Genomic DNA, 288,358 nt, shown 5'->3' on the forward strand with positions numbered 1-288,358 from the left:
CCACAATACTATTTAGTATTGCCCATTTGTCTTACCTTTTAATAGGCATCAAGTTTTCACCTATGCCTTATTCGATTTCATGGGGAATTTTATTGATTACAGATTTATAAAGAGGTAAGCTATACCAATTAAAAAGAAACTCCAAGCAATGCTGTTAGAGACTATTTATTTACTCTTGGAAACTGAATTGAAAGTTTTAAAGGAATATTTCGATGATAATTTTAAATGAGGATTTATCCGACCATCCAATTTACCCGCTCAAGCTCCAATTTTTTGTAGGGAAAAAAGCTGGAAGCCTGCGATCCTGTGTGGACTATCGGGCTTTAAATGCCATTACCATCAGAAATCACTATCAATTATCCCTTATTCCAGAGCTTTTAGAGATTATGTTCTGCTAAAAAAAAAATTATGAAGCTAGATGTAAGAGTAGCTTGTAATTTCGTATGCATTAGATCTGGAGAAGGGTGGAAAACTGCTTTTAGGACTCAATACAGCCATTTCAAATATCACGTTATGCCTTTTGGCCTAGCTAATGCACCAGCTAGATTACAGCATTTTAAATCATATTTTTAGAGACATTTTGGACCACTTTGTGATTATATTATCTGGAAGACCTCTTGATTTATTCTAATACATTGTCTTATCACACATTTTACCTAATACATTGTCTTACCACAAACATGTATGAATCAATTTGAGTAGATTAAGAACTCTTGGACTCTATGCCAAGGATGAAAAATGAAGATTTGAACAATAGCACAGAGTTTTTGGGTCACATCATCACTAAAATTGGAATTATAATGGATTCTGTGAAGAACAATGGTGCTACATAATTTCACGAATTAAAGACCTTTTTTTTGCAAATTTGCACTTTAATCCTCACCCATTTCCATTCACCATATCAGAAACTGAAGTAAAATTGGTATAAGAACCGCATATGAAACTTTAACCCAATTGGAAGATCCTGGTCAATATTATTAGCTCAAAAAAAATATAAGAATCAAAACAATAAGTTGCGTAGACTTGCAAAATATATTTGAGTAGATAAACAAGTTTTGCTGGGCGCAAAGAATCTGAATTTAGGACGTCCATCTGCTAAATTGGCAGAGAAAGTTATTGGGCCTTTTACTATACTAGCGAGACCAAACCCATTGGTTACTAAATTACAATTGTCAACTTCCAAGCACAGAATTCACCTGGTGTTCGATATTTCTCAAATGACCCCCATCATTTTTAAATCCTCCTCTTTCTCCCTGTTAAAGTTCAAGGTGATGATGAGTTGATTGTTCAGAAGATTCCTGACTCTTGTATTTCCCAGGGAAAGTGTCAGGCATTGTCCTTGCATCTTCATAGCTGTGCAGGAATATTTACCTGTCTCCATCGGCCGGGGGTTCCTACCCGGCCATCTTTCTGGTACTACTGTGCATGTGGAACAGGCAACTGAATGCAATTCCGAGCCCCAGCAGGCGTCTCTGACATCCCCAAATGACGGAGACAGTAATTAGCCCCTCTATTTAAAGGAGGCTATGGCACCAAAAGGGCGCCAGATAATTAGGTCAAATCCTTCTCCAGCGCTCTTCCCAGTTCCTGTATCCAGCTCCTGTTTTCCTTCTCCCTGTTCCCAGCATCTGACTAGTTCCTTGGCTTCTGACAAGGCTTGGTTTGAACATTCTCTTTGATTGCAATTATGTTCTGCAGCTTCTCTTTGACTTCTGAACTCTGGCTTTCCCTGACCACCTTTTTGATCACGATTCAGTAGTTCGCTCCTGGTTGACTTTGAACTCGGATTATCTGACCATTCTCTGTTCACCCACCTGTTTCACTAGTAACTGACTTGGAGAACTGCGACCTGCACATCCCTAGCAGCTAAGTACAAACCTCCTTGCGGAAGTCCCTGGTAAACACCAGGGGTAAATGTATCAAACTGCGAATTTGCCAGCGTGTTGAAATCGCGTCAAATCGCGGATGTTTTCCCGCGATTTTTTTAAAAAAAAATGGAAATGTATCAAGCTGCGATTTTGACACTCATGTTCAAAATCGCTGGTCATCTCTGGCGATTTTGAGCGATGTAAACACTGACGAGTTTAGCAAACTCTCCTGTGTTTGGCAAACACATCACTGTTACACTGCCCTGGCAGTGTTAAAATGTTAAAGAACAGATAAAAGTTTAAAAAAAAAAAAGCGTGGGGTCCCCCTGCTATTTATGCTTAACCCTAGTGCTGCCTGACTAGTGCTGGTCCCGTGAAAATCGGGGAAAAATTTTGCGTGGGGTTCCCCCGATTTTCACTTTACCAGCACTAGGCACTAGGCATGCGCTACGCTACTTGCGTAAGCTGTATTTACTGTATTACAGCTTACGCAAGTAACGTAGCGCATGCGCAATGCGCTACGTTACTTGCGTACGCGCTAAATACAGTATTATGTGATTTCCCCACTAACGTGGGAAAATACCATAATACAGTAGTTAGCTCTTACGCAAACAGCGTAAGAGCATTGCGAAACGGACCTCCTACTAGGTAGAAGGTGTTTGCAGCGGCTCCTGTTTTTTTTTATTTTTATCTTCAATCAAGCCTAAAGAGTTGGGATGTACAAATATGGGCCCCTTCTGGGCGAAGAGTTCCTGTTGGAAAAGACTCCCTTATGGAGGTATAAATGGCTGGGACTGGGGCAAACCGGCAAGATGGATTTACAAATAATAAGTGACATTGGATCAAGAAAGAAGGCATCATTGGTAAGTATTTGTTTTTTTTTTATTTTTAATAAATACTTGTTGTTTAAAAGAGGGTGGTTAGTGTCTTTATTGTGGGTTTTATTATTTTTAATAAATGTATGTGGTTTATAAGAGGGTGTTGTGGCTTTGTAAACTTTTTTCTTTGTGGAACTACAGGGCCCAGCAAGCCAGGGATGTCAGGGCATGTTGGCACTTGTGGTTCTCCAAGTGCCAACATGCCCTGGCTGCCGTGGGTATGCTAGTGCTTGTAGTTATACAAGCACCAGCATGGCCACACTGTTTTTGGCAACCTGGCTGGCTGGGACTTGTAGTTCCACAAACAAAATTGGTGTCAGTTTGTTTTTTTTACTACTTTACGCCGTATTACCCTACTACCCACAGCCCAGGGGTAGTAGGAAGAGCCCTAGTGCTATCAGCACTGGGCTGGTTCTTTCTAGGGGGGGGCCGCTTGTTTTTTTCAACGGACCCCACTCCCTAGGGAATCCAGCCCAGCGCTGAACAGTCTAGGGTTGGTTAGTCATTATGGCAGGGGGACCCCTGCCGCGCGTCTCCCTGCTATAGTGCCGCCAACCCTGGCTGGTTTGCCTAGTGCTGGTAAAGTGAAAATCGGGGGAACCCCACGCAAATTTTTTTCCCCGATTTTCACGGGACCAGCATTAGTCAGGCAGCACTAGGGATAAGCATAAATAGCAGGGGGACCCTACGCTTTTTTTTTTTTAAAACTTTTATCTGTTCTTTAACATTTCAACACTGCCAGGGCAGTGTAACAGTGATGTGTATGTACAACACGCTGCTATCAAGCAGCGTGTTGTATCTGGCGTGTTTTGAAGCAAACTCTCCTGAGTTTGCTAACTCGCAGCTTCATACATTTGAGAGCTGTATAGCTGCAGTGGCAAACAGTGGTGAGTTTGATCTCTGGCGAGTTTGCAAGTAGCGATTTTGACAGAAGCAGAACTCTGGTGATTTTGTATGAAAACTCAGCTTCATACATCGGCTAGTTTCAACTCTCCTGAGATAATCGCTGGAGTTGCAAACTCGCAGCTTGATACATTTACCCCCAGGAGTGCATTAGACTCGCGCCTCCTAGATCAGTAGTACAAATACTGGCAAGTATTTACAATCTCCTACTTGTTTCCCTTCCAGAAAGTTGCAATATCTTATCGAATGAAAAGGTTACTCACTGGATGAATATTCTTGGGAGTTGATCTCAAACATACATGCCTCAAGATTAATCCAAACTTTTCATAATCAGCACCCTGGGAAGCCTGGTGTGCCTGGAAGTCTCTGTTAAAGGAGGGCATTACTGTTAGGACTTGAACTTATGTTTTCTTTTAAGTGTGGACTTGGTCACTGCACTAGCATTCTCCCACCACAGGGGCCGCTTTATCTGTGTGTCCTGCTATCTCAGCAGTGCATTAATTAAAACACTCTGCTGCAATCCTTAACGATGCATACCTGTTCCTGGGTTTTAAAATCCTAGCAGTGCTGCTATTGCATTGCCAGTTTATTCAAATCACTGACCAGTTACTGGCGTACTGCTTTTTCCTGAATTCCAGACCCTGACCCTGACTCTGACCTTGACCCTGGACCAGACCCTGATTCTGGAACTGTTCTCAAGGATTCCTGCTGTGAATAAGTACTTTGTTTCTAAACCTTTAAGTTACTATTTGTACTTTTGCACACGCACTGTGCATCATTGCTGGACAAAGTAATCCCCTGCACACTGATACTATCTGGTCAGCTGGGAGATCATCCTTCTTTTTAGCTCAGGTATCAATCTCTTTATACACTGTTTATAGAAATGGTAATCCAGATCGAATCACATTGTCTCCAGCCATTGGAATAGTTACATTTTTTAAAATGATTATACAGAAAGCCTATGACAGTGTCCTTTGTAGTGGCCTAAAAGTTTATCTGGCTACCCAGCATATGGGTTTCACTTGATTTTCACAGATGTAAAAATGATTATGTAGGGTTGTGTTTGCTGAAATGTAGCCAAGAGTGTAGCTTTCTGTGCATATCCCAAACAGTTATCCATTCTTCATCCACACATTCATTTATGTTTTTACTCACTTTCTACTAATTATTTGGATATCCCCCTATTTGCCTTGGCAGGAAATACTTCTAAAGCTTGCCAAAAACTAGTTAACACTAATAATTACTTACACTTTGACAGTAGACATTAAGAGCTGGGAAATAAAAACATATTGTATGAACAATTTAGAGGATCATGTAATAAAATCAATTGTTCATTTGATGTGGACATAATAGAACAAGTAAAGAAGTTTTCTGGGAAAGAGGTTATCCAATAAACTTGCTCTTGATGGATTTGCTTGAACCAGAATCAATACCAAGAGGGTATTTTGGAGTATGTGAGCGGTCTCTCTCATTTATATAAAAGTTTAATATAAATTGCATGAATTACAAAATATCATCAAAAAACACCATACGATTCTAAAGCAATAATAAGAGAGATTCTATCAGACTAAATGATTGTATTGTTCAAGAAGGCTGTCAGGATTCCTAGTATGATTACTATGGAGAGTTATGGCAATGAAAACATAATGTCTTTATTGATAACTTGGTTACACAGGGAGCAATAGGTGCAGTCAGTGGTTAATAGCAACTCAGTTCTTAGAGGTGGGAGATTCAAGACAGCAGGAAATAGCAAATATATCATAGATTACATAGCAACCAACAGATGCAATGAATAGTTAATGGCAACTCAGTTCATGAGGGAAGCAGGCAGTGCCGTAACTAGACATTTTGGTGCCCTGGGCGAGACAGGGCACCGGCGCCCCCCATATAAGTGGGAGTGGCATTTGACAAGTGGGTGTGGCCAACCTAATGTGTGGGTGTGGCTAGCACTTTACAGAGAGAGAGAGAGACTATCATTACTGGGCGGCACAGTGGTTAGCATTGCAGAATAACAGCAATTGTACTGTAAATTTGGCCAATGTTTGCTGCTTAAGGGACAAAGTTGTTCAAGATCTGGAATTGTCTCTGTAAATTAGGGATAGTACTTTGTACCTAGGTAAGTTAGTGCAGCAAATTTTAAAGGATAGTCAACTTTTGGGGAAGTCACAACATTCACCTCTCTTTAACTAGTGCTTTTGGCATCAAATCAAATGTTAACTTTAGTTTAGTAAGTTAGACATTCAGGCAGCCTAAAACCTTTCCATGTGGTACTAGCCGAGCAAAGAACTAACATGTACACAATGAGCAGATTGACTTTTATGTGATTATGGGGGAAATCAAGCTCATTTTGGAGTCACACACATGACTATATCAGGGCATATTGCAGTTATTGCTGCTATTTTAACCAACCAACCTAAGCTACGTGACTTGCTCCACAGCAGTTGTGATGTTTTACGGCACACTTCTGCTTATCTGGGCTCTATATATTTTGGTTAAATCAAAAGTGAATCTAGAAACTGAGACCAATTGCCATTTTGTTAAAATTAACTATGCCATCAAAAAGATAGTGAAATAATCCTGAAGGTGTCATATATAACAAAAAGGTAAAGCAATTGCGCTCAATTATCTTGTAGTAAATAAAAATATTGAAGACTTCAAATGGTAATGATGTTGCGATTGTAACATGGATTAAAACAATAACATTTATTAATACATCCAAATAAATAAATAAAAGGAATGGTCATTCAATGTAGTGCAAAAACATAAACATAGCAACCAGTGCTTATATTCCACACAACAAAATCCGGGGGTCCAATTGTATCGGGGCATAAGAGGCTGCTGCAAATAACCTTGTGTAAAGATAGTATGTCCTTTTGGTCCAAACAAGTGGCTATATATTGGAGGAAAAATAGTGTCCAAAAGCAGACTAAAGACCAACCTCAAATAGTCCAGCAGTATGATTGGAGTCCAGCGGTGTCCTTAATCTAATTAATGGTGCAGGGATCCCAGTTCTATTGCACAGCGCTGACCGCGCTCACGAGGTAAATCCTCGGTGTCATATATAAAATTTGCCAAAAGCATACCTGGAATAGCTTGGCGCTTCTGCCCGCAGTGGAACAAGCAGGAAGTTCGGCATTCAAATGCCGGACTTCCTGTCAGTGGAATGCATATGTGTTCCACTGACAGGAAGTCCGGCATTTGAATGCCGAACTTCCTGCTTTCGGTGGAACGCACATGCGTTCCTCTGTGGGCAGAAGCGCCAAGCTATTCCAGGTATTGAGGAATTGATTGTTGCTTGGGTATCGGGCAGCTGCTCCCCTTGGGCTTGCGCCCGGGGCGGTCGCACCGCCGTCGTTACGGCTCTGGAAGCAGGTTCCTAGACACACAGAGGGAGATCTACAGCACAGGGTTGCAGGTTTACCAGGTCAGGCTCTAAGGCTTGAGATGCAGGTGAAGCAAGAGACACTGGATAAACAACAGATAACAGGATTCAAGTTTAGCCGGGAGGCATGAGGCACTTGATGATCCATGGGTGTCCAAAATCCAGGTTTAGCCAGGAGGCACAAGACACTGGATGATCCACAAGTGTCAGGAGCCCTGGTTAGCCATGAGATACGAGGCTCTGGATGATCCAGTGGTGTCAGTAAAATGGAGGGTCAGACAGGGCAAAGGTCAGAATCGGGGAAATCCACAACTCCTGGCAATGAGCAGGAGCAGGGTAAAAACAAAACCCCAGTCTAGGTCACAAGAGAAGGTACAAAACAGAGGGGCTAGCAGGAGTAAATACCAGGAAGCAGATCAGAATTAGGTTACAAGAATGCACAGTAAAACCAACGTGAGCAATGGCAATTGATGAACTGGCTCAGTGTCACGGTCCGGAGACTGGATAGGAGCCCAGTGGCTGGGAGGAAGGCTGGCTAACATGAGGTGAGATGGTAAGAAAAGTCAAACAAGCCGGGTTCAGTACACAGAGAGATGAAGAGGTCCAAAGGTTGAGGCAGAGGCGAAGTGGAGGGCAAGCCGAGGTCGGTACACGAGTAGTAGATGCTGGTAATCAGGAACAGCAGCAGGAGCAGGAGTTAGATCACAGGCACAGAGCACAATAATCAGGCACTGGAGACAGGAACTGGCCATGCTTTTATAGGAAGTCAAGGGGTGGAGCCAAGGCATGCTGTAACATCAGGAGATCACTGGAACTGATCTAGAACACAGAATACAGGCAAGGAACTGTCCAGCAGCCAGAATAGCTCAGTCAGTAGAGCAGCAGTCCACAGAGGCAGAAGCACTGGGTTAAAATCCTGACACTCAGATTGCAGGGAAAGGCATTCTCTTAAAGGCGAGCCACCGGTGATTAGGATCCACATACAGCAATGTTGGAGTTAATCCCTTGTGGGTAGGATCTGCAGAAGGCAAAGCAGCATCTACAGAGAAGATGCTGCAGTGTAGCCGGAGGCATATCATGACAAAGGCTACTCAGGCTAAAAAAATCTACTGGCACTTTGTATTTTGTAAATGAGAACAAGAAAAAGCAGTTTCATTTTGAAATCTCTGTAGTCACTTTTTGGAATATTGTAGTAAATTTTAATATAGTGTTCCCAGACATTTTGATTCCCAACATAATTGTCACGAGATCCTGTTCATAACAGCATCCCAGTTGTTGCCCTGGCAGCCAGGACATAACTTCCATTTCCAGGGCACTTAGCCTATCAGTTGGGGCGTGGCTATTATCTATTTAATTAACTGCCTCCTGAGGTAGGAGGGAAATGTCTGGGCTGCCCCTCCGATTGTTCCTTTTCTGTATTTATGGGAGGGAGATCTTAGCCTCCCTGCCAGTTATAACATTGTGCCTCTGCATTATCTGACCTGCTAGCTAGCTCTGTGGATACTCTGCCTCTGTTGGATCACCCGTTGTAACCTTTGGCTAGTTTCTAGGACTCTGTTTGTACACTGGTTGCCCCTGACCATGTCTTCTGGATTTTCCCTACCTGCTGCCAACCCTGACCTTTTCGCCTGTCTGTGACATTCCTACTCGCTTCTGACACACGACCTCTGGACTGTCTCTGGTTATCCGATTGCTGCTGCTGGTTCCTTGCTTCCAAGCTCTGTGCTAAAAGTTACTTTATATAAGCTTTTACAATGCTTCAGTTTAGTCCATCCCGGTATCTGTGAGTACACCTAACTGTTTGGGAAAGATGGCTGCTATAGGTGAAGGCATCTACCAGCTGTACTAAAATCTTATGTCCATCTCTGGTAAACCTTAACAATAATGGGGAGACTATTAGTCTTAACATTTCTTGGATTCAAACAATAATAGTTACCAACGGAGGTACCAGTAGAGGAGAGATAGAGTAAATGTGTACACATGAGGGAAGCTGGAATTTTCACTTAGGGACTCCTTATGTTGATGGACTCAAAACTATGCTAGATATGGCTAGTCCTGACTGATAGAGGTTTTCACATTTTACTTTTTTATGTTTATTTTACCTAAATTTTATTATACATAGAATTGCCCGGTTGTAGTTTGGGGATTGTGGCAAGAGCAGTGTGACAGGCATCATGAAAGTAAAGATTAAGCACCTCTTACCAATACTGGGCAATTGGGAACTGAAATTACTCATATGATAATATATGCTTCCAGGTTATCACTGTACTGTTCTTAAATGTAGTCAGGTGGGTTCCTTTTGCACAACTAAAAGACCTAATGAGTTATATCCACAAGATCACTCATCCAACTGGAGGCACCCTGAGAAGTTCATCAACTAACTGCTTTGCAGGATTTCCTCTGCTTATAGTCAGTTCATGTTTTGCTGGAAGTGCTGGTTAGTCTAGAGCTGAAAATCACAGAAAAAGATTATATATATGCTCCTTTTGTATGGTAAAGTGGGTGTGCAAAAAATCTGGGGCGTGGAGAAAGTATGGTGCAAGAGGGCAATAGTTTGTGGGGGCAGATTGGAGAAAAAGGAGGGGAACAGATGGGTGTTAGGAACCTCTCCAGCCGGCACAACACAACCCGGAGTCTACTCTGCCAGTTAGGTGTTCACTGGAGCCCCTGATGGTGGGGACAGGCTGGGCTGCAGACTGACAGAGGGTCGTGAAGTGTGTACCGGCTGGGGAGAACCCAGGCAAGCGGAGTGAGGACCAAGCAGAGGTCAAGGGCCGGCAGCAGATAGCAACCTCATTGCCTTAAATACAGACCAGCAGCCAATCAGAGCCTGGCTCTGACAATACACAGCCCCCTGCATAATTGATTGACTAGCTACGAGTTCTGGGCGTGAACAGGGTGGTTCTGGGGTGTGGTGACGTAGTCAATTTCCAATAGGGGCGTTCCCGACTAACTACGTCCAAGTCATACTGGTGCGAACGCAGGCGATCGCGTTTCTTATGGCGTACTCTATGCGCCTGCCAGGGGTCTAGTTTATCTCTCATGTCTGAACCACGAGCACACACAAATTACCCAAAGGAGCGACATGTGATCATGACGCACGCTGACCCTCACTTGCATAATCTTAGCAAATTAACCACTGCTATAAAGCACTGCGTAGATGATGTGCCCTGTTCACTGCTGACTCATTTACTGGTATGTTTGCATGATATATTTTAAGATATTACTATGGTTTCTTTGGTTGATTTGTTTTAACATTTTATTGCTTTATTGTTTTATTTGTCTTGGACTGTTTTGTTATTTTGGGTGTTATACTTTGTTTCAGATAATAGTTACAGATAATAGTTTCCTTGTATTGGGCTGTGTAGTACTTTTTAGATTTTTTTTATCTTTTGTTTACTTTATTTTTTCTTTTTTAGTTTTCCATTGACAATTGTTTGCAAGTGAACAGAATAATCCTGCTCCATTTTGAGGTAAGTAACATGGGTCTAAGTCTGCACCCTGACATAGCATAGAAGCAGATGGAATAATTGTATTTTATTTTATTTTTTAGTTTTCCATTGACAATTGTTTGCAAGTGAACAGGATAATCCTGCTCCATTTTGAGGTAAGTAACATGGGTCTAGGTCTGCACCCTGACATAGCATAGAAGCAGATGGAATAATTGTATTTTATTTTCTTTTTTAGTTTTCCATTGACAATTGTTTGCAAGTGAACAGGATAATCCTGCTCCATTTTGAGGTAAGTAACATGGGTCTAGGTCTGCAACCTGACATAGCATAGAAGCAGATGCCATAACTTCTTATTCACCCTGTGACATTTTTTTTTTGTTTTTTTAGCCACATTATGAGTTTGGCCAACCCACTTGTTGGTGTAAGTATATTGTAAATGTTTCCTGTGCAAGTAGGAGTGACATTTCCAAAAGTATGAGTTAATTTTTTTTTTTTTACATCCTTCTCTTTTAAATATGGCGTTTCTTAGAAATGGCCGAGGCACATGTGGCAGCACAGGAGAGCAACCAGCGTCGCCGCCTCCAAAATCAGCAAGTAGCCCATCGTCGCCGACCCAGGGAGCGTGTGTTCAGGCCACGTGTCAGCCTCTTTGGCATGTCTGATGCTGAGGTGGTGCGTCGTTATTGGCTCCCGCCTCGTGTCATCCTGGACACCCTGCGCATAGTGCAGATTGACCTGAAGCCCAAGCGCAACAGCCCAACAGCAATACCGCCATTGACTAAACTGTTGGTGGTATTGCACTTTTGCGCCACATGGTCATTTCAGACCACTGTGGGAGTCGCTTCAGGGATGTCCCAGAAGTCCTTCAGTCGTGTGCTGAAGGTTGTTCTGGGGGCGTTTGTGTCACGTCTAAGGCAATTCATACATCTGCCACTTGATGAGGAGTCCCTGGTGCCGATAAAACAGCAGTTTTCCAACATAGCCAGTTTCCCGCACGTCATAGGGGCAGTCGATGGGACTCATGTAGCCTTGGTCCCCTCCGGTGGGAATGCTGCTAATTTTTTGAATCGCAAGCATTTCCATTCTATAAATGTCCAAGCTATATGTGACACCTCTCTCCAGATTCGTGACCTGGTAGCTATGTGGCCAGGGAGTACACATGACTCCTTTGCCTTCCGGCAATCAGGGATGTGGTAAAGATTGCAACTGAGGCAAGGTGGTGCAAGGCCGAATGGTGACGCGTGGCTATTAGATATTTTTAGTATTTCACAAACATGTCATGTATGTAGTAGTTTAAAGTGGAAATAGTAATGTCTTATGTTTGATAGCTAAGTAGATATATTACAAAGGCACATTGCAATATCATTCCAAGGTACATTTAATTGTGATGTTTACCTTAAAATCCTACCTGGATAGCTGCCCATATGAAAAGTTTTTCAAAAAATTAAACCTTGGGTCCAAATACATTGAGTATGTTATGTAAGCTTCTCTGAAGTAATATCTGTGTCTAATTGCTTCTTTTGCCATTATTTGTCATCCATGTTGCCTGTCTTGTTGGCATACATATAGTTATTTGTGTCTACAATTATGACACTCGCTCATATTTTTAAACTTTTTCCTTCTTGTCACCCCTTGTAGGAGATAACGCATACCCTTTTCGCCCTTGGCTTCTCACTCCTCTATTAAACCCACGTACGGAGCAGGAGATGGCATACAACTCCGCACATACAGCCACTAGATCGGTTGTGGAGCCGGCATTTGGTCTTTTAAAGGCCAGATTCCGGTGCCTAGATCGGTCTGGTGGTGCTCTAATGTATGCTCCATCCACTGTGTGTGATATCATAGCTCTGTGCGTGGTGTTCCATAACATCGCCATTAGGAGTGGGGTTCCTTGGGTGGAGGAGGCCGAGGTTGCTGGCCAGGAGGTGTTAGATGTTGACCCCAGCCCTCCAGAATCAGTTGATGCTGTGTCTTTCAAGCAATATGTCCTGGACACCTACTTCTCTTGTAAGTGTTTTTGTTTTGTTTTTACCAAATACAACATACATAGCTAATAAGTATATAATTATAGAATTTATTTACACAATAAGAAAAACACATCAAACAAACAATTATTTGTTTTTTCGGGGCCTCTTTGCTGGAATAATGGTTGCATCTGTTCTAGGATGAGTCTGGCTTCTGGTAACCCGTGATATAGAAGGCAACAGTGGGGAGGAAGCAGAGGCCAGTGGAGCAGCAGTGAGTGACTGTGCAGCAGCCGACGATTGTGTGCCACGGGGGGCACGGGTGGCAGAAGGGGCAGAGATGCCAGAAGGGGCAGAGATGGCAGAAGGGGCAGAGATTGCAGAGGGGGCAGAGATGGCAGAAGGGGCAGAGATGGCAGAAGGAGCAGAGATGGCAGAAGGGGCAAAAGGGCCAGGTGGAGGTAAATAATAGTTCTTTTGCGGATTATAATGTGAATATGGGTCATTGTCAACATATGGGTTGCTTTGGAAATGATGGTGATGCATTTGGGGTCTTAGACTAGAACCAATAGAACCTTGAGAGTGCAGTTGTTCAATATGTGAAGACGGGTGCACACGATAAGGCCTACTTGTGGAACGATAATCGGGGGAAATGTAGTATGATTGATACATGGGACTGAGAGATGGAGAGAAAGAAGTAGGAAAAGATCCCTGTGATATGCGTGATTGGGGATTGGTGATATACATTGCAATAAGGTCAGTGAGACGCGTAAGGGTAGTGTTGATAGAGGTAAGGTTTAAGTCCATAGTGTTCTCTATACGGGTGAGGCTACTGTGTAAAGTGTGCTCCATACGGGTGAGGGTTGTGGCAATATCTGTGGTATTGGACTGAATAGTGACATTTGTGTCTCTAATACTGTGATAGCAGGCGTGCAGTGATTCCCGTTCACTGACTTCTGCTTCCTCACTCATCTGATGCTCTTCCACATAACGTGGCTCCTCCACAGCTCATCCTTGGAAATTTCTTCCGCTGTATTGGCCCCTACAAGGAAAAAAAATAAAAAAAATTAATGCCGTCCTTAGGAAATTGTGTGAATTCTTATTGTCCGCATGTTTGTAAAAAATACATTGTCAATACAATAGTTTCTTTACTGTGTGTGGTGGTTAAAATATAACTTCTTTACTTCTCACGATATATAACTGCAAATCTGTTAAAGTATAGGGCAATTATTGGTTAACTGTAATATATATATTTTAGTATACAATTTATATATATTATATGTGTGTATATACCTGTAGTTGTGATAGGCTCGCTGGCGGATGGGCTAAGTCCAGTGTCAATTCGGCCCACACCTTGAACCATCTCCGCATCCAAACAGGCCAATGCCCTGTTCTCCAATGCAGTCAGTTCAAGCGTTGCTGGAGGTCTACCACCTGTCATTTGGGCATGTCTTCGGTGTCTTTTAGGCGGCGTTTAAAGTCTTACCACCTGTGTGCAAAATAGACACATTAGCAGGATAAAATTATCCCCAAACTCTGGACACATTTTAAATAAGAACAAAGAGCTAATTTTTGGACGCTTCAATATTTACCTTTTCTGGACCTCATTAACCTCGCGTCTTATTGGAGCCACGGCATTGACCTCATTTGTTATTTCTTCCCATATTCTGGCTTTGGATGGTGCAGAGAGTGGACGCGGAGTGGAGCCTATCAACAGCCAATTCGACCAAAATGTCTATTTCATTTTTGGTAAAATTGGGCTGCCGGGTTTTTTTCGCAGCAACAGATGATGAGCCGGATGGCTGATTGGAGTCTTGGTCAGACATGTCTACAAATGGAAATAAAATAAGTTTATTCCATCACTAGACCAAAAAGCTGAAGACCTAGGCCCATGTTACTTACCTCAAAATGGAGCAAGCTTATCCCGTTTTCTTGAGAAGAAATGTTACAGCAAGCTAAAAAAGGAAAAAAGAAAGTGCAATTATTCCATTTCCTACATCGCTATGTCAGGTAGCAGACCTAGGCCCATGTTACTTACCTCAATATCCACCAATGCAATACGTTTCCTGCCAGTAAAAACTTGGTCCATGCAGAAATTGTCAGGGCGAACTATCGCATGCAGTATGCGGTTTTATAGTGGTGTGTTGCGTACGCGCCAGAACGCTTGGTCATCCCATCGCCTGAGCAGTGATTGACAGGTCAGTCAGCCATCTTAGTAAAGGTTCCGCAATGGACATGCAGATGCACCGACGTGCACTGAGAACAAATCGGTAAACAGGATATTAAACTGGCCCTTGTGATACAAAATGATGTCTGCAATATTCTCACGTACCGAACTGCGGGTTCTGACAGCAACGATGGACCGTCGCTTTGAGCCCGCAAGGAGGTACGTGGGAAATGAAGAAAAACAGCAGGCATACAGAGCCGTGCGCAGGTGTCTGCGTATGCAGGTTGGCACCCGTCACTTCATCGTGCAATTGCAACGCCGATGGAGTGATCTGCGGAGACGACAGCCCGACCTTCTTGCAGATTTGAGGGCGGAAATTGTTACTAGTAAGTCGCCCTCAAACACTATATAATATGGCAATGTAATATTTTCTGCTCACAGGGAATATGGACAGAAAAGGCCTATTTTCTGACCATTATCATACTAAACATATTATTAATGTTAGTCTTATTTACTATTATACTGATTATTTCCTATTATATATGTGAGGATACCACCCTTAGCTGGGATGGAAGTTACCCTCTGTGGGATTCAACTCACTCGGGTAGACCAGGATATATCCAAAATAAGACTTTATTACGACAGCACAACACCACAAGACGTTCACAAGTTACAGGGTAAATGGTAGCACGTATCCTCCAGCAGCCTCCTGCAGTCAGCACTCCAAAGTCATAATCTCTGTCCCTTTCAGGGTCTTATCCTACCGCAATATTACCACTACCGTTTAGCAAAACAGTTATGGTGTCTCCTAGCCTGGGTTACTAGCTCACACCAACCCTGTCCTGGTAGGGTTCCCTCCAGCGGCACCACAGTGCCTGGCCCAGAGTCCTTTTCACTGATGTCTTCTACACCAGGATCCTCCAAACTAGCATCGCTCCCCTGGCATTCTCCTCCCCTATATTATTTTCTCTGTACCCAGGAAGTAGGGTCAAATGTCTCAAACCTCCCCTTTACAGAAGGGGCCTCCCAGTCAACAATTTAGCTGCTAGACATACTGTCCCTGTTACCTTGATTAGACAATAGAATGGCTTGACTCAATTAGCTGTTTTGGCTGGATACACTACACACGGGGTTACAATAGTACATCAAGGAATGACACTGCACGCTTACATGGAACAATAAGACTTTTGACACATTATATCAGCAGGGTTACACAATATAAGTCTGTGATACCTTTTGATACAATTACATTTATATTGACACATATTGATACATTCTCCCATGCTATTTCAACCAATATATTACTGTGGAGGCACATTGCATATGAGTAGAAGTTCTAACCTCATTACCTCTCAGGTTATCTGTTGACCTAGCTAATTAACATGGGCTGCCAGCTAGTTAACTCAGACATTGTTCTGATTACAAACCTCATCTCAGCTGCACCCCATACAATACACATTTGAGACAAATGGTAATTACATTAGCTAGCACAAGCAAAATGACTGCTGTTGTTCTGATATTTTCACACAGTATGGCAATATTGTTTCTATTTATACTACATACAATATCACAGGTAATAGTATGGGCAAAATGTATCCAATAACATGAAATAATAATACACATAATACACCAATGCTCTGGTGTATATACTTAGACTGGGCCAAGGATTAAAAAGTACAATAAACCGTGAGAAATGGGTGATGATTACATAGCTCTCAGTCCAGTAGCACCCCGTTTCCTCAAATTCCTCCCCTACTTTTTAAACTTGAGCCCCAGTCTCTTCTGCAGACACTACTGCAGGTTTTATGTGGTCTCCCACGAGATGAACCAATTTCCTGCTGGGCTGTGCGCAGACTCCAGCGTTCACTTGCTGCACCTTGTTATATTCTTGTAGCCGCCAGCACCTATCAATTCCCAGAACCTCTGCGGGAAGTCTCGGTCTCCTGCTCCAGTAGCTACTCTGAGCCCTGCTGTCTAAGAGCCTTACTGACTGCCTTTCCCTGGTTGTCTGGGGTCCTGTCTGGCTACGCCTCCCCCTTCCCCAGTTCCCTTTTGCACTGGGATTACTCATTTTCGCAGCCTGCGTCCGCTTATGGACTGGCTTCTTGCAGGAATCCTGCTGCACACTCTCTCCTACAGGGACTACTGAGAGTAACATCACGCAGTCATCAATGTCCTGCTTTCTATGCTGCCTTCTCCCCTCCTGTGTCCGAATGTCACTGTTGCAGCCCTGCCCTAACATATTCTTGCAGTCTGCACAGTTGGCTATGTAGCGGTCTACATCCCTCGCTAAACCTAACCACATGAACTGCTGTCTGAGCCTGGCACGTATTCTCCTTTTTCCTCTGTGATCAGTACCCCCTTCCCCATGGGCCTGAGCTATAAACCTATCCCGAAATTCGGGTGGGACTACCAACCTGTACTTATGATTTGGGCTGGACACCGTATACAGTAACCCATCCAACCAAGCACAATCCTCTACCACCCCAGTCTTATACGACATATCTGCTAGTGCCCGCATCCCTTCTAGATCTGGATCTAGTAGCTATGCTTCTTGCAGTCTAGATTTATCCTCCTCCCCCAGGACTAACTCCCCCTCAGGATGGTCTTGGCTACTCACCCTCAGAGGCCCGGAGATGGTAAAGAGAGGCTGCTGATACCCGTTAGTTACTGGCGTGTAGAAGTGGTTGTTCTTCCTCTGCCTGGGGCTCACCTTTCTATGGGCTTTTCCAACAAAATAATTCCTGAGGTCTTGCCTCAAATCATTGCCCAAAATCACCTCATTGGACATTCCTGCCATAACTCCAACTTCCACCAGGTTGTTACAATGGCCCCAATGCAACTGGACTTGGGCTGTTGGAATCTCTGCCCATCGTCCATCCTCCATCCTAATTTTAAAGTACTTGTTGGGGATAATTCTTCTGGAATCCACCAACTCGGGTCGTACCAGGGTGATGGCTGCCCCATAGTCTCTAAATCCTTGGGTTTTTCTGCCATCCACCCATACAGGTTTCAAGTGCCTGTAAAGGCATCCTCCTGTTGTTTGCCTCATGTCAGCCACAGCATTGCAAGTGGCCTTTACCCCCCTCGCCTCTGGCGCATCAGGGTGGTAGTGTTTGTTTTTCCGGGGGTGGCTCCTGCCAACAACCCCCGTGGGAGGGAATTGGTCTAATTGACCTCCTTTCCTGGGACACTGCTGTTGAAGATGTCCCCAGTATTCACATCGAAGGCACCACTTCCCGACTTGTCCCAAGTGTGGTATTGCTTGTCCTTGGCTGCTGGGTCGCCTTTGGCCTTCACTCTGCCCCTTTTCTGCTTTATCCCAGGACTGTGGGTTACACTTTGCCACCCAATCCTGAAGGCTGGGAAATATCTCAGTCAGCCCTGCTTTTACCAGCTCAAGTCCTTTTCTCCGGATCCACTGACTGAGGACGTGCTGCAGCTCTTGACGAAGCTGACCATAGTCATAGCTTCCACTGTGCACTGCTGACTGGCCTGGGGTGGGGGATGTTTGTATTGTAGCTTCAATCTCCTGAATCCTTACTGGCTGCTCCTGGTCCTCATACAACTCCTTGGCTTTCAGGATTTCTGCAACATAAGTCCCAACTTGGGTGCCTTCCACTGCTGGGACCTCTGCTATTTTCATCCTGCCCGCATTATCGAGTAGGCACAGGTCCCATTTGCATAGTTTTTCCACTAGTTGTGGCCTGAAGTCATCCTGGGTAGTAGCAATTTCCCTTGTCTGGCATAATCCCCGGAGTTCATCCAGTTGTAGGGAGTCATACTTGATCATGTCTCACGTTTCTTGCAACTCCTCTGATAGGCTTCCTTTGGGTGCTGTGTAGCCCGTGCTGTGCTGTACCTACAAGGCCCTTGGACTGCAACCGCTTGCGTCCCTTGCAGCCTTCCCGGTTCTTGCAACACCGGGCCGAGTGATCCCACAGCTGCCACCAAATGTGAGGATACCACCCTTAGCTGGGATGGAAGTTACCCTCTGTGGGATTCAACTCACTCGGGTAGACCAGGATATATCCAAAATAAGACTTTATTACGACCGCACAACACCACAAGACGTTCACAAGTTACAGGGTAAATGGTAGCACGTATCCTCCAGCAGCCTCCTGCAGTCAGCACTCCAAAGTCATAATGTCTGTCCCTTTCAGGGTCTTATCCTCCCGCAATATTACCACTACCGTTTAGCAAAACAGTTATGGTGTCTCCTAGCCTGGGTTACTAGCTCACACCAACCCTGTCCTGGTAGGGTTCCCTCCAGCGGCACCACAGTGCCTGGCCCAAAGTCCTTTTCACTGATGTCTTCTACACCAGGATCCTCCACACTAGCATCGCTCCCCTGGCATTCTCCTCCCCTATCTTATTTTCCGTATCCACAGGAAGTAGGGTCAAATGTCTCAAACCTCCCCTTTCCAGAAGGGGTCTCCCAGTCAACAATTTAGCTGCTAGACATACTGTCCCTGTTACCTTGATTAGACAATAGAATGGCTTGACTCAATTAGCTGTTTTGGCTGGATACACTACACATGGGGTTACAATAGTACATCAAGGAATGACACTCCACGCTTACATGGAACAATAAGACTTTCGACACATTATATCAGCAGGGTTACACAATATAAGTCTGTGATACCTTTTGATACAATTACATTTATATTGACACATATTGATACATTCTCCCATGCTATTTCAACCAATATATTACTGTGGAGGCACATTGCATATGAGTAGAAGTTCTAACCTCATTACCTCTCAGGTTATCTGTTGACCTAGCTAATTAACATGGGCTGCCAGCTAGTTAACTCAGACATTGTTCTGATTACAAACCTCATCTCAGCTGCACCCCATACAATACACATTTGAGACAAATGGTAATTACATTAGCTAGCACAAGCAAAATGACTGCTGTTGTTCTGATATTTTCACACAGTATGGCAATATTGTTTCTATTTATACTACATACAATATCACAGGTAATAGTATGGGCAAAATGTATCCAATAACATGAAATAATAATACACATAATACACCAATGCTCTGGTGTATATACTTAGACTGGGCCAAGGATTAAAAAGTACAATAAACCGTGAGAAACGGGTGATGATTACATAGTTCTCAGTCCAGTAGCACCCCGTTTCCTCACAATATATATGTTATAAATCTTAGTGTCAATTTTTTTAAAAATGTTCATGTTATTGACATGAGTACCATTTTTGCATTCAAAGCTACCATTCGCTGCATGTATGTATTTGCTGTGTATGTTGAATAAATTACAAAAATACACGTAATATAACACATCATGGTCTCCAACAGGACGCCAACGCAGCACCAAAACAATATTATACTATATACTTTGTATTACTTGTGTCTCCCCCTTCCTTTTAGGTTGTAAGCTTTCATGCGCATGGCCCTCTTTTGTTGTGTGCTCCTTCTACAGTTCCTTCACCCTCTTAGCCTTCTTCACTAGCCCTGTTTTCCCTGTTTTCCCAAACTTAAGCCTTCTTCTTGCTGATTTCTACCATCCCTTTTACTATCTGTCAGAGATAATCTGATTTGCTTTACCCTGTCACCTGTGTTTGTATATATTAGTGTATCATGTTGTGCAGGGCCGGACTGGGACTAAAAATCAGCCCTGGCATTTAAAGTACAAAGGCCCACCTCAGTTCCCGCAGGAAAGAAACTGTGTGCCGCCGCACAGCGGCGGCGGCGAGAAGTGCGTGGCCACACTGTGCTGTGGGTGTGGCCAACATGGGGCATTGTTACATATATTATAATAAAACATTACCTTTATCACGTCCTCCCAGTCACATCACACCATGCCCCCAGACACATTATGACACCCCCAGCCCACTATATTTATCTATGCTTCTGGTGCTGTTGACATTCATTAGGGTGAAAACTTCCTGTAGAGTGAGCAGGGAAGCTCCTTGTCTCACGAGAATACCAAATCTTGTGAGACTTAGAGCTCCTCGGCTTGCTCTGCAGGCTGTGTCCTATCCAGGGACTGGGAGCAGCTATCAGCTCCCTCCTGCTCACCAAAGCTGGATTAACGCTCGGAGGGCCCTGGGAATATAAGACAGGGGGCCCCTATTATGTAACATGGTTATCATTTTAGACAAATGTTAAACAAATACAGAGGCAATACTGTGTGCTCTACTGTTAGTTGCACGCAGCTCTGCCTTCACAATCTGTACAGTGTGAAATGGGACATACCTCCCAACTGTCCTTGTAGTCGGACCAAATCTCACTAAACGAGACAGTCACCAAAATTCAGGACAGTTGGCAGACAGTCCTGCTCTCTCCTACCTGTTCTTCTCACTATCACCACCTGTGGTTCCTCGTGTCTTTAGTTGCAGCTTGTCTGGATCATGGAATGCTGGAGGCCCTATTTGGGAAAAAAAATGGGTACATGTAATTTAAAAAACTCCAACCAGCCCTGGGGGTAAATGTATCATAGTCCGTTTTTTTCATCTCGCGCGAGATCGGCGAGTTGACAGCTAAAATTTAAAGTGGCGCTGGCTTGTGAAGGCATACTTGCCATTACAAGCCAGTGCCACATTAAATTTCAGCTGTCAACTCGCCGATCTCGCGCAAGATGAAAAAACCGGACTATGATACATTTACCCCCTGGTGTTTAATCAATACAACCCATGTTTTATAGTTAGGCCTCCCTCCAGCCTCAACATTGAAATACTAGTATTCACATTTAATAAATAAATCTACTTCCCTGCCTCCAAACAACCCCAGCAATAAATTAAATAGCTTTTATGTTTAACAAATATACCTATTTCCCGCAACCATCACTGCCATTAAATAATTCATATTCACATTTAATAAATAGACGTTATTTTTTTCCCAAACAGCCCCACTTTCAATTATTAGTCCCCAAACCACCCCAACATTAAATTAAAGGTCCAATCATCCTTTCTTAAATTGCAAGGCCCCAATATTAAATTAAAGTGACCTACATCACCCCACAAATAAAATATCACCAATTAAATAATTAGCCCCCTCCTAAACTCCACCATTAAATTAATAGCCTACCTCCCACATTATATTAACACTCTCTCCCTTGCCTCATGTCCAAGTACGTGTCCCCAATTGATATTAAGCCAACATAGAGCCTACAAATCATATTATACCACAATACTGCCCCCAGTTGATATTATGCCACAATAGTGTCCCAAAATCATATTATGCCATACAGTGTTCCCCCCAATGATATTATGTCATACAGTAGTGCGCCCAATCATATTATGCCATACAGTAGTGCGCACAATCATATTATGCCATACAGTAGTATCCCAATCATATTATGCCATACAGCAGTGTAGCATCCTTTCACTTCTGCCCCCCCCCCTGTGTGGCATCCTTCCACTTCTGCCCCCCCCCCGTGTGGCATCCTCTCACTTCTGCCCCCCATCCCCCCTGTGTGGCATCCTTTAACTTCTGCCTCCCCCCCTTGTGTGGCCTACTTTCACTTCTGCCCCCCCCCCCTTATGTGGCATCCTTTCACTTCTGCCCCCCCCTTGTGTGGCATCCTGTCACTTCTCCCCCCCCTTGTGTGGCATGCTTTCACTTCTGCTCCCCCCTGTGTGGCATCCTTTCACTTCTGCCCCCCCCCTGTGTGGCATCCTGTCACTTCTCCCCCCCCCTTGTGTGGCATGCTTTCACTTCTGCTCCCCCCTGTGTGGCATCCTTTCACTTCTGCCCAACCCCCCTGTGTGGCATCCTTTCACTTCTGCCCCCCCGTGTGGCATCTTCTCACTTCTGCCCCCCCCCCTGTGTTCCCCCAATGATATTATGCCATACAGTAGTCCCCCAATCATATTATGCCATACAGTAGTGCGCCCAATCATATTATGCCATACAGTAGTATCCCAATCATATTATGCCATACAGCAGTGTAGCATCCTTTCACTTCTGTCCCCCCCCGTGTGGCATCCTTTCACTTCTGCCCCCCCCCCCTGTGTGGCATCCTTTCACTTCTGCCCCCCCCCATGTGGCATCCTCTCACTTCTGCCCCCCCTGTGTGGCATCCTTTCACTTCTCCCCCCCCCTGTGTGGCATCCTTTCACTTCTGCTCTCCCCTGTGTGGCATCCTTTCACTTCTGCCCCCCCACCCCCTGTGTGGCATCCTTTCACTTCTGCCCCCCCCCCGTGTGGCATCCTTTCACTTCTCCCCCCCCCTGTGTGGCATCCTTTCACTTCTGCTCTCCCCTGTGTGGCATCCTTTCACTTCTGCCCCCCCACCCCCTGTGTGGCATCCTTTCACTTCTGCCCCCCCCTTGTGTGGCATCCTGTCACTTCTCCCCCCCCCTTGTGTGGCATGCTTTCACTTCTGCTCCCCCCTGTGTGGCATCCTTTCACTTCTGCCCAACCCCCCTGTGTGGCATCCTTTCACTTCTGCCCCCCCGTGTGGCATCTTCTCACTTCTGCCCCCCCCTGTGTTCCCCCAATGATATTATGCCATACAGTAGTCCCCCAATCATATTATGCCATACAGTAGTGCGCCCAATCATATTATGCCATACAGTAGTATCCCAATCATATTATGCCATACAGCAGTGTAGCATCCTTTCACTTCTGTCCCCCCCCGTGTGGCATCCTTTCACTTCTGGCCCCCCCTGTGTGGCATCCTTTCACTTCTGCCCCCCCCCCATGTGGCATCCTCTCACTTCTGCCCCCCCTGTGTGGCATCCTTTCACTTCTCCCCCCCCCTGTGTGGCATCCTTTCACTTCTGCTCTCCCCTGTGTGGCATCCTTTCACTTCTGCCCCCCCACCCCCTGTGTGGCATCCTTTCACTTCTGCCCCCCCCCCCCTGTGTGGCATCCTTTCACTTCTCCCCCCCCCTGTGTGGCATCCTTTCACTTCTGCTCTCCCCTGTGTGGCATCCTTTCACTTCTGCCCCCCCACCCCCTGTGTGGCATCCTTTCACTTCTGCCCCCCCTTGTGTGGCATCCTGTCACTTCTCCCCCCCTTGTGTGGCATGCTTTCACTTCTGCTCCCCCCTGTGTGGCATCCTTTCACTTCTGCCCCCCCCCCTGTGTGGCATCCTGTCACTTCTCCCCCCCACCTTCTGTAGCATGCTTTCACTTCTGCTCCCCCCTGTGTGGCATCCTTTCACTTCTCCCCCCCCCTGTGTGGCATCCTTTCACTTCTGCTCTCCCCTGTGTGGCATCCTTTCACTTCTGCCCCCCACCCCCTGTGTGGCATCCTTTCACTTCTCCCCCCCCTGTGTGGCATCCTTTCACTTCTGCTCTCCCCTGTGTGGCATCCTTTCACTTCTGCCCCCCCACCCCCTGTGTGGCATCCTTTCACTTCTGCCCCCCCCTTGTGTGGCATCCTGTCACTTCTCCCCCCCCTTGTGTGGCATGCTTTCACCTCTGCTCCCCCCTGTGTGGCATCCTTTCACTTCTGCCCCCCCCTGTGTGGCATCCTGTCACTTCTCCCCCCCACCTTCTGTAGCATGCTTTCACTTCTGCTCCCCCCTGTGTGGCATCCTTTCACTTCTGCCCAACCCCCCTGTGTGGCATCCTTTCACTTCTGCCACCCCCCCGTGTGGCATCCTCTCACTTCTGACCCCCCCCCTGTGTTCCCCCAATGATATTATGCCATACAGTAGTCCCCCAATCATATTATGCCATACAGTAGTGCGCCCAATCATATTATGCCATACAGTAGTATCCCAATCATATTATGCCATACAGCAGTGTAGCATCCTTTCACTTCTGTCCCCCCCCATGTGGCATCCTTTCACTTCTGCCCCCCCCCTGTGTGGCATCCTTTCACTTCTGCCCCCCCCATGTGGCATCCTCTCACTTCTGCCCCCCCTGTGTGGCATCCTTTCACTTCTCCCCCCCCCTGTGTGGCATCCTTTCACTTCTGCTCTCCCCTGTGTAGCATCCTTTCACTTCTGTCCCCCCCCGTGTGGCATCCTTTCACTTCTGCCCCCCCCTGTGTGGCATCCTTTCACTTCTGCCCCCCCCATGTGGCATCCTCTCACTTCTGCCCCCCCTGTGTGGCATCCTTTCACTTCTCCCCCCCTGTGTGGCATCCTTTCACTTCTGCTCTCCCCTGTGTGGCATCCTTTCACTTCTGCCCCCCCACCCCCTGTGTGGCATCCTTTCACTTCTGCCCCCCCCCCTGTGTGGCATCCTTTCACTTCTCCCCCCCCCTGTGTGGCATCCTTTCACTTCTGCTCTCCCCTGTGTGGCATCCTTTCACTTCTGCCCCCCCACCCCCTGTGTGGCATCCTTTCACTTCTGCCCCCCCCCTTGTGTGGCATCCTGTCACTTCTCCCCCCCTTGTGTGGCATGCTTTCACTTCTGCTCCCCCCTGTGTGGCATCCTTTCACTTCTGCCCCCCCCCCCCTGTGTGGCATCCTGTCACTTCTCCCCCCCACCTTCTGTAGCATGCTTTCACTTCTGCTCCCCCCTGTGTGGCATCCTTTCACTTCTCCCCCCCCCCTGTGTGGCATCCTTTCACTTCTGCTCTCCCCTGTGTGGCATCCTTTCACTTCTGCCCCCCACCCCCTGTGTGGCATCCTTTCACTTCTCCCCCCCCTGTGTGGCATCCTTTCACTTCTGCTCTCCCCTGTGTGGCATCCTTTCACTTCTGCCCCCCCACCCCCTGTGTGGCATCCTTTCACTTCTGCCCCCCCCTTGTGTGGCATCCTGTCACTTCTCCCCCCCCTTGTGTGGCATGCTTTCACCTCTGCTCCCCCCTGTGTGGCATCCTTTCACTTCTGCCCCCCCTTGTGTGGCATCCTGTCACTTCTCCCCCCCACCTTCTGTAGCATGCTTTCACTTCTGCTCCCCCCTGTGTGGCATCCTTTCACTTCTGCCCAACCCCCCTGTGTGGCATCCTTTCACTTCTGCCACCCCCCCGTGTGGCATCCTCTCACTTCTGACCCCCCCCTGTGTTCCCCCAATGATATTATGCCATACAGTAGTCCCCCAATCATATTATGCCATACAGTAGTGCGCCCAATCATATTATGCCATACAGTAGTATCCCAATCATATTATGCCATACAGCAGTGTAGCATCCTTTCACTTCTGTCCCCCCCCATGTGGCATCCTTTCACTTCTGCCCCCCCCTGTGTGGCATCCTTTCACTTCTGCCCCCCCCCATGTGGCATCCTCTCACTTCTGCCCCCCCTGTGTGGCATCCTTTCACTTCTCCCCCCCCCTGTGTAGCATCCTTTCACTTCTGCTCTCCCCTGTGTGGCATCCTTTCACTTCTGCCCCCCCCACCCCCTGTGTGGCATCCTTTCGCTTCTGCCTCCCCCCCTTGTGTGGCATCCTTTAACTTCTGCCTCCCCCCCTTGTGTGGCATCCTTTCACTTCTGCCTCCCCCCCTTATGTGACATCCTTTCACTTCTGCCCCCCCCCCGTGTGGCATCCTTTCACTTCCGCCCCCCCCTGTGTGGCATCCTCTCACTTCTGCCCCCTCCTGTGTGGCATCCTTTCACTTCTGCCCCCCCCCTTGTGTGGCATCCTTTCACTTCTGCCTCCCTTCCCCCTTGTGTGGCATCCTTTCACCTCTGCCCCTCCCCCCCTTGTGTGGCATCCTTTCACTTCTGCCTCCCCCCTTGTGTTGTATCCTTCCATTTCTGCCCCCCCCCCTTGTGTGGCATCCTTTAACTTCTGCCTCCCCCCCTTGTGTGGCATCTTTTCACTTCTGCCTCCCCCCCCCTTGTGTGGCATCCTTTCACTTCTGCCCCACCCCCCTGTGTGGCATCCTTTAACTTCTGCCCCACCTGTGTGGCATCTTTTCACTTCTGCCCCCCCCCTTGTATGCCATCCTTTCACTTCTGCCCCCCCTGTGTGGCATCCTTTAACCTCTGCCTCCCCCCTTGTGTGGCATTTTTCCCTTGTGCCCCCCCCCAGTGTGGCATCCTTTCACTTCTGCCCCACCCCCCTGTGTGGCATCCTTTCACTTCTGCCCCCCCTGTGTGGCATCCTTTCACTTCTGCCCCCCCCCCTTGTATGCCATCCTTTCACTTCTGCCCCCCTGTGTGGCATCCTTTAACCTCTGCCTCCCCCCTTGTGTGGCATTTTTCCCTTGTGCCCCCGCCCCCCTGTGTGGCATCCTTTCACTTCCGCCCCCCCCCCCCCCTGTGTGGCATCCTCTCACTTCTGCCTCTCCCCTTGTATGACATCCTTTCACTTCTGCCCCCCCCCCCTGTGTGGCATTCTTTCACTTCTGCCCCCCCCTGTGTGGCATTCGCGCAGGGGACCGGCCCACACAGCCATCGGCCCTTCTGGCAAATGCCAGAAGTGCCAGATGGCCAGTCCGGCCCTGATGTTGTGTCTTGGTTCTGTTTTCAGTATATGTTATGTACGGAACTGCAGACCCTTTCTAGTCATAGATAATATTAAAAATAAAAAATTATTCCTACATTTATCAAAATTTAAGGAATGGGGCCAGTGTTTGGGTAACATTCATCTATGCACTATACCGAGCTTACAAAATGCATAAGTACAAGAACCTAGAGCTAGCATTTCACCACATTAATGTATTAAGAGTGCATTTACTAAATTGTTGTCTTTCGTTTTTTGCAGCTGATGAGGAGTTGATGGGTCCTCCAAGACACAGCCAGAGGCTTCTGAGTGAACTAAAAAAACAAGAAAAAAAATATAAAAAGCATAAAGTAAAAAGCCAAAAAAAGTTAAAAAAAAAATAAAATATCTAAAAAAAAATTTAAATACGTTTCATTGATTGTTTCTTAGTTGACATTTGTTCATAGTTTTAGTTTATAAATTAAAAAAGAAAAACTGGTATGTGTGTGATTTGATTGAACAAATTTACGTATTAGCATTATACACTTAAGTCAAGCTGTTGTTTAAAAGCCAATGGAGAAGAGGCAACCAATAGGGTCACACCTCACATCCGGTATATAATGTGATAAGGCCCCAAAGAAATAGTAGTTATATACGACATAACCTCTTTCAAAACATAAACTGAAAACAGAACCAAGACACAACCTGATACACAGGGAAAACAGGGCTAGCGGCATAACCTCATTGGTGTTATAGGTTAATAAAGTAATAAAAAAATTAATTAATCAAAAGAGACTTAACGAATAAAATTGGATCATTGTTTATTTACAAAATAATAAGCTTCCACTCTTTTTCTATGATGAAAACTCTGATCTTAAACAAACCAGAGATGTACTTTGTGTTTCAACAAAAGAAGGTTGTACTATAATTTACACATATCATATAACAATTAGCTGAGAAAGTATTTAGGCGTATCCTGATCCTTTTGAGTCTCCTGGATGCAATGGACAAGTCGAAGAAGTCTGTGCAAGTCTTTGTTGTAAATCTCTGGATTGGAAACATAGGTTTTTGAATTACTACTTTATTCCTGTTCATATCCTTTTCCTTCCAGCTCACACGAAAGGCTTATAATAATATAATATATATATATATATATATATATATATATATAATATAAATGTCTAGTGGCGTGTGTTAGTCTGTCTGTGTGTGTGTGAAAAAAAAAAAACAAGCTGCAGTGCCACCTGCTGGGCAGAGTTATACACTGACCTATATATTTCTTGAAGGAGAAGTGACAGTTGGGAGTGGTTGGTGGTTGCCGGGGGTGACAGTGGGGAGTTTTTAACACCTTAAGTAGCTTGATTTGACTAGAATGCATGAGTATCATGCCCGGGTTAACTGACCTACTAAATTCTTAGTGTGTGTGGAAACAAAACCTCAAAAAGGGCTGAAATTTGGTATACTGACATTATTGACGAGTTGAGGGGTCAAACTCATTTTCGTGAGGTAATTTTACCTCATGAACACACATGTGTACAGTGGCGGATCCAGGGGGGTGCGATCGGGGCAATCGCCCCCCCCCCCCCCCCCCCCCTAGCAGGGGTTTGCTGCCGACGGCTGCACAGTATGTGCAGGTCCGTTTGGCAGTGACAGTGTGCTGCCCGGCTGCTCTGATTGTGTCACAATCAGAGCAGCCGGGCAGCACACTGTCCCTGTCTGTCACTGCCGAGCGGACCTGCACATACTGTGCAGCCCCCGGCAGCCTCAGAAGTCGTAAAGGGGGCGGGTCCTAAATCGCCCCGCCCTAACATCCCCCCGGGGAACAAACATTTTCTAGATCCACCCCTGCATGTGTAGCGGCGTGTGTTAGTGTGTGTATGTCTGTGGAAAAAACTATTTTCTCAGAAAGGGCTCATCCGAATTACCTGAAATTTGGTATACTGACAGTATTTGACAAAAAAATGCATGAGTATCATGCATGGGTTAACTTGTGTATATATATATATATATATATATATATATATATATATATATATTATAATACATATGACATAATAAAACCACATCAAATATACATGATATACTGATATATGATATACGATAAAACAATGAAAATATTTTCATATTAATAAATTGAAATCATCAAAACTAAAACATCTTGACAGGGTAAACAAAGTAGCATAACAAGCTGAATATATAATTTAATTACAACCAGCACCATGATTCAACAATTGAGAGATACACCAATGATGTTACTATGCACTAAACAGCGTAGCGTTCGCTTCTGCAGGTTCTGCAAGTATGTGCTGGCGTGTACGCCCGTAAACGGGTAGAACAGGAACATTTGCGCCGCAAGTCATGAAGCTGCATATGGGGGAATACGCAGCTTGATGACTTTGGCCGTTCGCACACACCAAGTATGTGCATTAGTGCACGCACGTACGCTGTGCTCATTTTGCGTCCGTTAATGACTCAGACCCTTAATGTTTGGTCCACGTGGACTTGAATCGCCCTGTCGAGAGTAGCAGGTTGGCAGCAAAATCATTAAAACAGTGCATGCAGGTTGCTTGTGTGTCGAGTCCGATGCATGCGTACTTCTTCCGCACTGGTTGTGATGGCACTGCTTGGCTTGTGGCGCTGCTCAGCTTGTGCTTGGTCGTCTGGTCGCGCGCTGAGTGCTAACTGCAGATGGCGACCATTAGTTTCGTTACACAACTCACGTGTGTGGGTGTGTGTTCAGTAATTGACTACGTGATGTGAGTTCCGGCACCTTTTTTCTTACAACAAAAGCACTGCCCAAAACTCTCCGCAAGGTCTATGGCCAATCCACCCCTGGATGAACTGGGGCATTTCTTCTTGTGTGCAGACTAGGTTCACCAATATTTCTAATTATTTACCTACATGCAGGAATGAGAATTCAATTTGAGAGACAGACATATTTAAATGAGATTCAAGGGACCGAGAGGGCACACTATGGCTTGCAATATCACTCTTTATTTGTAAATATTTATCAAGGCTAAGTGCTTGTAATGGTTTGTTGGAAGATGACATGGCCTGGAGAAATGTGAGCATCCACAAACCAGTGGCCCCCTTGAGGAGGGGCCTGAAAGTTCTATCAGCTTTAGGACATTCTGGACATGAGGTACTGACCATAGGGTTGTTCAGGTAAATGGCAGAAGTCCTCAGAAAAGTGCATTGGATGGTCAGGCCAAAAAAGTTCCAAGCTCAGAAGAGAGGCAGAATAGTCAGAAGGCACTTTAGAGATCAGAACTAGAAGCAGACAAACAATCAGGACCAGATACCTAGGTCAGTAAGCAGAGAGAGCAGGGTAGTTAGGTCCAAGTCAGGGTCAACACACAGGAATTAAGAATTTAAGCAGACTGCTGGGAAGTTGGAACATAGAGAGAAAAGTCTATGAACTAGCAAAGCATCACTATCAAGCACAGGTTTATATAGACCAATGAATGCAATGTTTAGTATCATCTGTCTGCAGATAGAAAGGCCTATTAATTTGTCATTATAGTAGGGGGACCCCCTGCCATGTGTCCCCCTGCTACAGTGCCGAAACCTTGGCTGGTTGGCCTAGTGTCAGTTTCTGCGGAATCTGGGGGATTCCATGTCTTTTTCCCCCCAATTTCATGGAAACCAGCACTAGCCTGGCAGCAAACTAGAGTTCATAGCATTAGGGCGAGAGGACCACTGCTGTAATGTCACCGGATCTGCCGGCTCTGCAGGTGCAGACAGGTACATACATATCTGCAGCACCTAAGTACTAAAGCAGCCTTGTTCCTGAATTCAACAGGGCACAAATGTTGAGATATGTGGCTTGATGAATTTGGCTGCACGCAAAGCATAAATAGTTGTATAGAATACGAGTTTGAGCCTTACATTTTACTTGAAGGATTAACACTATTTTACTACCCTTAGTGGAAGAAAGACATAATGAGTTAGAATTCTGCGTTGAGACTCCTAAATTCAAGTTACACTTTGTTAACCAAAATTAACCCTAGTTACCATCTAATCGGCAAGGGCACATATATTAGGGTTAGTTGTGCAGTACTTCTTAGTTTAGAATAATATTCTAATTATTCAAGCCAGTGTGAGGATTATATAGTGTGGCTGGGTTGTGTAATTTGAATAATATTATACTTGTACTTATATTTATATTTTACATTTAATGTATTAACTGTTACATCAAGCATACTTCGGCACATATTATCTATATGCAAATTTATGTAGAGGTAACTGTAATACCGGTTACCCTAGCATTGTTGTTTCCTATTCTTAATTATGTATTTATTGCCAATGATTGGTTGCTCACATCCACTGGTTTAATAAACAGCCAGTATTTATCTTATGTGCAACATAATAAACTAATTTGCACCCTTTGCATTGTAACATGGTTTTGTCCAGGAGGAAACTTTTTACCTTACTTTCCTTAATGATTCAGGGCCATTGTGTCATTGTAGAAGGGACAATTGGGACAGAAAGCCTGGAGGCTGTTATGTGTGTGGAAGGAGTGGTCATAGAGCTCAACAGTGATCCCACTGAAAGTTTAGAAAGAGAGCTACCCTCACCATCAAGAGTTACTGGCAGACGGAAAATGGGAAAGGGAGGTCATCAAACCCTAATCTGGTGCCTCCCAAAAGATAGATGCCTTAGCTGTAGAGAGTTCATGATTCAAGATGTAGAGAGGAATTCCAGGTGGCTTGATGGGACCTGCTCCATATGTGCCTACTTATGTTAATGGAAAGCTCTGCACCATGTTATTAGGTAGTGGGTCCAGGTGTCCATAGTGTTTGAGAAGTGGCAGAGAAGACATGTATCTGAGTTGGAGATTCAACTACTATCTGGAATAGTCCTATAGGGGTTGAGTGACCAAAACTATCCATATCTGGGTATATACCCATCAACTTGTAATTTCCAAAGAGAGTGTCTGGAGTGGAATGACTAGTTGTGACCATGGCTTCAAATTGCCCGGTGTCGAAAGATAAACTTCAGATGTACCTGTAATTACTGGTATCAATGCCAATCTGTTTTGTACTTTAGCTCAATGGTGCCACAACGTAAGGGGAGAGAATTATGCCCAGACACTGACCATCCATTCTGCATGTCTGGCTGCATACTTAAAGGAGGAGAAAAGGCACAGAAAAAAGAAGAAAACATGGATAGCTTTGAGCATTGTTTTATTAGAAGTAATATATTTTCAGGGGAAAGAGATCACATAATCAGAGAAATGATGTGTCAAAAGCTGGGTTGTTATGATGGCCTTACCTGCCAGTATTTGCGCTGCTATGTTGGGAGGCGTGGAGTCTAAACATGCCTCAGGTCTTCAACAGGGATTCCTGCAAAGAGATTTGGGTTTAGCTGCTGAGACGTGCAGGTTGCGGCCCTCCCAGGTAGCTACCAGCGAGGTATGGGTGAACTATCAAAGTCGTGCAATCCAAGGTCAAAACCAAGCAGGCTAGATAAGGTACCAAAGAATAAAGCAAAGGAATCGTCAGGAAGCCAGAGGTCAAACCAGGAAATCAGGATGGGTCCAAGGGAGAATCCAAAAGGGTGGTCAGGCAAAGCTGGGTCAAACCCAAGTAGACTGGAGAGCAAGATATAGCAATACAGGAGCCTAAGAACTAGAAACTAGATACTCTGGCATCCTAGTGGTGCCAGAGTCTGATTTATATACATGCTGCCCCTTACTCATTGGTGGACGTGGGGTCAGCAGTCAGCTGATTTGACCACCAACAGGAAATGCTGCCTGGCATCTCCATTGCCTAGCAATGGAGACGCGATGTTCGGGCGCAAACTTCCTATTAGGACCGGAAATAGCAGGGGCCATGGACAATATACAGCGCTTTGTAAAGTAGATTGTCCATGGCTGCATACTTACATTACCACCTTAACAGCAGCGACGTTATCAAGTCGCACTGGATTCTTCAGTCATCTGGATTGGTTGCAGTCGCTTCCCACAACAGTCGTCATCGATCCTCGTTGGAAAGGAGCCCTTCGGAGTCATCATGTCAGGGTAAGTGTTTTCGTGGTAGTCAGCATAGATATGCTGACTACCACTGTGCAAAAGAGTCAGCAGTTCTCTATGTTAGATATATGTAGCAGATATTATCAAATACCCATGAGCCCTGAAAATGCAAGAAAGATCGTTTTCATCTGTCCGCTAGGGTCCTATCAATTTCAGTGGATGCCACAGGGAATATCCAAAGCTCCAGTCACTTTTCAGAGAAGCATGGATCGAGTTGTGGGCAATATAAATTTTTCAGAGTTATTGATGTATTTGGATGCACATTTAAGGAACAGAATGATAGATTGCTCAAAGTGCTGGACCAAATGTTGCAACATGATCTGAAGCTGTCACCTCTGCCAAACTGCGGTGAAGTATGTGGTTGATACTGTCTGTAGAGGAGGCAAAGCCACTGACCACTCCAAGATAGAAGCAGTCCCAACTTGGCCTAGACAAGGAGATTAGGGTAGCATTCACACAGGACAAAATAAAATAAACAGTAAAATAAAGGTGCAATAACAATATAGGCAATGCACTACAATATAGGCAGAACTGGGATAGTGTTTTGTGCTGCTGCGCAACAGAGGTGCCACCTACGGGGGCATGGTCACTTGGTGTTGGTGGTGTGGCCAACATGGGGTGTGGCTATTCCTCTTTAGACATGACATATGGTGTATTAAAACAATGTTGCTCTCACCTACCTGTTATAGCAGCTTTTGTAACCTGGAACTGGATTCTTGTCTGGATCCTGGAATGTTCCGTTTGGAAAATGTATAGATACATGAAATATGGAAAACCACATGACGCCACCCCCCAGCCACATCATGCCAACCTCAGCCACATCATGCCACCCCCCCAGCGACATAACATTACCCTCAGCCACATCACACCAACCCCCAGCAACATCAAAGTACATCGTGCAACCCCTTCCAGACACATCATGCAACCCCCTCAAGACACATCACACTATTCCCCAGACATATCACACACACCCCCCTCAGACACACTATGTCACCCCTCCCCATAACACAATATGACACCCCCTCCCCAGAAAAATTATGACACCTAATAATTACCTAATCTAACAAGACTTCAAGCCCCTCACCTTAAGATGCAGACTGTCGGACAGTGTGATGTAGCACACTATCCAGTCGTGTGTCCTTACCCCTTAACTCACCCTAGACCCTCCCTGTTCTACACCACCCGCTGGGGGGGGAATGTAATTTTAAGAAAAAATGGAAAAATAAATGTTACCTAACTGCTTCTGTGATACCCTGCTAATGCAGAGCCTCAGACTGTCAGTTCCTTAGTGGAGCTGATGGCGGCCATCTTTACGTAGCCCATATATAGAACTGGTGGCCATTTTGGTTGAGTCTTTATAGTAACAAGATTACCCAGAGTGCACTGAGAATAAAACCAGTTGGAGCTGAGAGAAGAGTGATGGGGATCAGTAGAGATGTGAGGAGACAGTCTAAAAGAGAGCAGTAGGTTGAAAAACAAAGTCACCTTAGTAAAGAGGACTCACTGGTGTCTTACACCCAAAAGTTTCTACAACGCCATTGTGATTGATGATTAAGAGGGGAAGATCTATTGCTCCCAGGAAAGTCTGCAGACCAGCCCCTATTCTACATGGCATAGACAAACCAGTGAACAAGTAAGGACACTGTATATAGTAAGTCCCATGTGTGCAGTATAGGCATCTTTACTCACAGCACTGTAACATCATGGGGTAAATGTATGAACATGCAGGTTCTTCGACACCCGCGTATTCAGCGTGTTCGGCGATTACATTTCAAGCGGCGCTGCATTGTAAAGGGAAGTTTCCTTTACAATGCAGCGCCGCTTGAAATTTAATCGCCGAACACGCTGAACACGCGGGTGTTGAAGAACCCGCATGTTCATACATTTACCCACATATCTGTGTAAAGAAAGTGGAAGAAACTGACAATTCCTATCCTATACTTCCCAGACCCCAACATGCACATTAAACAGTCAAGATAACCTGGGATATATATATATATATATATATATATATATATATATATATATATATATATATATATAGAGAGAGAGAGAGAGAGAGCGAGAGAGAGAGAGAGAGAGAGAGAGAGAGAGAAAGAGAGAGAGATTGGTTTAGATGTATAGATATTTAGCTATAGGTTTGTGTGTAACATTGCAACAGGAATTCTGACTAACCCCCTGTGGGACTCAAAATTGCTGCCTAGGTAATGCATTTCCAACAAGTTACTGGCAAACCAAATTTAAATACTGTGTTCAGAGATGTATCTATAGTGTGCTGCCATATAGATTATTGTTTACATTGTTAGTTATATCTTTATATGTAAGGTAGGCAAAGCATTTTATTTTGAATTTATTCCGTATTGGTATTATTTTGGATAAGACACTGTGAGTATATTAAATGTATATGTTTACATATTAAGGCTGACCGAATTTGACTCTCCTGTTTACGGCTATGGACAGAGTTAATAAAATCAGAAATTATTCAGCCTCTAACCATTGTGTAACTTATCTATTATAATCTCTACCTGGGCGATAGATCCTTGCCTTTCTGCCATAGCATAACTGAAGGAAGGAAGAAAAAAAAGCTGCCAACATCAGGGTTTCTACACAAGGAACCATCTGACCTGTTCTATCCATTATACACTGAACACCTCATCTGCATCAGGGTGCCATACATCCAATGGAGGCCCAGAACCCCCAGGCAGGTCCAGGACCCAATATTTTGTACCTGCCCCCCCCCCTCTCTGTGCCCCTGCCTGTATCCAGCAAGTGGGAACAGCAATAGGATTAGAGTCCCTGAATGAGGATTGGAGGTTAACAGAGTAACGAAAATAGAGAAAGGAAGATACAATTTAAAGAGAGGGGCAGACAAACAAGGGTGAAACAGAGAAGGTTAGACAGGGGGAGTAGGGGTTTCCCAGGAGGCACCAGGAATGGGACAGAGGACAAACTAGAAGACAAGGTGCAGGAGCCGCAATGAATATTGGAGACAGCATCCAGGAGGAGGGAGGATTGGAGCAGCATTCACAAAAAAGTTGGTGGCTGGGTCCAGAATATAAATGATGACCCTGAAAGAAAAAAACACAGATCTGGAGTTGAGGAATCAGGTAAAAGTCACGGAAGACGTTTGAAAGTGCTAGTTAGTAGACCGAAAGTCACGGCCTAGATTAATAGCAGTGGCCGATCAAGGTAACAGAATGGAGCAGGAAGAAAGGTGAGACTTGCCAATAGTAGAGGGCTCAACCAGGTGACAGATGACAGAATAGATCAGCAGAGTGGGTCCTAAGATACGACAGCATAATACAGAGCACAGATTACGTTGAAAGCTCTGCTCCAGCGGACAGCTTGCAGGACACTTCTGCCCTATTCAAAGGTCAGATATTACTACTGAAAGTTCGAACCTCAGAATTCAAAGATCAGCAAATCATTGACCAATATGACAAGAGAATATCCCCCACAAAGGGTCCAACCATCCAAGCTGGTGGACAAAGGACTCTTTTACAATGTCAATGAAGTGTTTGGATATTGTTGGACACCTGCATGTGAATAAGATTTTGAGGGACTAAAGAACAGACTGATACAAGTCCCTGTACTTGCCTATGCTGATTTCTCTAGGTCCTATATTTTTCATGTGGACACCTCTATTGAGGGACTTGGGGAGTACTATATCAAAAGCATTAGAAGAAACTGAGGCAGGTGTCCTTCATTAGCAGAGGACTAACATTCTGTAAGAGAAATTATCCTGTCCATAAGTTGGAGTTCTTGGAGCTGTAGTGGACTGTGTTGGATAAATTTCCCAATTATTTTTACATCGTCAATGCTGAAGTGTACACTGACAATAACTCCCTCACTTATATATATATATATATATATATATATATATATATATATATATATACCACAACCAAGCTGGACACTACAGGACATTGATGGTTGTCTGCTTTAGCAGTGTATGATTTCAGCCTAAAATATCATCACAGAATCAATAATGTGGATTCAAATGCTTTATCCAATTTTACTGGGAGAGCTCATATAGGCGCAGAAGAGGAATGATATATATTGACTTTGTCCCACTGAGCCTGATGAAAGCAATGTGAACAACGTGTTACTGTTGACAAATACACTAGATATGCTCAGTCCTACTCTACCAAAGATCAAAGGGCATCTACTGTGGCCAAGACACTATGAGAGAGATTCTTTGTCCACTATGGGCTTGTATCCATTCTGATCAAGGTAGGAACATTGAGAGACATCACAGAATGTGACATTTGTGGGATCAAGAAATCCAGAAAGATTCCATTCTCTCTCTACTGGAGATTCATAGTCTGAACGCTGTAATTGTACCCTTGTTGACATGTTAGGCACAAACCGAAATCACAGTACAGCATGCACATTAGTCAAATGGACTTTGTCTACAACTGTTAATAGAAATTAGTCTACTAGTTATTGTCCATATGCTCTGATGTTTGAAAGATAGGCTTCTATGTCAGAGGATGTGAGTTGTGGGATCTGAACCGCAACCATACTGCAAATATGGTAAAAAAAGAACCGAGGGGGGCATACAGGATTGCTAAGAACGCTGAGCAGGAGCTCAGGACAAGGCTAAGCAAGATCTGTGGGCTAGAGAACACCCAAGAGTTCTCATTCAACAACCGGGGGCAGTGCCAATTCACCAGGGGAAGAGCTGAAAATGGTAGAAAAGTCAGAGTGAGAAACCACTTTGATTGGATAGTTGTGGCTAGAATCCACGTGAGGTCTATTTGTATTGAACCTCATTGACACAATGTGGTATATTGATACCTTTCATCAATGAGTTTTATCACGGCCTGTGTATGTTTTTTCCCCAGTATTTTGTTTGTCCCTCCACAATTGCTGCAACCTGCCCAGGCAGTGAGCTTGTGCTTGGATCACTTTGGAAGAGAGCAATATTTTTTGATTTAAAACTTTTTTACACTGCTATTGTCCATACTGATAATGATCAATATCAACACAGATCTCGGCACAAGGGGTAGAACACACGCAACAGATATGCCTCCAGGCAGGATTGTCTGCAGCTGTGTCACTTCTAACTATATAGAAATTATTCAAACACATTTTTACTGTAGTCGACCTACTCTTTTACTCCACTTCCACCCTTATTATGCCTCTCAAGTATGAAGGGGGCACAAGTCATTGAAATGCAAAAATCCTAATATGAAAGCAGCTAAATTAATTTTTGGTGCACATGTTGTGATGAAACGAGTTTGATAACACTTTAACCAGCTTGTCCCTCATTTCTCACATACTGTGGATTATAGCAAGTACTTTTTATAGCCCAGCTCAGAGTACAACTGCAGTGTCTAATTACATGTGGATAAAAGGACATTGTAGCTCATTGTAAATATGTATATTGTTTATTGTATATTGTTGATGTGGCAGGGAGGTTGCTATTCATTGTCCTTAAAGTGAAGCCAGGTGGGTTATGGGTAGGGATCAGATTGCAAGATACTGGTGAGGCGGAAGGCTAATTAGTATCCATTGTTCCCACAAGACTAGTCCAGACTTGAAATCTAGCAGGGGAGTTTCTGTGTAAGTACAGCTCATCTCCACTCCCCTCTCCAACCCATAGTCCAGCACTCCATCAATGTTTAATAAGGAGAGGCCCAGGGGTTTGCCCAGGGAAGGGAAAACTATGGAAATTTTACCCTATATATAAGAAGCCACTCCAAGGGGAGAGGTGATAGTCATGCTGTAGATTTGATTCCTGAAAGGTGCAAGGTCTGGTTGTTGAGTTGTAGTTCTCTACCAGAGACTACATATGCAGCTGAGAGAGATCCATGGGCTTTGGATTCTGTAATTCAGGACAGCCAGGTGAATAGGACTCCTTTAGTTAGTGAGGAAAGGGACAGATGATGTGGTGAATCTGCCTGGCATTTATTCACTGTGTGTACATAATTTTCTAGTGTTTTCTTGTTTTTATTACAATAAATGTACTGTTGTACTTTTCTAACTACATTTGCCTGAGTGACTAATAAGAACCTTAGAAGGTACTGGGTAGGCTTCCCTGGCCTAGGAAGGCACCCGTGGATGGCCAGTCACAATGAAGTGGGTAGAATTGGGCCAGAAAACCTGGTATCTTCAAACATGTGCATTATGAAAATTAGTGTTTTATGATACAAAACAGAGCTTGCAACCAACTGTAAATGATCCTCATATAGGTGCACCCAGAGTACATATACGCCCGTTATCATCATCATCTTGATGATGTGTTCTTCCCTGATAAATGAGTAACCAACACCAATGCTCTAGTCTGGACTTGTTACCATTGATCAGGTGGAAAATGAATGTAGTCCCACTGCAAAATGGGTAACCAACACCAGACTTTGTCATGCTGGACTGGTCACACTATGACAGAGAAACTATGACAGATGGCACATGGTCTGTCCCATGTAAGCAATGGTAAAGATATTACTGAAATAACTTGAAAGTAGATTTGATTACCTGATATTATTAGTTCAGATTTAACACTACATTTTCCAGCACCTCTCACATAACCACTACATGTACTCCAACCACTGATGTGCTGACTCTGTCTGATTGTGTTTGCTCTACCAACAACTGCAATGTTTCTCCTGTGACAGGCTCTGTCCAGCGTTGATGTGACTCTGCCTTCCAGTGTTGGATTGGCTTCACCTACCACCAATGTGACTAGTGATAAGTGTGTGCTAACTCTGACTCTGACTATTTCAAGCGGCAATGTCGGTTTAAGTGTTTAAACACTTAACCTGCAGGGTCCTGACATTGCCGCTTTAAATAAAAAGTGATAGAGGTTGCAATGACATGAAAGTCTACTGACGGACACCTGACTAGTCGGAATAATTGCGGTCAGCATCCTGCTGTGATCGGAGATCTACAGCGTTGGTATGGAGGTAAGTCTGCTGATATTTTGTTTTTTCACAGATTCAGATTTTAAGTGGAGGACTCCTTGGTATCGGAATTTTCCGCACCGTTAATGCGTATCCAACCCCCTGCTCAGCCCACAATTTTAATGAATGTCTATTGCTCCTTCCAAGTGCACTTTATACAGGAATGCATATTTCTAGATACAGTTCAACCAATGAAATAAAAACATTCAAACATACAAAAATGAAACATATAATAAAGATGCAAAGAGTCTGGTTCAATAAGGCATGCAAAATGAATGTAAATTGCATTATTTTAAAAAAACACATGTAAATCAGGCAGACGCATGTCCATATTGAGCTAGGAGCAGATCTGAACATACATCTCTTGTTGAATACAAATCTAGATACGCTCTGCTCTAACAGACAATACACTGCAGGATACGTTCAATATATATGTTTAATAAAATAAAATCAAATAAAAGTATTCAATGATCGTCACTTGTTAATAATATTCATTAATGACAAAACCTTTTTTATTAATTGTTTTTCAATGTAAAACATTTATGATGATGTTATTAATGTCTACTGTACTGAAAATGCATTTTTAGAGTTTCTCTTGATTGCAAACACATGTACTAGCATGCATACAGGACAGTCATCACTAGTAATCAGCACCTACACCTGTAGCTGGTGCAAGTGATAAGACAGAAAAACATACCTGTGAGATGCCCAAAGCTTGAATCGGACACTGCTGCACTTACTGTACATTCACTACCTGCATACGCCCAGTCCCTTCCCTGTTCTGCCCAGCTACCATAAGGGTCCTTTGCGCTCGAAGGTTAGCTAGGTATTGCTGCATTCACTGCTGTATAGTTTACTTCTGGGCATGTGTAGAGCAATTTTAAGCAAAATATAGCATGTATCGGCATTTATATTCCTTAATGAATCAGGGACAAGGTCTCTCAACTTTCATGGTAAACACATAAACACATAACTGAAGCTAAACCAAATCGTATGTTAAAATAAAAATTGAAAAGTGGAAATTAATGAGGGCGCTAGTCCTAAAGTGGGAGTAAGTTGGACTTAGATGTGACATTTCTATGCACATTTTCGCAAAGTCATACATAGCTTTTTTACTAGAATGAACAACTGCTGAGGGCATATTCCTTGTTATGTGTGATGCGGATAACTGGGCACATTTATATAGAAGTGATTTAGACACCTGCATATTTTACTGTTTTAAAACTTACCTTTTCTCTATAGTATTTGAAATGCACAAAGAAGAAGGGAAAGAAAGATAAAACCATGTGTAAAGAAAAATTTTACAGGAGGGAAATTGCAAACCTCTGATGGCAGAATCCTCCTTTACTTTAAATGCCGGACAGAGCTTCTAAATCAACCAAACACACTGCATTTCAAAAATGAGCTGCAAACCTCCTTTACTTAAATACCATAGGAAAAGGTGTCATAGACTTTTGTTTGCAATTTTTGCAGAGGAGATTTCTCACAGGTAAACTGCATACAACATTCATGCAACCAAAATGAAATCAACACAATTATAAGTGAGCCCTAAGAAATCTGTTTGTCCCCCAGCTTACACATCCATGTTTCTGTGATTAACGAACAAGTTTCAGCAGCTGAGTAAAGAATTATATTGGTCTAATCTGGTAATGGGGGATATTAAGAGACAGCTAGGAGGAAATTAAGTCCTGTAAACAGGAGTGCTGATCCAGTCAATATTGTAAAATTACTTCAGCAACTGTACGCATTGATGCAGTTAAAATTGTACTGCACTGATTATCATTTATTTATGCATTTTCATTTGTCGCTAGAATATTCTTTTTGTGGCTGTTTATTATTTAAAATTTGTATTTGTACTTTTACAGAGATATGAACAGCTGGAATAAGGTCCAGTAAGTGAATAGACATTCTCCCAGAGCATAATGTAGTGTGATTACCAAAGCAACTTTAGATGACGTATAGGATGGAAATCAATTCAGTGCAAGGCCCATTAGGAGCCTTGCGTGATGACACTCCATGGTGCTGTTCGTGTTGAAATCTCTGCTCATTTTAGCTTGCACCTAATATAATGGGGTCCTGATTCGAAGGGTTTGTTAGATCCAGGGACAGTTAGGAGATATGTCTACCTGGGTCATACCCCTTCAATGCTGTGCATACCAGCCGCAGCAGTATGAGGCATTGAAGGGGTATTATAATGGTAGGGGAAGGCGGCCGATGGCAGTCCATTGCTTCAGATGTGCTGGACACACCCCTGGGGAAATGACATGCCCACTTCTCATGTACCTTGCCCTAATTCCCAGAACCTGATAGTTGGGAGGTATCATCTGTGATTGTTGGCAAACTAACCCATAGGAAACAGCCTGCACTGCCAACCATTCACAGACTGATTTCAACTGGACAGCAGCCATGGCCTGACCACTATTATTATTATTGTTTATTTGTGTGATGTCACGGATGCAATAGCACCTAACATAGGAGTACAAATATGACATTCATGAAAACAGTGTACATAACAACATGTACATGGGTACAGAGCAGAATAATGAATGCACTAATACAATTAACAGAATGAATCGCATGACATACAGAAACGATTCAGCATAAGACATGACAGGGACAAACAAGGAAGACAAAGTCTGGACAGACATGAGACATAGGGTACAGGACCCAACCTGCGAGAGCTTACATTCTAGAGGGAGGATCACTAGAGGAAGTTTTAGGCAGCTGCAAGAAGTGAGTAATTTACCACAACAGGGAAGATGTGTACCACTGGCTTCAATAGGCAAGATATTTACTACTGTGTCCTAAATAGAAATGACACAGTATACTCCTATGTGCAACAGGACAACTATACACTACTGGACACACCAGGGTAAGCTGTTTACTACACCAACAGAGCAGCTGTATTACTGGGCAGTAATGGATTATAGTAGGAGTTGATGGGGCAACTGCCAGAGGTCCTTAGCAGTATGGAAGCCCATGGCACCAGTACCATTCATTCCCAACCGAAGAAAGCATGGTGATCAGAAAAATGGACTGTAAAGACCAGCAGCAGAATGCTTACTACTTCATTTTTGTCTACACAACCACAAACCCCTAAGCCCTGTGGAGCAGTTTTGTGCCACCTTCTATAGCACTTTACACCACAAGACTTCCTTAGAGAAAGGGACACCACCTCTGATGGTTCCTATCTTATGTTATATAATCCAAGCACCTCTGATGGTTCCTATCTTATGATATACACTCTAAGCACCTCTGATGGTTCCTATCTTATGTTATATAATCTAAGCACCTCTGATGGTTCCTATCTTATGATATACACTCTAAGCACCTCTGATGGTTCCTATGTTATGGTATACAATCTAAGCACCTCTGATGGTTCCTATCTTATGGCACACAATCTAAGCACCTCTGATGGTTCCTATCTTATGTTATACAATCTAAGCTCCTATGATGGTTCCTATCTTATGGTATACTATCTAAGCACCTCTGATGGTTCCTATCTTATGTTATACAATCTAAGCACCTCTGATGGTTCCTATCTTATGTTATACAATCTAAGCACCTCTGATGGTTCCTATCTTATGGTATACAATCTAAGCACCTCTGATGGTTCCTTTCTTATGTTACACAATCTAAGCACCTTATGATGGTTCCTATCTTATGGTATACAATCTAAGCACCTCCGATGGTTACTATCTTGTGGTGCACGATCTAAGCACCTCTGATGGTTCCCATCTTATGGCACACAATCTAAGCACCTCTGATGGTTCCTTTCTTATGTTATACAATCTAAGCACCTCTGATGGTTCCTATCTTATGGTATACAATCTAAGCTCCTATGATGGTTCCTTTCTTATGTTATACAATCTAAGCACCTCTGATGGTTCCTTTCTTATGTTATACAATCTAAGCACCTCTGATGGTTCCTATCTTATGTTATACAATCTAAGCTCCTATGATGGTTCCTATCTTATGGTATGCTATCTAAGCACCTCTGATGGTTCCCATCTTATGGCACACAATCTAAGCACCTCTGATGGTTCCTTTCTTATGTTATACAATCTAAGCACCTCTGATGGTTCCTATCTTATGGTATACAATCTAAGCTCCTATGATGGTTCCTATCTTATGGTATACAATCTAAGCACCTCCGATGGTTACTATCTTGTGGTGCACAATCTAAGCACCTCTGATGGTTCCTATCTTATGGTATACAATCTAAGCACCTCTGATGGTTCCTATCTTATGTTATACAATCTAAGCACCTCTGCTGGTTCCTATCTTATGATATACAATCTAAGCACCTCTGATGGCTCCTATCTTATGGTATATAATCTAAGCACCTCTGATGGTTCCTATCTTATGGTACACAATCTAAGCACCTCTGATGGTTCCCATCTTATGGCACACAATCTAAGCACCTCTGATGGTTCCTTTCTTATGTTATACAATCTAAGCACCTCTGATGGTTCCTATCTTATGGTATACAATCTAAGCTCCTATGATGGTTCCTATCTTATGGTATACAATCTAAGCACCTCTGATGGTTCCTTTCTTATGTTATACAATCTAAGCACCTCTGATGGTTCCTTTCTTATGTTATACAATCTAAGCACCTCTGATGGTTCCTATCTTATGTTATACAATCTAAGCTCCTATGATGGTTCCTATCTTATGGTATGCTATCTAAGCACCTCTGATGGTTCCCATCTTATGGCACACAATCTAAGCACCTCTGATGGTTCCTTTCTTATGTTATACAATCTAAGCACCTCTGATGGTTCCTATCTTATGGTATACAATCTAAGCTCCTATGATGGTTCCTATCTTATGGTATACAATCTAAGCACCTCCGATGGTTACTATCTTGTGGTGCACAATCTAAGCACCTCTGATGGTTCCTATCTTATGGTATACAATCTAAGCACCTCTGATGGTTCCTATCTTATGTTATACAATCTAAGCACCTCTGCTGGTTCCTATCTTATGATATACAATCTAAGCACCTCTGATGGCTCCTATCTTATGGTATATAATCTAAGCACCTCTGATGGTTCCTATCTTATGGTACACAATCTAAGCACCTCTGATGGCTCCTATCCTATGGTATACAATCTAAGCACCTCTGACGGTTCCTATCTTATGGTATACAATCTAAGCACCTCTGATGGTTTCTATCTTATGGTACACAATCTAAGCACCTCTGATGGTTCCTATTTTATGGTATACAATATAAGCTCCTATGATGGTTCCTATCTTATGGTATACAATCTAAGCTCCTATGATGGTTCCTATCTTATGATATACAATCTAAGCACCACTGATGGCTCCTATCTTATGGTATACAATCTAAGCACCTCTGATGGTTCCTATCTTATGGTACACAATCTAAGCACCTCTGATGGCTCCTATCTTATGGTACACAATCTAAGCACCTCTGATGGCTCCTATCTTATGGTATACAATCTAAGCACCTCTGACGGTTCCTATCTTATGGTATACAATCTAAGCACCTCTGATGGTTCCTATCTTATGGTACACAATCTAAGCACCTCTGATGGTTCCTATTTTATGGTATACAATATAAGCTCCTATGATGGTTCCTATCTTATGGTATACAATCTAATCACCTCTGATGGGCTGTCTGGTAAATAATTATACTTGCACCTCTGATGACTAGCATTCTAATATAGATATTCCTTGGAAAAGCTTAATTTCCTGATGTAATCTTCACTTACTCTGATGCTACTGAAGGTAATAATGTTTATTTTATAATACAGTATTATTCCGTTTTCATATAAATATAACACTACTGCAAGGACATGCATCGTGTGCCAGTTGGTAGCGGTTATTTACTTTTTGTTAATTTTTTAAGGTTTTACTATTTTGTTGTAATCCGATTAGGCCCATCTTAAAATAAGAGAAGAAGACAGGATCACATTATCTAGACCTGAAACTTAGTGCTCCCAAGGAGCATTGTAGTGAGGTGGAGTATTTTTTGGCTTTTCTGTTACAGTTAGTGTTCACATAGATTATTCCAAAGCACCTGAAGCATTAATAGTTATATAGTACTGCTGCTGTGATGGAAACACTTTAATAGTCAGTGTGAGTTCAGTATGTTACTAATGACCCCGGGTTTTCTCCTTGTTGTTGTTGTGTAATGCACTCATGCACTAAAATGTACTATATATTTATATAGAACCTCAGATAAAATGATCAATGAATATTCATTTGTTATCCTTTCTGTCTATCCCTGCAGCCCAATTTTTGACTACTATTTATTTTAAGATGCAATTTCTTCAGTAACACTTGCTCCTGTAATAAACAGCCCACAAACAACATACCCCCACTTACCTATCAACAGCCAAAAAAGAAACTAGTAAAGGTCCTGGGTCAACCCGCATTTTGATGCCATGTAAAAATATGACTACAATCAAAAGATGTAGCATCTTTAATAAAGGGGTTCAGGTATTGTATGGGTTTATGACCCTACAAAATCCCATAATCTCATAAGTGTGACACTTATGTGTGAACAAAAGGAGGAGATTCAATTGTCTGCGGAGTACCTCCAGAACAGGAGATGTAACATTGTGGATTTCTTCTCGCACCCCATAAAGGTGTGATGTTTGGTTTCCATAATACACGGAAATGTTGACAGCCTCAATGTTCAGCAGCATATGATGCACAATTATATACCACCGCCCCCTCCCCCACCCATAGTGTCAAGAAGCAGTCTGGTTATTACTCACCTATACCTTTTTCTTACTGGCAGGTAAAAATGTGACTTCGGTTTTTACTTTACTTTTTACTTTTACTTGTAATATTGTGTCCCAGGGCTGCAAAATGTTCATTGAATGTCCAACTAACCCTTGACATTTTCAGTGCTCCCACCTGGATCAGTCTAAATTGGCTTGGAACAGGTGACAGATGAATTCTCTGATTAGAGGTTTTGCCATTTTCAATGCAAGTATAATGGGAATAAGGCAATATGGCACATGTATTACTGAACAACAGAATGAATGAAGGAGTTATGTAAGGGTGAGTGGGAAGAAAGCAACAGAGCAAATATAGAGGTTTCAGACAAACACGATACTGTGCATGAATGATTGAATGCAGCAAAATTGAATCAATTTGTAATTGTCTACAATATTAGCTAAATGGATAGAACAACAGAGCAAGGGCAGACACTCTCTATGTAAATTCTAACAGCAGACTCCTTATATCTGCTAATTAATAAGCATATTTGCTAATTATTTGCTAATAGTATGCTAATTAATTAGCATACTAATCACATAGATTGCTCTGATGTTAGCAAAACAACATATATCTAATATTACAAATTTCTTCAACTTCCCATTCTGCTTGTGTGACATGCAGGGAAATGGAGGTTTGAGTTGACTAACAATAAATATGTAGGCTGTATTCAGACTGCCCTTTCCTGTCCAATAAATCCATCATGTTTGCAGCTTGTATTCAGTTCTTGAGTCCTTTCTGGCAAGTTCAGGTATAAAAGCCTAGGAAGCATACATGGTGCCTTGCTCTTTATGCTTTTAGTTATGTGTGGTATGAGGTGACAAGCTAGTCACAATAGAGATCCACCAATAGTGGCTTTACAGCAACTACAATATGCCCACATAATTTTGTATTCCTGTGCCACACTCACAGGACATTGTTGAATCCATGTCAAAAGAAATGCCTGTTGCTCTTAGGACAACTGAGAAGCGACTTACTATTTTAGTGGCCACATAGTGTATGTTAGAACAATAAAATGCAATAAAAAAAACAATAAAGGAAATGATGGCTAGAATTCTAATTGATGTTTACACTATAGAGGTAGCCATAGCTTACTAGCTAAATTTCAATAATGTTTAAAATAATACCTTTAGAAGATGATTGTCCACCGATGAGTTGTGAAACAGGTTATTCTATACTGACATTTGTGTTGTGGAATTCTAATGTGTAGAGAAAGAAGAGTACCATCTAATAGGTCCAAAAAAATTAGGTTTCATTTAGTATCAACTAACCCACATTGCCCTGGCATAACACTTCAGTGCCCTGGCATACATCACAGGAGACAATGAAGCACCTCACATTTTGGTAAATGAATTGTGCAAAAGAAGTTATGATGGAGCCATGTCCCTGTCTTTTTCCTTCTTAGATGCCCAGCAAGTGGAGAGTTGTGGGTCAGTGCAAACAATAGGCCCCAATATGACTGGAGTACTAACAGTTGGGGATTGGCATTCAACGGAATGTCCAGGCATCGCATGTTCATCATCATTGTGCCAGACTATCTGTGCATTTTCAGACCTGTCTGCAGTGCAGCGATGGCTTTTTAGGGTAATGTCAGTCTATTGGGCCTATATAAATCTCTGCCTGTCTACATTGGTCTAAACCTGGTCCTTGTCAGTACTACTCACCGCTGGTTGGTCTAACTTCCAGTGAATACTTTATGTAACACCCCTTTACCCTAGCATGTCTGTGGGAAGAAGTGTGTGAACTATTACGTTTACCAGATATCAATCTTCAATATCATCTTTCTTCTGTGCAATGCCACCAATTTAGACAGGATTTAGTAGTTTCTTCGATGGGCAATGTTGAGTGAATATGCAACATCAGAGGGAGACTAAGGAATCCTCTGCTCACCTACTTATGACCTCAGGAACACAAATGAAAACCCAATACTTCAAACTGGTCTTTAGAAACCACAACTGCACATTTGCAGAGGTGTGGATCACTAAAGTTTTTAGTTTTGTTTTATTATCAAAAATATACTTACGTATAGAAAAGGTCAATTTAAAGGTAAATATGTAACAATGAATCTGTTTAAACCTTGGACAAGAATTAACAGAGCAATAATTTAATATAGCTGCAAAATATATACAAATACACAATTTGTACATTTCCCATCTTCTATACTCTATTGCATTAAGAGGTACCTCTGACCCACTTATCTATAAACTTGTCAAAACATGCATGATAATTTAGTCACATAAATAGATTATTTTATTAATAAACTGTTATCATATTCAACCTAATTTTGAGCAGAGCAATATAAATCATGCAATACAACTTGATATCAGGCACCGTCCCCGCATCGCTCTCACCAAACGGGGACGGCCGCCTTTCATATCCTGCTGGGGAAGTCCTGGCAACAGGGACACAGCTTTCGCGGCCGTCCTCGCGTCTCCTGACGCATGCGATATAGTGCATCCTGTTGCTAGGCAACGGGACAGTATACTCTAGCTTCCTGTAGACAGCCAGTGATATTACTGACCACTGTCCTATTAGCCCTCGGGCACCTCTATTTAAACCTGACTCTAGCACCATTAGGGTGCCAGAGTATCAGGTCTTACCTACCTCCAGCACTCCTTGTTGTTCCTGCTTTTGTTGTTTCTGTGTTGGCACGGTTTGTTTCCTGACCATTCTCCTAGATACTGATTTTGCTCTGTTACATATCAGGTTTGACCTCATCTACTCTGACTTTCCTTTTTGGATCTCCCCTTGGTACCGCTTCTCCTGATTGGCTTGACCCGGATTGTTTGACTACTCTCACCACTACTACTGTTAACTGTCCTGGAGAACCGCGACCTTTGCCCCTCTTGCAGCCAAGCCCAAACCTCCTTGTCGGGATCCCTGGTGAAATTCAGGGTTTCAATAGATTCCACTCCACCTTTTTCAGTTGCTTAAATACCAGTTGGTAGCTCCATCCAATATACAATCCTGACAGTATATTGTGGCTCCATGGATGGACAGGGTGAACCATCTGCACCTGATCTTCTACTCCATTTGGCCCAGCGAGTGAAATAACAGGAATCCAATCAGACACAGTTGCTTCAATGCATCCAAGGAGTGGTTTCTCGCCTGGATTCCATCCAGAGGCCTCTAACTGCCCAACAGACAATTTCTGCAATTACGGCCTCCTCTTCCACCACCATTAACACCACAGGCTCCAGGGGTTTGCGTATCCTTGACTTACCTGCTAACCTTGATGATCTCATCTCCCTCAGTATTAAGGTGGATATACACCATTGAAAACACTCAATGGCGTACATTGAGCGTGAAAATGTCTTTTCTGCACTTCTCCAAGTTCCCTTTCTTGGATAGCTTGGGCCTGTTTCATTATGGATAGTAAAGCATAAAAAAGGAGTAACTTTGCACCTTGCAAAACCATGTTGCATTGGAGGGAAAGGTAAATTTAAAATGTGGGGACAGAGTTATATTTGGAATTGGGCATGTCCTAGATCAACTTTCAATTTCAATGTAAATTAAGCTATCAAGTATTTGTGTGCTACATGATACAACAGCCAGTATTTAACTTGTGTGCAAAATAATCAACTAATTTGCACCCATTGTATTGTAACATGGTTTGTCCAGGAGACAATTTACTCCTTTTTTTTTGCCTTACATTTCTCAATGAGTCAGGCCCCTTGTTTCTGTTTCTGGACTTCAATGGAACCAATGAAGGTGAGGTCTATTCTCAACTGGCCTCTACCCAGTGGTCTCAAAGTCACTTTATTGGTTTTGCAAACTAGTATCGCCAGTTTATCAAAGGAATCTCTATGTTGATTGCCCCCATTTCCTCCATACCCAGGAAAGGAGGCTCCTGTAAAGTCTGGCCTCAGGATGCAGTTTTGGCCTGCAAATTCTTAAAGGAGGCTTTCATTTCTGCCCCTGTTCTCAAACAGCCCAACCAAAACAAGCCCTTTTTTATTGAGCTCGATGCCTCCTCGGTTTTCATTGGTGCAGTCCTTTCTCAGAAATCCTACTCTGGACCCTTTGAACCTTGTGGATTCCTCTGTAAGAAATGTTCTCCCCTTTCAAGATTGCTTTAGAGGAGTAGCGTTATCTTTTCGAAGGAGCTCAACCCCTAGTCACGGTCATGACCGACCATGAGAATCTAACCTACTTACAGGAGGCTTGATGTCTAAATCCTTGCCAGCCCCGTTGGTCCCTATTTTTCTCACACTCTAACTTGATCCTGACCTACCATCCTGGTACTAAAATCTCTTAAACCAATGCCCTTTCCAGATCCCTTGATAGTTTCGACCTCCTCTCTCCCCCTTCATGTGATTCTGTGTTAAGTCCTTGACAGACTCCTCGGTGGAATCCCCTCCTTTTGGATGCTCATTCGTCAGTCCTCATCTTCATCCCAATCTCTTGAAATGGGCTCAAGATATTAAGTTTGCCAGGCATGCAACTCTAAAAAAAACATTTCCCTCCTTTTCAGATATTATTGGTGGCCCTCTCTCGGCTCAGATGACCGCAAATATGTGCAGTCCTGTAACATTTGGTCCCAACATAAGGTTCCCAGACAACCACCCTCTGGCGTTTTACTACCTCTCCTTGTTCCGGATTCTCCCTAGTCCATAATTACTATGGACTTCTTCACTGAGCTTCCACGGAGCCATGGTTTCAATACCATTAGGGTGGTGGCGGACCGATTTTTAAAAATAGTCTATTTCATACCTTGTAAAGGGTTATCATCCTCCTTCCAACTTTCCCATTAGTTTATCAATAACATTTTCCGTCTCCACGGTTGTCCTCGCTAATTTATACAGTACAGTTCATTTTGCAAGAGTCTTGGTATAAACCTTAAAATTTCCTCTGGTTATCACCTCCAGACCAATGGATAATCCAAGATTTGGAGGCCTTTCTACGTTTTAACTCATCCGAACATCAAACCTCCTGAAGTGACCTTCTTTGTTGAGCCCAGTTTGCGCATAATAATCATGTACATACTTCTGCTGGGTTTTCTCCTTTTTTGACAATTTTCATGAGACACCCAGTTTTACTTTTGCTGAGGCTCCTGTTTCCATCATTCCGGCTGCTGTTATCTTTGTCCGTGACTTCTTTCAAATTTGGAGTCAGACCCAAGCAAAATTATCTGAAGCTTCTCTACTGTACTTCATGTTGGGTATCATGTCTGGTTATCGACCCGTAAATGTAAACTCTATGTTTCCTCAATGAAATTAATCCACCGGTTCATTGGCTGCTTCTCCATCTTTCAGGTCATTAATGTTGTCTCTTATAAGCTACATCTACCCCCTTCTCTTAGGATTCACAATTTTTTTCACATTTCTTTACTCAAGCCACTGGCCAATGAATTCTTTAAGGAACCCACTACATCTCCTTCAATCAAGACTTTGATGGGCATTGAGTACAAAGTGGAACGTATCGTTTATTCTTGCCTCCTTCGCGGTAAGACCCAATTCTTTGTCCATTGGAAAGGTTATGGCCCAGAGGAGAGATTTTCAGTGGACAAAGATGACCTGCATGTTCCTCGTCTTCTAGCTGATTTTTTAAAGAAATTTGGTTCCAGCTCTTATCGGATTAAGCAAGGGGGGGTACTGTCTGTCACTGAGCGGGGACGGCATGCCATTTTCGGCCAGGAGGTATTAGATCTTAACTGCCTCCAGCACTCCTTTTTGTTCCTGCTACTGTTGTTCCTGTGTTGACTCTGCTTGTTTCCTGACCATTCTCCTGGATACTGATTTGGCTCTGTTACATATCTGGTTTGACCTCGGCTACTCTGACCTTCCTCTTGGGTCTCCCCTTGGTACTGCTTCTCCTGATTGACTTGACCCAGATCGTTTGACTACTCTCACGATTACTACACTGGTAACTGTCCTGGAGAACCGTGACCTGCGCACCTCTTGCAGCCAAGCCCAAACCTCCTTGAGGGGTCCATGTTCAGTTGCATCAATACCAGTTAGTGGCTCCATCCAATATACTATCCTGACACTTGATGTCAGAATGTCGCAAACATGTTGATCCATGTTATTTGTTGCTGACTTTGACGTGAACCAAAACAATATGAGGGAATGAATCAGTATCACAGTCCCTTTTAATCGCTGGGCTTGACAACAAAGATTATCAGCAATTACACTGGTTTGTATCTTTTCCTGGTAGAATAAGTTATTTCTCACATAGGTCTATTAAACAACATTACTTCTCTTTAACATAAGATCCCTCCAATATGGATGGAGAAACAAGTAGTAAATGCTGGCTGTACCCTCCTTTTTCCTATGATAACGCAGCTCGCTGTCTCCTTTCTGTAAACTGTGTCACAATGCACACCACTAGTGCTTGACACTGAAAAGGCTTTGCTTTTAGGGTTTTACACAGTCTTTCTCGTTAACATCACAGTCACAAAATTTCGAACTGTCTCTCACTGCACTATACCCTGGATCCTAAAGCAACAGGGTTTTTACCTATCAATCTTGAGGTCTTCCCACCAGTTCGCTGTCTAACTAACAATAATACAAGACTCAGTCTATGTGAATAAGCAATGTAACAATCAGTTTCTACTTATCCCACTGGTCACCAGCTTCCTCTGGCAGCATCGCTTCTCTCAGGTATGGCAGCTGCATCCACTCCTCACCAAATGGCATCTTCTTCTCTCTCCTCACTTCCTCCTCCAATCTCTTTCTCTCACTCTCTGGTGCCTCTAACACCTGTTAACTCTTCTCTCCAATTCTGACAAGTCTTGTCTCCTCCTTCAAACACTGCCTTTCTTCTTCCCAGCAACCCTTGCTTTGTTTCCCACTCTGCACTTCTTCTATGTGACTCTGAATGTCTGGAAGATATAGTTCTGTGACAGCCAGCACCCAGCCAGTTGCACATGTATGTCCCATCTCGGACGCCGGCACTTCATTTAAGTTTGGCAACAGGTTGTGGCCCCAACAAAGGCACTCATTAGGCTTTTTCTCACACTGTTTACCAGGAGAACCAATATGATGCCTTTGCTATGCCCCCAGTCCAATTGGACGTGTGCCATGGGAATGTCATGCTACTGACCACTGGCCAAGGCTATCATCCTCACTGTCAACAAACTCAGGGAGTGGGGAATGAGATGATGCCTCACCAATATGATGGACGAACTGGTGTACCACAATCTCTCTACCTTTTGGTCCTTTGCCCATGCTGGTTGTATGTGATTCTGATACATGGCCGGAATTTGTTTTCGTATACTGGCTGTTGCATGCAGTGCCCAACCTCCAAGTCACCCTGCCAGGACACAACTGAATGGAGTTATCCGACTTCATGTGGCTGACTCTTCCAGATGGTCTGGTCATATTCTACCAACAGCTGATTAGAGAAACCTCACCACAATTATTAGGCTATAGCTGGCAATGAAATAATAAAACACACTGTTGCAACCCAGGGTGCTCAATCCAAGACTACTACAAAACAATAAGGTGAGCCTTACCAAATCCTAAAGAGTACCCACATGTGGAGTGTTCCGTTCTGCCATTCCCCAGATTTGACTCACTCTGGACTGCCTGGATCTCTGAGTTGTTTGGAATTTTATAGCCACCATTCATTTATTATTTAAATAATTATCTTTTAACCTATTATCTATTATTTTAAGTATATTTTGTGTCATATAATTGAATTATAAGTTTGTGACCGTTTTTAAAAGTGCATGTTAATATGTAATGTAATATGTGTGCTATATGTACCATCATAGAAACAGGTCTAATCATCTTAATGTGAGATAATGTGTTATAATTTAGAAGCCATTAATTCTCAATATAAGAACTTATATATGGACTTTGTTGTGAATGAATGCAAATGCTTATTTTATAGCTATGCTGAAAGACTCAGTGGCGCACGCAGGGGGGGTTTCTGGGTCTCCAGAAACCCCCCCCCCCCTGCCCTACATATCGGCACTGTAGTATACAGCAGCCGCAGCGCTGTCTAAGAAGCGTCCGCGGTGGGGCTGTATTGTATACAGCACCGCCGCGGACGCTTCTTTGACAGCGCCGCGGCTGCTGTATACTACAGTGCAGCCGAAACGGTTTTTAGGATTTATTTTTTTTCGGGGGCGGAGGAAACCTCCCCCGAAAAATCCTCTGTGCGCCCCTGAGACTATTTAAGGTTGCTGCCTTGATTGTTAGTTTATTAGTCTTAAGGTTGATTGTATTAATTGATTATTTCAAATGTATTTGGCCATTGTAGTAAGTGACAATTACGATTCATTTATCATTAATTATCTAGTCCTTATTAGAAAAAGCATATATCATTCTTTCTACCCTCCTGATTGGTTTAGAGTAACACATATCTCTTCCCTCATTGGTTGCCCAGGGAGTTGTTCTGAAGTTTGGCACACACATTTTTTTTTCTTTTTGCTGATTGGGGCACTCCTATTATTTAAATTTACTAAACTTTTATTACCAGTTTCTTTTACTTACATGCAATAGGAATTATAAATTATTTTAATTATTATTTAAAATTGCTATATGTTTTCGGGACACAATCCCCAATCTCTTAAATTACCTTTTTAAGGAAGCCCCTAATGTCTTAACAGTCTTAATGTTTCAGAGTGTTTCGAAATGGATGTAATATTCAAAATGTCATGTTATGACACTTTACAGGTCTCTATACCTCAATGTGTTGCTGGGGCCACTTCCAAATTCCACATGCATCAATCGGCTGTCAAAACCACATCTTCCAGTAAGTTTCACTACCGCTGGGGAGACTAAAGAGGATGGGCTGAACCAGCCTGCAGCTAACCGTCAGGAGATAGTGAGGGGAGAGCAGAGTGTGCAGATAGGAGAGTGGAAAGAAACAGTGAGAGACAGAGAGATATTGAAAGAGAGACACAGAGAGACAGAAGATAGTCTAGATACAAAGGAAAATGCCAACATTGGAGGTGCCAGTGTGGGACGCTACCTTTTGGGACAGAGTGGCAATAGAAGGAGAGAACCAGCAAGGAGTATTGGAGTGGAGAAACAGCAGATCTGGTTATACTTAAGACTCATGCTGGTGGACTGAGATAGTGCCAATAGGGTGAAGGTGTTAGGAATAGAGGGATATGGTCTGAAGGACTGCTTAATTTATTCACATTGCCATAAGTGTTTATGTTGACATTTTCTGATGATTATTGCTAAATAAGTTTGTGGAAATATAAGTGCCAGAACACTTTAAAAAGAAAGACTGAGTTTGTTGGCAGCCATTTTGGGCCTCAGTCATTAAGGAGGGCAGGGGAAAAAAGGAATACATTTGATTCTGGACAAACCATGTTACTTTGCAAGGGGTGCAAATTAGTTTATTATTTTGCATGTAAGGAAGATACTGGCTGTTTTTTCATGTAGCACACATGTACTTGATATATTTATTTTTACACTGGAGTTTAAAGTTGATCTAGGACATGCCCTACCCCAACTATAATCTGTACACTGTTTAAATTTACCTCCCCTCCAATGCAACATAGTTTGGCCAAGGTGCAAAGTTACCCCTTTTTTTTGTGTATTATAACTAGAGAGGGTCACTGACCCCCGTGTTTTGGTTTTGGATTGGGTTTTGGATCTGGATTACCGTCGTGTTTTGGTTTTGGTTTTGCAAAACCGCCATTGCGTGTTTTGGTTTTGGTTTTGGTTTTGTTTGGTTTTGTTTTGCTATTTTGTTGGAAAATCCATGTTTTTGGGCCTAAATTAACCCAATTTAGTGCTCCAACTGTTTTAGAGATAAGTAATCTAATTGTTGAGGTAATAAATCATCCAAAAAAACAGTTTAATTCTTCGTTGGTAGGCCTTCATTTATTCTACACACAAAACAGATTGTCTTCCTCTCCATCTATGCATATTGGCAATGCAGCCATCGTCTTTGAATGTATATTACACCCTACACTTATAGTTGAATATGTAAAGAAATGGAAAAAGACAGTTTGCTTTCTGTCTCTATAGGCCCCCCTCCACTTGTTTAAAAAAACAAAAAATTCAGCCGTTATAGACTGTACAATATTAATTGAAATGGAGAAAGCCAGTTTGGTTTCTGCATCTATAGGCCCCCCTCCACTTGTATAAAATACCAAAAAATTCAGCCGTTATAGACTATACAATATTAATTGACATGGAGAAAGCCAGTTTGGTTTCTGTCTCTCTAGGCCCCCCTCCACTTGTATAAAATACCAAAAAATTCAGCCATTATAGACTGTACAATATTAATTGACATGGAGAAAGCCAGTTTGGTTTCTGTCTCTCTAGGCCCCCCTCCACTTGTATAAAATACCAAAAAATTCAGCCATTATAGACTGTACAATATTAATTGACATGGAGAAAGCCAGTTTGGTTTCTGTCTCTCTAGGCCCCCCTCCACTTGTATAAAATACCAAAAAATTCAGCCATTATAGACTGTACAATATTAATTGACATGGAGAAAGCCAGTTTGGTTTCTGTCTCTCTAGGCCCCCCTCCACTTGTATAAAATACCAAAAAATTCAGCCGTTATAGACTGTACAATATTATGAAAAATGGACAAAGCCAGTTTGGGGTCACTCTGTCTATGACACCCTACCCTTAAGGATAAATTGCCCTAACAGCAGCCTTTCAAGATGGTATGTGATATGGAAATGCCACAAGTCCCTTTTCTCTTTGAGGGTAGATTGCACCCTACACTTACATAGAAAGTTTTAAAAAGATGTTATCGTCATCATCTTCAGCTTAATCCTCACCCTCATCAGTGTGTACGTCATTATCACAGACTATCAATTCATCGCCACTTGAATCCGCCATTAGAGAACAGTCAGTGCTTGGATGTCTTGGATGGTGAAGGCCTTCCTCGTGGAAGATGTAGTTCATTTTTATAAACATCATTTTCTCCACATTTTTGGGAAGTAACCTTCTACGGCGATCACTGACTAAGTTCCCTTCTGTGCTGAACACTCTTTCAGAGTACACACTGGAGAGTGGGCAGCTTAGGTATTGCAAAGCAAGTTTGTACATGGGTTTCCAAATGGCCTGCTTTTCTTCCCAGTAAGGAAAGGGACTGTCTGACATTTCCATATCAACTACCTCTTGAAAGTAATCCTCCACCATCCTTTGCATGTTTATACTCGTATTGGATGGAGTTATGGGCAAAGTGACACATTTTTTTGAAAAATCCTTCAAACCAGCCCAGATGTTAAATTGTTCTGGTCTGCCCCCTGCGTCTTCCCTGCTTCTTTTTTGGAAATGTAATTTTTTACGAGCAGCAGCAGCTTGAGAAAGTGAAGGAGGACACGTCATCAAGCCGATGCCCAGTTCAGCGGCCAACTTGCTGAGCAATAGCTCCTTGCAAAAGTTCACATCTCGCTCATTTACAAGTAAAGACTCAATGTAGGTTTTAAACCTTGGATCAAGCACAGTGGCCAAAACGTACTGATCCGAGTTCAAGATCTTAATAACTCGAGGATCATTGTGAAGCAAATTAAGTACTTGATCGACAAGGCCAACATACTTTGCTGAATTGCTTGCTTTCAGCTCCTCCTTCATTTTCTCAAGTTGCTTTTCCAATAGTCTAATTAAAGGAATGACTTGGCTCAAACTAGCAGAGTCTGCACTCACCTCACACGTCACAACTTCAAATGGTTTCAGCACCTTGCACAGCACTGAAAGGATTCCCCACTGTGCAAGAGTGAAATACATCCCCCTCCTTTCCCAATGTCATGGCTTGTGCAATATGCTTGGATGGCTTTGCGCTGTTCCTCCATCCTCTGAAGCATGTACAGGGTGGAATTCCACCTAGTTACCACCTCTTGCTTAAGTTGGTGGCAGGGCAAGTTAAACTGCTCTTGGAGCTGCTGTAATCTCCTACATGCTGTGGCTGAATGCCTGAAATGGCCTGAAATTTTACGGGCCACCGAAAGCATCTCCTGCACCTCACGGTTATTTCGTAGGAAGCTCTGCACCACCAAGTTGATGGTGTGAGCAAAACAGGGAATGTGTTGGAAATCACCCAGCTGTAATGCTCGCACTATATTGTTGGCGTTCTCAGAAATGACATACCCTGGGGAGAGTCCGAGTGGTATAAGCCATGCATCAATCACATCTCTCAGTTTGCGTAACAAATTGTCAGCCGTATGCCTGTTAGTGAATACAAAGAGGGGCCTGCCTGTGACAAATGTTACGTAGTGGTGTACATGCTGCTGCTGTTCCTGCTGGTGAAGGTGAATGACCAACCCAGTGGGCTTTCACAGTTATATAGTCTTTGGTTTGGCCACTTCCACTTGTCCACATATCTGTGTTTAAGTGAACAGTGGGCAGAATGGCATTTTTCAGCGCAATCTCTACATTTTTACACACTTTTTGGTATAGTTGTGGAATTGCTTTACGGGAGAAATGGAATTCTGTAACGCGGACACAAAACCTCAATTAACTGTGAAAAACCAGCTGCGTTTATTGTGGAGATTGGACGCAGATCTAACACTAACATTGCAGCCATGGCGTCTGTGATTCGCTTGGCGACTGGGTGAATGCTGTCATATTTGCTTCCCTCGCAAATGATTGTTTCACAGTTAATTGCTGAAATGTAGGACTGCTCATTTTATTGACCTGCCTCTGGGATCACGATTCACCCCCAGCAGCAGCAACAGCAGCAGCAGGACTAACGCTTTCTTCAGAGGAATCAATAATAGTGCAGGAGTCATCCAGCCGTAGGTGGGATGCCGGGCTAACTCCGAACGCTACTGAGGATATTAATGAGGATGGTGTGGTGGGTGTATTTTGTAGCCGTCGAGATGTCGGTGAGCGGAGGGTCTTAGCTGATGATGGAGTGCTTGTATTTTTTTGGGAAGAACTTTGGTCTGCCTCTAGCAAGTTGTACCACTGAATATATGAGTGAGAAGGAGCACGGGGAGAGACTGCAATACAGAGGATACACGGGCACCTTGAACTTGATCCACAATGACATGCGCAATATAGTAATGACTGAACAGCACTGCAATAATACAAAGTCATAGAAACTATCCGGGCAAAAGATAACACAGTCAATGATGGCAAAAGTCTCAGCGGATAGTAAGCTCCAGAGGAGAACAACTCAGTCCAGCAAGATATGCAATACACCAGCACAGTCAATGAGAAGTATACATACCGTGGTTCAGGAGCAGGCTGTCAGACAGGAGTGCAGAGATACCTGAACGGCTGGAGGCCGGCAGGATGCGAAGTCCCTGGAGGGTGAAGCGGTAATCAAGTAGGTGCAGCGCACAGGTAGGTAGACCAGCAGGGGAACAAATACTCAGGAAGCAGTAGTATGTAGAACTGGACTCCTGGAGGACCCTGAAGAGTAGCGATGGTCTAGACGAGATGAAAGCAGTGAGGTGCAGATCCGATGCAGACTGGCGTGTAGACACCAGCAGGAACACTGAGAAGCACGGAGAGCGGATCAGCTGCTGCAGACAGGAGTAGAACTGAGAAGTAGCAGCCAGCAGGACTCTGCAGGTACACGGAGGTAGCGAATAGCAACCAGCAGGTGCAGCCACGATGAAACACGGGAGAGTAGAGCTGAGCTGGAACTGTTGAGCACGGAGAGCAGCGGATAGGAATCAGTTGTAGCAGTCTCGAGGAAACACAGGAGAGTTGAAGTGGTCTGAAGACTGTAGTGCATGGAGGCAGCGGATAGGAATCAGCTAACAGTCACGATGAAACACAGGAGAGTTGAAGTGGTCTGAGGACTGTAGTGCACGGAGGCATAGGATAGGAATCAGCTAACAGTCACGATGAAACACAGGAGAGTTGAAGTGGTCTGAGGACTGTAGTGCACGGAGGCAGTGGATAGGAATCAGCCAACAGTCACGATGAAACACAGGTGAGTTAAAGTGGTCTGAGGACTGTAGTGCACGGAGGCAGCGGATAGGAATCAGCTAACAGTCACGATGAAACACAGGAGAGTTGAAGTGGTCTGAGGACTGTAGTGCACGGAGGCAGCGGATAGGAATCAGCTAACAGTCACGATGAAACACAGGAGAGTTGAAGTGGTCTGGAAACCACAGGAGTAGAAGTGGTCTGGAAACCACAGGAATCAGCAGCGCTGAAAACACGAGGAAACACAGGAACACCTTCAGAGGCTCATGGGGAATGAGACTCCAAGATCAGGCAACGAGGTATGGACAGCAGGTGCTTTAAATAGGGAGTGTTGCCTGATCAGCCAATTAAGTAAAGGGACAGGTACTGAAGGTTTTGAAAGGGCTGCGCATGCGCAGACCCTCAGGATGGTGGACGGCCACGGTTCCTAAACACACGGGAAGAAGCACTCACAGTCTGGTGAGTGACAGTACCCCCCCTTTCAAAGGTGGGCACAGAACACCTGGAACCGGGCTTGTCCGGATTTTTGGAATAAAACTTCTTAAGAAGAGCTGGGGCGTTGAGATCTTCAGCTTTGATCCATGAACGCTCCTCAGGACCAAAGCCCTTCCAATGAACGAGGAAACGGAGAACTCCTCGCGAAATTTTTGCGTCGAATACATGAGTAATCTCGAAATCTTCCTCCTGATGAACTTGAACTGGCTGAGGTGCTGAAGGAGGAGCCGAGAAACGGTTGATGATGAGAGGTTTGAGCAAGGGCACATGGAAGGCATTGGAAATACGAAGGTTCTTAGGAAGTAGAAGTTTGAAACAAACTGGATTTATCACTTGAATGATCCTATATGGACCAATAAAACGGGGAGCGAATTTCATAGATGGGACCTTCAAACGAATATTTTTGGTAGATAACCAGACACGATCTCCAATTTTCAGTGGTGGAATAGCCCGCCTCTTCTTATCTGCGAAAGACTTATATTTGGCAGATGTCTTCTTTAAACAGGTTTTGACCTGAGACCAAATATTTTTGAAGGTCTGACAAACAGTCTCTACAGCAGGAACTTGGGTGGGAGGGAGGGCAGTAAATTCCGGAAAAGACGGATGGTGACCGTAAACCACAAAGAATGGAGTTTTGGACGATGACTCATGGTACATGTTGTTATGAGCGAATTCAGCCCAAGGAAGCAATTCTACCCAGTTGTCTTGATTGGCTGATGAGAACATCCTTATAAAGGTCTCGAGATCTTGATTGACCCGTTCAGTTTGTCCGTTTGATTGCGGATGGTAAGAAGATGAGAGTGCTAATCGTATGCCCAAGGTTTTACAAAGGGCCCGCCAGAATCTGGAAACAAATTGTACTCCTCTATCTGACACAATCTCAGACGGACATCCATGAATACGAAAGATTTCCTTAACGAAATGTTCAGCCAGAGTAGACGAGGAAGGCAAACCAAAGGGACAAAATGAGCCATCTTCGAAAATCTGTCTACCACTACCCAAATAGTAATATAATTTTTACTAGGTGGCAGATCAGTAACAAAGTCAATACTAATATGGGTCCAGGGCTTGGACAGAATGGGTAGTGGTTGCAGCAGCCCCGCTGGAGTTCTGCGGGAGGATTTAAACTGAGAACACAATTCACAAGAAGCAACAAACTCTTTGACGTCTCTCCTCATCGAGGGCCACCAGTAACTTCGAGAGAGAATCTCAAAGGTCTTGCGTTCACCAGCATGTCCAGAAAAACGAGAAGAATGGAACCACAAAAGGATTTTCCTCCTAAGAGTAGGAGGCACGAGGGTCTTCCCAAATGGTAGCACTTTAGTGGAAGAAGCAGCCAGCGAGATACATTTGGGGTCTAGTATAGAATGGTTGGGAACCTCTTCAACGTCAGAGGACGTCACAAAAGCTCGAGATAGAGCGTCAGCTTTCTTGTTCTTGGCAGCTGGTTTGAAGGTTATGATTAATTCGAAACGGGAAAAGAAAAGAGACCATCTTGCTTGATGAGGATTCAAGCATTGCGCAGACTGTAGGTATGACAAGTTCTTATGATCCGTGAAAATCGTCACAGGGTGACGAGCTCCTTCCAATAAGTATCTCCACTCCTCTAATGCAACTTTGATAGCCAGCAACTCCTTGTCCCCGATAGTGTAATTTTTCTCCGCAGGCAGGAGACCCCGAGAGTAAAAGGCACAAGGATGGAATTTTTGTTGCTCCGATCGTTGGGAGAGAATGGCTCCTAAGCCCACATTAGAGGCATCTACTTCTAGGAAGAAGGGAAGTGTCACATCAATCTGTCGAAGAATGGGAGCAGAGAAGAAGGACTCCTTAAGAAATTGAAAGGCTTGGAGGGCCTCGGATGACCATTGCTTAGTATTGGCCCCTTTACGAGTCAGGGCCACAATAGGAGATGCAATGGACGAGAAGTCTTAAATGAAGCGTCTATAGTAATTGGCAAAACCTAAAAAACGCTGAATAGCACGAAGAGTAGTTGGCTGGGGCCAATGTAATACAGCATTCACCTTTTCTGGATCCATTTTTAGGCCAACTCCGGAAACAATATACCCCAAAAATGGAATCTGGGGCAACTCGAATGAACATTTTTCTAGTTTGCAGAATAATGAATTTTTCCGGAGTCTGGAAAGGACCTCTGCCACATGTTGGTGATGAGAAGGCAGGTCCTGTGAAAAGATCAATATGTCGTCCAGGTAGACAATGACACATACATATAACAAGTCCCGAAAGATCTCATTAACGAAGCCATGGAAAACAGCAGGGGCATTACACAACCCGAAAGGCATTACTAGATATTCATAATGCCCATCTCTGGTGTTGAACGCTGTCTTCCATTCGTCACCGGGCCGGATTCTAATTAAATTATAGGCACCACGAAGATCCAACTTGGTAAAGATCCGAGCTCCCTTGATGCGATCAAATAACTCAGTGATCAACGGAATGGGATACCGATTTTTAATAGTAATGGCATTGAGTCCACGAAAATCTATGCAGGGGCGTAGCGATCCATCCTTCTTTCTCACGAAGAAGAACTCGGCTCCAGCGGGAGAGGTGGAAGGTCGAATAAACCCTCGCTGGAGATTCTCCTGGATGTAATCAGATGTAGCTTGAGTTTCAGGTAACGAAAGTGGATAGACCCGACCCCTAGGAGGAGTCTTGCCAGGTAGAAGATCGATCGGACAATCCCATGAACGATGAGGAGGAAGACGTTCAGACTGAGCTTTATCAAAAACATCGGCAAATGAAGCATACTGAGGAGGGAGTCCCGGTGAGGAAGATGAGATGGAAGATTGCTGTATTTTAAGAGGAATGACTTGAGAAAGACAACGATGATGACATTCAGCTCCCCAAGACGTAACTTGAGGAGTGCGCCAGTCAATCTGGGGAGAATGACAATGAAGCCATGGAAGGCCTAAGACAATCGGACTTGTCGTAACAGGAAGAATTAAAAACGAAATCTCTTCATGGTGTAGCACACCAATCTGAAGCGTTACTGGAGACGTACTCTGGGTGATGAGACCATTGATGAGACGTGATCCATCTATAGCAGTCACAGTAATCGGTGTTTTCAAAGTAATCACTGGTAGGGACCATTGATTCACTAGGGATTTAGAAATTAAATTTCCTGCTGCTCCAGAATCAATCAGTGCTTGAGACTCAAAGGATTTGGTAGCAAAGGAATTTGTAACATCAAAAGCGCAGACTTTTAATTTCGTAGAAGATGGAGAGGACTCCAGGGACCCTAACTTCACCTCTCCAGAACTAGTTAGGGCCTGGCATTTCCCGATTTCTTAGGGCAAGAACTGAGCATATGTGTGGAATCGGCACAATAGATACAAAGTCTATTCTTTACTCTTCGGTTCCTCTCCTCTGAAGTTAATTTGGAACGTCCTATCTCCATGGGGATCACAGAAGGTGAAGCTGGACGAAATTGAGGAGTTGAGCGAAGAGGTGCTTTAACTGAAGTTGTTTTCTCAGATTCTCTTTCACGAAACCTCATGTCTACACGATGGCAAAGAGAGATCAAATCTTCTAATGACGTAGGAAGCTCTTGGGTAGTCAGTGCATCTTTAATTTTATCGGAGAGCCCCTGCCAGAAGGCGGCAATTAATGCTTCAGTGTTCCACTGAAGTTCAGAGGCTAATATCTTAAATTGAATGACGTACTGGCCTACTGTATGAGAACCCTGACGTAAACAAAGAATGCTGGAAGCAGCGGAGGTCACACGACCTGGTTCATCGAACACACTTCGGAACATAGAAATGAATTTGGCACTATCTTGTAATACAGGATCGTTTCTCTCCCACAGAGGGGAGACCCAAGCCAGAGCTTGTCCAGAAAACAATGAGATAAGATAGGCCACTCTGGAACGATGGGTAGAAAAATTTTGAGGTTGGAGCTCAAAATGAACTGTGCATTGGTTGAGAAAACCCCTACAAGTTTTGGGGTCTCCATCGTATTTTGATGGAGTAGGCAGGTGAAGCGTGGAAGCCGTAGACACCTGGGATGGCACTGGGGAAATGGAGGAAACCACAGGAGCTTCAACATTAGCTGTAACGGTCTGTCCAGATGTTCCTTGGGAGGCTAACGACTGGTAGCATTGAAGTAACAGCTGTTGGCGAGCATCCTGTTGCTCCACACGGATGACCAGATGCTGCAGCATCTCTTTGGCTGTAGGTTCCGTATCTGGGTCTGTCATGGCCTGATCTTACTGTCACGAGCACTAGGAGTCTTTACCCAGGGATCACCAGGTGATAAGCTTACCAGAGCAGTATAGATGGTAATATGGTACTCTGGTAGCGGGGTGATCACGGAACAGGAGACAGCAGATGATAGAGATGCTCGGGAAAGTCTATGACTAGCAGCACTGGTAATATATATGTAGAAATACACGGGGAACTGAATGGACAAAGGACACGTGAGGGTAGTCAGTGGTCTGCGGTAGAAAGTTGTACCACTGCTATAGTGAGGAGGAATGTCCAACAGAAACGAGGAGGTGATGAGAGTCAGTGGTCTGCGTTTAGCAAGTTGTACCACTGTCTGGGTGAAGGAATAGAATCCAGGTGAAGGTATCCGGGGAGTCAGTGGTCTGCGTTAGCAAATTGTACCACTGCTATGTGAGAGGACACTGGCACAGGTGACACAGGAAACAGGAATCAGTGGTCTGCCTCTAGCAAGTTGTACCACTGAATATATGAGTGAGAAGGAGCACGGGGAGAGACTGCAATACAGAGGATACACGGGCACCTTGAACTTGATCCACAATGACATGCACAATATAGTAATGACTGAACAGCACTGCAATAATACAAAGTCATAGAAACTATCCGGGCAAAAGATAACACAGTCAATGATGGCAAAAGTCTCAGCGGATAGTAAGCTCCAGAGGAGAACAACTCAGTCCAGCAAGATATGCAATACACCAGCACAGTCAATGAGAAGTATGCATACCGTGGTTCAGGAGCAGGCTGTCAGACAGGAGTGCAGAGATACCTGAACGGCTGGAGGCCGGCAGGATGCGAAGTCCCTGGAGGGTGAAGCGGTAATCAAGTAGGTGCAGCGCACAGGTAGGTAGACCAGCAGGGGAACAAATACTCAGGAAGCAGTAGTATGTAGAATTGGACTCCTGGAGGACCCTGAAGAGTAGCGATGGTCTAGACGAGATGAAAGCAGTGAGGCGCAGATCCGATGCAGACTGGTGAGTAGACACCAGCAGGAACACTGAGAAGCACGGAGAGCGGATCAGCTGCTGCAGACACGAGTAGAACTGAGAAGTAGCAGCCAGCAGGACTCTGCAGGTACACGGAGGTAACGAATAGCAACCAGCAGGTGCAGCCACGATGAAACACGGGAGAGTAGAGCTGAGCTGGAACTGTTGAGCACGGAGAGCAGCGGATAGGAATCAGTTGTAGCAGTCTCGAGGTAACACAGGAGAGTTGAAGTGGTCTGAAGACTGTAGTGCACGGAGGCAGCAGATAGGAATAAGCTAACAGTCACGATGAAACACAGGAGAGTTGAAGTGGTCTGAGGACTGTAGTGCACGGAGGCAGCGGATAGGAATCAGCTAACAGTCACGATGAAACACAGGAGAGTTGAAGTGGTCTGAGGACTGTAGTGCACGGAGGCAGCGGATAGGAATCAGCCAACAGTCACGATGAAACACAGGTGAGTTGAAGTGGTCTGAGGACTGTAGTGCATGGAAGCAGCGGATAGGAATCAGCTAACAGTCACGATGAAACACAGGAGAGTTGAAGTGGTCTGGAAACCACAGGAGTAGAAGTGGTCTGGAAACCACAGGAATCAGCAGCGCTGAAAACACGAGGAAACACAGGAACACCTTCAGAGGCTCATGGGGAATGAGACTCCAAGATCAGGCAACGAGGTATGGACAGCAGGTGCTTTAAATAGGGAGTGTTGCCTGATCAGCCAATTAAGTAAAGGGACAGGTACTGAAGGTTTTGAAAGGGCTGCGCATGCGCAGACCCTCAGGATGGCGGACGGCCACGGTTCCTAAACACACGGGAAGAAGCACTCACAGTCTGGTGAGTGACAGGTAGATACTCTTGACAGATATGACTTTTGACAGCCAGAAATATTTATGCACAATTATGGGGGACACCCCAAAAGCACTGGGGAGTGCGAAATATTAACAAAAAAATAATAAACCTCTATCCTCGTCTCTTCTCTAGCGATTTTTGTTAGAGCAATTGCAAGAAGAATATTGGATTCTCTGTCCCTGCTCTAATCAGACTGTGACTACACCCTGCTCTCTCCCTCTGTCAAATGGTGATGGATTGCTGTGGAGGTGTGTATTTATAAAGTTGAAGTATCGCGAGAACCGAGCCCCGAGATCCGACGACATCACGATGACGTTCGGCCTCGATTTGGATTCGGAACGGGCGGGAGAGTACCGAGCTGCTCAGCTCGGTACTCAGATAACCAGAGTTCGGGTGGGTTCGGTTCTCGGGGAACCGGACCCGCCCATCTCTAATTATAACTGGCAACTATGAGGAGCAACCAACTTGCATTTCAAGAGTAATCTATATTGGTCAAACTGTACTACGTCAATATTTGTTCAAGTTAGGAGTGAAATTCGATCACCAGGGACAAAATGGATACATGATGTGATCCTAAACTTCACTAGTACTATTTTCAGAATTGTTTATGATCTATATACAAAAAAAGATTAAAGGTCAAGAGAGCTCCATCAAAGGCCAAGACAATCACCTACTAATTAACTTATTTAGGGTGACTGGGTTGTGGAGTATAATATGTGTAATGTTTTTTTTTTGTAATGATGCACTAACAAAGTGTCGAAGTCGTATAATTGGATGAAAAAAAGTATATTGATTAATATAGTTTTATTGTGCGATTGCACTCAGTATGCCACGCTACACGTGGCATACTGCGATCGCACGGTAAAATACGCACGCACACACTCGCATTACTACATTTAGTTATTTATATAATTCATATTCATATTGGTTCCGTTATACAGTGATTTATGAGCAGATAGTATTTGGTTTATTATCAGTTTATATATTATGATTATATGTACACTTCAGTGTTATTTAAGGTTCAGGTTATAGGATATGTGTCATGTCTGATATCATTTTAATCCCCTATTCATCAGCAGCTGTCCGGTTCATTCACTGAAGAGATCGCATATTGCATACTCTAGTTATTGATGTTAGGGAATAAATAGACAGAGTGATACCAAACTGTAAAATGCTAATGGACTAGTTGTTACTGGTTTCTGGGCGGGAGAATCATCTGAAATGTTGACCCTCAGCCTTTGAGGGGGTTGTTTGAACTAGCCTATGACCTGTTTACCCTGGACCCACCTGAAGTCTGGACCTATAGAAGCAAGCCACGTCATCTGCATTGTTCTCTCTGTAACACTGAATATATATAATCATAGCTGCACTCCCACTAGCTTCAGTCATTCTCTGACCACAGTATTCTAGAGTGAACTACTGTTCACTGGTACCCGTGGGAGCGCAGCAAAGCGCATGCCAACGCAGCGGTATGTATGTATCTTTTGGTATTGGCTGTACTGTACTGTATTATATAATTATAATGTATTGAACTGTTAACTTTTTACATCTGCTAAAATAAATTACTTTGTGCTTTGGAAAGACGATACAATCGCTTGGGCAATGCTTATTTGAAAACGATAGAATTACTTTAATAAAAGTGATATTGTTTCATAATTTAGCAATTGGTATTGCCGTAGGTAGAAAATACCATATTTAAAGTCTAGTTGTGTTGTTGAAGTATAAAGTAAAGTCTATTTGTGCTATTTAGGATAAAGTGCCTGAGGTACCTCACTGAAAAGTAGTAAGTATACTGATAGTAAAGACAGGTCACCCCTTGTTATTCCTTTACATATACTGTTGTACTGCTAGTATTCCAAATACTTTAATTGAAGTGAGTTCTTTATTAATAATCACGTGTTATCCAAAAAGATATAAAACTAGCATCCATCCTATTATTTGCCAATAAACATGCTAGGCTGTTTTGTGCACCAAAAGTGTGTGGTAAACTATCTCTAAGTGTTTGTGGTCACAGTTAGTGGGAGGCAGGGGGTTCCCCAGGTGTCCCCCTGGTGTTTGTGGTCACAGACATTCCCCATGAGAAGAGACATGTGTCAAGGTTAGGGTGGAGGCACTGTTTGAAATCACACCAAGAAGACCTGGTAAATTGGTGTTATATTTATCATGATGAATAATTGTTTCAGTGGCTTTTATTGCTTTCCTGTAGACCAGCAGCAATTATAACTAGTTAACAACCATGTTTCTGCCACTTTATGTTAGCAATACCTTGGAAAATGTTAACAGGTAACAGATTTGACCTTAAACTATAAGGGGGCTAAAGCGGATCAGGCTGTTTTCACCTGCAATTCCCAATGCTGTCAAGGTAATGAAAGAAAAAAGAGCAACCTGCTTTATTTCTTGAATAGAATGGCTCTGCTGTTCCTGTTACCATGGAAACACTGAAGTTGACAGCAGAAAACCTTGTTTTTCCATTTACTATCTTTAAAACTACATACCCTACAGTACATGGTTTTAGCATTTCTTTTTACATTGCTAACAGTCTCATTTCTTCTAGAAAATGTGTATCGGTACACAATTTCTAACTGCCTATTGCATTTACATCCATCCACTACTATTTCTGTAATATACCCTTACATTCTCTTTTGCTAGAGAATTAATCATATGCTTTTGACAGTCTCTCATCTTCATTCTGCAGAACCTTAGTGATGTCATATGTGATTTTCTGGAAGATCATAAGTGTTTGGAATATGCCATAGAAAACACATATTGCCTTGGAAGTTTGAGAAAATAAATGCATCTTTTGCAGTATCACTATCCATTAGACCCATGTAGACTCTTGTAGTCAGATCATATTTATTTATTCAGGTATCCAATGCTCTTATCACCCATCCCTGTTCTAAATGGGGGTGGGTGACAAGGGCAGTTTTATGGGTGCCATTTGGAGCCCGAGTGAGAGGGCAATGTTGGATTGGCCATCAAAATACCTGAGTATCCTCCAGTGGACCACATACTTAAAATGAGCCCTTTCTTCCACCCACTGCCACTTCAGTGTACAATTCATTTGAAGTACTAAATGACACGGTGGTAATCATTACTGACACCTGGAAACACTGACCTGAAACGCTGCCGACTAATGAAAAAGTCATCAGGTATCTGTTATTGGGGTACCGATAATCGTAAAAAGGTAACCCAACCCAAATGACATTGTAGAGGCAGCACTATACCTCTACACTAACTGTACTAAAGTGTCAGCTGCGCTACAAAGTGGTCATAGCCACCAGTTATATGGGGCTTGCCTTGTATTACCATCAACAATTTGTGGGCCTGCATAGCCCCCAGATATTTGGATATCTTCATAGCCATCAGAGCTATTGGGATCTGCACAGCAGCCAGATAATTTGGGGAGTCTTTATAGTGACCAGAGGTTTGGAGAGTCTGTTTAGCCACCAGAGATTTAGAGATTTACATTGTATAGCCAAGATAAATTATGACTCTATTTTGTATAACGGTCATTATGATGTTCTCTGTTTGTACACTGGTCACTAGAATACTATCAATACATAGATCATTACAATTTTTATTGTATACAGGGCACTAAAAATGTTTGTACTGTAATTACTTACTAGGATGCTCTCTGTATTGTATATAGACCAGTGTAATACTCTTTATTTGTAAATGGGTTACTGGAATGTTTTCTGTATTGTATATACAATAGGTAACTAGAATTCTCCTTTTATTGTACATGTGTCCTTAGAATACACTTTATATTATATGTCAGTTACTGTAATGCTTTCTATATACTGAATATATATATATATAATGCTTTCTAGTTACTGAAGTATGGAGGCATGATGTCACACTTGGCTTATAGGAAATTGATCCCTAGGCTCTGCTGGACATTGCTTAGCCCACCCACAGGCGCGGAGTCTAACAGGCCGGTGGTTTTCACCAGGAACGCCAGCAAGGAGGTATGGACTTTGCGGCACCAAACCTGCAGGTCGCGGTCCTGTGAATGGGTGTACAGCAGAACGGTGTGGAGGAGCCAGGTGACATGGGCAGCTACAGATGAGGCACAAGGAGAGTAGATGTCCTGTGGTGCAACCAGGAGAAACAGAGGCTGTCACCATGGTAATAGGTAGAGGTAGACCACACAAGGAAGTGGTGATGACTAGGGGATCAGGCCCTGAGTCACCGAGGCAGTTGCGGTCCACAGTGGTAGCGGTCAGAGAACTGGGGCTGTCACGATGAAGTACAGGAGAGGTGGTATAATAGCACTGGAGCAGCAACAGTTCAATACAGCAGGAGACTGAGAGCAACTGAAGTGGCCGAGGTTACTCGTAGCAACAATAGATGAGATACGGAAATAGCGGCTCTGAGTGATAGCGGTGAGAGAATGGAAGCTGTTGCGATGTAGTACAGTTGACATGGTAAATAGCAGTACTGGAACAGCAGGAGTTCAATACAGCCAGAGACTGAGAGCAGACTGCAGCAGCAGAGGTAACCCGTGGTAACAGCTGATAGGTCACAATAGTAGTAGCGGCTCTGAGTGATTGCGATGAGAGAACTGGAACTGCCACGATGAAGTACACTGAAGATGGTAATAGTAGTACTGGAGCAGCGATAGTTCAACTCAGGCAAGGACTGCAATCAGACTGAAGTAGCGGAGGTAACCCGTGGTATCAGCTGAGGAATCATAGGTGTAGTAGCGGCTCTGAGTGGTAGCAATGAGAGAACCGAAGCTGTCACGATGAAGTACACTGCAGATGGTAGGATAGGTACTGGAGCAGCGATGGTTCAACACAGGCCACGAACTGAGAGCAGGCTGGGCTAGCGGAAGATCCACAAGGAGCACAGGAACCAGAACCACAGGCTACAGGAAGTGAGCTTGAAGAACAGGCATCAGACAGGTGAATCCAGGAGGTTTAAATAGAGCTCCAGAAATGCTCAGCCAATGAGAAAAAGAGAGAGGTCCAGAAGTGCAATAGATTTGCACCTGTGCCGAACTGAGTATAGCTGAATGAAATGAATGAAGTTTGTCTGAGGCTGGAGCATGGCAGTTTCCAGACCAATGACATGCAGGTAACTGAACAGGTACTACTTGCGGGACCGAAGCGTTACACATGAGCCGTTCATATGTTAAAGTAGAGAGGCCATAAATAAATACCACAAGATATAACACCACTGGTATGAATCAAGTTATGTTATCCACCCTCATCAGGATGATTTGATAGGTTTGGCGCAGACGCCAAACTCGCGGGTGTTAAAGAACCCGGAGCTTCATACATTTACCCCCCGGAGTGTAGTGAAAATGCTATGATGATATCATCACCCTAAAAGTTCACTAGATATCACTGTATAATGTTTATAGCGACATAGGCAGAGATAGATGTTAGTTAGATAAGATGTTAAATATGTTATTTATATGTTGTAACTAAAAAAAATCTCAATAAAAATACTTTATTCACTGAAATGCTTTCTATATTATGTTTTGATCACTATACTAGGCTCTCAGTTTAATATTATATTGCTGCATAGCATTAAATTATAGTTGTTTGAAATATACATTTTTCATATCATTCATTGTGTAAAACCAAACCCACTTTAGATAAACAATACAAAAAAAGCAGATTGCGCATGAGATGTCCTAATAAGGAAATAAACTGTATATAATAATAAACAAGCAGAAAAAACTGATTGTGTGGAGAGACTAATATTTTACTCCATATAAACAGATAAACACATTTAAAAAATAATACCAATACCTCACATAGAACTAATACACAGGCTCATAGCGACCTATATAAGGAAGATTTTCAGCAGATATCTCTGTGTAATCTAAAGAGATCTCAGTGCTTCCATAGATTAAAATGTCTGTAACCAATAGAGTAGTTGCTCTAAATTGAGGGATAAACGAAGAAACTCTGTTTCACCGGATTTGAGCCACTAGATTCAGATGACAATTTCCCACATAATGAGTGGATCGATGTAAGTAGTCAAATATGTATCTCCATAGTATCAGCTACATCAAGTTCATAAATCAGCAGCGGAGTATAAATATATGAGGCTTGTCCGCCGTGTGTAATATTGATTCGGCCAATATACTTATCAAGCAAGCAATATGTAAACACACAGGGCTTACCCGCCTTAGGGGATACAAGTCCAAATACCGGTCTCGCCGCGTGAGCGGCTAGTAAATCCAAGCGTCTTGTGTGGTGCGCACCAGCAAAATCCGTCGGGACTAACACAAGGTTATATGAAGAAAGAGTCCTCTTGAGGACAAGATGTTCGTAGCGCCTCTGGAGACAATGTATCGGTAGTCTTCACAATGAATGAGGCTAAAATAGAGCAAATACTCTATGGAGCCAGAAATAACTTGCGACGCGTTTCGTCTGTCCGTCTGTCAAGGCAGACTTTTTCAAGCAATAAAAGATGAACAATACCCACATAATTTTGACTATGCCAGTTTTTTTAAACTCATGGTTAGCCCAATAATAAATAAATCATGTGGTGGGCACATAATATTACAGGCGGGGTGTTGATCTTCCAAACTGTATTTAAAGCTGCTTTGTCTGTCATTCCCTGCCCTCCCTGTATCAGTAAACAACACACACATAACATTTAATCAAGTAAAAGATTCACCAAAACCCTCATTCACCACTTTTTAAAAAAATCTCTGTAAGCCCATGCGTGGTCGATTGTGTAGCTATAATCTCTAAATGATACATAGCTCTGGAACACTCTTTACTCTGTCAACTGGTCCCAGCTCAGTCTCTTTCCCCTCAGGCCTCTATGGGGGAAAGAGCAAACAGATGACCCTAAACATGTTGGTTTAATAACAGTAGAGTTGATGTTCTGCAGATACAGCAAGTGCAGTAGTGCACAGTTAACAGTTGAAATAAATAGGTGCCAGACCATCTTCCATGTTGAAAACAGATGATGTAGGACTTTACTTTCATCTTCTAATTTCACACCCTAGTAAAATTTACTTAGTTAATTTAGGCAATACATTTACTTGGCACAGTAAAGCTTACCTCTTCACTTCTGCAGTCATCCCAGCTTACTCACACTTTGATCCTGGCAGTGTTCTCAAGCTCACATTCCCAACTCTTCGCCACATCACTGGCCTCTCTCTCCCTCTGCATTCCGTAACTTCCTCTGGGAATACATTTGAGCATCGACAGCATCCCAATCTCCAGTGTTCACTGCATTTGGATGCAGTTGGCATTACTCAAAAAGGGTACAAGATTCAAAGTAGCATCACTCGAATATTAGCCCATCAGACAAGCTATCATTGCAGAGCCAGGATTGACTGAGCTCCAGGGGGGTTTCCATTCACCCAAGTCGCAATTTTAAAATCTCGGTCCCATAAAAGCTCTCATCTACACCCCTGAAAACAACTCATTCACTCACTTGCCATGAGAGGAGTGATATTTTCTCACCTATACCCAAGAATAACCAAGAAGCATACCAATCCTTTTTTTTCCCTACTTCATCTGTTGAAGTCCAAATGAAAAAAAGACAAAACAATCATGAAAGAAACAAAAAAAAGATTGAATTTCCCATTTGGACTACAATAAATCAAGAAAATAAGATTAAAAAAAAAATTATGTTAGAGCAGCAGTGTTCCTATAGACTATCACGGGTCACCACTGCTTTGTAAATAAGGACAGTGGACAGTGTTGTCCTGTTCTTCAGTTGTTTTTATTAATTTAGTGCATACTTGCCTACCTTTTACTTTTCAGATCTGGGAGATCCCAAAGGGGAGGTGGATTGCAGATAAGGAGCTGGGGGGCGTTGAAATTCATTTAATTTCTTATCTGTGGTGAGGTCAATATGACACGATTCATACTTGACTGGGAGAGAGGGCAAGTATGATTTAGTGAATCATGATTGATTCGCCAAATAAATACTGTGAATGAATTCACTGGAATCTCTGAAACTCAGGCAAGTGCGTTCCCCTTCTCTAGCTCCACACTTGTGTGGAATATTACCAGGATCAGGCACGTGCTATAATCCAGTAGAAATAGAAATGCAGGATTTCTGTTTGGGGGTTTCCAAATCCTTGATTTTGAAACAAGTGAGGCCAGACCATGGAGGGGGTATAAATAGCACTTAACAATTGATAATCGTTCTCATGGAGAGCATAGTGTGTTACATACTATTTAGCATGTAATACTATAGACCATACTTGCCAACTTTCTTCGGCTCTCTTCCGGGAGCCTGCCAGTGGAGGTGGGCGTGAGGGGGGCGGGGCGACAAAAATTGCATCATTGGGGCCAAACGCTGCGATTCACCGGGAATCGCAGCGTTTGGGACCTAATTATGCCCACTTCACTAGGAAGTGGGGCACTAGTGAAGTGGGCTGAGCCCCCATTTGCTGTCAAATGATGCATTTGCATCATGACGTCACATGGGGCGGGGCCAAAATGACGCGATTTTTGTCGCCCCGCCCCCCTCACGCCCAACTCCACTGGCAGGCTCCCGGAGCCTAGTGAAGTGGGCAGAATTCGGGAGATTTCCACACTCACCCGGGAGTCCGGGAGACTCACGCAAAATGCGTAGAGAGAACCCTGCCCGTGAGAGCTTACATTCTAGAGGGAGGAGTGTTGAGAGACAATAGAAGCAACTAGGATAAACTGCAGACAGTGGGCAAAGGAAGAGGAGGTGAGGAACAAGAGAAGGTGATGGACAAGACAATATTCTCTCTTGTGTATAATAAACTTCATTGCATTATTATATTATATACAAAAAAGGGTAATGGGACCTTTACTGCTAACACTGCCAAGCTACATCTCAACACTTTCTCTGTTCTATTGTGGGGCATATTTATACACATTTGTTACTCTTCATGTAAACCTAGCACATAGGCTAATGGTGTGTAGCTGGATGCCTCTTGAGGTGAGCGAGCCTGAAGAAATGCTCAGAAATTAGTGTTTTTCTGTGTGCATCTTCTCCTACTTACAAAAACAACTACATACAAGGTTGATGAAGGAGGTGCTGAAGTGAGACAGACAATAGAGAGGACCCTCCTTGTAACAGTTTACAGTCAAGAGGCAGATGACAATGCTGAGACAATTAGTGCTATGAGACTCAAGTGAACATGGGACTGGAGCTGGTAGACTATAGTGAAGAGATGGGTTTTGAGAACGCTTAAATGATTAAAGGTTGCAGATGAGGCAGAAAGTTCTATATGTGGCAAGCATCATGTTAGAAGAAGAAGAATTTTATGAAGTGAATGATGTGAGAATGAAGTCTTGGTCAGAGGTAGATTGAAGAGTGTGAAGGTAAAATGTGTTGTGACAAGGTCAGAGATGTGTGAAGAAGAAAAGTTGGTGAGGGTGAGGTTTAATTCTGGATGTAACGGAGAATCAGTGTAGGGATTTTCAGTTGTGGAACAGCGAGAGAGGGAAAATAAAGGTGATGAGAAGGCCAGATAGCAGGAGGTTGCAGTAGTCAAGGTGGGAGATAATGAAAATGGATATGGGTTTTTGTAACATCCGGAGGGAGAAAGGATTTTATTCTGGCAATGTTTCAAAGGATGAGGCAACAGTACAAACTGCATGTGTTGTTGTTTTTGGACAGCTCTGGCTCTTTGGTGTTCTGACCGAACAACTGAATTACATAGAGACCTATTAGTTTGGTCAGCAGATGAGCAAGTTTGGTCAGCAACTTCAGTTAGTAGACTTTGGATTTACAGGTGTCTGAAAATTTCACATCCTCCTTAAAACAGCTTTTGGGCATACACATGGTAATATCAGACCAGTATATGATTATACTGGTCTGGCCAAAGTTACCAATGACCTCTATTAAAGTAATTATATTGTTTTCAAATAAGCATTGCCCAATCAATTGTATGTGTTTCCAAAGCACAAAGTGATTTATTTAGCAGAAGTAAATAGTTAACAATTCAATACATTATTATATTATGATAAAGTACAGTACAGCCAAAACCAAAAGATAAGTACATACCAATGCTATCGCATGCGCTCGCTGCGCACCCACGGGACCGGTGGACAGTATATCTGTTAGAATACTGTGTCAGAGTTGACTGAGAGCCAGGGGGTGTGCAGCTATGATTATATACAGTACAGTGTTACACTTGAACAATAGAGATGACGTAGATTGTTTCTATAGGTCCAGACGTTGGGTGGGTCCAGGGCAAACAGGTCATAGGCTGATTCAATCTAAGGAATCCAAAGGTGGGGGTCGTCTGTCCAGGGGGTCTGCTCCTTTCATAGCCAGCATCATACAAAAGGTTTATTCCCTAATATCAATAACTAAAGTATGCAATGTGCGATCTCTTCGCCGACTGCACCGGACAGCTGCTGATGAATAGGGTTTTAGTATGATACCAGACATGCCACCTTTCCCACAACCTGAACCATATATATCACTGAAGTGTACGTATAATCATTATATATATATTTATATATATACTACTAATAAACCAAATATTATCTGCTCATAAATTACAGTGTGACGAAACAATATGAATATGAATTATATAAATAACTAAATGTGGTAATGCGAGTGTGTGCGTGCGTATTTTACCATGCGATCGCATCACGCCACGTGTTACGTGGCGTACGCTTCGCAATCGCACGGCAAACCAATATTAAACCAATATACTTTCGTTCATCCAATTATACGACTTCGACACCTCCTATTAGCCAAATCCAAGGGTCACTTCTCCATACTCATCCTCCTTGACCTCTCCGCGGCCTTTGATACCGTTGATCACCCCCTCCTTCTGCAAACTCTTCTATCTCTCGGCCTCTCTGGCTCAGTCCATGCCTGGTTCTGCTCTTACCTCGCTAACCGCACCTACTCTGTCTCCATGTCTGGCTCCTCTTCTACCCCCTCCCCTCTCCCGGTTGGCGTCCCCCAGGGCTCTGTTCTCGGCCCCCTTCTCTTTTCGCTCTACACTTCCTCCCTCGGTGCTCTTATCACCTCCTTTGGTCTTCAGTATCACCTTTATGCTGACGACATTCAACTCTACATCTCTTCTCCTGATCTCTCTTCCACTCTCCTCTCTCGTGTATCTGACTGCCTCTCCGCCATCTCCTCCTGGATGTCCTCACGCTTTCTGAACATCAATATCTCTAAAACTGAACTTATTGTCTTCCCTCCCGCCAGACTCCCCTCCCATCACAACCTCTCTATCGTTGTCAATAACACTACCATCTCCTCTGTCATCCAACTCCGATGCCTAGGTGTCACTCTTGACTCCTCTCTCTCCTTCGCCCCCCACATCCAATCCCTTGCCCAAGCCTGTCGCTTCCAACTGCGCAACATCGCCCGCAACTGGCCCTTCCTTTCTCAAGATGCCACCAAAACAATCATCCACTCTCTCATCATCTCCCACCTCGATTACTGCAACCTTCTCCTCACTGGCCTCCCCTCTCCCACCTTGCCCCCCTCCACTCCATTCTCAATGCGGCTGCTCGACTCATCTTTCTCTCACGCCGCTCCTCCTCTACCTCCCCTTCCCCTACAGGATCCTTTTCAAACTCCTCACCACCACTTACAAAGCTCTCTCCCAGTCTACTGCCCCCTATATCTCTAACCTCCTCACCACCTACACTCCGGTCCGCTCCCTGCGCTCGGCCAATGACTGTCGCCTCTCCTCCACTCTGATCACCTCTTCTCACTCTAGAATCCAGGACTTCTCCCGAGCTGCACCCTTACACTGGAATGACCTCCCTCGTTCCATCCGTCTCTCTCCCAACCTGTGCTCCTTCAAACGGACACTTAAAACCCACCTGTTCCTTAAAGCCTACCAACCAGCCACCTAACCCTCATCCACTCTTTTCGTTCTCCCTTTCTCCCCTGGCCCCTTTCTTCTCTCCCCCTCCTTTTGGTTCTCTTTCATGCCTGTTTTTGTTTCACCCTCCCTTAGGATGTAAGCTCTTCTGAGCAGGGCCCCACCTCCCCTCCTGTCTCCATACCGGTTCTTCTGCTCTGTCTATACTCCATATGTCTTCCTGGAGTTCTTGAAGCATTGGTACTTTGTGTTTATTGTTCTGTACTTTGTCACCCTGTTTTGTAATACTGTTTGTACTGTGTATGGCGCTGCGGAAACCTTGTGGCGCCCAACAAATAAAGGATAATAATAATAATAATAATAATCCAATCTTATGCTCTGAGACCATTAGGTTTGGTGATGTATAGACTGTCTACATGTTCGCCTACTAATTTTACCTGTTTATGTATTTTATATTTTTAATATATTATCAATATTATAATTTTTATGTATAGGTTGTCTTTGGTCCTCTAAAACAAATCTGCAGATGTAGAATGGGTAACATGTGTGAGTTTAACCACTGGAGGTAGATTTGCCAAAGTGCGGTTTGCTATCTTGACTGACAGTGTGAGAATATAATGAATGGACAAGAGCCCTCCCCTTCAAGCATGAGCAGTGCTATTTAACATCGGTCCTGGTCCTCTAGGGGGGCCTGAGGAATGAGACTGCACCTTATTAGCTGTCTGTCTATTCAGTAAGTAGACTAGCCAAACTTTAATTTTGTGCAGGGACTTAGGACAAAATACTCTCATCTCTCCTAATGTGTTTTTTTTTTTATTCTTATAAGCCAATAAGTTATGTCAGATCCAGAAGATGGAAGGTAAGTAATTTTACTACAGTGCTTACAATACGGCAGAAAAATGAATCATAATAGTTATTATAAGTAGGAACGGTGTACAATATATTTATTAAATGTAGGAGCAAGGTAGATTCAATATTAGAAGAAAAGGGGGCATTTTTCTATATTTTTTTTGGTACCCATTGGCCAGGGATATTGGTGGGTGCCAATGCTGCCTAGCATTGGCCCAGGAATCGCTAGATACAGGGGACCGACCATAGAGGGCTGCGACAAATGCTAATTAGTACCGGCCATGCTTTAACAAGAGGGAGACTTTTTTTAAAAATGGCGGTTTTCACTAAACCACATTCAAAAGTAAATCCGACGGTTTGGAGAGCTAAACCACTGGCAATGTGTGATGGATTAAAACCGCTGCACAAAACGATTTTTAATAAATCTACCCCCTAGTCTGCTGGACAGTTTTAGAGCGAGAAAGTAGGGTAGTAGCCTACTTGTAGAGTCTGTTGGAGTGATTTATTCTTCACAGCTACATAATAAAATCACATGGTTGAGTGTTTTACACAGTATTCACAACATGTACAATTTCTAAAACATATAAACACAAACTAATGTGAAAGAAAGATTACCTTAACCTGAACCTGCAGACACAACGTACAGATAGTGCTAAATTTGATTTGCTAATAAAAACAGACCTTAAGATCTAGCAGCCATGAAATTTACACCCGTCTTCTTCCTGCTTGTAGTTCTGTGCCCTGGGCAGACTGGGAACCTTCTTGCTTCTTCTCTTTTTTTATATTTGTCCCATCAAGCATTTTTTTCTTTATGTATTGTTTTTGCATGTTCTTCTTCTGGTGTTTCCTCCAATTTCAGGGCTTGATTATCCAATAGGGTGACTATGCTGCAGCCTAAGGCACTATGCTTTTGGGGAATGCAAATATTTTTAGGGTTGCAAATTTGTGAAAGTGAGAGATATAAACTGAAATTAATTTATTTTAACATAAGAGAATAGTTGTACTCCAAAGTAAACACAAAACATGAAAAAAAATATTTGCAAAGTTTTAATATTGAAGTATTCCAATGGCAAAATATGAAGACAATGAGTCATCCTTGGGCAGGCGCTTGAGGATAAGCAAGTAGGAGAGACAAGGATGTCATCAGGCCCGACAGCCCCCTTCACATCTTCACCCTCAGTAGCACTCATTCATGCCTCCATTCTGCAGTTCTAATTTCAATGATAACTAAGTGAGTGACAAAGATTGCCTTGGCCCTTTGAAAAAGCCAAGTGGAGTGGAGTATAGAAACCATGGGAAAATAAACATGGTGGGGGTGAAGGAAGTTGGATTCTAAATTAAGGACAAATTCGTATTTTCCTACCGCTTCTTAACCTGGCGTGGAATACGAAGGGAGCACTATGTGCATATGAGCCTAAGGTGGCCTGAGCCCTTAATCAGGCCCTGTCCATTTTAAGAAAAATGTATAGTAATAACGCTTCCAAATTTTGTTCTCCACAGTCTTAATATAGAGAACAATGGGGGAAGGGGGGAAGTAGTGAACCAAATACACAGTGAACCTCATCTGGCACTTTCTACATCCAGACAAATATGTAAATCTCGAGTGCTTAATACTTATAAGGCTTGTAGTGATGTGGGTTAACTGGCTGAACTAGCAGTAGGTTTCTATTTGCAGTAAATATTTAGATTATCATAGCTAGATTACAAGAACCAGTGTTATTTTACAGAAAAGAGGAGCAAAGGATTAAGCCAATCCCTTGCAAGTTTAGGTAGATATATGCAAATCACTCATTGATGATAAGATGATTTGTAAACTATGGTTATTGTGCCTGTTCTCATGTATTAAATATAGCATTTAAGCTGATGAGATTCTAATCACAATAAAGGTTAGTGTGCTTAATGGTGGAAAGTAGTCAGAACAGATTTGCGGCATAAGAGCTGCCGTCTTCAAATATCTGGTATACAAAAATAAGCCACAGCTAGTTCAACAGAGCAGGTGACCTTCATTGCAAAGCCCATTAATAAAGGTTGAATAGATATTGCTTGAGACAAGCATATATGTTGAAATCAGTATTGATAAGTGCAGTAGTATATAAAAATTGTCACACACCGGCCCCGCGGACGGGTACCGGCATTGTTACCTCTCTCCCATAAGCGGTGATCACGGTATCCTGAACTCAGTTTTGGTTTTACAGTCACCATCTGGTCTCCTGTTCTGCGCATGTGTCATCTACCACTCTCTCTTATGACCTCCTACCTATTCCCATAGGTCCTGGCACTTTGGAGCGCTATTTAAACCTCCAATTTCCTGCTATCCGATGCCTGTTCTTCGAGTTACTCACTCTGATTTGGATTGGGCTTCCTTCGGTTTGACTCACCTACTGTTGCTTTGCATTACCACTCCGTGATCAGCTGTAGTTTCTCTCCGTTGTCTCTACTAGAACTACCGCTGCACCTATACTCCTCAGCCGTGTATTGTGTTCCATCCTCGGGTCTGCCGCTCCTGCTCTGCTACTACGTTATTGGAACTCCGGCCTCATTAGGAACACTACACACCTGCTGCTCTGAGTTACCATCTACGGATCAGCTAAGTTCCACACCACTACTGTTTCTCACTGAACTGCCACTGTACCAGTAATTCACCTGCTGCTGCTCTAAGTTACCATCTATGGATCAGCTAAGTTCCATATCACTACTGTTTCTTATTGAACTGCCGCTGTACCAGTAATTCACCCGCTGCTGCTCTGAGTTACCATCTACGGATCAGCTAAGTTCCATATCACTACTGTTTCTAAATGGAACTGCCGCTGTACCAGTAATTCACCTGCTGTTGCTCTGAGTTACCATCTACGGATCAGTTAAATTCCACATAGCTATTGTCTCTAATATAACTGCCGCTGTACCAGTAATTCACCTGCTATTGCTAAGTTACCATCTAACGGATCAGCTAAGTTCCACATCGCTACTGTCTCTAATTGAACTGCCGCTGTACCAGTAATTCACCTGCTATTGCTCTGAGTTACCATCTACGGATCAGCTGTAGTCCCATCCTATTTACTTTTCTGCATTACCATCATCCTAATAATCACGGATGACGCCCTGAGTTTCCATCAATGTGTTTGCCTAATCATCTCTAAGCAGCTCCGTTACTCACCTCTGCTCAGCAATACAATCTGACCAGATTCCTGTTGTTGCCTTCAGTGTTTCTCTGCTCTACCATTGCTCTCCCTCTGCATCAGGCTCTACCTATTGTTCTGCCACCACTCTTTCTGGGAACCGCGACCTGCGGAAATAGGTGCTGCAAATTCCATACCCTCTCGTAAGGGTCACTGGTGAATACCACCTACCGTTAGACTCCGCGCCCCTGAATGAGCCTCTTTAATTGGCAGTTACACGGGACTCACTAAATATTCACCAAATTCCGTGACAAAAATACATGCATACCAAGGTAGTTATTTGTTCCAGATTTGTTTAATTTTAAAATATTTGTTTTTACCTTTCTTGTGGATCTTGTATGCAACTGGAAGAGAGGTTGCAGATCACTATAATCATGTATTTAGAAAATGGCCCAGCACTGGGTACAGGTTGGAAAATGTAATTATCAATTACTTAACTTATTTTCTGTATTTTAACATACACATCTAAATTTTACAGAAATCCTTATTTATGTTTGAAAAGAGCCAGGGTAGTGTTGGGCATTGCAAAAACTGGGATTGATGCTGTTAGTGCCCATAGGAACACAAAAGCATTTCAATAAATCTATATGTAAAATAACTGAAATAACAATAATATCATTGTGTCCTGTCACTGTGTCTCTTTTTTTCTTACCCATATGTATAACAGCCATTCCTTGGCTTCCTCCATCCTCCCCCTTCCAAGCAAACTCCAGTGTAGTGCATGGTTTACAGTAAATAGTACTTCATTGGCATCCACTAACAGCAAGCACTACCACAGAGCCACAATCTAGAACACATCTGGGGGTAAATGTATCCTACCCCGACTTCTTCAACTCGCGGGAGTTCGGCGAGATGACAGCTAAAATTTAAAGCGATGCTGCCGTGTAAAGGGAAACTTGCCTTTACAAGGCAGCGCAGCTTTAAATTTTAGATGTCATCTCGCCGAACTCCCGCGAGTTGAAGAAACCGGAGTATGATACATTTACCCCCTGCTCTCCTCTACACCACATGCAAATTCACTTACCTGCTCTTGCCATCCTGACCTAGATAGGAGGTGATGGTAAGGCAAATTTAAAGGGGAGGAAGTGAAAGATGAATAGATCAAACAGGCAGGAATAGAAAAAAGAGCAAAGGGGAGGGAAAAAGAAAAGATGGCAATTTCATCCCTTACCAGGTTTTTCCCCTGAATGCTCTTTAGGGTTTATGCTCACTATCTTTTAAAATGCATTTTGCATTGATTTTATTATTACCATATACATTGGCTTTTTTTGCGCTGCTTTGTTACTGCTGTTAAAAAAAAAAACCACACCGGGAATATGTGATCATTGTAACACTAATAAAGACGGCAACAGGTAGGTAGCCTTGCTGTAAATCTGTGATCCTAGTGACCACACACTTCAGGTATTTACAGTTTGATTTATTTAGAAAACAATAATGTATTTTCTAAATGGCCGATTTAAATAAAAAACAAACTGTCGTTATTCATGTTAATGCAAAAAACAAAACCACAACTCATAATTAAAGAAAGACTAATACACTTAACAATTTTGTGTAATCAGTCCCAATTTTGTTGAAATCAAAAACTTTTTTTTCTCAATCCTTAAAAACTGCTTAATGGCAAGACCATAATGTGTTTGTCATATTGCCAACTTTACATATACTGTAGCTGTGGTCTGTCTTAGCAATTGACAACTAGAGGGCGCTGATGTATCATGAGGAAGAACAGTTGTTTTATACAAAATGGAACAGATATAGGCATCCCAGCCTTCACATGTTTGATTTGAAATTATTTTCCATTAAATGTAGCAACATATTAAAGAGAGCTGCCCACTTTACTTTGCATAGTATCTGCTTGTTATGAAAAGCTTATTACTCAACACAATCACATACAATACTGTCTCCATTTTTACTAGCTGCTGCAAGATTAACCACTTCCTTGCCAAATATCAGTTAAAAACTACTCCCCTGGCCAGACAGTATGTTCACCCCACCTCTCATCCCAGTGTCTTTCTGTCTTAATCAGACAAGGGTTTTCAGAGAGAACAATGTTGCGGAAGGGGATGGAGACATCCTCAATAGTATTAAAAAGAGTAGTACCCAGGCCTGCTACAAGAGTAAAGCGCATTTAAGGTCTACATTGCAAAATGATTTATGTTTAACCCAACAAAATTGGGGCTTGGATTCTGAGCTCCTCCTGTACTGTCAGAGAAATGTAATTGTCTGCCTTTGTTAGTGAAACAGCCTAACACAATGTCCACAGGGCACCTCTCAGTATGGGGAAGAGGTCCATTATACTGTACATATACTGAGTTGACCTATCCCACTATCATCAATATATATTTAGGAACATAATAGTAATATACTGCACTCCATTGTGCAAATTAGGAAATTAATTCACACAACTTCCATCAAGAAAAACAAGGAAAGTACAAAAGGAAAAATGGGGTACAGGTTTTGGTGTCAAAAGATAGTCAGCCCCAAGTGCATAAAAAAAATGTGTTCCTCAGCAGACCCACTTGAAGGAAATCTGATTTGCCTAGATAAAAGACTCCAACCTATAAAAAGCCTTCAGTTGAATATCATTGTCTCCTGAAACTTTTATATATGCAATTGTAAAGTAACCCCATGCATGGCAGGCAAAACTATTGTTTGTTATTAGTGGAGGGGGAGTGTGAACACCTTGTGATTGGTCCTTCTGCTCACAATCACCTGCCGGGGCTGAAAGAGGGACTAGGGAACCCAGGTAAAAATGACAATTTGCAGCAGTCCCTGGACCTCCAGTTCAGGGCACCTTAGTAAAATATTTTACTATGTGGTAGTAAAGCTGTATAATACGCCACTTTCTGGTGGCCTCAATTATTTAAACATCAAACGTTTTAAAGCAAAAAAAACTGCACAAAAACAACACAAGAACAAGTTCCATGTTTCAGTCCTTCTTTCTGTGAGAACGAGTTTCCCATTGCACCTGAGGTCATTCTTTGAGACAGGCAGGAAAAATTCATACTTGAATCTCTTTTGTATAAAGAAATCTGCATTCTTGTTTTATTGGTTCTTTAAGAGAATTTTAGTTTACAGTACTGTGCACACAATAACTAGCCTACCTCTCTAGTGTACCTTAATCTCTCAAACTCTAATCATACCTGTGAGAATAAGCTATAACCCAATCCTGAATTACTGTCTGAACTCTAAACATACACAGGATTTGTCAAAATAACCCTCAGAGATATAACTGAGGTGGTACTGTAAGGTGACAAGTGATCCAGTATTAGTGACTGTGAATTGATGAATATGCACTGGCTGCAGTAGGCATATTTTTGACCTTGTATATAAACCAAAGCTGTTTTCAGACCAGTGAGCACTCAAATGACCTTATAAACATAATAAGTCAGTGGTGGGCAGGTGGCTCATTGGCAGCAGGTGGCTCATTGGCAGCTAGCATCCAAACATGCCTTCATCTTTGGCACCCAGCTGGCTGCTCCAGATCGGATTTATTCTTCTTTTTACTTATAAAGCAGAGAATGAGTGACCTGGAGCAGCTGACCTTTGCATCACATGACAGGGAGGTCATGCAGCACACCAGAGGAGGAGGGAGTGCAATGTGCTCCCTTTCTTTCCTCTGTGGGCTCTGTGTTACATGGTGGGGCGAGCATCCTGACACTCACAAGAGCTTCTCAAGCCGCTGAGGGCTCAGGCAGAAAGTCACAGGGCTGCAAAAAGTCAGTAAATAAGAGGGGGAAAGTAGAAAGAATGAATAAGACAGTATGAGTCACAGGTATATAATAGAAGAGAATATTAATGGCAAAGTGAAAAAGTTATAGATAAAGGAGCTGTTAAAAAAAAAAAAAATTAAGATAATCACATATGGACAGGAGGGCAGTATGAAGTGTATAAGAAACAGACAGGTAGAATAAATATTTTCAGTAGATAAGGGGTGTGAGGAGTATGTGGGGAGAACTAATGGGCACGTGAGGGGCATGTAGGAAGCTCTGATAGGAAAGGGACATGTCGAAGGTGTTAGCGGCAGGTGAGGTCTATGGGAACATATGGGGAGATTTTAGAAACACGTGCAGAGGTCTGAGTGGCATTGGGGGCATGTGGAGTGGTCTGAGGAACATTTGAAAAGGTATTTGCAGTACATGTGACAGGCTTGTGGAGGCATTTCTTGGCAAGTGGGAATTTAAGGGCATGGGGTGGAATATTGGAGCAAGTGAGGGGCACGTGGGGTCATTTTGGGATGAGTGATGTGGCGTGCTGCGTTCTTTTTGGGGGTATTTTTTCATTTTTTGAAATTCAGGTAATGTGCCACTCTTTTGACAATTGGAGTATATCAGTTTGCCAATGATTGCATTAGCAACAGTTACCACAACATACACTCATTATGAACGTATCCTCACAAAGCTACTACTGCTTTTTTATTTACAATTCAACATGACATTTGTGGGTAGATTCAATTCTTTAGAACAATGCAGGCTGTGTACAATTACCGATAATACTGTAATTGCTGCACATTATTATCGTTACTACGGTAATTTAAACACAGATTATTTCTCAGCAATTACCCTAGTATCAGTAATTGTGCGCAGCCCGCATTGTTCTAAAGAACAACACAGGGAATTGAATCTCCCCCTTGGAGTTGTTTGCTCTAATTGTAGCAGGAAATGGTCTTCATTGGTTTCCAAATTCATACAAAAAATAATAATATTTATCATCATTTGTATAAAACAAATATGTATATCAATTGCATTTTAGAGTTTTTCATAAAAAGCACAAAGGCAGTTTCCTGAGATAATTCAGTGGGTAACTTTCCTGCTGATCATAATAAATATAAAATCATATGACTTAACAAAAACGCTGGTTGCACGCATACGTAAGCAGGCAAGTTGTCAAGATGGGAGTAATGTGTGTAGACCACATTTACAGAACACAAAGTGGATTTTCATATTACAATCTGCATATTCCCTTCTTATGAATTGCTTGGAAATTTACCTGGGTTTTTCCACATACTTGCCAACTCTCCCGGAATGTCCGGGAAACTACCGCATTTTGGGAGAGTCTCCCGGACTCCCGGGAGAGTATGGCAATCTCCCGAATTTGGTCCAAAATGCCGCGATTCTCAGAGAATCACGGAAATTTTGGCACCCCGCCCCCCTCACCCGGCAGGCTCCCGGAAGACAACACCATAAAGTTGGTAAGTATGTTTTTCCTACAAAGTTAGAGCTAAAGTTAGTAAGGTCCTGTCAATAGATTTTTTTTTTGTTTCAATTACACTGAGCCTTTAAATTACTTCTACAAAAACAGCTATAAGCTTGCATACAGCTACATAATAAGTTTGAATATAGGAATCTTTTACACATATATTTGGATGTTGTTCTGGAAGTTCAACATCCAAGGATAATATGTTAAGAAATGCATTTTTAATAAAAAGTTTAATGTATGAGCTTTGATTGATATAGAACAGTTTTCACACATATATTGTATTGCTATTTTTATTAACATTTACATTATTAATATTTGTGGTATGATCTTTTCTAGTGTTTTCTTTGGCTACATGTTGGTCTAGCCCTGTGTCAGGATCATGTCCCAATCAGGAACTATGCAAAGAAAATATAAAAATGGTAATGAGCCCTCCCAAATATATGTGTTGTTTTTAACATGTGAGATTGTTGTGTATAATTAAACTAGTAGTTAATGTATATCAAAATTCTGGGTTTGGTCACCTACGTTTACCATTCTTTATTCAGATAAAGTGTCAGACACAAAGATAAAATAAGCATGTCTATGATGGTTTATTGCACAGCCCACAGATGCTTTGATAACAAAGGAATAACTGTGGTCCCTCCAAGGGCAGACCTGTTTTTCTATAGGCACAATACATCAAAACAACACTTTTCAAAATCCATATTTAGGGACACCTCTGTACAAGTTTGTAACCAGTGGAATTAGCCACATGATATTTGTCAGTGGTAGATACCAGTCCATAACGAAGCTATAAAAATAATTTATCTTTCTAAGGATTCCATACAACCTATACATGTTTTCTGTGCATATACAGTATGTGGAAAATAATACTGTTTATTGAAGCTATTATTGAATCTCAGCTATGCTCTAGGAAAGAGTTATACTATTTATAAAAGTGGTTTTGAACAAAGGAGCAATAAAGCCATAAACAGCTTAGCATTCCAAAACACACTTCTTTCAGTGACCTCATAGAAGAAAGGGAGGGAGTGGGAAAGTTAAAAAATAGTGAAATTATTTATAGATGATCAGTTCTTGGGGCTCAGTCTTTCCACTGATGAATTGTCCATAACTTCTAGCCTACCCTATGCAGCAGAAAATGTGAGTGTGCTATGACCATTTGTTTTATCTTAAGAAAACTGACATTTATGCTTTCTGTAAGCCAATTTGTTATCACCATTTTTATTCATTAAACACTGTGACTTTTGGTACATTAAACTCCATTTATTAATGTTCTATCTTTGCATTTCTAAAGAATATGCCAGATATTTTTGCTTTTTTTTAACTCTACATTTAAAGCAGGGGAATTTTTGGTTTAGTTACTCTGACTATTTTAGGCTGTAATTCCAAGTTGAAATCAGACAGGATTAACTGAAGACTTCCTAAGAGTGCAAGCTCTTGAATTAAATCTTAGTGGCAGAACTTTCTGAGCGTGAAATATAATTTTGGGAGGTTTTAGTCATTTTTATGCAGACCGGGTGTTTAGTTTTGATTAACCCTTTTACACCCACATCACAAATGCTTCATTGATTTTGGCTGTGACATCCTGCAAACATTTCTAATGCTCTAACTGGCTAAAAAATTGTGTAACCCTGTGAATATTCTAATGTACTGAGTTGGATCTCTTTCTTTGTTAAACTTATGATACATATCAGTTGAGGCACATTTAATTTACAGTTTTTAATAGGTCATTTTTTACACATTAGCTTTAGCTCACGCAAAGGATACAGCGCAGTTTCTTAAATAGTTAATTTTACAAAAAATAGTCTTTGATCATGTATCTTACACATTGATAAGCTAATTTTTAATTATGAAGTCAGTATATATATTTATATGTTATGAAGAACTGTACATTTTTGTCTGGACAAAATGCTATCCAAACTAATATAATATATTTTCATTTGAAAATAATAAGGATTGATCTTTGAATACTACATATCATGAACTATGATTTGAATGACGCTCAACGTGCACAAAGTTGTTTTGAAAGCATTTCATAACTTTTCATATTAAAACAGTAGAGGTTGGGGAATTCTATGTATGCATTACTTGTAACCATGGTAATAGCAGGTTTACCTTACACTTATATACATCATTTTAAGCACAGACATTGCAGTGTCATGCTTTCATTTAAAAAAAGCCAATTTTCATTACAATTGCATGGCATCTACAATGTAAGATATTGCTTTGCAAATGTAGACAAGATCACAGATTGGCTGTAAGGTGTGTGAGAGTAATGGTGGCTTGTTTTGTGAACTCAAAGTGAGAACTAGAATTATCATAAATATACCAGCCAATAAATAACATTAAAGAACAAGAAGCAGAAAGGAAACAACGCCCTTGAGTAAAGGTCAATTCTTTTAGCTTCTGATGGAATGACTGGCTTGGCAGGAGGCGGCTTTTTATTGTTCTTTATTTGTGATTTTCCTAGCCCATTGTTGACTTCTATTGGTTTTCCGTAACAATCATAATTGGACAATTCAAAATCTCTGGGCAAGCTTCCGACGATGCTAAAGTCATTGGATCTCAGATCGGATTTAGATGTACATACTTTTTTGCATCTAGTTTCTGCAACCTGGAAATAAAAAACAGCAGAATTATTGGTCCAATAATGGGTGAAATAAACATATATAACAAAATTTAGATAGTATGCAGGCACTAGGAAATTAAGATTTCATTTTCTTAGATTCATAAATATACCACTAGGTGCGCTAATATTTAATATTCAGATTACAAATAGGTTATGTGTATCTTGTAAGTGGTTCATGGCAGACACAAAAAGTACAATACCATGTACTTGTTGAAGTTGTATATATAATAATAATATTTAGTGTCAGCAACCTGATTTACTAATGAATTTCTTTTACTGTACAGAAAAAAAATCAAAATCACAATATACACTATTCCACATTGCTATTACTTATTAAAATATCAGATATAAGAAGTTATTATTTTAACTGACAACTTTGATCTATATATTAAAACAAAAACATACAATTTAATGGCAGGGTAGAGCCACACGCGCCCTATAGATGCCCATTTTCATTTGTAAAACCCTATTTGATCCTTCACATTTTCTTAGATTTAGGATAGGCCTATTTTTTGGACCATTAATATTATAGTCAGCCTTTGTATTTTTGAGACACGAGTACATGATTTAGCATTTTTTGGAATTAAGCTTAGTTGCCAAATATACATATGTCATTAGTAAATTTGGTACTCCACCAATAGCCTCTCCATCTTCTGAATACATTTCATTTACCAGAATGCTGTCATCTATTCTTCAACCAATATTGTATGCAGTCAATTCCAAGCATTTCAATGTATTTATCAGTCTTCAATGTAGGACAATGTCAAAAACCTTAATAAAATCTAGAGAATCTACAACAACCTTTTATCTTAGTCACCCAGTCAGAAAATAAATCATATTTATTCAACATGCTGTGGCCCCAGTGAATTCATGCAGCGTTGGATCTTGTAAATGGCTGGATTTGAAATATTCTGCAATTCTTACTTTCAGTAGTGTTCAAATTAATTTCCCCAGTGTTTATGTCAGACTCACTGCATTGTAGTTACCAGCCTCTTCTCTACGTCTTCTTGTGAAGGGGATAGTAATAATGACTGGTATCAATTAATTCAGTTAATGGAATAAACAGCACCTTTTTAGGATCATTTACAATTTATGAATGTATTCCCATTGACTTGTGTACTTTCAGTTTTGATAGTTTTGTCAGGATAGCCCCTCTGTAAATGCACTCCAGTCTACCTTCTTTGCATCAATGTTCTTGCTAATTAACTGGAGTCCCTTACCTCATCCTTCCTCTGTAAATACTGAACAACAACCAGACTGGGATATGTTTTATTGTGTCATCAGTCTTTTATTTTTGTTTAGAAACATCCAACATTAATCCATGCTATATATAGATGTATTGTAAAGTATCATCCTCTGCTTGCACCAGTGTTAAAACTGAATCTCAGAAAATGTTTTTTTAGTACATGGCTGCTTATTTGAGAAGACTTTTATTGCCAGCCTTAGTTGGGGGAGATTTTTGGGAGGCTGACAGGAGACACTGATCACATGTGTTTGTTAACCATATATAATCATGAAATAATTCAAAGTGTGTTTAGTTACAAGTGTATTAGGAGGTTGATAGCATAATTCGAAATTATACAGGAGGGAAAAAAAGGAGGAAAACACTCTACCCGATGCAACCACTTCTACAGGAGGACAATGTTCAACATTAACTGAAAACCCCATATTTTACTCCTGATGTTTTCTTCTCTCCTTGGCTGCATGCTTCCCACCACAATAAGTCTGTTTTCTGAGCTGTCAGTTAATTTCCCTGCAACATCCCTTTGTTAATCAGCGTTCTGTACTAACTGCTCAGCTACTCCCTCCCCCAGCAACAGCTGATACAGAATTCTCTATCAAATCATTTTATTTTCAAGTCTGTTCAAAACTTTGTCTGCTATCACAAGCATGAAGAGCTGAAACTGAGTTTGATCTGGATTTGGACTGCACTCTCCTATTTCATGATTTTGCAAGGACTCAATTACTACATCTCCTGTAGTTTATTACTCTCTATTCAACACTTCCACCCATTCCTCGACATGGCTCCCAACATCATTACTCCATACTACATGCCCAAGCCTACCCCCTCTATCTGCTGCTGCTTCCCCCTCCACCAAATATCACCTTGCCCCCACCGGACATTCAATCCTGCCAATTCCCATCCTTCCTCTCGCTCACCTTCCCCTGTCCTGAGCACTCTGGAATGCAAGATCTGTCTGCAATAAGTTCACTCCCATTCACAACCTCTTCCTCTCCCATTTCATTGGTCCCCTAGTCCTTACTGAAACATGAATCGCACCCTTTGATACTGCTTTTATTGCTGCACTCTCCAATGGGGGTCTCTTCTTATCCCACACTCCCCGTCCTGGGGCCCACCAAGGAGATGGTGTAAGTGTTCTACTGTCTCCTGGCTACACCTTCAGTGTTATTCCCACATGAACCCTCTCTCCTTCTCCACCTTTAAAGTTCACTCCATCCCCTCTCCTCCATCGTGTTTCTGTCCCCCCCCCCCCCCCCCGGCCCTCCCTCCCAATTTCTGGATAACTTTGCAGCCTGGCTTTCCCATTTTCTTTTATCTAATCTTCCCACTATTATTATTGGGATTTTAACATTCCTACCGACTATCCTATTGTCACTGCTGCCTCTAAACTCTTAACTCTCACCTCCCCCTATGCTCTCCCCCAATGAACAAGTTCCGCTACCCACTGTGATAGTCACTCCCTGGAACTACTGTTCTCCCGTCTCTGCGAATCTCCACTTCTGCCTTCCCCCTCTCTGACCACAATCTCCTTTCCTTTACACTCTTTACCCCTTGCCCCCCTCTCCCACCCAAAGTCACTTGAATGCAGCATCCCATCATCAGCATTAATACCATCGTCTTTGTATCCTCCCTCGAATCCCTCCTCGGTCCCATTTCTTCCCTGTCATACCCCAACGCCACTGTCTCTCTTTACTACACTCTCTGTTGCCCTTGATACTGAAGCTCCAGCTACCCCACTTCGTATCAGCCAATCTAAACCCCTACACTGGCTCTCCCCTCTTACTCATCTTCTCTAAATGTGCCTCAAGTCCTCTGAACTCCAATGCAGGAAATCCTGCTCTTCATCCACTTTAATTTCATCCATTCCTCCTATTATTCTGCCCTCTCTCTAGCCAAACAAGTTTATTTCTCTCATCCCTCATCTCCTCTCAGTCCAACAAGCCCCAATTCCTCTGCGCAACCATTAATTCTCTACTGTGTTCTCGCCCACCTACTCCCCCCTCATCCATCAGATTTTGCCACCTATTTTTAAAGACGAAATTGACTCTATCCACAATGACGATATCTGTTCTCGCCAAATTTGCCTTCCCCAATTCATTCTCTCTATCACTCCCCTCTACCTCACTTGGCTACTACCCTCCTGTAACTGTGCCTGACATATTCTCTCTTCTTCTACATCCTGCCCTATTGACACTGCTCCCTCCAAGTTACTTCACTCCCTCTCTCCCAATGCCAGTCATCATCTTTCTCACCAATTTACTCTCTCACTCTCCATACACTCTCTGTATCTTCCCCTCGGCCTTCAAGCATGCTCTCGTCTTCCCTATTCTTAAGACACCTTCCCTTGACCCATCCTCTCTCCAACAATTGCCAAGTATCTCTGCATCCCTTTGCTTCTAATAGTCTGACCCACTTTCTCTCTTCCCACACTCTTATTGACCCTTCACTTAACTTAAACTTCCCTCAATTACTCTCAGTTAAGTCCAAAGGTCACGTCTCCCTTCTTGTACTCCTCAACCCCTCTGCTGCTTTTGACACCGTTTATCAATCTCTTCTCCTCACCTCTTTTCACTTCATAAGTCTTGGCTAAACAGCTCTCTCCTGGTTTGCCTTCTACCTCTCTGGCTGCTACTTTAGCATCTCTGCTCCTGGCTCTTCTTCCCCCATCTCTTTCTATTGGAGTCCCCCAAGGCTCTGTTCTCAGCCTTCTGCTCTTCTCTCTCTACACCACCTCTCTCGGGGAACTTATTCAATTGTTTGGCCTCCAATATCACCTTTATGCTGATAACACACAAATCTATTTTTCCTCTTCTGACTTCTCTCCCTCCTTCCTATTCCAAGTATCTAGCTGTTTCTCTGCTGTAATTACCTGGATGTCACAGCACTTCCTCAAACGCAACATCTCTAAATCCGAGCTCATCATCTTTTCACCTGCCAATGTTGCTATCCTCCCAATATCTCTCTCTTGATTGACAACATAACTCTCTCTCCTGTAATCCAAGCCTGCTGCCTTGGAGTGACCCTTGACCCTGCCAACATTTTTACCCCTCATATCCAGTCCCTAACCAAATCCTGCCACTTCCTCCTCCGTGTCATCACGAAAATCTGCCCATTCCTCTCTCAGCAACTAAAATCCTGGTCCATTCACTCATCATTTCTTGTTTCAACTATTGCAACCTCCTTTTTCCCCCTTACATCTCTGACCTTGTCTCGAGGTACATACCCACACTGTTCCTCCGCTCTGCCTCTGACCTTTGCCTCAATTTACCTCTCATTACCTCCTCCCATACCCGCCTCCAAGATTTCTGCAGTGCTGCCCCCAAAACTTTGGAACTCCCTATCTTGCCTCACTCGACTCGACCACAACCCTTCAAATGCTCATTCAAGGCTCACCTTTTCAAGCTTGCCTACCCAATACCTCCTGACCATCTTATCTATCACCTCCTCTTCTATCACCTGCCATCTCCATTTTCTCCCAGTTGGTCCTATTGTCTCTCACTACCCATCCCTCTAGAATGTAAGCTCTCACAAGCAGGGTCCTCTCTACTTATTATCCCATATCTGTCTACTGTCTAACTCCTTCATATGTCCTGTCATGTGTTTTTCTGTCCACATAGCATTGCACACACTTATCTGTGCTACTTATGTGTATAAGCTCATCTATTTGTTACTTGCTTCTGTATCCGGCGCAATGGAATTTGTGGCGTCTTATAAATAAATAAATAAGAATAACTTGAAAAACAGATTGTAGTTATTAGTATACATATCACCTTTCGCAAACTGCTAAACTCATAAAACAAAATGAGAATATTTATCCAACAATAGATGGATTTAGAGAAAAATAATTAAGATTGTTTATGGAATGTTGTAGCTAGGTGTATTGTTGTTGAAAGCAAAATCAACACCATGCTTTGATTCCCTTTGAAATAAAAAGTGATCAAATATACTAAATTCTACATAGAACAAAAACGTGGTGGATGATAATTATACATCAAGCTTTATGTCCAGAAATGCGGTTGTTAATATCACACTTTTTATTACATACTTGTAATGTGCTAATATGGACAGGTGTACCAGTCCCATTGACTGTATTCTTTTTCGCTGCATTGGGTCCTTTTCCGTCTATTTGCTCAGCCTTTGCGATTTTGGCTTTCTCCGCTTCAATCCTCGCCGGGCTGTTCAGGAGCACCTGGACTACAGCATACTCAACAAGGGAGGCAAAGCCAAAAAGAAGACAGGTGATCAGCCACACATCAATCGCTTTCACATACGACACCTTTGGTAGCTCTTGTGCCAGGGTGGTGCATTCAGACGCCAAGCTCAAAACTGAAAATATACCTATGAAGAGAAACGGAAACAAGTGCAGCACAGCTTTCATGAAACGGTAGGATGACTGCAGAGAAACAGCTCAATTTCTCAACTAATTTTGTGTTCATGCTCATTATATGTTACAGCTATGCTTGAGAATGAGTAGGTGCATGTGCAATTCACTCTATACCTTCTGAGTAGGAAGTGAATATTGTATTTCTGTGAACCAAAATTACTCCTGAATCTTGTTACCAGTGCTGGATTAAGGATCTCTTAGACCTGGAACTGAAAATCAGGCCATTTCTGAATAATAATTCAATTATGTGCAAAAATGTTGATTTGATCATCTGTCGCATGTACACATTTCACATTTCGTATAAAAGCATTGTCGAAAAAGAAAAAGAATCTCTTCAAAGTCCTGCCTGCTATCACTTTTCGACCAAATTTTTTCTTAATTTTCTTCTTCAATGCTTAGTTGAGCCTTGCGTATGCCTTAAATAGCCCATGAGAGTTTAGGTGATATCGACACTGTCTCTATTACCTGTATCACGATCATACATTTATATTTTTATTCAACATTTGTTGAATTGTGCCTATGAATGCATGTTACTGTTAAATGTGTGCCTAAATTATGTGAATAGAGTGCTATTGAAAGTATAGGCCACATGGGAAAGACACTCGCCCCGGATGACTGGAAAAAGATTTGCCTCAATCTCTCCAAAACCTGGATATGTGTAAAAAATTGCGAAAACGCTCAGAATTTTTATGCAAAGAGGCTGTAGGTGGATGTACAGAGTAGAAGCCTTGCTATAACATATTGTACATCCGCCGCCTCCTTGCATTACACCCTTAACACCCCTAATAATAGTATCGCCCTGGAAACTCACATGACTTTCTGCTGCCGACATCTTCATTCCTTGTGATTGTGGCTGGTGGTTATTTCAAACCTTCAGGCTTAGCAGTGTTTCATGATTGACAGCTTCGGACTTCTGATGTCGAGTAAACAGTTGTCAGCTTGGTGGTAGTCGTGTTAACGACTACTACCGGGTTGCTATACCTGGAAACTCATGCCTATTAAGTTTGCCGCATTTTGTAAGTTTCCCTTTCTTTGTTCTTCGCTTGTCAAACCCAATAAAAAAAAAAAAAAAAAAAGGAACCATACGTGGGAATTTGCCATTTCCAATAATAGGCAAAAACTATATGGGACCCCATGTTATGGTATGTCTTCCTGCTTTACTGGTCACCAGCCTAGGCAATAGCACTGCTGTAGATATGCATATTGGTGAGAGGGGAAGCCAGGATTTTTTAAACTATTTCATTTTATTTTTTTTAAATAGATAGTTTAGATACATTAGCCCTCATCATCATCATCATTTTTTTTTTTTTATTCTGGCCCCATCTATACGTTCCGAGCATATCTTTATCTGTCCACTACTCTATATTTTGAACCACATGTATTTTAAGATACATTCAGTCAAAAATACACACATAACTACACGATTCTGCAGCCACAGGTGTGTGTTTATATTCCGGATGCACAATTGTGCATACTCTAAATTAGGCCCTTGACGTGTAAGCTTTGTATTTGCATCTACAGTAGTATATCGTATTTTCACAGAATGCAGTAGAATATACCTTTTGGCCCCGAAACAGGCTAAAAAACAAAAGTATCCATGGGTCTTACGGTCAGGACAGTCCTCCTTTCCTCCATGTCCATAAAATGTCACTACATGTTGTAGGACCAGGGAAAGAATTGAATTGTAGTGTGCCGTTTGTGTCAAAGGTGAATGTGGGGGGAGATTCAAGGATAAATGTGTTTTAGGCAGCATTGCTGTTTGTCTAAAATACTGTACTGTGATAAAGGTGTGATTTGTCTAGTATTTTATGCATTTGTTGAGTTCTAGATGTAAAAGTTTGATTCTGTATAGGCTGGTATTATGTAGGCTGAAAAAGTTAGTCCCTTCATACCATGCAAGTTGGACAGCATTGATCTAGTTTACAGTGAGAAATACTTATATTTTGTACTTCAGAATAATGCAAATAGTCAACTGACAAACACAAGAATAGATAGAAAAAAACACATCCATATAAACACAAAAAAAATAATGAAATTAGAACTCAAGAATAAAGAAAATGGCACTGATAAGTGATAATACAATTCTTACAATTTAGTGCCACTCCTTAATGACTGTAGATGATCATGTGATGAAGGATTTCCCTGCTGAGTGATGTTCCACATTTAAAGAACATATGACAAACACATAGATGGAAATGTTTTACAAAGCGAATGATCTGAGAATGAAAAATGATGTCAGCACAGATTAATTAAAAGATTACCAGTAACATTCACATACATCTTTCTTGCATTTGCATAACATCAAACAATTCTTGTGATATTATATATATATAACATCTATATATCACATTTAAATCCAATGCAGAGAACAAAGCATTAACAGAAAAATAGGAAAAAAATCTACTCTATGATATAAACAAACAGGTGCACCGGAGAAACATAAAGAATGATACAAAAAAAGTTTTCTGTTAAAAAAAAAAAAATCTTCTAACCACTGTTCTATTTGGTGGTCTTGGCTTAAATCTTCTAATCAATATGATTATGAATGTACTCTTGCATAGTAATGTAGTAACAAGATTTAACCTGAGACAAACCACTCTCCATTGGCAAAAAAAAACAACATAAAATGAGACTTCCTTCTATAATAATTAACTGATATGATTTTCTATGAATACTGACAATAGTTCCATGGTTGTACGGGGGGGAGTTTATAAGCTTCAATGAGTAAACTCATCTGTTATAAAACTACTTTGGTTGAATGATTCAAAACTTTTTTGGTGCTGGCCATTCTGTACAGATTTCTGGTACTGTAAGCTTCCTTTGTATTTTTATACTGTCTTAGTTTACCAAGGAATTCAACAGAAGTTAGTGCATGATTGACAAACAAGTAATGATTAAGACATGCAGCAAAGCTGGCCTCCAATGTGCTGATATGACAATTAATATCATTGAACTGTCCCCATGTGACTTTATGTGTCGATTGGACTACTATGGGGTATGCCGTAAATATAGTTAGCAGAGGACCACTACAAGTCTGTGCGTGCATTTATCTTCTGGCTGCACTAACAGATCTAATGTGATCCAGCTGCTCAGCCCAAGCACCAAATGGCTGGTCCCTTCCAAATTGGTCACCAATGTGCGAGATCAAATTCGAAAGGGATCCTGGTGATCAAGTTGTGTGGCCCTTGGGCCCAGCAGCAGTATGAATCTTTTGGCTAGCTTATGCAAAGACAGGGAGATTCCTCTTCCTTACAATGCAACTGGTAACCTATTTTTGTCTGGTGTGAAGACTAACCCTAATTGGGCTACATAAATGAATTAACTATTTCATAACTAATTATACTTCTAAAGAATATTTTTTTTTTTTCATTTCAGATCATATATTTAAACCATACAAGCTAACTCCAACAGCTTCAATTGCAAGTAGATCAAACATAACAAGAACATTTCTCAGCTTTCTAATTAACAGAATGAAAAGGATTTTGACTGTAGGAGATTTCATCTCAGAACACATTGTTCTTTTTATTAAAATATGCCTTTAATAAAACACAAATGTAACAATATGAGATGCAATTTGTGCTGCCAATAACCTGAGCCTTGAGCAATGAGTCAGGATGAGACAGATGTACAATGATAATGATGGTTTCAGCACCTAAAACATCCATAAACCTTCAGTCTTACCTGCACAAAGAATTTTTGAGCTTTATTTTTTATTATAGATTACCTAGTGGTACCCTTGCAGCGCTGGCATCAGGGTTGATCCAAAAAGAAAGCCAGGAGAGGACGACAATAAGCAGGGTAGGAGCATAGACACCCATCATGTAGAATCCAACCTGTCTCCTCAAGGTGAAGATGACCTCAACGCAGGTGTAATAACCTTCAACAAATGAACATGGTGATGTTTATCATACTATAGTCACTGGTTTCTTACATTTATTTTTACAATATAAGCTTTGTGACATGCAAACAGAAATTAATATACAGCAGTCCCACTTTGAAGCTCCCTGTAACTTGAGGTAAGTCACTTATGTGGGAATTAGATGCAGGCCTTTAAATGCAACAGCAGGAGACAAAAAGGAATGTGAAAATTATTCTTGGGTGTACTAACATATGTATAAGATACAATGTTATCCTGTAACAGTACTTTTTTATTTCTCCCCTGTAGAAATGCAAGTACAGTATCCGGACATAAAAATCAATGGCTCTTAACTTTTATTACTTCATCTGACCTTTTGGAGCTGCATTACAACCTGGCACATGCTGGCAGAGATCAATGCTCAGGTTTCTAGAGATCATTCACTGGTGTTTGACCATTCTCTGCACGGCCGAACTTTTTTTGTTGAGTCTCAGACACGCTTACATTTTAAGTTTAAATATCCATTAACAATAAATGATGTGGAGGTGATTCTAGATGTACTGGCACGTTATCTCTGTAAGAAACTATCTTTCTGATGTATAGACCAGTTTTACTGCACTGAAAAAGCTCCACTGACCGGAGTCTAGTATAATAAAAATATGTATAATTAAGGTCTGTCTGATGTTACTGGTTACCGATAAATCTGGATGTAGCTGTGGGAAACCATTACTTTGAATAATGTATGAAGAGAATATTTAATAAATGCTCTTTAGTGTGATATGAACAGAATGAGGCCTTGATAACATCTACATCAATTTGACTACATTGGCAAATTCTTAATCTCTTTTAAGGGAAGGAGAGAATGGTAGTTTACACAAGGGACTGACAACCTTCTGAAAACCAGCCATTGCTGAACTTCATTTCCGATGACGCTCAGCCAATGATTAAATCACTGCAACCAATATAATGCTCCTACATAAAATAAACATGTGCTGAGTATCTTTTTCTGATACCAATTATAAATGTACTGTCACCTTCTGTGATCATACTCCTAATATTTGGCTGGTGACACATGCATGTTTTTGAAGGCCACAGTTATACAGAGTTCCGATCATGTCAAGTTCTCATAGCTCCGAATCACCTCCCCGTTTTAAAATGCCCATGTGACAGTAGCATTAGGGGGGCAAACTTATCCTGAAATCTATGACTGCTAATAATGTTGGAAGCTTCAGATAATCTACTGATAATTATATAAACAGAAATTCATATGTATTGAAATTACCTGGATATATTCAAAACCTTAACCTGACTTTAATTAATGCCTCTATTGCTTGTATATTTTAATCAAAATTTTTCTTCACCTGAAGCCTTCCTTATAATCGTTGAATACCAATTGATTATATTCTGAAAAGACTGCCATTGTCATATTCACATTGTCATTCAAACACACAATTCATATGAAGCTTGTAATATATATTTCAATGACTTCCATGCAGTGAGACCTATAAAAGATCTGGCCATAAACATACGTACATGTCTGAGGCCAAATCTGTTCAGCGCTAAGGACGTACTTGACAAGACATCATTAGCCTGCCAACAACTGCATGGTCAGTTGCGGTCATGTACTGCTCGTCCTGACTAACATCTGAAAGATCCTAAGCAAATATTTATCTGGGTTACTAGACTTTTTTGACCTATATATTCTGTGATTTGAAGGTAATTATGTCTGAACCTGCCAAATTGGTCTTCAAAATCACAGTGTTTAAGAACATTTTAAATAGATTTAATGATTGCCTGGCTGTCTGATTTATTAAACTGATAACACTTACTCTTTTGTTTAAATAGGATCAATTCTACTTACCAGTGCCTTTGTAGTACTTTGTACAGTTACCGTATTCAATATCTTCTTCAATATCAAACTGAGGCAAAGCAATTTTTTCCATTTGGACAGGGTCTCCTGATTGCCAAATGAACCGCAAATCATCCGTTGTATATCCAACTTTGTGACAAATGAAAAATATTTCAGTGATATACACACATTTCTATTAACTATCTATTCTAAAAGCACACAGCAAAGTTTGATCTAAAAACGCAATGCAAAAATATATAAACATAAACACAAATAGTGCTAATGATATTATTGCTTTTCTCAGTTCAGTGCAGCATATATATGCACTCAGTGGCCACTTTATTAGCTACGCCTGTATGCCTGCTCGTTAATGCAAATATCTAATCCGCAAATCATTTGTCAGCATCGCAATACATAAAAGCATGCATATATGGTCAAGAGGCTCAGTTGTTGTTCAGGCCAACAGCAGAATGGGGAAGAAATGTGATCTAAGTGACTTTGACCGTGGAATGTTTGTTGGTGCCAGATGCTTGGTTTGAGTATTTTTGAAACTGATCTCCAGGGATGTTCATGAACAGTCTCTAGAGTTTACAAAGAATGGTGCGCAAAACATTCAGTGAGTGGCAATTCTCTGGATGAAACTGCATTGTCTGATAGTTCAAGATGACTGGAAAGCGATAGTAACTCAAATAAACATGTGTTACAACAGTGGTATACAGAAGAGCATCTCTGAATGCATAGAATGTCGAACGTTGATATGTATGGGCTACACCAGCAGAAAACCACACAGTGTACTATTCCTGTCAGCTAAGAACAGGGTACAGCGGACACAGGCTCAACAAGACAGTTGAATTTCGGAAAAATGTTCCCTGGTCTGACTAATCAGATTACTGCTGTGACATACAGATGGTAAGGTCAGAATTGGGCGCAAACAAACTGAATCCATCCTATCTTGTGTCAAATGCGCAGGCTGATGGTGGTGTAATGATGCTCTGTCTTGGCACAAATTAGGCCCCTTGATACTAATTGAGCATCATTAAATGCCCCACCTTACCTTAGTATTGTTGCTGGCCATGTATACATCTTCTATTGGCTACTGCCAGCAGGAAGGCACAAAGCACATGTCACAAAGCTCAGGTCATCTCAAGCTGCTTCCATGAGCATAGCAATGAGTTTAATGTACTCTAAAGGCCTACACAGTCACCAGAACTCAATTCAATAGAGCACCTTTCAGATTTGGTGGAACAGGAGATTTGCAGCATAAATGTGGAGCCGAATAATCTTCAGCAAATCTGTGATGTAATCATGTCAACATGAACTAGAATGTCTAAGAAATGTTTCCAGCACCTTGCTGAAACCATACCACAAACAATTTAGGCTTGTTAGGGGCAATCAGGGTCCTACCCAACACCAGGAAGGTGCATAAAGTGGTCACTGAGTGTGTATGTATATATATATAATTTAGGTTTGGAATCTCTCATTATTATATATAACAAACAAGTATGTTTTTACAGAGATGCATTTGGCATGAATCCAAAGGAGACAGGCAATTCATATAGTGTTTTGTAGCTGAAACACACATGTAAATTATTGTGATACAATCTAGTACTACATATATATATATATATATATATATATATATATATATATATATGTATATATATATATATATATATATATATATATATATATTATATGTATAATATGGATGGCCAAGCTATAAATATTAATTTGCTTTTAAACTGTAGCTCTCAATGTTTTGCCAGCGAGTAGTGCTCACTAAGGTTATTTTATGAGATCCAAGAAACATGGGTCCTCAGTTAATGCTAGGAGCAGATACTGCTGAAGGGTGCAAATGTGAACCTGCACAAACCATGCTGTGATGCAAGGAATGCCATGTTTTTTGCAAGCAGGGAAAATACTGACTGTTTTGGCATGTAGCACACAAATACTGGGCAGCTTTATTTTAACACTGCAATTTAGAATTGAGCTGTGATGATTTCCCTCCCAACATTTTAAATTTGCCACCCTGCAGTGCATTGTTCTGCTATATTGCCACATTAGCTGGAACTCCTAGCTGGATCTGCTCCTTACTCTAAATGAGGCCTATGATCCTGAAAGTGGACATGTAAATCCTGGATTTGTAATATCTAGTGTTCAAAGCAGATAATACTTTAAGATGCATACTGAGGCTCAAATACATTTAACAGAAGATATGTCAAAAAGTATAGAAAACATGATCACATATAGCTGTGACACAACTGCTATCAGTATTATGTATATGATTTACATGTATGAAAAATTATGCATTTGTGCCATAAAATACCATAAATAACACATTGATGAATAAATGTTGGCAGAACAGAGCACATGGGTGTTTTAAACGCTTTTAAAAAAAAAAAAAAGGAGCGCTGTTCATAGCGCACAATTGCTCCCATGGTGACAATGTTGAAGAGGAGGATGAATGCACCTTCGGTCACATGAGATTGATTAACCAAAGAAAACAATAATAGCAGTGAGTTAAGAGCTTAATTATACTTCTGTGACATGGTTGGAGAATGCTCCTTTCACTTAACCTGCCACCATGGGAGTGACTAAGTGCATATGACCAGCAGTTTTCTAGCAGAGATGACCGCTGTGACATCACACCCAACTCTTAGTGACACAGCTCTTTGCAATGCTGATTCCCAAAAGTAAATATGAAACTATTTTACATATATGATAAAAAGAGAAACTTTAACATTACAGTTAAAATAATATTAATATAAACAGCTTTACATGTAGATATTCCACGGTAAAACATGACATTTTTTGTTAGGTACATACAACTTTCCAGCTGCATCTTGCAACGTTGGGTATCCATTGGAAACAAGGTTAAGTCCAAGGGACAGGACAAGGTAATGGACAACCTAAATAAATTAAAATAATCATGCTGTATTTACAATTTTGAGAGACAAAGTAAAGCAATAGTTAGAATTGCATTTTATGGCAACATAAAATAAGGGTATAAAATGTTGCTAACAACGTCCTAAATATGTAATTTCTATATTATGGTTTTATATAAAAAAAGATGCATTTTTGAACAGACACTTATATACATTAAACCATATTTTAACATTCACTTTTTTACATGACTACATGAAGTTAGCCATCTTCTGGCCAAATATGAATATTCATGAGTATTAATGAGAATGTGAACATCCCATGTACAGGTATGCTTACTGCACTCTTAAGAAACTTTCTGCAACATCCTCAGATGGGGTGCCTGTCAGCTTTCAGAACATTGGCTCTTAACTATTATGAGATATGTCATCTGCCCAAATGACAGTGACACTGTGATTACAAAAGTAAAACGTATGCCCTCTACACAGCAGAGGTTCTTGCAAATAAAGTTCCCTGGCAACCTTTTTGGCCAGATGCTCCAATATTTTTACTTTTTTCCTAGTAATCAAGAGTAAATATTTTATACTACCTATTTACTTTAGTAAAAATAAAGAAGTTAAACATATACTATATTTCTATAGCACATTCTGTGACAAAAAGGTTTAAATGGGTAAGTATATTATATTAAAAGATAAATAAGCTATGCAAACAAGAAGAAAACTATACAAAAGCTTTTAGAACAGTGAGTGATGTAACCAGCTTGCTCTCTGAAAGCTGTCAGTTTAATTTGCAGTTACCCATATTTTTGCACTTAGTAGCTAAAACATGACAAGCTACACTACAAATTTTACTGTGCATCTACACTCTACAGAAGGTAGGACATTGTGTCACCATGTAGACATTATTGAATAAGGCCATGTATTGCTGCTTGTACACCAACTGACATTTTTGTCTAGGAGCTGCTTTTTCTTTTCTTTTCTTTTTTTATTACAAGGCTGTAAATATACAATACTGTACAAAAGTTTTAGGCAGGTGTGGAAACAATGCTGCAAAGTAAGAATGCTTTCAAATATAGAAGTGTTAATAGTTTTTCATCAATTAACAAAGTGCAAAGTGAATGAACAGTCTTTATGGTATTACCTGAAGATACAGAAGGATTTGAGCAAGGCTACATCCACAGATGATCTGTGGTTAGTTCTCCAAGATGTTTGGAACGACCGCAAATTCCTTCAAAAACTGTGTGCAAGTGTACCTAGAAGAATTGATGCCGTTTTGAAGGGAAAGAAAGGGTGGTCGCACCAAATATTGATTTGATTTAGATTTCTCTTCTGTTCATTCACTTTGCATTTTGTTAATTGATAAAAATAAACTATTAACACTTCTATTTTTTAAAGCATTTTTACTCTACAGCATCTCAAAAGCTGTGAGATGGATCCCTTTTTGGTATTTGGTGACCAGAGATGAAAAATCCTGCTCTACAAAGTCTCCCACTCCACATTTTGTGATTGAAAGTTTTTAAACAAGCTTTGAAACTCAATGCAAATGTTAGTTTAGGACCATATCTTGTATATGGTCCTAAAGATAATTTATCTACCCACTAAACAGGATGCACTGTTGACACTCATTAGTCAGTAAAAAGGGTAGTTCCAATGAATATTATACTGAATGATCTTCATTACTCTGACAGTCCAGTACGCATCCTGTTACAAGACTTTTCCACAGATAAATCTTCTTTAAAGAAAAACCCTAAGATGACTAAACATTACAGTAAATAAATGAGGAAAAAACTTACCTCATGCTAACAAGGACATCTCCATCACGAAATATAAATAGTAGGATGTTTTCTTGGGTGACATCATGAAAATTGGCATTCTTTTCATTGGCAAAAAATAAATCTGGTTTCCAGAGACACTTAAACATTGTCGGGTCCACTGTGAGCGCGTCTGAGCCTCTGAAATCATTGGGAAGTTTAAGCCGGGGGTCGTTCCATCTCTGCCTTAGGAAGATATTGACTCTGTAATCCTGAAAAGAATCACCAGCATTTCAGTCATGCTAACTGCAGCTTTGGTTTATAACTTGCCTGGGCTGTCCACTTGGAAACACTGAAAGACTAGGTACTGTAATTAATGGAAAAATTCTCATCACTTGAAATTTCCCAGATTTATTAATGTCACCTAAAGGCATGTCACACCAATTAAATGAAACTGAACTTTAGTCAATTTAATAAGGTATAATTTCCCCTGTTGGTGTTCCCTTTGAAGAGAACCTTCATATTCTCTGTTTATTATAAACATATTCAACATAAACCTGCAGGCAGCTGACATTTATCCTAACTAATGCCCTTGGGTATCGTCAAAAATGAGTGAAGCACAACGGTGACATAATGAAGTTCCTGTATTATATGGGTTGATTTGCAAGTTCCATGTAGCATCTCAATGCAATACCTGGCCCATAAACCTCAATGACTTAGAAATAACTCCTACAAACAAGTTGGATTGAAATTAGTTTCATTAGTGCCACATTACACACGTCAATGTATTAGTTAATAAAATCATAGGGGAGTATTCAAAAATCCTGCGCTCGTTTTTTCCTGTTCGAGCGCTCGTTTTAAAAAAAAACTCGCTCAATTCAATTGTTAACACTGCATCCACCCCCTCGCGCTCTACTATTGGTCCTAGCGAGTTTGAAATGAGGAGTGGTTAAGGCAGCCATTTACACTGCAATCAAGAAGGGCCCCAGCACTGCAAAGGAGATTGGGCCCCTACACTGTAATCAAGAAGGGCCCCAGCACTGCAATCAAGAAGGGCCCCAGCACTGCAAGCAACAATGCCCCCTCCCTGGACAGCAGATTTAAAGATTTTACAAGCAGGAACATTTTTTTTATTTACAAACATTTCTTGAACACTGGCCAAGCATGGTCATTTGGAAGGTACAAATATTTGTGGGACAGTGGGCAAGCCAGACATTGGAAGGTACAAATATTTGTGGGACAGTGGGCAAGCCGGACATTGGAAGGTACAAATATTTGTGGGACAGTGGGCAAGCCGGACATTTGGAAGGTACAAATATTTGGTGGGACTTTGCGTAAATGAGTGTGTGTAGGTAAAGCATCAGAAAACTGAGGATTTCGTCCATGGTGAGTATTTTGGGGTTTTTTGTTTTTAATAAAAATCTATTGTGTACATGAGGGTGTTTACTGTATTTCTTGTTGTTTTATTATTTTTAATAAAGATTTGTGGTTGGAATGAGGGTGTTGTTATTTTATTTAACATTTTGCTTTGTGGAACTACAGATCCCAGCCAGCCCTGGTTGCAATAGCATGTTGACACTTGTGGTTCTCCAAGTGCCAACATGCCCTGGGTGCCAGGGGTACACTGGTGCTTGTAGTTAGACAAGTAACAGCCACACTATTTAGGCCAACATGGCTGAATGGAACATGTAGTTCCACAAATCTAAATAGTGTTTTTTTTCCATACAAAATCCCCATTTATTACCCTACTACCCACAGCCCAGTGGTAGTAGGAAGAGCCCTAGTGCCATCACCACTGGCCTGGGTGTCCCTAGGGGGGTGGCCCGCTTACATTTCTCAAGGGGACCACACTCCCTAGGGAATCCAGGCCAGCGCTGAACAGTCTGTGGGTGTTTAGTCATTATGGCAGTGGGACCCAAACTGCGTTTTTCACCCCCCTTCACCTGCTATAGTGCCTATCACCCGGCTGCTTTGCCTAGTGCTGGTTCAATGAAAATAGGGGGAACCCTACGCAAAAATTTTCAAAGATTTTAACACACACAGCAATAGCCTGCCAGCAGTAAGGTTAAGACTAAATAGAGTGGGGAGCAAACGCTTTTGGTTTTAAAAAATAAATAAATAACTTATGCTACTTTTCACAATTTTGAGAGCTGACTGAGGTCAGGCACAACCATCACCCCCCCAAAAAAAAAAGTTTAAATACAATAGGACTGCACCACTAATGGATTTTTTTAAAGGGGGAACTTTGAAATATTTATTAATTATTTACACTGTTATTTTTTTTTATTTTTTTTAAAAATGCTTTTCAGTTTTCGTGTTATTTTAATGGACTTGTATACCTATTTTTTCAGTTTACTTTCTATTTTTCGAAACTTAAATAATTTTTTTTTCTTTGAGCAGACCAAGGAGGTGCGAGATGAAACAGCAGCTTTGCCTGTTTCACTCACAGCGTTAAAAAACAATTGAATAGCTTTTTCCGCTGAGGGTTTGGCAACCAGCCTATACTTTAACATTGACAAACGTTTGGAGCGCGAGAAGACCGTTTCGGTAAAAAAAAAAAAAGATTTGAATTGCGCAAGAAGTTTCTGCGCTCGAAAATAAGGAAAAAAATAAATAAATGACTTAACGCGCTCGAACTTCTAAACTCGCTAACAATTGAATATGCCCCATAATATTCAATAACAGGAAATATGAATATATGACAAGTAATACTAATAATATATATAAATCATGTAAACGATATCTGTATAAACAGTGAGTTCTGATGTTGTCACTTCAGTGTTCATTAGGAATAAATCAGGAATAAAAAATGACAGATTCTAAAAGTCACCTCACATTTCTGTGACCTCAAACTACATCTGCAATGCTTTTATATGATCTTTGAATTACTTGGTGACTTCTAATATTGATAGAATCTATAGTAGTGCATCAACATATATACAATATCCCAGAGATAACAAGATAAAGCATCAGTACCATGCTAAGTAAAGAGGGAAAGGACCTGACCCCTCAAGTGAACACAAGCAGCCACAGTGTTGAAAGGCACAGAAGCCCTCTCTAGAAATGCTTGTGTAGGTGGGAGGTAGAAAACATAATTGCTACCTCAACTCTGAACAACATGGTTTCAGACTTCCGTTTTTAAACTACTAATAAATACTAAATTCTACCACTACACAGTAAATATCATCTCCCATTACTCCATAAATGAACATATCACCTTCTCCAGACTCCCATTTCTAGCTGCACAATGATTTAGCTACAAATTCTTTAATACGAGTTTGTGATTCTAAATCCGTCATGCGTTCCACTGTGGAACGAATAGCAGGAAGTCTAGGAAGGCATTTCCGGTTCAGATCTCATTATATACATTTCGTTAGTGGGACAACAGGTGATGTATCATCTTCATCCAACAATAAGATGTTGGAGACATTACTTCCAAAGTTAGTGACCATGTGACGTTCATATGCATTCCAGGGTGGAACACCCTGGAATGCAACATTGTGGGGGGTGGATACATGCACTAGGATTGACAATTTCCATAATGAACTACAGCTGATAAACTTTTGGCACTATATATAGTCAGGTAATTATAATGTTGTCTTGTCTATGCTGGTTTTGTCTGCTGTTCTATGTAAATCTGTCTTAAAAAAGGTCTGGATGTGAGGCCGAAACATTGGCTACAATATAAAGGAATGGACTGAAAATAAATAATAATCTATTTGTTTTAAATGGTGAGTGTCCTCTCTACTTTTTGAATATCAATATATAGATATATTTATATATATATATATATATATATATATATATATATATATATATATAAATATATATATATATATATATATATATATATATATATATATATAGAGAGAGAGAGAGAGAGATTATATATATATATATATATATATATATATATCACACACACATATCTATATATACACATATACCTATACATAGCTCTATATACATCTGTCTCTCTCTCTCATATATATATATATATATTTAATTTAGGCAGTAGTGGAAAAAATTCTGAAGGGTAAGAATGCTTTCAAAAATAGAAGTGCTAATAGTTTATTTTTATCAATTAACAAAGTGCAAAGTGAATGAATGAGAGGGGAAATCTAGATCAAATCAATATTTGGTGTGACCAGTCTTTGCATTCAAAACAGCATCAATTCTTCACGGTACACTTGCACAAAGCTTTTGAAGGAACTCTGCAAGGAGGTTGTTCCAAACATCTTGGAGAACTAACCACAGATTTTCTGTGGAAGTAGACTTTCTCAAATCCTTCTGTCTCTTCATGTAATTCAGGGGTGTCCAACCTTTTAGCTTCCCTGGGCCACATTGGAAGACGACGAGTTGGTTTGGGCCGCACATAAGATACACTAACAATAACGATAGCTGATCATCCAAAAAACCAAGTGTAAATAAAATAAAGTGCATTTAAGCCAGGCATTGTATATCAGGGTGCCCTGACCAGGCCTGCGGTACCTGACATATACACCACTGTGACCCCAAATTGTGACCTGTTTTGCTAATTGCACTACTATGTTAGTTAAGGGATAACAACTTATAATGGGCCAAAGAGAATAATATATAATGCCCCATTAGTATTACAAGTAGAAGTATGTAGCAGGGAGATAAGGTCCATGATGCTCCAGGACCAGGTGACTTTTATTCACTGGTCAGCGTCCCTTGAAATAATAAAAAAAATCCACCTTAACTTACCTTTTAATCGGCTTGTTCTCCTGTCCTCTTCTCTTCTTTTCTCCAATTCTGTGCTGCTGATTGTTCTTCTCACGTGGGTGACTCCTCTGTGCTGCGCTCCGCAATGGATGTTGGGTGTGATGACATCACGCCCGACATTCACTGCGAGCACCGCAACAGAGGAGGAGACAAGGGAGGGAGCTGGAGTACCAGCTGACGTGACCGCGTGACCGCAAGGTAAGTATTTTATTTTCTTTTTTTTGCAGGATTTTTTTTTTTCCATTAACAGCGCTGCCCCCTTGCCACAACAAAAACTCCTTCTGGGCCACATTTACAGGCGTGCTGGGCCGCATGCGGCCTGCGGGCCGCGGGTTGGACAACCCTGATGTAATCCCAGACAGACTCAATGATGTTGAGATCAGTGCTCTGTGGGGGCCATATCATCACTTCCAGGACTCCATGTTCTTCTTTACGCTGAAGATAATTCTTAATGACATTGGCTGTATGTTTGGGGTCGTTGTCCTGCTGCAGAATAAAGTTGGAGTCAATCAGACACCTCCAAAATGGTAGTGCATGATGGATAAGTACTTGCCTGTATTACTCAACATTGAGAGCACCATTAATCCTGACCAAATCCCCAACTTCATTTGCTGAAATGCAGCTGCAAACTTGCAAGGAACCTCCACCATGCTTCACTGTTGCCTGCAGACAGCCATTATTCTACCACTCTCCAGCTGTTGGGCGAAAAAACTGCCTTCTGGTACAGCCAAATATTTTACATTTTGATTCATCAGTCCAGAGCACCTGCAAGCATGATATGGCTTTCATCTGATGCACTAAGTTTCCTTGACCGACCACTGCATCTACGGTCCTCAACGTTGCCTGTTGCTTTGTGCTTGTTCAAAATAGCTTGAACAGCATATCTTGAAACCCCAGTCTGCTTTGAAATCTTTGCCTGGGAGTGACCTTGCTGATGATCTTATGTCTTGCTGCCATAATGTATGACCTGTGACATGAAACGGTTTTCCACAACCTCGCCTTTGTAGCAGAGTTTAGCTGTTCTTCAACCCAGTTTTAAGCCTCCTACACAACTGTTTCTGTTTCAGTTAATGACTTTGTTTCAACCTACATATGAAAATGATGATCATTATCACCTGTTAGGTATGATTGGTTAATCATACACCTCACTATAATCCTACAAAATTCCTTACTTTATGCAAGTGTACCTAGTAGAATTGATGCTGTTTAAGGGGTGGTTACACCAAATATTGATTAGATTTAGACTTCCCCTCTGTTCATTCACCTTGTGTTTTGTTAATTGATAAAACTAAACTATTAACACTGCTATTTTTGAAAGCATTCCTACTTTGCAGCACTTTTTCAAGCCTGCCTAAAACTTTTGCACAGTAGTGTGTGTATAACATATATATATATATATATATATATATATATATACATACACAAGTTAACCCGTGCATGATACTCATGCATTCTAGTCAAATCAAGCTACTTAAGGTCTTAAAAAGGTTCTTGTCATGCATTTGGGCCTAGCCCAGGCCTCCTCAGGGGAAGAGCATTACTTCCCGACGCAAGCGGCCTTTTTAATGTGCGTTCATGAGGTAAAATTACCTCACGAAAATGAGTTTGACCCCTCAACTCGTAAATTTAGCCTTTACTACCCCTCCCACGGGGGGAAGGGGGGATGATGGAAGTTAACTGACTTGACTATTCTAATTTTTTTGTCAAATAATGTCAGTATACCAAATTTCAAGTCAATTGGATGAGCCCTTTCTGAGAAAATAGTGTTTTCCACACACACACACACACACACACTAACGCACGCCTCTACACATGTGTGTTCATGAGGTAAAATTACCTCACGAAAATGAGTTTGAGCCCTACCAAATTTCAGTCCTTTTTGAATTTTTTTTCCCACACACACTAAGAATTTAGTAGGTCAGTGTATAACTCTGCCCAGCAGGTGGCGCTGCAACTTGTTGTTTTTTTTTCACACACACACACAGACGCCACTAAGCATTTATATATATATATATATATATATATATATATATATATATATATATATATAAAAGCTTTGCACACAATACAATACCACATGTATTATTATTATATATTAATATATATTACTATTCACAAGTATGTTTGTTATAGTTTGTAGGACTCATTTAAAATCCCTGCTGATATGCTATTAGATAGGTGCCTCTTTCTTTCATTGGATGCATTGTTTTAACTTATTACTGAGATTAAGGGTAATGTGCAGCCCTTTTGTAGTTTAGAGGGCCACTCAAGTCTCTAAAAGGACACTCTAGGGTTTAGTTAGTCAGAAGACAATTAACCTACCAGCAAGTTTCAGGACTATGGAAAGAACCAGGAGCATCTAGAGAAAACCCACGCAAACAGTGGAAGAACATAAACTCAGACACATACATCACGTAAACAACTGTAAGACATTCAACCTTAACATGCATAACACCACGTGAACAGTGAACAACAGCTAAATAATTTCTATGCCTAAAAAATATGCAAACAAATAATAGCCAGGGCTGCTCTCATTCTCATATGCCATATGCTGAGAGTCAACAGCTTCTAACATCATTACTATGGAACCTACCTGTTATACTACCGATAGTCTTAGCTTTTATTTTTTTATTTAAGTAGATGTCATTACCTTCTTGTCAGCCTTATAAAAGACTGACCCTCAGACCCACCTAAAACTATTTTGGTAAATGACAAGAAAACATCAAGGAAACACACTTAGAACTTGAGAAGACAAGTCAAGGATCTCATAACTCTGCTCTACATATATTATATGATGCCTAAACCTGTTTGTTGATTTGCTCTACAAATATCTCTTACCAAAGTGCTTGGGGGAGCAAGTAGCCGGATGGATTAGGCAAATGTGTAACATAATAGTGACTGCATACTTTTAAATGAAGAAGAGGCTAGAGCCTTATATAATGTCCCTTGACAGCAATAGCTACTTTAACAAATTTGCAATAATTTGTTCAGATTACATTCTTTATCAGACATAAATAAAGTCCCTTTCAATTTAAGCACTTGACATTAGTAATCCAATTAGCGTATGTGGTGTTGCCTATAGGAAAATAATCAAATATATGAAATAGACTTGACTGCCATAAATGGGTAACGTCATGGCAAAATCCTTTCCATGACTCAGAACTTGTTACAAGGTGATAATTGACTTTAACTACATGTTTAAATCTCATAAAAGAACCACAAATTACACGATCTTACTTAATAGTATACACTAGATGCCAGAATATGGCATTACAAGATAGCTGCTACTTTTATGGATGGAGTTTATCATGCTAACCTGCGGAAATCAGACACTAGCAAACACCAGGTACAAAAGTCAGCAATAACACATTAAATATAGAATAGAGAAGCAAAAACATAAATCAAAGTCAGAGCCAAATATCTGACAGCAAACGAAAAGGTTCTAGGTTCAGTTGAATGTCTGACTTTTTTTATTCTTCTGTAAAATGTGTAAAAAATAATGTGGATGGCTCCAGATAGTGGTGCTGAGTGATCCGTGACATAGGATTCTCAGCCAAGGAAAAGAAAAAGGAAATATTAAGTATAAAGCATGTGTGGTAAAAAGTACAACCCATTAAAAAAGGGGGGAAAGGATCAAGATCAAAAGGTATCCTTGTGAATACTTGCTTTATGCCACTGCCACTGTTTTGATTGGACAAAAAATGTGAACTTGTGCATTGAGTTAATATCATGGTGTTCCAAGTACTCTATTAGAGGTCCTACAATATCTGACATCAGTCTAAAGCAGTTTCTTTATAGTGTCTTGAAGGTAAACTAAATCAATTACACATTGCTCTGGTTACTTTATAATAACAGACAGATTAGCTACAGTTCAAGTGGAGAAACTGAAGCATTTATGATATATTACCACCTGCATTCCACTGCCAGAACAATTAATTTATTAGTTTATAATCCGTGGCTTTTCCTTCCCTACTTCCTTCCATGTGAGATCACCTCCAACAAGCATCTATTTTACTGCAGTTGTGTTTCATCTAACACACATGTAAAGGTTTATTGAACATTGTGGTGAAAATGACACAAAGATGATGCAGACCATAGTAATTAGATTGGAAAGCAACTACACTAAAAAAAAATATCCCTTCTGGGTTGTACTTGAAAGATAATTCCATTCTGGAATCCAAGTTATGACACACTGCAACCATGTATACAATCTGCACATGCATTTAAAATAGGTTAATGTTTGCGTTAAACCAGGTTTATCTCATCAACTGCTTTTCATGAGAATGTGGTGTAATACAACAACTTTATGTTATTGTTTGTTAAGGAGGGACAAAGAAAAATAATTGGAGACAGTTTAACACATTACCCAACACATCATCATCATACTCACTCCCTGCCCAATGCTTTCTCAGGGCATCACAGAGAAATGAGTGCAACTGTGTAGCTGTATCAAAGTCTTCTAACTGGATGTGACAAAGCAAAGTTCCAGCCAGATAGCACACACACACTGTGCCTCTCACTATCAAACTCACAATTTTAAATTGCATCCCCATGTTCTGCTGGGCAGAGTGGCCTCTTCTTTTAGAAGTGGAACTAAACAAGAAAACAATTAAGATTTCCATTTCCTTGAAAGTAAAAAGAGTTATGCTTACTCACAGAGGGGCCGATTTATCAACCATTATAACGTGGAAACATCTAAAGGCTAATTAACAAAAGTCTAACACAGGAGATCTTTCCTTTAAGATACCTATCGCGGAATAGTGCAGTCCCTATAAATCTCAATGGGGACTACGTTCTGGACCACTTTATCAAGCTTGACCGCGACAGCCAACGTCATCTGAAGATCCTATGAGGCAAGCATCGCAGGAGAGGGATCTCCAGCAGGCTTGGTATTCCTACCCTCATTCCTAAAATGATTGTGATTCCTGAGCCACTGTCCCGGCTGAAGAATTTTAATAAATAGCCACATTAAATCATGTCTTATCATTGTAACAGGAATTGACAACTAATATGAAGAAAATGTGCCTTGAGTTAAACGCAAAAATATACCAAGAACATATACCCAAAAATGTGCACTAGCATTTTTACATATGTATTTAAACTGTATATATCTTAAAGCACATGCTACTTCTAATCTATGTATAGATGCATCCGGCATAAAGATACAGCGGTCATCATCATCTTCTTCCCGGGACCATTAAAATATATCTATAAGTTAATGATGTTTGCCATATATTTCATTGTTAAAATATTTTTTTAAAAAAAAACAAGTATGCCCCCTCTCCTCCCAAAATTCTTAAACAGCACCGGCGTTATTCAGCCGGGGCTGGTTTTCACTAAAACTGGGGGATGAGCATAGGGTCCCCCAGCTAAAGTGTAAACCAGCACCAGACTAGATAGGCTGGACCAGATAATGACCATCCCAAAAGATTAACAGCCAAGAAAAGTGTTAGTATATATTTGGTAACCCTGGGATGTGAGTAGATACGGAGAAATGGAAAAAAAATGGGACAACAAGAGAGACAATTTTGCCGTCCCAGTGTAATGATAAGAGTATCTCAACTCCTGGCCAATTTACAAATAAAGTATCAATAAGTTAATAACACACACATATTTTAAAAATAAACTTTGTAGTTGAATAAAAGTCCCAAAAATCCCTATTTTACCACTTCATTAAAACAATAAAATCTCTCTCAATGTGGTCCAGTTGGTATTCTTCTTTATTACATAGAGAATAAAAAACTTAATGAAGTGACGAGAGACAGCAGCGAATGACTGTGTCCTCAATTGACTGGGAGGGTCGGCCACTCACAGGTATTTTACCACATTGGCAGGTAATGATCCAGCCTAGCCTGTCTAGCTCGGCTCTTGTTTCTACTCTAGCAGGGGGAACTACACATTTGTCATCCCACTGTTTAAGTGAAAACCAGTCCACACTGTATAGTGATCAGTCATTATTATCAATTGGCAAACTTGAGGCTTAATTCAGTGGTTGCACAACGCAAGTTTTATGGTTAATGTATCTAAGGATAATTTTAACACTAAATAGGACCAATCAATAAGGGATTGCTTACTGTATTACACTTGCAAATTAAATCTCTGCAAGACACGTTTAACCCTAAATACAAACGCAAGTTTTGGCCATACACAGTGCAGCAAATTGCGATTTTACAAATGGACTTACATCCAACAATAATTAGGCCCAATGTCATAGCTGTAACATCTCATTGTCTTGAAACTTCTTTAATATATCATTATTTAAAAAATAAAACAAGAAAAGTACATAGCACTAGCCACTCCAAAAGAAATAATGGCAGCTACACACACAGAGATTGAAGAACTGATGTAATTCAGTATATATTACTCATTTAACACCTTTATAATTACAGTAGGAACAGGTGTATCTTGCAAATTGTTACAAGATTGGATTCTTAATTGTTTTTTATTTATTTGTACTGTAAGGAAAGCAGTAAGCTTCTTACGTATTAAAAATGAATAAAGGTTTGTACCAGGTCAAAAAGTTTACATAAGCAAGAAATAATCATACATATATTAAAAATATACTGCTCTATTCACATGCGGTATTCAGTTCTAGGCGGCTACAAGTTAGATCAACTCTGTGTCCAACCTCCCAGATAATAATCTTCTCACAAATATAAAACAATTTACAATTTGTGAAGGCTTCCTCCACAACTTTAGTTCATTGCGTTCAGCAGCAAGCAGGATGCCAAAAAAAAATACCGGAGCCCACAGCTACTCCGAGCTGACGGTTGACCACAGGATTGCCCATGCGGAGCAAAAGCCTTTTCCAGAAGCAGAAGAGCAAGATGGTTCAGCTGTGAAAAAGTCATTATTACCAGCAGCTGACTGTCTTGGCATTTCTACAGCGACTAGATCAACTTTCCTATCTTCACCTTCCTTTGTCTCTCCTCATTCCAACCACACACACCACAGGCAGCTGCACAGAAATGCCAGTCACCATTGGCTACTTTTTTATTGGTGTCTGAAAATACTTCTGCCTTACAGTAGCCACACACACTTCCCCCCTACTAGATACAATTGTTATTCCACTACCTAATGTATCATTTGTTAAAGTTTAAGCTCATTTGGACAGCGCCACATTTACCTTCTGTTTCATGTTATTGTATATTATTTGTTTGCATCGTCCCTCAATATACAACAATGTTAAAAATGTTTGTAAATAAAGGATAATCATAATAATAATTTACAATTCTGTATGATTCAAAGGACCAGAATCATTTACGAGAGCATGGCAAATAGGAGTAAATTTGACCCTGAGCAAACCATGTTACAATGCAAGGGGTGCAAAAGTAGTTAATTATTTTGCATGTAAGGAAAACACTGGCTGCTTTTTCATGTAGCACACAAATATTTGGTAGCTTTATTTTTACACTGAAATGTAAAGTTGATAAGACATGCCCTATCCAAATATAAATCTTTCCCCACATTTTAAATTTACCTCCCCCTCCAATGCAACATGGGTTTCCCCAAGGTGAAAAGTTACTCCTTTTTTATGCTTTGCTCTGCTTAATGACTCAGGCCCAAAATGTATAAATGCAACAGAAATGGTTAATGCACTATATACAATTGCTGCACTCTAAGTATAATTATCATCAAGTTGTTCCTATATATGGCACTTCAAGTAGTATGCAATTCATCAATATATTGACAGTGAGCATTTTAAGTGAATTATCTTGTGGTACAACTGAAATTAGGTGCTTTTATATAGATTGTGCAGCACGGTGGCTCAGCGGTCACCACTTCTGCCTCTCAGCACTGGTTTCATAAGTTTGATTCCCAACCACGGCCTTATCTGTGTGGAGTTTGCATGTTCTACCCCTGTTTGTGTGGGTTTCCTCCGGGTGTTCTGGGTTCCTCCCACACTTCAAAAACATACTAGTAGGATTATTGGCTGCTATCAAATTGATGCGCGTGTGTGCAATGAGGCAGAGACCGATGTGAGTTCTCTGTACAGCGCTGCGGAAATAGCGGCGCTATATGAATAGCTGCTGCTGATAGATCAATACTAATGCATGGCAGTAATACTTATGATTATGGTAATTGTTTATGTGTCTTTTGCTGCTTTTAGTAAAAGCATAATTTGTATTATTAAACTTTCCCATCTTATTTTCTTAAGTATGTGCTATAACATTTCAAATATGTAATTTAGTTGGCAAAACATGGGCTGATCCTGCGGCTGCCTGAGTGCCAAGCAAAAAAAAACACTTTTAGGACCTTTAGGGTAGGGCAAGTTCTGCCAAATGAGTCAAAAGAGGTCGACAACTATTAAAACACATATTTTAAATAACATTCAATGCAATGATATAATATAGGTTACTTTTAGGAGTCTTTATATTAGCTTGACAACTGTAAGAATATATTAATTTCTTCTGATTAGTCTGATATTTTCCCCAATACAGTAGCACCTTTGAATTTAAGAAAATGTACTTCTTATTTCTAAAAATAGGGCATCAAGGTGCTTTTGATGAATATGTTACTGTTTTGTTTAGATCTCTGCCCCAGTTTTTGCAGCTGGATGATCTTCATATACTAATACATTTTTCCTAGCTGTAAATTGCGACAACACGAGCATTAATCAGGATGTTCCACTTTCTCCGTGCTTTTACAAATGCAGCACAACCTTTCTACTCAAAATGGAAAGATGAAAACAGAGAGGGTTGTATCATAGCAATGCTGTGATGTATTGCTTTTGTGTTGCTGTTGTGTATGTGACTTTTATTTTCACAATGTTGTCGCAAGAGAAAATTTCCACATTCTAACACACTGAGATATGCAGTATACAATGTACAATCTATGCATGTTTCCACAGTACTGCTGAGCTATTTGTTTTTATGTAAAAGCAGGGATTGCCAACCTTTTTCAAAAACAGTGTGCCGGCTACAATCTAGTCAAGCCCCGGTGTGCCAGTTGGGCATATATATATATATATATATATACACACACACACACATATATGTTCATAGTATGCCACAGTTGTCCCCTCTAGTCATAGTATACCACAGTTCCCCCCCCATATTCATAGTATGCCATAGTTGCTCCCCCATATTCATAGTATGCCACAGTTGCCCCCCATATTCTTAGTATGTCACAGTTGTCCCCCCTAGTTATAGTATATCACAGATGCATCCCATATATTCACAGTTGCCCCCCCCCCTAATATTCATAGTATGCCACATTTGCTCCCTCCCCATATTCATAGTATGCCACAGTTGCCCACCCCATATTTATAGTTCGCCACAGTAGCCACACACACTTCCCCCTACTAGATACAATTGTTATTCCACTACCTAATGTATTAATTGTTCCCTACACCTCCACCTTAAAGTTTAAGCTCATTTAGACAGCGCCACATTTACCTTCTGTTTCATGTTATTGTCTATTATTTGTTTGCATCATCCCTCAATATACAGCAATGTTTAAAATGTTTGTAAATAAAGGATAATGATAATAATTGACAATTGTAAGAATATATTCATTTCTTCTGATTAGTCTGATATTTTCCTCAGATGCAATACAGTAGCACCTTTGAATTTAGGAAAATGTACTTCTGTGCATGCAGGAGCTCCGTTTCACCTGTTATCAGCTGCTTTAGTGAGACAGCTGCAGTGCCGGCATGCCAGATAGAAGTGGTATGCGTGCCACGTCTGGCATGCGTGCCAGGGGTTGCTGACTCCTGAGTTAAAGTGAACCTTTCGCCTACACACTGTGGAGGCAGCCATTTTCTGTCTGAACCAATATTCATGAGAATGAAGCCTCTGGAACTTTCATAGCATAAAGCCCTGTCCTCCTTCCTCTGCCATCACATGACCACTGAGGAGCGTCCTCACTAACTGTTGAGGGAGATGCACACTTTTCTTTCAGTGGCAACCATATAAATCTCACCCACAGATCAATTTTGCAAAGGGAACACTGTCTTATATGAACTTCCTGGAAAAAGGACTTCAGCTTCGTGTTGAAAAGGTAGAAAACTCGGTTTATACTATACTATAGTCAGGATTCAGGTTTGGATTAGAACTTCAGTCAATGTTAGGTTAATGATTGGAGTATCAGGTAGGTTAAATGTGTGCCCCTGTTCTGTTAGGCCCAAGGCTAATGCATTTAGCCCTTTATTAAAGGTCAGGGCCCTGTCAGCAGTGGGAGGCACATGACAGAAGATGTCATTGCAAAGTAGGATGTAAGCCTTTCAAGTGACAACCTCCTCCGTCAGGTACAATCCGCTACTGCCAGATACGTCCTCCAAATTATGATACATATTGTAAAGCGGTTAGGAGTTTCCTAATCTTTTTAAGATGACCCTGACTACAAACATCAGTAACTTGTGTTAGCTGAAAAAAGACATAGCTGTGCTCGTGTTATCAACTGTTCTCCTAAAAGTATACAATACTTCAGGACTGTTGTGTGCTGTAATTATTATATTATGTACTTGTCTGGCAGTCCATGAATGGAGAGTGGAGACTGGTGCTGCTTAACACATATTTCTGCTTGATCAAGTGGGTGACAGAGGCAATGGTACATTATTAATTATTATAGATGAGGACATTTACAGGATAACAAGCCATAAACTTACCATTGTTGTTTCTTGGATAGATCCAAAACTGTTAATAAATATGTTGACTACAACATCGACTGGAATACCTGCAAATAAATAAATACGATATGAAAAAAAGAGTCATTTTTAAAATGTCATTGTTTAAGGCAAAGGTGCTGAAACTCAAGTCCTCAACAACAGGTCATGCTTTCAGGATTTCTGTCTGAAGAAACAGGTGGGATAATTACTGACCCAGCCAAATAGATTAACTCTGGTTTAGAACATACACAAAACAAAAAAACAAAAAAAAAATGCAGTCTCTTTGAGTAATATCCCATAAATCACAAAAATAATAATTTACACATAGAATATTAAAATATGGCTCATAAGTATCCAAACATATTCTGCTCCTGTCTTGTCTTACACTTGTCTGGATCATGTGGCCACCAAAATGGCGATGCATGATGTGATTAAGTCATATAATTTGCTATAGCACTATGGGTGTACATAAACTTTAATCAGAGTATAAAAAACAAGCAGAATGTTAATAAAACAAACCTACTTTAATAAAACACTGTTAGCATATATTGCTTCATCCTGCTGCTTTTTCAAGAGGTAGCAAATACATAATAACATTAACCGAAAACCTTATCTGAATATTTTACCTGTACTTAAAATGGTGGTAAATTAATGCCACATTCTATAATATTCTATCACTTTTATCTTCAGTTTAGAATCAAATAGGTGGTAGACTGGAAAGGAAAGTAGTGTTATACTCTATAGCATGTGGTGGAGGCTGATTGGTTGTTTTTCTAATCCACAGGTGTATCGCCGAGTGAGATTAACCCAATCTACACATGTGGTCTTTAAATTGGAGAAGCAAGTACAATGATAGGGAAGGAAACATCAGATAAATATCCATAGGGTCTGTAGTGATGAGCTATCCCTTTAAGGAGGGGTCACCAATAGGTAGTTTAAACAAAAGTATACAATAAAAAGCGTTGATACATATTTAGATTAAAAAGCATATATCATCATCAGCAGCAGCAGCTATTTATATAGTGCCACTAATTCCGCAGCGCTGTGGAGAGAACACAAATCAGTCCCTGCCCCATTGCACGCACACACACACACACACACACACACACACACATCAATTTGATAGCAGCCAATAATCCTACTAGTATGTTTTTGAAGTGTGGGAGGAAACCGGAACAACCGGAGGAAACCCACGAAAACAGGGGTAGAACATACAAACTCTACACAGATAAGGCCGTGGTTGGGAATCAAACTTATGAAACCAATGCTGTGAGGCAGAAGTGGTAACCACTAAGCCACTGTGCTGCCCAATCTATATAAAAGCACCTAATTTCAGTTGTACCACAAGATAATTCACTTAAAATGCTCACTGTCAATATATTCCATAACATACACACATAGACTAAGAGAGACTAAGGTCAATTTGATTGCAGCCAATTATTCTACTAGTATAATTTTGAAATATAGAACAACCATTTTATCAACTTGGATGTGGTAAATGTCCTGATACAAAGGTAACATAGGAATCATAATGAGGTGACAGTGGAAGCATTGGGAAAATAAACATGTGTATGGTTGCACAAAAAGGAGCGCTGCATAGGTGGAGTGGGCTGGGACAACCCTAATTCAGTCAGCCACACTAGAACAGGGTAAAATAAAATAAACATAAATAAAAATAGAAGGAATTAGTAACAAGGAGTTGAGTACAAAGTATTACCATAGGAAAGGTAAAGATCTAGCTCTCAGATGATTTGGCTCTCTCCCTGCCCAACTACCTAGGTCTCTCTCTCCCTTTCTGATGGTTATATTTTGTACTTAACTTTCTGATACTACTTTCCTTCTATTTTTATCTTAATTTATTTTAGCCAGACATATTATTTAGGACAAAACGCGTTAGTTTTTAAGAGACTGCATCCAGGCACTAAGGTATTTATCCATACCCACATCCCTGCTTGTACACCGTATACAACTAGCAAGGTCAGAGAACGAGTACTGTCTATGGACTAGAAGTATCGGGTCTGATTTGATTGCCTATCGCTCACCAGTGAATTGAACCTCATTTAACTACCTATTGACGGTAATTCAAACTAAGGACTATATTTCAATAAACTGTTGAATGGCTTTATACATAAGCCAGATCCAGGAAGACACACATCAGAAACCTGGACTGACACAGGGGACGTTGGTCAGGTCTAGATAACGTCACGGTTCACCAGAGACATACTTTCAGAAGAAACAGGGCAATTGACTTTAATAGGCTGTTCAAACTTAACCCTGTATAACTTCTTCTTACATTAATTTGTTGCATACTATGTGCTATAATGAGTTTTGTATTGAGTACATTGTGATTGTACTTTGTTATTTATTAAATATGCACTTTATAAGATTACTAGAGTACTAAACCATTTACAGCTGTATTTATTGTACTTACTGACACGTTACAGACAACTGTCTTGTTCCTCCACACCCACACTCTTCCCCATCACCTTGCGTCCTGGGAACTCGTCCTCTTTCAACATGTATGTGTGTGTCTGTATGTAAACCTTATTTACACACATACAGGGTGATTCATAAGTCGCAGTACACCCTTTTATTTCAAAAACTCTACAGGAATTGGGCCGATTGGCCGATTTAAAGATGGCGCCCATGTTTGGTACATACTGTAAAAGATAGACCACGTCACCCATACCTTACTGGAGTATTCAGGTTTCCCAATTTCATGTAGAGTTTTTGAAATAAAAGGGTGTACTGCAACTTTTGAATCACCCTGTATATAAAACATACACGCCTAAAAGTTATTTTTGAAAGGAGTTCTAATTTTTTACTTTTTCTATTGTACTTTTATATTATATATAAAGATATTATATGTTTGACAAATCATACATCGTTTTATTTAAACAATGGAACTGGGGGCAGGATGTTGGCAGATCATGGGAGGGGCATCATTTATCTTTATGTGTGTGTACACACACACACACACACACACACACACACACACACATACAATCATGGGTTTGGGTGTTATTACTGCAAGACAGCATTAAAACAAGGTGGGTGATTCCTTCATGTTATACTATCAATATTATGTAATTATATACCTTATAAATGCCCTATAACTAATAGGCATGATACATGTTACATACTGTGTTTACAGACTCTACAAATTGTACCCAAACACTACAATCAGCATTCCCTTACATAATGTTTCTCTTTTCACATTATAACAAGCATAAATAATAAAAACTGGCAGGTGGGAGAGGTATCTCACTTATATAATATTGACTCCCCTGACTTAGCATGCAAGCTTTGTGTTAGGATTTCGCAGTATTTGTGAGATCTGTTCATAGCTCTGTTTTAGATGTATATTTTATGTAAAGTGGTATTCAGGTTACGAGTGCTAATGTGGTTATTTTGTTAAAGTAAAACAATACAATACATGTTCCTACTTTAAATGTATCCTTTACTTGACATGTGAACAACGCTTTTCTTCACCCATACTTACCTAGCAAATCTCTAAAAATGATCTTAAATGATCCCTCTTTTAAAGCACAGCGCATTAAGGTGCAAAAAAACTGTAGTGCTATAGAAAAGACTAGAGCAAATAAAGAAGAGAGTATGATTTCAAAATATATTTATTATACTGTGGTGCTTAAACTGGTTGCCACAGCAACCCTCTTCTGTACTAGAACATTAATGTCAGTGGATTTCAGCCCACGCAATAACATCAAGAACACTAGTAGAGCAAAAATATTCCTGTTCTTGAAAATTTACCTCATACTTATGTCCCTCTTAGGTATTTATATGGTGAGATTGCTGGATAGGTTTTTGTTATGCTGTGGAAATTGGAAACTACAATGATTGTAAATAAATGATTTGAAGAAATAGACAACAGCCTTAAACATACTGTTTATGCATATTAGTGACAATATAGCAGAAAATGAATAATAATTAGTAGTAATAGTTCCTAACACGATTAAATATGCATAAGACTTAAAACTGACTGATCTCCTACATGGAGATTTAATATGTTATGTATAAATTATCATCATTGATTTTTTCTTATATTTTCTTATTTTTGTTACTCTTCGATCACTGTATAGTTACAAGTCATATGTTTCAATAGATGTTTTCAAAATTAGAATATTACAATCTTGCTATAATTTATTTCACCTGCACATCATTAAATATGATGCATCCAATTGAATACATACCCACTTAGATTGCATCTGTTCACCTGCAGTAGCATCTCTCATACTTGGAATGCTACACTGGAAAGTACAGATCTCACAGCTTGGTTTTATTGGGTCAGTAATCATTTACTACAGAGCATCTGTCACTTCAATCTTCCCAATATGTTAAGAAACACCATGAAAATCACCTGCATGTTGTGTCATTGTTTTATGTAGCTATATGTTTAAGTAAATAATCACCCTTTTATATGGTCACCTCATTGATTAGCAAATGAGACAATGTTTTGTAAATGGCTCCTAATTGGTAGATCACTAATTCATAAAAAACTTGGATACATGATAGTTTTGTTAATTATCCAAAAATTCACAGATTTTATTTAACTGGCTAATTTTGGGTGACCTCCCAAATCAAGTCTGCACTATTCTCTGTGCTTGATGAGCATGACAAGAGAAATAAAAAGTTGAGCGATTCTATTTTTATGGACATAAAGGGGGGAATTCAATTAGCCAAGATGTTCCTCACAACATAGCGGCTGCGCATTTTTACTGTTACTAAGGTAAAATCTATGCTCATTGTTCCTTGCACCTCTATGGGGTACAAGAGGTGTAAAAATCCTTCTAATTGAATTCCCCCATAGAGACTTTTTTAGAGTTGTACGAATTTGTATTTATGTGTTTATTTTGAGTGGTTCATATTTTCCGATACGTGCAATTCAAAATAAGCCATGTAAATGCTTCTGCTTGAAGATACATTTAAATCGCATCAAGATAACCTTTAAGTGCATCATAATGCAGCAGCATAGTCGAGACCCACTACACTCAATCTGCTTCCTTAAGTTATATGCGTTAGTCATGTCAGAGTTCCCTGCTGTTGGTTTGCTGTCCAATTTTCTGTACGTCGAACCATCACTGAGCCGAGGACACCCTTCCTGGGTCACCGCTTAAATATCCACTTGCGACCTGCACATACCCTTGCCAAGATTGCACTTAGGTGAAGCCTAGTCTAATGTGGAGTTCACCTCCTTTTCTGTGGAACCCATTCCAAGCACTGTGAGGCTTAAACACATATCTAGTTCTCCACTTCCTTCCAGAGCTTCCGGCTAAGCGTTATTTGCAGTGGGGTTCTGATCTAACCAAATACTAGTGCCACTGTGCTGTGGTTCTCTCCTTCAATAACAATGTACGGCTAGGAGGGTCTACGTATCCATCATCCAGCTGGTACTTAGCCATTTCTTCCTATGTGCCTCCTGCTGGAGTACCTGCAATTTAATGTCCACATCTGGGGAAACAGCCTGTTCATTGACTCGCAGGGGTTTGCTGAGTCTATATTTAGGCAGGCTGTAATCCTAACCTAGTGCTGGGGTGTTTAATACAAATCACTAACAGAGCTATAGTACTTTTATTACAGAGTTAAATTAATCATACTAACAGTTATAACATAACACAAACACACCAGGGGACACAATCACAGTATGATACCAGTCTCCTTATAGCCAACCCTGGGGTTGGGCTTGTTCTACTCCTCCACTACTGTCGCTGTCAGCATGGCAGCGGTTCGGCTTCACTATCACCCCACTTTCGGCAGATCCACTAGACCTGCCAGGAATGAGGATGAAAACAGAAGATTGCTGGTCCTCGCAGTCCTTTGCTGCAGCAATGTTCACTGTTGAATCTCTCCCTTTGGGCACAGTTTTTTCACCTGGCTTTGGTTTCCACACTGAAGGTTTCTAGGTACAGGGAGGGAGCTAGCTCTACTGGCTTCCCAATTGTCAGACCTTATCTCCAGGGGTCATGACAGAGACTGTCAGCTGCCCATCTCACCCCTGGACTCCTTTCCGATGCTGGCTCCACAAGACCTAGAGCAGTGTTTCTCAACTCCAGTCCTCAGGACCCACTAACAGTGCAGGATTGCCAGGTGACCAGTGAAATAATTATACCACCTGCTACACTGTGTCAGTCAATAATGAATACACCTGTGCTCCAGCAAGGAGATATGGAAAACATTTACTGCTAGGGGTCCTGAGGACTGGAGTTGAGAAACACTGACCTAGAGGTAACAAACCTATACAATGGTTCATAACAAAGAGAGCCCAATCACTGATGATTAAAGTAGCTCTGGTACTTTAACTGATTTTACCCCTTCAGGACTTTTAGTGAGATCCACAGCTCCAAACTTAATAGCACTTCTTGTGTGTATTAGCCGGCCCTATGCATGCTTAGTTCCACTACCAGCAGTTAAAAGAGCTTAGTGCAACTATGCGGTAGGGTAAAGTAACTCCACGTTTCCTTACACTTGTACTCTGTGAAAAAGCATATTTTGTGTGGCTTGCTTCCAACTCTGAATGACCCCCAAAATCTAAAGTGGTCTGGTTCAGAGCAGGGGTGCAAAATCTTTTTTGGGCTAATGGCTGCCTTGAAAAATGGTAGGCATTTGATAATGTTGTAATAAAACTTAACTTGCTTAAACATGTAAAATGTGTATAAGTTACTGCAAGAAGAGGGGAACATATTTGCAGTTATACCATACCTCTCAACATTGTTTAAAAATCGCACATGGGGACAAAAGTATTTGCCACTCCCAAAGGGACAGAACGCCACCAGCAGGGGAGTGGTCTTCAAATGCAGTGGGTGTGGTCACATCACAGAAGGAGAAAGCCATGCCCTTGTCCTGTAATACATATGGCCATCCTCACTAATATATACATCCCCCTTACCTCTGTAATAAAACATTTTCACTGACACTGATCTATGATAGCTAATCCCTCCTCCCCATTCTCTGTAATACATTCCCCCCTCACCTCTGTATTAATACATTCCTTTCCCATCACCTTTCCACTAACACAATTCCCTCTCACCTATGTAACACATTCCCCCTCTATTCCCTGTAACAACACATCCCCCTGCCCGTAGCAATACATTCCTCCCGCTGTAACAATACATTTCTTCTCCTTCCCCTACAGCAACAAATGTCCCCACTCACTGGAGCACACTCCCCATATAGCAATGACTGGTACCCAACAATGTTCTTGCAGTCCACATGTGGCCAGCGTGTTGTGCACCAGTCATTTAGAGGGAGACGTGTTTCCTAAATCCCCTTCTATGCGCTACAAAGATGACAGTAAGTTTGATATAGCAGCCTGTTTATAATGGGCCTCATTTAAATTTAGGAGGACATCCAGCAAAAGGGGGCATATATGCACAATTCAATGTGCATTTATAATTTCAGTTTGACTGAAGGATAAAAGTATTTTTAAATGTGCCCTGAAGAATGAAAGACAAACAGGCAGATGTGGGCGCTGGACTCGAGTATCTGGATCTAAATCCAACATGGAGACCCATGTATAACAAGTATGGTCAAACGATGATGAGATTGTTGTCATTATCCCAAAACTTTTTAAGTACCAAACAATAAATAATTGTCCTTTTTTTGCCCACACATGCTGGGATTTGTGGCCAGGTTTCAATTTGCCCATCAAATTAGCAATGTGTACAGGCAACCAAATCAGCTTATTAATGATAAAACGACATCCTATGGGTTTGCAGATGAGTGCAATTTGACACATCAGTAACAAAAAAAATCAGGAGACTCAGAATTCTCAGGAACACCAAAATGCCCAATAATTAAACTACTTTATTCTATATACATAAAACATATAACATAAAATGTATTAAGCAACAAACCTTTGAAGTTTGGCCTTATTCTTGGATCATAACTGACCAATAGTCTGTTCAATATGTTGCTAGTGGAGTTAACAGGAACTCTTGCAAGATCTTCAGCAGATTGTTGACTGTAAGAAAAACAGACATAAAATGAATATGCTACCTATATTTACTATTATAGCAAATATGAAAAATGTTCTTCTTGTATTATATGTTCATTCAGATTGCTACCAAAATAAGGCATAACAGTTACATAAAGTGTCTTACCAGGGCACCTGGCCACCACAAATTAAATGCAGAATGGAGACTTTAATTACCTTCGGTTTCATGTCATTGTATGATATATGTTTATATTATGATTCCCTCAATTCACAGAGCTGAATACTATGTTGGCACTTTATAAATAAAAAATAATAATAATTAGAATAATTCAATATCACTTTTCAAGAAATTCTATCACTTAATGTTCTATTAATGGTGAAAGGAAATTCTGTCTCAGGAGCTGCTGTAAAATTTCCTTCATGCCTCAATTTGTTGATATCTTTCTCTGAGGCGACTGTATGAACATCTTAGTTATTGATTCCGGTCGAAGCATCAGGAAGTTGAGCAGTTCCTCCCAAACAAGCTACTTTCTCTCTCTACGTTACTGAGGTGTCTTCCTCTAGCCATGATAGGCAAATTATTGGTCCTGTCCATCATTTTTTATACATGACCCAAAGTATGATTGGCCATTAATTAATTAATTAACCAACTCTGGAACCTTACTATTTTCTTATTTCTCATTTACTCAAGTGTTTCCTTTATTTTGGTAGCAACCTGTATTATAGAGGTTAGTTGTCAAACTATAAGAAGCGGGCTGAAACACACATCTGGCCACAGAAATAAAGGCAACAAGGACTTTTGTTGAAACACTATTACTATTAAAACAATAAAACTTTGGCATAATGAATTGTCAGGCAGTATGCAACCATAAGTACCCTTTCCTTATGAGGTTTTTTTAATTCCTTTCACAGACAGAAACGGCAAAAAGAATAACTAAAATCAAAGCCAGCATTTTGGGAACATAAAGAAGACAATTGCATGTGGCATACTTACCAACTTTAAAAAAAAACTCCTCTTTTGGAGATCCCAGATTTCAAGTGGCAAGAACTGCACTGTACCGACCCAAATCTTTTCATTTTGTCTCTGTCCTCTTGCAGAAATGATGCGATCATGCCGCAGAAGTAGAGGGCAACATGAGGTGATTTGCGTTGAATAGTGTCTCTGAGCCCTCCCCTGTCACTAGTGAAATGGTGGGATCCGGGAGAAATGCCTGCTTGGGAGTCTCCTGGAAATTCCGGAACAGTAGGCACGTATGCCTCAACACCCTCTATTTAACTTACCCCCTCTTTATTTATGTTTGAGCTGTTGCACCAGAAATGCTGTACAAGCTGGGACTAGGGCATGTTAGATTTTCTGCCAGAGTGGTAATTGAGAAAAAGACATAGCAGTCAATGAACTGTTACTTTTCAGCAATAAACTTCAACAGCTAGATCAATTAGTGATCATCATAAGGGGAGTCAGCACAGTATAGTGGATAAAGAGTATGCGTTTTTAGGGGTGTTCTGTACTGTGCAGAGGAGAGCACAGCCATTTCCACAAAGTAAAAGACTGGTCTGGTCCGATACATTTAATGGAATGTATTTTTCAACTTCCAGTTGCCCTTCAGTGGAGAAGGGATGGCTACGCCTACTGTGCCTTTAAAAAAAAGATAAAAAACATGCCTAACAGCTAGCCATTCCATTGTAGTACTCTATCATGTTCCATAAGCTTCACAATTTGATCTAACCACGCTTAGGGCCTGAGTCATTAAGGAAAGTAAGGTAAAAAAAGGAGTAAATGTTCTCCGATACAAACCATGTTACAATATAAGGGGTGCAAATTAGTTTATTATTTTGCACATAAAAAAAATACTGGCTTTTTTTGTCATGTAGCACACAAATACTTGATGGCTTTATTTTTACACTGAAATTTAAAGCTGATCTAGGACATGCCCTTTCCCAAATATAAATCTGTCCCAACATTTTAAATTTACCTCCCCCTCCAATGCAACACGGAATTGTCCATGTCCAAAGTTACTCCTTTTTTATGCTTTACTATCCTTAATGACTCAGGCCCTTAAAGTTCATTATTTGGCACTTTGTGGCTACTTGCTTTCGCAGGATTAGTTGATGGAGGTGAGGTAGCCAGTGTGGCAAAGCACAAGGATATGTGGGACAAGATGGCACAGTTTGCAGAGGAAGAAAAGTTTGCATCGGCCAATTTGAAGTATTGGGCATATTAGGGGCATTCCTTGTCCACATATGGACTTGATTTTCTGTCACATCTGAGGTGTCAGAGTCCTGCCCTCTACTTTTAACAGGACCTCTTTTTCGCCCTCCAGTTATACTTTTGTGGAAAAGTGCATTTTAGGCTTACAACAACTAATGTGATAAAAACTACAACAAAAGAAAAGGGACATATGCAATAAATGCAGTCCCAATGTTACATCACTCTCATGATTAATTTAAGCCACATGTGAGGCTAAACAGGGCTGTATTTTATGAAGAAAAGAAAAAGTTTAATTTAATGAAAGGTGTGATACTAAAGTGTAAGAGGTTGGACTTTGAGGTGACATTCACACTTCGCTTGCGCTTCTTTAGGTTTTCTTGCTTCCCTGTAAACAAAGGAGCACTTCCAGTTGAGAACAGAGAGAAAGTGTGAACTTTGATGTGCGTTAGATGGACTATCCAGACAACTATTTATCTCTGTGCATTCAATGCGCTTATCAAATTAGGCCCGCTGGGTGCCATCCGTGTGTCTGATCGGTCAGTTTTAATAACATTGCTATCCTGTGCATACTAGCGATGCACAAACAAAATACTACAACATTGGTGGAATATTTCAGTAAGTTTTAGTTCACACAAGGACTTAATTGACAATGTTTCCTATAACCATTAGGAAATAGCACTAATGATTTTTGTGTTACGATGTGTTATTACCAAACTGAGTGACAATATTTTTTTATCAAACAGCAGCTTGCTTATAACCAGGTAAGCAGTGTTCTCCCCAGCACTTATTTCCCAAATGCTCCACTCAGTTGTTTTACTTGCCACCCGGCTCTTGGACCCCAACAGAGTTCTATTATAGCAGAATAAACCATTGTTTCTCCTATTAGAACAGGCACTATGTGAGCACTGCAGCCAGCAATGTGTGTTAGACCACTGACCACCAGTTTGACCAGTCCTGGAAGATGTGGGCAATAACCGCCAAAATTTTTCAATATTAATGCAAAGTATTACAACTGCCTCCACCCGACTACTTCTTAATGCTGGCGGGCAAAATTTTCTGGAGAGAACACTGGGTATGTATCATCATCATTTATTTATATAGCGCCACTGATTCCGCAGCACTGTACAGAGAACTCATTCTCATCAGTCCCTGCCCCATTGGAGCTTACAGTCTAAATTCCCTAACACACACACACACACACACACACACACACACAGAGACAGACAGACAGAGAGAGAGAGAGACTAGGGTCAATTTTGATAGCAGCCAATTAACCTACTAGTATGTTTTTGGAATGTGGGAGGAAACCCACGCAAACACGGGGAGAACATACAAACTCCACACAGATAAGGCCATGGTTGGGAATTGAACTCATGACCCCAGCGCTGTTAGGCAGAAGTGCTAACCACTTAGCCACCGTGCTAAGTGGTGGCTAAGTGGTGACAAAGTTGTACTTTTTCATAATCATGTCCAGGATGATAATTTAGTTACAAGTGGGGTCCTTTTTTTTTTTAATTGATTTTTATTACCTCTGACCCTGACTAATGGCTGACTAATGGGTGCCATCTGTAAGCCAAGTATTCATGTGGTGTAGGATGAAAGTCAACTGGATGGTTGCAGCAATCCGTCCAATCAGATGCAGCCATCCATATTACACTATCTGAATATTATAAAAAAATCATGGTTTCATTGCCCAGTACAACGTATGATCACGATTATTCTGCACACAAAACCTTATTTCTACACGTGTTTTAACTAAAAGTTATAACAAATATTAGTAATAAATATTGCCATACTGCTTAGTCTACCTAGGTAAAACAAAGGATCAATTGTAGATAAAAATGCATTTATTTCATGCTGGCTGTTTTCATGCTGCTGTAAGGAACAAAAGTAAGAAGGGTGGAGGGCACAGGAAAAAAAACTTCCACACAGACCTAAGAACTGTTAACTAAAGCCGTGCTATCCCTTACTAATCACATTTTTATGGGTTTATGCTATTTGTTTATGCTTATTTGTTCTTCCTTCACTCGCTTTATGAATTCAACATTTAAAACTAATCCATACATATCAGATAGTTTGAATTAAAAAAAATACACCATTTTACAAAGTTAGATTAATGGTTGTTTTCATTTGGTCTCCACTCTATGAACTGCAAAAAAAATAAAAAAATGTAATTTATATGTTTAATAAAAAGAGACTGCATCTGGAAAAAAATTACCCAGCAGTTACAGAAGTATGTAAAACAAAAATGAATGGTATAATAGTATGACACAGGGGCGCACGCAGGAGGAGTTTCTGGTTCTCCAGAAACCCCTCCCCTCCGCGAACGAACGGGCCCCGACCAGCAGCACTGTACTGTACAGCAGCCACGGCACTGTCAGAGAAGCATCCGTGGCGGTGCTGTATTGTACTACAATACAGCACTGCCACGGACGCTTCTTTGACAGCGCCGCGGCTGCTGTACAGTACAGCATCACCAAAAAAAATAGAGAGAGCTGCTGCGCATGCGTCCGTGCATGCGCAGCAGCTCTCTCTATTTTTTTGGGGGTTGGAAGGAAACCCCCCCTTAAAAATCCTGCATTTGCCCCTGTGACAATGTGGTGGAACTAAATATCCTTTGAATCATTGGAAACGAATGATGGTGCCAAACAGAAAGCAAACTTAATTACAGAAGTTATACATTACTGTATAATGTCTCAATTATGTATAGACTATTCATAAAAATATTCCCCATTTACAAACTAGTGTAAATACTTATATTACACGCAAATTCACTGTGATTGGCCTTAAAATGCAAACCATTCACCAAAAGCACTTTTGTAGCATGATTTTGGGTAGATAGATATATGTGTGTATGTATATAGTTATAGATCACATACATACATATACAAGGTCAAAACGAGGTGGCACTTAAGGATTTTTTCACGTAGTATTTTTTTTTTAGCAATAGGTGGTTATTGTGACGTTTCATTCCGGCGTTTCAGTTACAGGAATATAACTTTCCTCATGGACAAAAAAGGTTGCCTCCTGCCTGTTATACAAAGCACACAGGAAACCGCACGACAGTCACAAACAAGATTCCTGGACACCACCATGCAGACAATGGACCAGGAAGAGGAAGCAGCTGCAAAGAAAGTTATGAGGTAGTTCAACTCAACTGTAATAAAAAGAGAACTTACCATAAAAATACAAAAGGCATTAAATTAAATAAGTTCCGTTTCCTGAGGCAACACTCAAGCCCTCTGCTCAACTTTGGGGTGAAAGGAGTGGCAATGCAGATATGACTTGTGGGAAGGCATCGGAAACATCAGGACATACTGGGCTGAAGTTTATTTCCATACAAGAAACGTCCAATTGAATATACTGTTGCTGAATGATGCATACCTCTGAGGTAGCAACCTTGAAAGTAGAGACATCTTGTAGATATAGCAGGGGTTCCTTATACCCTGAACAGTTTATGGTATGTGGATTTATGTCTGTGAGAATAGGTGGAATAATAACCCAGCCAAATAGATTAACTCAGTTGTGCATGGTTGTTATTATTAACATTTACTTATATAGTACCAGCATACACATGTAGCACTTACAGGATTAAGGAATCCTTAAAACATGACCTGTTACGTGTACTTCAGAATCAGAGTAGGGAAACCCAGAGAGAGGATAATATCATTTGCAGTTAAAGGATAACTAAATACTTGTATATTTATAACAAAACAAAGATTATATAAATCATAGAAAAAGAAACAGGATTACAAATAAGCCACACAAGCATTGCCACCAAGGTAGAAAATCATGGATGTAAGCCTCAGTAATCAATAGTCAGCTTTTATGTTCATCTACTATGGAAGTATGGGCTGAAAATACATTGAAGTGAAATTATTATATTTAAGAAAACTGTGTTCCTGGCCAATTAGTTTCCTAAGCTCTAATTAGATTTGCATGCTTCAGAAACATTGCCAAAGCACTGATCCATGGGAAGATAGTCACCTGCAGGTAATTTCTTCATGCACAGCAGGTTTCTTATATAAAGCAAACATGACAGATTCTATAAAGTTGGCTCAAACACAGACAAACCGCAGAGCTGCATTGTTGCAGGACAAGCCTGAACTGTGCAACAAGAAAGGGACATTCCTTAAGGATTAATACATGTTCTGTCGCTTTGTTCCTTACCACTGAAGGAAAAATCATACTGCTTTACAAAAGGGATTTTTTTTTAAATAAGCTTTTAATTATACATCTCTCATGCTTGTCCTTATATTCTGATTTTGGCACAAAGTCAGCAGGAAGAAAGTGTTGCTGTGCAGTAGGCAGGTGATCTATAACTTTGAGTGAGTGGCATATGTAAGCATAGGAAGTTAGCAGTGCAATGTGGTACCTTATCCAAATGCAATCTTGCATTTTTAGGTGTGAGCACCTAGTGAGTTTTTCCCCCTTACTGATGTAGCTGTATAAGCAACCTGGGTGAGAAAGTTATTATTATTATTATTATCATTTATTTGTTAGGCGCCACAAGGTTTCCGCAGCGCCGTACATAATACAAACAGGAGACCATACAGGGTGACATAGTACAGAGCAATAAACACAAAGTACCAATACTTCAGAACTCCGGGCAGACATATGAGCGAAGATGGAGTAGAAGAACAGGTATGGAGACAGGAGGGGAGAGGGGCCCTGCTCATACGAGCTCACATCCTGAGGGAGGGTGGACAAACAGGCACAGGAGGGAGCCATTAAAGTAAGGGAGAGAAAGGCGGGGCTGGTGGAGAGAGGGGAGAACGAGAGAAGGATGTTTGCGAAGGTGCAGCAAGGTAAGGGTTAAGTGGATTGTTGGTAGGCTTTGAGGAACAGGTGAGTTTTGAGTGCCCGTTTGAAGGAGCACAGACTGGGTGAGAGACGGATGGAGCGAGGGAGGTCGTTCCAGTGGAGGGGAGCAGCTCGGGAGAAGTCTTGGATTCTGGAGTGGGAAGACGTGATCAGAGTGGAGGAGAGGCGACGGTCATAGGCCGAGCGCAGGGAGCGGGCAGGGGTGTGAATGGTGAGGAGGTTGGAGATATAGGGGGCAGTAGACTGGGAGAGGGCTTTGTAAGTGGTGGTGAGGAGCTTGAAAAGGATCCTGTAGGGGAAGGGGAGCCAGTGTAAGGCAAGGCAGAGAGGGGAGGCGGAGGAGGAGTGGCGTGAGAGAAAGATGAGTCAGGCGGCCGCATTGAGAACAGAGCGAAGGGGGGCGAGGTGGGAGAGGCGGAGGCCAGTAAGGAGAAGGTTGCAGTAGTCGAGGCGGGAGATGATGAGAGCGTGGCATCTTGTGAGAGGAAGGGCCGGATGCGAGCAATGTTACGCAGCTGGAAGCGTCAGGTTTGGGCTAGAGATTGGATGTGGGGGACAAAGGAGAGAGAGGAGTCAAGGGTGACACCCAGGCAGCGGAGCTGCGTGACAGAGGAGATGGTTGAATTATTAACCACGATGGAGAGGTTGTGGTGAGAGGGGAGCCTGGGGGGAGGGAAGACAATTAGTTCAGTTTTAGAGATATTAATTTTGAGAAAGCGCGAGGACATCCAGGAGGAGATGGCAGAGAGGCAGTCAGATACACGAGAGAGGAGAGTGGGAGAGAGATCAGGAGAAGATACGTAGAGCTGAATGTCGTCAGCATAGATGTGATACTGAAGACGTTGTGGGCAGAAGCCTAAATTCTGTCTCCTAGAACTAAGTGCTTGTTACCACCGCATGTCAAAGGTGATGGTGATTGTGTTGGACATATGCTGTCACTGGCGTTTAATGCGACACCTGTGAGCGACGAGGTACAAAACAGGATACAGTAACAAAACTTTTTCTTTCTTAGAAACTAAGCAGATGTATTTGAAAACTTGTTTCTTGCATGAATGGACATCCCCTTTATTTTTAAGGTTTGGTTTTGTTTTTCCTTTAGATAATTGCGCATGTGAAAAAAGAAAAAGAAAAACATAACAAAAGCAATAAAAATAATAAGTTATTGGCACTAGCAAGTTTACTGGTTAAAGACAGAGGTCCTGATTCTAATCCGAACCAGGGGCGGACCCAGACATTTGTCCTACCCCGGGCGATTTTAGGGGGGGCCGATTTAGGCTCTGCCCCCTTTCTGTGTTCTAAGGCTGCCGGCGGCTGCACAGTATGTGCAGGTCCGTTCAGCAGTGAAAGTGTGCTGTCCCGCTGCTCTGATTGTGTTTAAAACACAATCAGAGCAGCCGGGCAGCATACTGTCACTGCTGAACGGACCTGCACAGTGTGCAGCTGTCGGCAGCAAGCCCCTGCTAGGGGGGGGCGATCGCCCCCCCCCCCCCCCCCCCCGGATCCGCCACTGATCCAAACACAACTTGCATGTAAGGTGTGTTTTAAAACAGACCACAGAATTTGTGCATAGTTCCGCCCATACTGAAATCCAAGCGTATCTCATGATACATTTCAATTTGAATCTGATAATCGCCGCTACGTCCCAGACCTGGAAGTAGTACCTGAAAGTGGCTTTACAGTCGCGGCGATTATCAGATCAATGTTAGTAAAATCTACCTTTTAAACCTCTTATGGCAAGAATATTAGGATTATACACGATCGTTGGATATATTCAAACTCTGCTGCTCTATCAGTGTCTATTGGACAAGACTGCTACTTGGTTTTTAATAGAGATCTGAAGCTGTGTGACACAGTGTTTCCTTTATTTATTTAGAAATTTGATTTAGACCAATGTATATCATACTTGCCAACTCTCCCGGAATGTCCGGGAGACTCTCGCATTTCGCGAGAGTCTCCCGCACTCCCAGGAGAGTGTGGCAATCTCTAGGAAGTGGGCAGAATTCGGTTCAAACACCGCGATTACACGCCCACCTCTCCCTGGCAGCTCCCGGAAGAACAATTTTAAATGTTGGGAAGTATGATGTATATTCCATACTTATAGTTCTAATATTTTCTATTGAGGGCATTACCATCTTCTATGTAATACAATGTAACATGTAATTACCAACATATGGAAATATATGATATATTTAATTAATTGATAAAATATCATTGTCCTTTAGGGAACAAAATGCAATGTTTTATCACTAACATGTGAAATCATGGAAAACATATGGTCTGATAGGAGCATCTTTGCTTTATATATATATATATATATATATATATATATATATATATATATATATATATATATATATATCTATATCTATATATATATATAGAGAGAGAGAGAGAGATACAGTCTCTCCAATTATTATTGTACTAATCATATACTCCTTAAAATGATCACTGAGTTCCTCTGATTAGGAACATCAATGTTGGTCATTTTATAAGCCGTATATAATTTATCTGAGGAATATAGGATATTTTTGATACAAGATTAGGTGGAACTAATATGAATGGGTCAGAAATTCTATATATATAGCAATACTGTTATTATCTAAATTGGTCTTTTTTTCCATGGTACATACTGTACCTTTGCCATGTGTCCAAGTCAGGGAAATCTGATACTGCAATTGAGCTGACACAGGGATTGTTAGGAATATTTAAGTACAATTCAATATTGATTTCACCACTCGTAGAACCAAGAGGGATGGGGACCTTCCACCCATAAACTAAAGCTAGCCACCACATATAAAGCTAAAGCTTTAGATGTGGTGGCTAGAGACACTTCAAACTGGAGAGCCATGTTACCCTAGTCAGGAATAAAAAAAATCACCAGTTAACATACAGTAATTATAAGTGTAAGTAATAGAATCACAGGTCAGCAAGGGCTAAACATCTCATAGAGATTGGAGGGATTGTCTACTTATTGAAGAAGTAGTATCTCCCAACAGGAAAGAGGATGTTATAAGTTTAAAGGCTGAAAGGGCTTTTTGGCAGGAAATAGGCAACTATAAAAATAAAAAAATAAAAAATAAAAAAAGTTTATTTAATTTCAGCAGAAAATTATTATGGGGATATTTGGGTACCCCCATGTGGTAGAAATATTAGCTTATACGGTTAATTATGAAAAATAAACAGGTTTATTTTATCCTCCTGAAACAACAAAAACACTAAAAAGTTTGAATAGAAGCAAAAATATTTTTAGTGTTTAAGAGAGCAATTATTTTGGCAACATTGATTCTCCAATGTAATAATAGTAAAAAATGTGTACATTTTAGTAAGAGGTCTTGTGAATTAAGAACTCCTAAGTACAGTATTGAGATGACTGCCATTAAAACGGATTTGATTGTTCCTGCCCAACGAATCATGTTGAAAAGTAAGGCAGAGAGCTTCAGTTTTGGAACAACTCATTTTCAAACATAACATCAATGGTGGAAAAGAGCTATGAGAATTTCATATAAATATAAATCAACTGCAAATAATCATGATTTGTAATTAAATTAGTGAATAACTGAACATCCACATTTAGTTATGTCGTATCATAGAATCTCTGGTTTTGGAATTACAGTTACATATGTAGACAAAGTTTGGTGTAAAGGTTAATTTCTGCTGCTATAAGAACCCCCTTATACTATATTTGTGAGCCTCCCATATCATGGATCTGTCTTAATATTATCAATCTCTCACAAAATATCTGGATTTTCTTACTAAGCTTTACTGTGTGCACAACATCTTTAAGAAAGGAATTATTTAGCTTCCAAGTCCCCACAACTGGGACAGGATGGGTTGGTTCAAAGCTTAAACTGAGGGGTGCATGGTCTCTATAAGTGAAAATTCCTATAGATGCACTATGTTAGGTTGAAACATTGTGATGCTGTAAGAAAAAAAACAACTATATTTAAAAACTGTTGATGGGGGTAGGAAATTAATTTAAGATCTCTGGTGTTGGATATAAGAGACTGCAGCAATCTACCAGTTGCATACTATGGAGAATATTCTTAATAGTTTTAGCTTGCACTGCGATACAGTACATTTAGTCACTAATGTATCAATAGCTGGATGTATAGTACATTAATATCTTCACCTAACATCAAACGTTTCCTTTATATTGACAGTTTCTTGTCCATTTGGATCACATAGTCTTGCCATTGTCAACACATGTTTTACTTCTATGGCTATTCTCTAACCAGCAACTTCCCGTTGCCTAGCAACATTCAGAAGCTCTGTTCTGACGGTGTGCGCTGACAAACAGCATCACAGCTGTATAATCACATGTGATTCTTGTGCAAATTAACCTTGTGACATTCTCCCCCACAGAGGGGCTGTTTAGCAACCTGAGCAACTTTATTTGCAATGGTAAGGGACTGATTTTCACAGATAAAAGTTTCAGTCCTACCTAGTAGTGCTGATTTACTAAGGACAACCTTTTTAATTAATGTTGTTTGTGCTGCCTTATTTATTTAAAAATGTTTACTTTCTTCTTGGTGTGCTTTTTACCTTGTTTAGCCAAACTGCACAGCTGGGGCTACATTTACTAAACAGCGGGTTTGAAAAAGTGGAGATGTTGCCTATAGGAACCAATCAGATTCTAGCTGTCATCTTGTAGAATGTACTAAATAAATGACAGTTAAAATTTGATTGGTTGCTATAGGCAACACCTCCACTTTTTCAAACCAGCAGTTTAGTAAATCTAGCCCCTGGTGGTTATTGATTTATTTGATTGGGTCACTAACACTGTATAGAGTATTTAAGGGTGTTTGGTTCACTGTGGTGTTAGTCTTGATAAAGGGCTGTGTGAAGCCCGAAACGTTGACTTCTTCTTTTATAGATTAAAGAATTTATCATTTGGAAAAATACCTGTGATTGCCTCCTAATTATACTATTTCACCTAATATCAATATCTCTTCCACTGTTCGCAGACCAAGGGGTAAATATACCAAGCTGAGAGTTTTCCGGCGGGTTTGAAAAACCAATCAGATTCTAGCTATCATTTATTTAGTACATTCTACAAAATGATAGCTAGAATCTGATTGGTTGCTATAGGCAACATCTCCACTTTTAAACCCGCCGGAAAACTCTCAGCTTGATATATTTACCCCCAGATATTTGATTGGAATTAGGCAGAAACACGTGAACATCGAGATTTTGTTATACAGGGTATTTTTTTACATATATGTTCCTTCAAGTCATGTTTATTATTTGTCTCTGTAAACGGGGCATTTCTAGCCAGAACCCAGATTTCCTATGTACAGGATTACTGGGCGAAAAAATATGTTAAGAATGATTACTAAAAAGTGGAGCTTTATCTAACAAGAAATTGGTCTCTTTCATAGAAGTATCTGTTACCTTTTCTGAGGGAAATGACATTAGTTTTAATATCTTCCACGTTCTAGACATTGTGTTACAATAATCCTAAACAAACAAAAAAGGGGACAAAACATTAGAACTCTTTGGTTTTAAAAAAAATTGATAATTCCACCAACCACCATAAAATAATTACTGAAGCAAAAAACGGTGGGATCGAATGGAGCTCCTTTTGAGTGGGGGAGGAAGGGGTATTAGGAACACAGCCTCAGATCCTAATGGGGTTGTCTCAATTTCCCACAACAGAGTTAAACATACAATTGTCTTAGGTGAGAGGACACAATAGGGGTAGGATAGGAATGAACAGGGTTTGGTATGGATGAATAGGTGTATTAGTGTGGTTGGATTACTCCAAACCTAGTCCTAACTCACATAAATGCAGGCAAAAGTGGAAAATTTACCAACACTTGCAATAGAATCATAATAAATACAAATTATATATCAAAATTGAGGATAAAATATGCTCACAAATTGATTGATGTCAATCTCCGAAGTACACAGAAAATAGTCTAGTTCAAGTAACCAGGAAAAAGCAATTTCAAACTCACAAGCCAATTGTGAATAATCAGAGGAATCAGGTTATATCTATAACACAAAAAAGTGAGTGAAGGTTCCAAACAATTTTCTTAGTGATGGTCCAATTTCAGACACAATCAGAAAATGTGTGATGTTGATATTAGTGTTTAAATGGCTGTAGCTCTCGGCGAGAATTTTCACTTGTTTTCCCATTGCCTCTTTTAACATAATGCTCCCCATATCATTAGATTTACTAAGCTGCGGGTTTGAAAAAGTGGGGATGTTGCCTATAGCAACCAATTAGATTCTAGCTGTCATTTTGTAGAAGGTGTTAAATAAATGAAAGCTAGAATCTGATTGGCTGCTATAGGCAACATCCCCAATTTTTCAAACCCGCAGCTTAGTAAATATAGCCCTTAATTTTCAAACGATCAGATTAAAAACACTTACAATTTTTGCAGTGTTCGCATTCATATAAAGGTTTCTGTGACTGATAGTCCCCGAGGAGTCCGGTCTAGTTCGCATACACAGGAAGACAGTTCACTCGCGCCAGACAGCTAACATGCAGTCCCGGCTATGTCAGATTGTTCTCTTTGATGTTTTGATGTAATCAAATACGAGTGACGAAACCCTACGCGTTTCGTCATTGCCTATCAGGAAATGTCACATTTCCCTCGTTCACATAACATTTCTTCATATAGGTATATATTAATCAAAGTGCCTGTTGATCAGTCCTTATTTCTTCCCATGACATTGCATTTAGGTCTGCACTGTTAAACAACTCTAATATCAATTCTGAAGTCTTAACATACCTGGACAGTTACAGAAATCATTCTCCACAGACCTATTTTATCGGGTTACTAAACTTTCACAACAGCAATTACTCAAAATCTACCTGTGTTTGTCAAAAATGTACAAACAGTATGTGCATCAATTGTCCTCTATTTTCATCAACTTTTAAAACGTTAATAGCGTGAGTGAACCATATCTCAGGACAAAACTTATGAATACCTATTATATTCCTTTCATTACTGGATAATGAACCTTAACACCAATTGTGTCTAATATCAGTTACTGTCTGCGCTGTCCGACATCCTAAAGCCAATTTATATACATTGATAAGTGTACCTACATATGGGAATCATTTCCCACATCTCTTCTGAGTGTGTTAATCAATGTTAAACAAAACCCATTTCAATCAGAAGTGTGTCTGGGCTAGTAATATGGTGTGAACCAGTCATATATATATCAATTCCCTCCTAATGTTATTGATAAGACTATTCCACTTACAAATCATAGCATTTCATTTTAAAAAATATTTAAATGTTATGTTATCAGTAATGATATGTAAATGATTATACTCGTAGTTGGAGCTTATTCTTTAATTTTTAATGATGCATTTATAAGGTGCATGTGAGCCAGAGTCATTACACACTAAACACTTCTTAATTACGCCAATGAAAAACTGATTGATTGATTGGTTAATTGTATTGATTAATTAGTGGTGACTTGCAGTGAAATACAGAATAAAGATGAATTTAAGGAGTTAATAAACTAATGAAAACTTTATAGGAAGGAGGCAAATTCAAAGTCTATATTCTAAATCAACCCAGCAAGAGCCAGACTTTAAATTTGCCTCTTTAATATAAAGTTTACATTAGTATATTAACTTTTTAAAACAAGTGAAAATACTCGCTAGGAGCCACATTCATTTGGACACTAACATTAACATCAGGCATTTTCTGATTGAGTCTGAAATTGGACCATCACTAAGAATATTGTTTGGAACCTTCACTGACTTTTTAGAGTTATATATATATAACCTATGATTATTCACAATTGGCTTGTGAGTTTAAAATAGCTTTTTCTCTTGGTAACTTGAACTGGACTATTTTCTGTGTACTTTAGAGATTGACGGCAATCAATTTGTGAGTATATTTTAAACCTCAATTTTGATATATAATTTGTATTTAATATGATTCTATTGCAAGTGTTGGTAAATCTTCATCAACATCTACCACTTTTGCATGCATTTACACGAGCTAGGACTAAGTTTGGAGTGATCCAAACTTGGTAATAGACTTTTTCATCCACACCAATCCCTATTCATTCCTATCTAACTCCTACTGTGCCCTCTCCCTTAAGAAATGTTTGTGTAAAACAATTACTGTCACCAATAATCATGGTGATTATCAGGCCAATTTATTTGAGCGCGTCAATAACAAGGTATTCTGGCTTTTTATGTTACTGTCATGAGTCGCGGCTCCCCGACAGGCCGCCGCGGCTCACTTCAGGGCATCCCGGCCATCTCCATGACGACCGGGACATCACTTCCGCCCTCCACGTCCCAGTTGCCTGGGCAACAACCGGGACGCTCAGCCTCCTCTGCCGCAGCGCCCGGCCAGCGGTCATACAGCCGGGCGCATGCGCGCAGAAGAAAATAACTTTCAGCTTCTGTTTCCTCTTGTATTGTATTAGCGCAGACTTGTCCTCAGTGTATAGGCATTTAGTCTGTGATATGTTTTGGATATTGGCACAGGGTAGGATTATCAGGTTCCATGCACATTTCTTTTACTGGCTATTAGTGCAGTAGGAGGGGTCTCGCTGGCACTCTACTGCTATTGGCTCCTTTCACTATTTAAGACAGTGAGGACAGAGCCTCACTGCCAGTTATAGCTCCCAGTGTAGCTAGGCTCCTGTTCCTTGTTTCCCTGCTCCTGTGCTGTATTCTAGTTTGGATTTCCCGTGTATGACCCCTGGCTTGTTTCTGGACCTTGCTGCATTGCCTGTGACCCCTGACCTCGGCTCGTTATCTGGTATCGCTGTCTGCTGCCGGCCCTTGACATTTGCTTGGATCTCACGCTGCTGTGTACAACTTCACGCTACCCCTGGGTTCTCCCCATCCAGTGCACATTTCACGACCCTCCGTTCGTCTGCAGCCAAGTCTGTCCCCACCACTAGGCGCTCCAGTGAACACCAGACTTCGGAGCGGACTCCGGGTTTTGTTGTGCTGACTGGAGGGGTTCCTAGCATTATAACTGGCCCAAATAAGACGATCCTATTTCCCACCGATGGAACCCAGTCCGGCTCAAGTCCTGGCAGGACAGATCCAGGCCGTTTCGCAAGTGGTTCAGGACCTTTCGCTTAGACTTTCTGCTCAGGAAGAAGCAACCAAGGCCTCACAAGCAACTCTGGCACCTGCCCCTGAGCCGAAGTTAAATCTTCCGGACCGTTTCTCCAGGGACAGAACTCTGTTCCGGAACTTTAAAAAGAGCTGCAAGCTATATTTCCGCCTCAGGCCCCGTTCCTCGGGCTCAGAGCAACAGAGGGTTGGTATTATCATCTCCTTACTTCAGGGCGAACCCCAATCCTGAGCGTTCAGTCTGACTCCTATTAATCCGACTCTGCAGTCCGTAGACGCCTTTTTCAACGCCCCCTTGGTCTCTTATATGATGATCCAGACAGGGTGGCATCTGCCGAGTCCCACCTAAGAGCTTTAAGACAAGGGCAGCGGACAGCAAAAGAGTATTGTGCCGAGTTCCGACGTTGGTCGGTCGACAGTCAGTGGAATGACCCCGCACTACGGAGTCAGTTCCGGCTTGGGCTCTCGGAGCAGATAAAGTACTCCTTAGTCCAGTATCCTTCTTCGTCTTCCCTGGAGGCCTTAATGCAATTAGTTATTAAAATTGACCGCAGGATCAAGGAAAGGAGGTCCGAGAGGGAGGCCGCCTCGCCATCCTGGTCCTCTTCAGCCATCTATCCGGACCCTCAGGACTCTCCAGAGCCCATGCAGTTAGGGGCTTATCGCCTGTCCCCTGAGGAAAGATGCAGGCGGCGGTCACAGGGACTATGTCTTTACTGTGGAAATAAGGGCCATCTCTTGCATAACTGCCCTAACAAGGCGGGAAAAGACCAGGCCTAGGAGTAAAGGAAGAGGTATGCCTAGGTCTCCAAATGGTCTCTTCAAAGAATTTCATCCTAATCTCTGCACGGATCATGTATGGTAATAGATCCGTTTCCATCTCTGCTTTTCTAGACAGTGGTGCAGCTGGAAATTTTTGAGATGTGAACTTTGCCAAAACACTTGGTATTCCTTCCGTAACCTTGGACTCGGAAATCACGGTCTGTGGACTGGACGGTAGACAGTTGACTGACGGAAGGATCTCATAGCAAACTCCTCCTCTGCATCTTACCGTGGGAGCTCTCCATTCTGATGTCCTCTCGTTCTTCTTAATTCCCTGTTCCTCCATACCATTGATCCTGGGGCATCCTTGGCTCCAACTTCCCAATCCTCACATCGATTGGAGCACGGGGGAAATCATACGATGGAGTAAGGCTTGTTCCTCAACCTGTCTTGTTCTTCCTCTTCGGGTTGTTCAGCCTTGTCCTGAATCTCTTCCTTTGCCTTACCATGAGTTCCACGACGTGTTCTCTAAGAAGGAAGCAGACGCTCTGCCCCCACATCGTAGCCACGATTGCTCCACTGATCTGGTTCCGGATGCCAAGCTTCCTAAGGGAAGGTTATATGCCCTGTCCATTCCTGAGACTAAGGCTATGGATGACTATGTGGAGGAAAACCTACGTAAGGGATTCATTCGACCATCAAAATCACCTGTAGGAGCGGGTTTCTTCTTTGTGGCAAAGAAAGATGGGAGCCTCCGCTTGTGCATAGACTATCGGGGTCTGAATGGAAGAATACCTACCCGTTGCCACTCATCTCCGTGCTTTTTGATCAGCTCAAACTAGCCACGATCTTCTCCAAGATTGATCTGAGGGGGGCATAAAATTTGGTCCGGATCAAGAAGGGGGATGAGTGGAAGACAGCCTTTAACACTCATTCAGGCCATTATGAATATCGGGTCATGCCCTTCGGCCTATGTAATGCCCCCGCTGTGTTCCAAGATTTTATTAACGATGTTCTACGAGAATTTCTGAGAAAGTTCGTTGTGGTATATCTCAACGACATATTGATCTATTCCCAGTCACTGGAGCAGCACCGTATTCATGTCAGAAAGGTCCTCCTCAAACTCCGCCAGCACTGCCTCTTTGCTAAACTCGAGAAATGCGAGTTTGAAGTCACTCAGGTCACGTTCCTCGGATATGTCATCTCTCCTTTTGGCTTCTCCATGGATCATAGTAAAGTACAGGCAGTCCTCGATTGGATCCGGCCAAGCAATCTAAAAGCCATTCAGAGGTTTTTAGGATTCGCCAATTACTACAGGCGATTCATCCGGTCATTCTCAGTGTTAGTGTCTCCTATTACTGCCCTTACCCGAAAAGGGGCTGATACCGTTAATTGGTCCTCCGCTGCTTTGACGTCTTTTCAAGCTCTGAAAGAGGCCTTCATCTCCACACCTGTCCTCCGACATCCCAATCAGGATTTACCTTTTATTATTGAGGTAGACGCCTCTGACGTTGGGGCCGGTGCCATCCTTTCCTTTCTCAGAAGGATCTCAATGACCACTGTCTGCACCCCTGTGCATTCTTCTCCAGGAAATTTTCCTCCGCAGAGACCCATTACGATGTTGGTAATAGGGAGTTGCTGGCAATCAAGTGGGCATTTGAAGAGTGGCGCCACTGGCTAGAGGGAGCTAACCATGTAATTACGGTATATACCGACCACAAAAATTTACAATATATTCAATCTGCCAAAATTGTGAACTCCAGACAAGCCCGGTGGGTCCTTTTCTTCTCCCGTTTCAACTTCACAATTACCTTCCGGCCCGGATCCAAGAACATTAAGGCAGACGCCTTGTCTCGCAGTTTTATCGCCTCTCATCCTTCCCTCGCATAACCTACTTATATTATTCCGGCATCCAAAATAGTCCTTAACCTGACTCAGGACCTTGGCACGACCCTCCGTGGTCTCCAACATTTGACACCATCGGCTACTCCCAGGGGTAAACTATTTGTACTTGATTATCTGAGGAGGACGGTCCTCGCTGAATGTCATGATAATAATACCTCGGGTCACCCCGGAGTATCCAAGACGTTGGAACTTCTGTCTCGTTCCGTCTGGTGGCCCTCCTTGTCAGCAGATACCAAAGAGTTTGTGTTATCCTGTGAATCCTGTGCCAGGAATAAGTCTTCTCGCAAACTTCCTGCAGGTCCTCTTATGCCGCTGTCCGTTCCAGTGAGACCCTGGACACACATATCTATGGACTTCATCGTGGAACTACCACGTTCATCCAGTTTTAACACCATCTGGGTGATAGTAGACAGATTTAGCAAGATGGCCCACTTCATCCCTCTTGTAGGATTGCCATGTGCTAAAACTTTGGCATCTCTATTCATTCAGCACGTTTTCAAGCTCCATGGACTTCCTGTTAACATTGTCTCTGACCGCGGCTCCCAATTTGTAGCCACCTTCTGGAGAGCGTTCTGTGCCTAATTGGGAATCAAACTCTGTCTGTCATCAGGGTATTGCCCACAGTCCAACGGACAAACTGAAAGGGTCAACCAATCCCTTGAGCAATTTCTCCGTTTATATGTAACCAAATGCCATAGTGACTGGGCTGCTCTGCTTCCATGGGCAGATTTTGCCTACAACAACTCGTGCCATTCCTCTACTCTGGTATCTCCATTTTTCTGTAACCTTATATTACATCCTCGGTCCAACTCGCTGGAAGTTCCGAATCAATCTAAACCTAGTTCTTCGATTTCTCATCTATGCCGGATATGGAGAAAAGTTCACATTGCGCTCAAACAAGCTTCATTTAAGTCTAAACATTATGCTGATCGGCACCGTGGACCATGTCCGTTCAAAGTCGGGGACAAGGTGTGGCTGTCTACCCGCAACATTAAACTCAAACAACCCTGTAGGAAGTTAGGTCCCAGGTTCATTGGACCCTTCTCCATTATCAAACAAATTAACCCTGTGGCGTTTAAGTTAAAACTTCCTCCTTCATTCAAGATCCCTAACACTTTCCATTGTTCTTTGCTAAAAGCAGTCACAGGGTCTCAGAGGTTCAAGACACATCCATTGCACAGACCTCGTCCTGTCTCAGTCAAAGGGCACCAGGAGTTCATTGTTAAAAGAATTCTAGACTCCAAATAAGTGCAAAGCCCCAAAAAAATTTTGGTCCACTGGAAGGGCTACGGCCCGGAGGAACGGTCTTGGGTGCCGCAGAAACATCTCCATGCTAACCAACTCATTAAGGACTTCTTAAAAAAGTATCCTGGGAAACCTGGAAGTCGGGGTGCCTTGACCCCTCCTCAAGGGGGGGTACTGTCATGAGTCGCGGCTCACCGAACGGGCCGCCGCGGCTCACTTCCGGGCATCCCGGTCGTCATGGTGCTGACCATTCTCGTTCTGATATACTGTGTACCTGATCTGGCTCTCCCTTCACTTCGAGTGTTGCCTATCCGTTTTAAGCCCTGCCGCAAGAGTACCATATACTACTGTTTACCACTTGGTCTGCTCCAGAGTATACTCCTAGTGTATTGTGTTACGAGCCGCGGCTCCCCGACGGGCCGCCGCGGCTCACTTCCGGTTTCTTCAGGCGTCCCGGCCGTCTCCATGACGACCGGGACGTCACTTCCGCCCTCCACGTCCCGTTGCCTGGGCAACAACCGGGACGCTCAGCCTCCTCTGCCGCAGCGCCCGGCCAGCGGTCATACAGCCGGGCGCATGCGCACAGAAGAAAATAACTTTCAGCTTCTGTTTCCTCTTGTATTGTATTAGCGCAGACTTGTCCTCAGTGTATAGGCATTTAGTCTGTGATATGTTTTGGATATTGGCACAGGGTAGGATTATCAGGTTCCATGCACATTTCTTTTACTGGCTATTAGTGCAGTAGGAGGGGTCTCGCTGGCACTCTACTGCTATTGGCTCCTTTCACTATTTAAGACAGTGAGGACAGAGCCTCACTGCCAGTTATAGCTCCCAGTGTAGCTAGGCTCCTGTTCCTTGTTTCCCTGCTCCTGTGCTGTATTCTAGATTGGATTTCCCGTGTATGACCCCTGGCTTGTTTCTGGACCTTGCTGTATTGCCTGTGACCCCTGACCTCGGCTCGTTATCTGGAATCGCTGTCTGCTGCCGGGCCTTGACCTTTGCTTGGGTCTCACGCTGCTGTGTACAACTTCACGCTACCCCAGGGTTCTCCCCAGTCAGTGCACATTTCACGACCCTCCGTTTGTCTGCAGCCAAGTCTGTCCCCACCACTAGGCGCTCCAGCGAACATCAGACTTTGGAGCAGACTCCGGGTTTTGTCGTGCTGACTGGAGGGGTTCCTAACAGTTACTGCCACAATTTATCAATAAAATATTGCCAGGAAGGTTTTGCATGGGGAATCTATCTCTTGTGAAATCTTATCGCCATCAGGAATTAGTGTTATTGCTGGTGGTAACACTTTGATAGATAGTGCAAAGCCATATTTCCTAGAAAAACACCCATTTATGCTGGCCATAGGGCTTTCCATCCTATGACAAAAAGATCACTATTATTCAAATAAGAATGATTAATTAGGAGGAGGAAGTTGACCATGGCTGTGCTACAGATTAATTCTAAATATAGCCACTTTGTTTTTAATGAAGACTCATACATATATACCAATAGTAGCTCTAATTGTTTCAAACTTTTAAGTCATATCCCTACAGGGAAAAGAGGTCTCAGTTCACTGCTATTCTGGGTTTGGAAAAAAAAGATTGAGAATCATGCATCCACTTATGTTGTTTAGTTTTTTCACATTCTAATGTTGGTAATGGATGCTAGTATCAAACCGGTGATTGAATGTTAGGCAATTTAAGTCAAGGTAGAAAATACGAGAGCCCCTCCGCATCACATAATGTTATTTTTTTTTACCATATAGCTGTACAAGGCAAAATCGAAACTGACATTTTTCAGAAAACTGCCCTTCGAATTACCTAAAATTGCATTCCGTTATCTGACAATTGAAGACAGGTTCTCCCCTGCCAGCAAAATATTACTCAAATCTACATTCTGAGATCAAAGTCAGATTTAGTCAGAGTTTGATACTTTTCTGACTTTTCCCATAATGACCAGAGGTGTAAAAAGCTGGATTAGGACAGAGTACTTACACAATCCACTCTACTGTATGTGTACAGTTGGTATTTCTTAACATTGAATTATACAAGGCTTAGAAAGTTATTCACAATTGTTCATAAATGTTTACTTTGTTACTAACTGTATTGCCAAGTTTTATATCTGACATTTCTATTAATTTGATTTTTTTCCACTCAACATATTTTGAGGTTATATTATTCTCTGTCTTACAGTAGCTCAATAAAGATTGCATATTAAATGCCATCATAATGCAAAATAATGTAGAATTTAAAAGCTAATCAGCCAAATCTAGGAGCCAGCAGGACCTTTTAAAGAGCCAGGCAGTGTGATGACAGAGGGCAGGAATTAGCCCAGAGTAACCAACACCAAGATTGCTGAAATATTGAAGTAAAAGAATTGAGCTTAGCAAGAGTTACCATAATGGGTTTATGAATTATTAGCAAATATGCATAAGGGGTAAGTGAGTGGCTAAGCTAGGGAAGGCTTATAAGAGCTGTATGTATCAGTTTGCTTTCTCTTCCCATCTGGAACGTTCTGGTGAGTTTAGTCTGACTGGACCTGTTGGTAAGTATATTGATCTGTGAATTGCTGTGATTTTTGTCCTCAATTTTAAATTATTTTTCTCCCACTGACCTTGTTCTATATATATTTCTTTATTGTCCCTTTTTCCGTTTATTTACTTCTTACTCGAAGTGAGTTTGGGTAGGATGTGTGGCCCCTTTTCTTTCCCCCTGTGTATTTTGATGCATTTATTTGCTATTTTTCCCTTCCTAGCTCTTCTTTCTACTACTTTATTAGTAGAAAGAATAAATACTAATTTATTGTTATACTTAGCCTAATATTGCTTTTTTTCTTAGTTTTTGCCCGTTTTTATTTATTTATTCACCTGTCAGATTAGACCCTGCCACTCCCTTCAACTCACTGGACGCCCCACAATGTAAACCCCAACTCCCCCTCACTTGCCATACTATTGGCAAGAGAGAAGGGAGCTCTGGTTGGGTAGCTGCCTCGGTGCACATGTCTGCGCATGCGCCGTCACTCTCCAGGGTACATGCTCAGACGCCAAATTCAGTGCCTGCAGCTATAGCGGAAACAGGTGCTCAAGGAGCGCCCTTAGTTGCTCCCGCTGCCAGCAATGTTGGCCTCACACATCTGAACCCGCCCTTCCCCCTGCTGTTATGGAGAATATAGTTGCAGGGGGGGGCTGTTATTTACTCAGGCAATAGGGATAAAATAAATCCCTGTTGCCTTAATGTGGGAGCTGACATTGGTGGCATTGAGGTCAATAAATAGACCATTCATGGACTGCCCAAATCAAGGGTGAAACCCCCACATACTTTAATTACACAATCCATATTTTTTAAAAAAGCTAGACAAGGCATTTTGCCACTTGCTGCAGGGAGACAGTAAAGAGCTAATGTGCAGGCTGTCACTCAGTTGCATAGAGGTTTTGGTCCCCCCTTTGCTCCAAATTTCATAGCCATTAACTATTAGTGTCCCCTCCACTCCTGTGCTGGTATCATCCCCGCCTTTGCTTGAGTCAGCCTCATTTGTTAATGCTCTTCTCAACCGTAATTCACCAACTGTTGTGATGGTTCCCCCCGCCCCTGGAAAACCCCTCTGCACAGCTTGCCACTCAGGGGACCTGGTTTGATCCTAATGGTACAGTAAGGAGTGGGTCCAAGGCCACACCTCCCCCAGTATCAGTTCCTGGAGCCTCAGTGATGAATATATTCCATTCCTCGCATACTAGATTCCCCTGGATTTTGAGCCCTGCCTTTGGAGGTACCCCTTTTTTTTTTATTTTGCACACCCCACTTTACATTGGCCGGGTTTTGGATCTGGATGGTTCTCCTTTCTGTTCTGTTGCATGCTTCTGGCTTTGCACCCCTTGGTTCCTTGGCCTCTTGCACTGTGCCGTTGGTTCATGGCGCAGCAGGTATGGTATATGCGTCTCACCCTTACGGCTCCATCAGGTTCTCTCAGTTTGGTTGGTTCAGTTTGTGTGTGCTGATGGACTGCAGTCTAACTGCAGAATGTGTTGTTGGTGTCCGATTCAATAGAGACGAATGCTGTAGCTGTTACTTCTAAATGGCCCATGGTCTCTTGGAATGCTTCCTCTAGGGCAGGGAGCTTTGTTTCTGTTTCCTCCGTTACAGGTTCTGCTGGACATGAATCATGTCGACTTTGGAGTCATCGTTCTGCTGGAGTGGAAACAGTGGGTTCATCTGGGCAAGGGATTTTCTCCCAAGTTGCAGCACCCGCATTTGGGGAGGGAGGAAGTGCCCGGACTATAGGAGAGGAACGTCACTACTCTACAAGCACCATCTTATCACAAACGTGAGTTATTGGGAATATTTCCCACAACAGCATCTGGACACATTTGACTTCTACAATCTATCTATGGAACTGTCCATTATTCTGAATTATTTTCACATACTTTGCATCATCCACTGGACGGACTTATTTCTGCATAGATATAAGTTGCAAATCTACATTTTGTTTTTATGTGATTATTTGACTTGAACTGCTTTCATTGCAATCTCGCAGCCCACATCCTACGACATTACCAGCATCTCAACATATTGCTGCTTATGCATGTTATAACTCTATGTTATTCTGGCTAGAATTGATAATTTTGATGTCACCGGTGAGCTTCCCTTTTAGATATTCTTTTTACTAATGAGGCCAACTTTGGATGTCCTGGTATATTGGTCATTTATTCGGGGGCAATGATTTGAGTAAATTGAAGGGATTGGCCCTCACTGAGCACATTAAGTCAGATGTTGATGTGATTAGATCCCGATGGCCCTTGGTCCATTTAGTATTGCCAGATATTGTCCCTAGGTTGCAATGGAGAGGTGTGGATAATACAATTTGTCTTGTCAAGACTCGAACTAAGGTTAATAGAGCCTTTAGGAAGTTTTTTTTATGGGTTTAGGTGGTTCAGTGGTTAGTTACCCGGCCATAAGAGCTAGATTTTGACAATTCAACAGGGCAGATGGGGTTCATTTGTCTGAGAAAGGTTTGACATATTTAGTTGAGGAAATGTTTCAACTTCTTGTTGGGCTTTAAAAAGTTCACGGTGGTGACGGGCTAAGTTCCTGGGGGGAAGAACATAGCTGTGGCGGAAAGCAGGCCAGTCACAAGCCATACTGACACATTTGGATGGCAGCTGGGCATTCTCCCTTAACAATGAGGTTCAATTAGTAATACTACCCCTTGGGGAGTTATGGTTTACTGCCTGATTAGGTGGACCTCAGCTAGTAGGCCAAAATGGGGTAGAGTTGGGGCAGAGTTGGGCTCCACTGCCTACAAGTGTTGGAATATTTTAGTTTTATGATTTAGGAGTATGGCTGAAGGCTGATTGGTCTTGCTTTCATTTGCCACCACTTCCATTCAATTTAGTTTTCAATAACATTTGTGACCTTTTATTCGCCAAACTTATGTCTTTATTTTAAGGAGGTAAGATAACTCTTTGTAAGTGAAATAAAGTAAAAGATAATGTGTATCAACCGCTAGGTGGCTATATAAATTGATTAAAATATTACTTTAAAAAGTAAGACGGCAGCAGTCGTTTTCTACGTACACTGACTACCTGGCTCTCCAGAAATGTTGCCAGTATTCCAGAATATGTAACAATAGGGCTAAAACATTGTTTCTAAACATTTGTTGCGCCATTTATTTATTGTCAGATGTTAACAAAATATATTGCAATAATTCCAAATGAGGAAATAGTTATGCTAACAAAAGGTTTCACAAAGTACAAACTAAAAAATAGTCCTAAAAGTACCCAGAATTCACACCTAAAGATCTATAGGCCACTCTCAGAGCTCCTCGACTTAGGCTACTGTTGTGATTAGCTTTAAAAGCTCTATAAAATGCACTTTGCTGTCTATCATGGGTTTACACAGCAATAATTTTGATTGATCTTTTAACAGACAATAAAAAAAATACTTTTAGGCAATAATAACAAATTGTGCCATCCACAATAACAAGTCCAAGTATGGGAGTGTCTATGCCCTTTCTCCTTTTAAAGATCATAAAAGTTTATAACACTCGGATATCCGTAGACCGTAAATGGAAGTTCCCTCAGTTAGCTGAAATGTTGCTCTGTCTGTGTGATCTTATATCATGTGACTTACTCGTGTTATTTTATTATGTTTTTATTTGTGTATGAAAATGTAAACTAAAACCTCTGGAAAAAACAAACAAAATGAAGGAGTGGAGACAAAGGGTGTACCAGTGCTTTGCAAAACTTACTTTTGTCACTAAATAAAAAATACAAATTCTTGAATAGCACACAGGCTGTATTAGGCATAGCCAGAATACCTAATACACAAACATTTTCTAATTAATACTTCCCTCTTTAACTATATTAAGCAGCAAACGTTGTCCATAAAAAAAGTACAGTATAAAAGAAGTGACTTACGATGGGCAGAGATATTGTTTCTTTTTCCCTTTTCCTTTTTTTGAAGACTTCTCTTTAGAATGCACTCCATCCAGCCACAAGGAGAACACAAGGAACGCCAAAATCCCTAAAATGAACTTCATCTCGATACATTAACTACTGGACAACAGACCTATAAAAATAATAATACTTTGTTAGTCTACAGAAAAACTACACTGTACACAAATGAAGTACTGATTACAAAGCATAAAAATAAAGTAGCACATGTATTGAACAAATATAAAATAAAAGCGATACACCCTCCAAAAAAATTTCAACACACAAAAAAGGTACAAATTTCCTGTGATAGTACTTGCGGAAAACAGGACATAACTTTACAGGTTTTCATACAAGAGAGCAACGTTGTTAATCTGTGTAACTCTCATTTTTAATGAAGTTATTTTTTACTGTAGAGTAAGAGCCCTACAAAGAGGAGTGTTTTTGGATACAAGTGGCCAGAAGCATAAGAAACTAAAAGAGAAAAGGGAAATTGTAACCTCAGCTGTAAGAAAAAGAGGTATATTTGGATACTAACATATGCCAGGTACAATTGGTCATATAAAGTTTTTGTTACAAGAATATAATCGAAGCTGAGGGCAGAATGTATCAAACTGCAATATATTGTGCAGTGTGCAAACTGGATACCGTTTTCACATCCAAACTACAGGATTTATCATCCTACAGTCTGGAGGTTGAATCTCAAAACAGAAGCTAAACACAGAGTGACAGTCAGCGATTGATTGAGTGGGGCAACAGACCATTCCCGACTGGCTGTCAGCTAGCATCATTTTGAGGTTTGCGTTCTTCAGGAGCAATCCGTTGCTCCATAGGTTTTTTATTATTATTATTATTTTTTTACAATCCTATGGATTAGAAAATTCCTATTAGTACTACGATGGACAAAAGGGTCTATTTACTATTAAGTGGTGATAGGGCTGATGATTTTCTATCACCACTTATCGCAGGGATAGAAAGCTTCCTAGTGATACTCCCATTTGCGCCAGAGATAGGGTTTTTCTCTAAATAATAAATAAGCCCACAAGAGAGAGAGAAGATTCTTATTACTTATTGGGGGAAATTATTTTATTGTGGGACATTTTCTATTTTATTGGGGGGCACTTTTGTCACTATTGTGGCCCTATAAGTGCAAGTATTACTGCTCCTATGTGAATGCTGGTGCTTGTGGTTGTACAAACTATAGCATGCAATAACATTTGTGGGTAGTCAGGATATGTTGTCAATGGTAATGTCACAATAGGATGATCAATACATTTTAAATTGTTTTACCCCAATATCCGACAGCCCAGGGGTGCAAAACGGGGGCCAGTGATTTTCAGTATTGGGCCGCTACTCTCTAAGCAAGAGAGCCCTCTTGTTTTTGTGGGGGATCAACTCTGAAGGTGTTAGCTTGAGGCTGAACAGGTTGGATTGTATTATGCTCTAACGAGGAGACTTGTTAAAACAGTCCATTTAGTGTCGCCTAGTAAAAGGGGAATCCTAAAACTTGTTGACCCCCCTATTTTAGTGGCACATTGCAGAGGCTTTATATTGCTCCCAGCTCCTTCCTGCTTTATTGTCAGATTTGTTTGTTAGAGCTTGTAAGTGTTATGAGCCACAGCACTGCTTGTGACGGCTCACACGGAACTACCTGGCCCCAGGTGGTTGCTAGACAACTGGGACATCTCTTTTTCACATGACTGCAATGCAGCGGTAGGCTGTATGGGGCGCGCTCCTCGTGGAGCAATCTGATTGGTCAGCAGTACTATAAATAGGAGTGCTTAGCCTCCCTGCCAGTGATAGCGTTCTAGCTGTGTGCTGTTCATGTAGCCTGCTGTTCTCCCTCTCCTATTGCTTATCTGTTGCCTGACCTTTCTGTCCGATACCTGAAATTACTTGTTTGCTGCCCGTCTCGATCTTTGGCTTGTCTTACTGGATCTTCATGATCGCATATCAGATTTTCCTGCTCGCTGCCTGATCTCATTTATTCACAAACATTTGACCACATTCAACAGGAGAGCCCCAATCTGCCTGAAATATGCTATATTTTCAACCTCCTCACCTATTTGCCTACTATCAATCATATTTGCCTACTCTTATGGAATTTCCAGGAGACTCCCGAATTGCGGGAAGATCTCCCAGACTCCCAGGACAGCCTGCCATTCTCCTGTATCCAGCCCAGTTCTTAGTGAAGTGGGCGAGATGGGGGCCTCCGTGGTGCGATTTGTCGCAAATTTGGTAATTTTGGCTACACCCCCTATAATGAAATGATGCAACTGCAGCATTGCACTGCAGAGCCAGGAAGATCAATAGGGGACAAAAAATGTTGGCAAGTATGTAAACAATGCTAATACATCCCCTTTCCCATATAAACAAGTTCATTTGCATAATGACTGCAGGTCACAAACCAGCATTAGCTCTGCAGGCCTTTACTTTGCTTAGCTTTAATGTCCAAAAATTACAACCAACATGTCTTAATCAAGATAACAAAATACAGTTCTTAAAAAAACAAAAAAAAAACAATCAGATTTATTCATTTGCAAAGACTGTTATAAATCCAAAGAACACAATTTGTTATCACTCATTTAGAAAGTGCCAAACATTTCTAGTGCTGGCAGAGCAGAAGTAATAAATATACAAACGTCACACATAAATAAAAAAACATGAGAAAGCAAAGACTGTAAGAAGTCTTGAGTCTAGGAATCAATGTTACCAGTTCAGTAAGCAATACTCCTCAGTGGTTGATTCCTTCACCCATCTGTAATCTGATTCACTGTACTATGTTGGTTTTAAACATGGGGATCTATTTAAAAAGTTCCAATTTTGAAATTCCCCATGGCACATGCATGTGGAAATTATCTATTGCTTTATTTGTTTTTTTGAAATACCATGAAAAAGTCTGTTATGCACAACTGTCCTGTCCCCACTGTTTGATCCTGCTGCTAACCTCAATTGAAGTTAATGGAGCCATTATACTTTGTCTATTTATAATTCTCCATGGTGTGGTGAACACTATCCCTTTGGAGCTGTTACACTTTGTCTATTTATAATCCTCTATGGTGCAGTGAGCTTTCCCTTTCACAGTGAAAACAGGGGAAAAAAACAATATCCTCCACAAACAAGGCAAAATCAAATACTTCTTCGGTGTACAACACCTACTATAACAGTGCTGGCCCTGCTGCCTTAGTATGACCAGTTTTTTACACTTCTTAGTTAAAAATAAAATTGAATTTGTAAGGTCCTTTTTAAGATGTTCTAGACACATGAGAAGCTTGTTGTGTGCGAAAAGCACTGATCTGTCTGTGCACTAGACATATTGCAAGCCATGGTTCCCGCCATTGACCGCAGGAAAAGTACACATTACATAGCCACCACGTGAGTGTGTTTTTCCTGAATGGCAGTGACCTCAGACCCCTGCCGTTCTCACGTTAGGGGGAGTAAGGGGGTTTAGTAGCAGTATACCGCTAAGGGTAGCAATTTTTGTAACATATATCATACTTTTTTTCCTATGCCTTCCGGGAGCTGCCGTGGGGAGGTGGGCGTGCGGGGGGCGGGGCTCCGAAATCACGTCAAGTAATGACGTAAACGCGTCATTTTAAAGCGGGGGCAGGGCTAAATGCCGCAATTTCGGGAGAATCTCGGTATTTTGGCGCTAATTCTGCCCACTTCGGAAGATGCGGGAGATTGCCATACTCTCCCGGGAGTCCGTGAGACTCACCCAAAATGTGGGAGTCTCCCGGACATTCAGGGAGAGTTGGCAAGTATGACATATATCTATAAATGTACTTTCAACCACACCTACACATTTGTACATGTATTGAGACAAGGAGAAAAACTTCAGGTGTATTAATACAATTGAAGATATGACTGTGTGATTTGAAGCTTCATGGATAGGAATTGTATACATTTGAGGTGACACTGTGGTTGAACAATGTGGCCAGATGTAGTAGTAAGATAGCTGACAATGTGTTAGCTCCTGCAGTGCTGTGCAGTTGTGGGACTGTGCTGTACATTCGATTTGTGAGATGCAGTGAAAAAGGATTGTGGTGTTTGAGTGGAATATATAGTGTGTATCCTTTACCTTTGCTTTGAGCTGTGAATCCTGGAGTTCCTGAGATGTTTGGAATGGATTGTGGAAAGGCTGAAAGTAGTTTGTAATGTGAATTCTGAAATAATGCGTTTTTTTGCTGGAGAAATTAAGTTAGTTAATATGCCATTAATTTAATCCCATGCTTGCAAGATGGCTGCCATTAAAGGAACAAACACACAGAAAGATCCCCCAGCACACTGCTATGGCCAGCAAATCCACTTCTGTATTTGTCTGAGAGGCATGTTGGTGTCAGTAGCTGAGGGGAAGTGCTGGCATTGGATTTCTGTTTGGAGGCTTCTGGGGTTCCTACTGGTAAGTTCAATTTAAAAACACATAAATGTATGGCCCAAATATATGGGACTCTCATTGTTTAGAGTTAGGACTACCCTATTAGCAAAATCACCGTGGAGAGGCGGGTGGCTTTAACATACATTTGCAAATGTGTGCAGCTAAGACATTTGCATTTTTATCTACAGTAGAAATGGCAGGTCTTTTGCTGGCCATAGCAGTGTGCTGGGGGATCTTTCTGTGTGTTTGTTCCTCTTATGAAAACCCCACCCTTTCAAGCACCTGCTCTAGCCTATAAATTGATTGAGCAACTTCCACTTCTGAAGATGGCTGCCATTGTAAGCTAATGTGATCATCATGATGAGACAAATGGCTCCTGTGTGAGGTAAATATCTTTGCTGTGACGCTACACGTTTCCAAGTGAATGAAATGTGGATAGAGAGTAATTGCTGAATAAATGATAGATGTGTATATGTGAGATAAATGGAGTTTATAGTGCGAGATGTTGAAAAATGGATGAAAGAGTTAAATGTGTTTTGAATGCTTAAAATGGAGTCTAACCTGAGAGTATATCTCTCTTTTCCTCCACAGCTCCCCCCCCACACACACACACAATACAAAAGCACACCCTTCACAATGGCCACTGATTTATACTACACCCTCACATCATACAGTTACACACATTTAACAATAGGTGAGACTGATTCACACACACCCTTACACCACACAATAGCTGTTAAACACATACACACACGATAACTCATATTTTTATAAAACAGACAATGAATGCAATTTACTGTATGAACAGCTATGCTATATCACCTACATTAATATCGTAAATAAAACCTTCTTGAGTTTGTATAATACACACTGTCTACTGTTTTATAATATATATGAGTTTTACAATTAGAATGCTAATTAAGAATACAAAACATTTTAAATGAAGTTACATCTTGTGTGCAGTTTTTCTTGAAGATATAAGTATACGTTATTACATAAATATTGGTCCTGTGGATTTAGGAAGAATAAGAACTATATTTCTTAGGTTAAATCAGAACTACCTTTGTGAGGAGTTGGTTGACGGTAATAAGTCATAAATAACGTTATTTAAATGGACATTTGCCAGACTATTAGGACCCATACCTGAGAGATACCCTTTTGCAATAACCCACCCTAAAATTGCCAATAAATCCGTAAAAACGCAATCACAGTCCTGCCCACCTGTGAAATTGTGGCAAAAAATTAAATACTTAGCCAGGTGGGTGTCAAGGTTTAGGGGGCACATAAAAAATAAAAGGGGTTTATAATTTCCTCGTGGTGTTCCCACAATAGGCACAAGCCGCTCACATGCAGGTGCACAGACTCACAAGCAGGACCCTTCCTCCCCTTTGTTTTCACATCTGCATTTACTTAGTCTACCTTTTATGGGCCTGTTTCATGTATGCTCTGGTTTTCCCCACTGTACGGCTTTACAGAGCACTTACAAATCAACAACAGTAACAATAATAATAGTAGGAAGCAGTCTGTGCTGCAGCTTCTGTATATTCACCACTGTAATAGTAATTTTATAGCAGTCACCAGAATATCAGCTCTGCATTATAGTCCCAAGAATATGGCTTTTTAGTGTACTGCGGTCACAAGAATATGGGATCTACATTGTTCTGCTGTCACCAGAACATGGCGCTGCATTGTATCCATAATATGGACACTGGAATGCACTGTGATCATTGGAGAATAGGTTCTGTATTTTACTGTAGTCACCAGAACATGGGCTTTGTACATTTTTCTTTTACCAAGCTATCCACACTATTTACATTTCTATATTATCAAATGCTATGGGGCAGCACAGTGGCCTAGTGGTTAGCACTCCTGCCTCATGAGTTCGATTCCCGACCATGGCCTTATCTGTGTGGAGTTTGTATGTTCTCCCTGTGTTTGCGTAGGTTTCCTCCGGGTGCTCCGGTTTCCTCCCACACTCCAAAAACATACTGTTAGGTTAATTGGCTGCTATCAAAATTGACCCTAGTCTCTGTCTCCCTGTCTGTCTGTTTCTGTGTGTGTGTGTGTGTCTATATTAGGGAATCTAGACTGTAAGCTCCAATGTGGCAGGGTGAATGAGTTCTCTGTACAGCGCTGCGGAATTAGTGGCGCTATATAAATAAATGATGATGATGCTATGCTATGCAGCATAGTTGCCTACTCTCCCGGAATGTCCAGGAGACTCCCAAATTTTTGGGAGTTCTCACAAACTCCCGAGAGAGCAGGCAAAAATCCCGGATCCAGCTGTCGTCGTTCTTTAAGATGGTGGGGGCGGGGCTAAATTCGGCATTGTGGCCCCGCCCCCTGTTGCGATTGGCTAAAATTGCCTAAGATTGACAGGTGCGGAGCCTAACGGCGCACCACGCGTGGCCGCGCCCCCCTCAACGGACCCCCTCCCGGACAGCTGCCTCCAAAAGTAGGCAAGTATGCTATGCAGTGGAATGTGATACACACAATGATTTAAAGATATCAAATAGTGCATCAAGGGTATCCTTTTTCCCCCATAGCATTGTATGCTCATTTACACTGTATTTGCTTAGCTGCTGCGCCTTTGAGACATTGGGTTTAACAAAAGATTTCAACACTTTTTCCATACAAGTATAAAAACTGCCCGGCTCTCTTTCCAGTAGCGAGCATGATGCTAAGGAAAAACACAGAGATTCCAAGCTGGCAGATAACCACAAGAGTGCCCGAGCAGCACAAAAGCATTCTCTAAAAACAGTAGAGCAAGGATATTCAGTAAAAAAAAACATGGTGAAGGACAATTTACAGAAGCTGACTGTTTTAAGATTCCTACAGTTACAAGGTAATTTTTTGTATCTCCACCTTCCACGGTCTTTACTTATTCCAACTATGACGCATCACCAAAAGCTGCATAGAATTGCCAGTCACATCGCCAATACTGATTTATTATTGGCTGCCAAAAATGCCGTTTTCTTACAATAGCTGCAATGACTTTACCCCATGTAAGTAGGGATGTGCACCGGCGACTTTTGAGGTCTCGTGTTTTGTGTTTTGGATCCGGATTTTCGTTATTTTTGAGGTTCGGATTTGTCTCGCAAAACACTTGACGAAAGGTCTCGGTTCGGATTTAAGGTTTTGGATTCGGATTTTTTTTGAAAAAAACATAAAAAGTTTAAAAATCAAGTTTTTGGGCTTATTTTCACTCCTAGGCTATTATTAACCTCAATAACATTCAATAACAAGCATTTCCACTAATTTACAGTGTATTCTGAACACCTCACAATATAGTTATTAGTCCAAAACGTTGCAACAAGGTATCTTTCTGGACTGCGTAGAGGAGTGGGTCACCACAATATATATTAAAAACCCAGTGTTTTGTTAATATACTTGTAAATCAGTTCATCAGGACACTGAAGCATGGGTGGGCACTGCTGAGCTCTTTATTCAGCCATTTGCAGACCCTGGGTACATTGCACACTGGCCACACCCATTCCCAGCATTCCCCATGGTCTTAGGGACCATCACTAAAGATTCAAGCTTAAACATATAAGGGAGTGTCTACAAACATTAAGCATATCTAATGCAATAACATCACATCTTCTTTTCTTTAAAGATAAGCCCTGTATCCTTCAGTATAACAATTTAACAATATAACATTAAGAACATCATCTAACACGTTTCAATGAGTCTCTCAGGTCTGCGTATTTCTCTTATGGGTCTTTCACACAAAGTCTGTGTATCGTCAACCATGTTGGACCTTTCTTCCATCATGGTTTGTTCACCATTATCAAGTCCATCATACATGTCAGATGAAGGGTATTCTTCAGTCGTGTTGCCATCACTATGGTTGGGTTGAGATCTTAAATCGACCCGATTTCTTCTTACTTCTGTTCCACGATCTGTACGTACAATATAAGATCTTGGTGCTACTTGTGCTTGCACAATACCTTTCTGCATCCAAATGCCTTTCTCATGATCTCGGAGACGGACTTGGTCACCTGATCTTAGATCAGATAAGCTTTTTGCTCGCCTATCATGGTACAGTTTCTGTTTCTCCTGTTGACGTACCTTACTCAGTCTCACCAATGCTGAGTTATGCGTATTAAGCAGTTCGTCACTTATCGGAAGATTTGCTCTAATCCTCCTTCCCATCAGCATTTGTGCAGGAGAGAGTCCATTCTGTAAAGGTGTACTGCGGTAGATTAAAAGACTTTTGTAGAAATCTTCTTTGCCGTCTTGTGCTTTTTTCATTAGACTCTTTACAGTTTTTACTGAACTTTCCACCAACCCATTTGACTGTGGATAGTGGGGACTCGATGTTGCATGGACAAATTCCCACTCTTCAGCAAACTGTCTAAATTCAGCGCTGGAAAACTGAGGTCCATTGTCAGTGAACACTTCCATAGGAACACCATGCCTTGCAAAGATTGACTTCATGCAACTGATTACGGCTTTACTAGTAGTTGTAGGTAGAGTCTGCACCTCAGGGTAATTAGAATAATAATCAGTCACGACAATGTGTGTTTTTCCAATACAATCAAACAAATCTGCGCCTACCTTCTGGTATGGTCTCTCTGGCACTGCATGAGGACTCAGCGGCTCGACTTGTTGCTTTGGTCTGTACGTAAGACACAGTTCACATGTAGCTGTTGTCTGTGCTATGTCCTGGTTCATTCTTGGCCAATACATCACTTCACGCGCCCTCCGTTTACATTTCTCTTCTCCTAAGTGGCCTTCATGTATCTTGCACAGCATAATTTTTCTTAGTCGTGCAGGTATAATAATTCTATTGCCTTTGTAAATAATACCATTGACAACCGTAAGGTCAGTGCGGTACATCCAATAATCATGAATAGACAGTGGGCACGCATTTTTTTCTGCTGGCCATCCTTTCAGAATGATGTCTTGTAACACTTTCATTGTGATGTCTGTCTCTGTTTCTTTTCTTATCTGTTCTTGTCTTGCAAGAGACACAGGTAGAGACGCTACAATCAAATTAACATATGCGTCTATCTCTTTATCCATCAGACTTTCAGAACCTTCACTTTTGTTCACAGCACGGGAAAGTGTGTCAGCAATGTACATGTATTTACCAGGACAGTACAGCAATTGGACATCATATTTCTGTAGTCTTATAAGCATTCTTTGAATTCTCATGGGACAGTCATGTAACGATTTAGCCATGATAGCTACCAATGGCTTGTGGTCAGTTTCCACTGTAAACGCTTGACCATACACAAATTGATGAAATCGCTCACATGCATATGTGATTGCTAGAAGTTCTTTTTCTATCTGAGCATATCTTGTTTCAGCACTTGTCAATGCTCTTGATGCATAGATTACCGGTTGCCATGTATCCTCATGTTCTTGTAACAACACTGAGCCTAGGCCAAATTGCGAGGCATCTGCTGAAATTCTTATACTTTTTGTAGGATCAAAGAATCTTAGTACCGGTTGCTCTGTGATGGTCCATTTCAAGTTTTGCCAACTTTCTTCTTGTTCATGTGACCACATCCACTCATTATTTTTGTCCAACAACCATCTTAGAGGTGCTGTTTGTTCGGAGAGTTGAGAAATAAACTTTCCTAAGTAAGTAATCATTCCTAGGAATCTTCTCACGTCGTCTTTGTTGTTAGGACGTTCCATGTTTATTATGGCTGATATTTTCCTCGGGTCAGGCTTCACACCTTCCTCCGAGACCACGTCACCCATAAAGGTAAGTGTTTTCACACCAAATTCACATTTGTCCTTGTTCAGCTTTAGATTCACCTTCTTGATAAGTTCCATTACTTGTCTCAGTCTAGAATCATGTTCTTCTTTTGTAGATCCCCAGACAATAATGTCATCCATCATTGTTTCAACACCTGGAATGTGTTCAAAAATCATGTGTATCCTTTTGTGATATACTTCTGGAGCAGACAATATCCCATATGGTAGTCGAAGGAATCTGTATCGACCTTCTGGGGTATTAAATGTACACAGCATTGAGCTGGCTTCATCTAGCTTCATTTGCCAGAATCCTGAAGATGCATCCAATTTACTGAACCATTTTGCTCCCGCAAACTGTGACATGATTTCATCTCTGGTTGGTAGTTTGAAATGTTCTCTTTTAATAGCCTTATTTAAATCTCTTGGATCCAGACATATTCTGAGTTGTCCATTTTTCTTTTCAACAATTACTAAGGAGCTCACCCATTCAGTAGGCTCATCAACTTTCTGTATCACACCCAAAGCTTCCATGCGGTTTAACTCCTGTTTTAGTTTTTCTCTCAGCGCAAATGGCACTTTTCTACAGGGGTGTATCACTGGAGGAACTTGCGTGTCTAGATTTATCTTATGCTCGCCAGGCAGACAACCTAAACCTTCAAACATGTCTCTGTATTCTGTAAACACTGATTTGCATTCATCTTCTACTTGTGATGTCACCATGAAAACTTTCTTTATCAAGTTAAGCTTCTCACATGAACTTAATCCTAGAATCGGTTGTACATCTTTATCCACAATCAGTAGCGATGTTTTGAACTTTTGTCCTTTGTAGCTCAGGGTCACTAGGCATGTACCTTTCACAGGAATTTCCTCCCCAGTGTAGCCTGTAACTTTCACATTGGCTGGATGAATTTTAGGTTTTACTCTAAAAGTCTTATAGTCTTGAAACGATATCAAATTCACCTGCGCACCAGTATCAAGCTTAAAGGGAATGACAATCTCGTTCACTGTTAAAGGAACAATCCATTCTTTCTTGTCTGTACTGCAAAGTTCAATACAATTCACAAAAAAATCTTCAGACGTAGCTTGTTCAACGGCATGCACTTTGTTTGTTTCACTATTGGTTCTACAGCATTTGGCAAAGTGATTAAGTCCACCACATTTCATGCAGGTTTTACCATAAGCAGGGCACATTTTAGGATTGTGAGTATTTCCACATCTACTGCAGATTTTCCTATTAGATTGCATTTTAGACTGCTTCATTTTAGAGAATGGTGGTTTGCTTGGCTCTGTTTTCTTCACCACATGTACAGTAGTATCAGATTCCTTGTGTAACTGTTTGGCTTGCAGTCTGGTCATTTCTGTAGATCTGCACATAGTCATTGCCTTGTCAAGTTCTAGGTCTTGCTCTCTCAGCAATCTTTCTCTGAGTCCATTATCAGGTATTCCACAGACAATACGATCTCTAATCAGTGAGTCCTTTAAATCACCAAACTCACAGGTTTTACTGAGTGATTGCAGTTCTGTAACATACTGATCAAATCCTTCTCCAGACTTCTGATCACAGGTGAAAAACTTATATCTTTCATATGTCACATTTTTCCTTGGCACAAAGTAATCTTCAAACTTTTGCATTATAGAAGATAGCACCATATTCTGCCCTTCAGCAAACTGAAAACTGTTATAAATGTCCAGCACATCCTCTCCTATCACATGGAGGAAGATGGATGACTTTGTTTTATCCTCCATTGCATCAGCTCCACATGCAGCAAGATATATATTAAACCTTTGTTTAAATCTTTTCCAGTTTTCAGACAAGTTGCCAGACATGAGCATGCCTGCTGGAGGAGACAGCCTATCCATAGTTACTCACTGTTTGATGTGACCAGAGCACAAGACAGATATTCAGACACTGCGTGTCACACCTTTACAGACTTCTGCAGGATCCTTTCACACTCTGAGCTCTAGCAGTCCAGTTAAAACTTCTTCTGACACCATGTTTTGTTAATATACTTGTAAATCAGTTCATCAGGACACTGAAGCATGGGTGGGCACTGCTGAGCTCTTTATTCAGCCATTTGCAGACCCTGGGTACATTGCACACTGGCCACACCCACTTCCCAGCATTCCCCATGGTCTTAGGGACCATCACTAAAGATTCAAGCTTAAACATATAAGGGAGTGTCTACAAACATTAAGCATATCTAATGCAATAACATCACACCCAGAACTTTTATGAATCGCACCAATAAATGTACCTGGACTGCGTAGAGGAGTGGGTCACCACAATATATATTAAAAACCCTGAACTTTTATGATTCGCACCAATAAATGTACCTGGACTGCGTAGAGGAGTGGGTCACCACAATATCTTAAAAACCCTGAACTTTTATGAATCGCACCAATAAATGTACCTGGACTGCGTAGAGGAGTGGGTCACCACAATATCTTAAAAACCCTGAACTTTTATGAATCGTACCAATAAATGTACCTGGACTGCGTAGAGGAGTGGGTCACCACAATATATATTAAAAACCCAGAACTTTTATGAATCGCACCAATAAATGTACCTGGACTGCGTAGAGGAGTGGGTCACCACAATATATATTAAAAACCCTGAACTTTTATGATTCGCACCAAAAATTGTACCTGGACTGCGTAGAGGAGTGGGTCACCACAATATATATTAAAAACCCTGAACTTTTATGATTCGCACCAATAAATGTACCTGGACTGCGTAGAGGAGTGGGTCACCACAATATCTTAAAAACCCTGAACTTTTATGAATCGCACCAATAAATGTACCTGGACTGCGTAGAGGAGTGGGTCACCACAATATATATTAAAAACCCTGAACTTTTATGATTCGCACTAATAAATGTACCTGGACTGCGTAGAGGAGTGGGTCACCACAATATCTTAAAAACCCTGAACTTTTATGAATCGCACCAATAAATGTACCTGGACTGCGTAGAGGAGTGGGTCACCACAATATCTTAAAAACCCTGAACTTTTATGAATCGCACCAATAAATGTACCTGGACTGCGTAGAGGAGTGGGTCATCACAATATCTTAAAAACCCTGAACTTTTATGAATCGCACCAATAAATGTACCTGGACTGCGTAGAGGAGTGGGCACTGGGCACCACAATAAAATATATAAAAAACCTTCAACAGATCTGCATTACACTACACATACGGCTGCTCCTCCATCCTCTCCATCATATACATGTTGGAGTTTTAGCGTGTGACAACCTCTTGTTTTTGATAATGTCAGTGCATTTTGAATATTTTTCAATTTGCCCCACACCACTGAATGTACTTTATCTATGATACGCATCTATCTATCTTGACTGCGTAGTGTGGTGGCCCCGGTACACAATTTGGTACCGAGGCCACAATATAATTAAAAAACCCTCCACGTGTCAGAATTCCACCAAACAAGTATCTGGACTGCATAGTGGGGTGGCCCCGGTACCCAATTTGATACCGGGGCCACAATACCTCCTCCAAACATGGTACAGACAATTCGTCATTGAGATCCCAGACAGACAGGGTCAAAGTGTTATTGTTTGACTTTGTAAACCCAAAAAACTGTCCCTGTTGCACATAGTCGTGCAATGAAGACTGACTTTTTCATTTAAAGGCACGATCTTTCAAGTGTAGTGTTTGTAAGTCTAAGTCATATTATACTTTTGGTAAAATTGGTTTATTTTGTTCCTCTTTATGGTAATTAGTAATAGAATTAAAGTATGAAATAGAATTAAAGTATGAAATAGAATTAAAGTATGAAATAGAATTAAAGTATGAAATAGAGTGGTATAGAGTTGTAGTGTGGTATAGATAGAGTGGTCCACACAATATAATAATAAAACCCTCAACTGGTCTGAATTCCACCAAACAAGTATCTGGACTGCGTAGTGTGGTGGCCCCGGTACACAATTTGGTACCGAGGCCACAATATAATTTAAAAATTGGGCATCAACTGTCACCGTTGTTTAATATCTGATACACCTAAATATGGACTGCACAGTGGAGTGGCCCCGGTAGTAAATTTGGTGCCGGGGCCACAATACCTCCTCCAACTTCCAAGTGTAGTGTTTATAAAGACAGACAGCGTCGAAGTGTTATTAGTTGACTTTCTTAACCCTAAAATTGTCCCTGTTGCAAATATTCGTGCAATGGACAGTTACTTTTTTATTGAAAGACTCAAGCTTTCAAGTGTAGTGTTTATAAAATATAAACAACAATACAGTAGTTTTAGAGCACGTCAATACCTCTTGTTTTAAATTATGACACGGCATTTTACTTTTGGTTTAATTTCTTGTATTTTTTTAAATTTGGTTTTACTTTTTGAACATGGCAAACGACTGTTGATTGGTCATATAATGCAAAAAAAAAAGGTCCAAGATGGAATTGTCCTTGGGCCCTCACACCCACCCTTATGTTGTTTAAATAGGACATGCACACTTTAACAAACCAATCATTTCAGCAACAGGGCCTACCAAACAACTTTGGCTGAAATGATTGGTTGGTTTGGGCCCCCACACCAAAAAAGCTATTCATCTCTCCCTGTACAGACTAAACAGGCTCTACTGAGGCAAGATGTCGTCCTCATCCTCAACCTCTGATTCCTCTCCCCCTACAGTGTGTACTTCCTCCTCATCACACATTATCAATTCGTCCCCGCTGGACTCCACAACCACAGGTCCCTCTGTAGTATCTGGAGGGCAGTGCTGTACTTCATTGAGGAATTGATTATTCATTTTTATAAACATCATTTTTTCAACGTTATGAGAAAGCAACCTCCTTCGCCGCTCACTGACCAGGTTCCCCGCTGCACTAAAAACTCTTTCCGAGTACACACTGGAGGGGGGACAACTCAGGTAAAATAGAGCCAGTTTGTACAGGGGCTTCCAAACTGCCTTTTTTTCCTGCCAGTAACAATATGGACTGTCTGACATGTCTACTTGGATGGTGTCAGCAAAGTAATCATCCACAATTTTTTCTATTGTGACAGCATCCAATGCAGCGAGAGTAGACATGTCTGCAATGGTTGGCAGGTCCTTCAGTCCGGACCAGATGTTATCAGCATCCCCGCCAGTGCCTCTTTTGGGAAAACTGAGCTTTTTCCTCGCAGCCATAGATGTGGAAGAAAATGAGGGTGGAGCTGTTGACATGTCACGGTCCTCTTCAGAGGACAATCTCCTGACCAGCAGGTCTTTGCACCGCTGTAGACTTGTGTCCGCCGGAAACAGAGACACAACATACGCTTTAAACCGAGGATCGAGCACGGTGGCCAGAATGTATTCCTCTGACTTTAAAAGAGTGACCACCCTCGGATCCTGGCAAAGCGTACGAAGGGCTACATCCACAAGAGCTACATGCTTGGTGTAATCGCAATGGCTTACCAGCTCCTCCCTCACTTTCTCCAGCTGCTTCTGCAACAGCCTGATCAGGGGAATGACCTGACTCAAGCTGGCAGTGTCGGAACTGACTTCTCGTGTGGCAAGTTCAAATGGCTGCAGAACCTTGCACAACACGGAAATCAGTCTCCACTGCGCTTGACTGAGGCGCATCCCCACTCCTTTGCCTATGTCGTAGGTGGCTGTGTAGGCCTGAATGGCCTTTTGCTGCTCCTCCATCCTCTGCAGCATATAGAGGGTGGAGTTCCAGCGCGTCACAACCTCTTGTTTGAGGTGATGGCAGGGCAGGTTCATGCTTTTTTGATGTGCCTCTAGTCTGCGGTAGGCACTGGCTGAATGCCGAAAGTGTCCAGCAATTTTGCGCGCCACCGCAAGCATCTCCTGCACACTCCTGTCACTCTTGAGGTAATGCTGCACCACCAAATTAATGGTGTGGGCAAAACATGGGACGTGCTGGAAATTGCCCATATTTAATGCCCGCACAATGTTACTGGCATTGTCTGACACCACAAATCCCCATGAGAGTCTAAGTGGGGTAAGCCACTGGGAGATAATTTCCCTCATTTTCTCTAATATGTTGTCAGCGTTGTGCCTCTTATTAAAGCCTGTAATGCACAATGTTGCCTGCCTTTGCATGAGCAGCCATTTTGTAGATGCTGCTACTGATGCAGCTGTTGCTGTTGCTGCGGAAGGGGATGCATCTACCCAGTGGGCTGTCACAGTCATATAGTCCTTCGTTTGCCCAGAACCACTTGTCCACATGTCCGTGGTTAAGTGGACAGTGGGTACAACCGCATTTTTAAGAGCACTGACGACACTTGATCGTACTTCTCTGTACATTTTTGGTATCGCCTGCCTAGTGAAGTGGAATCTCGAGGGGATTTGGTACCGGGGACACAATACCTCCATCAACCCTCTAAATCCCACTCCACTGATGGCGGACACCGGGCGCACGTCTAACACCAACATTGCAGTTACAGCCGCAGTTATACGCTTTGCAATAGGGTGACTACTATCGTATTTTGTGGTCATGGCAAACGACTGTTGGACGGTCAATTGTTTTGTGAAAGACTTAGCGGTCTTACGACTTCCCCTCTGGGAAGATGACCGACTAACAGCAGCAACAGCAGCAGTGGCAGTAGTAGGCGTACCGCTGCAGGATTCCTCGGATGAATCCCGTATTGAGGAGGACTGAATCTGATGGAGATTGTGGAGGAAGTTGACGAGGAGGGTGTTGCTGGTGTGTATCCAACTGGACCACGGGATTTAGTTGTCCCTGTACCGATGAGGGTCCTAGCCCCAGTTCCTGAACTAACCACTGAACTATGAAGGTTATTCAGGTGACGTATAAGGGAGGATGTTCCTAGGTGGGCAAGATCCTTACCCCTGCTTATTTGAGCTTTACATAAGCTACATATGGCCATACATTGGTTGTCTGGATTTGGATAAAAATAACTCCAGACCGAAGAGGTGCATTTTTTGGTCTTCTGACCAGGCATGACGATGGGCTTTTTCATCCCATGGACATCAGCTGTTTCCCCCCCTGGTGCCTCATTTACAATAACCACATCACCATCCTCATCATCAAGTTCCTCCACAGCGCCAGCTACATCATAAATAGCCTCCTCCCGAGCCACCTCTTCCCGTACAGTGATGGGAAGGTCAGGCTTGACGACCACCAACACCCTTGGACTCGCCTTGGGGATTTGTGATAATTTCTCTTTAGAAGGCAGAGTTGTTTGCTGTTTTGTTGCTGACAGCATAACTCTCTTCAATTTTTTGTAGGGGGGGGGAGGAGGAGGAGGGCTAAGATCCGTGGGTGAAGCTGAACCACTAGTCATGAACACGGGCCAGGGCCTAAGCCGTTCCTTGCCACTCCGTGTCGTAAATGGCATATTGGCAACTTTACGTTTCTCCTCAGATGATTTAAAGTTTCTCTTTTTGCTACTTTTTCTTAACTTGGGCTTTTTGGATTTTACATGCCCGGTACTACGAGATTGGGCATCGGGCTTGGAAGACGACGTTGATGGCATTTCATCGTCTATGTCATGACTAGTGGCAGCAGCTTCAGCATTAGGAGGAAGTGGGTCTTGATCTTTCCCTACTTTATCCTCCAAATTTTTGGTCTCCATTATATGTAGCACAAGATACTGCAGAATGTGTGAACTTGGTAATATTGCAGTACCAATGGACTTATACTGCTGGATTGGTTTTGCAAATTTGGTTATAATTATTATATTTTTTTTTTTTTTTAAATTTTTTATTTTTTTTTACTTTTTTTTTATTTTTAAAAAACTTGGGAATAGTGGGGAAATAACTATGCCCTTAGAAGCACAGAGCACAGGACACAGCACCACTGGACTGAACAGGACACGGCACAGGACCCAGCAGCACTACGGGAGGCACTAAGTGACATTAACACCGGGTCAGTCATTCCATGGATAAAATGTAAAATTGCTGTCAACAAAAGGCACATGTTTCGACACAGACGTACAAGTCTTTCTTCGGATTTTAGTCCGCTAAGGCCAGTTTGTAGGGCCAGTATAAAAAACAGAACGGGAGCCACAAAGCCAAGGCGTTTGTCAGCAGGACAGAGCACAGGACACAGCACCACTGGACTGATACTGCAGAATGTGTGAACTTGGTAATATTGCAGTACCAATGGACTTATACTGCTGGATTGGTTTTGCAAATTTGGTTATAATTATTATATATTTTTTTTTTTTTTTTAAATTTTTTATTTTTTTTTACTTTTTTTTTATTTTTTAAAAACTTGGGAATAATGGGGAAATAACTATGCCCTTAGAAGCACAGAGCACAGGACACAGCACCACTGGACTGAACAGGACACGGCACAGGACCCAGCAGCACTACGGAACTCAGCAGGACAGAGCACAGGACACAGCACCACTGGACTGATACTGCAGAATGTGTAAACTTTGTAATATTGCAGTACCACTGGACTTTTACTGCTGAATGTGTGAACTTGGTAATATTGCAGTACCAATGGACTTATACTGCTGGATTGGTTTTGCAAATTTGGTTATAATTATTATATATATTTTTTTTTTTTTTAAATTTTTATTTTTTTTTACTTTTTTTTTATTTTTAAAAAACTTGGGAATAGTGGGGAAATAACTATGCCCTTAGAAGCACAGAGCACAGGACACAGCACCACTGGACTGAACAGGACACGGCACAGGACCCAGCAGCACTACGGAACTCAGCAGGACAGAGCACAGGACACAGCACCACTGGACTGATACTGCAGAATGTGTGAACTTGGTAATATTGCAGTACCAATGGACTTATACTGCTGGATTGGTTTTGCAAATTTGGTTATAATTATTATATATTTTTTTTTTTTTTTAAATTTTTTATTTTTTTTTACTTTTTTTTTATTTTTTAAAAACTTGGGAATAATGGGGAAATAACTATGCCCTTAGAAGCACAGAGCACAGGACACAGCACCACTGGACTGAACAGGACACGGCACAGGACCCAGCAGCACTACGGAACTCAGCAGGACAGAGCACAGGACACAGCACCACTGGACTGATACTGCAGAATGTGTAAACTTTGTAATATTGCAGTACCACTGGACTTTTACTGCTGAATGTGTGAACTTGGTAATATTGCAGTACCAATGGGCTTATACTGCAGGATTGGTTGTGCAAATTTTGTGGTAATTAAAAAAAATTAAAGTAGTTTTTGGTATTTTTTAAAAAAACTTTTTTTTATTTTTTTAAACACAGGGGAATATTGGGCAAATAACTATGCCCTTAGAAGCACAGAGCACAGGACACAGCACCACTGGACTGAACAGGACACAGCACAGGACCCAGCAGCACCACTGACCTCAGAAGGACAGAGCACAGCACACAGCACCACTGGACTGATACTGCAGAACACAGCACAGCACAGCACAGCACAGAACTAAACAGCACAGAACTAAACAGCACAGAACTAAACAGCACAGAACTAAACAGCACAGAACTAAACAGCACAGAGGACCACCTAACACACCCTCCCTCTACCCTGATCAATGCCCGAGTGAAGATGGCGGCGACTAGCGGGGAATTTATAGGATCCGAGTATCGCGAGATCCGACAACGGGATTATGAGTCAGAGCCTCAGTTTCACTTTTGAATTTGGCGCTAATACCCGGATCTGTCTCGGATCCGACTCGGATCCGCAACGTTCGGGTGGGCTCGGATTTCATAAATCCGAGTGCGCTCATCCCTACATATAAGTAGATTTTCCATTGTTGTTTAAAATCTTTTATTTGGCAATTATTTATTAAACGATGCTCAGCTTCCCAGTGATACTGGAAGGCAGCGGTAAAAGGAGTACTACTGATTGCTAGACTATCTGCACATGCTTGATCCAGCATGTTGACTTGGGCATGTGAACTGGAACTGGAAGGCAGGTCTTGTGCTTCCAGTTTCTACAAAAATAAATAGAATAGAAAAAAAATATATATTCAAAAACCCCAGAAAATATATTTTATTTTAAAGCATTTTTTTTTCATGGTGGTACCCCCTGCTAACAACATCCTGCAATCAGATGTCCTTGGTAAATAAGCTTCCCCATTTCACAGCATTGAGGGCTTATCGCCCTTTAATAAATAGACCCTGCTTAGATCATAAGCATATTTGGGCTGGATAACCTTTACCTTCTGTTCCATGTCACTGTATGCAATTTGTTTGAGACTTTCTAAATACAGTGGTGTGTAGTATGCCAGAGTTTTATAAATAAAAGAGAATAACAACCCTAAATATTAATATGAGCTGATGTGTGTATATTGGTGCCAGCTGTGTGACAAATTTTATGGAAGAGGTATACTTATGCATCACCAACAGGCGCCGGCTGGGAGAGGGATGGCCGGGGGGCACACAGGCGGCCGCATCATATGACAGGGGATGCGGCCGCGTCATTGTGACGCGGCCGCATCCAGTCATGTGATGCGGCCGCCTGTGCGCTGACACGGCCGCATCTGATGTCATCAGATGCGGCCGCGGGGGGAAAAATATGTTTTTTGCATCCGGGGGGCGGCCGGCCGGCCGGCCTTCCCCCCGGCCCTAATAGCCGTCTGACCTAGCGGCCCGGGGGGTCGTTGCCCCCCTGCCCCCCGGGCCAGCCCGCCCCTGATCACCAAATGTACTTGCCTCCAATTTCAAAGTTAGAAACACAGGTGATTTAATTTTTTCATATTTTTTTCTATTTATTTTTTTGCAGCATTTATTTATATATTTATTTTATTAACCAAGAGAGCCTATATTGCATCTCCCCTACTGCCAGAACTGATGGCTTCAGAGTTATCTGTATCTGACTTAAATTTACATCTGCTCAGCTCAGGGCCTGCCTGTCTTGGACGTAAAACTAACAGACAGTGGGTGGGAAGGTGTTTAGTTTCCCGAGGTCTCTATCACCTCTGGATACCTGTATCCTGCATAATGTCAATATCAACTCTTAGGGGCATATTCAATTAGCTTTCCGGTTCGCGGGATGGCGCCGGAACGGGCCGCGAAGTCAATCTGCGGTACCGCAATAACTTGGATTTTCGTTCGCAGCCCATAGGGTTGCGTACGAAAATACGCGTTATTGCGGTACCGTATTACCGGCAATACAGCGCAGGTTTCGTGGTAACGCGCGTTACCGCAAACCGGAAAGCTAATTGAATATGCCCCTTAGCATCTTGTCTGTACTACTAAGCCACTGCCACTTGCATATGTTACACTCTTGTACCTTGTGTTTTATTTACCTACCTCCTTCTTACTCCCTCATTTCCCCAACTGACCCGTTCATCTCGTGTATGTTACAGCTTGAATATGACCTTTTGAATTTCTCTTGACATTCTCACTCTACAGAACCTTCTTTTAACATTCTCCCAGCTTCTTTCCACTTGTGAAACACATGTTTTAGAATAACCATGTTAAAACACCAAAATACTATAGAATTCTAGTGTTCTACCACGGTAATCATTTTCCCCATTTACACTAGAGTTATTACAACTACCATGTCTTGTCTGCCCCCAATTGTTATGTGAACCCTCTTTGTAATAATTGTAAACTATTACTTTCATACCACTCTGTGCAACATTCTTCCTCCATTATTGTTACTGGCAAAATAGTTGGTTAGCAAAGACCAAGAAGCAAAACGAGAAGATATAAAATACGACTGTAATACTAAGCAACATGAAAGGTGGTTGGCGGTGATAAATAGACTTTTCAATAAAGCGCTCTTAGCATCGTACAGTGCTTAGTAGAATGCAAAATCATTCTGGTTGATCTTCGCAACCTGATTGTCTGTAAGAGAGAATACCAAAACTTTTACAGCTTGGAATGAAACTCACATTATGGTTACTTTGGTTATTTGACCCAAATCTAGACTCCATTCATTTTCAGCGAATAGTGGGAGAGAATTATCATTATCAAAAAGGCTAAATTAATTCTAAATAACAACTAATAGCCAGTAAAACCAGAAGTGAATTCAGATTTGGAGCACTAGACCAGGCTCTGGACATAATTAGCTGCCCGAGAGATGGGAAGGCACATAGCAATGAAATTCTGGGCAACTTCACATTAAGTTAACTCAATTGTCTCCCAAGTGCCTACACTCAGCACTAAAAAAAAATTACATATTAGTTGGAGGAACCTTTTAATTATCTATTGCCTGCGTGGAAAAAAGTATTTTTAACATGTTATTTTACTGACTGTTAATAAAATTGGTACTGAGATCCATTTTCACTGACCACCTTAACCATGAGTTGACTATGTAATTGACATTAAGGTCTATGGAACACTGTCCTGTCACATTTTCTCTCATGGAGTGCTTCAGGTTGTCAGTGTATGTTGAAATGTTATCTCCCTGAAGCTTTAGAAAAGAAGGATAATAAATAGAAATCTGAAGCTAGTCAGACAAATTAAGGAACCAGATGTACCTTTTAAAAATCCTGGGGTAAGAGTAATCATCAACATTAATTATTGCAGTTATTCTTATTGTATTATTCTTTAATTTCATAGCACCAACATATTACACAATGCTGTGCAAGCAGAAAATGTTTATTCATTCACATCAGTTCCTGTCCGAGTACAGTATGTCCATACCCCCGGGAGCGTGACGAGCATTTCTGAAGTGCTAGGTCGGCGACAACCTCCAACCCTACCCTAAAACACTCTTGAATTCCTGCACATACATGAGGCATAGGGAGAGCAGTCCACAAACCTCCCAACTTCCTGCAAATTGGGAAAAACATGACAACCGCAGGACAGTCCTCTGCCATGCACTAATTGTTAACATCTTGAATTCTGCTTGCTGTCATTGTAGGTAAATGTTCTTAACTACAGAGCAGCAGGTTCATTTCTAGAGCTTGCAATGTTAGTAACATTTAGACAAAATTGTAATGTCATTTGCAAGAATACTATGCTGCTAGGTAAGTGCACATAAGGCATTATACCAGTAATGGGCAATCGGGTGCACTTCAAGAGCTGCAAGTAAGGGCCTCTCTCCTTTAAAAAGCATTCACATTAACCTTAGCAATAACTTAAAATATTGCATTTAACCAAAGAAAGACTCACTCACCCCAAAACACCCACTTATATAAAATTACATTATGCCCTTTAGAACCTCCAAATTTACAACACTTGCCCTAAAATGCTTCTCAGTGTCCTTATTCCTAATGTTCAATGGATTTCCCAAAAACTCTTCAATCCCTACATTCACCCTTCACTGAGAGTACCAGGAGTTACCCACTACTAAAGTAATCACTAATAACAAAAAATTAATAACTTAAATTTCTTTAATAAAGTGAGCAGAAATCCTGTAGCATTTTTCCAGGGAGGAAGGAAGAGACCACATTTTGCTGACTCCACATCCCTCCTCTGAAATCAAATTTCTTGCTGGAGCTGTGTGACCTCCTTGCAGTGTGTTGAGGAGGTCACGTGATGCCAAAGTTGGCTACTCTGAGCAAAGAATTAGATTAAGTTCTGTCTTATGCTGTGCTTTATGCATCTTATTTAAATAATGATATTTAATATGAGCTGGGGCCATAGGTGATGCTTTGTGGAGCATAAAGCAGAAACTAAGAGCTGAACATAGTTGGTCACCTGTTGCTCATCACTGCACTACACATTCAAAACGGGTATGAGAGATAGGTTTCATAAAGACATAATTCTGCTGTACTTTTAATACTGTACATTCGCAAAATCATTACTTACACAATAGACAGAATGACTGATAATGCTCTTATATTAAGCATAAAGAACATGAGGCCTTTTCCTGTTCTGTTGGTCAATTTTAGTATACAGGGTAGAAATTTTCAAGGGAGAAAACGTTTTACTATTTTTAACGGAGAAGGGTGTCATATTACAATTACAGCTGCTTGTTAAGTCAGAGCTCTGTACAGCTTGTTCACTCCAAGATGTCAGATAACCAATACATGTCACCAACTTGTCCAAGACTCAATTGATACTGTGAAAAGCACAGTGAGATAGTTATACCCGGGCAAATGAATTATAAAAATACATATATTTGTGCGCATATTGCCTATTCATTTAAAAATGTTTATGTCAAATGACAGAAGTAGGGCAAGAAGAAGATCACCCATTACTAATAGTGGCCTGAGGATCCAATTAGTTTTCAGTAACAATGATTATACAATAAGGGCTCTTTCACAAAAATATTTTTGCAGATTTCTCTGGACTACAATGTAAGCAAACTGCTACAAAACTCATGCTTGCATTGAGGTCATTGATCCCATTGCCTACACACAGTGCCGAAGCTAGAAATTTTGGTGCCCTGGGCGAGACAGGGCACCGATGCCCCCCATTTAAGTGGGAGTGGCATTTGACGAGAGAGAGAGAGAGAAAAAAAGACTTACAAGACTTTGAAGCTTCAACCCTTTGCGTTCCACTGAGAGGAAGTTCGGCATTTGCGTTCCAAATGCCGAACTTCACATGCGTTCCACTGCGGGACTTAAGGGTTGAAGTTTTAAAGTCTTGTAAGTGAATGTGAATGTCTCTCTCTCTAGGAGGCAGGTAGCAGGCGGCTGCTGCGCCCCCTTGGCCTTGCGCCCTGGGCGACGGCACCGCCCGCACCACCCTCGTTACGGCACTGCCTGCACACCTCCACCAAATCAACTGGCTGTGAACGCGTCCCCGTTTTGAGGTTTCCCAATTCCTACACATATAAAATACAATACAACTTTCTAATGAAGTAAACGAGAGGTTTATGAAACATGGGTCAAAGTTGGGGACTGGCTGTGAGAGAAGGGGGATACTATCTTTATTTGGATACCTATGGCAGTTTACTAAAGATGTGGTCAAGGTGAGCACATTACAATTTCACACGTTTGTTTGTGGTTTGTTATGGATTTACAATATGTATGCATTTTCCTTCTATGGAAGCAAATCACTGAGACTTTAAGAACACTAATTCCTGGCCAATAGAGCTACTTGTAGCAATCTAGTATAACCTATTATAGGTTAGCAAATGTACTGTCATTAATTTTTCACAGTCATATATTGTTATTCCTGCCTCCTGTGAGCTGATTGAGAATAGAAAATTAACTGGTTTGAAGCAAGAAAATAATTCAATATGTGTGACCAGTCAAATTATTATTTTTGCACATTCACATATGGTGACAGTACACACTATGTTTCTTTTTCTCTGTCCAAATCTGCACCAACAAACTATTTTAATTCATACCCAGGATGGTAAGTTGATGCACATTTCAGAAGACAATTCACCAATAAATGTACCAGGTAACAATACTGAAGTATTACGCTCACAATCTGACATTAAATTCCAGCAAAGATATTTTCACATATGGCACAGAAAAGTACTATGTCGTACTATTGTTCCTTTCCATGCAAGTCAAAACATGTTTATTTAGAATTTAATTCAGTTGCTCAATGCTGCCATATTTCTGTCAAAACAATCATCATCATTTATTTATATAGCGCCAACATATTCCGTAGCGCTTTACAATTGGGGACAAACATAATAAACTAATAAACAAACTGGGTAAAACAAAGAGGTGAGAAGGCCCTGTTCGCAAGCTTACAATCTATTGGCTAATGACTTAAGATCAACAAATAAAAGTACCCTAATCACATCAACTATGATACAGTAGACTTTTTTCAAATACTGTACCTGTTTATATATCATAGATAATAAAATCGGAGTACAGGTTTTCACCTGTACTAGGTCCACTTCATTAAGTGCAAGCAGCCATACTCCTAATGATTCAAAAACAAAACACGTAGGAAAGCCTCCTGCACTGTGTTCCAACTGAGATTTTACCATTGTGAGGATGAAGGGAGTTATTGAGCTTCCAACACGTAAAATATGGTTTCAAAATCCGGAAGGGGTGCAACAGATATCTATGTTGGAGCATCATGCTCATACCAGCAATGGTTATGTACAAGTACCCCACATAACCAGAGGGTAATATACACAGTCCATGCAGAAAGCACACTATGGTTGCTTCTAGCCTTATCCTGGACCAACAAAGGTGCAATCAAACCCCAGGCCACCAAACAGAACCTTATTTTCCATTTTTTTTTCTCTGTTTTGGTGAACACTTTTGATTTAAAGTGTTTAGACACTCTTTATGGAAAACCCCCAGCTCCTAACAGGCATAGCACGTTATAGTGCTCCAATGCAATAAGACTAATGAAAACAGAATGATTATGGAAGTATATGTGCAATTTGAATGAGTTGGGTAAACATGAATTCAAGTTCCTTGAATTTGTTGATGGAGAAAATCTGAGATGATTTTTTTTTTTTTTTATCATGCTCCAATTTCCTCTCAGATAAAAACTGGCGTTATATTATACCATAATATGTGGAAAAACGATTAAATCTGCACATGTTGAGTGCCAAATTGTACAGATCCAATCCCTGGGCCAAATCATTGGATTACAATGAAAATTGAACATTCATCACATTACACATTCATTTACCACAACCAGGTCTGCCGAGGACCCCACGCACGTATGTAACTCATCTACAGACCTTGTTTTCAGTCCTGCATTAAACTAAAACAGAAAAGCAGGGTGGTGAATGCAGTGTATTTTTTGTAAGATAATAAACAAAAAATAAGCTCTGGAAGGAAAAAAAAACTAAACTGCATCAAGTTTTTAACTAAGATATTAGGTATATATGTCACTTATATTTTCTTAATTACCTTCATTATTAAATAGATACTTAAATTCCCCATAAATGTAAAATATAGTACTCTCTATAGCCGTGATGGCTAACCTATGCCCCCGACGCTTCCGGCTTCCGACTCTCAGCTGTGACTGGCGCTTCCCCTCCCTCCCAGCGCTCCCGATGTGATGACGTCACACGCATCCACGTAGTCGGCTGCGCGGTCTTTCTTCCTGAGGCGGCGAGCAAATAGCAGGTAAGGAAATACATACGCGGGGGGGGGGGGGGGGTAGGGTTTACAATGACTAAAAAATTGCACAAAAATACTGGGCAACGGCTGTAGGAGAGACAAGGAAATAACTGTGGGGGGACAACTAAAACTGGCTGTGGGGGGGGGGGGGGGGAGAAATACCTGCAGGGGGTACAATGACTGTAGAAGGGGGTAATGCAAATATCTGCAGGGGAGAGTAAGGAAAAATGGCTACAGGGGGGGTGTCAATTGCGACGGGGGGTAATGAAAATACATGCAGAGGGGGTAATGAAAATATCTGCAGGGTGAAGTAAGGAAAAATAGCTGCAGGGGGTGGGGGCAATGGCTGTCGGATGGAGAAATGAAAATGGCCAAAGGTGGGTAATGAAATAAATTTTACTGTTATTAGTTAAGATTTTTTTTATATATATACATATATTTTTAGAGATATTATCAATTATATAAATTTTTATACACTTTACTACCCACAGCGCTGTTTTTCTTATGTTTAGATGCGTGGTTTAGTAAGAGGGAGTGCAATAGTCCCTTTTAACAGCCATCATCTTGACTTTTATCTTTCTCCAGGGTTCTTCTTCTGGAGGCTGTGTTTTTCCTGTCCTGTCATCTGGAGCCTCTTCTACTGTTCCAAGCCCAGTCTAGTTCCTGCTCCACAGACTTGCTGAGTTCTGCCAAAAGTGCTGCAGGTACGTGCCTGCCTACTGCTAGTTACAGAAGGGAGTATGTAGTGTAGTGCTTTAAATGATTTTGTACAGGAGTCTGTCCAACAACACCGCTACAGAGGTAATAAAGCGGTCAATAAGTTTTTAATTACCTCTGTAACAGTGTTGTTGTACTGACTCCTGGTACAAAATAATATAAGTTAATTTATGAATTAACCTTTTATAGAAAATGCCCTGATATTTATTTATGTATTGTTGCAGCCCTGAGATGGAGAATCCAAAACATAAAAAAGCAAGATTGAATGATAAAGAAAGTGGTAGTAGCAGTAGCAGTAGCTGATCCTTTCAAGACATATGGGCAGAGATGTATGGCATTATAGACAGAAAAAAACAGATCATTGTGCATACTATGTAATGAGACAGTAGTAAGCAGAACGTGGAACATAAATAGACATTTTGAAACTAATCATCGCCAGCTCTTGGAAAAAAGTCTGGATGAAAGGAAGGAATACATTTCTAGGCAGTTACACCTTTATAAGAGCCAATCAAATTCCCTCCTTAAATTTGTAAGAGGCTCTACAAATTTAACATCAGCAAGTTTATGCGTTGCTCACTCCATAGCTCAGCATGGAAAAAAAAAAAGTGAAGGAGAATTTATTAAAGAAACTCTTCTAAGGTGTGTACCAATTTTTTTCACGATATGCCAAATAAAAATGCTATTATTAAGCGAATTTCTGAGCTACCAATCAGTAGAAATGTCATCACAGACAGAATAATGAGATTGAACACAAACATACAGCATCAATTAAAAGGAGACTTAGATAATTGTAAATATTTTTCAATTTATCTTGATGAAACTACTGATGTCACATCAAATGCTCGGTTGGCCATTATTGCTAGGTATTCAGATGGTCTCACAATGAGAGAAGAGTTGATAAAGTTAGAATCAGTGCCAATAAGTACATCAGGGAAGGAAATATGTAAGGTTGTTATACAAACATTCCGTGACCTAAGCATTGATATGTGTAAAGTTGTGTCAGTGACGACAGATGGGGCACCCAATAAGGTGGGAAAAAGTGTAGGATTTGTGAAGTTGTTTATGGAAGCTATTGGACGTCCACTTGTGCCTTTTCATTGTATTATCCATCAGGAGGTGTTGTGTGGCAAGGCAGGATTCACAGAATTAAATGATTTAATGTCAGTTGTAACAAAAATAGTGAATTTTATAGCTGCTCGACCACTTCACAAGCGAGAATTTACTGCACTTTTACAGGAAGTTGATTCAACCTACAGTGGACTGTTGATGTTCAATAATGCGAGGTGGCTAAACCGAGGAAAAGTACTTGAGTGATTTGTGGAGTGCTTTTCAGAAATTAAGGTTTTTCTGGAGAATAAGGATCTTGCAAACTTTCCTCAGCTCAATGATCATAAGTGGGTCAACTCATTGATGTTTTTCACAGATATCTCTGTTCATATGAATGAGCTAAATTTACAATTACAAGGTTTTGGCAAAAGTATTGATGTTATGTTTGGATACATCAAAGCCTTTCAAAGTAAACTTCAAATCTTTAAGCGAGATATAGAAAGTAAAACTTATAAGTATTTTCCTTGAGTAAAAAAGTATCTTGAGAACAACAGTACAACTGTACAAAATGAAATAGAGCCCATGTACATGAAGTACCAGCATATTGTGAACTCGTTACTTGAACAGTTTGGTGAAAGATTTAATCAATTTCGAAACCTGGAACAGACCATCAAAATAATTAAGTATCCGGATTTAGTAGTCTACAGTACTTTAGAATTAAATAGTTTCGAATGGATGCAAATTGATGATTTGGAGATGCAACTTGCTAAATTTCAAACCAGCATCTGGATTCAAGTGTTTGTCGATTTGAGGTCCAGACTTGAGAATCTGGAAAGAAATCCTTTAGAGAATGAAGAAGACTGCCACTACGAACAGGAAATTTGGAGTGCTTGGAACAGATTACCAGACACTTTTAGCACCCTGAAAAATCTAGGAATGGCTTTACTCACAATTTTTCCCTCAACATACTTTTGTGAGACTTTATTCTCAGCATTAAATAATATTAAAACAAATAAAAGAAACAGACTGACAGATGAAGTTAGCAGCGCTTGCTTGGCCCTGAAGTGCACAAAATACAAACCTGCAATTGAAGATCTATCAAATGCAATTCAGCAACAGAAAAGTTACTAAGGTAAATCATTATTTGTTTTTGCTTTTCGAACTAATAAATAGTACAAATATATTAAAAATATAACTCTTTCTTTATTAGGGCTGTAAATATCACCAAATTATGAACATTTCTTGAAGTGACACACGACCCAAGGACGGCAACACTTTTTTCCGATTTTCGACAAACCAAGCTGAAAAGGTTAGCCATCACTGCTCTATAGGGATGTACTAACTAAACGGATGATCGGGATCATTACCTGCAGTTAAATTTTCTGCCATTAGATGGCACTGACTTTTTTCTTTCACCCAATGCTTTCAACAGAGAAAAAGCAACTCTATTACACTTTAATAAATTATAAATTGTAAATAATTTTAATAAAGTGTAACTTACACTTTAATAGACATATCTGTTTATAAAAAATAATGTAATAAAATGTAATGATTACAAACAAATTTACATGCATTACTTTATTCTAGCAAAACAACTATCTTTTTTATTTACGTGGGATGATCACGTTTTGAGCATAGATATGTACACTGTGGACTGTTTTGTATGGGCCTGATTCATTAGGGCACGTATTCTGGGCGCAACCCGTGCTCAAAATTTGATGTCCGTGTTTAGGTGTTGGGTGCACCCAAATTCATCAAGTCACACCTGTTGAATTCAGGTGCAGGGCTGCAGGTACGTATAAACTGTTTCTTATTTTACCAAGCCTGATTCTGCTGGAATATTTTGAGGTCATTGTGACTGAAGAAAATAAATTGCTTTCAAGCACATTTGGAATATTTGTTTTTGGTTGGACTACTCCAGCACCTGAAAAATTAAAATGGAGTAAAAGCTTACAAGATTGGATCCCAGATGAAGACATCAGATGGTAAGTACATGTGGTTTTATTATTTTTAATAAATATATGTGGTTTCAAAGAGGGTTGTGTGTTTTATTAACTTTTACTTTGTGGCTCTCCAAGTGCCAGCATGCCCTGGCTGGCATGGGTATGCTAGTGCTTGTATTTCTAAAAGCATCAGCATGTCCAGATTGTTAATGGGAGCCCGTGCTGGCTGGGACTTGTAGTTCCATAAACTCAAAATGGTGTTTTACACTCTCTTTCCTTTTTCCCACTTTATTACCCTACACACCCACCATCCCAAGCTTGTAGGAATAACCGCAGTGCATTCAGCACGTGGATGGGTCTCTCTGGTGGGGAAGGGGCACACAATGTCTTGTGGACCCCCCTCTCAAGGTAATCCATCCCCGTGCTGAACAGCCTGGGTTGGTGTCTCATTATGGCAGGGGGACACCATGCCGTATGTCCCCCTGCTATAGTACGAACAACCCTAGTACTGGTTTCTGTGGTATTGGGGGGACCCCAAGCATATTTTCCCCCCGATTTTGCGGAAACCAGCACTAGGCTAGCAGCACTAGGGTTAATAGCATTAGGAGGAGGACCCCACGGCTTCTTTTTTTTTTTTTATCTATATCTCACGCACAGCAAAGAGCCGGCCGGTCAGGCAGCTGTAATGCCACCCGATCCGTCGGTTAAGCAGGAAATGACAGGTACATACTAGGGATGAGCGCACTCGGATTTATGAAATCCGAGCCCACCCGAACGTTGCGGATCCGAGTCGGATCCGAGACAGATCCGGGTATTGGCGCCAAATTCAAAAGTGAAACTGAGGCTCTGACTCATAATCCCGTTGTCGGATCTCGCGATACTCGGATCCTATAAATTCCCCGCTAGTCGCCGCAATCTTCACTCGGGCATTGATCAGGGTAGAGGGAGGGTGTGTTAGGTGGTCCTCTGTGCTGTTTAGTTCTGTGCTGTTTAGTTCTGTGCTGTTTAGTTCTGTGCTGTTTAGTGCTGTGCTGTGCTGTGCTGTTTAGTGCTGTGCTGTGCTGTGCTGTGCTGTGTTCTGCAGTATCAGTCCAGTGGTGCTGTGTGCTGTGCTCTGTCCTTCTGAGGTCAGTGGTGCTGCTGGGTCCTGTGCTGTGTCCTGTTCAGTCCAGTGGTGCTGTGTCCTGTGCTCTGTGCTTCTAAGGGCATAGTTATTTCCCCAATATTCCCCTGTGTTTAAAAAAATAAAAAAAAGTTTTTTTAAAAAATACCAAAAACTACTTTAATATTTTTTAATTACCACAAAATTTTCACAACCAATCCTGCAGTATAAGCCCATTGGTACTGCAATATTACCAAGTTCACACATTCAGCAGTAAAAGTCCAGTGGTACTGCATTATTACAAAGTTTACACATTCTGCAGTATCAGTCCAGTGGTGCTGTGTCCTGTGCTCTGTCCTGCTGAGTTCCGTAGTGCTGCTGGGTCCTGTGCCGTGTCCTGTTCAGTCCAGTGGTGCTGTGTCCTGTGCTCTGTGCTTCTAAGGGCATAGTTATTTCCCCATTATTCCCAAGTTTTTAAAAAATAAAAAAAAAGTAAAAAAAAATAAAAAATTTTAAAAAAAAAAAAATATATAATAATTATAACCAAATTTGCAAAACCAATCCAGCATTATAAGTCCATTGGTACTGCAATATTACCAAGTTCACACATTCTGCAGTATCAGTCCAGTGGTGCTGTGTCCTGTGCTCTGTCCTGCTGAGTTCCGTAGTGCTGCTGGGTCCTGTGCCGTGTCCTGTTCAGTCCAGTGGTGCTGTGTCCTGTGCTCTGTGCTTCTAAGGGCATAGTTATTTCCCCACTATTCCCAAGTTTTTTAGAAATAAGAAAAAAGTAAAAAAAAATAAAAAATTTAAAAAAAAAATAAAAAATAATAATTATAACCAAATTTGCAAAACCAATCCAGCAGTATAAGTCCATTGGTACTGCAATATTACCAAGTTCACACATTCTGCAGTATCTTGTGCTACATATAATGGAGACCAAAAATTTGGAGGATAAAGTAGGGAAAGATCAAGACCCACTTCCTCCTAATGCTGAAGCTGCTGCCACTAGTCATGACATAGACGATGAAATGCCATCAACGTCGTCTTCCAAGCCCGATGCCCAATCTCGTAGTACCGGGCATGTAAAATCCAAAAAGCCCAAGTTAAGAAAAAGTAGCAAAAAGAGAAACTTAAAATCATCTGAGGAGAAACGTAAAGTTGCCAATATGCCATTTACGACACGGAGTGGCAAGGAACGGCTTAGGCCCTGGCCCGTGTTCATGACTAGTGGTTCAGCTTCACCCACGGATCTTAGCCCTCCTCCTCCTCCCCCCCCCTACAAAAAATTGAAGAGAGTTATGCTGTCAGCAACAAAACAGCAAACAACTCTGCCTTCTAAAGAGAAATTATCACAAATCCCCAAGGCGAGTCCAAGGGTGTTGGTGGTTGTCAAGCCTGACCTTCCCATCACTGTACGGGAAGAGGTGGCTCGGGAGGAGGCTATTGATGATGTAGCTGGCGCTGTGGAGGAACTTGATGATGAGGATGGTGATGTGGTTATTGTAAATGAGGCACCAGGGGGGGAAACAGCTGATGTCCATGGGATGAAAAAGCCCATCGTCATGCCTGGTCAGAAGACCAAAAAATGCACCTCTTCGGTCTGGAGTTATTTTTATCCAAATCCAGACAACCAATGTATGGCAATATGTAGCTTATGTAAAGCTCAAATAAGCAGGGGTAAGGATCTTGCCCACCTAGGAACATCCTCCCTTATACGTCACCTGAATAACCTTCATAGTTCAGTGGTTAGTTCAGGAACTGGGGCTAGGACCCTCATCGGTACAGGGACACCTAAATCCCGTGGTCCAGTTGGATACACACCAGCAACACCCTCCTCGTCAACTTCCTCCACAATCTCCATCAGATTCAGTCCTGCAGCCCAAGTCACCAGCCAGACTGAGTCCTCCTCAATACGGGATTCATCCGAGGAATCCTGCAGCGGTACGCCTACTACTGCCACTGCTGCTGTTGCTGCTGTTAGTCGGTCATCTTCCCAGAGGGGAAGTCGTAAGACCGCTAAGTCTTTCACCAAACAATTGACCGTCCAACAGTCGTTTGCCATGACCACCAAATACGATAGTAGTCACCCTATTGCAAAGCGTATAACTGCGGCTGTAACTGCAATGTTGGTGTTAGACGTGCGCCCGGTGTCCGCCATCAGTGGAGTGGGATTTAGAGGGTTGATGGAGGTATTGTGTCCCCGGTACCAAATCCCCTCGAGATTCCACTTCACTAGGCAGGCGATACCAAAAATGTACAGAGAAGTACGATCAAGTGTCCTCAGTGCTCTTAAAAATGCGGTTGTACCCACTGTCCACTTAACCACGGACATGTGGACAAGTGGTTCTGGGCAAACGAAGGACTATATGACTGTGACAGCCCACTGGGTAGATGCATCCCCTTCCGCAGCAACAGCAACAGTTGCATCAGTAGCAGCATCTACAAAATGGCTGCTCATGCAAAGGCAGGCAACATTGTGCATTACAGGCTTTAATAAGAGGCACAACGCTGACAACATATTAGAGAAAATGAGGGAAATTATCTCCCAGTGGCTTACCCCACTTAGACTCTCATGGGGATTTGTGGTGTCAGACAATGCCAGTAACATTGTGCGGGCATTAAATATGGGCAATTTCCAGCACGTCCCATGTTTTGCCCACACCATTAATTTGGTGGTGCAGCATTACCTCAAGAGTGACAGGGGTGTGCAGGAGATGCTTGCGGTGGCCCGCAAAATTGCTGGACACTTTCGGCATTCAGCCAGTGCCTACCGCAGACTAGAGGCACATCAAAAAAGCTTGAACCTGCCCTGCCATCACCTCAAACAAGAGGTTGTGACGCGCTGGAACTCCACCCTCTATATGCTGCAGAGGATGGAGGAGCAGCAAAAGGCCATTCAGGCCTACACAGCCACCTACGACATAGGCAAAGGAGTGGGGATGCGCCTGAGTCAAGCGCAGTGGAGACTGATTTCCGTGTTGTGCAAGGTTCTGCAGCCATTTGAACTTGCCACACGAGAAGTCAGTTCCGACACTGCCAGCTTGAGTCAGGTCATTCCCCTGATCAGGCTGTTGCAGAAGCAGCTGGAGAAAGTGAGGGAGGAGCTGGTAAGCCATTGCGATTACAGCAAGCATGTAGCTCTTGTGGATGTAGCCCTTCGTACGCTTTGCCAGGATCCGAGGGTGGTCACTCTTTTAAAGTCAGAGGAATACATTCTGGCCACCGTGCTCGATCCTCGGTTTAAAGCGTATGTTGTGTCTCTGTTTCCGGCGGACACAAATCTACAGCGGTGCAAAGACCTGCTGGTCAGGAGATTGTCCTCTGAAGAGGACCGTGACATGCCAACAGCTCCACCCTCATTTTCTTCCACATCTATGGCTGCGAGGAAAAAGCTCAGTTTTCCCAAAAGAGGCACTGGCGGGGATGCTGATAACATCTGGTCCGGACTGAAGGACCTGCCAACCATTGCAGACATGTCTACTCTCGCTGCATTGGATGCTGTGACAATAGAAAAAATTGTGGATGATTACTTTGCTGACACCATCCAAGTAGACATGTCAGACAGTCCATATTGTTACTGGCAGGAAAAAAAGGCAGTTTGGAAGCCCCTGTACAAACTGGCTCTATTTTACCTGAGTTGTCCCCCCTCCAGTGTGTACTCGGAAAGAGTTTTTAGTGCAGCGGGGAACCTGGTCAGTGAGCGGCGAAGGAGGTTGCTTCCTCACAACGTTGAAAAAATGATGTTTATAAAAATGAATAATCAATTCCTCAATGAAGTACAGCACTGCCCTCCAGATACTACAGAGGGACCTGTGGTTGTGGAGTCCAGCGGGGACGAATTGATAATGTGTGATGAGGAGGAAGTACACACTGTAGGGGGAGAGGAATCAGAGGTTGAGGATGAGGACGACATCTTGCCTCAGTAGAGCCTGTTTAGTCTGTACAGGGAGAGATGAATAGCTTTTTTGGTGTGGGGGCCCAAACAAACCAATCATTTCAGTCAAAGTTGTTTGGTAGGCCCTGTCGCTGAAATGATTGGTTTGTTAAAGTGTGCATGTCCTATTTCAACAACAGACCTCTCAACTGCAGCTCATCCCTCCTCTGCGGGGATAATGTCTCCTGTGCTCTGACACGTCACTCTGTGTACTCTCAGCCTCAGGATCTGACACTACAGCTACCATGCCTCTTGTAGCAGCCCTCACTCCAGGGCCTCTTCCATGTGCAGTGTCCCCCTCTCTCTTGGGTTCACTATAGTGGCATGGAGTTCTCCCCCTCATCCAGGGCACACATTCCTTGCCCTGGCTCAGTCACCACGCTCAGACTTCCAGGCAATGCTGGGGGAGCCTGGGAGCTTCCACCCCAGGTCCCCAGCTACAACTCTCCTCTCCTGTGTCTTCTCTCTCTTTCTGACACTTTAAAGATCGTGCCTTTAAATGAAAAAGTCAGTCTTCATTGCACGACTATGTGCAAGTGCAACAGGGACATTTTTTTGGGTTTACAAAGTCAAACAATAACACTTCGACCCTGTCTGTCTGGGGTCTCTCAATGACGAATTGTCTGTAGCATGTTTGGAGGAGGTATTGTGGCCCCGGTACCAAATTGTGTACCGGGGCCACCACACTACGCAGTCAAGATACTTGTTTGGTGGAATTCAGACCAGTTGAGGGTTTTATTATTATATTGTGTGGACCACTCTATCTATACCACACTACAACTCTATACCACTCTATTTCCTACTTTAATTCTATTTAATTCTATTTCCTACTTTAATTCTATTACTAATTAATTACCATAAAGAGGAACAAAAAAAACCAATTTTACCAAAAGTATAATATGACTTAGACTTACAAACACTACACTTTAAAGATCGTGCCTTTAAATGAAAAAGTCAGTCTTCATTGCACGACTATGTGCAACAGGGACATTTTTTTGGGTTTACAAAGTCAAACAATAACACTTCGACCCTGTCTGTCTGGGGTCTCTCAATGACGAATTGTCTGTAGCATGTTTGGAGGAGGTATTGTGGCCCCGGTACCAAATTGTGTACCGGGGCCACCACACTACGCAGTCAAGATACTTGTTTGGTGGAATTCAGACCAGTTGAGGGTTTTATTATTATATTGTGTGGACCACTCTATCTATACCACACTACAACTCTATACCACTCTATTTCCTACTTTAATTCTATTTAATTCTATTTCCTACTTTAATTCTATTACTAATTAATTACCATAAAGAGGAACAAAAAAAACCAATTTTACCAAAAGTATAATATGACTTAGACTTACAAACACTACACTTTAAAGATCGTGCCTTTAAATGAAAAAGTCAGTCTTCATTGCACGACTATGTGCAACAGGGACATTTTTTTGGGTTTACAAAGTCAAACAATAACACTTCGACCCTGTCTGTCTGGGGTCTCTCAATGACGAATTGTCTGTAGCATGTTTGGAGGAGGTATTGTGGCCCCGGTACCAAATTGTGTACCGGGGCCACCACACTACGCAGTCAAGATACTTGTTTGGTGGAATTCAGACCAGTTGAGGGTTTTATTATTATATTGTGTGGACCACTCTATCTATACCACACTACAACTCTATACCACTCTATTTCCTACTTTAATTCTATTTAATTCTATTTCCTACTTTAATTCTATTACTAATTAATTACCATAAAGAGGAACAAAAAAAACCAATTTTACCAAAAGTATAATATGACTTAGACTTACAAACACTACACTTTAAAGATCGTGCCTTTAAATGAAAAAGTCAGTCTTCATTGCACGACTATGTGCAACAGGGACATTTTTTTGGGTTTACAAAGTCAAACAATAACACTTCGACCCTGTCTGTCTGGGGTCTCTCAATGACGAATTGTCTGTAGCATGTTTGGAGGAGGTATTGTGGCCCCGGTATCAAATTGGGTACCGGGGCCACCCCACTATGCAGTCCAGATACTTGTTTGGTGGAATTCCGACACGTGGAGGGTTTTTTAATTATATTGTGGCCTCGGTACCAAATTGTGTACCGGGGCCACCACACTACGCAGTCAAGATAGATAGATGCGTATTGCGTATCATAGATAAAGTACATTCAGTGGTGTGGGGCAAATTGAAAAATATTCCAAATGCACTGACATTATCAAAAACAAGAGGTTGTCACACGCTAAAACTCCAACATGTATATGATGAAGAGGATGGAGGAGCAGCCGTATGTGTAGTGTAATGCAGATCTGTTGAAGGTTTTTTATATATTTTATTGTGGTGCCCAGTGCCCACTCCTCTACGCAGTCCAGATACATTTATTGGTGCGAATCATAAAAGTTCAGGGTTTTTAATATATATTGTGGTGACCCACTCCTCTACGCAGTCCAGGTACATTTATTGGTGCGATTCATAAAAGTTCAGGGTTTTTAAGATATCTTGTGGTGACCCACTCCTATACGCAGTCCAGGTACATTTATTGGTGCGATTCATAAAAGTTCAGGGTTTTTAATAGATATTGTGGTGACCCACTCCTCTACGCAGTCCAGGTACATTTATTGGTGCGAATCATAAAAGTTCAGGGTTTTTAATATATCTTGTGGTGACCCACTCCTCTACGCAGTCCAGGTACATTTATTGGTGCGAATCATAAAAGTTCAGGGTTTTTAAGATATTGTGGTGACCCACTCCTCTACGCAGTCCAGGTACAATTATTGGTGCGAATCATAAAAGTTCAGGGTTTTTAAGATATTGTGGTGACCCACTCCTCTACGCAGTCCAGGTACAATTATTGGTGCGAATCATAAAGGTTCAGGGTTTTTAAGATATTGTTGTGACCCACTCCTCTACGCAGTCCAGGTACAATTATTGGTGCGAATCATAAAAGTTCAGGGTTTTTAATATATTGTGGTGACCCACTCCTCTACGCAGTCCAGGTACAATTATTGGTGCGAATCATAAAAGTTCAGGGTTTTTAATATATTGTGGTGACCCACTCCTCTACGCAGTCCAGGTACAATTATTGGTGCGAATCATAAAAGTTCAGGGTTTTTAATATATTGTGGTGACCCACTCCTCTACGCAGTCCAGGTACAATTATTGGTGCGAATCATAAAAGTTCAGGGTTTTTAAGATATTGTGGTGACCCACTCCTCTACGCAGTCCAGGTACAATTATTGGTGCGAATCATAAAAGTTCAGGGTTTTTAAGATATTGTGGTGACCCACTCCTCTACGCAGTCCAGGTACAATTATTGGTGCGAATCATAAAAGTTCAGGGTTTTTAAGATATTGTGGTGACCCACTCCTCTACGCAGTCCAGGTACAATTATTGGTGCGAATCATAAAAGTTCAGGGTTTTTAAGATATTGTGGTGACCCACTCCTCTACGCAGTCCAGGTACAATTATTGGTGCGAATCATAAAAGTTTAGGGTTTTTAAGATATTGTGGTGACCCACTCCTCTACGCAGTCCAGGTACAATTATTGGTGCGAATCATAAAAGTTCAGGGTTTTTAAGATATTGTGGTGACCCACTCCTCTACGCAGTCCAGGTACAATTATTGGTGCGAATCATAAAAGTTCAGGGTTTTTAAGATATTGTGGTGACCCACTCCTCTACGCAGTCCAGGTACAATTATTGGTGCGAATCATAAAAGTTCAGGGTTTTTAAGATATTGTGGTGACCCACTCCTCTACGCAGTCCAGGTACATTTATTGGTGCGAATCATAAAAGTTCAGGGTTTTTAAGATATTGTGGTGACCCACTCCTCTACGCAGTCCAGGTACATTTATTGGTGCGATTCATAAAAGTTCAGGGTTTTTAATATATATTGTGGTGACCCACTCCTCTACGCAGTCCAGAAAGATACCTTGTTGCAACGTTTTGGACTAATAACTATATTGTGAGGTGTTCAGAATACACTGTAAATTAGTGGAAATGCTTGTTATTGAATGTTATTGAGGTTAATAATAGCCTAGGAGTGAAAATAAGCCCAAAAACTTGATTTTTAAACTTTTTATGTTTTTTTCAAAAAAAATCCGAATCCAATACCTTAAATCCGAACCGAGACCTTTCGTCAAGTGTTTTGCGAGACAAATCCGAACCTCAAAAATAACGAAAATCCGGATCCAAAACACAAAACACGAGACCTCAAAAGTCGCCGGTGCACATCCCTAGTACATACATACCTGCAGCGCCTGTGTACTACAGCAGCCCTGTAATCGAATTCAACAGGACACGGATCTTGAGATTCATGGCGTGATGAATTTAGGCATATGCAAAACCTAAATATGGGCATCACACCCACGCTCAGAACGCGTGCGCTAATGAATTAGGCCCATAGAAAACAGTCCACAGTGTACTTACATATATCATACTTGCCAACTCTCCCAGGAAATGTCCGGGCTCCCGGGAGAGCAGGCAAACATCCCGTATAGGGCATCTTGCTCCTCAAAAAGACGCGATTTGCAGTGAATCATGTCATTTTGCCCCCCCCCCCCCCCGCAACAGAAACGGCATCACACCAAAATCACGCGAATTGCCGTGTCCCGCCCCTCCCACCCTCCAACCACGCCCCCCTGCCTGGGATCTCCCGAAATTAACTTACCAAAGGTTGGTAAGTATGACATATGTTTACAACATAATCAACCCACGTAAATAAAAAATATATAGCCATCTTCCCACTGGAAACAAATAGAAAACACTCCACAGTGTACATATCTATGCTTAAAATTTGATCATCCCATGTAAATAAAAAAGATATAGCCACCTCCCACTGTAAATGCATAAAAAACAGTCTAAGGTGCACATATCTATGCTTAAACTGCCATCATCCCACATGAATATATATATTTTTTTTTATATCAAAGAATATATTACTACAGTATAATATTACACACTACGGAATGTTATAAATACAGATTAGCTATATGCCTGGTCCAGACACAACAGACTCCTTACATATAAAATATATTTATACTGTAATTTACAGAGTTTTAAGTTTAATGTTATCTCTATTTGAAAGCTGTGTTTCTTGTAGTTGTGGAGGTGAACTGCAGGCAATCATCTCTTTCTGTGACCATCCTTTTAGTACATCCCCTCTCTATATTGCAGCAATCTCATTAAAAAGACCTTTCAGTTTTCCCTGAATTTCAGTAAATCACATTGATTTCCAGTCATTCTCAATTATTTACAGCATCTTTGCTGCGATAAATTAGTAGCCTCACTTACTGAAGTCACGTGTAATATAAAAAAAGGAGAAAAAAAAAAAAGATTATTTAGTGTATGTACCATTCACTGTGGTTCATGTTTTTGCTTTTTGAACTCTGCCATTTTTCAATAACATGTGCATATGCGCAAATAGCAGTCAGTGCATTAGAAATACACAAAGGCTAGGATTACATTTTCTTGATTCAGCATAGTGATTCAAGCGCCTGACAGAGAAAACAACATTTGACCCTGAAGAAATAACTATGACATTTTGCCTAGAAAGCAACCCAATCAAAGGAACTACAACTCCCTGCACTCCTTGCGGCATATTTTCAAATCCTTAAAACTTTATACAGTTTTATGAACATGACAGCTGCCTCCGGGCTACTTCACTCTGCTGCATCTTGCAGCTATTGCCTAGCCCCCTAATTAACCATGAACAGATACTGCAAAACAAATTAGCTTCTCAGGAAAGGCATTACCCTAAATAGTAGTTTCAAAAACACATGCACACAAAAATACAACACGTTCTACTGACAGGAGGGGGTGATAGTGAAACTTACCCTAAGGCTTACTCAAGGCTTCACTTCAAATACGAGCAGCTGCCAAGTAAACATCCATTTTTTTTATCAGGTGCAAAACTTCAGGGTCCTTTCAATTGTGCATGATGGAGGAAATGTCCGAGGAAGAATCATCGAGCTCCTGGCTGCTGGTAGCTCTTTTGCATATTCTGCTTTTAGTTGAATCTTCAGCCAGTATATATAATTATTGCTATCCTTCAAAGCTGCAGTGACGATGGAGAAATGAATAACCCGCCAAGATGTGCTGCTTTATTTATTAAAAGGCTGTGTCCTGGTCGCTGCATTTGCTGGAAGCATAAGATGGAGGAGCTGTGTGTACCTGCAGCATGCACAGTAAAGGCCCCAGAGCAGTGCAATTAATCATTAGCTGCATAGCAAGTGCAGCAGTATCACTCCCGTCTCCCAGCCACTGGGATCACAGTGATGCTATGTATCCATATTTCCAGCAAACTAAAATCTCATGTTAGTGTTTAGGCTGAAGTGGTCTCCGTGCCCTCTGTAGCTGTGATTGTAGGAATATCTATTATTTCCTTGTTTTGTTAGAGATGCTTTTAGACAGCTGTTAGTGCTCTGCTCTCAGTCCCAGAGGAGGGGGATGGGAGAGACTAGCAGAGAAGTCTACAGACAGACCTGTGGGGGGAGAAGCAGTTGGATGCACTACAAAAGATAGCATCATCCTTTTCCTTGATCTTTTTAATGAGTGGACATGCATTTCTGGTTAAACATAATACTGCTGTGTATGTTCATAATAATATGGGTATTTTATACATTTGTAATGTTAATTAAGCAAGTAATTGTAGTGTGCGCCTGCTTGATTATTAAAAATGAGGCCCTTAAGCTGAATGCAGATAAACGCAGCTGCTTGTCACGAAGCAGGCACTTACCTTACAGGGTTAAGTTTATGACGTGTTGCTGCTCCCGGATGTAGGGGGTGGAGTTAGGAGGTGTGTTTATATATATCTCTGCTGCAGCAGACAACTTCATCTAGTCTTTAGGAATTTGTGGTGTTTGGATCACTGTCAGGCTGAGTGGATAAAGTTTATTTAGTTTATCTGAATTTACTGTCTTGCATTTGCTGTAGCTAATTTCTTTCTATTGTCTTGATCCTTTCTCGGTTCTCCTTCCTATATATATTTTCTGTGTGTCTATCACTTGGTGTATTTTGCAAGTGTGATTATTGTATTTTATTTTAAGTTGCCCCACTCTTCTGTTACATCCCTCCTGGACCCTTAGTTCTAATATGTCTCGCCCCAGACGCTGCATTAATCCCCCTGCTCGTTTCAGCGATGCAGCTGATCCCCTCCCGACGGGAGTGATCTCCCGTAGATATTCCCGGCAATGGCAGGAGCTAGCGCACCTGATGGGGCTGGAGGGCAGATGACCGTGCCCGCTTCTGTCCTTCTGGAGAGGGAGCGGAGAGGCTGGGGCGGGTAGGGGCTGTGGCGGTGGCTTCTTGCCTGTTGGCGCATGCTGTGGGCAGGCACCGGGTAGGTCGAGCAGGCAGCGCGGCCTAGGTAAGAGCAAAATAGGTAAATCTCAGGCCCTGCGGTACAGGAGAGAATCTCCTTCCCCTTCAATGCCTCATACTCCTCCAATGCGTTACACTGGATCTAGGTCCAGGTCTGTGTCCCTTAACGAAATGGTGCAGGGGTTTAGGGCACGGTCTGGTGGTAATGGCAGCGATGGGGGGGTAGAATGGGGCCTGGTGCATGGCAGCTAGCCCCCATTAGGCAGGTCACACAGCGGATAAGAGGTGTGAGTCCACACTCACCTCCCAGCCCTCGGGTCAGGACTAATCTTTCTCAGGAGGATATCAGTATGGTATGGATACTAGGCATCACGCAGAAAGCCAGGATATGTATTATCATGAGGGCGATGAGCGCCCCCTGGTGGATGATAGCCAACGATTCTGTGACTTTTTAAATACTCAAACTTTTCATGGGCAAAGTAGTGACATGTTCTATGAATATGATGAGCAGGATGTAAACGCACCAGGCACATCGGGGAATATATATCAGAAACGTCGCCCCCACCCATCATTAGGACATGGACATGTCAGGAGGGTGCCGGCGTTTCATTCTCATTCAGGACAAGCAAAATATGTAAATGCATATTTTCCTTTCCCTCCGGAGGCTTTCAGGGGGCAGCACCAGGATGCAGGTACATGGAATAGAAATCATCCGCTGAGTAGGTTTTGTAGCCACGGTGGTGGGTCGGCATGTTGCCTTCATGAGGCTTTCTGTGGTTCCCCGCAAGAGGCTAAGGTGGCGCATTACCAAAATAGGCCACTAGTGGAGGCGGACTTGCAATATCTGCCGCCTCAGTCACTAAGGGTAGGTCACCAGCAAGGGCGCCAACACACCGGCCATTATGCTCAAAGGGATAATGTGAGGCGGATGCCTCAGTCTGGCGCACCGGAGCAGGCACATGCTGCGACCAGGACATGGGATACACATACGGACGTATTTTGTTTCCCAGAAACACAGGTTAGCAGCAGAGTGGAGGTTGGTGGCCCAGCAACTGTTCCGACAGCAACAACAATACGCTGTCTATCCCACACACAGAGTGCGTCATCGGTGCAAGGGACGCCAGGGTTGCAAGGATCGGCAAGCCCAGGAAGCGCATCTCAAGGTGAGTGTGGTCAAGCTTTGTCTTACACACGATCACATAGTCCGCTTATATCCTCTACAAGTAGTGGATCCTCATCGCACCGTGAAAGTGGTTCCCATAAAGTAATGATGATTTTGAATGAGCATTTTAGTGGAAGGAGTCAGAAGGGAGTAGCGCATGCAGCTGACAGTGATAAAACGGGCAAGGGCCCAGTGGTTAATTTTTCCTATATAGCGCTGACAGCGGGGATCAGGAGTAGTTTGAGGGATAGAATTAAGAAAGACATTTTCATTATTACAAAGGAAGGGAAAAAAAAAATTGGCAAAGGCTAAGGAGAAAGGAGGGATAGGTGAGGAGGCTTACAAGTCGTTCCCTAATTAGGTGACGGCTTTTAGCGTTTTTGCCTCAGTTTACCTGGAAACGAGGCCGGAGGCTTCGGTTGATGTCTAGCGATACCTGCATTTGAAGACAGGGATTTATAAAAAAGATGGTGGTACTATTTGGTGCAGGTATGAGGAAAACTTCCGCAAGAAGGTCACGGGGAGACACCTCATTCCTTTTGAGTTTAAGGATGTGGAAACTTGGATGGAAATGATGCATCCAAGGGAGAGTGAGGTACAGGATTTTAGGGTGCAGAGGTTTCGCATGCAGGGGAGACCTAGTTCTCCCCCAGCACAGAATAGGAACCGGTGCTTTGCCTTCAATAGCGGCACATGCACTCGGGGGAACACATGTAAGTACAGGCATGTCTGTGCAAAATGCCGGGGGCCCCATCCAGCCCGAGATTGCCCGAGAGCCATGCCGGGGGCATATAAAGGTAGGGGAGAGTCAGGGCCTGCTCAGTAAGGCAGTATCGCCGGTCCAGACACAGCAGCTGGACAGGTGGCTTTGCTTGTTTCCGGGTAGGAAACAAGCAGAATTTTTGAGTTTGGGTTTTCATGTTGGTTTTCCCCTCCCCGCAGTTGGAGTTGTTAAGGCTATTGCAAAAAAGAATTTGCGCTCAGCCTATGTTTTTCCAGAGGTGTTAGCAGAAAAGGTACGGAAAGAGGTGGATTTGGGTCACATGGTGGGACCTTTCTCATTTCTTCCAATACCGGACTTGGTTATCTCCCCAATAGGGGTAGTACCTAAGCAAGCAGTGGGGAAATTTAGGCTTATCCAGCATCTTTCACATCCCCCTGGACAATCGGTTAACGATGCCATAGCACTAGAAGACAGTTCCGTAAATTATCGATTATTTGAGGAAGCCTTAGACCTAGTCAGATCATTTGGAGCAGGGGCCTTGTTGGAAAAGTTAGATATTGAATCTGCTTTTCGCTTAGTTCCCCTTCATCCAGAGTCATTTAGGTTCTTGGGTTTCCGTCTGTCAGATGGGTACTTTGTGGACAAGTGTTTACTGATGGGTTGTGCGGTGTCCTGTACATATTTCGAAGCGTTCAGCTCCTTCCTGCACTGGTGCATACAGGCAGGAACGGGTCACGTGTGTATTGCCGACTATTTGGACGATTTCTTGATCATAGGAATGGCAGATTCATCAGAGTGCGCAGATATACTGTTTTCGGCTAAGGCGTTATTTTCTGTTTTGGGAGTGCCAGTTGCACACGACAAAACGGAAGGTCCCTTACCTTGTTTGTCATTTTTAGGAATAGAGATTGACACATTGGAAGGGTGTTGTAGGTTGCCCCAGGAGAAGGTGTGGAAGCTGGTAAGATTAATCAAACTTACCTTGTTGTCACGGTCTATTTTGCTGCGTCAGGCTCAATCATTGTTATGCTCCTTTAATTTTTCATGCAGAATTATTCCCATGGGAAAGGTATTCTGTAGAAAGATGCAGTTGGCTACAGCGGGTATGTCACTCCCCATGCACTGATCACTCTAACTAAGGAAGTTAAAGGTGATTTGCGAATGTGGTTGAGGTTCCTGGAGAACTTTAATGGCATTCGCATTCGGCCGGCTCCACAAGTCTCTAGTAGTCATCTTGAGTTAGTAACAGACTCTTCGGGATCTGTGGGTTTTGGAGCCTATTTTAGGGGCAAGTGGTGTGTGGAGCAATGGCCAGATTCATGGCGTTCCAGGGGGCTGCTAGGCAATCTGCTGGTGCTAGAATTGTTTCCCATTGTTGTGGCGGTGGAACTCTGGGCGTCGCTATTAAAAGTATAGCAGGTAATATTCTGGTGTGACAACCTGGGTGTAGTTCAGTGCATTAACAAACAGAGTGCATCTTCCATCCATTCCAGCTATTGAATTGTTGAGACATCTAGTGTTGCGCTGTTTGGAGCATGATATTACATTTAGGGAGAGACATGTCCCTGGTGTGGAGAACGAAGTGGCTGATGCTTTATCTCTGGAACAGTGGGGACGTTTTAGGGAGTTGGCTCCGCAGGCTGACATTATGGGTACGCCATGTCCCCCTTTTGTTTGGCAGGTAGTCGAACAGGTTTTGTAAGACTGGCGGAAACATCACTGGCTCCTTCCACCAGAAGAGCATATCGGGCTGCCTGGCTTCAATGGCGACAATACATACAGTCACGCGGTAGGTGCGATTCAGGTCAGAACGCTGACATGTTGGATTTTATTTGGGCTAAATACCAAGAGGGAATCTCTAAAACATCTATGGCTGCCATGCTGGCGGGCATTTCCTTTATGGCCAAACTTCATGGGTTTTCTGATTTTACGAAAGGGATATTAATATCTAAAGCTCTAAAGGGCTGGTTGCGAATGCAACTAGAAAAGGAGGATGTGAGAAGGCCGGTTGATAGGAACATTCTAAATAAACTTAAGGCAGCACTGGCGTATTTCGCTGATAGTGCTTATGAGGCCCTGCTTTTTCGCTAGCTTTCTTTGGCGCATTCAGAGTGAGTGAGTGAGTTGGTAGGTCAATCTAAGCATGATTTGTGGAACGCTTTATCGACTAGGCTTATGTTTTTGGATGTTAACCAGCTTTCTTGTCAAATCCTTAGATCCAAAACAGATCAATCGGCTCGTGGTCATTGGATTTCCATCTCGGCACAAGAGGATAGTGATATTTTTCCTGTAGCATTGTGCAATAAATTTCAAGGAGTTAGACCACGAGATGCTGAACCCTGGTTAATTCATGCTGATAGGTTTCCACTGTCAAAATTTCAGGACTGGGTTTAGACCCGTCACTTTTTGGCACTCATTTCTTCAGGATTGGGGCGGCTACAGCCGCTGCCGAGGGTGGCTCTTCAGTCAGCGCCATTAAAGCTTTAGGTAGAAGGAAATCAGATGCCTACAAAACGTATATAAGACCCGACAGGTAAATTGGTACGCAGTAGGTCATGCCCCTTCCCGTGTTAACCCATGGCTTCTCCGCTCGCTGTTGTTTCATACGGGGGCATAAAGGGATTTTCTCAATTTTTTCCCCTGATAAAGGCTTGATTAGTGGTGTGCCTCCGGGGTCAGTGGTTTTTACCTTCATTTGGGTTAACACTGCCCTTTAATACTCCCCTTTAAAATCCCTTGAACATCACTTAACTTTTCCACATCACATAAAGGTCGTGTTACAAATATCGCCCGATGGAGTAGCAATGATCTGTATATGGTGGATGAGTCCAACCTGGTAGTGATGGATCCTATAATGTGTGTTACAGGTTGCTCACAAGATTAACATATGGATTGTTGGCCATTCTTTTGTGTTCTGGGCATCCAGATATTATTTTGTCAACAGTAGAGAAGCCTTTGCAAGGCCAGTGGAGGTTCGGTGGATCGATAAAAGAGGTTTGAAATGGCAATGCTTGATGCCACTTTTGGCTATGGAAATTGGTAAAGCTGGCCCACCAGATGTTAGTTATACACTTGGGGGGTAATGACGTAGGCATATGTAAGTCATTGATTATTTCCATCAGAGAAGATCTAAGGAGCTTTAAGAGGCAATGGCCTTCAGTAACTGTGTGCTGGTTCAATATAATTCCCCGAATTAACTGGCATGCAGAGATAGCTTTTCGCAAAATAAAGAATATGGTATCTGAGTTAAATAGAGTGACAAAGAGAACAATTTTGGAACTGGGAGGAATAGTGATAGATCACCCCTTGATTAGATCTGAGTTGGGTCACCTGTATAGAAATGATGGGGTTTCATCTATCGGAAGAAGGTAATTGGATCTTTGTAGAGCAACGTTTTTGGAGAGTAGGCAGGTTAGTGAGGTTAATGGGTGGTGGGCTGGGCGTCCGTTAAAGGGCTTCAGCGTGGCAGGAGAGCTTTTGCAATCAGCGGCTAATTCATATGGTGCTACCGCTGATTGGTCGCACGTCACTACCCCTTTCGAAGCACCCTGGCTCTTGGTACCTCTGTGCGAGGACCCCTTGACATGCACTGTGCACGTACGTCTTGGGGAGCCCAGAGGGGAGTGGTCACGATGACACCAGATTTAGCACCGGCTGATCGTAAAGGACTGGGTGGTCCTGGGACCAGTGGTTAGTGCCTGTGGGCCATACACTGTTCGGTTTCGCTATTAGTCGTTAGGTTATTGGATTGCTCTCGCTGTCACCCTTTATAGGTTAATAATAAATAAAACAGTTAATAAATAAAACGTTTACCGTTATTTGCCACTACAAAGTTGTCTGTGTCTTTATTTGTAGATAAGAATTTTAAAGTGTTATTAAGGTATGGTGTAATGCTGAAGGAAACAGCAGTATGCAGTTTATCAATCCTATGTTGGCAATTTTTTAAATTATTTTGTTAGGTACAGTTTCAGCTTTGTCATCAATGATACTACATGTTGATATAAAACTAAACTGAAATCTCTTTTTTTTTAGTTGACAAACAACGTATTTAATCATCATCACCATTTATTTATATAGCGCCACTGATTCCGCAGCGCTGTACAGAGAACTCATTCACATCAGTCCCCATAGGAGCTTATAGTCTCAATTCCCTAACATACACAGACAGACAGAGAGACTAGGGTCAATTTTTGATAGCAGCCAATTAACCTCCTAGTATGTTTTTGGAGTGTGGGAGGAAACCGGAGCACCCGGAGGAAACCAACGCAAACACGGGGAGAACATACAAACTCCACACAGATAAGGCCATGGTCGGGAATTGAACTCATGACCCCAGCGCTGTGAGGCAGAATTGCTAACCACTTAGCCACCGTGCTGCTTCAAAACTGAGATGTCTGTTGCTTCATCACACAGAACCCTGAAGTAATCTGCCGAATGCAAATGTTTAAGCAATTCACATCTTATTTGTGAAGCTAAGTTGTTGAGGAGTTCTTGCATTCTTCTTTTCGAAGTGTAATTTGCATTCTTACCAATATCAAGATGCTTTAAGTGTGTACAACCCATAGCCTTGCAATGCACAAGCAAATTTCAATATAATGTTGTATGTGGTAGTTTGTTTTTTGCCAACCAATACATGGTTCTTAAAGCTCCCACAAAACCATCTCTCTGCAAGTTACTCATATTGAAATTGAACGTTCAAATTCCCCTAACCCGGTTTCTTCAACATATATGTATACATTTTCGTATTTCTATAGTAAAGTACTGTTTGCAACTTCACTGACTTAGCGTCTACTTCCCTGCAAGCTTGAGAACATGGGGAAAAACAACAGATTCCCTATCAAATGTTTTTAAAATGTCAAAAATATTTTCCTGATTTTTCTTATCTCCATGCAGAGCTTCATAAGAACCTGTGGTCAAAATATGAATATCTGAATCATCCCTCTTCTGTGTAATGTCAGCATACCCCATGCAAAACATATGAAAAATTAAGTTACCTCCAATGTACTGTAAATAGTAATAGTGGAAACTTCTCCCACTAAATGTATGCAGGTATTGGAAGTGGAGAGCACGATTTAGTGAGAGAGTCAGTGGTGACTAATAAGGCAGATAGTAAGCAGTTGGCTCATACCCCAGTTACATCTCTGGTGGTACTAGTGGTTAATATTAACACTACTTTTTTGCCATTGCTTCATTTAGACAGAGCTTCTGCAACCAAAACTACTAAACTATAATTAGCAGGTATAATTCTTTATGAAGGTAAGATTGGCCAAGTGGTTCTTATCTTCTGTCAAATTCTAAGTTTTGAAGCAGCATATGTAGATGTTGTAATAACACCTCTTCCACATGTCTGGTTATCACTAAGTGGTCTCTCAGTGGTATTCTTAGTAAGGCCCCAATATATTCTGGATTTCCCAGAACAGACCTCCTTTTTTTTTCTCCAACTAGAAACCTTTAACCCACAATACTTGTTGCCCTGCAATTTAGATACCATGTGCACCCACTTTAACAGATTAAGTTAGTATAGGATCAGTGTTTAAATTAGGGGTGTATATGGTGGCATGCCACTTCTACTGCCTTCATTTTACAACTATAAATTCCATTCACTTAGATTCCCATTACATTTTCCATACTGCCACTTTAACCACTGTATAGGTCCACTTCATTAAGTGCAAGCAGCCATACTCCTAATGATTCAAAAACAAAACGCTTAGGAAAGCCTCCTGCACTGTGTTCCAATTGAGACTTTACCGTTGTGAGGACGAAGGGAGTTATTGAGCTTCCAACACATAAAATATGGTTTCCAAATCCGGAAGGGGTGCAACAGATATCTGTGTTGGAGCATCATGCTCATACCAGCAATGATTATGTACAAGCACCCCACATAACCAGAGGGTAATTTACAGAGTCCATGCAGAAGACACAATAGGGTTGCTTCTAGCCTTATCCTGGACCAACTAAGGGCTCCATCCTTCCTAAGATGCAATCAAACCCCAGGCCACCAAACAGAACCTTTTTTTCCATTTTTTTTTTATCTGTTTTAATGAACACTTTTGATTTAAAGTGTTTAGACACCCTTTATGGAAAACCCCCAGCTCCTAACAGGCATAGCACATCATAGTGCTCCAATGCAATAAGACTAATGAAAACAGAATAATTATGGAAGTATGTGTGCAATTTGAATGGGTTGGGTAAACATGAATTCAAGTTCCTTCAATTTGTTGTGGTGGAGAAAATCTGAGATGATTTTTTTTTTTTTTTATCATGCTCCAATTTCCTATCAGATAAAAACTGGCGTTATATTATACAATATTATGTGGCAAAACGATTATTCGGTGCAATTAAATCTGCACATGTTGAGTGCCAAATTGTACAGATCCAATCCCTGGGCCAAATCATTGGATTACGATAAAAATTGAACATTTATCAAATTACACATTCATTTACCACAACCAGGTCTGCCAAGGACCCCACGCACGTATGGAACTCATCTACAGACCTTGTTTTCAGTCCTGGAGTAAACTAACACAGAAAAGCAGGGTGGTGAATGCAGTGTATTTTTTCCAAGATAATAAACAAAAAATAAGCTCTGGACAAAAAAAAAACTGCATCAAGTTTATGACTAATGTATTAGGTATATATGTCACTTATATTTTCTTAATTTCCTTCATTATTAAATAGGATGTTTTAATTTCCCATAAATGTAAAATATAGTATTCTCTAAAGGAATGTACTAACTAAACGGATGATCGGGATGATTACCTGCAGTTAAATTTTCTGCCATTAGATGGCACTAGAGATGGGTGGGCTCGGTTCCCCGAGAACCGAACACGCCCAAACTTCAGGTATCTGAGTACCGAGCCGAGCAGTACTCTCCCGCCTATTCGGAACTGCAAACGAGGCAAAGCGTCATCGTGATGTTGTCGGATCTCGGAGCTCGGTTCTCACGATGTTTCAAATGCATAAATATCCGCCTCCACAGCAATCCATTGCCATTTGCACGAAGTAGAGAGAAGGGTTAGGTCGCGGGATTAGAGCAGGGAGAGAACAGTTATTACAGCAGTTATTACAGCTGGAAGAGAGCAGTTATTAGAGCAGGAAGAGAGAAGTATAGAGGAGGGATTTTTACAAACATTACAAACTGTTTGGGGTGTCATATTCCCTCCTAAAGAAACTATTTTCTGCCTGTAGAAATTGTAATATATCAGCACAATTTCTTTCTGAATTTGCACTACAAGTGTTGGGTGTGACATATTCCCCTGTTCTAAAAAAGCAATTTTCTGGTGTTGAAATTATTATATACCAGCACTATATGTTTCTGAATTTGCACTAAAAGTGTTTTGGGTCTCATTAAAATGGATTCACAGCAGTCCACATATGAGCAGGATCAGCAAGCAGCTGCTGGCACCAGTCCTGATGGTAGTCTTCCCTGTACGTCATCTGGTAAAGCCTATGTAAAAGTACATAGTCTTTTTAAGTCAGGGAAAAAAAACCTTTTACCGTGTTGAAGAGAAAAAGAGGTGTAACTGATGATAAGTTTACTGCCGAGCAAAAAAAAATTGCCAACATGCCATTATACACACACATTGGCAAAGATAGAATGAGGCCTTCGCCTTTCTCTATTAGTCGAGATCTAAAAATGTTACTGAGCCTTCTTCTTGTACGGTCACTCGTGACCAAGCAAGACCAAGTAATTTGAATTCCAAAAGTGGTGCACAACTACTGTTCGTGTGAAAGCCGAGCTGGAAGAAAACAGTAAGGAATTAGAGGAAAATGTATGCTCAGAATCAGAAATGACACCAATCCCTGTGGAGATTCCATCCACCAGTGGTATGTGTAATCGTGAACATTCTGATAGTGTACCCATAAAGAAGGGCCCTTTCAGCATTTCTGCTAATGTGTGCCTGAACGGCCTGAGTGTAGCCGGTGATACACCAATTGAGGATGCCACTTTGGAGTTAAAAGAGGATGAGGGGGGGATTTGTGTAGGCGACGAGGGCACTAATGATGATGTTGATGAGGATGAGGTTGTTTGTGTAAGTCCTGCACCAGTGGCAGCAGTTCTGGCACGTCACAAGAAGAAGCCCATTGTCATGCCTGGACATAAAACAAAAAAAAACACTTCTTATGTGTGGAATTATTTCTACCCAAATCCTGACAACAGTTTTATAGCCATTTGTAGTGTATATAAAGCCACAGTCAGTCAAGGGAGGGACCTTAACCATCTTGGAACCTCATCCATGTTACGCCATTTGAGGAGAGTTCGTGGCAAGGTGTTGGGAAAAGCTGAAAGTTATGGCAAAAAAATAACAAGCACTCCATCATCAGCTTGGACCCTTCTGTCAACTACATCCCGACGGCTGCAATTTACACCCACAACACCGTCCTCATCAATATCCTTAGTAGCGATTGGAGTTAGCCCTGCATCCCACTTGGTAAGGCTCGATGACTTCTGCACTATAATTGATTCCTCTGAAGAATATTTAAGCGTTAGTCCCATTGCTGCTGCTGTTGCTGCTGCTGGGGGTGAATCTTCCTCCCCTAATAAGGCCAAGAAAAAGAGCACTACTACTTTACAACAATTTACTGTGAAACAATCTTTTGCTAGAGGAAGCAAATGTGACAGCAGTCACCCAATCGGCAAGCGGATCACAGACGCCATGACTACTATGCTAGTGTTAGATCTGCGCCCAATATCCACAACGCAGCTGGTTTTTCACAGTTAATTTATGTTTTGTGTCCCCATTACAAAATTCCATCACGACACCATTTTTCCCGTAAAGCTATTTCCGCAACTATACCAAAAAGTTTGTAAAAATGTAGTAATTGCGCTCAAAAATGCCATGACTATATGACTGTGACAGCCCACTGGGTTGGTCATTCGCTTTCACCAGCAGAAAGAGCAGCAGCATGTACACCACTACGTAACATTTGTCACACGGAGGCTACTCTTTGTATCACCGGCTTCACTAACAGACATACAGCTGATAATTTGTTACGAAAACTAAGAGATGTCATTGATACATGGCTTCAACCATTAGGACTCTACCCAGGATATGTCATTTCTGATGACGCCACCAATATAGTGCGAATTCCAGTGCGAAGCTGGGTGAATTCCAGCACATTCCCTGTTTTGCTCACACAATAACCTTGGTGGTGCAGAGCTTCCTAAGAAATAACCATGAGGTGCAGGAGTTGCTTTCGGTAGCCCGTTAAATTTCGAGACATTTCAGGCATTCTGCCACAGCATGTAGGAGATTGCAGCAGCTCCAAGAACAATTTAACTTGCCCTGCCACCAACTTAAGCAAGAGGTGATTTCCACCTTGTACATGCTTCAGAGGATAGAGGAACAGCGCAAGGCCATCCAAGCGTATTGCACAAGCCATGACATTGGGAAAGGAGGGGGTATGTATTTCACTCTTTCACAGTGGGGAATCCTTCCTGTGCTGTGCAAGGTGCTGAAACCATTTGAAGTTGTGATGTGTGAAGTGAGTTCAGACTCTGCTAGCTTGAGCCAAGTCATTCCCTTAATTCGACTATTGGAAAAGCAGCTTGACAAACTGAAGAAGGAGATGAAAGAAAGCAATTCCGCAAAATATGTTGGCCTTCTAGATCAAGTACTTAATTCGTTTCGCAATGATGCAACAGTAATTGAAATCTTGAACTCGGATCACTACGTTTTTGCGACTGTGCTTGATCCTAGGTTAAGACCTACATTGATTCTTTGCTTCAAAATGACCGAGACGTGAACCTTTGTAAGGAGCTATTGGTCAGCAAGTTGTCCGCTGAACTGGGCCTTGGCTTGACGACGTCATCTCCTTCAGTTTCTCAGGCAGCTGCTGCTCGGAAAAAATTGCACTTTTCAAAGCGAAGCAGGGATGACGCAGGGGCAGACCACAACAGTTTTACATCTGGGCTGGTTTGAAAGATTTTACCAAAAAATGTGTGACCTTGCCCATAACTCCATCCAATCCTACTATTAACATGCAAAGGATTCAGATATCGCTGGGGGTTCCCCTTCCGTCTCTATCTGTGGCACCAGAACCAACAACTGTCAGCCAAAAGTCTAGGCGAAGCACGGGACCTCCTGCGAAATATTGGGCTGAATCAACAAACCCCTCCGGAAGCTTCTCAAGCCCTTGCTAATGTGGCGGGTCCCGCAATACCGAGAGCACAACGGCTTCCTCGTAGAGACTGGTCAACTGTCCCTCGACATTCTAAACCTGCAATCTGCGAATCCTTGACCGGCAAGTTCCCGTCCCTGCTCCTTCTTCAAAGTGCGGCCGCACTATCCTCCATAGGCCTCGATGTGGCCCTCGCAACTTCCTGATATAGTTCTATAATTGGTCATGGAATTCGAGGCTCCCATGTCTTCAGATGTCCTCGCCCCTCATTTTCTGCTACACTAAGACTATAATGTTGGTGCCGGACACTGTAATGCCTTATACTACCTGTTGCCTTGTTGCTGCCTGTCCCTTGAGAAGGCGGGTTGTTGTTCCTTATACCTTCTTCTAGGTGAGACGAAGCACTGACGATGCGCAGACTACGCTTCCTGCTTTCGCAACCGATAAGTAACATGCAAAGGATGGTGGAGGATTATTTTCAAGAGTTAACTGATATGGAAATGTCAGACAGTCCCTTTCCATACTGGGAAGATAAACAAGCCATTTGGAAACCCATATACAAACTTGCTTTGCAATACTTAAGCTGCCCACCCTCCAGTGTGTACTCTGAAAGAGTATTCACTACAGCCGGGAACCTTGTCAGTGATCGACGTAATGTGGAAAAGATTATGTTCATCAAAATGAACTACATCTTCCACAAGGTAGGCCTTTACCATGAAAGACATCCAAGTGCTGACAGTTCTCTAATGGCGGATTCCTGAGGAGATGAATTATTAGTCTGTAATGATGATGTACACACTGATGAGGGTGATGATGATGACGACAACATCTTTTTAAAAGTTTCACTATAAGTGTAGGGTGTAATCTACCCCCAAACAGAAAAGGGACTTGGGGCATTTCTATTTAACGTACAGTCTTTAAAGGCTGCTGTTTTGTCAATTTCACTAAAAGTGTAGGGTGTCATACACAGACAGACACCAAACTGCTTTTGGCTATTTCTATTTAATTGTACAATCTTTGCAGGCTGTTTTTTTTTTTTATTTAACTTTAAGTGGAGGGAGTCATATACAGACAGACACCAAACTGCCTTTGGGCATTTCTATTTTATTGTACAGTCTTTGCAGGCTGCTTCTTCTATTTCAATTTTAATCTCTGGGAATCATCTAGACCCAAACAGAACATCTGCTTTGTGCATTTCTATTTTATTGTACAGTCTATGCAGGCTGCTTCTTCTTCTATTTCAATTTTAATCTCTGGGAATCATCTAGACTCAAACAGAACATCTGCTTTGGGTATTTCTATTTTATTGTACAGTCTATGCAGGCTGCTTCTTCTTCTATTTCAATTTTAATCTCTGGGAATCATCTAGACCCAAACAGAACATCTGCTTTGGGCATTTCTATTTATAAAATAGTCTTTGCAGGCTGCTCCTTTTTCTATTTAACTATAAGTGTAGGGTGTAATATACACCCAAAGACAATGTTTACATTGCCAATAGGCAAAGGTGGAGAGGAAGACAAGCAGGCTTGTCTGTAGAATTTGCAGGCAAGTGTTAAATTACATTGAATTAATATGAATTTCTATTGCTCTTTTTAGACCGTTGGCTGCCACCCTGGATTGGTGTGTGTAGCTGTAGAATTAAGGACGGCCTACCAGGGATTAAACTGTATTTTTCCTAATTTGCGCTAATATGGTTTGGGTGTAATCTAGAGCCAAACAGAAAAGATGCTTTGGGCATTTCTATTGATCGTACAGTGTTTGCAGGCTGCATTTTTTTTCTATTTAACTATACCTGTAGGGTGTAATATACAGATAGACACCAAACTGCATTTTTTGCTATGAATTTCGATCGCTCGTTTTAGTGCGTTGTCTGGCCCACTGGATTGGTGTGTGTCTAATAAAATCCCGGGGGGGTCAGCGCTCGTTGACATTTATTAGCTGTACAATTACCTCACTTATCCAAGAAACAGGTGGAGCACTAAATTATGTTATTTTAGCCAAAAAAAAAATTATTTTTTAACAAATTGAAAAACAAAACCAAAAGCAAAACATGATTTTGCCAAAGCACAAAGGTAATCCAGATCCAAAACCAAAACCAAAACACGGGGGTCGGTGACCATCTCTAGATGGCACCAACTTTTTTCTTTCACCCAATGCTTTCAACAGAGAAAAAGCAACTCTATTACACTTTAATAAATTATAAATTGTAAACAATTATAAATAATTTTAATAAAGTGTAACTTACACTTTAATATTTATTTTTTATAAATATACTGTTTATAAAAAATAACATAATAAAATGTAATGGTTACAAACAAATTTACATGCATTTATTTATACTAGCAAAACAACTATCTTTTATTTACGTGGGATGGTCATGTTTTAAGCATAGATATGTACACTGTGGACTGTTTTGTATGAGCCTGATTCATTAGGGCACGCATTCTGGGCGCAACCCGTGCTCAAAATTTGATGTCCGTGTTTAAGTTTTGCGTGCGCCCAAATTCATCAAATCACACCTGTTTAATTCAGTTGCAGGGCTGCAGGCACGTATAAACGGTTTCTTATTCAGCCAAGCCTGATTCTGCTGGAATATTATAATAAGGTTATTGTGACTGAAGAAAGTAGGTTGTTTTCAAACACATTTGGAATATTTGTTTTTGGTTGGACTACTCCAGACCTGGAATATTACTTTTTTTAGACAGCAACAGGACCTTTGGAATATTATGGTTTTTTGGTATTTTTTTCAAGCCTAATGGAGTAAAAGCTTACAAGACTGGATCCCAGATGAAGACATCACATGGTAAGTATATGTGATTTTATTATTTTTAATAAATATATGTGGTTTCTAAGAGGGTTGTGTGTTTTATTTAAATTTTACTTTGTGGCTCTCCAAGTGCCAGCATGCCCTGGCTGCCATGGGTATGCTAGTGCTTGTATTTCTAAAAGCACCAGCATGTCCAGACTGTTAATGGGAGCCCGTGCTGGCTGGGACTTGTAGTTCCATAAACTCAAAATGGTGTTTTACACTCTCTTTCCTTTTTCCCACTTTATGACCTACACACCCACCACCCCAGGGGTGTAGGAAGAACCGTAATGCATTCAGCACGTGGATGGGTCTCTCTGGCGGGGAAGGGGAGCACAATGTTTTTGTGGACCCCCCTTCAAAGGCAATGAATAACCTGGGGTTGGTTTCTCATTATGGCAGGGTGACACCATGCCGTATGTCCACCTGCTATAGTACGAACAACCCTAGTACTGGTTTCTGTGAAATTGGGGGAACCCCAAGCATTTTTCCCCCATATTTTGCGGAAAGCAGCACTAGGCTAGCAGCACTAGAGTTAATAACATTAGGAGGGGGACCCCACAGCTTCTTTTTTTTTTTAATCTATTTCTCACACACAGCAAAGAACGGCTGTAATGCCACCCGATCCGCCGGTTAAGCAGGAAATGACAGGTACATTCATACTAGGGATGTGCACCGGCGACTTTTGAGGTCTCGTGTTTTGTGTTTTGGATCCGGATTTTCGCTATTTTTGAGGTTCGGATTTGTCTCGCAAAACACTTGACGAAAGGTCTCGGTTCGGATTTAAGGTATTGGATTCGGATTTTTTTTGAAAAAAACATAAAAAGTTTAAAAATCAAGTTTTTGGGCTTATTTTCACTCCTAGGCTATTATTAACCTCAATAACATTCAATAACAAGCATTTCCACTAATTTACAGTGTATTCTGAACACCTCACAATATAGTTATTAGTCCAAAACGTTGCAAAAAGGTATCTTTCTGGACTGCGTAGAGGAGTGGGTCACCACAATATATCTTAAAAACCCTGAACTTTTATGATTCGCACCAATAATTGTACCTGGACTGCGTAGAGGAGTGGGTCACCACAATATCTTAAAAACCCTGAACTTTTATGATTCGCACCAATAATTGTACCTGGACTGCGTAGAGGAGTGGGTCACCACAATATCTTAAAAACCCTGAACTTTTATGATTTGCACCAATAATTGTACCTGGACTGCGTAGAGGAGTGGGTCACCACAATATCTTAAAAACCCTGAACTTTTATGATTCGCACCAATAATTGTACCTGGACTGCGTAGAGGAGTGGGTCACCACAATATATTAAAAACCCTGAACTTTTATGATTCGCACCAATAATTGTACCTGGACTGCGTAGAGGAGTGGGTCACCACAATATCTTAAAAACCCTGAACTTTTATGATTCGCACCAATAATTGTACCTGGACTGCGTAGAGGAGTGGGTCACCACAATATCTTAAAAACCCTGAACTTTTATGATTCGCACCAATAATTGTACCTGGACTGCGTAGAGGAGTGGGTCACCACAATATATTAAAAACCCTGAACTTTTATGAATCGCACCAATAAATGTACCTGGACTGCGTAGAGGAGTGGGTCACCACAATATATATAATAAGAAAACCATCAACTTGTTTGATTCGCACCAATAAATGTACCTGGACTGCGTAGAGGAGTGGGTCACCACAATATATATAATAAGAAAACCATCAACTTGTTTGATTCGCACCAATAAATGTACCTGGACTGCGTAGAGGAGTGGGTCACCACAATATATTAAAAACCCTGAACTTTTATGAATCGCACCAATAAATGTACCTGGACTGCGTAGAGGAGTGGGTCACCACAATATATATAATAAGAAAACCATCAACTTGTTTGATTCGCACCAATAAATGTACCTGGACTGCGTAGAGGAGTGGGTCACCACAATATATATAATAAGAAAACCATCAACTTGTTTGATTCGCACCAATAAATGTACCTGGACTGCGTAGAGGAGTGGGTCACCACAAGATATATTAAAAACCCTGAACTTTTATGAATCGCACCAATAAATGTACCTGGACTGCCTAGAGGAGTGGGCACTGGGCACCACAATAAAATATATAAAAAACCTTCAACAGGTCTGCATTACACTACACATACGGCTGCTCCTCCATCCTCTCCATCATATACATGTTGGAGTTTTAGCGTGTGACAACCTCTTGTTTTTGATAATGTCAGTGCATTTTGAATATTTTTCAATTTGCCCCACACCACTGAATGTACTTTATCTATGATACGCATCTATCTATCTTGACTGCGTAGTGTGGTGGCCCCGGTACACAATTTGGTACCGAGGCCACAATATAATTAAAAAACCCTCCACGTGTCGGAATTCCACCAAACAAGTATCTGGACTGCATAGTGGGGTGGCCCCAGTACCCAATTTGATACCGGGGCCACAATACCTCCTCAAAACATGCTCCAGACAATTCGTCATTGACAGACCCCAGACAGACAGGGTCGTAGTGTTATTGTTTGACTTTGTAAACCCAAAAAAATGTCCCTGTTGCACTTGCACATAGTCGTGCAATGAAGACTGACTTTTTCATTTAAAGGCACGATCTTTAAAGTGTCAGAAAGAGAGAGAAGACACAGGAGAGGAGAGTTGTAGCTGGGGACCTGGGGTGGAAGCTCCCAGGCTCCCCCAGCATTGCCTGGAAGTCTGAGCGTGGTGACTGAGCCAGGGCAAGGAATGTGTGCCCTGGATGAGGGGGAGAACTCCATGCCACTATAGTGAACCCAAGAGAGAGGGGGACACTGCACATGGAAGAGGCCCTGGAGTGAGGGCTGCTACAAGAGGCATGGTAGCTGTAGTGTCAGATCCTGAGGCTGAGAGTACACAGAGTGACGTGTCAGAGCACAGGAGACATTATCCCCGCAGAGGAGGGATGAGCTGCAGTTGAGAGGTCTGTTGTTGAAATAGGACATGCACACTTTAACAAACCAATCATTTCAGCGACAGGGCCTACCAAACAACTTTGACTGAAATGATTGGTTTGTTTGGGCCCCCACACCAAAAAAGCTATTCATCTCTCCCTGTACAGACTAAACAGGCTCTACTGAGGCAAGATGTCGTCCTCATCCTCAACCTCTGATTCCTCTCCCCCTACAGTGTGTACTTCCTCCTCATCACACATTATCAATTCGTCCCCGCTGGACTCCACAACCACAGGTCCCTCTGTAGTATCTGGAGGGCAGTGCTGTACTTCATTGAGGAATTGATTATTCATTTTTATAAACATCATTTTTTCAACGTTGTGAGGAAGCAACCTCCTTCGCCGCTCACTGACCAGGTTCCCCGCTGCACTAAAAACTCTTTCCGAGTACACACTGGAGGGGGGACAACTCAGGTAAAATAGAGCCAGTTTGTACAGGGGCTTCCAAACTGCCTTTTTTTCCTGCCAGTAACAATATGGACTGTCTGACATGTCTACTTGGATGGTGTCAGCAAAGTAATCATCCACAATTTTTTCTATTGTCACAGCATCCAATGCAGCGAGAGTAGACATGTCTGCAATGGTTGGCAGGTCCTTCAGTCCGGACCAGATGTTATCAGCATCCCCGCCAGTGCCTCTTTTGGGAAAACTGAGCTTTTTCCTCGCAGCCATAGATGTGGAAGAAAATGAGGGTGGAGCTGTTGGCATGTCACGGTCCTCTTCAGAGGACAATCTCCTGACCAGCAGGTCTTTGCACCGCTGTAGATTTGTGTCCGCCGGAAACAGAGACACAACATACGCTTTAAACCGAGGATCGAGCACGGTGGCCAGAATGTATTCCTCTGACTTTAAAAGAGTGACCACCCTCGGATCCTGGCAAAGCGTACGAAGGGCTACATCCACAAGAGCTACATGCTTGCTGTAATCGCAATGGCTTACCAGCTCCTCCCTCACTTTCTCCAGCTGCTTCTGCAACAGCCTGATCAGGGGAATGACCTGACTCAAGCTGGCAGTGTCGGAACTGACTTCTCGTGTGGCAAGTTCAAATGGCTGCAGAACCTTGCACAACACGGAAATCAGTCTCCACTGCGCTTGACTCAGGCGCATCCCCACTCCTTTGCCTATGTCGTAGGTGGCTGTGTAGGCCTGAATGGCCTTTTGCTGCTCCTCCATCCTCTGCAGCATATAGAGGGTGGAGTTCCAGCGCGTCACAACCTCTTGTTTGAGGTGATGGCAGGGCAGGTTCAAGCTTTTTTGATGTGCCTCTAGTCTGCGGTAGGCACTGGCTGAATGCCGAAAGTGTCCAGCAATTTTGCGGGCCACCGCAAGCATCTCCTGCACACCCCTGTCACTCTTGAGGTAATGCTGCACCACCAAATTAATGGTGTGGGCAAAACATGGGACGTGCTGGAAATTGCCCATATTTAATGCCCGCACAATGTTACTGGCATTGTCTGACACCACAAATCCCCATGAGAGTCTAAGTGGGGTAAGCCACTGGGAGATAATTTCCCTCATTTTCTCTAATATGTTGTCAGCGTTGTGCCTCTTATTAAAGCCTGTAATGCACAATGTTGCCTGCCTTTGCATGAGCAGCCATTTTGTAGATGCTGCTACTGATGCAGCTGTTGCTGTTGCTGCGGAAGGGGATGCATCTACCCAGTGGGCTGTCACAGTCATATAGTCCTTCGTTTGCCCAGAACCACTTGTCCACATGTCCGTGGTTAAGTGGACAGTGGGTACAACCGCATTTTTAAGAGCACTGAGGACACTTGATCGTACTTCTCTGTACATTTTTGGTATCGCCTGCCTAGTGAAGTGGAATCTCGAGGGGATTTGGTACCGGGGACACAATACCTCCATCAACCCTCTAAATCCCACTCCACTGATGGCGGACACCGGGCGCACGTCTAACACCAACATTGCAGTTACAGCCGCAGTTATACGCTTTGCAATAGGGTGACTACTATCGTATTTGGTGGTCATGGCAAACGACTGTTGGACGGTCAATTGTTTGGTGAAAGACTTAGCGGTCTTACGACTTCCCCTCTGGGAAGATGACCGACTAACAGCAGCAACAGCAGCAGTGGCAGTAGTAGGCGTACCGCTGCAGGATTCCTCGGATGAATCCCGTATTGAGGAGGACTCAGTCTGGCTGGTGACTTGGGCTGCAGGACTGAATCTGATGGAGATTGTGGAGGAAGTTGACGAGGAGGGTGTTGCTGGTGTGTATCCAACTGGACCACGGGATTTAGGTGTCCCTGTACCGATGAGGGTCCTAGCCCCAGTTCCTGAACTAACCACTGAACTATGAAGGTTATTCAGGTGACGTATAAGGGAGGATGTTCCTAGGTGGGCAAGATCCTTACCCCTGCTTATTTGAGCTTTACATAAGCTACATATTGCCATACATTGGTTGTCTGGATTTGGATAAAAATAACTCCAGACCGAAGAGGTGCATTTTTTGGTCTTCTGACCAGGCATGACGATGGGCTTTTTCATCCCATGGACATCAGCTGTTTCCCCCCCTGGTGCCTCATTTACAATAACCACATCACCATCCTCATCATCAAGTTCCTCCACAGCGCCAGCTACATCATCAATAGCCTCCTCCCGAGCCACCTCTTCCCGTACAGTGATGGGAAGGTCAGGCTTGACAACCACCAACACCCTTGGACTCGCCTTGGGGATTTGTGATAATTTCTCTTTAGAAGGCAGAGTTGTTTGCTGTTTTGTTGCTGACAGCATAACTCTCTTCAATTTTTTGTAGGGGGGGGGAGGAGGAGGAGGGCTAAGATCCGTGGGTGAAGCTGAACCACTAGTCATGAACACGGGCCAGGGCCTAAGCCGTTCCTTGCCACTCCGTGTCGTAAATGGCATATTGGCAACTTTACGTTTCTCCTCAGATGATTTTAAGTTTCTCTTTTTGCTACTTTTTCTTAACTTGGGCTTTTTGGATTTTACATGCCCGGTACTACGAGATTGGGCATCGGGCTTGGAAGACGACGTTGATGGCATTTCATCGTCTATGTCATGACTAGTGGCAGCAGCTTCAGCATTAGGAGGAAGTGGGTCTTGATCTTTCCCTACTTTATCCTCCAAATTTTTGGTCTCCATTATATGTAGCACAAGATACTGCAGAATGTGTGAACTTGGTAATATTGCAGTACCAATGGACTTATACTGCTGGATTGGTTTTGCAAATTTGGTTATAATTATTATATATTTTTTTTTTTATTTTTTTTTTATTTTTTTTTACTTTTTTTTTATTTTTAAAAAACTTGGGAATAGTGGGGAAATAACTATGCCCTTAGAAGCACAGAGCACAGGACACAGCACCACTGGACTGAACAGGACACGGCACAGGACCCAGCAGCACTACGGAACTCAGCAGGACAGAGCACAGGACACAGCACCACTGGACTGATACTGCAGAATGTGTGAACTTGGTAATATTGCAGTACCAATGGACTTATAATGCTGGATTGGTTTTGCAAATTTGGTTATAATTATTATATATTTTTTTTTTTTAAATTTTTTATTATTTTTTACTTTTTTTTTATTTTTTAAAAACTTGGGAATAATGGGGAAATAACTATGCCCTTAGAAGCACAGAGCACAGGACACAGCACCACTGGACTGAACAGGACACGGCACAGGACCCAGCAGCACTACGGAACTCAGCAGGACAGAGCACAGGACACAGCACCACTGGACTGATACTGCAGAATGTGTAAACTTTGTAATATTGCAGTACCACTGGACTTTTACTGCTGAATGTGTGAACTTGGTAATATTGCAGTACCAATGGGCTTATACTGCAGGATTGGTTGTGAAAATTTTGTGGTAATTAAAAAATATTAAAGTAGTTTTTGGTATTTTTTAAAAAAACTTTTTTTTATTTTTTTAAACACAGGGGAATATTGGGGAAATAACTATGCCCTTAGAAGCACAGAGCACAGGACACAGCACCACTGGACTGAACAGGACACAGCACAGGACCCAGCAGCACCACTGACCTCAGAAGGACAGAGCACAGCACACAGCACCACTGGACTGATACTGCAGAGCACAGCACAGCACAGCACAGCACAGCACAGCACAGCACTAAACAGCACAGCACTAAACAGCACAGCACAGCACAGAACTAAACAGCACAGAACTAAACAGCACAGAACTAAACAGCACAGAGGACCACCTAACACACCCTCCCTCTACCCTGATCAATGCCCGAGTGAAGATGGCGGCGACTAGCGGGGAATTTATAGGATCCGAGTATCGCGAGATCCGACAACGGGATTATGAGTCAGAGCCTCAGTTTCACTTTTGAATTTGGCGCCAATACCCGGATCTGTCTCGGATCCGACTCGGATCCGCAACGTTCGGGTGGGCTCGGATTTCAGAAATCCGAGCGCGCTCATCCCTAATTCATACCTGCAGCGCCTGTGTACTACAGCAGCCCTGTAATCGAATTCAACATCACACCCACACTCAGAACGCGTGCGCTAATGAATCAGGCCCATAGAAAACACTCCACAGTGTACATATCTATGCTTAAAATTTGATCATCCCATGTAAATAAAAAAGATATAGCCACTTTCCACTGTAAATGCATAAAAAACAGTCCAAGGTGCACATATCTATGCTTAAACTGCCATCATCCCACATGAATATATATATATATATATATATATATATATATATATATATATATTTTATATCAAAGAATATATTACTACAGTATAATATTACACACTACGGAATGTTATAAATACAGATTAGCTATATGCCTGGTCCAGACACAACAGACTCCTCACATATAAATTATATTCATTCTGTAATTTACAGAGTTTTAAGTTTAATGTTATCTCTATTTAAAAGCTGTGTTTCTTGTAGTTGTGGAGGTGAACTGCAGGCAATCATCTCTTTCTGTGACCATCCTTTTAGTACATCCCCTCTCTATATTGCAGCAATCTCATTTAAAATACCTTTCAGTTTTCCCTGAATTTCAGTAAATCACATTGATTTGCAGTCATTCTCAATTATTTACAGCATCTTTGCTGCGATAAATTAGTAGCCTCACTTACTGAAGTCACGTGTAGTATAAAAAAAGGAGGAGAAAAAAAGATTATTTAGTGTATGTACCATTCACTGTGGTTCATGATTTTGCTTTTTGAACTCTGCCATTTTTCAATAACATGTGCATATGCGCAAATACCAGTCAGTGCATTAGAAATACACAAAGGCTAGGATTACATTTTCTTGATTCAGCATAGTGACTACAACTCCCAGCACTCCTTGCGGCATATTTTCAAATCCTTAAAACTTTATACAGTTTTATGAGCATGACAGCTGTCTCCAGGCTACTTCGCTCTGCTGCATCTTGCAGCTACTGCCTAGCCCCATAATTAACCATGAACAGATACCGCAAACCAAATTAGCTTCTCAGGAAAGGCATTACCCTAAATAGTAGTTTCAAAAACACACGCACACAAAAATACAACACATTCTACTGAAAGGAGGGGGTGTTACTGAAACTTACCCTAAGGCTTACTCAAGGCTTTACTTCAAATACGAGCAGCTGCCAAGTAAACATCCATTTTTTTAATCAGGTGCAAAACGTCAGGGTCCGTTCAATTGTGCATGATGGAGGAAATGTCCGAGAAAGAATCATCGAGCTCCTGGCTGCTGGTAGCTCTTTTGCATATTCTGCTTTTGGTTGAATCTTCAGCCAGTATATATAATTATTGCTATCCTTCAAAGCTGCAGTGACGATGGAGAAATGAATAACCCGCCAAGATGTGCTGCTTTATTTATTAAAAGACTGTGTCCTGGTCGCTGCATTTGCTGGAAGCATAAGATGGAGGAGCTGTGTGTACCTGCAGCATGCACAGTAAAGGCCCCAGAGCAGTGCAATTAATCATTAGCTGCATAGCAAGTGCAGCAGCATCACTCCTCTCCCAGTCACTGGGATCACAGTGATGCTATGTATCCATATTTCCAGCAAACTAAAATCTCATGTTAGCGTATAGGCTGAAGTGGTCTCCGTGCCCTCTGTAGCTGTGATTGTAGGAATATCTATTATTTCCTTGTTTTGTTAGAGATCCTTTTATACAGCTGTTAGTGCTCTGCTCTCAGTCCCAGATGAGGGGGGTGGGAGAGACTAGCAGAGAAGTCTACAGAAAGAACTGTGGGGGGAGAAGCAGTTGGATGCACTACAAAAGATAGCATCATCCTTTTCCTTGATCTTTTTAATGAGTGGACATGCATTTCTGGTTATACATAATACTGCTGTGTATGTTCATAATAATATGGGTATTTAATACATTTGTAATGTTAACTAAGCAAGTAATTGTAGTGTGCGCCTGCTTGATTAACTAGACTAGCACATAGAGGTCCATTTATAATTTAATGGCGATATGGGAGATTTTCTATTGCTTATTGCTGAGATAGAAGATCTTCTCTCTCAGCTATTTAGTAATACATTTTCATCGGGTAGCTGATAGTCAGCCATGCTTACCAACTTTCTTCAGCTCTCTTCCGGGAGCCTGCCAATGGAGGTGGGTGTGAGGGGGGCGGGGCGACTGAAAATCGTGTCATTTTGGCCACGCCCCCTGTGATGGCATGACGCAAACTCATCATTTGACAGCGGGGGGTGGGGCCAAACGCCGCGATTCACCGGGAATCGTGGCCCACTAGGAAGTGGGCAGAATTATGGAGATTGCCACACTCACCTGGGAGACTCTCGCAAAATGAGGGAGTCTCCCGGACATTGCGGGAGAGTTGGCAAGTATGTAGTCAGCTCATTGGCATTATTGACTGGCAGTGGTAATGAGCAACATATTAGTGTGTAATTTACTTTGCTCATGGTCAATTAAACTTTCTTTTCGAAGTCTTTTGCACAGAATAGTCACCCAAGTCACTTCCTTGTTTGTGGCCGGCCTCGTTTCATATTTTATACACGTGGAACACATCATTCCATTATCTTTTTCCAACAACCACTGAATTTTTTTAAAACAGTCACTATTTATTCCCGATATGCGATGTTTAGGGAAACATTTTTCAAACAAATAGACTGATTCATAAGTGGGACCAGCTTCGTCTACAATATCCTTGTTGGAAATCTCTGCCTCTGTTGTTGTGTTTGTACTTTGATTTTTCTTAAGGAAACTTAAGATTGTTGTTTTCTGATTTCATTTCTCACTCATTTTGGATAACAGATGGCTGAACACAGAAATAGTTTTTAACAGCAACCAGATACTGCACAAATGCTGTTTTGACACAAATAATTTTTATAAGTACCCAGATATTGCATAAATGTTTTTTAAACTGTGCCCAGACACTACACAAATGTAGTTTGTACAAGAATAATTTTAATAGTGCCCAGATACTGCACAAATGTTGTTTCACCTGTGCCCAGCTACTACACAAATGCCGTTTGTACAAGAATAATTTTTATAAGTACCCATATGCTACACAAATGTTGTTTAACCTTGAGAAATGTGATTTTGCTAAGCTGACGCCATCTTGTTGTCTTATAGCCATTTTGTTCTGTTATAGCTTAAAGACAGATTAGATGCACCTGCTTTATAGGAGTAATTTATTATTTGCAAGACTATGCTTATAACCTTGGACATAGCAGACAGGAGATAAGCCAACCCCCCCGGGGAGTATTCCTGTGTGAAAATGAGAGAATATAGTAACATCTGTGTATAGGGAGCATGAGTGGTTGAAACCTTTTGGGGCGTACTTTTCTGATATATACGTGATTTTTGCTATATAGATATGGACTTGTAACTAATAAAGCAGAGTTTATTGTACACTGAAACCATGCAGTGTATTTAATTCTCACCAGCTGATGAGCTCATAACTGATAAACTGACACTTACAGGTGAACAATCTGATTTAGATTCGACAGCATTGGAGGTTCACACTGAGACTGCTGACCTAAGCCAAGGACAGACAGAACTGGAGGTCGCCTTGGACACAGGATTTTGACTATAACCCGGGTGCATAGAGTTTTCTACTCATCAGGCTCCTCTGTTTAGAGCTTCCTCATGTCTGTCTAAGGTATCAGGCACGGAGATCTGTAAGTCTCAGAATTATACAGTTACTAAATATTTGTTTATTGTAATTGTATTGGTAATTAGATTTCTGAAAGATGAGTGAAGTTTAGAAAGAGTTTTCAGACCTTCGTCCCAAATGCTGTCAGGCTATTCTGCACGGACACCCAGTGTAAAGAGTCCAAAAGGGACATCCAGTGCACAGAGCCCACAGAACCGGACATCCAGTATAAGGAGTCCAAAAGGGACATCCAGGGTATGGAGCCCAAAAGAGGCATCTAGTGTACAGAGCCCACAGAACCGGACATTCACTGTTAGGAGTCCAAAGAACGGGACGTCCACTATTGGGACAACCCACAGAAACTAGACCAGAGTCTCTATTGGGACTCAAAAGTACTGTCAATATAGGGGAATATAGACAGTAAGCAGATAGATGACAGCAACCCCTCCTTAGAAATGATGCGCAGATTTCTAGGATGTGTGGGGAGTAGAAGGTCTGCAAGTAATTTGTCAAGAAAGCGGGGATAGCCAAAGAAGGAATTGATATGTGTTAATGGAGAAACAAGGGTGTTGCAAGTGGTAATGTGACAAGAACAAAGGGGTATTGAGCCCAAACCCCAAGAGATAGTTTGAGGTGGCAAAGGAAAGTTAAGAGAACTGGAAAGTCGCAATATATGTGGATATGCTAAATGTATCACAAGCTAAATGATATAATGACTAAAATAATGAATCAAGTAGGTTGTGTACTAAAAATGTATGTTTGATGCTGCACAGCTGAAAGAGGGAAATGTGCCCCTCCCTTATTCTGTGTAAAAGATTTCAGTGTGTTGAGATAAGAAGGACTGTATTTTGTTATCTGGCAATGTATGTAACATTGATAAAAAGGTTCTTCAAGTATGCTTATATGTATGGAGTGCCGAGTGATAATAATGTTGATGCTAATTTGTATTTAGTCTAATGCTGGGACTTGTAGTTCCACAGCAGTATGCTGGAAGATAACAGTTAATTTTTCTTTTCTCTTTATGTGAGTTTTATTTCCGTCTTACTGCGTGTGAGGGAGATCCATGTTTGTCTGTCTATACTGTTTTAAAAGAGACATGGTCAAGGTTGAAATAGTTGTACATTTGTAATTGTAAGCTTTTGAAGAGATGCAAAAGAAGTTTTAAAATCTTTGGTCCGTCACTGCACGATACAGTGGACGGACAAGACTGTAAATAATATGCATTATCACTATTATTACTAGTGTCAGAACAAAGCTGGCTGGGGTCCAACAAATCGTTTCTGTATTTGAACAAAGTAATTTTGTTTCTGAAGTTGAGAAAAATAGCTTTTTCTTTAATGAAGTTGAGAATTGTGGGAATGAGCTTTTACATGCAGATATATTACAAGCTGTTTTTATCTGTGTTAAAATGGCGCTGATGAATGTTCTCAGAAATCAGGAGGGTTTGTTATGCCCATAAAGAAATGGCTGAAAGAAAATGATGTCTGTGAGGAAGACTTGCTTAAATGAATATATATTTTTACTTTCAACATGGAAATCACAGAATCTGGAAATATGTGTGAATATTTGGTGATGGGAGATTTTGTTGAGAAAAAGTTGAGTGATTTACAGATACAATGTGAGGTGTCTAACGAGAATACTCTGATTTATAAGAGAAGCAGTGTTGCTTTGAAATGGCTGAATGCCTGGAACCAAGATTACAGATTGAATATTTGTAAACCCGGAAAACATATTAGTGTCATTCAAGGGGGCTGTACTAGGTGATGATGAGAAAGGAGTGGCTTTGAACACTCGTCCAGGTCTCGCCACTTTGACATTCCCTGTTTGTGAGATTAGAGACTGCCCCTTTGAGGAAATCGTGGCATGGAACACATAGCATCACAGTTAAGCTTTTAGCAGCTGTTCACTGCACAAAAATGTTTACTGGTTACTTGATAACGGTGTACTGATACTGACAAGCATGTTACTGTAATTCCTAGTGAATAAATGTTAATCTCTATACAAAAGTTTTTGGTTTTTTTTCACAGGTCTCCAGCTACAAAGACCCTTTAGGCAATCCAGATTGCATTGATCCAACTTCCAATGAATAGAAGTTTGCAATATGTTTTGGTCTGCAGCCACAACAAACATAAGTATAAACTAATGAAGGATTTAAAGAACGTAGACTCTGCTGAGTAATGATTACCTTGTTTTGGAAAGAGATATTAGAGTTTATGGGCTATTCGCATAGCAAATGCATGAACAAGGTGGTTTTTCTGTATGTCGTAGAAGGTCAGAAGGTATGTTTTTAAAGAGAAAAGGAGAAATGGACTAACATAGTTGAATATGAAATAGTGTTTGGGTTTATTTTTGCTTTTTTTTTAACCAAAGTTTATATCAGATGGTTTGAAAGAAAGTAATGCAATGTAATGTCAAATTATGGTAGATAACAAAAGGTTTTTATTTTTTATCCTCATAATTTTGAGTCAATCAGTGTTGTAAAGACATTCACTGCCCTTATTTACTGCATCATATACTGTAAATACCTCTTTGTATCATGGGTATGGCAATGCATTGATGGGAATTCAATGTTTGTACATAAATGAAAAAAGCCTTAAGACTTTAAGAGCTATTATATGTGCTCCTGCCAGTGCCGTAACTAGACATTTTAGTGCCCTGGGCGAGACAAGGCACCGGCGCCCCCCATCTAAGTGAGAGTGGCATTTGACAAGTGGGTGTGGTCAACCTAATGTGGGGGTGTGGCTAGCACCTTACTGAAATAATTCTGTTACACATATTTGCAAATGCATGAGATATATATATATATATATATATATATCAATGGGACACCACAGTCCCCATTGAGTATTATGGGGACTGCTGGATTGTGCGATAATTTGCTTAATGAGGAAGATATCTCCGATATCTCCTGTTAGACTTTTGTTAAATGGCCACATTACTTAAAAATGTCTAAGCCATTCAGAAAAATCCATTTCGCATAGTTTAGGGCTCTGTGATTGTACAATTCATTATCCTTTATTGGATATTAATTACATATTACTTCAAATGTTTGGTTAAATTCAACTTACATAATGTACAATTCTGTCCAGAAAAAAAACATACATAAAACACAATTGTATACATTTATAAGTCTCTGTAATATTATGCACCACATGAAATGAAAGTTATTTCTTATCAGTGTTCAGCACTGAGGCAAACATGTGAAATGGTTAAAAGATGACAACCAGTTAAAATTCACAAAGCTTCTATTTATAAACAATGTCCTGAATGAACATTCCTCCTAATGTTTGTAAATCCTGAATATTGGCATAGGTGTCCAGGAATAGTGGAAACGTTCACTTACAGTTAGTGGCAGTATATCCCTTTCTGTGTCCGGTTTCTATCTGCAGAGCTTGTTACCTCTCCTATATAAATTGGAGGGTGATTAACTCCTGGATCTGGCGTGACTGCAGCATTCCATCCAGCTTCTGAAAGGGACTAATACACACGGACGTCATGAGAGAGAGAGAGATTAACTTTCCGCAGTTCCACCGACAGGAAGTTAGGCATTTGGAACGCGTTCCACTGCGGAAAGTTAATCTCTCTCTCTCTCATGACGTCCGTGTGTGGACGGTAAAAAGGCAGAAGATAGGGCTAGGTAGCGGGCGGCTGCTGCGCCCCCTTGGGCTTGCGCCCGGGGCGACGGCACCGTCCGCACCACCCTAGTTACGGCTCTGGCTCCTGCTATAGCACTTCTGGATGATAGCAAGCCATTTATACTCTCCTCTGAGCAGAGCCAAATGTTTAACCAATTATAATATGAAGTAACTTCAGCGTCAGCACTGACTTTGCCAGATTATGACAAGCCTTTCACATTATTTTGTTATAAAGTAAGTGCACGTACACAAGGAGTACTGACACAGATACATGGTCGCAAGCTAAGGTCACTTGCATACTACTCTGCACAATTAGACCCAGTCATACGAGCAGTGGCTGCAGTGGCCATAGTGTTTTGAAAAAGTACAGATATTGTGCTAGGGCACTTAGTAACCCTAATGGTGCCACATGCGGTAACAGAAATTTTAAATCAAGCACAAACAAAACACCTCTCAGCAGCCAGACTAAGTAGCACTGCTAACTCCCTGTAACGTTACACTTAAGTGGTGCACAATGTTTAATCCTGCTGCCTTATTGCAGCAAGTTTCAAAAGATGGGAGAAGTACCTATATATATCGAAGTTCCCCTAGGGATTTGTGGGAATTCCATCCCAGCTTGAACAGGAAGAAAAAAATGCAAACACAAAATTTTTCTGAATATGATTGTGTAGAACTAATGAGACAAGTATCTTTGGTTTTATCTGACATTAAAGATACACCGCTACCAAATGCAGACATCTCACGCTACCACATAGATGGTGTTTCTTATACAGGGTGTGCTGTAATCACACACACAGAGAGTGATTCAACAGACTCGACCGAGTCACATGTCAGCACAAGAAGCTGAATTAAAAGGCCCTGACACTTGCATGCATGTATGCAAAAGGACAAAGAGTAAACATTTACATTGATTCAAGTTATGCGTTTGGAATTGCACATGTTTATGGCCCTATATGGAAAAGTAGAGACTTATAGGTTCAGCAAGCAAACCAGTCAACATGCTGAACATATCAGGGCACTGTTCACCGCATTCCAGCTGCCCTCCAAACTCAGTGATGAAGATAAAGACACACACAGAGACACTACCCCCGAAGATAAGGGAAATAGACTGGTAGACCAGGCCGTACGAGAAGCCGCCATAGCCCCAGTACCCCAAGGGGAGTCTATTTACATGGTGACCCCCTGACCCCAAATTTGCCCGAACCACACTCCAGCTTATGCAGAGACAAGCAACAGAGAATGAGAAAAAGACTTGGACAAGACATGGAGCACGAGAAGTGCAAGGAGAGTGGTGTAAAGGTCAGCGTTTGTGTCTACCAAAAGCACTTTATCCCATTATGGCCAATATAGCACATGGTAAAATGCATCTGGGGAAAGATGCTATGGTTGTACTCACTAACAGGTTATGAATAGCACCAGGGTTTTCCAAGCAGCACAGGTGTTAGTGGCAGGATGCCTAATCTGTGCATAGAATAACCCGGGTAAGTCTGTCCCAAGGAAAAGCGCACCCCAGACACAGTATCCCTATAAGAGAATACAGATAGACTTTATACAATTTCCCAATGTTAGGAACTCCCTAGCTAGCACAATAAAACTCAGAGTCTACTCCGAAAGCCTGGTGTTCGCTGGAGCCCCTAGTGGTGGGGACAGACTTGGCCGCAGGCTGACAGAGGGTCGAGAATCGTATACCGGCTAAGGAGAACCCAGGAGTGGAGTAATTGGCGGACAGCAGCGTGGGGTTTAGGCAAAGTAAACCAAGGTCAGAGGTCACAAGCACAGGTTCGGAATCCAGGGACAAGCGAAAGGTCAGGGGTGTCACTCACCGGACCGTGAGTGCCTCTTCCCGGACATTTAGGAACCGTGGCCGTCCTCTATCCTGAGGGTCTGCGCATGCGCAGCCCTTTCCTATACTTCTGTGTATGTCCCTTTAACTTAATTGGCAGATCAGGCAACCTCCCTATATTAAGCACCTGTGGTCAACACCACGTTGCCTGATCTTGGAGTCTCATTCCCTATGAGTCTCTGAAGGTGTTCCTGTATTCCTCGTGTTTTCAGCGCTGCTGATTCCTGTGGTTTCCAAACCACTTCTACTTCTGTGGTTTCCAAACCACTTCTACTACTGTGGTTCCCATACCACTTCTACCATCAACTATATCATCGTGACTGTAGCTGATTCCTATCCGCTGCCTCCGTGCACTACAGTCTTCCAAACCACTTCAACGCTACTACTTATTATTGTGACTGTTTGCTGATTCCTATCCGCTGCCTCCGTGCACTACAGTCTTCCTAACCACTTCAACGCTACTACTTATTATTGTGACTGTTTGCTGATTCCTATCCGCTGCCTCCGTGCACTACAGTCTTCCTAACCACTTCAACGCTACTACTTATTATTGTGACTGTTTGCTGATTCCTATCCGCTGCCTCCGTGCACTTCAGTCCTCTAATCCACATCATCGCTATTATATTTCACTGTGACTGTTTGCTGGTTCCTACCCGCTGCCTCTGTGCACTCCAACCGTTATTTTACATCCACTCACCTGTTCCTCATCAAGTCAGTGAGCTGATTCCTATCCGCTGCCTCCGTGCACTACAAGCCTTCAGCCTGCAACTCGCCTGTGTTCATCATCGGGATTGTTAGCTGATGTCTACCCGCTGCTTCCGTGCACTACAGCCTCCAGCCTACAACTCGCCTGTGTTCATCATCGTGACAAGTTAGCTGATTCCTATCCGCTGCTCCTGTGCACTGCAGTCTCTTCTCAGCTCTCCTGTGTTTCCTCGAGTCTGCTGCTCTCATTGCCATTTGCTACTCTCCGTGATCAACAGCTCCTGGTCTACTCTGCTATCCCGTGTTCCATCGCTACTGACAACTATTGGTTGCTACTGGTTACCTCCGTGTACCGCAGAGCCCTGCTGCTGCTGACCGCGCTATCATCCATCTACTGCTGATCCGCTCTCCACGCCTTCACGTGTCCCGCAGGGCTACCCTCCTGTCTGCATTGGATTTATATTTCATCTACTACTCCTCTGCTGGATCATCTCCACTCTCCTGGGTCCTGCGTGAGTCCAGTTCCACGTGTTATTGGTTCCTGTGGATTCGTGTCCCTGTTGGTCTACTTATCTGTGCGCTGCACCTACTGACCGCTGCCTCAGGTATCCTGGGCCTTCTCATCCAGCCGGCCTCCTGCCGCTCAGGTATCCCTGCACTCCTATCTGACTACCTGCTTCTGAACCACGGTATGCATACTTCTCATTGACTGTGCTGGTGTATTGCATATCTTGCTGGACTGTGTTGGTTCTCCTCTGGAGTCTGCTATCCACTGAGTTTATTGCCATCATTGACTGTGTTAACTTGTGCTGGACTACTTCAAGAGACTTCCTATATTTGCAGACCTGTTCAGTCATTTATATATATAGTGTGCATGTTACTGTGGATCGTATATAAGGTGCCTGTGTATATCCTGTGTTGCAGTCTCTTCCCGTGCACCTCCTCACATATATATTCAGTGGTACAACTTGCTAGTAGCAGACCACTGATCCCTGTTTCCAGTATCACCTGTTCCAGTATCCTCTCACATAGCAGTGGTACAACTTGCTATCGCAGACCACTGACTCCCCGGATATCTCCACTTGGATTCCATTCCTTCACTCAGACAGCGGTACAACTTGCTATCCGCAGACCGCTGACTCTCATCACCTCCTCGTTTCTGTTGGACATTCCTCCTCACTATAGCAGTGGTACAACTTGCTATCGCAGACCACTGACTACCTTCACGTGTCCTTGTCCTACAGTTCCTCGTGTACTATTACCTCCATATTACCAGTGCTGCTAGTCATAGACTTTCCTGAGCATCTCATCATCTGCTGTTTCCTGTTCCGTGATCACCCAGCTACCAGAGTACCCTATTACCATCTACATTGCTCTGGTAAGCCTACCACCTGGTGATCCCTGGGTAAAGACTCCTAGTGCCCGTGACAGTAAGATCAGGCCATGACAGACCCAGATACGGAACCTACAGCCAAAGAGATGCTGCAGCATCTGGTCAGCCGGGTAGAGCAACAGGATGCCCGCCAACAGCTGTTACTTCAGTGTTATCAATCGTTAACCTCCCAAGGAACATCTGGACAGACAGTGACAGCTACTACTGAGGCTCCTGTGCTCTCCTCCGTTTCCCCAGCGCCATCCCAGGTGTCTACAGCTTCTACGCTTCACCTGCCTACTCCGTCAAAGTACGATGGGAACCCCAAAACTTGTAGGGGTTTCCTTAATCAATGTTCAGTCCATTTTGAGCTCCAACCTCAAAATTTTTCTACCCATCGTTCCAGAGTGGCCTATCTTATCTCTTTGTTTTCTGGACAAGCCCTGGCTTGGGCCTCCCCTCTGTGGGAGAGAAACGACCCAATATTGCAAGATAGTGCCAAATTCATTGCTACATTTCGAAGTGTGTTCGATGAACCAGGTCGCGTGACCTCCGCTGCTTCCAGCATCCTCCGTCTGCGACAAGGATCTCATACAGTAGGACAGTACGTCATTCAATTTAGGATCTTAGCCTCTGAACTTCAGTGGAACACTGAAGCCCTAGTTGCCGCCTTCTGGCAGGGGCTCTCCGATAAAATTAAAGATGCACTGACTACCCAGGAGCTTCCTTCGTCACTTGAAGATCTGATCTCTCTTTGCCATCGTGTGGATATGAGATTTCGTGAAAGAGAGGCTGAGAGAACAACTTCTGCTAAAGCACCTCTTCGTTCTAACCCTCAATTTCGTCCAGTTTCACCCTCTGTGATTCCCATGGAGATAGGACGTTCCAAATTATCTTCAGAGGAGAGGAAACGAAGAGTAAAGAATAGACTCTGTATCTATTGTGCTGATTCCACTCATATGCTCAGCTCTTGCCCTAAGAGATCGGGAAATGCCAGGCCCTAACTAGTTCTGGAGAGGTGAAGTTAGGGTCCCTGGAGTCCTCTCCATCTTCCATGAAATCTAAAGTCTGCGCCTTTGATGTTACGATTTCCTGTGCTACCAAAACCTTTGAGTCACAGGCATTGATTGATTCCGGAGCAGCAGGAAATTTTATTTCCAAATCATTAGTAAATCAATGGTCTCTACCAGTGATTACCTTAAAAACACCCATTACTGTGACGGCTATAGATGGATCACGTCTCATCAACGGTCTCATCACTCAGAGTACGTCTCCAGTAACCCTTCAGATTGGTGCCCTGCATCATGAAGAAATATCGTTTTTAATCCTTCCTGTTACGACAAGTCCAATTGTCTTAGGCCTTCCATGGCTTCAGTGTCACTCTCCCCAGATTGACTGGCGTACCCCTCAAGTCACGTCTTGGGGGTCTGAATGTCACCATCGTTGCCTTTCCCAAGTCATTCCTCTCAAAGTACAGCAATCTTCCATCTCATCTACCTCACCGGGACTCCCTCCTCAATATGCTTCATTTACTGATGTTTTTGATAAAGCTCAGTCTGAACGTTTCCCTCCTCATCGTTCTTGGGATTGTCCGATCGACCTTCTACCTGGCAAGACTCCCCCCAGGGGCCGGGTCTATCCACTCTCGTTACCTGAAACTCAAGCTACATCTGAGTATATACAGGAGAACCTCCAGCGTGGGTTTATTCGACCTTCCACCTCTCCCGCTGGAGCTGGGTTCTTCTTCGTTAAAAAGAAGGATGGATCTTTACGCCCTTGCATAGATTTTCGTGGACTCAATGCCATTACTATCAAGAATCGGTATCCCATTCCGCTGATCACTGAGCTATTCGATCGCATCAAGGGAGCCCGTATCTTTACTAAGTTGGATCTTCGTGGTGCCTACAATTTAATCAGAATCCGTTCCGGTGACGAATGGAAGACAGCGTTTAACACCAGAGACGGGCATTACGAATATCTGGTAATGCCTTTCGGGCTGTGTAATGCCCCCGCTGTTTTTCAAGGTTTCATCAATGAGATTTTCCGGGACTTATTATATGTATGTGTCGTCGTCTACCTGGACGACATATTGATCTTTTCACAGGACCTGCCTTCTCACCACCAACATGTGGCAGAAGTCCTTTCCAGGCTACGGAAAAATTCATTGTTCTGTAAATTAGAAAAATGTTCATTCGAATTACCCCAGATTCCATTCTTGGGGTATATAGTTTCCGGAGTTGGCCTGAAGATGGATCCCGACAAGGTGAATGCTGTACTACATTGGCCCCAGCCAACTACTCTTCGTGCTATCCAGCGTTTTTTAGGTTTTGCCAATTACTATAGACGCTTCATTCAAGACTTTTCTTCCATTGCATCTCCTATTGTGGCCCTGACTAGGAAGGGGGCTAATCCTAAGCAATGGTCACCTGAGGCTCTTCAAGCCTTTCAAACACTAAAAGAGTCCTTCTCTTCGGCTCCAATCCTTCGACAGCCTGATGTGACACTCCCCTTCTTCCTGGAAGTAGATGCCTCTAATGTGGGCTTAGGAGCTATTCTCTCCCAACGCTCGGAACAGCAAAAATTCCATCCTTGTGCCTTCTATTCTCGGGGTCTTCTGCCCGCAGAGAAGAATTATACTATCGGGGACAAGGAGTTACTGGCTATCAAAGCTGCATTAGAGGAATGGAGATACTTATTGGAAGGAGCTCGCCATCCGGTGACGATCTTCACAGATCATAAGAACTTGTCATATCTCCAGTCTGCCCAATGCTTGAACCCTCGTCAAGCAAGATGGTCTCTTTTCTTTTCCCGTTTTGAATTAATAATAACCTTCAAACCAGCTGCCAAGAACAAAAAAGCTGACGCTTTATCTAGAGCTTTTGTGACGTCCTCTGATCTAGAAGAGGTTTCCAACCATACCATTCTAGACCCCAAATGTATCTCACTGGCTGCTTCATCCACCAAAACGCTACCATTTGGGAAGACCCTCGTGCCTCCTACTCTAAGGAGGAAAATCCTTTCGTGGTTCCATGCCTCTCGTTTTTCTGGACACGCCGGTGAACACAAGACCTTTGAGATTCTCTCTCGAAGTTACTGGTGGCCCTCAATGAGGAGAGACGTCAAAGAGTTCATTGCTTCCTGTGAGCTATGTTCCCAGTTCAAATCCTCCCGCAGAACTCCAGCAGGGTTGCTGCGACCACTACCCATTCCGTCCAAACCGTGGACCCATATTAGTATGGATTTCGTTACTGACTTACCACCTAGTAAGAATCATAACACTATTTGGGTGGTGGTGGACAGATTTTCGAAGATGGCTCATTTCATTCCTCTGACTGGTTTGCCTTCCTCGTCTATTCTGGCTGAACATTTCATTAAAGAGATCTTCCGTATCCATGGATGTCCGTCTGAGATTGTGTCGGATAGAGGAGTACAATTCGTTTCCAGATTCTGGCGAGCCCTTTGTAAAACCTTGGGCATACGATTAGCACTCTCATCTTCTTACCATCCGCAATCTAACGGACAAACTGAACGTGTCAATCAAGATCTTGAGACTTTTATAAGGATGTTCTCTTCAGCCAATCAAGACAACTGGGTAGAGTTGCTCCCTTGGGCTGAATTCGCCCATAACAACATGTACCATGAGTCATCATCCAAAACTCCATTTTTTGTGGTCTACGGTCACCATCCGTCTTTTCCGGAATTTCCTGCCCTCCCGCCCACCCAAGTTCCTGCGGTGGAAACTGTTTGTCAGACCTTTAAAAATATCTGGTCTCAGGTTAAAACCTGTTTAAAGAAGACATCTATCAAATATAAATCTTTCGCAGACAAGAAGAGGCGGGCTATTCCACCACTAAAAATTGGAGATCGTGTCTGGTTATCCACCAAAAATATTCGTTTGAAGGTCCCATCTATGAAATTCGCCCCTCGTTTTATTGGTCCATAAAGGATCATTCAAGTAATCAATCCAGTATGTGTGAAACTTCTTCTTCCTAAGAATCTTCAGATTTCTAATGCCTTCCATGTGTCTTTACTCAAACCTCTTATTATCAACCGTTTCTCTAATCCTCCCTCAGCTCCGCAGCCAGTTCAAGTTCATCAGGAGGAGGATTTTGAGATTACTGAGGTACTAGACGCAAAAATTTCGCGAGGAGTCCTCCGTTTCCTTGTTCATTGGAAGGGCTTTGGTCCTGAGGAGCGCTCTTGGATCAAAGCTGAAGATCTTAATGCTCCTGCCCTTTTGAAGAAGTTCTACTCCAAAAATCCGGACAAGCCCGGTTCCAGGCGTTCTGTGCCCACCTTTAAAAGGGGGGGTACTGTCACTCACCGGACCGTGAGTGCCTCTTCCCGGACATTTAGGAACCGTGGCCGTCCTCTATCCTGAGGGTCTGCGCATGCGCAGCCCTTTCCTATACTTCTGTGTATGTCCCTTTAACTTAATTGGCAGATCAGGCAACCTCCCTATATTAAGCACCTGTGGTCAACACCACGTTGCCTGATCTTGGAGTCTCATTCCCTATGAGTCTCTGAAGGTGTTCCTGTATTCCTCGTGTTTTCAGCGCTGCTGATTCCTGTGGTTTCCAAACCACTTCTACTTCTGTGGTTTCCAAACCACTTCTACTACTGTGGTTCCCATACCACTTCTACCATCAACTATATCATCGTGACTGTAGCTGATTCCTATCCGCTGCCTCCGTGCACTACAGTCTTCCAAACCACTTCAACGCTACTACTTATTATTGTGACTGTTTGCTGATTCCTATCCGCTGCCTCCGTGCACTACAGTCTTCCTAACCACTTCAACGCTACTACTTATTATTGTGACTGTTTGCTGATTCCTATCCGCTGCCTCCGTGCACTACAGTCTTCCTAACCACTTCAACGCTACTACTTATTATTGTGACTGTTTGCTGATTCCTATCCGCTGCCTCCGTGCACTTCAGTCCTCTAATCCACATCATCGCTATTATATTTCACTGTGACTGTTTGCTGGTTCCTACCCGCTGCCTCTGTGCACTCCAACCGTTATTTTACATCCACTCACCTGTTCCTCATCAAGTCAGTGAGCTGATTCCTATCCGCTGCCTCCGTGCACTACAAGCCTTCAGCCTGCAACTCGCCTGTGTTCATCATCGGGATTGTTAGCTGATGTCTACCCGCTGCTTCCGTGCACTACAGCCTCCAGCCTACAACTCGCCTGTGTTCATCATCGTGACAAGTTAGCTGATTCCTATCCGCTGCTCCTGTGCACTGCAGTCTCTTCTCAGCTCTCCTGTGTTTCCTCGAGTCTGCTGCTCTCATTGCCATTTGCTACTCTCCGTGATCAACAGCTCCTGGTCTACTCTGCTATCCCGTGTTCCATCGCTACTGACAACTATTGGTTGCTACTGGTTACCTCCGTGTACCGCAGAGCCCTGCTGCTGCTGACCGCGCTATCATCCATCTACTGCTGATCCGCTCTCCACGCCTTCACGTGTCCCGCAGGGCTACCCTCCTGTCTGCATTGGATTTATATTTCATCTACTACTCCTCTGCTGGATCATCTCCACTCTCCTGGGTCCTGCGTGAGTCCAGTTCCACGTGTTATTGGTTCCTGTGGATTCGTGTCCCTGTTGGTCTACTTATCTGTGCGCTGCACCTACTGACCGCTGCCTCAGGTATCCTGGGCCTTCTCATCCAGCCGGCCTCCTGCCGCTCAGGTATCCCTGCACTCCTATCTGACTACCTGCTTCTGAACCACGGTATGCATACTTCTCATTGACTGTGCTGGTGTATTGCATATCTTGCTGGACTGTGTTGGTTCTCCTCTGGAGTCTGCTATCCACTGAGTTTATTGCCATCATTGACTGTGTTAACTTGTGCTGGACTACTTCAAGAGACTTCCTATATTTGCAGACCTGTTCAGTCATTTATATATATAGTGTGCATGTTACTGTGGATCGTATATAAGGTGCCTGTGTATATCCTGTGTTGCAGTCTCTTCCCGTGCACCTCCTCACATATATATTCAGTGGTACAACTTGCTAGTAGCAGACCACTGATCCCTGTTTCCAGTATCACCTGTTCCAGTATCCTCTCACATAGCAGTGGTACAACTTGCTATCGCAGACCACTGACTCCCCGGATATCTCCACTTGGATTCCATTCCTTCACTCAGACAGCGGTACAACTTGCTATCCGCAGACCGCTGACTCTCATCACCTCCTCGTTTCTGTTGGACATTCCTCCTCACTATAGCAGTGGTACAACTTGCTATCGCAGACCACTGACTACCTTCACGTGTCCTTGTCCTACAGTTCCTCGTGTACTATTACCTCCATATTACCAGTGCTGCTAGTCATAGACTTTCCTGAGCATCTCATCATCTGCTGTTTCCTGTTCCGTGATCACCCAGCTACCAGAGTACCCTATTACCATCTACATTGCTCTGGTAAGCCTACCACCTGGTGATCCCTGGGTAAAGACTCCTAGTGCCCGTGACAAGGGGCACTGGCGGAGGAGCAGAATCCGGTATTCAGGCAAATGGTCAGGGTCAGAAGCGTAGGTTCAAGGTCCAGGAACAAACGAGGGTCATACACGGGAAGTCAGTCACAGGTTTTAACACCAAGCAGAGAGAGAACAAGCAGGCAGCAGAACTGTGAACAGGACGCTATAACCGGCAGTGAGGCTCTGATCTCACTGCCTTAAATAGCAATAGGAGCCAATCAGGACAGAGGAGGGTAGGGCTGAGAATCAGCCTCAGGAGGCAGCTAATTAATCACTAGCCAGAACTAGCATAGGAAATAACACAACCAGGAAGCATGTATAAAAATAAAAGTGAACAGTTTAAATCATATAGGAGCTCCCCCTGGTGTTGGAGGATGTCCCTACACCCTCCTACATCTATGCCACAAGGATAATAACAGAGCACAGAATCGAAAGCACACGCCCGGCTGCTAGTTCACGCTAGGATGTGGCATACAGCCGCGGCTCGTGACACCGAAATGCTCGGGCTTTGAGAATGTGCTAGTCTGTGTTGACTTCTTTAGTCACTGGCTGGAGGCATGACGGTATAGGAAAACAAATGCTAAAGCAGTAGCCAAGAATATTACGAGTGAGGTAATCTGCTGATATGGGGTACCAGAGGTCATTGAAAGTGACAGAGGGACACACTTTACGGGGCAAGGATTCCAGGAACTGTTAAAAGACATGGGAATCATATCTGCCCTTCACACCCCTCACAGACCCCAAAGTTTGGGATGTGTGGAGCTCTGAAATTGAAAATGCAGAAAATAATGGCTGAAACAGGCCTGCCATGGATCTCAGTAAGAAACACTGCTAGGAAACTTTACTGTTACTTTCCATAGCAACTACAGCATGTACATCAGGGTTTCCCAAACCCAGTCCTCAGGGCTCCCCAACAGTGCAGGTTTTCTGGATCACATGTGACATAATTAGAACCACCTGTGGATCTGTTACTATGTGTCAGTCAGTAATGAATACACCTGTGCTCCAGCAAGGAGATATGGAAAACCTGCACTGTTGGGGAGGCCTGAGGACTGGGTTTGGGAAACCCTGATGTACATGGTGATTTGTTGAACTATGTTCCTTTACTATAGAAACAACTAACTGAAATACATGGTCAAGTGATTTCTTCCATTCCAGGCCCTAATTTTGATGCAGGTACACATAAACTGCAACCAGGGGACTGGGTGGTCGTGAAAAAGCACATCAGTAAGAGTCTTGAACCCAGATACGAGAGTCCTTTCCAGGTCTTATTGACAACTCCCATGGTAGTGGAAGTATAGGGAAATGACGCCTGAATACAGGCATCCCACTGCAAGATCTTCAGACAAGGGGAGTCTGAGTAAAATGTATTTTACAAGTTTTTTAAAGGTCCAAGGGAGACCAGAGAGTGGTGTTCATTGATATTAGCTGATATTAGCAGAAGGAATATTGATTGCACGTTATGTTCCTTTGCTGTAGGCTGTAGATGTGTACTAGTCTAGAAAGGAAAACTATGTCTGGAAGAACCAGACTCATGCCAATAGTAATGTAGAGATCATTATACATAATGAGAAAATAATATGAAAGTTTAATCCAACCAAATAAAGAAAAGAGCAACCCATGACTGTAAGGGTTTACACCCAATACAGAAATGTATTTGTGAGTATTGTGCCCCAACACATTATTACATTTACACAAGACAATAGGTTAATATTGGACTACCTGACAGCTTAGTCTGGAGGGTACTGCCTGACCCTAAGTATGTAAATTGAAGCCCATGGTTGCACCTTTTTAATTAGTGACGCAGATGAGCCAGAGAAAATGTTTGATGAACACTTACAAAAAAATTAAGACATGAAATATTCATTTTTAAAGGAGCAGACTGGAGATGCTCATCTAGAAGGATAGTTTTCATGGCTGTACCTGGCCGATTGATTCAAGGGTATAGGAGGATGGTTATCAGGTTTTATACATGTTGTACTTCAAGGACTGTTACTAATCCTTATTATAATATATATACTAATAAAATTAAAGTTACCACACCTGTCTTACCCGCTGTACTGTACACCCCATCTAATGAGTGCGAACCTTGTGGAGCTCTCAGTACTACTGCCAGTTGTGATCAGTGCAGAAACCAAGAACCTTTTCCTTGGAATCCACATGAAACCTATCCTTATGAAGATATACAGCACAATGGACAATCCCTTCTATTGTGAAATAAGTGACATATAACACTTAACGAACGCACTGTGTATTTTCTCCCTCCCTAAAAAAATCCATAGTTAAAAGACAAAAAGGAAGCACAAGAGGCCCCAGAGCCTCTCATGCTCACTGATATATGTGAAGATCTGACATCAGAATATGCAGCGGGTGCAAGACGGTTGTCGACTCATTGACCTTCTATCAGCTAGAAGAGGGATCATAGACTTGCTATTGGTGAGGGATGGGTTGTTCTATGTATCCAGTTTTAGGCATCCCTATTCATATGTTCTGTTAGAAGGGTGTATGTGTATAAGTACCCATTAAAGGTGACAACAAGAATGTGATTTCTTATAGGTAGTGTTAAAGCAAATAATCGCTAAAAAGATGCGAAATGAGAAATGTGATTTTGCTAAGCTGATGCCATCTTGTTGCCTTATAGCCATTTTGTTCTGTTATAGCTTAAATACAAATTAGATGCACCTGTTTTGTAGGAGTAATTCATTATTTGCAAGGCTATGCTTATAACCTTGGACATACCAGACAGGAGATAAGCCAGCCCCCCCCCCCTCCCCCTGGGGAGTTTTCCTGTTGATAATGAGAGAATGTACTAACATCTGTGTGAAGGGAACATGAGTGGTTAAAACCTTTTGGGGCGTAGTTTTCTGTAATACGTGATTTTTGCTATATAAATAGGGACTTGTAACTAATAAAGCAGAGTTTATTGTACACTCAAACCATGCAGTATATTTAATTCTCTCCAGCTGATGAGCTCATAACTGATAAACTGACACTTGTGACTGACAGGTGAACATTCTGATTTAGATTCGACATTTCCAACCATTAGTAAATTTATTGACTGTAAAAAAAAATTAGGCCCATTTTCAGTTAGAAAAATATAATTAAGAAAAAAATTATTGATCAGTAAGAAAAAATATGACAATCTCTGACAGTAGTGAACTTAACATGTCATTCACTACATCAGTAGTTTTGAATCTGAATAGGGTTATGAGGATCCCAGGGCCATCTTAACAACATTATGGGCCCCCGGGCAAAGCAGTGCACGAGGGCCCCTACATATATATATATATAGAGATAAAGATAGATAGATGTACTTGCTCAGTCACCCTTGAAGGTTTTTTTTGCAGGTTTTTTCTTTTGCAGGATTATTTATTCTAATTAAGAGCCCTGCCTATGGGGCCCCCTTGCCCGTGGGGCCCCCGGGCACCTTCCCATCGTGCCCAATGGAAAAGATGGCCCTGGAAGATCCTACTTTCAGTTAATGGAACCTTTTTTCTGCTAGATGCTACTATTTTCACTTTTTGATACATTTTAAAGTTACATCAATGTGTGTAAAACATTTTGACAATCATTAAATGTTTATACAGTAGAATATTTTCAAGGAAACCCTAGTGTAAGTATTTGAAAGCTCATTCATCATTACTGGTTGGGACTTAGACTAGCCCCTTTGCTGGAGCAACAGATACAGAAAAAAAACAAATAACTTTGACTTGCGCAGGGCTGGATTCGGACGTGGTTGCGTGCTCTCGAAGTTGGCACACTCATATTGTACACTGACTACAGAAAAACGCCCCTTCTCCACCAAGTTCACTCCCCGAAGTCGAGTCTGTAGAAAGTGCTTCTTACGCTCACCATCACACGGACATTGCTTACACAACTTTTTGTCTCTGTTCTGGGCATGCGCAAAGTGATTTTGAATACGATACACACAAAATTGACAGATACGTGCCATGATGAATGAGGCCCAATGTGTGCAAACCTTCACTTGCAAGTTTTTCTCCACCATATTGTGAGCAGGAAATTTGCCATGGGTGTAGCCTTTGTCAGTAATGTAGTGTATAAATGCAAGAATAATGTCTTCATCCAGTAACTCAGTCTCTCGACTAATAAAAAATTTCTCAATTGTCAGCAACATATTTGAAAAATCACAAACACCTGACTCACGCAGGTCATTGATTCACTGCAGCGCCCCTCACTATCAAGCATACATTTAGGCTGCTAACCACATCATCTTAGCAAAATACATACTCCATATCCTCTACTCCTGCACTACTTGCCTGCGCAACATCTTCCCAAACCTGGGGAGGGGAACGCTACATTCTAGGGCCTGAACAGGTGGTCAATTAGCCTGATATCACCACACCTTATATGTAGACTTTATTAGTCCTTGCACAAGGCCTGCTCTTAGGTTGCATACTTCAGACTCAACACATTGAGCTATCTGACGTATTTAATCAGACTCCATGCCAGTTATGAACCAGGTTGTTATATGTCACCAAACATCCTTTGTAAAAAAGGTATCAGCTAAAGCCACCTTCATCCATTTAATAAGCTCTGTCATGTGCTGGGTGGTGCTGATGCTTAGTAATTCTGCAACAATGTTTTTCCAAAACATCCCTCTGGGAATATTTGTGTCATAAACTGTACAGTTTACAACTTTGTAGGTTTAAAACTTATTTAGAAAAAAAAACTACTGCTAGAACAAACATACTATCTTCTTGGGACATAACCCATCACTGTCCTGTGTTATGTAGGCGATTATAATCCACTGATGTCAGTGCTGTAGTGATGGAGTTCCAACACCTTTGGTTCACTGCTGTGCAGGAATTGAATATCATCAGTTTAATGTGCCTCAAAATCCCAGAAAATATACCGCTTGTGCATGTGACATTATGCATCGGCTCCAGAATGCTCTTCCTTAACGGTAATTGCTGTCGTAGTATGCATAACATGTGGAGGCATCTCTCCTAAAAGGAGGCCGGCCCCATATTGTTGCCATATATACCTTCCAGATGTGTTTTCTTTTCCAGTCCTGGCCGGCATATTTTATCGGAGGAGGCGGGAGTGAGGTTCGGCTCAGCAGCCTTTTATGCATATTTTAAAGAAAACAAAATTCAAAGAGCCCAGTGACCCAGCCCAAAGTAGTCTACTAGGGGACCGGCCTGGGGTCACAACTAATGCAGAGTTTAGAGAGAATAGTGCGCAAAACAAAAAACATACAGTGAGAGGCAGTTTTGTGTGTGAAAACGCCTAGTTAATGAGAAAGGAGAATGGCCAGACTGGTTCAAGCTGACAGGAAAGTAACAGTAGTTGAAATAACCATGTGTTACAACAGTGGTATACAGAAGGGTATCTCTGATTGCACAGCTCATTGTACCTTGAAGTCCATTCAGGGGCAGCCTGGGCTGGGGGTAGGGGGGCATTAGCCCCCCCGGGCCAGTCCCATAGTGGGCTACTTTGGGCTGGGTCACTGAGCCACCTACATTTGCCAGCCCTCCCCTGAGTCCATTCAGGGCTACAGCAGAAGACTATATCTGGTTCCTAAGAACAGGAAACAGTGGGCACAGGCTCACCAAAACTGGATAATTGAGCATATTTGGGATGTGGCGGAACATGAGATTCTCAGCATAAATGTGCAGCTGACAAATCTGCAGCAACTGTGTGATGCTGTCATGTCAATGTGAACCAGAATCTTTAAGGAATGTTTCCAGAACCTTGTTGAATCCATGCCACAAAGAATTCAAGCTTTTCTGGTGACACAAGGTGGCTATTAAAAACACCCTTCTAGTACTAACCAGTACTAGAAGGGTGTATTTAATAAAGTGGCCACTGAGTATAGGTTGCACTGAAAACAGTGACCATAGCAAATAGAAGCAGGTTGCTTTATAGTATCATGGTGCATAATAAGTGTGAAAGCCATGAATTTTAACAATTGTGGTAAGAACTTTATATAATAAATATATAATAAATATATTTATATAATGCCATAGCACATTTATTATTTACTACATGGATTCTCTGGATATGTACACAGGACATTGACACCACATGCTCTGCTTTGATATATGCCTGCATATTAAAAGTTTTACATAAATTGTGGCATTGCCTAATCACAGCGCTGGGGTCATGAGTTCCATTCCGATCAGGGCCCTATCTATATGAAGGGTGTATGTTCTCACCATGTTTGTGCGGTTTTCCTCCTAGTGCTCTGGTTTCCTCCCACAGTATAAAAACATACTGGTAGTGTAATTGACTTCTGACAATATGTACCTTAGTCTTTGTGTGAGTGTGTTAGTTAGGGAATTTAGATTGTAATCACTAGTGGGGCTGGGACTGATGGGAACAACTGTATATGCTCTGTACAGCTCTGCCAATATGGTTGGTGCTATATAAATTATAATAAGAATTGAGAAATGTGATTTTGCTAAGCCGACGCCATCTTGTTGCTTCATAGCCATTTTGTTCTCTTATAGCTTAAAGACACATTAGATACAGCTAGTTTGTAGGAGTAATTCATTATTTGCAAGACTATGCTTATAACCTTGGACATAGCAGACAGGAGATAAGCCATCTCCCCCCTGGGGAGTATTCCTGTGTAAAAATTAGAGAATGTAGTAACATCTGTGTAAAGGGAGCATGTGTGGTTAAAACCTTTAGGGGCGTAGTTTTCTGTAATATGTGATTTTTGCTATATAGATATGTACTTGTAACTAATAAAGCAGAGCTAATTGTACACGTAAACCATGCAGTGTATTTAATTCTCTCCAGATGATGAGCTCATAACTGATAAACTGACACTTACAGGTGAACAATCTGATTTAGATTCGACAGAATAAATAATTTGTCGCCTGCACACGAATTCAGCAATAGGTGATATGAACCACACATAACACAGGTCTGCAAAAAAAATTTTTGGGACAGCTGTTTTGGTTTAGTTGACTGATTCTTACATTTTTGGGTGTGCTGAATCCAAAAATGACAGCCGTTTTGTCCAGGGACGTCAGGTTTTCGAACAAACAGGTGGTCATCGTTTAAAAAAAATCTCTTTACGCAAATATTTTATTTACATGAAAAATATTAACTCATTTGCACAGGTGACGACAACATTAGCACCACACTCAAGGAGATTGCTTGTGAAATCATCTTTTTTTAAACTCTGAACTTATTTTTGAGCTTTTCCTCTTGTAGGTGGCTTCCAGAAGATCCCTGTACAACATCCAGCAGTAGTCAGCCATCATCGTAACACTCCATTTCCCTTGATACCTTCTTTCCATTTCTTTAATATCTTGATGGAAACATTCTCCCTGCTCTTCACTCACTGCTCCCAAATTTTCAGGAAAATAGTCAAGGTGTGAGTTGAGATAATGGACTTTTAAGCTCATGGAGCAACCAAGCTTGTGGAACGCTTTCAACATTGTTTCCACCATTTCCTTGTAATTTGGGTCCTTTTGGTTTCCCAAAAAGTTTTTTATGACTACAGTAAAGGCAACCCACGCTTCTTTTGAGTTGGAGTCATTGAACTGATGAAGTCTTTGTCATATGAGTTTTCTAATATCCGGGCCAACAAAAACCCCCTCTTTCAGTTTTGCCTCCGTTAAACCTGGAAACTTGGATCCCAAGTACTTGAAGCATTCGCTATCTTTGGGAAGTGCCTTAACGAATTGCTTCATTAATCCTAATTTTATATGGAGTGGTGGTAATAAAACCTTCTCAGGGGGGTACCAATGTATCTCTGAGAACATTCTTTTCACCAACAACTAGACTTCTTGGTGGCCAATTTTTTTGCTTCCAGTGATTTTGTCGGTCTCTACTGTTCCATAAACATAGAAAACAAGGGTATTTGGTGTACCCAGCCTGTTGTCCCAGCAGCATACACAATACTTTTAAATCCCCACATACCAACAAGTTTTAGTTTTGATAACCCACTTTCTTGAGTACCAACTCAAAGTTCTCATAAGTCTCCTTCAAGTACACCGAATGAGCAACAGGAATGGACGCATAACGGCCACCATTGTGAAGTAAAACTGCTTTTAAGCTTCTTTTGGAAGAGTCAATGAAAAGCCTCCATTCAGAAGAATCATACTGAATGTGGAACTGAGCCATCAACCCCTCTAAATCACCATGAACTCTCCACATATGAAACAGAAACTGTCGGGCGAATTTACACACTTTCTTGGAGGCATTGCACTAATTTTGAACCACACAGACAATAGCAGGATGACGACTGAAATGAAATACAAGATTGTGGAGGAATCAGAGAACAAGTTAATGCATGAAAGAACATGTCCGGGCAAGCCCTAGCAAGCACACTCAACAATGCAGTAATCACCATCAGGACCAATAAACATGTATTTTCATGTTTTTGGGAGCACTGGCAGTGAAAATAAATTTGTTTTTCCATGTTCAGTTTTTTTCCCCCAAGTATGATGAATCTGAAATTTAGCGATTTCCAGCTACCTGTTTGACCAAGGTACATTTCGATTGTGAAAAAACCTGACGTCCCAGGAAAAAACGGTGGTCATTTTCAAATTCAGTGCACCAAAAAACATAAGAATCAGATAAAATTATGAAAACAGCTTTTTGGTTGCAGACCTGTGTAATTGATTGGATTTTTTTTGCAAAGTTTTTAATATATTGCAACAACTTGAACTACAATTTTTATTTAGAAATCCAGAGAGAATCTTTACGCCACTCCTGTATCTGTCCAAATCCCACCCCTAATATTAAAAACAGTGCTTCTAATTCACCAAGCCTCACCCATTTTCAACGATGACATTTAAGGCTGTTGATGGGTATATGGATACATTATCTAAGTCTAGAGCGACTATCCTGTTACAAATAACAATTTTGAGACTTTGTTAAATTATTACTACTGTGATATTCAAGTAAATTGTAAGGATTCACTTACCTGCTCCCTGCTTGGGGCTTCGTCTTGCCGCTTTCCTCTTTGCTCACATGGCTTTCAGGGGACGTCACAATCATGTGACAGCTGGGCTGTGAATTTGAATCTGATACTACTTAAACTGGCTTTGAACACTAAATCAGTTTCAGAGCAACAGGATTTCTTCACTTGCGTCTGATTCCCCATGTTGTCTGGCTGTTCCCCTTTGCATGATCCCAGCTTGTGACCTGACTACTGCTTTTGGTGTTCCTTTTGTACTGATTGCCTGTTCGTGTACCTGACTCAGATTGCTGGATACGTTATTGGACTTCCCCCTGTACCACTTTCCCTGTTCCTGTACCTGACCCAGATTGCTGACTACGTTTGGGGCTCCCGCTGCTATTCCCTATCATGGCAGAAGGCCATGACCTGCGAACCTTCAGCAGCAAACCCCATACTGCCTTGCAGCGGTTCTTGGTGAAAACCGGGGAGTTTGTTAGACTTCGCTCCTCAGTACAGCCGGTGCCAACTCTGATAGTATCCTCTATTCTGCCTTATCAGGCGTGACATAAATCTTGACTTTTATTCACAGAATGTGTGATTGTTCTTGTTAAGAGTCTTTACAGGTCATGTTCATTTTTGGAGTTATTAGAAAACATCTTATTAGAATATAGTTAGAGCTCTGTTGTTAGACCTCATACCCATTGGCATCTTGGTTCACTTTGTACTGCATCAGAAACTGTTATTGGCTATAATAACTGTCAATCAACCAGTGCATTGCACTACTAGCAATTGTGTATGCCTAATTGTTCCTGCTATCAGTTAATTCAGTGGTGGATAGGCTGATAGGGCTGGTATTTATAGCCATCTCTTAGTAAAATTATATTATAGAAGATTTTTTAGATGTTGTGAACGCTAACAATTATTGCCGGAAAAGAGCTGTGTATGTTGTTTTATAAGGTGGTACTAAAAATGCATATTAAGCAAATGTAAAGTATACACTAATTAGTGAAAAACATTTTGTACATATTTTCTGGTTTTGTATATTAATATTTAACATTAATTTAAATGTGTATATATAGTAATTATTTATGGTATATTTACAATAACTCATTATGATTTGCTTAAGCAATAACACCAGTTTTGGTTGCAGTAATTTGAGGATAATTTTGCTTGGGCATTATGGCGTCCAATAAAATTGACAGATTTATATATTTAATAAGAACAAAAATGCTCATCCATGTAACTTACACAAATAGGTATCATAGACTTTGACTTATGCACAACATAACTCAACTATGCTCTTCACTTATTGTTTGTAACATTAATTATAAGGAGTGGATAAATTGTGGTTTTAAACATTTGCTATTGGGAGTTTTATTCCTCCTGACACTGGGGTTCATGTATGCACTGACAATTGTTTTTTCAAAGGATAGTGTAGACCTGCCAACCATCTCGAATTTTATGTAAAAAGTCTGAGGTTTTAAACATTTTTGTCCCTGTAAATGTCCCTGTTTTTTTTAACATATTGACCAGTGTTACAACAAAAGTAACCTTAAACTGTATATTTCTTACTCTTAGTTTTCTATAAAGTTTTTACATATATATATATGAGAGAGGGTGTTACTAAAAATGTATTAGCTAGTAGCCAGACGGCTAGGATTTTGTTTATGTTTTGTTTTGTTTGCAAGCTGGTGAATAAACTAGCTGTAGCTTTTAACCTGATACCTCTGAACTTGTGTAGTTTACTGCTGCTGTTTGTCGCCATCTTCCCCAGGAGGTGGTACCTATTCCCCTGATGGTGTGTTGACTGAGAAGAAAACCCAAGTATATGTTGCTGAAGTCTAGGAAATGTGTATTTCTGCAAAGCACAAGTTGGGTGTGGCCTGGTTCTGTGCATAAGCAAAGATCAAGAGACTTTAAAGAAAAAAGTTTATTGAGAATCTTTGTCAGTGTAAAGTGGATATTTATGTGTTGGAACAACAGAAGCATGCAAAGGTGTTTGCAAAACCATTGAGCAGAAGTTAAAAAAAAAAAAAAAAAAAACCTGTTGCTTTGCAAAGGAAAATTTTAGACATATGCTGGGTGTTATAGTGCCACACCTCCTAAAGTCAAATGGTTATTCTATAAAGAAAGTGCTTAATTTATAAGAAGATAAATAGGCTGAGTTTCAAGCTAAAATGGGCAAGAAAAAGCAGAAGCCAAATGTCTCAAACCACAATGTGTGCATACAGGTGTGTCAAAGTGTCGATATGGAGAGAGGCAATAATCAGAACTTGGAGAACGTTGGTGTGGTGGTAGTTTATGACCTTTATCATTGTGCTAGGTTAAAAGAGGAGGATGTTTCTGATAAAGACTTACTACAAACTGTTATGGCCCAGCAGACAGACGTTATTCAGCGCTGTTACAAGATGCTACAGCTATGTCTGATAAAGGGCTAGATACACATTTGTCTGGACTTTTAGAAGAGGCTGTGTAGCAGTGCCCTGAAAAGGAGGGCATGCTTAAAAACTTACTACACACTGCTATGGCCCAGCAATCAGCCATAAGGCAGCAGCAGTTGGATATTGGCAAGTCCTTGATGAAACTACAGGAGTCCCGAAGACAGAGTCCTGAAGCCGTCCATAAAAGTGTGATCTCTATTAAAGCGTAAGAAAAGTCTCAGGAACAAGCCAGAGAAATGCTGAAACAAGAAAAAGAAATTGCGGAAACAAGGTTTGAAGCCGCACAAGTAGAATGTTTAAAATACCAGTAGCGTATGGAGCAAATGAGAAGAGAAATAAATGAGCTACAAGATAATCTGAAAACAGAGTGGGGAAAAGCTCTGGTAACTGCAAAGGCAGTGGCCCAGCATAAAGAAAAAGTGGACTGTGAAATACCACAACTTCAAGCTAAGATACAGAAGCTTGAAGCAAATATGTTACTGTTGCAAGAATCTAACTCCAAACTCGGTAAGAAAGGAGAGACGTTGCTGGCGGAAAAGAAGTTGCTTGAGGAAGGTGTAAAAAGTGGGAGGGCCCACATACAGCAGCTCACTGAAGAGAATGGAAAGTTGAAAACTGATATTGCAAGGGTAAATGCAGCCCAGAATACAAATCAAAGTCAATGTCAAAGTGCAAAAGTGGAAGCAGTAAAACTGAGGAATGAAAAGGAAAATCTGCAGAAAGAACTTGATGCCAAAGTCACAGATATACAAGAGAAAATTAAGATCATATCCCAGGTTGAAAATGCTGGAAAGCAATATAAGACTCAATATGAGGAATTAAAGATTCAGCAGGATAAGCTGGTCGCCGAAACCCTCCTAGCTCAGACAGCACAGAAGAGCGAGCTTCTCAAACAGAAGTACAAGAGTCAAAAGACTCCCATGTCCAGGCTGAAATGCAAATATCTGCACTGGCAGACCAACAAGAGTCAATAAGTGGAAAAGGAAATAAAGATAAAGGTCAATGGGAGCAATCCCCAAAAATTCAAACAGAGTTGTCCACAGTTCAAAAAGAACTACACTACGCTACTAAAGCTATTCAAGACAATGTCGGCAGAATACAAACTGTTAAGGATAACTGGGAGAGGTTTGCCTATGGCTTGGAGACACCGTCCACTCGGGTTTCAGGAAAAGAAAAGCAGCTAAGTAATGTAGGATTATCCAATATTTTACCTGAGCCTCAAGTTACAAGAACTCAGAAAATCAATAATATGCTTCAAAAGGTACCGCAGACTGCGATTGCTATCGACTTGCCTCGGCAACAGTTGAAGGTGTTGTAAAGTCAACCATGTCAGGAAGCTGAGTTCCTGTCCTCGTCTATGGCTCCATTCAAAGTTGTACAGACCAAGTATGTAGCAACAAAAGAAAGGAAGAATACACCCCACCAGCCTCTAGTTCGGAAACTACGATCTCCAGTGGATTCTGGTAAGACTGTTCCAGGGGAAAAGGGTGCTGGGCGGTGGAATGAACTGATATGTACAGAGACTGTAGGCTCAGAACCTTAAGATTGGCCAGTTATGCCAAGAAGGTTCTGACCTCATAAGAGATATGACAGAAATGTGATTACCTGTTTTAGATGTAGTGGCTTAGGCCATATTGCTGCTAACTGTTCATGTACCTTTCAATCTATACAATGTAATAATGCTTATGTACCTCATAGAAGGTCTATATGTGCCCAGTTAGCCTGCATTGCAGACCGACGGGCTAAGCCTGACAAATTAATGGGTGAAGTTTCTGTAGAAGGTAAAAGGGTAAAAGCACTGCTAGATTCAGACAGCATGGTTTCTCTTGTAAAAGCAGAGTTGGTGAGTCCCTTAAAGCATCAAGGGAAAACTGTTGGTGTAACTTGCATACGCAGGGATAAACTGTGTTATGATGCTACTGAGGTACAAGTAGAAACACAGTATGGCCATATGGTAGTCACTATGGGATTAGTTCCCGGTGTGAAATTTGATCTGCTATTGGGGAGAGATTGTTCCCACTTTTGGGAGCTGTGGGAAGCCCAGTCGTTTGCCAGAGTGAATAGCCCAGGCCCACATGGTAATGTCACTGATACAGTGTAGGGGGTGTGTTCCCCAAGTCAGAAGTGTTCCCTTTATCATATGTGGTTGGTGAGTCAGGATTGTTGATCATCCTGCTCTGAGTGTCGGTGCCATGTTTTCACGTCTCATTATAAAAATTTGCCTGCAACTACCGAAGTCTTTCAATTAGCTCCCAGAAGTGGAGCTAATTGAAAGACTTCATCTCTTTATCAGCAGCTTTAATACACTTCAGCTTCTCATCGCTAGGCAGTCTTTGCATCTGCTTCAGAACAAAGCCAAGGCTTAGGCTGTGGTGCTGGTCTAACCATGTAGGGCAGGTTTGGCTGGAATTCTCTTGTTTCATTTTGTGGATCTTCTGACTGAATGTAGAATTAGCTGGACTGTCTAAATCATTTGCAATGTCACTTTGTTAATCTCCCTGTGTTTAGCCTTAACGACTTGCGAAATCTGAATGACAGAGAGTCTTCGTCAATCACTATGGTTCTGCCAAGTATTATCTTGTTGGTGTCTTGGTGCAGAATTCTGTTTTTTTATTTCTACAATACCATTCTGTTCAAAGATGCTAATCTACTCTATCTCTACTCTTTGGCATTCCAACATGTTGCTTCCTTGAGCTACATCATAATCTTCACTGTTTATTTGTAAGATACAACAAAACTCTGCAGTGCCAGACAATCAGAGTAACAATTTTTACAAATACAATAACATGAAAACAAAACAAGTACAGATAAGATCACAGATGCAGATGTGAGACAAAGCGTAGAGAGCAGTGCCGAACTAGACATTTCAGTGCCCTGGGCGAGACAGGGCACCGGCGCCCTCCATCGAAGTGGGAGTGACATTTGCCAAGTGGGTGTGGCCAACCTAATGTGAGGGTGTGACTAGCACTTTACTGAAAGAATTATGCTACACAAATTTGCAAATGCACGATATATATATATATATCTATCAGAGCCGGATTTACACCTCATGGGGCCCTAGGCAAGATATTGGTTTGGGCCCCCCCCTTCACACACACAGTGGCCCCTCACACACACATAATACACACACACAGTGGCCCCTCACATACACATAATACACACACACAGTGGCCCCTCACATACACATCATACACACACAGTGGCCCCTCACACATACACATCATACACACACACACAGTGGCCCCTCACATACGCATCATACACACACAGTGGCCCCTCACACACACATAATACACACAGACAGTGGCCCCTCACACACACACATCATACACACAGACAGTGGCCCCTCACACACACACATCATACACACACACACAGTGGCCCCTCACACACACATAATACACACACAGTGGCCCCTCTCACACACATAATACACACACACAGTGGCCCCTCACAAACACATAATACACACACAGTGGCCCCTCACACACACATAATACACACACAGTGGCCCCTCACATACACATAATACACACACACAGTGGCCCCTCACATACACATAATACACACACAGTGGTCCCTCACACACACACATAATACACACACATAGTGGCCCCTCACACACACACATAATACACACACATAGTGGCCCCTCACACACACACATAATACACACACACAGTGGCCCCTCACACACACACATAATACACACACACAGTGGCCCCTCACACACACATAATACACACACACAGTGGCCCCTCACACACATCATATACACACAGTGGCCCCTCACACACACATAATACACACACACAGTGGCCCCTCACATACACATCATACACACATATAGTGGCCCCTCACATATACATCATACACACACAGTGGCCCCTCACACACACATAATACACACACACAGTGGCCCCTCACACACAAATAATACACACACACAGTGGCCCCTCACACACAAATAATACACACACAGTGGCCCCTCACATACACATTATGCATACACACAGTGGCCCCTCACACACATAATACATACACACAGTGGCCCCTCACACACACATAATACATACACACAGTGGCCCCTCACATACACATAATACACACATACAGTGGCCCCTCACATACACATAATACATGCACCCAGTGGCCCCTCACACACACATAATACACTCACACAGGGGCCCCTCACACACACATAATACACACACATAGTGGCCCCTCACACACACATCATACACTCGCACACAGTGGCCCCTCACACACACATCATACACTCACACACAGTGGCCCCTCACACACATAATACACACACACAGTGGCCCCTCACATACACATAATACACAGTGGCCCCTCATATACTCATAATACACACACACAGTGGCCCCTCACACACCCACAGTGGCCCCTCACACACACATCATACATACACAGTGGCCCCTCACACACACACATATAATACACACACAGTGGCCCCTCACATACACATAATACACACACACAGTGGCCCCTCACATACACATAATATATATATATATATACACACAAGCAATATATTACAACCCCCCCCCCCAAACTTACCTTTTTGCATCCCTGTGCAGTCTTCATCCCCCTCACACATGGGACGGCACCTGTCATGTGGTGCACGTCCCATGTGACACAGAGCAGGCCACACAAAGGAGGGAGGCTCCCCCCCCCTGCACGAGTCGCGGAGTGGGGGGGTGCCGCGAGTCGGGGGAGGGGCCACAATGTTTTTTTTTTTAATATATATTTTTTTACTATGTGCCACAGAGGGTAATGCAGCGGGCGGCTGCTGCGCCCCCTCGGGCTTGCACCCTGGGCGACGGCACCGCCCACACCACCCTAGTTACGGCTCTGGTAGAGAGGGTCCTTCTTGTGATATTTTACAATCTAGAGGAAGAGGGATATGTTGAGACAATAGGAGCTAGTAGGATTGTGAGTGGACATGGGCTTGAAGCTGATAGAACATGCAGCAGTAGTAGTTTCAGGTGGGAATATGATAGGTTATAATGATGAGGTAGCTTTTAATAGGGTACTTGAAAAATGTAAGGTTTGGGAGAGTGTAGTCAGGCGGTGTAGAGCATCCCATAAGTGGGAAGAAGCACAGGAGAAGTCTTGGAGTTGGGTGTGAAAGGTGGTTAGCAAAATGGAGGCGAGATAAGGTAAGACAAAAGGATACACAGAGCTGTAGCTGACTCACTTGATGAGCAACAACAAAAACCAACACGATGTTCAAAACACATTCATTTATTAACAAATCTCAAAATTTAAATTAGTAATACGATGAATTGAATACATCAAATAGCAATGTTAAAACTATCAATCACTCTATAAAACACTCTAGAAAACATCAGATAAAAACACATGTGAGGGGCAGTGTTGGTGAAAATGCCTTGTTAATGAGAGAAGTCAAAAGAGAATGGGCAGACTGGTTGAAGCTGACAGGAAGGCGACAGTAACTAAAATAACCATGTGTTACAACAGTGGTATACAGAAGAGTATATCTGAATGCACAGCACATTCATCCTTGAAATGGATGGGCTACAGAAGAAGACTACACCTGGTTCTACTCCTGTCGGCTAAGAACAGGTAACTGAGGCTACAGTGGGCACAGGCTCAAGAAAACTAGACAATTGAAAATCGGAAAAATGTTGCCTGGTCTGACAAATTTTGATTTCTCCTGCAACAATCAGATGGTAGGGTCAAAATTTGTATTAAACAACATGAATCCATGTGTCACATACATGCTCCCAGCTGCCGTGACTTTGGAGTGTTCGCTGTATGAGGTCACACATGATTTCAGCCCGCAGTCTCTCTCTACCTATCACACAGGTTATAGACCTACGGAATCGCCCCCAAACACAGCGCTCTCACACCCCCAGACACTTAAGGTTTTCCACCACCTATTGGATATGGGTATAGGACCCCAATACACTGTCCCACACTGGCACACAGGCTTCTAATTATCCACAAACTAGCAAGACCCACACCTGCACACCTCCAGACTGTTACACAAATGTAAATGCAAGCACACACAGCTTATTAATCAAATGTATCAACAAATCACACACTGGCATTCCAAGGGTTAACTTGGTCGAGCTCTCTTCTAACAGGCTAATGTATTCGTTAGAGTATCAAGGAAGCAACTTATTAAATTATAGATTTAATATACAAAAATACAGGGCATACAGATAAAAAAAAATAATGAATAACAATTAATAGATTGACATAACAAGCAAAGCAGTTTAAAATAAAAAGGGTTACATTCAGAATAGCACTTGGGTTGCATAATCTGCGTCATGGGGAATTGGCTAGGAAAATGGACAGCTTATCAATGTGGCTTGATTTCCCCAAAAAGTCTGACAGTTTGTTCCTTCAGAACACAGGTTTTTAAACAACATGAAATGGGATGGTCTTCACAGGGGCACGGTTTAATGCTAATAGGGGGTTGTGGCCTGTAACACTTTTTCCATCACCATTTGCATGTTGCCTGATTTACTAACCAATTCTACTATGTGATATACCTTTTTTGTAGAGTGTGACATCCCATTTTATCATTAATAAATCCCTTATGATTTCATGTCCATCTTTTGATACCAAACATGATGACCTTTGACAATGTGACATACCTTTTTCAAAGATATGTGATTTCAGCTGTTCACGGATACCACATGTACCTGTCATTCACAACCCTTGTGTGATTTCTGCCCCTCAGTATCTAGTGCCACCCATATTTCCCAAAATATGGAAAATGAATTAATTTACTTTCAAGTTCATATTTCTATATACCTGCATAAAGACCATACAGGTTTTATCCAAGAGTCTCCAAGAGTCTCGCCTAGGCATATGGCTCTCCAATTTGCACCTAGTGGTTAGTTTGTATTTACAACCCTCTTGAAAGGAAGTCAATTGGCTAGTTGAATACATGATCAAATACAATGGATGACTGTGATCTGCATATCTTAAGCTGGTCTCTTCACAACGGGTTTGCTTAACTTAATGGCCTCCTACTGGGCTCATTGTTTCATTTAAAAAAACAAAAACATTTGGTCACACATTTATCTGAGTTGAAGATTAGGTAATTTGTATGTAGCCATGCAAAGTTTTATTTAGGCCCTGACATTCAATATTCTATTTCATCAAATCAGATTTATGCTCTCATCCTAAAACCATAGATCTATCCTGCCTTTTATAAATGGTGGAGCTGCTGGTGGGGGTGGTGTAATGGTGTTGAGAAAGATTTCTTGGTACACATTATTATTATTGTTAATAATTGGTTTATATGGTGCCACATGAGGTTTTAAACACAATCAGAGCAGCCGGGCAGCACACTGTCCCTGCCTGTCACGGCTGGACGGACCTGCATATAGTGTGCAGCCATTGGCAGCAAGTGTCTGATAGGGGGGGCGATCGCCCCTATCGCCCCCCCCCCCCCCCTGGATCCGCCACTGCCCTAGTCTGTGTGTGTGTGTTAGGGAATTTAGACTATAAGCCCCAATGGGGCAGGGACTGATGTGAGTGAGTTCTCTGTACAGCGCTGCGGAATTAGTGGCACTATATAAATAAATGATGATGATGATGAAAGGGACAGACATACGGTTGACAGATGGGTTGACCCAATGTAAGGGAATCTGAGGGCAGCACGGTGGCGAAGTGGTTAGCACTTCTGCCTCACAGCGCTGGGGTCATGAGTTCAATTCCTGACCATGTGTGGAGTTTGTATGTTCTCCCCGTGTTTGCGTGGGTTTCCTCTGGGTGCTCCGGTTTCCTCCCACACTCCAAAAACATACTGGTAGGTTAATTGGCTGCTATCAAAAATTGACCCTTGTCTCTCTCTCTCTCTATCTATGTGTGTGTGTGTGTATGTTAGGGAATTTAGACTGTAAGCTCCAATGGGGCAGGGACTGATGTGAATGAGTTCTCTGTACAGTGCTGCGGAATCAGTGGCGCTATATAAATAAATGGTGATGATGATGATGATTATCGATGGGTGAGGTATACTATATGGTGAAATTGTTAAGTGGAGCGTTGGTAGACTTTTCTAAACAGGTGGGTATTTATTCAGCCCCTAAATATATTAATAGGGGCCACTCCTTGTCTAATTGATGTAACATTCTTGAGCTCACTGCAAATTATTCTGTTTTGCTTTTATATCTATTAATTTCATTATTGTTAGTTGTTCTATTGTGAATATGTCCTTTATATCAATACCAAAATCTATAGAATATCCTAAACAATCTAGCATAGCAATAATAAATAATTATTAATACATGTTAAAATAAATCAAATCAGATATTTAATATTAACAATCTGCACCATCGATCAAAATAATATCAAATAGAATTGACACAGCTTCAAAGAACAACAATTATAAAAAAAAACAAATTTAGTTAACCACTCTGTTACCAATAAAAAAAAATGACATTCTCTATTTACTCATTAACCTGAATACTGTCAAAATTGAGAGTAAAATAAAGTTCCATTATGATGTTAGATAGTCATCCTGCAACCTCATTATACACCACACTGTATAATTCCCAATCCATTTCTCAGATCTCTGCCAGGATTAGAACTCATACCTTAGTAATAGGAGGTAGCAGCACTACTCAATGAGCCACCATGCTGCTTCCTTTTTCTCAACTTTTATTTACCAGCTTGTAAACAAAACAAACCATAAACAAAATCCTTGCCATCTGGCTACTAGCTAATACAGAGCAAGTCCCTCTCTGGAGTGAGGGTTCTAGTGTCCCTCACTAACCAAACAATCTGGCTTACAGATCAAATTTGCCGTTTCTCTCAGGAGTCATCTAACCTCCTCCCCAGACAGTGAGAAAGAGAGTGAACAGAGCTGTAGCCTTTTATAGGCACCACACAGGTGCAACTCCTAATTAGTCTGCTGTGAAACCTACTCTGGGGAGCTTTTCCCACACACCTAAACAATCTCCCCAGTGTTTTAAAATACAAATAACAAGAATGTAGAACTTATACACATGCCATTCACTTCTTTCCCAGCGCTTCTGTCACAATATATACACTTATACTGTGTGTATATATATATATAAATATATGTAATATAAATAGTTATTGGAGCAATGATTGAGGGTTCACACGAAAAGAACCAAAAAAGTTAAATGGATTTAAAAGGTTTTATTTGCAAAAATAATAGCTACACATGTAACACGTGTTCGAAAAGCTTCAGATAAAACGCCTCTGGCAATTTTTGCTCTCTTGCAAATACTTTTGTTGAGTCAAAAGAAAGGAGTGGTTTAAAATAAGGACAATCCCATAATTTCTAAATCTTTAAGTGTCATTTGTCCAGGTTAATATCTGGGCTTGTCCTATGGTTATGGCTTACTGCTCGGCATTCTGGGAGTTGGAATTCCTTTGACCAACAGTCTGACAACTAGCCAAAACCAGTTATTCTCGAGTTCACGTGTTCTAATACTTCTTTTCCTTTGAAGATTGTTTCCCTCCTTACCTTGTAAAAACCCGTGATATATTTGAAAGTTCAATCATGTCCACCCCGTCCCTTCTTTGCTCCAAGCTATACATATTAAGATCTGTTATTCTTTCCGGGTAAGTTTTGTGCTGTAGTCCATGCACCATTTTAATTGCCCTTCTTTGTACATTCTCTAATATATTTTTTATCATTCTGGAGATATGGCCTCCAGAACTGAACATAGTATTCTAGATGAGGCTGTACCAATGACCTATACAGTGGCATTATTACTTCTTTCTTTCTGCTATTTATTCCTCTCCTTATGGAACCAAGTATCTGACTTGCCTTTCTTATTGCTTTGTTACATTGCTTACCTGCCTTTAAGTCACCTGAAATAGTGACCCCTAGATCCCTTTCCTCCTCAGTAGTTTCCATTATAGTGTTATTAATCCTATATTTAGTCTTTGGGTTTTTGTGACTCAGGTGCATGATTTTGCATTTTTTGGCATTAAACTGTAGTTGCCACTCTCTTGACCATTCCTCTAGTCTACCAAGATCATCAATCATTTGTTTTACGTGTCCTGGTGTGTCTACCCTGTTGCATATCTTTGTGTCATCTGCAAAAGCGCACTCTTTTCCTTGAAAACCATTTGCAATATCACCTATAAAGATATTAAAAAGCACTGGTCCAAATATGTATTCGTTGGGTACTCCACAGGTAATCTTTCCCTCCTGTGAATGCACTCCATTTACTACAACTTTCTGTTTTCTCTTTAGCAACCAAGATCTTATCCTTTCAACCATCTTAGAATCCAATTCCTACCAAGTTTATTTAATAGTTTTCTTGTTATGCAAATAATTGTGTTACATGTGTCTATTTATATAAATACAAAGATTTCTAAATAATTTCTAGATATTTCTAAAAATAATTTTCAGCTTGGAGAATATGAGTATTAAGACACAGTGCAGTATTATAATAACCTATGTTTTATCTTGTAAAGCTCCTGCTGATTTTTATCTTATAGTGACAGTGGGAGACAATGCCCACTGCTTTCAATTGTATTGTAAAAGGGAGATTCCCTGCTGTTTGTGTAATTGTCCTGGCTGTGTACATCCTCATTATATTTAAACAATATTTACAGTGCTTCCTGAGGGTATAACGAAACAAGCATTTGCTAAACTGTGTTTTCTGCTTAAAGTAATTAATGTTGCTCTATGGAACATGTTTTGCATTTATTGAACATATTCTTGCTCTTTCCTTACTTTCATGGGCACATTTCAAAATCTATCCCTTTGTACCTGAACCTTCTCTTTCTGTTACTCTGCCCAACTCTTGCCTGTCACACCATTTTTGTTGCCTGTCCTCCACTTGTTTACAGCTCAGTTTTCCCAGCTCATCTGTGACACCTGGGGGTAAATGTATCAAAGTGCGATTTTGCAACTCCAGCGATTTTCTCGGGAGAGTTGAAACTCGCCGATGTATGAAGCTGAGATTTCATGCAAAATCGCCAGAGTTATGCTTCTGTCAAAATCGCTATTTGCAAAATCGCAAGAGATCAAACTCCCGGGGGTAAATGTATCAATGTCCGGATTCTTCAACTCCGGCGAGATCGGCGTCTTCAGCTCTTAATTTTAAAGCGGCGCTGCCTTGTAAAGGGAGGTTTCCCTTTACAAGGCAGCGCCGCTTTAAATTTAAGCGCTGAAGACGCCGATCTCGCCGGAGTTGAAGAATCCGGACATTGATACATTTACCCCCCGACTGTTTGCCACTGCAGCTATACAGCTCTCAAATGTATGAAGCTGCGAGTTAGCAAACTCAGGAGAGTTTGCTTCAAAACATGCCAGATACAACACGCTGCTTGATAGCAGCGTGTTGTATAAACACATCACTGTTACACTGCCCTGGCAGTATTAAAACTGTAAAGAATAGATAAAAGTTGAAAAAAAAAAAAGGCGTGGGGTCCCCCCTCTATTCCAGCTTAACCCTAGTGCTGCCTGACTAGTGCTGGTCCCGTGAAAATCGGGGAAAAATTTGGCGTGGGGTCCCCCCGATTTTCACTTTACCAGCACTAGGCAAACCAGCCAGGGTTGGCGGCACTAGAGCAGTGGGACACACGGCAGGGGTCCACCTGCCATAATGACTAACCAACCCTAGACTGTTTAGCGCTGGGCTGGATTCCCTAGGGAGTGGGGTCCGCCGAAAAAAACGAGCGGGCCCCCCCCCTAGAAAGAACCAGCCCAGTGCTGATAGCACTAGGGCTCTTCCTACTACCCCTGGGCTGTGGGTAGTAAGGTAATACGGCGATAAAGAATGAAAAAAATAAACAGACGCCATTTTGTTTTGTAGAACTAAAAGTCCCAGCCAGCCAGGTTGCCAAAAACAGTGTGGCCATGCTGCTGTTTGTATAACTACAAGCACCAGCATACCCACGGCAGCCAGGGCATGTTGGCACTTGGAGAACCACAAGTGCCAACATGCCCTGACATCCCTGGCTTGCTGGGACCTGTAGTTCCACAAAAAAAATGTTAAATAAACAACAGCACCCTAGTAAACACCACATCTATTTATTAAAAATAAAAAACCCACAATAAATACACTAACCACCCTCATTTAAACCACATCTATTTATTAAAAATAAAAACACCCCAAATACTCACCAAAGATGTCTTCTTTCTTCTCCAAAAGCTCCATGCTTGCCTCAGTCCCTTAATAATTATACTTCCAAAAGTTTTGGCTTGCCCCAGTCCCAGCAAAATTATACTTCTAAAATGGCTTGAATAATATCTTCTTCACTTCGCCCAGAAGGGGCCCCTTGTTGATTGAAGTCTTCTTTGCTTCGGCCAGGAGGGCCCCTTATTTGTAAAGTATATTTACAGTATTATAGCTTACGCAAGTAGCGTTGTGCATGCGCAATGGGCTACGTTACTTGCGTAAGCTCTATTTACTGTATTAGGTGATTCCCCCACTAGCGTGGGAAAATCACATAATACAGTAGTTATAGCTTACGCAATGAACGAAAGTTCATTGCGTACCGGACCTCCTACCTAGTAGGAGGTGTTAGCGGAGGCTCCACAGTTTTTTTATTTTTCTTCAATCAACATGAAAGTGTCGTGGGATGTACAAATATGGGGCCCTCCTGGCCGAAGCAAAGAAGACTTCAATCAACAAGGGGCCCCTTCTGGGCGAAGTGAAGAAAATATTATTCAAGCCATTTTGGAAGTATAATTATTAAGGGACTGAGGCAAGCACGGAGCTTTTGGAGAAGAAAGAAGACATCTTTGGTGAGTATTTGGGGTGTTTTTATTTTTAATAAATAGATGTGGTTTAAATGAGGGTGGTTAGTGTATTTATTGTGGGTTTTTTTTTTTTAATAAATAGATGTGGTGTTTACTAGGGTGCTGTTGTTTATTTAACATTTTTTTTTGTGGAACTACAGGTCCCAGCAAGCCAGGGATGTCAGGGCATGTTGGCACTTGTGGTTCTCCAAGTGCCAACATGCCCTGGCTGCCGTGGGTATGCAGGCGCTTGTAGTTATACAAGCAGCAGCATGGCCACACTGTTTTTGGCAACCTGGCTGGCTGGGACTTGTAGTTCCACAAAACAAAATGGCGTCCGCTTATTTTTTTTCATTCTTTATCACCGTATTACCTTACTACCCACAGCCCAGGGGTAGTGGAGAGCCCTAGTGCTATCAACACTGGGCTGGTTCTTTCTAGGGGGGGGGGGCGCTCATTTTTTTCGGCGGACCCCACTCCCTAGGGAATCCAGCCCAGCGCTAAACAGTCTAGGGTTGGATAGTCATTATGGCAGGGGGACACCTGCCGTGTGTCCCACTGCTATAGTGCCGCCAACCCTGGCTGGTTTGCCTAGTGCTGGTAAAGTGAAAATTGGGGGGACCCCACACAAAATTTTTCCCCGATTTTCACGGGACCAGCACTAGTCAGGCAGCACTAGGGTTAAGCTGGAATAGAGGGGGGACCCCACCCTTTTTTTTTCTTTCACTTTGATCTATTCTTTACAGTTTTTACAGCTGCGGGAGCTCCGGCAGCTGTATGACAGGGGCAGTGTAACAGTGATGTGTTTACAACTCACTGTTAGAACACAGGAGAGTTTGCCAAACACAGGAGAGTTAGCTAAACTCGGGAGTGTTTACATTGCCAGAGATGACCAGCGATTTTGTACATCAGTGTCAAAATCGCAGCTTGATACATTTCAGGGTTTTTTTTCAAAACTCGCGGGTAAACACCCGCGATTTTCTGCGATTTAAACACGCTGGCAAACTCGCACTTTGATACATTTACCCCCTGTTGTTTGTCTCTGCTTTCATTATTTGCCCCTTTCCAGTCTGCCTGCCTTATTTGTGCCATCCTTTGTTCCATTCAAGACTAGCAAAACTTGTGGATGTTCATTTTTTTTGGAACTACAGCTTCAATAATTCCCTGTCATCTAGAGGCTGGCAGAGAATGTTGGCACTTCTACTTCTATAATTGCTTACTTTTGTTACATCCTCTTCATGCATTCATTGATCCCCAAGAACCGTATCTTGAATACTCAAGCACAACCTTTCTAATTCGAAAGCAGGGCTGTTGTAAGTCATTAGTTGGTACAGAGCATCGTTCACTCACTATAGTGGACACCTTTTCAAAACACGAGGGTTAATTTGCAACTATATCCGAAAGGCACAGTGATTTTTATTAGAAAAAAGTTTTGGCTATATAAACCTCCCCGCATTCGTTTTTCTGAGCCATTGCACATTAAAGATTGTTTTTCTTTGTTAAATAGCAAGTTAAATACCTTTTAAGCTTGCATTATCTTTTTTAGCTATACTTCTACAAATCATTGTCTCCTTTTCAAAAGCTCTCTGGTTAGCAAACAAAAATGGCTGGCACACAGAGTCACTGTCAGTCTGCAACCCAGACTCAATTCTCAGGATGTCATGTGATGGCAGAGAGGGGTAGAATGAGAATGTCATAGTGCATACAGAGCTCAGAGGGGCATTCCAAAGACTCTGTTTATTACACCATGTGTCAAGGAACTGTGGTTGCCATGGAAGTCCAAAATGATAAATCATTAACAGTAGCCTGAGGGGGGAAAAAACAAGTGAAAATGGTAAATACCATCATTCTTTTTATAGCCTGCCACAGTGATTTATGTTAAAGTAAACACCTGATTTTTTAATGGGAGTGGCGCTTTAAAAGAGAGCTAAGCTGCAATTACAGTGACAATTTGTTATTATACAAAAAGCTATATAAATAAATGTATTTTTACTTTTTTCCTTTGCCATATACCTTTATATATTATTTTCAAAGATGGTGTGGGGTGTTTTTTTCTTCCTCGGCTTTATTTCTTTATTTTTGCATTAGTGTTGTAATGATTTAGTTTATTCGTTTAGATTAGGTTTATTATTGTAATTTTTAGCTTATATAGTTCAGTGTTAGGTAAGTCAGTGTTTTGTTATAGTTATTTAAATAAAGATATTTATTCAGTTTTTAGCTAAAAACATTTAAAAGTCTGTTTAGTTGTTAAATTATTTAGGTTGGTCACTTTAACTAAGTAGCTGTCCCACATGTTTTCTTCAAAAACATAGAGTAAAGTAGGACAAAAAAATGTTTATTGCTCAGTTATTAAAGAATAATTCCACCCCAAACAGACAGCAGCAGTCGCTGGACTTTCCTTACTCCCAGCAAACTGATCTTTCTTCATACAGAAAGGTATACAGAAGATATTGGTGACCACACTGGTAAGCCTTAGAGTATTAGTACTGGGATCCAGATAAGTAAACTTTAATGGCCAAAACTGAATTTTTAGGTATGGTTTTCCTTTAAGTAATTCTGTGTAATATAGTTTAGCGAATTAGTTTCTTTGTAAACATTTTTCAAAAATGTACTTATTCAGTTTAGGTTCAGTTACATTTTTAGCTGCATGTATTAATCTTTGAAATATGGAACAACAAATATGAGAACGTAGAGCTCAGATGATGTGCTTGGCATCCAGTTTGAAGATTTAGGGGCACATTTATCAACAGCTGCATAAAATAAAAAATAGTTTTCAATCCTTATCGCTGGATGGAACTATTTCTCATATTTATTAAAAAATCTCCACAGGAGCAAAATCTCGGCTTGTCATTCATTCTTTGGGTCCTAGCAACAGGGACTTGACAGATCTATGCAAAATGTATACCAATTACAGGCACTTGCTAACCAGAAACTGGCTCTCTAGGTCCCAGCATGGCCATGCATACATTGACTATTCTTGCCCTTGTAGTACTAGTGCTACTTTGGCTAAACCTGCCAGGACCTAGAATGGTCCGGTTAACTTTTACTTACATGGAATATTGTTATCCCACACACACACTGTTTAGTTAAGGATATATTATTTTCATATCATGGGTGGTTTCCCCTATGTAGGGGGGGGGGGGATGAATTTGTGGCACATCACCCTAGGGAATGCAGGGAAGTGCAGACTAATCAGGACCATTATGGCAGAGGGACACTATGCTGTTGGAGGCAAAGGAAATTGCTGAGTATTAGTAAAATTGGCCGCTCCAAATTTGGTACACTGTTTGGAATATTCTTTTGGACAGTTGTTTAGGCTCTAGGGGTATAATATTTAAACTTTGAGGGACCTTTGTCTGTACAAATGTTTATTTTTATTTATGTTAGGTTTTATTAATGGATTCCTGCTATCCTCATCACAAACTTACTAAGGATTTAAATTTTAAGCAACACAGAGGGTATAGTGGTGTTATTGACAGTGAGTGAGACTGGAGGCCAGTTGGTGATTCTGGCATGAGGGACGAGAATAAGCTCAGTTTAGAACCTGTTGAGCCTTAGGTATCGTTGTGACATCCATAGCAGAATGCATAAAGACAGTGCTTTACAACAGATAGTATAGAAAGAAATAGGTCAGGGAAAGCAATGTACATTTGGGTGTCCTCAGCATAGAGGTGGTATTGGAGGTCAAATGACCAAATTAGTACCCCAAAACAAGAGATGTACAATATTAAAGTACAACATTTATAAACAAAAAAAAAAGGAGCCTTGTGAAACCTCAATAGAGAGTGAGAGTGGAAGGTACAATGTGCCAGAGGTGGGTACACTCAGGGCCGGATTAACCATAGGGCTAACTGGGCTACAGCCCAGGGGCCTCGGGCATCCAGGGGGCCCTTGAAAGTGCTCAGCAGCAGTATTGATCGGTCGGGGGCGGGGGCGCACCCAGCCCGATCAGTGCTGCTGAGCACTTTCACTGCAGTACTTCCCCGGCGCGCTGTAGTCTCCTTACTGAGGAGATCTCGTGAGTCACACTCTCACGAGATCTCCTCAGTAAAGAGTGTACAGTGCGCCGGGGAAGCAAGAGAAGGCGGTAAGTGCCAGGGGGGGGGGGGGGGGGGGGGGGGGGCGGCTCGGCTCATGGGGGGGGGCGCCCTCACGGGGGAATGGAGGCCTCCTTAGCCCAGGGGCCTCCATTCTCTTAATCCGGCCCTGGGTACACTACAGAAGCAGTTAGAGAGGTAGGAAGTGACCCAGGAGAGAACTGTGTCTAGATGGACAATGAAGTGAAGGATGTGTAGGAGAAGAGGGTGTTCAACAGTCTCCAAAGCAGCAGAGAGTTACAGGAGAATGAGTATTGCAAATATATAAAAAAAATATGTATTTATAAAAAAAAAAAATATGTATTTATAAAAACAATTGCAGTAATCAAATGAAACACAAGATAAAAACAAACTGTAAATACAAACTCCTTTGTAAACAAAAAAAATACAAACACATGCATGTTGGTTTTATCTCATTGGTTAGAAGTGTTGCAAGGCAGGTCATGCTGGAACCCATAATGGCTGTCTTCTTTATCTATTTAAAATATTAGAGAAAAGGAATTCAACCATAGACCCTTCTGAAAAAAAAAATACTTGACTGTGTGTACTTTGTACACACCTGTACTTTCAAGCTGTAAAATATACAATTTATGATGCCTTAACTGTAACGCAGGTCCCCCAATAACCTAAAAGAAATAACATTGTTAACTATAGATACTTACATGCTTACAAAGACAACTACTTCATGTCTTGATCTTCCTCCATGAAATGATCCTTGCTGCACCTTCTTTGTGCTCCAGCTGACAGCTGGGTCATAAGGTCTGTTGGAATAAATTACAAACATATAGCTATTTAGTAAAATGGTGTCTGTTTCTCACTTACAAAATGAAAGAGAATGTAAGATATCTCCATTAGAAAACACTGACAAATCAGTGGCTTAAAAACAATAAACAGACTTACCTAAACCCTATTAATACATTGGATCTATAGGAGTGTTTCACTTTTATCACCTCGGTGCCTTCTCTCCACTAAACTGTTCATGTTTAGCTCTGGAAGTGTTTTCTATGTTTCAGTAGTCCTTCCCTGATTCCAATCATCTAGAGAGATATTTATGTAGTTACATTTCTCCTTCATCTCATTTCGTGTGGCAGGCAGTACAGTTGGCTCGCTCATCATAATTTTGTCCTTTTTTTCCAAAATTGGCAGATTTTTACATGCTTCTGTAACTAGGTTTGAAATGGTTACATCAAAACAATAAAAACAATAAAAAACATATAATAAAACCAATAAAGAGCGAACTTTCTGAAACAGAGCAGAGAAGAGCGTATGTCAAATGGTTTGGTAGGAGGGGGAGGTGCTGGCACTCCTTTAAAGATTTCTTTAATATGACTGCCGGAGGCCAAACCCCGGATTTATTAGTTATTCATTTAGGGGGTAATGATTTGTTTAAGGGTAAAACTGTTGTTCTCTTATGGCATATCATAGATGATTTGTGGCTCATAGATGATAGCTGGCTGAAGATTAAGATATGTTGGTCCAATATCATCCAAGATTAAATTGGAGGGGTGCCTGTAGTGGACTTGTCATTGATAATGTTAGGAGACAAGTTAGCCGCTATTTCTAAATGTTTGAGGAGATCTGGGGGTTGGGTAATACAACACCCTTTAATTAAATTTTGCACCCTCATCTTTATAGATGTGATGGGGTGCATGTCATGTACAAAGGTTTAAGTATATTTATAACTAAAATTCATGGGTTTTTGGCGGAGTTTCTAAGGTCAAGTGGTGGCAGCCTGTGTGTCCTTCAAAGGAACAAAGCTTTTGGCAGGGAAGCAGTGCAGTCAGCAGTTAATACACGGCACAGGAGTTTATGTTTGGCCGCAGGGTTCTCCCCCCTTTGATCTATATCTCTGTTAGGGTCATTTGTGCGAAGGCCCTGGGTATCATTTGTGCGAACATGCCCTTTGATTGTAGAAAGGATGTAGTCTCTCTGACGCTGTAAGTTATCGCCTGAGATTCTGGGCTGGCTGGCCATTCCTATGTTCTGGTTTGGTATTAGCTGGAAGCTGAACTTGCATCTGCTTTCGTTAATACCATTATTTACACAATTAAAACTGTGACCTTACTGCACCAAAATTCAACATGTGTCCGTGTCTTTTTTCAGGTATTATGTAATTTTATATTTAGTTTAAGAAATAGAAAGGTGGTATACAGAGGGAGAATATCAGCCATTTGGCTTTTATGTAATTCTCAGTTGTACAAAACCACTTATTTTGTTGTCTATGCTTGATATAATTTCAGTCTCTGTTCTTGTGTATGCTGCATACATTAAATTTACTAATGGTCAAGGTTACAGTAAAATATAATTTTTTTTCTACCCAGAGGTTTAAACATCATGGTTGCATGCAGCCATGGTAGTCATTTAGTAGTGGACAGAAATTGTGAATTAACATTGGTTAACACCCAACATGCCCCAGTTATTAGATGTTCTACTCACATAGTTGCTGTTCAGATATTCTTTTTTAATTAAGAAAAAATGAATGAGGGCATGAAAGTCTCAGAAACACTAAGCAGTTCCTGATTACCAGTCAAAGTGACAGACATTTGGGGGTAAATGTATCAATGTCCGGATTCTTCAACTCCGGCGAGATCGGCGTCTTCAGCGCTTAAATTTAAAGCGGCGCTGCATTGTAAAGGGAAGTTTCCCTTTACAAGGCAGCGCCGCTTTAAATTTAAGCGCTGAAGACGCCGATCTCAACGGAGTTGAAGAATCCGGACATTGATACATTTACCCCTTGGTTTTTCTCCTCTGTTGCCGTGTAAGTGCTACGTAGATATAATTGTAAATGTTACACATATTTTATATAGGTGCAGAATTATTTTTGGCTGTAAGTAAGCATTCTCTAAAGTGTGGGCTGGTGTAGTTTGTATACATTTTTAGTCCTAGTCTGGCCCTGGTGACAAGGGATAAGTGATGATGACTGATGAGTTATGAGTGATGAAGGTTGGATACAAGACAAGAGTGATAAGTGAATATGATGAGTTATGAGTGAGAATAAGAAGTGATGTGTGATGACATCATCCTTTACTCTTGAGTTTCATTTTTAACAGTATTACATAGCCCACCAAAGAGAGCTGCCTTCTGCTGGTATTTTCACCATGTAAAATGCATTCCCCATGGTTTATACTTCAGCCAATAATCAATTATTTAGGGGACTAATTAAATTGCTTATTGATTTGTTTTATTCTTTTGTGTTTCATTTTTACTCACTAAATGAAACAAATTTATCACTGCACAGTAGAGAATGAATGAATAACTGACAAACCTGTATTTAGCTGAGTAATGACTAATAACCGTACTTTGATTCATTTCAACTACAGAAATGCTTGCATGGAGAAATGATTTGTGTATTGTTTGATGTATTAGTCAACAACTGCTTTTAACTAGCAGTTTCACAGTCACTTAGCAATTACTTATTTTATCAATTCTCAAAAGTAAAAGTTAACCTTATTTATAAAACTCTAAACTTTGTCATCTAACATAAGGACATTTGAAGGAATGTCCCTATGCATCCTAAATGGACTGAAAACATTTGGGAATATTGAACAGAATATGTATTTTCATATACAGTTCACTTATAAGAAAAATCAGATATAGATCAATTATAACATAAATTTTATATTTTAGTTTTTAGATTCCGGTCATGTATTGGCTGAATTGTTGGGTTGCTTTAAGGATTCGAAGAATAGAATAAATAATTTGTGTGTAGTATACTGATCCAAGTATACTAAGTTAAGCAGAGGAAACGTTTGTATGCAGTGTGTTGATTATTTATTTTCTAGATTTTTGCGTACACCACATTTTTTATGAATTAGTTGATTTAAGAATCATCCATAAATATCACACTATATAACGGGTAGGCAGAGTGACTTTGGGAAGCTTAATGGATAGTCTAGACGTAGGAATGGATGAATGACAAAAGAACAGCTGTAAAAAATGGGCCTTATGTAGAGATGGACACTACTTTTGATTAAAGTATAAGCTCTTATGCAAGAGTTACCTGTCCCTCATTCCTGCTCCTGTTCAGCTGTCAATTGCGCTACCCGCTATCCAGGTATCAGCTCTCTGCAGTGCAATCATGTGATGGGCAAAGTGGGGAATTCAAATCCCCTTTGCTATTTAGCTGGGTAAATATTTAATTTTCTGTTAATATCTGACTCGGCTCTCTGTTCCCAGCGTTCAGTCTGCTCCTTGAGTATCTTGTGCCTTGTGCTTCTGCCCTTCAATGTATGACCTGGGTTCCTGACTACGTTTGTGGATATCCCTTCGATACCATGTATTGTGAGCATTTCGGCATTTGACCTTTGCTTCTCTCCTTGACTCCGGCTTCTCCATTCTCCTTTGTACGGCACAGCCTGATTGTGTACCAGACCCCGTCTATCCTGACATTGGCATTGATCCTCCCTCTGAGCTGCATTATCTGTTGTGCTTCGCACTCAGGCGACCGGCTACGTTTCCTACTGCAGCCTCTCCCTTATTTCCTCTCACATCAGGGGGCTACCCAAAGGACCGCGGCCTGCAAAGCCCACATTACCTTGCGGCGGTTCTTGGTGAATATCGGGGGGTTCATTAGACTCCGCAGTCTAGAGAAAGCCTGTGTAAATCCTGACTGATTAGTTGCTACTTCCGTGGGCATAACATCTTAACAGTGATGCCGTTATATATATATATATAACCAAGAGAAATTGCGTCATGCAGTTTACATTGTATTCTGAACTGCGCGTATCTTAAGACTGAATAGTATGCAAAATGCGTACATTTTAGTAAGATATGCCCAAACCATCAGTGGCGCACGCAGGGGGGGTTTCTGAGTCTCTAGAAACCCCCCCCCCTGCGCTAACTAAGTGGCCACTGTCCTATACAGCAGCCGCGGCGCTGTCAAAGAAGTGTCCGCGGCGGTGCTGTATTGTATACAGCACTGCCGCAGACGCTTCTTAGACAGTGCCGCGGCTGCTGTATAGGACAGCGCTGGCGAAACGGAGCTGCTGCGCATGTGCAGCAGCTCTCTCTCGGGTTTTTTTTGGGGTTTTTTTTTTTGGGTCGGCGGGGAGAAACCCCCCCCCCCTCGACAATCCTCCGTGCGCACCTGACCATATCCTACGTTAAAAGTGTATGATACACTTTAAGTGTATCATCACCATCATCATTTATTTATATATTTAGCTCCAGCAAATTCTGTAACGCTTTACAATTGGGAACAAACACAGTAATAAAACAATACTGGGTAATACAGACAGAGAAAAAAAAAAAGCCCTGCTCGCAAGCTTACAATCTATGGGACAATGGGAGTTGGATACATGAATTTAAGTCTACATATCGCATTTTGTTTCAGCCAGAGTGTAAAGGTTAAAGTAATTAGTATGCTGTATGACCCAGTCATTCAGCAATGTTGGTCAGGGGGTCAGAGGATTGTTGTCTTGTGTGAATTGTGTAAAGGGTGGTAATAGGGTAACCTAGTGAGGAAGTTAAGAGAGCGTTTGAGGAATAATATAAGCTTGCCGAATGAGGTGAGATTTCAGAGAACATTTGAAGGGTTGTAGACCAGAGGAAAGTCTTATTGTGCAAGGGAGGGAATTCCACAGTGGGGGTGCAGCTAGAAAAATGTTTTGTAAACGGGAATGGGATCATGTAATGAGAGTGGATGAGAGACTCAGATCTTGTGCAGAACGGAGTTGATGGCCTTGTAGGTTAGTAAAAATATTTTTTAGTGGATTCGGTAAAAAAACTGGCAACCAATGTTGAGACTGACAGAGTGGTTCAACAGAGGAAGAATGATTTACAAGGAAAATCTATCTAGCTGCTGCTGCAGCATAGATTGTAGGGGTGAGAGTCTGATTCGGGGAATACCAGTATGGAGGAAATTGCAATAGTCAATGCGGGAGACGGTGAGTGCATGAATAAGAGTTTTTGCAGTGTCTTGTATGAGATATGTGCATATTCTTGAATTGTTTTTTACATGTACAACATGATTAAAATATAGAGTCAATGTGAAGATCAAAGGATAGTTTTGAGTCAAGGATCACACCTAGGCAGTGAGCTTGCATGGTGGGATTTATGGTCATGTTATCAACAGAAATTAAAATGTCAGGTAGGTAACTTCTGTTTTTGAAAAATTGAGTTTGAGTTGGCGGGAGGACATCCAAGATAAAATGGCAGGAGACGATATATTTGAGTATCATTTGCACAGAGATGATACTTAAAACCAAAGGAGCATAGATAGAGAACAGTGGAGGACCTAGTGCTGAGCATTGTGGTACTCCAACTGATAAAGGAAGTGGAGCAGATGATAAATTAAGAACTGAAAGAGTGATTATAAATGCTGGATGAGAACTAGGATAGGTGTAACAATCCAGTCCAGGTTTGTTACTTTTCCTGTCTGCTCTGTTCTTCTGTGGATCACATGACTCACTTCAGGGCGTGCCATTCAAACCTGCTCTATTTAAACTCAGCACTGACACCTGCTCACTGTCAGTGCAACTTGTTTGCTAGCCTGTCTCCATGGACTCCTGTGCATTCCTGAACTCTCCTGTTGGATTTCCTGTGGGTGAACCTGCTTTATCAACCAAGTGCTGGTAGCACCATCTTTGGGACTCTGTTTGCAAGTATCTCTATGCATCAATTTACAAGACTTTGTTTATTATGCCAAGTGTGCAGATGCTCATCATTGTGAGATTCTGAGCTGCCATCTCACCATCTCTACTGTGTACAGAACTTTGCTGCATTGTTTCCATGTGTTGATATGTACTTATGCTCATATTCATTGAAGTACTTATTAAGCAGACCCACCATCTTGTGTTCTTATTTTCTAAACATTGTATGGTCCTGAATCAGCTAGTCACGTGCACAGGCCATCGTGGGAACCGCCCACTAGGCCTGATATTATTCCAGTCCATAACAGTTTGCACTGACCTAAAAAGGAAATGAACACCATGGGCGAACCCTTCTTTCAAGGACCTATTGCAATATGTAGTAGGGAGAGTGGAAAAGCAAGAGTCCAATCAAGATCGCTTCATGCAGTTCTTACAAGGTTTATCCTCTCATCTGGATTCTTTTCAGAACACTCTGGTATCCTCCCATAAACCTGAGACCTCTGCTGAGTCTTCTTCGGATTCTGCAAACACAACTACCTTACACCCACAAATTCCTAATCCTCCAATGTATGATGGGAACCCCAAGTCATGTAGAGGATTCGTGACTCAATGTGCAATTCAATTTGAATTATTACCCAGGAACTTCCCTACGGATAAAGCTAAAATTGCCTACATTCTGTCTCTTCTTTCTGGTCAAGCCCTGGCCTGGGCCTCACCCCTATGGGAGAAGAATGACCCCTTGCTACAAAATTATACAGAATTTCTGACAACTTTCAAACAAATTTTTGATGAACCTGGTCGGCTTTCCAGTGCAGCGTCAGGAATTCTTAGTCTACGCCAAGGTTCTCATTCTGTCGGGCAATATGCCATCATATTTAGGACCATGGCCTCCAAGTTGCGCTGGAATGAGGAAGCGCTGGTGGCCACGTTCTGGCAAGGCCTATCTGATAAAATAAAAGATGTGTTGGCTTCCCGTGACCTCCCAGCTTCCTTGGATGATCTGATCTCGCTATGTGTCAGAATAGATCTTCGATTCAAGGAGAGGGTTCAAGAAAAGGAACAGATCCGGTGTCCTAATCATCGCCCTGTTTTCCGGAACCCAGGGGCCTCTTTGCCCCCAGAAGAACCTATGCAAGTGGGTAGGCCCCGCCTCTCTCCAAGTGAGAGGGAGAGAAGATTTAAAAATGATCCATCCCTCTATTGTGGAGGGAAGGCCCATCGCATCAGTACTTGTCCTACGCATCTGGAAAAACGCTCAGGCCAAACAGAGCAAGGTGGAACACCGTTAGGTCTGTTTGATTTTTCCCTCAACAGTCCTCCTCACAAAGAGAACCTCTTGTTTTCTGTTTTTTGGGAATCTCTCTATTCCGCTTGATGCCTTTCTGGATTCTGGTGCAGCTGGTAACTTTATTGCTGCCACTGTGGTTGAGAAATACAATATTCTTACTACACCACTGGAACGTCCTGTACGCCTTACAGCCATCGATGGCAGTAATATTCCAGAAGGCTTCATTCAGTTCCGGACTGTTGCTCTCACCCTTCAGATTGGAGTTCTGCATCAGGAAAAAATTTCCTTCCTAGTCCTTCCAAAGACCATCAACTCCCTTGTGTTAGGTCTGCCATGGCTACGTCTCCACTCCCCAACTCTGGACTGGCATACTGCTCAAATTTTGTCCTGTGGATCACGGTGTCAGTCTCACTGTCTGAAGAATGTAGTACCTCTTCATCTAACCACTGCTTCTTCGTCACCATCTTTACCTCCTCAATACCAACAGTATGCAGATGTCTTCTGTGAAAAGGAAGCAACCAAGCTTCCCCCTCATCGCATTTGGGATTGTGGAATCGAGCTCCTCCCTGACAAACCTATTCCTCGTGGTCGTGTACATCCCCTTTCTCTTCCTGAGACTCAAGCAATGTCTAAATATATTCAAGAAAACCTGCAAAAAGGCTTTATCCGGAAGTCCACCTCTCCAGCTGGAGCTGGATTCTTTTTCGTTAAAAAGAAGGATGGCGGCCTCCGGCCATGCATTGACTTTCGAGGCCTTAATGCTATTACCATTAAGAATAGGTATCCGTTACCTCTCATCTCTGAGCTTTTCAACTGCATCAAAGGGGCCACTGTGTTCTCCAAATTAGATCTACGCGGGGCCTACAATCTTGTTCGTATTAAAGCAGGTGACGAATGGAAAACAGCATTTAACACACACGATGGGCACTTTGAGTATTTAGTAATGCCCTTTGGGCTTTGTAATGCTCCAGCTGTATTCCAAACCCTTATGAATGATATTTTCCAAGACCTTCTCTATCAATTCGTCATCATCTACCTGGATGACATTCTGATATTTTCTCAGGACCTCCCTTCACATAGGGAACATGTAGGTCAAGTCCTGGCCCGTCTGTCACAATCTGCCCTCAGCTTATGCATTACATGCTGCTTTGCATGGCAGCTCCTGCCCTTTGTGTCCTATTATTGTATTGTATTGCAGCAGTACCTCTGATTACCAGAGGTGCTGCTATTATGCCTTTCTTGTTTGCCTTAGGGGTTAACTTGTTCACCAATTATCCCATGCACCTGCGTGTGGTTTTCCCTTTATATACCTGTCACTCCCAGCACACAGGGCTGGTTATTGTTGTCCCATCCTGTGATGTCCTTTCCTGTTGTCCAATCCTGATGTAATTTCCTGTTGTCCTTACCTGATTGTTTCTGGACATTCATGCTACTTTCTGCATCAGCTGGAACCTGGTATTTTTCACTACTCCTTATTACCTGTTGTTAATACCTACCCTCTGCTACCCTGCATTACCGTTTACCTGGTTGTTTCTGGACATTCATGCTACTTTCTGCATCAGCTGGAACCTGGTATTTATCACTGCTCCTTATTACCTGTTGTTAATACCTCTCTGCAAATAAACAGAGTGTTTTCACCAAATTCGTGACTCCTAGCTGTACTTCTGTTTGAGATCTGTGACAGTATAACCAGCCCAAAAAACAGCTTTGGAGTCAGGTGAAAGTTTTTTGTTTTATTCTGGGACTTTTTTTGCTGCAATCAAGTTTTCATTTGTCTTTTGCAACATGTCTGTTTTACCAATCATGAAATTACCAATGCTACAAACCTTACAAATGGACATTATATTGTTACGCTCCCAGCTGGCCAAATTTTCCACTTTGCTTTTGGAACCACTCAGGAGACTATCAGAGACTGTTTCACTGAAATCTAATACTGTTGATTTGACCCAGCCAACTCTGTCTGCTGCTGAATCCGTGCCGCCAACACCTTGCAATAATACCATGTCAAATTTGCATTTAACTAACAACTGCAGTTTAACTAATGCCCGGTTCACAAGTGGGCCACGCCCCCATCTGACCGAAGTGGAGCAACAGCGCAGAGTAACCAACAAACTGTGTCTCTACTGTGCCAGCAATGCACATTTCTTGCAGGACTGTCCTGTCCGTAGACCACGTCAGCTTACTGAACCATCTCCTGTTGTTTCCTCTCGGCACTCCAAATCTGTTTATGCTCCAGCATTCCTGTTCTCTGCGAAGAGACCCAATCTGCCAGCTCCAGCCGCCTGTCCTGAGGCACTCACTCCCTCTGTCTCCTGTACCGAGGTGCCAGCCTCTGTCTCCTGTGCCGAGGTGCCAGCCTCTGTCTCCTGTGCCGAGGTGCCAGCCTCTGTCTCCTGTGCCGAGGTGCCAGCCTCTGTCTCCTGTGCCGAGGTGCCAGCCTCTGTCTCCTGTGCCGAGGTGCCAGCCTCTGTCTCCTGTGCCGAGGTGCCAGCCTCTGTCTCCTGTGCCGAGGTGCCAGCCTCTGTCTCCTGTGCCGAGGTGCCAGCCTCTGTCTCCTGTGCCGAGGTGCCAGCATCTGCCTCCAGCTCTGAGGTCACATGATCTGCCTCCAGCTCTGAGGTCACATGATCTGCCTCCAGCTCTGAGGTCACATGATCTGCCTCCAGCTCTGAGGTCACATGATCTGCCTCCAGCTCTGAGGTCACATGATCTGCCTCCAGCTCTGAGGTCACATGATCTGCCTCCAGCTCTGAGGTCACATGATCTGCCTCCAGCTCTGAGGTCACATGATCTGCCTCCAGCTCTGAGGTCACATGATCTGCCTCCAGCTCTGAGGTCACATGATCTGCCTCCAGCTCTGAGGTCACATCATCTGCCTCCAGCTTGGAGCCTGCTGCCACTGTGTCCGGTCCTAAACCTGCTGCCACTGTGTCCGGTCCTGAGCCTGCTGCCACTGTGTCCGGTCCTGAGCCTGCTGCCACTGTGTCCGCTCCTGAGCCTCCTGCCACTGTGTCCTCTTCCGAGTCTCCTGCCACTGTGTCCGGTTCCGAGTCTCCTGCCACTGTGTCCTGTTCCGAGTCTCCTGCCACTGTGTCCTCTTCCGAGTCTCCTGCCACTGTGTCCTCTTCCGAGTCTCCTGCCACTGTGTCCAGTTCCGAGTCTCCTGCCACTGTGTCCAGTTCCGAGTCTCCTGCCACTGTGTCCAGTTCCAGTCTTCTCCAGAGGGGGCGCTGCCCTTCCAGTCTGCTCCAGAGGGGGCGCTGCCCTTCCAGTCTGCTCCAAAGGGGGCGCTGCCCTTCCAGTCTGCTCCAGAGGGGGCGCTGCCCTTCCAGTCTGCTCCAGAGGGGGCGCTGCCCTTCCAGTCTGCTCCAGAGGGGGCGCTGCCCTTCCAGTCTGCTCCAGAGGGGGCGCTGCCCTTCCAGTCTGCTCCAGAGGGGGCGCTGCCTTCCAGTCTGCTCCAGAGGGGGCGCTGCCCTTCCAGTCTGCTCCAGAGGGGCGCTGCCCTTGCCAGTCCATGCAGTTCAGCTCGAGTTACCACTTGGTGCTGTCTGCCCTCAGGCTTCTCAAAGTGCTGTCTGCCCTCAGGCTTCTCAAAGTGCTGTCTGCCCTCAGGCTTCTCAAAGTGCTGTCTGCCCTCAGGCTTCTCAAAGTGCTGTCTGCCCTCAGGCTTCTCAAAGTGCTGGGGATAAGGTCTGGTTATCCACTAAAAATATCCGTTTAAAAGTGCCTAGTATGAAACTAGCACCCAAATTTATCGGTCCCTACCGAATCTCCGAGATGATCAATCCAGCAGCTTTCAGATTGGAACTTCCATCCTCACTACGGATTCCCAATGTGTTTCACGTCTCTCTGCTAAAACCGGTGGTACAAAATCAAGTTTCAAGTGTCACAGCTTCTCCGCCTCCGGCTACTTCTCAAGATCAAACTGAATATGAGATCAAACAACTATTGGACTCTCGTAGATCCAGAGGTTCACTTCTAGTCGATTGGAAAGGCTATGGGCCTGAGGAACGTTTCTGGGTTAAAGCTTCTGACATTCATGCCCCTCGCTTGCTCAAACACTTTCAGAAAAGATTCCCTAACAAATTATCGTAGGTGTCCGGAGTCCACCCTTAGGAGGGGGGTACTGTAACAATCCAGTCCATGTTTGTTACTTTTCCTGTCTGCTCTGTTCTTCTGTGGATCACATGACTCACTTCAGGGCGTGCCATTCAAACCTGCTCTATTTAAACTCTGCACTGACACCTGCTCACTGTCAGTGCAACTTGTTTGCTAGCCTGTCTCCATGGACTCCTGTGCATTCCTGAACTCTCCTGCTGGATTTCCTGTGGGTGAACCTGCTTTATCAACCAAGTGCTGGTAGCACCATCTTTGGGACTCTGTTTGCAAGTATCTCTATGCATCAATTTACAAGACTTTGTTTATTATGCCAAGTGTGCAGATGCTCATCATTGTGAGATTCTGAGCTGCCATCTCACCATCTTTACTGTGTACAGAACATTGCTGCATTGTTTCCATGTGTTGATATGTACTTATGCTCATATTCATTGAAGTACTTATTAAGCAGACCCACCGTCTTGTGTTCTTATTTTCTAAACATTGTATGGTCCTGAATCAGCTAGTCACGTGCACAGGCCATCGTTGGAACCGCCCACTAGGCCTGATATTATTCCAGTCCATAACAATAGGACAGTGTCTTGAAGATCTAGGGATTGCAGCATTTGTATTAGGGGAGAGTGGTCAAAAGTGTCAAATGTAGTTGAGAGATCCTGGAGAATTAAACAGACTGTAATGGCCTTTAGTTTTAGCAGTGGTCACATCATTGACAGCCTTAGTCAACGCATTCTCTGTAGAGTGTTGAGAATGAAAGCCTGAATGAAGAGAATCCAATAGGTGGTTGGTGGTGGTTTGCAGAAAGAAATTGTGTGAAGCGAGTGTAGGCAATTCTCTCTAGAATTTTGGAGGGGCATGGGAGCTGAGAAATGGGATGGTATTTTGAGAGAGAGTTTGGGTCAGAATTTTGTTTTTTCAGAATAGGAGTATTCTCTGCATGCTTGAATAATGTTGGGAAGTTACCAGTAGAGAGAGAGAGATTACAGATTTTAGTTAGAGGTGGAATGGGCACATGAGACAGGGATCTTCCAATTTGTGGAGGAATAGGATCAAGAGGACAGGAGATATTGTAGGAAGATATAAGGACTACTCCTTGAAAAAGCACAGCGAAACCCGCGTTGGCGGTTCTCTGGATGCTTGCAATACTTAATTTAACTGTTTAATAAGAGTCTGAACCCCTGATTGTTGCAATGCTGATAAAATGCCCTAGATAAAGAAATGAGGCCAAGATTACTATAGTATAGGGAAGCTAATATTTGGAGGAAGATTCTGTCCTCACTAAAAAGCCTATATAGCAGAATATAACATCAATTAGTTATATAGAGGGGATGTAGTAAGAGAGGCAATATGGGAGAGATTTATACCAGAAATAGCTATATATATAGCACCTTATTGGACATATAAGAGCATATATTTAGGTAATCTGAGAACAATTTAGCATTATATTTCTGTCTAATCCAAATATTGTCATTCTCTACAATATTAGAAGTAAAGTAGCAACGCATCCAGAGTTTTAATTCACACCATTTCACGTATTATCACAGTATATTTTGCTTATTTTAAATACAAATGTTATATTTTTCCATTAAAAGTTATATTTTAGATGAATCTGATGTTCTAAAAAAGATTCTATTACTTACAACATGGGAACTTCAGTGCGCCAAGTAATTAACTTCTAGTCTTTCCTTTTACTTGTATTCAACATAAGTTATTGGTAGCACCCCTCTTATATTGGAACAGAATTTTCTAGGCTTCCCTAAAATCAGTGCAATATAAATATTTTTCTTTCTCAGTCTAAGTGTAATTGAAAATTAATAGAGTTAAGATTTCTGCATATATGAGGTGGCTTGGTAGAGTTTAACAGCACAGAGCTTAAAGTACTGGCGGTGAAAATGTAGCTGATAAGGCGATGGTCCGAGAGGGGGAAAAGAGTGTTAAGAAAATCAGAAACTGAGCATAGGCTAGAGAAAACAAGATCAAAGCAGTGGCTATCCTGATGAGTAGAGAATTCAGCCCACTGGGAGAGGCAGAGGGAGGAGGTTAAAGAGAGCAGTTTGGAAGCAGAATTGGATTGTGCATTAACAATGGGGTTGTTGAAATCACCTCGGATGACGGTGGGGTTGTCGGAAGATAAGATGTGAGGGAGCCATGCAGAGAAATGATCAATAAATTGTTTTTGTATTCCAGGGGTGCAATAGATCATCATCAGCTGCAGCAGCTATTTATATAGCGCCACTGATTCCCCAGCTCTGTACAGAGAACTCACTCACATCAGTCCCTGCCCCATTGGAGCTTACAGTCTAAATTCCCTAACATACACACACAGACACAGAGAGAGACTAGGGTCAATTTTGATAGCAGCCAATTAACCTACCTGTATGTTTTTGGAGTGTGGGAAGAAACCGGAGCACCCAGAGGAAACCCACGCAAGCACAGGCAGAACATACAAACTCCACACAGATAAGGCCATGGTCGGGAATTTAACTCATGACCTCAGCGCTGTGAGGCAGAAGTGCTAACCACTTACCCACCGTGCTGCCTACGGCAATACACTCTGAATAGCATGTATTTCAAAAGATGTGAATGTGAGTGATGGGACATTTGGTAAAACTGTGAATGTGCACTCTGGGGAGTGAAGTAGTCCAAACCTACCTCCTTGTCTGCATCCAGGCCTGAGGATGTGGGTGAAATGGAGGTCACCATGTGAAAGGGCTACAGGTGAGACAGTGTCTGATTGTGTAAGCCAGGTTACAGTTCTTGTCAGAAGGTTGAGGATGTTTGAGAGGAAGAGATCATGTATGGAGGCAAGTTTGTTACAAACACAGCATGCATTCCAAAGGGTACATTTAAAGCACTTTGGAAGAGACGGGAAACAGATGATGTGTTTGAGGTCTGCTGGATTTCGGTACTGTTCTGATATATGTGTATGGGGAATGTGGGGATGATCTGGATTAGGTGATATATCATTTGCTAATAGAAGCAGAGATAGAGAAATATAGGCAAGATGATTGTAAAATGTTTGACCTTTTATTTTCTGCCAACAGGATGAGGCTGTTCCAGTTAATGAATATAAATAGGACAAAAGATCATGAGTGTTAAATAGAGGTGAGTGGAGTGATAAAGGGGCAATGTGGACAAATGTGTTACATGCACGTGTTACAGGAAGGGTGAAGGATGGTATAGTCCTAAAGATAATGCCATGAAAGGAGAGCAATAAAAGCAATTTGTTATACATTGTGATTTTATTGTAAAAGGAAACAAATTTGAGCTCATTTAAAAAAAATACCTAGTTGCAATGTCCACTGCAGTTAGAAAAGTACTGCGACTTCTCTAACTGCAATTAGAAGGTTAACCCTAATCTTAACCCTAATATCCCTAACACCCCTAACCCCTAAAATAGTAACTACCTGTCATAAATGACAGGCGGCTTCAGCCGTCACCGCCTTAAAGGCTAATCCTGCTTGAGGATGATGTCATTGTCGGGAGCTGGCAAGACAGCGAGTCGTCATCTGAAGACATCTGCATTCTGGTAAGTACTTCTTTTGGCAGGTCGCCCTCCTCTTCAGTCGGAGTCCTCATGTCGTCATGTCTTCTGTCGGGGTAGTCAGTACTGTAAATAGGTACTACACCCAACTCTATCATAGGTAAAAGTCCCCCTAAGGGGCGCATAGCTTGGACGCCATTCTGAACGGTCGCCTCCTCCATACATAGAGTCCCACATTATTACTCTTTTCTGTGCCCTTTACTAACTGCACTCGACTCAATCTGTCCTTGACACTCTGTGGCACATACTGAGACTTACTACATGCTGCCTGGCACACTTGCGGGTTTCCAATTCTCTCTCTATAGTGGCCACGGGCGTCTGTACGAGGCACTCCTGAGACCTCTCCTTAGGCATCCCAGCAACTTATTCCACTGGGTCTCATTGCAACCACACTTAAACAGGGCCCAAACTGCCTCCTCTGCACCTCCACCTCTCTGGGCCAGACACTGCTGCCTTTGTGACCCAGCGCTTGCTTCCAGCCCACCCAGCCTAGGAACACATGTGCCTCCCTGGCCTGGTTAGCTAATACCCGGACCTCTTTGCAGCCAAAACATCGCCTGAGGCCTACTTCCATTTTAGCAACCACAGGCTCGAGTCTCGGCTTTCTCATTGAAACATTTCAGATTGGCGGACACTCCGGACACCAGCACTTGAAGCCAACATGGAGGAGAGCTACAGAGACATCCATCCCCCCTTTTATCACAGTGCTTCCCTTCTGTGCCCCCAACACCTACAGAGTCTCTGAGCTTCTTCCCTGAGGAAATACTGCAATTCCCCCTTTTGACTACTGTGCAGAAAATGCGATCCTCGGCTCGCGCACTGACTCCTTGCAAAAAAATAACTGATGAATTTTGTGTCTTTCAGTCACAAAATAACTAGGGCTTACCCGCCCTTTGTAGTGAGCTTGAAGCTCTCATAGAACAATTTCAGGATCAAGAAAACCTATCAAACATAAAAATGATCTGAGTCTACCGAACGATCTACCCACCTATCTACAGGGCCTATTCACCACTCTAGTCACTACTGCATGGATCCGCTTAGATAGTGCACACCAGGCTCTTCAACCCAAACCTCAACCATCCCTACCTCCTTGGGACATCAAAGTGTGCCTACATTATTATTCCAGGATCTTTCTCCTATCACTTTGAAGAAACAACGTGACATCAGTGCAATCACCCAATGACTGCGATCCTCACCTTCACGCATGATAACCACACCTACTCATCCAAAACACCAGCACAAGGTCGACAACTGTTACTATCCAGGCCACCATTCTTTGCACCCAGGGAATGTCCCGGCAAACTGAGTGGTCTTCCTCTTAAATGTTATTCCTCTAATTTCTTTCATATATTTCATTTTCTGAATGCCGAACTCCATTCTGCCCAACTGTTTTATAATTGTTTTATGTTAATATCCTTCTACCAGTATATACTGATTGCATCTCATTGGTATGTCACTGTGCCGTGAGACACTTAGGAGCCGAGTTTTGTTTTATTTTATGTGCCCCAACTTTAGGCTTTGTCTTTTTTCCCGCCGCATGTCCACGAGCACAGCGATATCCCCATCTGACATACTGTTTGATTCCATGTAAATGTACTTTATTTTTTCTTAACCTCACATGTTGTTTTGTGGCCCTTCGATCTCCTCTGTCTTTCTCTGTGAAACAATTATTGTAGACTGGGTTGGGTACGTGTTTACGACTACCACTGCACTGACAAGGACGTACCTGGCTTGAGAAGGCAGAAGCTGGCAATCACAAAACGATGTTAACAACGAAGATTTCAAATCACTACCTAGCAAAATCACGAGGAATGCAGAAGCCGGAACACAGAAAGTCTTGTGACTTTCTGGGACTATACTATTATAAGGGGTGTTAAATGACTAATGCGGGGAGGCGTCGGGTGTACAATATTTTATAGCAAGGCTTGTACTTTGTACATTCCGTGCCTCTATGCATTACTTCAATAACACCCCTAATAATAGTATAGGAGAATGCTGCTAATATACTGCTAATTCTCTCTCCCCCTCTTGGCTGCCATTAAGGCAGACCTTCTTAAGTGGGATAAAGTCACGGTCTCCGGCACAGGTAGAATAAGCTCTCTTAAGATGAATGTGCTGCCAGGTCTCCTATAACTCTTTCAAACCCTACCACTCAGAGTCCCTGTGAGCACTTTTAAACTTCTACAGCAAATGGCTACTAAGTTTAACTGGTCAGCCAGGAAGCCGTGTATTGGTATGGGCATTCTCCACAAGCCCACTCAGGAGGGTGGGCTCGGAGTTCCTCACTTTCTTAAATATTACCAGGCTACCCACCTTACTCAATGTGTTCTACTCTACTCACCTCCCAGTTGTAGGGTTTGGGTTGACATTGAGGCCACCATCTCCATTCTCCTTCCTTGCTTCTATGGCTGAAACCACAACACAGACTCAGCACAGACTCGCCCCCCTTCGCAGCTTCTCCCTCTTTGGCCTTTTTGCTCACCTTCTGGTCTCGTACTGTATCTTCCTATGATGTAGTGCCAAATGCCTGGCGTATGACCCCCCTATGGAACAATCCTTTATTCCCCCCAGGCCTTCACCCGACTCAATTTCCACACTGGACAAGGCATGACCCTAAATTCCTTACTGACATAGCCCCCTTTCAAAATTTTCCCTCGTTTACTGACCTACAGACACAATTTTGCATCCCGTCATTCTGTTTTTTCCAATATCTCCAACTTCACCACCTGTACGACACTGTCTGACGTTCTGTCTTTGATGTCTTCCTGACCTTCCCATTAGTTTCCTTCTGTTCTCTCCACTGTAGAGGATTCATATCTACTTTCTATTGCCTTATCATAAAACATCAATGCCCTAATTATCCACAGGAACGTAAATGGGAGGAGGACATGGGGGAGACACTAGGACAAAGTTCGACTGAATCTATCCAAAACTTTGATCTGTGTGAAAATTAGCAAAAATGCGCCAAATTCTATTGCTTGTACTTAGTTCCCCAGCAGCTTCGCGCTATATTCCCGCGCGCCTCTCAGTTATGTAGGCGCCTATGTGGACATATGGGTACCCTCTGCCATACTTCCCTTTAGCTCTGTAAGGAGTCGGTGAACTGAGATCTACTGCTTCCCTTCTCCCCTTGCGTTCTAGAGCCCTTGACGATCCCGCCACCCCTCAGACTACTTTGAGTCTCCAAGTAGCTCGACTAGCCTACCTAGTGAATAGGGACTTCTCTCTTCCCTCTTTCTCTCCTAGGCTTCTGTTTACTCTTCCCCTTTTGAAAGCATGATATGTGATCTATTGTGTGCATTGTTCTATAATCAGCAACATTCCTGCTTACCTTTTTATGTACACCTTGTTCTTATTTACCTCGTTTTTAAAACCCAATAAAAATGTTCATTCAAAAAAAAAAAAAAGTCCCCCTAAGGCTGTAGTTTGAGGAATAGCTATCCAAATTACCTGTGTCAAAAGGCAAAGCTTAGCTAAATTTACTCTTCACATGTCTCCATAAATATGGTCTCCATGGTATAGCAGCGTGTAAAGAAGGAATTAACTTGTTCAAAAAGTGTGTAACTCCACCTCTTCCTCTCTCTCTAGGAGTAATTATGCCCTTTATAAGGCCTAGCAAGTTCAGTGTAATGTTGTCAGTGTTCAGTGTGCTCTTCAAACCTACTGAATGTTTATCCTCTCAGGAAATACTGACAGAGAAACCTGAACATTCTGAATCCTGGTTTGTTGTGACACTGTTCCTGCATTGTGGACTTAGTAAAAGTCATGTTTTAAACAGACCTGGCTAAGAACTTCTAAGTCAGCCCCTACTCTTTACTCTTGGTGGGATTGAATAGCGTCTTGATATGAAGGAAGCAAGATGGCCAACAGCTCAAGGAGCTCCAGCAGCCACAAATGGTGTACATGACAAAACAGGTCTCAGGACCTACTTGCCTTGTTCCAACAGATGAAGGCTTTGAATCATGAAGAGGTACAGAAAATCAGAGCTAAATCAGTACTGCAAACTCTGTCTTCCCAAATGGCAGTCACTGCCCTGATCCCTAAAATGAGAGATAATCCTAGTCTTTACAGAGTCGCCACTGCCGGGGTCTGGCCCTAGACTTTCCGGCGAATGTGGTGACTGAAGATGCTGGTGATTCATCCCAGAATCCTATTGGCAGCACTTCAGGGTGATCAATAGACCATTTGTGCAACTATGCCAATAAGTGGCTACATCTGAGGACTCACGTAGTGACAGTCTTGACAAATTAATTAATGCAATCTCACAGCAATTATATCCTGCCTCCATGGTGTCGGCCATACATCTAGTCTAGGAAACCATGGTTGCAGATCTGGCACTAGCTCAGCGCTGGACAGTATTCCCGGGTAATATTTCCCACATCGACTAACAGAATCAAGCAAAGTCTGCAATTAAGAAATAGGAGAAAATAGGTCACTCACCTGGAATTAAGGTTCTAGATATAAAGATGTTCATATTGGCTGCATACATGGGGTATTTCGGTCCTACCCAACTGCACATATTTCTCTTATGTTTCCTATTAAATATAATTTTATTATCTGCTCTCATGTTTTTGCTCCAAGAGTTAAAGTCATGTTCCAATTACCCACACAAACTATTGACTCTATGGTAAAGTCCTTTTGCGATATATAGAATTGGGGAGGTAATTTATGAGTTCCCAGTCTGTCAATCAAAGGGGGAACAAAATTATTATGTAAAGCTTCTAAAGGCCTTTTGTGAGCAGTAAGCCTTGTTTGTCCACCCTCTTATGAGTTATGATGATCTTGGCCCTCTAGTTGTTATAAAGTCAATATCAGAGCCTTAGGCCCCTTGATCCTTTCTTCTGATCAAAAAGAGCCTTTAGGTGTGTTCTCTGATACTCCAGGAGGAAACAACCTGGTATGGTATAGTAGTGATAAGACACCAGGGGTCAAGGTTTATCAAAGCCCATATAGGCTGCCAAAAAAGAGTCATTCCTTGAGTAAAGTGTGTAGACCCACTGTTCTTGTCCCAAAGCCTGATGGGAATATCCACTCATTATTTCACCCTTGAAGTGTCAAGGAAAGGTTTATTAAAAATTTAGCATCTTACCCTAGTCAGTGGACACCCAAGTGTCAGGATGCATTTAGAGATATCAGACATGTAGTATGTGAGGACCCTTTATTTTGGTCCCCCGATTTTAGCCAATAGTTTGGTCTAAAAACCAATGCTTCCAATGTGGGGTTTTGTGTCTGATCTTTGAAGTTGTATAACATCCAGTCTTTTAGTAATCTAAATTCCCTCTAACTCTCAAGATGTATATGGTCTTCAATTTCCTCTAATATCTGATCTTTAGTCTTGGTTTGATAAATGGTGTTGTCATGAGATATTGTGGCTTGAGAAGTTAGCTGAAAATAAAATTATGGCCTCCTAAGATTTCATACATATTCCACACTAACCCTCTGCTTATACTTTCTTTAAACAATTCCAAACCATAA

The 288,358-nt window shown here is 41.9% G+C and overlaps 1 protein-coding gene across 3 annotated transcripts; it reads right to left on the bottom strand.

The window, feature by feature from the left end:
- Positions 1 to 89,672: 89,672 nt before the first annotated feature.
- GLRB (glycine receptor beta) lies at positions 89,673 to 223,243 on the bottom strand. Of its 3 annotated transcripts, none has more exons than XM_075198264.1 (10): positions 222,628 to 223,243; positions 156,284 to 156,434; positions 129,789 to 129,895; positions 121,918 to 121,985; positions 106,605 to 106,834; positions 104,756 to 104,838; positions 101,942 to 102,079; positions 99,949 to 100,101; positions 95,886 to 96,178; positions 89,673 to 90,582 (listed from the first exon to the last, which is right to left on the bottom strand). In XM_075198264.1, the coding sequence occupies exons 2-10, from the start codon at positions 156,403 to 156,405 to the stop codon at positions 90,286 to 90,288; spliced, it is 1,491 nt and encodes a 496-aa protein (XP_075054365.1). In that variant the 5' UTR covers positions 156,406 to 156,434; positions 222,628 to 223,243; the 3' UTR covers positions 89,673 to 90,285. The 3 variants fall into 3 exon arrangements, with proteins under 3 accessions (XP_075054365.1, XP_075054362.1, XP_075054371.1); XM_075198261.1 differs by lacking the exon at positions 222,628 to 223,243 and adding an exon at positions 197,781 to 198,654; XM_075198270.1 differs by lacking the exon at positions 222,628 to 223,243 and adding an exon at positions 177,581 to 177,698.
- Between the last annotated feature and the right edge of the window lie 65,115 nt (positions 223,244 to 288,358).

Source organism: Mixophyes fleayi, chromosome 1 (genome assembly GCF_038048845.1).
Source record: "Mixophyes fleayi isolate aMixFle1 chromosome 1, aMixFle1.hap1, whole genome shotgun sequence".
NCBI classification, from domain to species: domain Eukaryota; kingdom Metazoa; phylum Chordata; class Amphibia; order Anura; family Limnodynastidae; genus Mixophyes; species Mixophyes fleayi.

Coding starts and splice junctions, on each gene's coding strand:
- GLRB (XM_075198264.1), bottom strand. CDS start 156,405: ATGAAGTTCATTTTAGGGATTTTGGCGTTCCTTGTGTTCTCCTTGTGG. Junction 104,839..106,604: donor GATGTCCTTGTTAGCATGAG/GTAAGTTTTTTC, acceptor TAATTTATTTAG/GTTGTCCATTACCTTGTCCT. Junction 96,179..99,948: donor CGCTGCAAGGGTACCACTAG/GTAATCTATAAT, acceptor TTCTCTTCATAG/GTATATTTTCAGTTTTGAGC.